At 44.6% G+C, this 266581-nt stretch overlaps 12 protein-coding genes across 22 annotated transcripts in view; 8 read left to right on the top strand and 4 right to left on the bottom strand.

Annotated features, from left to right (window-relative positions):
* Nucleotides 1-6641, top strand: part of LOC127555868 (F-box only protein 44-like) — a 14446-nt gene extending 7805 nt beyond the window's left edge. For 3 of the 4 annotated variants that reach the window (XM_051988539.1, XM_051988542.1, XM_051988541.1), the window contains exons 3-7: nt 1-87; nt 438-533; nt 1308-1443; nt 4056-4239; nt 5040-6641. The exon at nt 1-87 is cut by the window's left edge and continues 40 nt beyond it. In XM_051988539.1, the coding sequence (XP_051844499.1) occupies nt 1-87; nt 438-533; nt 1308-1443; nt 4056-4199 (463 nt within the window). In that variant the 3' untranslated portion in view covers nt 4200-4239; nt 5040-6641. Of the gene's footprint in view, nt 88-437; nt 534-1307; nt 1444-4055; nt 4241-5039 lie in introns of those variants that run through there. The other variant, XM_051988540.1, reaches the window with a different exon arrangement.
* A 16364-nt stretch (nt 6642-23005) lies between these two features.
* LOC127555871 (F-box only protein 6-like) lies at nt 23006-33524 on the top strand. Its single transcript, XM_051988547.1, has 6 exons — nt 23006-23094; nt 24091-24353; nt 27819-27945; nt 31230-31325; nt 32201-32336; nt 32753-33524. Exons 2-6 carry the CDS (start codon nt 24095-24097, stop codon nt 32933-32935), a joined length of 801 nt encoding a protein of 266 aa, XP_051844507.1. The 5' UTR covers nt 23006-23094; nt 24091-24094; the 3' UTR covers nt 32936-33524.
* Nucleotides 33525-35172: 1648 nt separating this feature from the next.
* On the top strand, nt 35173-43672 carry LOC127555870 (F-box only protein 6-like). Of its 2 annotated transcripts, none has more exons than XM_051988545.1 (7): nt 35173-36305; nt 36818-37082; nt 38945-39270; nt 40652-40778; nt 41351-41446; nt 42825-42960; nt 43410-43672. In XM_051988545.1, exons 3-7 carry the CDS (start codon nt 39012-39014, stop codon nt 43593-43595), a joined length of 804 nt encoding a protein of 267 aa, XP_051844505.1. In that variant the 5' UTR covers nt 35173-36305; nt 36818-37082; nt 38945-39011; the 3' UTR covers nt 43596-43672. The 2 variants fall into 2 exon arrangements, with proteins under 2 accessions (XP_051844505.1, XP_051844506.1); XM_051988546.1 differs by lacking the exon at nt 35173-36305 and adding an exon at nt 36479-36619.
* A 123-nt stretch (nt 43673-43795) lies between these two features.
* On the bottom strand, nt 43796-66031 carry MAD2L2 (mitotic arrest deficient 2 like 2). 6 transcript variants are annotated; one of them, XM_051988554.1, is made up of 9 exons: nt 65926-66026; nt 56414-56465; nt 56159-56277; nt 51219-51290; nt 50330-50430; nt 49170-49264; nt 48458-48531; nt 44727-44819; nt 43796-44100 (listed from the first exon to the last, which is right to left on the bottom strand). In XM_051988554.1, exons 2-9 carry the CDS (start codon nt 56451-56453, stop codon nt 44059-44061), a joined length of 636 nt encoding a protein of 211 aa, XP_051844514.1. In that variant the 5' UTR covers nt 56454-56465; nt 65926-66026; the 3' UTR covers nt 43796-44058. The 6 variants fall into 6 exon arrangements, with proteins under 6 accessions (XP_051844514.1, XP_051844512.1, XP_051844513.1 ...); XM_051988552.1 differs by lacking the exon at nt 65926-66026 and adding an exon at nt 57578-57694; XM_051988553.1 differs by lacking the exon at nt 43796-44100 and having other exon boundaries at nt 44107-44819; nt 65926-66031.
* A 188-nt stretch (nt 66032-66219) lies between these two features.
* On the top strand, nt 66220-111740 carry DRAXIN (dorsal inhibitory axon guidance protein). The gene is made up of 7 exons (XM_051988543.1): nt 66220-66531; nt 86863-87285; nt 93693-93883; nt 95962-96073; nt 98700-98789; nt 101205-101294; nt 108174-111740. Exons 2-7 carry the CDS (start codon nt 86868-86870, stop codon nt 108284-108286), a joined length of 1014 nt encoding a protein of 337 aa, XP_051844503.1. The 5' UTR covers nt 66220-66531; nt 86863-86867; the 3' UTR covers nt 108287-111740.
* A 13789-nt stretch (nt 111741-125529) lies between these two features.
* AGTRAP (angiotensin II receptor associated protein) lies at nt 125530-139660 on the top strand. Its single transcript, XM_051988538.1, has 5 exons — nt 125530-125644; nt 134186-134220; nt 135800-135905; nt 137933-138131; nt 139013-139660. The coding sequence occupies exons 1-5, from the start codon at nt 125618-125620 to the stop codon at nt 139129-139131; spliced, it is 486 nt and encodes a 161-aa protein (XP_051844498.1). The 5' UTR covers nt 125530-125617; the 3' UTR covers nt 139132-139660.
* Nucleotides 139661-145753: 6093 nt separating this feature from the next.
* Nucleotides 145754-181438, top strand: C3H1orf167 (chromosome 3 C1orf167 homolog). The gene is made up of 16 exons (XM_051990846.1): nt 145754-145980; nt 154193-155605; nt 155957-156408; nt 158044-158084; nt 162190-162388; nt 163489-163586; nt 168219-168346; nt 175003-175183; nt 176105-176292; nt 176589-176854; nt 178053-178299; nt 178998-179093; nt 179442-179550; nt 179799-179911; nt 180278-180300; nt 181073-181438. Exons 1-16 carry the CDS (start codon nt 145923-145925, stop codon nt 181436-181438), a joined length of 3978 nt encoding a protein of 1325 aa, XP_051846806.1. The 5' UTR covers nt 145754-145922.
* Nucleotides 178344-194743, top strand: LOC127555866 (uncharacterized). Its single transcript, XM_051988537.1, has 9 exons — nt 178344-178944; nt 179442-179550; nt 179799-179911; nt 187359-187635; nt 189156-189249; nt 192216-192390; nt 193215-193350; nt 193772-193876; nt 194470-194743. Exons 4-9 carry the CDS (start codon nt 187498-187500, stop codon nt 194560-194562), a joined length of 741 nt encoding a protein of 246 aa, XP_051844497.1. The 5' UTR covers nt 178344-178944; nt 179442-179550; nt 179799-179911; nt 187359-187497; the 3' UTR covers nt 194563-194743.
* On the bottom strand, nt 194660-211615 carry MTHFR (methylenetetrahydrofolate reductase). 2 transcript variants are annotated; one of them, XM_051988535.1, is made up of 12 exons: nt 211435-211615; nt 207408-207644; nt 206102-206340; nt 205133-205243; nt 203522-203715; nt 201930-202180; nt 201378-201512; nt 200962-201142; nt 198596-198778; nt 197782-197883; nt 197566-197685; nt 194660-196891 (listed from the first exon to the last, which is right to left on the bottom strand). In XM_051988535.1, exons 1-12 carry the CDS (start codon nt 211473-211475, stop codon nt 196694-196696), a joined length of 1992 nt encoding a protein of 663 aa, XP_051844495.1. In that variant the 5' UTR covers nt 211476-211615; the 3' UTR covers nt 194660-196693. The 2 variants fall into 2 exon arrangements, with proteins under 2 accessions (XP_051844495.1, XP_051844494.1); XM_051988534.1 differs by lacking the exon at nt 211435-211615 and adding an exon at nt 207983-208718.
* A 147-nt stretch (nt 211616-211762) lies between these two features.
* Nucleotides 211763-244473, top strand: CLCN6 (chloride voltage-gated channel 6). The gene is made up of 23 exons (XM_051988533.1): nt 211763-211919; nt 213687-213746; nt 218286-218351; nt 218681-218746; nt 219245-219311; nt 220206-220312; nt 221555-221681; nt 222104-222171; nt 224729-224787; nt 225669-225801; nt 226517-226630; nt 231743-231909; nt 232491-232617; nt 234354-234480; nt 234723-234876; nt 234991-235150; nt 235235-235341; nt 236730-236916; nt 237341-237498; nt 237708-237864; nt 238904-239011; nt 239290-239415; nt 241276-244473. The coding sequence occupies exons 1-23, from the start codon at nt 211833-211835 to the stop codon at nt 241354-241356; spliced, it is 2613 nt and encodes an 870-aa protein (XP_051844493.1). The 5' UTR covers nt 211763-211832; the 3' UTR covers nt 241357-244473.
* Nucleotides 244474-246449: 1976 nt separating this feature from the next.
* Nucleotides 246450-248036, bottom strand: NPPA (natriuretic peptide A). The gene is made up of 3 exons (XM_051991402.1): nt 247831-248036; nt 247383-247700; nt 246450-246729 (listed from the first exon to the last, which is right to left on the bottom strand). The coding sequence occupies exons 1-3, from the start codon at nt 247939-247941 to the stop codon at nt 246724-246726; spliced, it is 435 nt and encodes a 144-aa protein (XP_051847362.1). The 5' UTR covers nt 247942-248036; the 3' UTR covers nt 246450-246723.
* An 11217-nt stretch (nt 248037-259253) lies between these two features.
* Nucleotides 259254-262846, bottom strand: NPPB (natriuretic peptide B). Its single transcript, XM_051991401.1, has 3 exons — nt 262499-262846; nt 261838-262105; nt 259254-260247 (listed from the first exon to the last, which is right to left on the bottom strand). Exons 1-3 carry the CDS (start codon nt 262616-262618, stop codon nt 260228-260230), a joined length of 408 nt encoding a protein of 135 aa, XP_051847361.1. The 5' UTR covers nt 262619-262846; the 3' UTR covers nt 259254-260227.
* Between the last annotated feature and the right edge of the window lie 3735 nt (nt 262847-266581).

The raw sequence follows: 266581 nt of genomic DNA, 5'->3' as shown, positions 1-266581 counted from the left end.
TGAGTGGAAAGTGGAAGACTTGCCTGGTGATCACAGGAGGGTGTTTCCTAACTCCCATGTCAAGAAATATTTTGTCACGTCTTATTAGTAAGATTTGGAATTGGGGGGGGGAGGGTATTGGCCCAGGGAAAGGGGTGGATTTGGTGGATGATGAAAAGGGAACCGGAGAGCTTCCCAGGAGAAGCGTCTCCCCATCTTCCTGTCCTGCCTGTCACAGGTGACCAAACCAAGAGAAGTCCACAGGTGGGGGCAATGGAATGATTGATTTGAACCCAGAATCCCTCATGGTGATCCTGCTACCCAAGGGCTGGGGGACCAGGGACAGGAAGAGGGTGTACGGAAGACTTGATATGTACCTCCCATCAGTGTCACCACAAGATGAATATCTTCTCTGGGGTCCCTCCTATTTTTTCCTCCCCTTATACCCTTTCCCCAAGCACCTGCCTCAAGTCTCAATTAGTGGACCTGAAAGCTGAAGGATATTGGGAAGAGCTAATGGACCGGACCAGACCAGACATCGTGGTCAAGGATTGGTGAGTGGTGATGGTAGGAAGGTTCCTGCCCCTTTGAAATTGTTCCGAGATGAGTGGTGTCCTGCCCTGATCTTACTAGGAGTAGACAGAAGAATAGAAGGGAATCGATGTGGATATGGGCAGGAAGAGAGACAGAATATCCCCCAGAAACTTCCTTTGGATTCTACTCTTCTCATTCAGTAATTCATTGGGTAGTGGACAGAAGGTAGTTATGCAAATGTATAAGTCGCAGCCCCTCCTGCCCACAGTGGAGATTGCAGCCTAAAACTGGAAGAGGGATGACATTTATTCTGCTTGGTCTCAGGGGGAAGACCTAGGAACCATGGGGGGAAGGTATAAAAACAGACTACAGAAAATTGTTTTTAAAACTCCTAATGTACTGGATAGACCACCAGGCCTGAAGTCAGGAGGACTTGAGCTCAAATCTGGCCTCATACCCTTAACACTTCCTAGCTGTGTGACCTTGGGCAAGTCATTTAATTCCAAATGCCTCAGCTAAAAAAAATCTCCTAATGACCAAATTACCCCAAAGAAGTACATAAGCAGTTCTACATCTCTTCCTCTACCTGTCATTAGCCTCTTATCATGTCTAAGACAGAGTTCATCAATTTTTCCTCTAAACCATCCTTCTTGCTTCTGTTGAGGGCACTATCAGCCTGAATTCATTATTCCATTTCTCCACCCCTTCCAGCTGCGTGCTGTCCCCAGAGCCTTCAAGGTATTCCCTCTTGTAGTCAGTTCCTAATTTCCACAATTTCTTCCCAAACCTCCCAGGTTTGCTGCCAGACAAGACTGTGGCTGCAAGTATCAGGTCTGTGTGCAGCTCCTGTCTTCAGGGCATGTGCCTCTGGGCACCTTCCAGCCAGATCCTGTTGCCATCCAGCAGTGGAGCGATGCCAAGTGGAGAGAGGTGAGGAGAGGGGAGAAAGTCGGGGTACAAAAGGCCCTCTAAGTTGGAGGGGGTTTCCGGTGTCTGAGACCATCATGGGACCACCCAGCCCAGATTCCTTCTTCCATTGCCTGACCAGAGATGCTAACATGAGACCAGAGGCAAGAGGATTGGTAGAATGTTTGACAAAGAGACTACTCTTCCACCAAGAAAACCTCCCGGGCTGGTTGCTGCCTGGGGAGTTATCAAAAGGATAGAAAAGAGATATATTCTCTATCCTCTTTACTTTATGCCTACTAAGGGGATAAGGTGATAACACCATATTAGGAGCTGGTTTTTTTAGGGAGAGTGAACCATGTGATTTTGAGGGAAAGTTGAGGCCCTTACTTCCTATGAAATCAGGGATAAGTTCACATCCCTTTCTTGCTGGACCTCAGTTTCCTCATCTGTAAAGTTAGAGGGTTGAACAAGACCATTGGTTTTTAAACTTTTTTTCACACATTATTCTATGGTATGAAGTACCAAGGCATATTGAACAACTGACAACAGTACAGAAAAGTCGGAATACTATCATGTAAAAATAGTAATAATAACATCTGTATGGCACTTAAAGATCTGGAAAGACCTTTATAAATATCTTCTCATTTTATTGTCCCAGAAATCCTGGGAGGTAAGTGCTCTTATTATGATCATTTTTATAAGTGGGGAAACTGAGGCAGATAGAAGTTCGATGCTTTGCCCAAGCTGACATAGTTAATAAGTATCTGAGCCACCTTCCTGATTCCAGTACCAGCACCATCCATTACATCGCTAGTTTGCCTACTGTTCCAAGTATAAGTTCCATATAATTCTTGATAGGTCTTTTTTGAGATTGCTGGACTAAAGCAATGGTTCCCAGTCCTTTTGGTATGCTAGTTGTACATCTGATAATCATTAATTGGCAAAATATTCCTTTCTCACAAAATAATCTTGAGACTCAGGGTCTCATAGCCCACAGACCTCTGGGAGTCACTGGGCAAGATGAGCTCTAAGGACCTTTCCAACTCTATCTCAATAAATCATGCAAAGTTATTGTTGTTATTATTGTTGTTTATCCTTTGTTCTCAAAGAAGACCATGAAATCAGAAAGGTGATACTATGACATGCAAGTGAATTGGATTTATTTATTTTTTTGTCATAACAAAAATATTTTAATAATAAAATCTTACATAATAAAAAAAATTTTCAAGGCCCACCCTATGGTTGTACATTTCAATTAATAGTGAATTGGATTTAAATGGGCAGAGAGAACTGTTCAAAACCTCCTGCCTCATCTTCCCCTCCAGAGTCATCTGGAGCCAGTGGCCAAATGTAGATCAAGATGACTAGAGATGGCCCTGGATGCAGTGGGGAAACTTTGGCCTTTTTAAAACTAAAAGTTTTAGCAGATATCAGTTTGAGACAATGCCCATCCAGTGATTAAGGCTAGGTAAAAAAAATGAGGCATTCAAGAATAGCATTTTTACCTAGTCAAAAAAAGATTCAATTTGGGAGGGGAAGACCCTGAAGGTTTCTGGTCAAAACAGCAATTGACCTGGGACTTACTGTTGACTAATCAATGAGAGGCATTTGGGTTTAAGACATGTTTTTTTAATATTAAAGCTTTTTATTACATGTGTGTGGACAATTCTTCAACATTAGGCCTTGCAAAACCTTGTGGTCCAATTTCCCCCCTTCTCCTGCCCCCTCCCCTACATGACAAGTAGTCCCATATATGCTAAACATGGTAAAATATATGTTAAATCCAATATATGTATACATATTTATATAATTATCTTGCTGCACAAAATCAAATCAAATCAAACAGGAAAAAATGAGAAAAATAAAATGTAAGCAAACAACAACAAAAAGAATGAAAATGCCATGTTATGGTCCACACTCAATTCCCACAAAACTCTTTCTGGATGTAGATGACTTTCTTCATCATAAGATCATTGGAACTGGCCTAGATCATTTCATTGTTGAAGAGAGTCATGTTAAGATGCGTTTTTAAGAAAGAAATCTAGCCTGTGAATCTTAAGATAGGAATGCAGGAAGGCAGGAAGGAAAGAAGAAAAGGAGGGAAGAAAAAAGGGAGTGAGAGAAGAAGGGAAGAAGAAATCAAAAAGAAAGGGAGGGAAGGAGGGAGAGAAGGAGGAAAGAAGGAAGGAGGAAGAAGGGAAGGAGGAAGGAAGGGAGGCAGGAGGACAGGAAGGAAGGAAGGAAGGAAGGAAGGAAGGAAGGAAGGAAGGGAGGGAGGGAGGAAGGAAGGGAGCAAAGGAGGAGGGAAAGGGAGTAGGGAAAGAGGAAGGGAGGGAGGAAGAAGCCAGAAAGAAAGGGAGGAAAAGAGGGAGAGAAGGAGGGAAGAGGGAAGGGAGGAAGAAGGGAAGGAGGAAGGAAGGGAGGCAGGAAGGCAGGAAAGGAAGCAAGGAGGAAGGGAGAGAAGGAGGGAGGGAGGAAACTCTGTTACCTGGTCTTTGGTGGGCAGCTCCTACTCACAAGAGACTCACAGGAACCCAAGTGTATGCCTCTGTTTCCTGGTTCCTTGCTCCTCTGTGTTGATTTTTTTAAGGATTGGATAGACACTCTCCCTCAGCCCTTTTCCCTTCTTCCAGGTCTCCCATACTTTCTCCAACTACCCACCTGGTGTCCGCTATATCTGGTTTCAGCATGGAGGAGTGGACACACACTATTGGGCTGGCTGGTATGGGCCCCGGGTCACCAACAGTAGCATCACCATTGGTCCTGAACTGACTTGAGCCAATATACAGCCCTCATCTGCTGCACCCTGACCTACTGGTAAGTCAGTGTCCTGAGACTGTCTCAGTCTGGGCCCTCAAGGGGAGGTAACTGGACACATGATATTCCCTCTGTTTGAACATTTTATATCCTAAAGTTTCTATCCACTCTGACATTGTGCTCTGAGTCCCAATCCAGCTTAGACATTCTCTATGCTCAGCCCCTTCCCAATTCTGACACTTTGTTTTAGGGCCCCTCCCAACTCTGATCTTCTGTTTCCTTTCTGGCTCTGACAGCCTCTCTTCTAAAACTCCTCCCAACTCAGTTATTGTATGTTTTAAAGCCCCATCCTGCTATTTTCTGTGCTAAGATTTCTCTCAGCTCAGAATACATCCTGTATTCTAAGATCCCACCCAGGCCAGACATCTTGTGTTCTAAAGACCCTCCTAGCCATGACATCTTGTATTCTAAGATCCCTCCCAGGTCTTATATTCTGTGTTCTCATATCCCTCCCAGGTTTTATATTCTGTGTTCTAATACTCCTCCCAGTTCTAACATCCTGTGTTCTAACATCCCTCCCAGCCCTGACATCCTGTGTTCTAACATCCCTCCCAGCCCTGATATCCTGCGTTCTATCTTGTGTTCTAACATCCCTCCCAGCTCTTATATTCTGTGTTTTAACATCCCTCCTGCCCTGATATCCTATGTTCTAACATTCCTCCCAGCCGGGACATCCTATGTTCTAATATCCCTCCAAGTTCTAATATCCTATGTTCTAACAACCTTCCCAGCTCTTATATTCTGTTCTCTAAGACCCTTTCCACCCTAACATTTTCCATTCCATTACCCTTCTTTTACAGCTCCATCATCCTAGGTCTTCCTTCTTTGCACTGCTGTTACCGTCAACTCTCAATTATCCAGGGACTGTGAGCCTGACAGGTATATTATCCAGGCCCCTCTGCGCCACATGATGATTCCTGGCTGCAGTTGGAGCAACGTGAAACCATAGAAAGAAATCACTGGCCCTGAAGTCGGGAGATGTGGATTTGAATCCCCAGCTCTGCCACTTCCTGTGTGACCCAGAACCACGTCACTTTACCCTCTCTGAGCCTCAGCTTGTTCCTCTGTAAAATGAGGATGAGTCCAGGATGGTTCTGAGGAAAGCACTTTGTAACCCTTCGGGGCAATATAGAGCTGTGAATTATTATGATTATTGCATAGAGTTCTCTATACTGGAGAACACTTTCCAGAATATTTAATTCCCATGAGGAAGGCAAGGCAGATGCTGAAATCTCCCTTTATAAGAGGAGGAAACTGAGGCTGAGAGAGGAAAAGAAGCTGGGCCAAGGTCACACAGAGTGGTGGTGGCTGGGACTAATAGCTGGGTTCCTGCGGCCTGCTCAGGGACTAAAGGCCGGGTCCCTGCTGCTTACTCCCAGAGCCCTCTCCCCCAGTGCCTCTGAGCAGGAAAGGGGTAAGTAAGGAGCCAGAAGTCATCTGGGCCCCTCGAGCCAGGAAAGGCTTTAGTGCAAGGGGACTTGGGACCACAGTTGAGTTGAGCTATAAGTTGGAGTCTGGGCTCCTCCCCAGCCTAGCACGGATAGTGGCGAGTTGACTAGCTAACTCACCAGCCTCTTCCAACTCTTTTTTCTCCCTCGCTTCTCTAGTGTTTCTCACTGTCTCCAATTTTTAGTCACCACTAGTCTCTCCTTTATAATACCTGAAAAGACATGGGGGCCGAGTTTATCGGCTACAGTATCTGGAGCCATCAGGAGCTTCAGGGAGAGAGAGAGGGTAGGTAGCTAGTTTGCTGAATGGACCCCATCACTGATGATGAAGCCATTTTCTTGGTTTAATCCCTCCTTGACATCTCATCCCCCAGGCAGAGGGTGCTCTAGGCCTAGAGAGAACAGAGGTTCAAGGGAGACCTGTCTCCCCTGAATGGGGAGTTCAGTGAATCTGGAGCAGGCAAGGTCCCACCAATTCTGAATTGTCCCCAAGAGGGCTAGGTGGCATCTGAGGTCTGCTCCAAGGTGAACCCAAGTACTGAAGACCTAATCAGACCCCAGAATTTGATTTGGGGGGATGGGAATCTTCCCATTTGGGAGATGGGAATCAAGAGAAAAAAGGTCCTCTCCTCAACAGCCAGATAACTTCAGCTCCTACCCCTTTCCACTCCCCTTGGGCCTTTTACTCTTGGGCCATCCTCTTCCTGGGGCCTGGGTGTCCTCCCTGCCCTGCCCTCACTCTCAGTAGCCCCCATGGGCCAAGGCTTGCCTACACTAATGAGTCTTCCAAAGCTCCTGCCAGGAGCTGCCATTCTCAGGATCCCCACACCCCCTCTGGCTCTCTCCTTCCTGCTGCTCTTAACCCCACACCTTCCTGCTCAAGTGCCACCAGTTTTCCTCCTCAGATTCTTCTCTTTGGAGCAAGTAGCCAAATAAAAAGTGTTTCAAGTCAAATGTGTGAGCTGTGGTTCCTGGGGGTGACCTCAGTATTCTCTGAAAAATAGGGAGATCAGAAGGGGAGGGGCTAGATGGTATCTCAGGTCCCTCCCAATTCTAATTCCTGTGATCCTGGGACAGAGGGGAACTTGGATTCTCTGCCAGTGTCCAAAAGAGAGTGTTAGAGGGAGAGTGACCTCTTCCCCAGGCTCCAACTCACAGCCTACAGGCTTATCAGGCTAATGATGTTACCAAAAAGGAGGCAATATGGAAGAAGCAGGGACTAGAGTTCAGATTTATGGATTGAAACCCTAAATTGGAAATTAAATCTAGGTCAGGGCCAGAATTTCATCTGAAATCTAACATGCTGCCTTCCCTGCTCTAGAATTAGGAAGATGGTGGTCACTGGCAGAAATTCACTCTCTAAACCCATTAAAAGTCCTTCTACTAAACAAGAGAGAGTAGAGTAGTGGTAGAGAGGGAAAGCAGGCTTACAGGGGATAAGGTGAGGCATCTGGGGACCAGGGGATTGTCTGAAGCTCAGCCTCACTGAAAAGAGATCTGATTCTTTAGAAGGAACTGCCCTAGTGAGGTAGTGATCTGCCTGTCAATGGAGGAATTCAGTCAGAGGATAGATTTAGATAGAATTCCTGCATGAACTGGGAGCTGACTCTTCTAGCCTGAGAATGAAAAAAGAGCGAGAGACAGAGACAGAGAGACACACAGACAAAGAGAGAGAGGGAAGGATGGAGGGAGGGAAGGAAAAAGGAAAGGAAAGAGGAGATGGATAGATAAATAGGCAGGTAGGTAGGTAAGTAGATAGATGGATGGATAGATGGATAAGTAAATAGGTAAGCAGGTAGGTAGATATGGAAAATAGATAGATAGATAGATGATAGATCCAGATATAGATATAGATACACACACACACACACACACACACACACACACACACACACACACGACTTGGGAGGCAGAAGATCTGGGTTTAGATTCTGGCTGCACTACGGATTACTTTGAGAAAGTCATATCTTCTCAGGTCTCAGTTTCCTCACTGTTAAAATGAGGGATTGAACTCATTAGTATCTCTAATGCTAATTGGTTCTTCTGCCCTTGACCTAAGATCCTCTTAATGTGAGTTAAGGAGGTCAGTGTGATCCCAGGATTCATTTGCTGACCCACTACCGAATTTCTGCAGAGATGGAAACAGAACCTGGAATTCTAGAATGAGACTGTGAGGGCCTCACCCTGCCTCTTCCTGTTTCCCAGATAGCAGAATAGAGGCTTGAGTGGAAGAGGAAGAGTAATTCCAAGGTCTCTGGCCAGGGAGTTCAAATCCAGAAAGCTATGGGGAGCTCACTTACTAACCAGGGATTAATTGGAGAAACTTGTCTTTGAGCATCAGAGCACATGTCTTACATCTGCCAGTGGTTAGTAGATCACGGATGTTGTGGTTAAGTATACTCAGATGTAACAGCTACAAATAGCACAGAAGGCAGTCCCTTGGTAACCAAAAACAGAGAGTCACAGAACACATACACGCAGGCAGGGTGGGTAGGGAACAAGGATGGGCATGGAGCAGAACCCGGGAGCATGGGGAGGCAAGCATGGGTTACATGGTTTGCTGGAGGAGAGCAGATGGAGGATGGGTGTCTGTCTGCATGTAAGTCATGGGCAGAGACAGAGACAGAGACAGAGAGACACAGAGAGACTTCTAGTCCATTTCCAGAGACCTGGTCATCCTTTCAGGGGTTGTCTGAGCACCCAGCCAGTGACGATAATGAGTCAGGAGCTGGAGAGCATTGAACGCAGGCTCCCATCATGACTCAGCTTAGCCTCCCCGCTTCAGACCCTCCCTTCTGTGAAATCTGACCTCAGGACCAGGCCTGATCATGCCATTCTCCCCTTCTGAAAACCTTCAGTAGCCCCTGCCTCCAGGACGCAGCAGAAATATCTCAGTCTGGCATTGAGGCCCTCCACAGTCTGATCTCACTAATTTCCCCCACACCCACTCTCTGTTTCACCAAATTCGATCATTACCCAACCTCAAAGTCAGAATTTCATCGTGTCCATTTCCTGCTAATAATTTCATTATGTCTAAGCCACTGGGTTTGGAATGAATTGAACTAGAATACATTATCTCATCAAGTCACCTTCAAAATATTTATTTATGGTCTCTTCAAGATTCAGCTCAGGGGCCACAGGGTCTCTGAAAGGTCCTCCCTTGATCCCTCTGTACCCTCAGTTGTGAGCCATCTTCCCTTTCCAAATCGTCTTGGGTTTGACTGTCTACATAAAATAATGAATAAAGACTGTGTGACCCCAAAAAGAATGTAGGCTGGTCACATAGCAAGAGGAAGGGAGTAATAATAACTAGTATTTATATAGCACTTCGTATATTCTCTTATTTGCACCTCACAGCCACCTTGTGGCTCTTAAACCAATTTGAAAGATGAGGATAACTAATGTGTAGCCATGTTCTTCCTGCCCGCAGATTGGGTGAACTCCCTGTGGCAAACTCAGGAGGAAGTGTTTGAACATTGGATACAATATTGCTGTTACTGTATACAGTGTTCTACTGGTTCTGCTCACGTCACTTTGTATCAGTTTATGGAAAGTCTTCCCAGGTTTCTCTGAACGTATCCTGCCCATTTCTTGTAACACAATAATATTCCATCACAACCATATGTGACAACTTGTTCAGTCATTTCCCAGATGACAGGGGCAGATATATCCTCCAGTATTTCGCTGTATTTGTGCCTCTCCTCCATTCACATTTCCCCATCCTGTGCAGCTCTTGTTCACGTCCTCCTGATGAGAGGCAGGATGCTTTCAGAAAAACCTGGGAAGACTTTCATGAACTGATATAAAGTGACATGACCAGAACCGATAGAACATTGTATACAGTAACAGCTATTCTCAACAATACAGTGAATGATCTAAGACAATTCCCAAGGACTCATGATGGAAAAATGCTGTCCACATCCAGAGAAACCTGTTAGAATCCAAATGCAGATTGAAGATACTGTTTTTCCCTTTATTTTTTTTTATGGTTTCCCTCCCCCAACCCCACCTCCCACCCCGGCTCTGGCTCTGTAATTTTTCATAACATTACTTATGTGGGAAAAATGCACAAAATAAAATACTTAGGATGACAAAGGAGAAAAAAACAATTTGAACTCCCTCCTCCAATAGAATGTATGTTCTTGAGGGTAGAGACTATCTTAGTTCTGTTTTTGTATCCTCAGTGCCTAGCAATGTGCCTGGAATATAGTAGGAGCTTAACACATGTGCTGATTTTTCATTTGAATTTATCAGGACCAAAAAAAAAAAAAAAGAAGAAGAAGAAAAAGAAGAAAAAGAGTTTATCAGGACTATCCTGACACAATTTTTGTTGATTGCAGACATTTGGAATCCCTCATATTGACTGCCCTTACTCCCAATATACTTATGGGCCACAACACTACCTCTCAGTTGGTTCTATATCAAAGAAAGTTTGACTTAATATTTTCTGAAATGAGCACAGAAGAAAGAAAATCTGACTTCTGGGAGTTAAATAAACCTGGCCTTGAATCTTATCCCTAATGCTAGTTGTGATCATGGACAAATCACCTAAGTATTCACGGTCTAGGTTTCATTATCTCAAAAACTGGAGTTTATGGAGCAGGTGGCACAATGAACAGTGCACCAGCCCTGAAGTCAAGAGACCCTAGGCAAGTTACTTAACCCAATTGCCTCAGAAAAAAAAAAAAAGGACTTTATGTGAAATATCTGCTCTGCTTTCTCAGGGATATTGTGAGGCTCAAAGGAAATAAGACATAGAAACTGATTTGCAAAATAAAATCTCCATTTAAGTGTCCATTATAATTTTCATAATAGAGAATTAGAGAAGATTTAGAGAAGTTAAGAATGAAACAGTACAAAAATTGAAATGACTAATTAACTATTATTTATTAAATCATTAATAGGGGACTGGCCTTGAAGTCAGAAAGAGTTGGACTCAAATTCTGACTTATGACATATGGGGCCTTCGGCAAGTTACTTTCTCAAACAACTGTAAACTAATAAATTTCCAAGAAGGGACCAATTGGCATTAGAAGAGGGAATTTCTGCATGGGGAGTTTCTTATGCCAATGAAATCACAGGTCTAATTTAAAAATATACCATCATCATCATTATATCATGTAGGCAAATACCAAAGTGGCTGAGGGAGTTATGAGATTATTTCTGTCTGTGCTCTCCTTTGCTATTGTAGATATTTGAGAGATAGTTCTAGTAGCCCTATAGGCCTTGTAGTCTAGTGACACTGTTTAATAATCAGCAATGGAACGAATGCTAGGCTGGAGAGAGGTCCCATTTTGGTTCTAAGAGCTACTGGTTCTGAGATCTTAGTTCACTTAAGTCACTCTGATTTTAGTTTCCTTCACCTGTAATATTTGGGGAGCCAAAAACCATGATTTCATCATTTACCAACTTTAGGTTATAATAATAATAAATCATTATTTTAATTAAAAATAAATAACAATAATAGTTATATTATATAGCTAAGTAATAATAATAGCAGCATTTGTATAGACCTAAATGTGTTGAAAAGCAATTTGTATAGGTTAATAATAATTGTTAATATTTACATATCACTTAGGGTTTTGAAAAGCACTGTACAAATGCAGAAGATACAGGATCAGCTACTCCTCATCTCTAATAATATTCTTAGGGTTATATAGGATGTTCAGGGAGGACTAGCAGCTCTGTTAAGAGGGCTACTGAGCCCTTTGCAGGACTGTTCATCCATCTTTGGTGACCATCTGATCTACCCAACTCTCACCTATGGTTCCAAGAACCTGTAACAACCTTCCATTAATATGGTCTTGTCAAGTTAAACCAGATGGAGGGTAATCAATAGTCTGAAACCTGTCAGTGAGTTGGGGGTGTACCCCCAAATTATGAAGATTGTCCCATTGGAATGGGTGAATGAGGACAAATTGTTCCAATGGCCATGAAGGGGCTGAAGCAGGTGTTTAGAGTTTGATCGGACATTGAAGATGGCAAGGTCATTCACTGCATATGGGGCCATTACCAATCATCCTGATTTTTGTCCTGAACTTTGGTGATTCTGGAAGAGAGAAGAAAGCCAGTAACTCTGCTCATTTAAATCTAATTCACATACAAGTCAAGACTTCACCCATGATGTCATTGGTCCTCTTTGAAAATGGAGGACTTAAAATAACAGTAGTCCTAGAAAGTAATCTGAAACACTGAGAAATTACATACTCAGGGATATACAACCAGTATGTGTTTATAGGTCACAAATCTGAAACCAATCTTCCTTACCCCAAGGCTTGCCCTGGATGGATTACACTAGGCTCACTCCCCCCCCTTTTTTTTTAAATTAAAGCTTTTTATTTACAAAACATATGCATGGATAATTTTTCAACATTGACCTTTGCAAAACCTTGTGTTCCAAATTTTCCCCTCCTTTCCCCCCACCCCCTTCCCTAGATGGCAGGTAATCTAATATATGTGAAATATGTTAAAATACATGTTAAATCCAATATTTACACACACACACACACACACACACACACACACACACACACACTTATTTATACAGTTATCTTGCTGCACAAGAAAAATCAGATTAAGGAAAAAACAACTGAGAAAGAAAACAAAATGCAAACAAACAACAACAGAAGGGGTAAAAAGACTACGTTGTGGTCCACACTCAGTTCTCACAGTCCTCTCTTTGGGTGTAGAAGGCTCTCTTCATCACAAGATCATTGGAACTGATCTGAATCATCTTATTGTTAGAAACTGATCAGAACTGATTGTAGTATAATATTGTTGTTGCCATGTATAATGATCTCTTGGTTCTGCTCATTTCATTTAGCGTCAGTTCATGTAGGTCTCCCCAGGCCTCTCTAATACTATCCTGCTGATTGTTTCTTATAGAACAATAATGTTCCATAACATTCATATTCCATAACTTAAGTGGCCATTCTCCAACTGATGGGCATCCACTCAGTTTCCAGTTTCTTGCCACTACAAAAAGAGCTGCCACAAACATTTTTGCACATGTGGGTCCCTTTCCCTTCTTTAAAATCTCTTTGGGATATAAGCCCAGTAAAAACACTGCTGGGTAAGCAAAGTTTCATAACTTTTTGAGCACAGTTCCAAACTGCTCTTCAGAATAGCTGGATCCATTTACAATTCCACCAACAATGTCCCAGTTTTCCTACATCCCCACCAACACTAATAATTTTTTGATTATCATTTCCTGTCATTTTTTAGGCACACTCTTTTATTTAAAAAGGAACATCCTCCCATCGAGAGTCAACAACTACAATGTGGCAGGCATAGTGATGTGATAAAGCAGCGAACCTGTACTAGGCACTGTGCTGAGCTTTGGAGGATACCAAGAAAGATAGAAGATAGCCTTTGCTCTCACAGAGCTTGTGTTTCTCCTCATCTTGTACATTAAATGATCCCCAACTTTTCCAAAGACCATCATTTCATTTGATCCCAGTAAGGTAGCTAGTTGGACCAAGAAAGTCATCTCTCTTTGCAAATGAGGAAACTGAGATCTAAAGAAGTGATGGGACTTTGCAGATGTTCTAAATTCCAATTAAGGAACATTAAGTGTTTCCTGTGAGCACGGCCCCTGTGCTGGGTAATGGAGATAACAATCTAATAAATGGAATTTTTTTTTACTTATACAAAAAACTATGTCGTTTTAATGGACTGCATTCAAATCCATTCAATTTAGCAAATATTTATTAAGCATCTGCTTTGGGAAAAACCCTGGGTTGAGTGGTCTTAATCTGACTCAGTAAGAAAGCGTCCTCACTTATCTTGGTGTAGCTATTTAATTCCAGGTGACTGTTCTCTGCTAAAGGCCCAGACATTTAATATCTCCTGACCCACATTTCTTTGCAGGCAACTCCTCTCAGCTTATATGTACACCAGTTTCTGCATCCTATTAGGTGGGACCAGAGATACTGGAACTCCAGGGTTGACTGACTCCCAGGACTCCTTACAGAGTACAGAGATCCTGTGGGATGAATGGGCCATTCCCTTTTTTCTCCACCTTACGTCTGAATTATTGCAAAAGCTGCTGGGGAGGGAGGGATCCCAGTCTGTCTGCTTTGGGTTTCTCCCCATTCTGGGCCATGCTCCACTCAGGCACCAAAGTCCACCCAAATGATTATACTAAATCGAAAGTCAGACCATGTTATCCCTCCCCACCCTCTGCTCTATAAACTCCAGTGACTCCCTAAGGCCTCAGGATCAAATTCCAAATGCTGTTTGACATTCAATGCCCTTCATAAGCAAGCCCTTTCTTACATAAGCTTTGTAGCCTTTTTTATACCTCAATCCTCACTACATAGTTTCTCATCCAGTGTCCTTGGTCTCCTGGCTATTCCATGAACAAGACCCTCCATCTTTTGGCTCTGGACAACTTCTCCAGCTGTCCCCCATACCTTGAAGACTTTCTCTCCACCACTCTGATTATTGATTTCCCCTTTCCTTAAGTCTCAATTAAAATTCTACTTTCTACAGAAAACCAATTTCCTTTAATCCCACTGCTTTTTCTCTATTATCTTCTATTTATCCTGTGTGTAGCTTATAGTCTATCTAATTATATGCATATATGTGTGTGTGTGTATATAGAGATATAGATATATTTGCATTTTGTCTTCCCTATTAGATTATAAGATACTTGAGGGTTTGTTGTTGAGTTGTTTCAGTCATGTCCAACTCTTTGTGGCCCCTTTGGGGGTTTTCTTGGCAGAGATTCCGGGCTGGTTTGCCATTCCCTTCTCCATTTCATGAGGAATCTGAGGCAAACAGGGTAAAATGACTTCTCCAGATTCACATAGCTAGGAAGTGTCTGAGGTTAGATTAGAGCTCATGAAAATGAGTCTTACTGATTCCAAGCCCAATTCTCTGTTCCATGGCACCCCCTAGTGGCCCTCTCTTTTTGTATCTCAGGTGCTTGGCACAGTCCTTGCATATAGTAGGTGCTTAGGAAAAGTTTTTCAGGCCATCTGATCCAATCCCCCCATTTTACAGATGGAGAAACCAAAGCCCAGGTGAGATAATTTGCCCAAGATCACCTAGGTAGAATCAGAGATAAGATTTAAATCTTGGTCTTCTAATTCAATTTCCAGTGCGCTTTCCATCGAACTCTGGTAATATTTCCCATTAGACATAATTAAATTTAAGTTGATTCAAAGAGCATTTATTAAATTCTTATTGTATGCAGAGTAGGATAGTTAGGTGGCATAGTGAATAGGGTGCTTGGGTTGGAGTCAGAAAGACCTAAATTCAAATCTGGCTTAGCTATGTGACTCTGGACAAGTCACTTAATTCTCTTTGCCTCAGTTTCTTCATCTGTAAAATGAACTGGAGAAGGAAATGGCCAACCACTTCACTCTCTTGACCAAGAAAAACGCCATGGACAGCATCGGTGTGCTATGGTCATGAAGAGTAAGACTCAACTGGATGATTGAAGGACAATAATGTACCAGGCCCTGGAGATAGAACACAACTAGTCCTTGCCCTCAAGGAGTTCTCAGAATAATGGAGGTTACGAATATGAAGACAAACAGAGAAGACACTAGAATTAAAGAAGGAGAAAAGCTTCCTGTGAAGCTTTTTCAGTCCCTGAAAGAATCCAGGAAAGCCAAGAGTCTGAGATAAGGAGAAAGAGAATTTCAGGCATGGGAAACCATCAGAGGAAATGCCCAGAGTCAGGGGATGAGGTACAGTATCCCTTCCACATTGTGACTTTCCTCATCACAGGTTTCAAAACATCTCAAAGTCAGCATAAGAAAATAAATGGCAATTTTCTGGAGGCCAGCAGATAACACAAAAAAGCATAGAAATCCCAAAATACATAAAGCATGTGTATAATATTGTATAATATCAAGAAAAAAGAGAAGGCAATCTACAAAGCCCAGAGACTTCTTCTTTGGTACAAAGGGAAAGTCAAAAAATTTTCCATGGATTTTCCAGATTATGGGGATGTCCTCTCCCTACTCCTGAGTTGTGGAAGGGATAAATGTGCCTTGTTTGAAGAACAGCCAGGAGGCCATTGTTCCTGTAGAGTAGGAGTGGGGGACCTCTTTCTTCCAAGGGCCATTTGGATATTTATAAAACATTCACAGGCCATACAAAATTACCAACTCACAGAACTCAATCAGCTCATCATCACCTGCAGTTGCCTTAGTAAATGATTCCACAGGCCTTATTAAGTTGCCCACTTCTCCTATAGAGGATATATATTTAGACTGGAAGGGAAACTGTTAGAATCCTTACATAGCGTTAAGTCACTAGAGTTGATAGAAATAATGCTTATGTAATTAATTGGTTCACACCTTTGGAGTTCACACCTTTGGGAGAGTTTACACATTAGAGATCACACATTAGAGCTCACACCTTTAAGAGAGTTTACACATTAGCTCACACATTGGAGTTCACAAGTCAGGAGATATCCAAGTTTATACCTCCCACAATCCCACTCTCTCAGAGGAGGAGTCAACCTTGGGTTCACACTTTTAAGAGATCATATATAAGAAGCTTTCAGCCTCAGCGAGGGTCAGCTGGAGATATTGAGAGCCACAAGTCAGTGAAGAGTCAGTTGAAGAGAGCTGAAGAGATTGAAAGCCAGAAATGAGTCAGTTGGGAGATTGAGAAGCCAGGAGTCAGAGTTGAGCTAGAGGCAGAAGCTGGAAGAGCTCTTGAAGCCAAGGAAGGAGAGAGACCTTTAAGAAAACTAACCAGGCTATTTTGGAAGGGACAATAAAGAACTGTACCTTAACTCCTGACTGCATTTAAGGTGATTATTGATCTGAACTGAAACTAGGGCTGCCTCCAGAAACCTCCCTGAGAAACCTGCTCCCAGAGAACGACCATATTTTATACAAAAGAAGAGAACACCACAGGAAACTAAAGTCATTTGGAGAAATAATATTAAGTCAATAAGACCCAGCTCTGTAGACTTGAGTAAAAAAAGAGTCCTTTTCTCTCTCTGCATTTCCTGGTTAGTTGGTTAGTTTGTTTGTTTTAAAGCAGGGGCAAGTACAAAGAGCAAAGTTGCACAAGATTATTGTGAAACTCCAAAATTCAAATGCAGGCATCCTCCTCTGGGATACTTTGCAGCCCATTCCCCATCACTATTCATACCGCTTTGAGTTACCCAGAGATGATGGTTGATCTCAACATTTTCCCAAGAATTTTTAAAAGGTCATAAAGTTATTTTTAGTTAGAGAAAGAGATGGCGAATGAGGGGAGGAGTTTCCCAGGGCTGAGATTACATCAGGATAGGGAATTTATAATCTTAGTAAGGGGCTACTAACATGTTCCTTGGCTTGCCTGTGGTCAACTGGCCAATAGGTGCCAGAGACTAGTCTGACCGTGTTCTTTCTGACTGTGGTTCCGGTTCTGCCCTCTTGTACCTGTAGCCTCATGCTTGATCCATCTGTTCTAGAGAGTTTTTTTAAGGTGCAAGTTGGGCTAGATGGCCACTAAGGATGCCAGAGAGACTTCTGGGACCTGAGACTACTGGGCTTTAAATAGTTGTATATTACACACCCTTCAGTGGGATGTGGATGTGGTTGGAGAAATTGGAAAATCTGGCCTCTTGATCTGATCTAGGACCAAGTTTTTCAGGTATACAAGGGTTAATAGGAGAGGAAAAAAATTCAGTGACTATATTTGGGACTGAAAATGTTCTCATGGGCCTATCAGAACCTCTTGACTCTTAGCTGGTAAACTGAAAGTCAGAAACTACTGGAAGGAACTTCCTTACAACAGTGAAGACAGACATTGTTGAGAGACTGTTAAGGGGATGTGGGGACCGAGTAGGACATTCTCCCTTCATAGGAGCTGGCACTCTCGAGATTCCTCCAATCCAGGCTCGGTTCATCTCATTAGCAAGTCTTTACCTTGGACCCTCATTCCATGAGAGGCTCCCATTATGCTCACCTTGCATACACTCCCAGGGGTCCTCAAACTACGGCCCACAGGCCAGATGAGGCAGCTGAGGACGTTTATCCCCCTCACCCAGGGCTATGAAGTTTCTTTATTTAAAGGCCCACAAAGCAAAGTTTTTGTTTTTACTAGAGTCTGGCCCTCCAACAGTCTGAGGGACAGTGAACTGGCCCCTATTTAAAAAGTTTGAGGACAGATTTTCTCTTCCTCTTTGTAGCAACCCTTCCCTCCTTTTTCCAGCTCCCATTTCTCTGTTCACTTTCTCCATGAGAATATAACCTCTGGGGCAGCTAGATAGTGCAGTGGATAGAGCACCAACCCTGAAGTCAGGATGTCCTGAGTTCAAATCTGGCCTCAGACACTTAACATTTCCTAGCTGTATGACCCTGGGCAAGTCACTAAAACCAAATTAAGAATGTAACCTCCTCTTACCTCCTTCCATCTTGTTTAATTCTTGTATTCCAAGCACTTAGCATAGTGTCTGGTACATAGTAAATGTTTTATCTTTCCATCATCATAATCTCACGAAGAAGGTAAGGTCTTATTCCCATTTTTCAGGTAGGAGAATTGAAGCCCAGGAAGACAAACCAGAAGGTCACACAGAACTTCTTGTGCTTTTTTTTGGGGGGGGGGGGGGGACCAACTAGTCAGATCACAAATCTCAAACTAGAGAAACACTTGTTCTGGTTTGAAAGATGAGACTTGGCCATCCTACTTATTAAAGCATAATAATAATATCACATATTATCAAATCAGAGAAGACATATAAAGCACTTTGTAAACTTTCAGTGTCATATAAATGCTATGTATCACAAATCTTAATATAACCCACATAATTATTAATAATACTACAGTAATATCAATAATAAAACTAATTATATTAATGACACTTGTAATTGATGAGTTAAATATTAATTAATAAAATATTAATAACATGTATCAATAAATTAAATATTGATAACAATTCTAATTAATCATGATAATATAACCCATTTTTAGTGGTCTTAGGCAACCGTGAAAAACAGAATTCTATGACTTTGTATTGAAATAAAGATGAATATCACCTAGAAGGAGCAGTTAAATGGCATGGTAGAGATAGCATGTTGGGCCTAAAGTCAGGAAGACTCATCTTCTAGTGTTAAAATCTGATCTCAGAAACTTATTAGCTGTGTGATGCTGGACAGGTCACTTCACCCTGTTTGCCTCAATTTTCCTCATCTATAAAATGAACTCGAAAAAGAAATTGCAAACCGTTCCAGTGTCTTTGCCAAGAAAACCCCAAATGGGATCACAAAGAGTCGGACGCAATTGAAAAGGACCAAACTAGAATAACATTACCCACAAGGCATAGTGATATACGGTGGGTATGAGTGATCTATGATTTATGACAAAGAAGAGACAATATAGAGATAATAAACACAGCACCAAACTTGGAGTCAGAAAAATGAGTTCCAATCTCACCTCACATGACTACTACTAACTTGAGACAAGCCAGTTTACCTGCCTAGATTTAAATTCCCATGAAGAAGATGGACTCAATGGCTTCTGAGTACCTTTTAGTTCTAGATCTATAATGCTATCAATTATGAAGATCTAGAATAAAGCATGTCATCAAAGAAACGTAGAGGGGAAAAGATAAGCAAGCCTTGTGGTGAGTGTGAGGAATACGAGATAAGCTGTGTATACCACTGGTATCCTCTAGGGGTCATGAGAATTTGAGGAGGGTCTCCTACACACTGGGTGGACCCTCTGGTTATCTTCCAGTAGGACACCGACAAGGGTCACAATGAAAAGGCCAATAAGGATGGCTGTCATTGAGGGGAAGACTCTCACTGATGAAATCTCACATCTCTTTGAATATATAGATGGATGTGTATACATACATAAAACATATATATGTATGTATATAGAGAAAGAGAAAAAACACAGAAACAGAAATTAAGACTTTCAAAGCATATCACCTGTACTATACCATGATCGTCCCAACAACCTTTTGAGAAAAGTAATACAGGCACTACCATCCCCATTTCATTTTGTTTGTTTTTTTATTTGTGCTGAGACAATTGGGGTTAAGTGACTTGCCCAGAGTCACACAGTTAGGAAGTGTTAAGTGTCTAAGACCAGATTTGAACTCAGGTCCTCCTGACTTCCGGGATGGTGCTCTATCCACTGCACCACCTAGCTGCCCAATAAACCATCCCCGTTTTAAATAAGAGGACTGAGGCAGAGAAATCTTAAGTGACCAGGACAGTTACTCCCCTGATGTTCCCCATGATCTGGAAAATCCTTATAAAAATGTTTGGTCCTCCCTTTATACCAGAGAAAAAGTCTGAATTTTTTGTTTTCCTTTTGTGCAGTATTTATAGTACTTTATTGTAAAATTTGGGTTAAATATTTAGTTATAGACCATCAACTGGTCTTTGAGTGTTGTCTGTGACTTCCACAAAACTCCCCCAAAATTCCCATTTAGTTTCTTGTGCTAACCTGTGATATATCAAAACCATTATAGGGAAAGTCATGACGGGGAAGAGATAACTGCATAGAATAAAAGCTTCCTGGGACCAAGGACTCTTTGTTCTTGCTGTGCTATGTGTCCTGAAGCACTGTTTACATTCATAATTGTGTCTGGATACCACCCTCTGATACAACCATCTTTGCGTGGGCAGAGAAGTAAAATGGGCCCCCCAGAAGCCTGGCCAAGGAATTTTGGTATGTGGCTGGGACCCCTAAGCACAAAACTCCCAAGAGGAGGCTAGTCCCTCATGGAACCCTAGGATCCAATATTTAACACTGGAGGTCATCCACTGCAACCCTCTCATTTTACAAATAAGGAAACTGAGGCCCAAGAGCAAAAGGTACTTGCCCCAAATCACAAAGAAAGTAAATAGAAGAATCAGAATTCTAATACAGATCCTTGGACTCATTGTCTCCTACCTTGAGCATGCCGGCTCTTTCCTCCAGGGCATTCTACCAGAAGTGACTGTCCATGTTCCTGCCTCAGATGATAGCAAGTGAGGAATAATTTTGTCCTGGACATGTTTAAGGTCAAACTGGACATAGTGTCTTTTGTTGTTGTTTGGGATTGTTTGCTTTTCTTTTCTTTTTTCTTTGGGGATTGGGTAGAGAAAGGGAAAATTAACCTTTATATACATATATATAATAGCTTTTTATTTTTAAAATATATGTCTAGTTTTCCATATTCACCCTTGTAAAACCTTGTGTTCCAAATTTTTCTCCCTCCCTTCTCCCCACCCTATCCCCTAGACTGCAAATAATCTAATATATGTTAAAACAAACAAACAAACAAACAATATATGTTATATATGTGCAAGTCTTCTGTATATATTTCCACATTTATCTTGCTGCACAAGAAAAATCATATCAAAAAGGGAAAAAATGAGAAAGAAAACAAAAAGCAAGCAAACAACCACAAAAAGAGTAAAAATGCTATGTTGTGACCCACACTCAGTCCCCAAAGTCCTTTCTCTGGGTGCAGATGGCTCTCTCCATGACAAATCTATTGGAACGGAGCTGAATCGCTTCATTGTTTAAAAGAGCCACGTCCTTCAGAATTGATCATCACATTATCTCCTTGTTACTAATGTTCTCTTGGTTTTGTTCACTTCACTCAGCAACAGTTCATGTAAGTCTCTCCAGGCCTCTCTGAAATCATCCTGCTGGTCATTTCTTACAGAACAATAATATTCCATAACCTTCATATACCATGACTTATTCAGCCATTCTCCAGCTGATGCCTCCTCAGTTTCCAGTTTCTAGCCACTACAAAAAGGGCTGCCACAAACATTTTTGCACATTTGCACATTTTGCACATTCCCTTTTCCTTTTTTAAGATCTCTTTAGGATAGAAGCCCCGTAGAGATACTGCTGGATCAAAGAGTATGGACCTTTGATAGCTTTTGAGGCATAGTTCCAAATTGCTTTCTAGAATGCTTAGATCAATTCACAACTCTACCAACAATGTATCAGTATAAAGGAAGGTTAACCTTGTTACAATTTTAAAAGTCCAGAGAAATGTAATTTTAGGGTAATTTAACCATTTTCTTAATTTATTAAGTCAGCACTTTTATTAATAAAAGGATCTTTATTTGGCCATCTCTCTTAGGCTAAAGACCCCTCAAGGCAGTGAAATTATAATTTTATGCCCTTCATAGAGCAGATGTTCCTGAGGATGGCAATCAACTGGTTCACAATTTCTAAGATCATGAACATCACAATGAGAGAATGGGCTATATTATTACAATGAGGGTCTTGGGGTGACTTGGATCACCCAAATCTCGGTCACAGAAATTTATCAATTTCTATATGACCTGTTTGACAAAAGGGAAAATCAACACTTCTCAGACATGAATAAACATTTTGAGCAGGAATATACCTATTAGTCCAAACTTAGAATTTCTTTTACTATCGAATGGGATGTTAGCCTGGGTAAATACCTACCTAAAATTTCCCACACTGGTTGAGGTTTCTGGGTGAGGAAATAGAAAAGGAGAAACTCCTTGGTCCTAATTCTATAATTAGTTATTAAATTAAAAAATAAAATTATCATTTCTCACAACCTAGAGTTGGTTTGGAAAGTTCAGGGAATAAATGGCTTCAATTTTACAACCACATCTCTATTCAGCACATGCGGGGCCTCCTGCTCCTTGCTCATCTACATACAGTATTGCTATCCTATAGGGCATAAAACACCAGACACTGGAGTCAGGAAAAACTGAGTTCAAATGTGTCAGGAAAACCTTATTGGATATGTAGCTCTGGGCAAAAATCATTGTTTGCCTCAGTTATCTCAACTGTAAAATGGGGATTATAACAGCACCCATCTCCTTGTAAGGATTAAATGAGATAATAGCTATTAAGTGCTTAGCACAGTGCCTGGCACATGGTAGCTTCTAAATAAATGTTAGCTAAATATATACTTTTCGCAAAACAAATATAATCTGGGTTGGAAGCCCAGAGCACAGACCTTTCCTTTATATTATTTCTCCAGAGTTTAGCCCAGCTCTCCTTTCTCTCCTCTCTGTTCTAGGTCCTGAGCACCCACACGCAGGCATTTCCCACCAAGCTCTATAGCCCGGCTTCTTAACTGTGTTTCACAATACCCTCGGAACTGGATGTGGGGGTTGCAAAATCATCACTTATTATCAGTAAATGTTTGATATGTATTTTATTTGTGTTTGTATTTTATATATCTTGGGTCATGTCAAAATTTCTCGAGCAAAAAAAAAAAAAAAAAGGGAGGGGGGGGTCACTAGTGGAAAAAAATGTAAGCACCCCTTCTAGAAACCATCAGACTGAGTTTCCTCCCAATCGCAGCTCTAACTAACCAGGAAGTCACACTGCACGAAAGCATTAGCTCCACCTATTCCAGACATTTGACAACAAATCCCAAAACTTCTAGAAGGGAAGTCTTTTTAGGGAAGAGCTTCAACAAGCCCGGAGGACTGCCAACATAGAACAAGTAAGTGTACATTGGGATTTTTAATTAAATTTTAAAAATATTTTTAATTTTAAAAAATGCCTTCCACAATTTAGCCCAACTTTCCTTTCCTTTTACAGGTATTTACACACCCTTTTTGAATATTCAAACCCAAACAATCCTTTTTGTTCCTTGCACTTGTCTCTTCAGCCTGTGCACAGGTAGTTTATCCCTGGAATACCCTCTCATCTCAGCTCCACCCCTTAAAATCCCTAGTGTCCATCAAGATCAAGCACCACCTTCCATATGAAGCTTTTGTTGATCCCCACTCCCAGCTTTCTCTATTTTCAAAAATAAATTTATATGTATTTTTTCATACATCCCCCATAGAATAGAATGTAAGCTTCTTGAATACAGAAACCATTTCCTTTTCATTTTTCATACCCCGAGCACATGGCAGATTTTTAATTTCTAGTTGATGGATTGCAAGTGAGAGAGGGCGATAGCTCTGTGAGCAGAGAAAAAGGAGTGCATTTGAAAGATGCCCCCATGAAAGTGTTTGTTGTTGTTCAAGCATGTCTGACTTTTCATAATCCAATGTGGAGTTTTTGTTTGCTTTTGGCATTAGAGAATAAGGGAGAGGGGAAAGTTGAGGATGACTACTAAGGTTGTGAACAGGGATGCTTAGTGATGCCTTTTACAAAAAGAAAGTTCAGAAGAGGGGTGAGTTTGGGGAGAAGAGAATGAGTTCTGGGGGGACCTGTTGAGTTTGAGATGTCTGTGGGTTATTTGGCAAAGAAGTAGGTGATGACAGGAAGGAAGGCAGCTAGCATTTAGAAAATGAATGGAGGTAAGATGTAAAAAATGGGGGTCTTTTTATAGAGATAATAGAATCTGATATGCTCATTAAAAGGGATAACATCAAGAGAGAAGAGAGAGGCTCCCAAAACATAGCCCATGTCCGGTGTATAGTCAGTCCATGCCCCAGAAGGACCAGAGCCAGAATGGGTATGATTTCTCGCTGCCTTGTGCCTCTAGAGATATGCTCTCCATCAATGAGCTGCCGGAGAACGTCCTCCTGGAGCTGTTCTCCCTGATACCAGCCCGGGAGCTGCTGAGGCACTGCCGGCCAGTGTGCAGCCTGTGGCGGGACCTCATCGACCTGGTGTCCCTGTGGAAACGCAAGTGCCAGCGGGAGGGCTTCATCTCCGAGAACTGGGACCAGCCAGTGGCCGACTGGAAGGTTTTCTACTTTCTTTGCAGCCTCCGGAGGAACCTGCTCCGCAACCCCTGCGCCCAAGGTGGGTCCTATTAGCTGTTTCAAGTTCTGCTTCCTACAGGGAGCTCCAGAACCTGTTGAACTTCATTCAGCTCTCTTGGTCTACTTCATTCTTCTCCTTTCTGTTTCTTTCCAATGGAAAGTTTAAATTACTCTTCTGGTCTCTGACTTCTTGTCTTTTCCTCTCCTGGTGCTTAGAATGACTCATACCTGGTCTTTCTGTCTTAACTATAGCTCGAAAACCTCAAAACTCCACAATTCTATAAGAAACAGATGTAGAAAAAGAAAGAGCCTTCCCATAGCTCCCAAAGAGCTCTTTGATTTCTAATTTCTCAGCTGTATCCTTCAAAACACTTTTTAATAAAAGTTATATGTAAATGATTTGATGGATCCCAGTGCAGCCATCCCCTCCTTTTGCATCTTTGAGCTGCTTTGAATCAGGTCCATTAAGTACATTTATTTGAGGTGATGGTTTTCTGTCGGACCTCATAACTATCTCAGGTTGATTTACTTTCACAAATGTCATTTTTCTTCCCGTTTCAGTAACCAAGTTGTTCGTATTTTAAAAGGGCAATGCTTTACATCTAATCAAAAAAATCAGAAAGTCTATTGGTTTCCCATTCTGATTGACATCATTCCAGGAGCCCTCAGCTAAAGGGCTTGGTCTCCCACACATCATGAGGCACTGACTATTCAATCCCAGAGACATTCTTCTCAGAATCCTGAGTCAGGAGCCTGTCCCTCTTAACAGGGCTGTAGGCATTGGAAAATGCATTGTGGGTGACTTCATTCCCAACCTGAGTACATCCAGACCCATGGCCATAGGTAAGAAGGGATTCGGTCCCAAGTCACCATCACTGCTGACTCAGGTTGTCACAAATGGCCCACTGCTTGTCATTCGAGCAATAACTTAACCTCAGAGCATGCTTTATCCCACTGAAATATGTCAGCTTCTTGGATCATCTCATTCATGAATGAGAATTCTCCTAAGTGAAAATAATGTGCGATTCTCCCATGTGGCACTAGAGGACGCCATAGTGCACACAGTGCCAGATCTAGAGTAAGGGAGACTCATCTTCCCAAGTTCAAATCCAGCCTCAGATATTTAATAACTGTGTGACCCTAAGCAGTTTCATGCTGTTGATCTCAGTTTCTTCATCTATAAAATGAGCTGGGGAAGGAAATGGCCAACCACTCCAAAATCTTTCCCAGGAAAATCTCAAATGAGCACAAAAAGTGGAACGTGACTGAAATGATTGAACACACACACGGTTCTCCCAACCCAAAACCTGAAGCAGACTCTCTTTGGTTCCTATCATAAGAACAGTAACTCCTCCTTTTCTCAAAGAGTAGTCATGTATATTCTAGCCTGAAGCTGCAGTATTAGCTTTATTCTAGATTAGGAGTTCCTAACCTGGGCTCCACAGATCTAGCGAGGGATTAATTTCAATGGGTTTATGTACATAGATGAGAAAAATAATTATATCTTCATTGTTCCATAACTTCTAACTGCAGTCTGGCATTTCTTCCAATTATGAATGTAGACAACATTTATCTGAGAAGAGTCCCACCTACATACACACACACACACACACACACACACACACACACACACATACACACACTCTCACTCACTCACAGAGTAAGAACCACTGTCCTGGAGGGTATAATTAAGTTCTGCCAAGGTGCAAGTCAAGGCTTTGAGTTGTCTCATGGCTGTGTCCTTGGAACTGTGGCTTAAGCACAGCTAAACCAAGGGAGATATCACTACAATAGTGATCCTTTCTTTTTACTTGCAATTCCCTTGGAGCAAAAATTTTTCTGTCATGGGATAAAAGATCAGAGTTCTTGGTTTTCAGTAGCAGCCATTTTGTGGTTAAAACTGGATCTGGTTACAAAGCTTTTCTGTAGTTTCTTTGTTATGGGGTGGGATTGTTTTGGGGTTTTTTCCCAGTTTCAGCAATTTTGGAATGGAATTTAAGAAAAGCAGAAGGGAAAGATAATGATTTACACATCAAAGAACAAACAGGAGAAAGAAAAGAATTATATCAGGCAAGATAGGAAATCTTCAGGCTAACATCAGAATATCCAGGGCCATCTCCAGTCCTCCTGATCTCTGTCTGGCCACTAGACCCAGATGGCTCCTGAAGGGAAAGTGAGGCTGGTGACATTGACTAGCCCTCCCTCCCTTCAATACAATTCATTTCATGTCACAGCATCCCCTCCCTGATGTCAGGATTCCAAGAACAAACAACAACTAACATCTCGAGCTTGAATTTGTAGACTCGACCTAGTTATATGATATGTTCATAGTAAATAAATTATGGTTAAGTTAAATCAGAAATTATCTTATGACACTATCTAAAATTTTTGTGGAAGTTAGTTAAAAACATCAAATTCACCTTAATGTCAAATACAATTCTGTAGTTTCTTTGTGACTGCTTTGGTGGCTCCTTTGACAGCTTCAACCTGTCCTGAAAACCTGAATACTAAAAGAAGGACAAAATCTCAACTATAGCATATAGTTATTTGAATAAAATTAACCTATATATTAACAAAAGAAACCCATTATGTATGTTACTTACTTCGTCTGTCAAACATGATGTAGCTGACAGATACCACAATGTTGTTGAGTCACTTTTCAGTCATGTCTGACTCTCCATGATCCCATTGGGGTTTTCTTGGCAGAGATATTACAGTGATTTGTCATTTCTTTCTCCAGCTCATTTCATAGAGGAGGAAACTGAGGTTCACAGGGTTAAATGACTTGCCCAGGGTCACACAGATAATTAATGTCTGAAGCCAGATTTGAACTCAGGGCTTCCTGACTCTAGGCCTGGAATTCTATCGATTGTGCCACCTAGTCTTAAAACTATCCAGTGCTAATTTGAACAAAGAAATTTTTAATTTCTTTACATCCTTTTTTCTTCTAGTTTTTGACTCTGAGGAAACTAAACTGATTGTTGCAAGTCCCACAATTGTATTTTTCTTTGTTTTGATGGAGCCGATTGATGATCATTAGGGATCAACTACTTGGTATAACGCCACCTGATGTCAGAAAGATCAACCTGAGTTGGGATTTACTTCAGACACTTCCTAGTTGTGTGACTCTGGGCAAGTCATTTGTGCTATTGGCCCCTCCTTTGCCTCATCTATAAAACGAACTAATAATAGCATCCGTCTCCCAGAGTTGTTGTGAGGGTCCGGTGGGATGAACTTTAAAATAGATAAAAATTCTAGCTCTTGGTAGAAGCGGTCGACATTTTTTTCTCAGATTCATTGCAGAACTTTGCTGCTGGGTGGTAAGAAGTGAAACTTTCAGGTTTACTTGCACAAGTTTTTCTTTTGACATAAAATATTTTTTCAAGATGATGAGGCCTGAGATAAGAGATGACTGATAGGGAGAAGGCAATTTTAAGACATGTAGTGGAAGAAAGATCCATCAGGTTTTGCTTGTGGAGTTCTGAAAGACTTGTTCTTTTTCTAGAGGGGTTCAAATTTTGGAAACTTGATAAGAACCATGGAAATAGATGGAAAGTGGAAAAAATACCTAGAGACCATGGGACCGAATTTCCAGACTTCCAGGTCAAGAAATGCTTTGTTACCTCCTATGGGTAAGAAGAATTTCGATTTAAATGGGCTATGGAAGGGGAGTGGGACCTGGCTGATCAGGGCTACATTTGGTCGGGGAGGGGAGGTAGTTTGGGGAGCCGAGGAACAATACTTAACCCTTCCAGGGATGATCTCTTCAAAGTGAATGTTCATTTCCCCCCTTCTTCAAAGAATGGGAATGAGAACACAAAACATTGTCTGGTGCATAGTGGGATTCATAAATGCATGTCAACTGTTCCCTACTCTCCAAATCCCAGAAATTGGATCCTCTTCCCCTGAAACATGAGAAAATTGCTCGGGAATTGAGCCAAAGGCCCTCCTGTCTCATTCATTGAGAAGAAATTTACCAAAGTCTGAAATAAAAATCTCGGCATCGTAGGATTCCATGCTGAAAAGGACTTTAGAGAGCACTTAGTCTATTGCCTTCATATTACATATTAGCAAATTGAGGTCCATGAGAGAGGTAGGAACTTCCTCTGTAAAAACAGTTATTGATGCAAAATAGCATCACATTAAAGCATTTTTATTGATATCTTTACCTCTAAATATATCCTTTCCTTTCCCCTACTGAGCAAGCTATCTCTTGCAATATTCATATTCATGAAATTTTTCAAAATCAATTCAGCAAAGTTAGCTATTTATCAACTGTGTCGATATCAATTATCTATCAATTGAGTCTAATGGGGTATGCAATGTTCCATAGTCAATGTCCCCCACCTTTGCCCCCCCAAAAGAATTCATTATATATTCTTTACATATTTACCTGTAGATATTATCCAGTCTCCCTTGAGAGGTAAGCCCCTTTGAGATCAGGGACCATTTTCACTTTTGTTTTTATATTCCCCATCTTTATGTAATACAGTGCCTGGTACACAGTGGGTGCTTAATAAATGCTTGTTGCTAGATTATTACTGAAAGAAATTTAACATAGGTATATACATTTAGAGCTGGGAGGTTATTTTAGAGGTCATTTAGGATGTAAGTCCTTTCATTTTTATGGATGAAGAAATTGAGACCTGGAGGGGATAGCTGATATCCTGGTAAATGTGTGATCTTTGGCAATTCACTGACTTATCTGAATTTCAGTTTCTTCATCTGTAACGTAGACAATAAAATAATAACCCTCATGCTACTAACCTCAAAGGGTTATTTTAAGCTCAGATGAGCAAAGTAAGTGGTTTCCTTGATACAATGTAAATTGATGCATAGAGAAAAGAATTAAATCTGTACTTTCATCGGTATAAACAATTTATCTTCCCATACAATCAGCACTTTCTCTGCAATTCCAAGTTTTTGAGAGTTGACAAGAGCACTGAAAGGTGAAGGAATTTGCACAGGGTCAGACAGTCTGGGTCAGAAGAGGCACTCGAATAAAAGTTGTCCTGGTTCCAAGGCTAGCTCCCTATACATTGTCTCTGCTGTAGCCCGAGCAATTATTGTTATTAAACAATTTCCAAAAATCTGTGAAAAGACAGAGGGAAAGGAGAAAAGGGATTCAAGATCAACTTCTGTGAGTAGGTGCAGAAAAAGAGAGACTTGTGAGGAAATATATATATATATATATATATATATATATATATATATATGTATATATATATATATATATATATATAGTTGGAGGGGTGGGGAGTGAGAAACAGAAAAAGAGAGATACAGAGTGAGAAACAAAGAGAGACAGAGAGGGTGAGAAAAAAGAGACAGAGGATGAGAAATAGACAGAGAGACAAAAGAGTGAGAGACAGACAGACAGACAGAAACAGAATAGACAGAGACAGACAATGAGAAACAGAGCCAGAGAGATAGAATGAGAAACAGAAAGACAGAATGAAAAAACAGAGAGAAAGAGATAAACAGTGAGAAACAGAGACAGAGAAACAGAAGAGGTAGAGAGACAGAATGAGAAACAGAGAGACAAACAGAAGAGACAGAGAGACAGAATGAAAAACAGAGAAAGAGATAAACAGTGAGAAACAGAGAGACAGAGAAACAGAAGAGATAGACAGAATAAGAAACAGAGAGACAGAGAAACAAAAGAGACAGAGAGAATGAGAGACAGAATGAAAAACAGAGAGAGAAAGAGATAAACAGTGAGAACCAGAGAGACAAAGAAACAGAAGAGATAGAGACAGAATGAGAAACAGAGAGACAGAATGAAAAAACAGAGAGAGAAAGAGATAAATAGTGAAAAACAGAGAGACAGAGAAATAGAAGAAGCAGAGAAACAGAATGAGAAACAGAGAGAGGGACCGAGAAACAAAGAGTGAGAAAGAGAGAACGAGAACACAGACAGAGAGACAGAGAGTGAGAGACAGAGAGAGTGAGAGACACAGAATGTGAGAAACAAAGATAGAGAGAATGAGAAATGGAGATAGAGAGACAAAGAGTGAAAAACAGCGACAGAGACAGTGAGAAATAGAAACAGAGAATGAGAAACAGAGACAGGAAGAAACAGAAAGAGAGAGAGACAATAAGAAACAGAGACAGAAAGTGAGAGAGAGAGAGAAACAGAGAGACAAAGAAACAGAGTGAGAAACAAAAGACAGAAAGAGAGAGACAGAGGCAGAGGCAGAGATACAGAAATAGAGACAGGAAGTGAGAAACAGAAAGAGGACAGAGAGTGAGAAACAAAGACAGACAGAGAGAGGGACCTCATGCCCATTGAAAGGGATAGGAGAGATGATTAAAACTCTTAAGTCTGACTGAGAATCAATCCATCACATGGAAAGAGAAATGATTATTAAATAACAAATTACCAGGAAGATCTCTGATCCTTTCCAAAAAAATTTACCCCAATTTATCTAGGTGGAGTTATTGCCCCACTCAACTAGAGAACCTTACAAAGAATTTAATGTAAGGTGAATTGTGACTCATTGTGTTTCCCTCAGCAGGTTTGATTGAGCAGAGGTGGACCACCTCTTGTCTAGATTCCCCTAGGTGGGGGTAGTCTGGGTGAGAGAGAAGTTTCTTTGTTTAAGATTGAATGTCAAGTCTTCCAGTCCCTCATTGGAATGAGCCCATCACTCATTATAATATTCTTTCTTTTCATTGAGTTAACTAATCAGAGTTGATTGCCACTCTCTGTACCCATTCTTCCAAGGGCATAAAAACATTGAGTGGACTGCAAGAGGGGTCTTTGGCATTCAAGAGTGCCACTGATCCTTTTTATTATCTACTTGCATGATTAATAAAAAGATTAATTACTCAGAAATTTTGTCTTCCCAATGGGGAAGGGCGCAGCCCATTACTGAACAGACCCGAAGCTGAAACTTTTCCTATGTCTCCCTAGTACCTGTCTCAAGTCTCAGCTGGTGGACCTGAAAGCTAAGGGGTATTGGAAGGAATTGATGGACAAGGTGAAGCCAGACATTGTGATAAAGGATTGGTAAGTGGGGCTGGAGTCTGGGGAAAGAGAGGACCTTCTCACTTCTGTGAGCAACTTCATCCTTACCATAACCTTGTGAAGAAATAGAATTTCTCATTTTTTAGATAGGGGATCTAAAGATCTGTTCAGTGACTTATCTAAGGTCACACAAGATATCAGTGACAAGATTAGGGATGCCTTAGAAAGAAGGCTGGACTTAGACTCATGGGTCCTGAGTTTCAATGATGCTCTACCACTTGTTACCTCTTAGATCTTGAACAACTCACTACTACACCACTCCGGTCCTCAGTTTCTGTGAAAATGAGTGGGTTGGATTTAAGTGTCCTTCCAGCCCTACTGGAATACTATGGAATACTATGGAGGACAAGCAGGATTCCTGATCTCTTTATACTCTGCTGCGAGTCCTGGATGTCCCGCTGGCTGTATTTCACAGTTCACCTTCCCTCCAAAAGATGGCATTAACTCCCTTTTCCAGGGGACCAGCTCTATTCCCAGACCAGGATGTGCAGCCCCAACATTAGGCTTGTATCAAAAGGTGTGTCTTGGAGAGCTCATCTTTTTAAGCTTCTTTCCCTAGTTCTGTGAGTTTGATCATGAGCATGGGTGTATTCTCCTACTACAATAGACTGTTCTCTGCTGCACTGGAGTGTTCAGTTAGACTTCCTTTGCTCTTGGTGACTGTCTTTAGTACAAGAATCTGATGCAGTCCTGAATGGAGAAGCAGGGGAGCTTGACCAATGGGATTTATGGCTGTAAGGCCAGGGAGAACACAGCTAAGGAGCTCTGAGAATTCCCTTCCCCTGGCCATTATTCTCACACTCAAAACGCTCCTATTCTTCATCATTTCCTTCTCCCCATCACTTTCCCATCCACAGGTTTGCAGCCAGAAGGGACTGTGGCTGTATCTACCGTATCCATGTGAAACTGTTGTCAGCTACCAAGGAGATCTTAGCTGAATTTAATCCAGCCCCTGTTTACATTGAGCAGTGGAGTGATGCTGAATGGCAAGAGGTCAGGGAATCGTGGGGGGAAGGGAGGGGCACATGTTGGTCTGGGGTGGGAGAAGGGGGAATGTTTTCCCATTTCAGCTCTTCCAGCAAAACTTCTGGCTTGCCCACCAAGTGATACGTCAGAATAATTTTGAAAGTTACATGCTGAATTTATCACATATTTTAAAAAGAAAAGCAAACTTTACATAAGAAACCCCTATAATTTCATGTGTAGTCTTCATTCTGCTCTACTATATAAATGGAAATACCTATTTCAAAGATAGTGGAAAGAACAATGAATTTGATATATCTCAATTTTCCACTTGCTACCTATTTGCAAATTCCCATTATCTATTGGTTCCAAAGGAATGGACATGATAAATTCATGCTGGGGTTTGCCACTAGTAAATGACTAACTAGTTCTCTGGCTTCTCTCAGATCTCCTACACATTCTCCAATTACCCTTCAAGAGTACGCTACATCCACTTCCAGCATGGAGGCAAAGATACCCAATACTGGGCTGGCTGGTATGGCCCAAGCGTCACCAACAGTAGCATCACCATTGGCCCCGAGGTCGCTAGGAAATCCAGTCCTGCACAAGGGGAGGATTTTCGGCCTTAAGATCCTTTCAGCAAATCTGAAGACATCAGTTAGGAATGGCAAAACAAATTGTATCTAAATATAATGGAACATGACTGTGCTACAAGTAGGGATGAATACGAAAAATTCAAAGACTTATATGAGCTGATTCAGGGTGACATTTCATAGCTGTGTGGCCTTGTGTGAGAAAGCTACTTAACCTCTAATTTTGGAGAGGGGTATAGTTCATGACCAATTACAGACAAAAAGGGTCATGGGAAGTAAAATGGACAATTTTTATGATATTAAATTAAAATATTTTGCATAAACAAAACTAATACAGCCAAAATAAGAAAAGCAGGGAATTGGAAGGGAAATTTTATAGCAAGTTTTTCTGATACAGGTCTCATTTCTGAAATATATAGGGCAGATAGCTACTAGCTGTGTGACCCTGGGCAAGTCACAATAGCAATTGCCTCTGAAAAAAAAGAAAAAGGAAATCTGAAACATATAGGGAACTGAACCATATCTATAAAAATAAGAACCATTCCCCAATTGTTTAATGGTCAAATGATATGAATAGGCAATTTTCAAAAGAATAAATCAAAGCTATCAGTATCAATATAAAAAAGTTCTTAATCATTAATAGAGAATTGCAAATTAAAACAATTCTGAAGTACTCTTTCACACCTATGAAATTAGCCAAAAAGAAAAATGAGAAATGTTGAAGGGGATGAGGAAATAATAGATTACTAATGCATTGTTGATGGAGTTATGAATTAGCCCTAGCATTCTGGAGAACAATTTGGAACTGTATCCAAAGGGCTATAAAACTGTGCATTCCCTTTGAACTCAGTAATACCACTACTTGGTCTATACCCCAAAGAGATTTTTAAAATAGGAAAGGGATTGATATATACAAAAATATTTAAAGCAGATCATTTTTTGGTGGCAAAGAACCAGAAACTGAGGAGATGCCATCAATTAGGGATTGACCAGACAAGTGATTGTATATAAATGTCATTGAATGCTTTTGTCCTATAAGAAATGATGGAGATGGTTTCAGAAAAATATGGGAAGGCTTCTATGAAATCATGTAAAGTGAGCAGAACTAGAATATTGTACACAGTAATAACAATATTGTAATGAAAATCAACTGAAAAAAACGTAGCAATTACAAACAATATAAAGATCCACAATTCCAAAGGACTCATGATGAAAAATACTATCATCTTCAGAGAGAGAATTGAAGTTTCAGTGCTGACTGGAAATTTTTTCCTATTTATTTTTCTTGCTTTCTCTTCCCTCTCCACCTTCCCCAACATGACTAATGTGGAAACATGTTTTGCATGACTTAGTATATATAATATGCATTGTATTTCTTTTTTTTTAAATAGCTTTTTATTGACAGAACATATGCATGGTTAATTTTCAACACTGTCCCTTGCAATCACTTTTGTTCCAATTTTTCCCTTTCTTCCCTCCACCCCATCTCCTAGATGGCAGGCAGTCTCATACGTGTAAAACATGTTAAAGCATATCTTAAATACATTATATGTGTATAGATCCGTACAGTTCTCTTGTTGCACAAGAAAAATCGGATTCAGAAAGGTAAAAATAACCTGGGAAGAAAAAGAAAAAATGCATTGTATTTCTTGCCTTCTCAATGGATAGGAGAGAGGATGAAAGGAGAGAGAGAATTTGGAATGCAAAAATAATTTTTAAAAGAAATTAAATTAAAATCTAATTTTTAAAATTTTAATTTATTTTTTAAAAGAGATATTAAAAGAAATCCTTTTTTTAAAAAAACAACAAAAAGAAAGGCTGGGGAAGACTACCGACTTTGCAAAAAATCAGAAAGATGGATAAAACACCGGGAACAGCTTTAGGAATTAGACTTCCTTAGAGCATCCTGCTAGAGCCAGAAGAAACCGAAATCAAACTCAGGTTGGAGAAATTTTTCTCTCTCAGCTTCTCAGCTTTGGTTTTCAATAATCACTTTTTATAAAGTCACCCTGGAGTTGGTTTAGAGGAGGAAGAGGGCAGGAGATGGAAGGTTCCTAGCTTCTAGCCATATCTGTGTTTCCAGCTCTCTTGCTCCAGTCTACAGAGGAGTTCCCTTCTTTAGTCACTGATATATAGAACACAGACATTTTTGTGAAATAAAAACCCAACCTTCTTTGTCTGTAAAGCTACTCTTGTCCCAAAGAGTCCAAGAACACCAGAAAAAAATGGGCTCCCAGGTTTCTTCAGTCACCTTCCACCTCAAGATTCCTTCCTGGAGGCCAAATTCCAACTGCCAGACCAAGGAATGGGTAGGTGTGGACAGGATGCTAAAGGTTGCAGGGTCCAGCATCTCATTGAACTTTAAAACGTCTAAGGTCAATGCACCCCATGACTTCTTCAATACTCAGCAATATCTCTTCTTTTTAGCTCATAATGTCCAATTTTATCACCTAATCCAGATCCTATTCACAAAACGTTCCTTCTTCCTCAACAAGTTCAGTGTTTAATTCATAATCTTTCTCTTCCCTAATTCTGTCCTGACACTAAAAGATCTCAGTGTATATATAGATACTTCCTCACCTCACTAACTTCTTATTAGTCTGAGTTCCCCTTACCCACTTCCTCTTCTACACACCACGAAGGGCGCATGTTTGAGCTTGCTGTCATCCACAAGTGCTAAACTTCCCCGTCCAAGATTTCTGAAATTGCTGTTTCACCAGAGCACTTTTATCAGTTACCATTTCTTCTCTCCCTAGCACTATTCATCATCTTCATAGTTAACTCCATCCCCTTCATCGCTCAACTTTTTCCCCAGATCATCATTCCCTCTAGCATCATCTGCTGTTTTACCCAACCATCTCCAGGAAACTGAATTTTATCTCAACGGCAAAGACACTGTGAAGATAAGCAGAACTGTTTATTTAGGCCGAGAGCCCAAATTCTGCCTAAATTGTAGGAATTTTCCTAACTGGGAGCTCAGAGCAATTATGTCTGAACTCCCGAAAGCAGAATAAGAGAGAAACACCTGGAACTCGGGGGCCATTATATTTCCCCCAGGCTTAAAAACAGCTTATTATTATAAGCATCTCACAGGCGGAGTAAAGGGGGTTGCACTAAATGGCCTCCGAGGTCCCATCTCTCTATATTTCTAAGATCCTGTGATCATTAGCACCAGAAATGAAGGAACTTCTTTATGATCCTGTTAGCTAGTAAGTATGGGAGGCGGGAGGCCCGAAAACTGCATTTCCCAGATCCCTCGCGAAGGTCCCAGTAACGGCAGCTGGCTGCGGGGGCGGGCTGGGAGCTGAATGTTTACGGAAGTGACCGAGGCCGGAGTCCCCGAGTGACCGAGGAGAGTTGTGTGGCAGCTTCTCCAGTCCAGCCCGACCCCGCTCCCAAAGCCCAGGTTGGTGCCTAGCGGGAGCAAGGCAGGAAAAGAGGCTGGGATCTGGTCTGCGGGGGAAAGCGGGGCGAAGGAGGAGCCGGGGGGCCGGGACTTCTGGGGCTCCTCCCCAGCCGGGAGCCGAGGGGGCCCTTCTGGAACAGATGCGAAATGTGTGAGCGCAGCCTGCGGTCTTCCTGGCACGCCTCTAGTCAGTTGATTTGCAGTCATCCCTGGGGGAAGGGAAAAGTAACCCGGAGCCAAGGCTGTCAGCCAGGCCGAGTTTAGCTTTGGCAGTCCTGGCCAGACCCACTCCTTGCGCGCTCTTGCTGCTGGAGGTAGGGGGTGAAGGGCATTGTAGCTCGGGCGTCACCCATCACCCAGAGGGAGCCGATCCAAGGGATCCCCAGCGGCTGGCTCTGGGAGACCGCTGAAAGGGGGTTGGGAGGGAGGCTGGGGAAGATATGATTTACTTTCTCCCCTCCCCCAACCCTGGCTTCTGCGTTTCTCAGCTCTGCTTCTTCCTCTATCTCCAGGTGCTCAACCTGTGTCCTAGGAAGTGATCCGAGAACCGAGACTGGGCTTACAAATTGCTTATCCTTAGTGCTCACGGCCCAGAGGAACAGTAACAGAGCTGGCTCTCTGGGACTTTGCTTTGCCCTAGCTCCTGTGCAGCCCTCCAATTTATTCGTAGGCACGGACAAGACCGATTTTATTATGAGCCGGAACTGAAGAGGTAGAGAAAGGAGAGTCTTTTTTGAAAGACTTTTGAAAAGCAACCTGCCCTCCATCACCCGACAAGTGAGAACTGACTTGCATTACTTTTTAATTGTTTGAAGTGGCGAATGAAACGTTAGAACAGGAACGGACTTTAGAACAGAGAATGTCAAGGCCTGAAATGACTTCCGAACGTAGAATATCAGAGCTGGGGGGTAGCTTAGAATACCGATGCTGACCATAGAGAGCATCTTTCTGTCCTCCTCATTTAACAGATGAGAGAAGGGAGGACCAGATCAGGGAAGGGCTTTGCTTGGCAAGTAATGGCTTAGCCACTGATTCAGTGATAATAATAATGACAAGAACATCTTCTATAGTACTTAAAGGTTTGCAAAGCACTTTGTAATCGATACCATTTAATCTCTTCAACAATGTTTGTTGGGAAATACTATTATTATCCCCATTTTTAGAAGCATCGGGTGGTGCATTGGCTAGAGCTTTGTGCCTGAAATCAGGGAGTTGTTCAGGGATAGCTGGTTCTCTGTGACCTGATTGGGAGTTTTCTTGGCAAAGATATTGTGGTGGTCTGCCATTTCCATCTCGGGCTCATTTTACAGATGAAACTGAGACAAACAGGGTAGAGTGACCAGAGTCACACAGTTAGTTAGTGACTGAGATTAGATTTGAGTGTGGTAGATGAGTCTTCCTCACTCCAGGCCTGGCAGCCACCTAGCTGGCCTTGAAATCAGAAAGTGGTGATTTCAAATTCAGCCTCAGATACTTACTAGCTAAGTGATCCAGAGCAAGTCACTTAACTTCTTAACAAGATGCTTAGTACAATGCTTAGCACTTAATAAATGTTTACTCCCCTTCCACTTTACAGTTGAGCAAATTGAGGCAGAAAGAAGTTAAGTGACTTGCCAAAGCTAGCCATATCTGAGGCTGGATTTGAACTCCTGACATCAAGTCCAGTGCTCTTTATCCCTTCATCCCATCTAGTGCCAACTAACTTTCTATCACTAAGTAATATGAAGAAAGGCAAATATAATTCCTACACTCATGGAGTTAACAATGGAGACAACAGGCTGACAATTAATGAGATATATCCAGTGTAAATTGGACGTCATATCAGTAGGGACAGCATGGGAATTGGGAATGGGGGAAAGTGACAGAATATTTTTCAGAAATTCTACAAGAAACTTCTTATAGAAGGTAGAATTTAAACTAAATCTTGAAAGAGGCCGGGGAAGTCATAAATGGAGACCAGAAGAGAAGGCATTCCAGGCCGAGTGTGAAGGCACCGAGTATGGAAATGGAACATTGTTTACAAAGATCAACAAGAAAGGGATATTGGAGGGGAGTAAAGTGTTAAAAAAAAAAAAAAAAGAAAGAAAGAAAGAAAGAAAGATTGGGAAAGAGAGAGATTATGAAAGACTTTGTTGTTGGGTTTTTTAAATATTTTCCCTGAAATTGCATATGAAGATACATGAAAGCTTTTGATTGCCAAATATAGGCAATTTCTGTTGGATCCTGGAGGCAATAAGGAGCCACTGAATAGGGTAGTGACATGGTCAGACCTTGTAGAAATAGTTGACCCATTCTGTAAAGTGATCCTAGTCCAGAGCTCTCCCTCTTGTGCCAATTGCTTCTTGTGGTTTAGTTGAGTTGAGAATCTGTTCCGAATAACTTTTAAGGAAATGTTTTGTACAATTTCACATGTGCCTTCTCAGTGGGAATGGGAGGATGGGGAAGAAGGAAGGGATAGAATCTAAATGTAAAAAGTTTTATATGTAACCGGGAAAATGAAATATTAATAAATTAGAGAAGTTGTTCAGAAAACTCAAATGAAGCTTTCAAAGCATTTTATGCTGTCCAGCATTTCAAACTTCATACTCTCCCTGTCATGTTGTCAGATTCCTAATTGTTCCCTCCCCTTCCCTGTTTAGACACTGCCTCCCTCTAAGCTTGTGCAACCGTAGATGATTCCCCATTCCTACTTCGGGCACCAGGGCCATGGCTTCCATTAATGAGCTGCCCGAGAACGTCCTCCTGGAGCTGTTCTCCCTGATACCAGCCCGAGAGCTGCTGAGGCACTGCCGGCCAGTCTGCAGCCTGTGGCGGGACCTCATCGACCTGGTGTCCCTGTGGAAACGCAAGTGCCAGCGGGAGGGCTTCATCTCCGAGAACTGGGACCAGCCAGTGGCCGACTGGAAGGTTTTCTACTTTCTTTGCAGCCTCCGGAGGAACTTGCTCCGCAACCCCTGTGCTGAAGGTGGGTACCCCTTCCCCCTCACCTCATGAAAGCTGTCTCCTACTATAGGCATGTAGACTCTATGGGAGCTGGTAGCCCAGTGCACTTGGAGTCAGAAAAGCCACTTCCAATTCCAGTTCTGAAAGTTTCCACCCATGTGATCATGGGCGAGTCACTTCCCTTGAAAGTAGAGAGGCAAAATGATAATGACACTGGATTTGGGAATCAGAGCACCAAAGTTAGAATTTCTGTTCTTTCTCCTGTAGCTTTCTCTTCTTCTTTCTCTCTTTTCTCCTGACTGTTGGACAGCTCATACAGGGAGTAGTAAATAAGATTTCACTTGCCATTTGAAGTCCTCTCTGGATTTCATTTTCCTCATCTGTAACACAAAAGGGGTTGGATCAGATGACCTCAGATTTCTCTTTCAACCAGAAATCCAGGATCCTATGATCTGAAGGGGTCAGACTAATGACTAATGGTGGAAAAGGACCCAAGCCTTCATGGACTAAATCCCACTTCAGTTCAAAAAATATTTAATAAGCACCTATCAGTCAACAAGGATTTATTAAGCACCTACTATGTGCCAGGCAGTGAGAATACAAAAGCAAAAATGTAACATTCCCTGCTCTCATACTGGGAGTTGAAGACAGTAAAGGTGGGGCATCCTACTCCAGGAAGGAAGTGTCCTTGCTTACTTTGGAGAGTCTATGTAATGCAGAAAAAGAACCAGATATTTAGTCTCTCTGGGTGGCTCCTGTCTACTAAAGAATCAGATCCTTAGGCTCCCCTCCTGCCCCAGCGAGATATAATGGACCCCAAAGCCAGAAAGAACCGGTTTCATGTCTCATTTCTGATGCATACTGGTTGGGTTACTCTGGACAGATCACCAGCCCTCAGCGCCCCTGGCCACCAACACCACAAACTGCAGAGACAGGACCTGCTTTGGTAAGCAGAGGGAGTTACCGAGACCAAAGAAAGTCACATAATTAACACGCTCAGCCTGCATAGGACGATAAGCATAGGGCTGGTGAAATAGACAGAACTTGCCTATTACACACATAGACAGGAAATTCAACTTGTGTCACAAGCCTGATCTCAACAGCCGCAGTCTCTCTTGGGAACATCCTGTTTGTTACTTTGTGGCAGAGAGCTGTGTTTGTTCTTAGTCCTGCCCTGCTCCTGAGGACCCCGTGGTCCGTATTGTCCTGGGTGTTTTGCCATTCCTTTCTCCAGTTAAGTGACTTATCCAGGATCACACGGCTGGTGTGTGAGTGCTTTGCCATCATAATTCCATCTAACCATTCTCTTCTCCTAATATCCCATTTTCTCCCAATGACTCCAACATCCGGCTCCCCACCTACCTCCCCCATGGAACTCAAGATTCTGTTTTTTCCTTTTCTAGAGGGGTTGGAATTTTGGAGAATTGATCAGAATGGAGGAGATAATTGGAAAGTGGAAGAGACCCCTGGAGCTCATGGGAGAGACTTTCCAGATCCCAGAGTCAAGAAATACTTTGTCACCTCCTATCAGTAAGAGAAATCCTGACTTGAGTGGGTTTTGGGGAGAGGGAGGGATCTGGGAGAATAGAGCCAAGGAGTCCCTGGGCAGAAATAATAACAATTATAATAGCTATCATTTATATAGCACCTTCTATGTGCTAGGCACTGAGCCACATACTTTACAAATATTAGATCTATTCCCATTTTACAGATGAGGAAACTGAGGCAAACAGGGGAAATTGGCTTGCCCAGGATCACACAGCTAGTAAGAGTCTGAGGCTGGATTTGAACTCAGGGAGACGAGTCTTCCTGACTTCAGGTCTGGCACTGTATGCACTGTGGCTGCCCCAGATCACCAATTACTCATGCTCAAGGGGAGTCCTTAATTTCCAGGGAGGTAACTTAACTTTCCTACTTCATTCATCCACGATTCAGACAGGGGCTGGGGGAGGGAGTCACAAGATGACCCCACGTCTGATGGACTACCTGGCACCCGTTGGCTGCATGGTGGGGTGGTATCTGAAGATGCCGGGATGAGGAAGAAGCAGCCCAGCTCTATACGGAGCCGACCTGAGCCCAGCCACCTTCTTATGTCTCCCTAGCACCTGCCTCAAGTCTCAGATGATAGACCTGAAAGCAGAGGGGTATTGGAACGAACTGATGGACGTCGTGAGGCCGGACATCGTCGTCAAGGACTGGTGAGTGGGTCTGGGGTGTAGGGGGATGGGGACGCTCTCACACTCAGGCACTCCATCTTCACCATGACCTCATGAACAGAGCAAGGGAAGATCGTTTGGCCTGAAACCTCAGCAGGTACCCTACAACCACCCAGTCACCCTGGCTTACCCTCCATTTGGCTGTCAAATGGATCATTGTGAAGTTCCAGTTACTCCTGTTAACTCCGGGATCAGATACAAACACCTTCACACCCCAGCTCCAGATTTATGACACCTAGATCCAGACTGGGTTTCTTACTCTTCCCGTGACATGTCATCTCCTGTTCCACTGCCTTTGTATGGGTTATCTCAGGTATGGGACCCTCTCCCTTCTTCCTTGGAAGCTCAGCTCAAGGCTTCTCCATGAGTCCTTCTCCATCCTCCCAGTTATCACTGCCCCTCCTGAAATTAGCCTAAAGTGGTATATACCTATGCAAATACATAGTTTCCTTTGTTAGAATATACATTTTCCGAGGGCACTCAATACCTGGCACATAAATTCTTGTTAATTTGTAGTAGTCCCAAGAGAAAGGTAATGATATGCACTTAATCCACCTCAGACACTACCACTCCACGGTCCCTTCCACTCTAAATCAATGATCCTAAAAAGTACTGGCCGAGTTGAATGTCAAGCAGGACTTCTCAGGAGGCTATGCTGGCAAGGTTTAATGTAAATACTTCCTAATAGAACTATCCAATATATGTGTATGTGTACATGTGTTAAAAAAAAAAAAAAAACACATCAGCTCCTCCCCAGCTTCTTAAACTGTAGGCCACAATCCCATATGGGGCCTCATAACTGAATTTGAGGAGGGTTTGCAAAATTAATGTGATATACATACCTATTTCATATATGTGTGTGTATATGTGTGTATATACCTATATATTCAGATAACATAAAAATTTGTCAGGTGAAAAGGGGTCACTAGTGGAAAAAGTTTTAAGCCCTGGTCTAGTCTAACCTCTTATCTTACAGAAGAGGAGACTTGTAGAGAAGTGAAATGATTGATTCCCAGAGTCACACAGATTGTAAATGTCAGAATCTGAATCCAGTTCTTTTTAATGTCAAGACCACTGCTTTCCTCTGTAGCCCTCCAGTCACTGTCCCATTTTATTGCATGTCCCAGATTGAAAGCTGGATGTTATAAAGAGGCATCTCAGTCTAGATGCAGAATGGACTAGATTGAAAAAAAGCTATTCCTATAAATCCTATAAATATAGGATATTTATAGCCTGTAAATATATTTCATAAATATATACATTTATAAATTTTAAATTATGTTTCAATAGTGATTGAAAAAAAGACAGACCTTTCAACTCTGAGACCTAGGGATTTCTGAGTGGCCCTTCTTTCCCTCAGGTTTGCTGCCAGATACGACTGTGCCTGCCGCTACCAGATCTGTGTGCAGTTGCTATCGGCTAACTTCCTCGTCCTGGATACATTTGAGCCCCCACCAATGGAGATCAAGCAGTGGAGTGATTGCGAGTGGAGAGAGGTCAGTAATGTCCAAATTCTAAGGAGCTTTTCCATTTCAACTTTCTGTCCCCATTCGACTTCATCTGGTCACAGAATACATTATAGAAGAGCTTCTTAATCAAGGATACATTAACTTTTTATATATACCCATAAATACAAGTACCTACTTATATTTATAAAACATCCCACATATATATTTAGAAAATTGATATTGTTTCAATAACAATATTTCAAAGTTATTTATTTTGTAATCCTATGTATTTTATTTTATGCATTTAAAAACACGACTGAGAAGGGAGCCATAGGCTTCACAAGCAGGATCCAGGACACAAAAAAGGTTAAGAATCCCTGCCTTACAGCCCAGACCTTTCTGCCTCGTGCTCTCTCCATCCCCCATTTTCCCTCGCCCTTCAATCTCGCCAACCATAGGCCCACCTCCACCAAGTGACTAACTCTGTCCTCCCTCAGGTCTCCCACACATTCTCCAACTACCCCCGTGGAGTCCGTCACATCCGCTTTCAGCATGGCGGCAAAGACACTCAGTATTGGGCCGGATGGTACGGCTCACGAGTCACCAACAGCAGCATCACCATTGGCCCTGAGGTCCCCAGGAAATCCAGTTGTACAGAAGAGGCAGCCAGATGTAGCCACTAGATCCAGACCCAGAGGGGATGAAGGTGACGGCATCTTCCTACTTTTGCAGGATTTCAATAAACACTAGAGACAGCCTAGAGTTGGTTTGAGGAAGGAGGAAAGCATGGAGTCGGGGGTGATGGTGCAGGCTCTCCCAGAGGCATTCTCAATCCCAGGTCAATCAGGGCTACCCCGCCTCTGAGCAACAATCCACAGGATGCTGCCCTCAGGTCTTTTATTGAAACAAAAACAGTCCCATGTACAATGGCCGTTTGTGTCCAGAGGCCCTAAGGATGGCAGAGAACAGGTCTTATGTTCTCTCCATCCCCTCCAAGGCTGGTAGGTATGTGACCAGAGCCAGTCTCCAGCCTGGTCTCTCAGACAATGGGGTAACAGCCCTTGAAGCCAGGGATGCAATTCCAGGCCAGGAGGGGCCCACGACGGCTGCCAAAGTCCAGTCCTGCGTTAGCTGGGGGAGCCTGCTTCAGCTGCTCTTGTGAGCCCTCTCCTCCACGTACAATTGCATCTGTTAGAAGGAAACCATGATAGATGGTTAAAAGTCAAGTTTCTGTGGCATTTTATTATCACTATTTCACAGATGGGAACACTATGGCTCAAAGGAGAAAGCACTTGCCTTGGGTTACACAAATCCTACTTGAAAGAAGGAAAAATCTTTTCCCATTTGCTGCCAGAGAGCAAGGGTTAGAAGTTAGTAGAGAGAAGAGAATTTGGCCTTGGCAGCAGGAAAAAAACCCTTAGTGGGGGTCATTCAAAAGTGGCACAGGCTGCACTCTTAGCACTCTTCAAGCAAGACCAATTGGAGGCTTTTGGGGGACAGGGTTGGACCAGCTGGTCATTATGATCCTGCACAAGGATCAAAATGGGGTGAGCGATCAGAAGGCATAGCCACGGGCTGCCTGTAGCCTGCTCACTCTCTGCCCAGGCTATGGAGCTTGCCCAAGGTGCCCTTGGCCAGTCAAGATGAGACAGGTCAGGCTGCTGCTCTGAGTGTGACTGGACCATTCTTCCAAAGCCTTCAACAAAGGCAGCTTAGGTGGTCTCCTAGGGCTGCCTCTGCTCAGTGCTGCTCACAGCCCCAAGCCCTATCTGCCAACATCTAGGTTTCATGGTGGCCTTCCCACCCAGCCTCACCTTTAAAATGTCTGAGGTCATGGTCTTCAGTGGGATTAGCCGGGGATCATGCATGTGCACATCTTGCTCATCTGCCAAGATCCAGGGGAAGTCCTAAAGGCCAAGAGGACAGAATTCCATGAAATGCAAGTTATGTAGAATCCCCTGTTAAGAATCCCTGGGAAACAAATAAATAGTATTTCTCTAAAACCAAGAGCAAGCATTATCTGTAATGGGAATAAACTTGAAGCCTTCCCAATAAGATCAGGGGTGAAGTAAGGATGTCCATTATCACCACCATTATTCACTACGGTATTAGAAATGCTAGCTGTAGCAATAAAAACAAGAAAAAGAAATTGAAGGAATTAGAATAGACAACGAGGAAACAAAGCTGTCAGTCTTTGCATGGGATATGATGATATGCTTAGAGAACCCTAGAGAATCAACTAAAAAAAAAAAACTAGTTGAAACAACTTCAGCAAAGTTGCATGATATAAAACAAAACCCACATAAATCAAAAACATTTTCATATACTACCAACAAAACCCAGCAGCAAAAGATAGAAAAAGAAATTCCATTTAAAATAGCTGCAAATAATATAAAACATTGGTAGTCTACCTGCCAAGACAAACTCAAGGATTCTATGCACACAATTACAAAACAGTCATGATTGGGACACTAATGCGCTGGGGAGTTGAGAAGAGAGTATTTAATCTCTTTTTAAAAATGTTAATAGTATTTTGTTTTTCCCAATTATATGTAAAGGCAAATTTTGGGGTAGGAGGAAGAAAATTTGGAGCTGAAAATTTGCCTTTATATGTAATTGGGAAAAGATAGTAAGCAATTTCACATAGGTTACTTATATACAATCATATATAACATCTCCAATTAGTCATGCTGTAAAAGAAACAGACCAAAAGAATAAACACACACACACACAAAAACTGTATCATTTGATCTGCATTTAGATTTCATCAGTAATTTTTCTGGGTGTGGATAGCATTTTTTATCATTGTCTTTTGTAACTGTCTTGAATCAGCATATCGCTGAGAAGAACTAAGTCATTCATTGTTGATCATCCTTAGATGCTCCTGTCACTTGCACAATGTTCTCCTCATTCTGCTTATTTCACTGAACATCAACTCCTGTAAATCTTTCCAGACTTTTCTGAAATCTGCCTGCACATCATTTCTTATTGCACAATGGTATTTCTTCATAATCAAAAAACAGAACTTGTTCACCCATTCCTCAATTTCCAATTCTTTGCCACCATGAAGAGAGCTTTTGTACAAATACGTCATTTCCTCTCCCCGCCTTTTTAAATCTCTTACAGACTTAGTAGTGCTATTATTAGATCAGAGGACACACAGTTTTATTGACATTTGGGCATAGTTCCAAATTGCTCTCCAGAATGGTTGGATCAATTCACAACACCAACAGTCATTAATGCATTGGTGATGGAGTTATAAACTAGTGTATTTGGAACAATTTGGAACTACAACCAAAGTGAGTAGAACCAGGAGCATGTTCTATATAGTAAAAGCAATGATCAACTATGAAAGACTTAGCTACCCTGATCAAGACCAATCCAAGACAATTCCAAAGGACCCATCTCCACTAAGAGAGAAAACTGCTTAACTCTGAACACAGATTGAAGCCTAGTTTTTAAACCTTATTTTTGTTATACTTCTTTTGCAACATGGCTAATATAGAAATGTGCTTTGCATGACTTCATATGTATAATTCATATCAAATCAAATTGCCTGCCTTCTCAAAGAGGGAAGAGGGGAGGAAGGGAGAGAACTTCAAACTTGAAATTCAAAAACTGATTGTTAAAAAAAATTTTTTGCTTATAATTGATAAGTATTTAATGAAATGAAAATGTATTAAAAAAAAAAAAAAAGAATTCCTGGCCAAAGGGAATCCCTTCCTGCTTTGAGCCACAGTCCCTACAAGGAAATCCCTTTAGAAGCTAAGAGCAGCCCAAAACCTGGCCTTTTTACCTGATATCATACAGTCCTGCCTTTCTTAATGTTTCATTGAGGATCTCCTTACCTCCCAGCCTTGGCCAATGCTGTTGTACAAGTTTAGAATATTTTCTCTTCCCGCCTTACCTGTTAAATTCTTGCCCATCCTTCATCTGCCTTTCTTTTGGTATCCCGCCTGGCATATATTACGTGCTAATAAATGCTCACATACACACACCACTTATTTACACTTTTGAATTAGATTTAGAGTTGAAAGACCATCTAGTCCAACCCCTCTGATTTTATACAGGGAAAAAAATGAGGTCCAAACAGTGGCTCCTTTCCTGTGTACTCACCACAGACTTTCTGTATCTGGTTATTTCCCAAGATAATGTAAATGTCTTGACTGGTTTCCCTTTTGTCTTACAGAGTGCCTCTATATGCAGTAGGTGCTTAATAAAAACTTGTTGATTGTTCATCTGTTTCTTCTCTATTAAGTCATGGACCTCCTGGAGCTCAGTGTCTCTAAGTAGGGCTTCAGTTTCCCCCAGCCTTACATCAACTGGGCTTATAAGCTCTGCCAAGGGTCCTCCCCTAGTTATACCATGGCCCACCTTTTGCACGTTATAGTGATTAATTATTGCACAATATGGTGATTAAAACTAAATACCTACAGTGTGCAGATACTGTATTTGGGGCACGGGGGTGAAGGAGCTTGGACCTCAAATATGGATTTAACTTCAATACAGCCACTCACCAAACCTCCCAGGTTTCTTTTTGAAGGACACCCATCTCCCTCTTTTCCCCTCTCCCATTTATGATGTCTGCTTCTAGCATAAGAAATGATTGGTTCTGATTGGACTTCCTATTCCACTAAGGGCCCAGAGACAGAGACTCATTACTCAGCTGGCTACAAAAAGAATGGCTGTTTGGGGGCAGAAAATCACATGGTAAGCTAGGGAGGGGAAAAGGAGTGCTCTAACTGCTATTGAATCTGTGATCTTTCCAATAGTGCAGATGGCAACCCACCCCTGTCTATCCATCTTGTTCCTATCTTATCTCCCACCCTCCTGGAGCAGCATCCACCCAACACACTGAAATTCTTGTACGTTTTCTTATGCTGATTGTCGAAATTAAATAGCAGACCCTGGAAGTAGTGAGTGAGAGTAAAAGGAAACTCACTCAACCTACCATTATCTATGGGTCCCAGACTGTGCTTCAGACCCCAGCCACCCTGGGCAGAAGCTCTTGCCTTGTGTTGTCCACCCCGACACCCATGTCCCTACTGAAGTTCATCTATTCAGCTCTGGACTTTCTTCCACTGGACTGTTCAGGATACACCAAGCAATACAAACTCAGCTAACATTTCTCACCCTGTCCGGACACCAAAAGGTCTCAGCATCCTCCCAACCAACTCATAGATACTCCCCTCCCTCTTCCCTCTCACTGGCTTGGGAATCACCGCACCGCCTTCGGCAGTGGTCATGATAATCTCCACTTCTGCCTCCACTCTGAATCCCTATGGTTCTCAGACCAAAATATCCCCCCTTTCCTGCCCCCCTCACCTCCCTCCCCAGTGCATACCCAGCACAGGGCCTGGCACAGAGCAGGCATTTTTTTGAGTACATTCAGTCATTCATGGGTACTTGTGGTTCCCAGGTAAGCTCTCAGGTAGAGAGAGACTGCTCTAAGACCACACAGCAAGTCTCTGCCAGAAGTAAAATTGGGGAGCAGGGGTCCTCAAGACATTACCTTTTGACACAACAGTTAGGGACTGGAACTCACCTTGATCACCTGAATCTTCTCCATGTTTCGTGTGGCTGCTTCCCGTGTGTGGACCAAGACAGTGAAGGTACAGCCTTGCATTGGGAAGGGGGAGATAGCAGAGTTAGAGGGGCAGGTGAGAGAATCCTGATCACTGGACCCTCCCCAACTGGCCCTAACCCAGAGCTCCAGCCCCTGAATATTCAGCGTAAAATGGCTCAGTGCATGACGATCTGGATCCTTTATCCAAGACCAGTTTCCTTCCTTTCCCACTTGCACCCCCTCAGAGCCTCTCTCTGTCTTTTTGGCTTTCCCTAAATATAAGTGTGGAAGGATTTAAGGACAGCCTCTTTTTTAAAAGAGTTCTGCACGGATGTCCATAAATAGAAATGGTCACCGTGAAACTAGACCACAGCCACATCAAAGCAGTGTGGACGGGGAGACTGGACCTAGGAGGAGTAAGTCCATCATGGAAAGCGTCTCACAGGTGGTGAGGATGAACCGGCTCTGAAGAACGGACCTGGTACGAATGACCAGAGCAATGGGCTGGGGAGGCCTTGGGCCAAGGCTCAGAGGAATTCAGCTGGGCCCTAGGAATGCCCTGCAGGCCGGTCCCAGAGACAGCTGTCCATGGGGATGGGCTCCGATTCCAGGAGAGAAGGGAGGGAAAAACCCAGCCAACTCCCAAACACCAGGCATGGGGGAACCCCCAGGGCAGGACAGCGGGGCCTACCTGGGGGGTTGTGGTCCAGGACGGCATCACAGACACTGATCTTCAGGATAAAGGCCCGAAGGAGCTGCTCCACGTGAGACAGGAGAGAGTCTGAGCTGGGAAGGAGAAGGTGGAGGTTTGCAGGGGGTCTGGGGCCTTGGAAGATCATCTCAATTAATTCTCTTATCAACTATGCCCCAGAGAGAAAGATGAAACTGCAAGTCAAGTTCCTGACTCCCAGATCAAGAATTTTTTTTCTACCTAAATCCCTATAAATGGAATCTAGCAAAGGGTTCTGGGTCACCTCCATCAGTCTGCCCCTTTCTCTGGGTCTCCAAGCACATCATCAGGGGGATTTAGCACGTTACTGCTGGATGGGGGCAAAGAACAAGAAGCAGAGAAATAGAAGGCATTCAGACCTTGGCTAAATCACTTTTTTTCTCTGTAAAACTGAAGGGGACTAGATCCTTCTGAAGTCCTTTCTAGCAAAGTCCCAAGATCCCATGAGAAATGCCAAGCTACACATGGGCAAGCCCTTTTTTTGATCTTCCTCAATCTCAATTCTTCATCTTTAAAATCTGGAGGTTAGACCAGAACTTCTGGCAGTGTAAGGAAGCCTTTTTCAGAATCATGTTTTTAAATGCTATTTTTTTCCCCTTAGTCAAGGGGCAAAGATTTATTGAAACATGATGCCATTACTGAGTGGACTGAATTCTAATAGAATCCAGTCAAGAAACTGAAGCAAGGAGATACTTATACAGCTTTCAGTTAGAATTAACATTCTACAGCCCAAGGGTAAGGCTAGGAAGTGATCTCCAGATGAATTAAATTTAAATGCTTAAAAATAAAATACACAGAAAAAAGGAAACCACTTTTGCCACAATGTGGTTATTAATGTTAAGAAAGCTCACAGGCCAGCCCAAGAACCCAAGGCTCTCATCTCTGTGATGGGGCCTTTTTGGTTCCGGCAGACATCCCGTGTTCTGACATTCTCTATTCCAAGGTTCCTCCCAGCTCTGACATTTCTGAGCTAGAACCCCTCTAAGTTCCATCATGCCGGGTCCTGAGGCCCCCGTCCCACTCTAACACCCTAAGACTCCCAAGAGCCTTCTTCTTTCTCCCAGCAAACAGACTGTTCTGTGACCCTTTTCAAAGGAGGGAGGCCATTGTTGTGAGCTCACCTGATAGAAAGCAAGGGAGGCTGAGTGATTTCAAAAACGAATCTCTCCACTGGGTGGTGCTCTTTGTCCAAAATCACCACCACGACCTTCTCCACATCATTCTGCAAAGATCCCCCAACATCAACCACAGTCAACAAGTGAGACACCAGTAACCTAGCACCCACATCTTTCTCAGCAGGGAGCAGAGAGACCCCCCCCCAAAAAAAAAATCCGTCCATAGGTCACAGTAATGAAAATCGCCCTTTTCCTCTGGGAAAAAAGGGACCTAAAGTCAAGTCAGTGCTTCTACTTCTAGAGTCAGTCAACAATCAAGTCAATAAGCATTTATTAAGTGCCTACTATGTACAGGCACTACCCTGAGGGTTGAGGATAAAAAGAAAAGCAAAAACAGCTCCTGTCCTCCAGAACTCTTCTTTTTAATGGAGGAACAACAGGCAAACAACTCTGTCCAGACATGGTGAATCAAAGATAATGGTGAAGGGGGCAGGGCCCATCAGAGAGTGATCTGGACACTGAATTTTGATTGAAAGCACGTGTGTATGTCTGTGAGAGAGACAAACAGACAAATAGACAAGCACACTGAGACAACTCTCATTTTAGAGGTAGAGGACCCAGGTTCAGAGGCTCACTCGGCTACTTGCTAGCTCTGTGAATTTGGATAAACCATTTCAGCCCATCTGGGCCTCAGTTTCTCTGTAAAATGAAGAGCTTGGACTTGATGAGTTCTAAGGACCCTTCCCCCCCACACACCCCCTAGATTTAATCTGATGATTTTCCTCAAAGCTCAGTCAGAATCCATGATGTCCAGAGGAGCAGAAGAGACACAATTAAAAAGGACCAGAGGGACTGGGGGGATCTGGAGAGCAAGAATAACAGAATTACTTCTCACCTTCTCCAGCAGGGGCTTTACACAGTGAAGGGTATCTTGAATGTACTGATTCAGCTCCGGATGGCAGGACATCTGTTCACAGAAGAACCAAGAATGAGGTCCTTGGGATAGTCAATCAATATTTATTAAGCTCCTACTATGTACATGGAAGATACGGAGACCAAAAAGAAATGTCTTAAACACACACAATTCAATTGCCATGAAGCTTTATTAAATAAGGAAGCAGGAAGGATAGCTATGGAAAGGGAAACCCTCCGAAACTGGTATCCCCACGTTCAAATATCACCCTCACTCCCATCGGTGGTTATCAATGGGCATACCATATTGTTGGATACGCCACAAAATTTTGCATGTAATTATAAATAAAAGGTCATTCTCAAATAATTTTTATATAAATTTGACTTCACCAACATATGTGCCATGCTAAGTCAAGTATTCACAATTTTTTTTTACATTTGCATATTCCCCATAGGCTCAAGAAACCTCAAAATACATAGAACCTTGAACTCAAAAACAACAAAAATGGCAGCTCTTGAGGGGAAAATTTTGTGTAGCACGTGCCTCCCAACCACCATAAATCTTTAGCATGGAGAGCAATTTGGAACTATATCCAAAGGGCTACAAAACTGCCCATACCCTTTAACCCAGCAATACCACCCCTAGTTCTGTTCTCCAAGAATGAGTCCAAAAAGGACTCATCTGTACAAAAATATTTATATTCTTTTTTTTCTTTTTGTGATGGCAAAGAACTGGAAATTGAGGGGATGCCCATCAATTGGGGAATAGCTGAGCAAGTTGTGGTGTATGAATGTGATGAAATATTATTGTACTGTAAGAAATGATAAGCAAGATGGCTTCAGAAAAACTTGGGAAGACATACAGGAACTGATATAGAGTGAAGTGAACAGAATCAAGAGAACATCATACAAAGTAATAGCAATATTGTGAGGATGATCAGCTATGATTTTTTTTTAATTTTTGCTGAGGCAATTGGGGTTAAGTGACTTGTCCAGGATTATATAATTAGAAAGAGTTAAGTGTCTGAGGTCACATTTGAACTCAGGTCTTCCTGACTTCAGGGCCAGTACTCTATCACTGTGCTACCTAGCTGCCTCAAGACTGGAACTTTTAAAAAGACATAGTGCCCATAGCCCTTCTCTCCTACTATATATCTTTTTCTGCTAAGTATGACATGGGAAAGAATCTCTTCTCTCAGAGGAGAGCTCTATCTACTGAGCCATCTAGCTGTCCCATGACTGAGCAATTTTGATCAAGACAATAATCCAAGACAATCCCAAAGGACCCATGATGAAAAATGCTATTTACCTCCCAGAGACTGAAGCATACTTTTTATACTCTCTTTATTTTTCTTGGGTTTAGTTAGTATGTAAATATATTTTGCATGATTACATATGCATAATTGATATCAAATTGCTTGCCTTTTCAAGCAAGGGAGAGAGGAAGGAGGGAAGAAGAGAATTTGGGATGCAAAATTTTGAAAAACAATTATTAAAATATTTTTACATTTAATTTGGAAATATTTAATGAAATAAAAAAAATTCACATTTTAAAACTCACGAAAAAGTCTTCAGCATAGAATAATGTGGCAAAAGGAAAAAAAAAAAAAGATTATCACTCTAATACAGTTTAAGGTTGTTTTTGGTAAGTAGACAAGGAAAATCATTTGGAAGAAGGTCCTGCCAAATTTCACCACTGGTGACATCACCATCACCAATCCAAGGACACCCTCCCACTAAATGCAATCTGTCCTTAATGTTACTTTTTCAAGGGCAGCTAGGTGACAATGCAACAACAACAACAAAAAGCCCGCCTGGAATTCAAATCTAGTTTTTCATCTTTAAATGAGCTGGTGAAGGAAATGGCAAATCCCTCTTCTATCTCTGCCCTGGTGAAGGAAATGGCAACCCCTCTCCTATCTCTGCCAAGAAAACTCAAATGGGATCATGAAGAATCAGACAAGATTAAAATGACAGAATGACAACAAAACCCTTCCAAAATGTTATCTCCTTCATTAGAAGCTAAGCTTGATTTATATTTATATCTCCACCTCTTAAAATAGTGCTTAATAAATGCTTTTCATCCATTCTTACCACCTGAGCTCCAACTTAATTCAATCTAAAAAAAAATTCAACCACAAAAAAGTCAGTCTCTGTCCTAGAACAGCATTTCATTATTAACAGTAAGCAGGAGGTCAAACCTTACAACGACCTTATTTCCATTTTACAGATGAGGAAACTAAGGTAAAGATCACCATCACAGCCAGTAAACACAAAGAATCCGAGCCCATGTTTGAACTAAGGGCTTGATGTCTATATCTATTATGTGTCAAGGAATATACTAAGATCTGGGAATACAAGACAAAATGAAACACTGATGTAAAGGAAGTAAGATCCCATGCTTTCTCCCCATGGTGAAAAGCTGGAAGGTCTTTTGTACTTAAGACTTGACTTAAAGCCTTCAAAAGGACAAGGGATTTATTTGGTATAGGGCAGCTTCTTAAAACTGTGGGTCGCAACCCCAAATGGGATCATGTAATTGAACATGGGGGTCATGAAAAATATGGCAACAATAACAGGTTTCTAAATGTATACTGCAGTAGCAAACATTCTGCCAAGATTTAATTCTTTCTGTAAAAATAAACAAGCACATCCATCTTATAGGTATGCAAACTTGCTTTCATCTTGAATAATTGGCAAAATTTCAATATGCCAAAGAACTATTTTTAAAATTTCTTTATGATTTATTATCAGTACATGTTTGATTTGTACACTTATTTTAAGTATCTGTATACCTGGGGTCACGTAAAAATTTCTTGGACAAAAAGAGGTCATAAGTGGAAACAGTTTAAGAAGCCTTGGTATTGAGAACCCCAGGGGAGGGAACTCTCTCCACCAAAGCAGATCAGCACCTTCTCTTTCTCTGACACTTTTGGTCCTGCCTTATCCAAGGTCATAGAGCTAGTAAATGTCAGAGGTTGAAAACGGTCTCAGGACCAGCTCTATATTCACCGCACCAACTGCTTCTCAGTAGCTTCACCTTATTCTTGAAATTCAGAAAAGGCGTACATTATCTGGGAATCAAGAAACCTTTCCTGAATCCCTCAGTTCCCAGTACATTCTTCTGCAATAATATCCAGTCATTTTCCCAGTCATATCAGTATGTCTATCACCTCATTTGGAGTTTTCTTGGCAAAGATACTATTATAGTTTGCCATTTCCTTCTCCAGCACATTTTGCCGATGGGAAAATGAGGCAAACAGGATAAAGTGCCTTGTCCAAGATCACAAGGCTAGTAAGTATCTGAGGCTGGTTTTAATTTAATTCTTCCTGGGGGAAAGGAGAGGGGAGCAGGGGAGTTTCCAGATGCAATATTAGCCTTTGTTTACTTTGTGTACACACACACACACACACACACACACGCATGTTTCCCCCCAAATAATATAAACCCTTTGTGAGCCAAGAACACATTTTTTTACCTCTATATCCCCAGCACCTAGCACAGAATAGGTGTCTAAACAATAGAAATCATCATCATAATAAATGCTGATTAATCTCACGCCCTCTCCTTCTCAAGATTACCTTTTTTTTCCCAAATTGGTTGAGTTAGAGGGTAAAGGAAGAGGGAGGAAGGATAAAGAAATACAGCTGCTGTGTTTGCTTCTATTAAAAAAGGGGGAAAGAGCACATATAGGGGGATTAGTGGCCAAGGAAGGTTTTTTTGGTTGGAGCCAAAAAAGAGAAGATTGGACCTATTCTTTCCATAGATAACAATGGCAGTTGATTTAATTGTGGCTCCAAATGTTGGAGGGAGATGGAGGCGTTTTCCATCTCTTTGTCATCCCAAATCTAGTTAGGAGGCACTAAGACATCCCAGGAAAGCTGGGACATCAAGCCTCCCTCAGGATAAGTTCTTCACCTGAAATCTCATCATCCTGGAAACTGATACCTTGATACTGGTATCTCAGATGCCCTCACTCATTCAAAAAAGAAAACTCTTTACAAAGTCTTCCTTTTATGGAAGGCTCAGAACTTTATCCACTAAACAGGTTACCTTAGGTGTATTGTCTTCCCCCATTTGATTGTAATCTCCTGGAGGCAGGAATCATCATTCTTTTTTTTTATTTGTATCCCCAGCCCTTAGTAAACTACCTTAAACTGAATAGGTGCTTAATAAATGTTTATTGACTAGCTCCCTGACCTTGGACTTTTATTAACAATAAACATTTATTAAGCACTTACTCTGTGCCAGGCACTTATGGTGGAAGACAAAGCAGACTACCTCGACTGGCCTGTTTCTTCACCTCTAAAACAAGAAGGTTGAACCAGATACCTCTGAAATTCTTTCCAGCTCTAGAACTATGATTCCTATCAGATTGCTAGTCACAAGAAGCCACCGTCCCCTAAAGAAGCCCATCCTAGTTCTCAATAGCCATTAGGAAATTTTCCTTACAGCCAACCAAAATCTGCCTCTCTGCTCCTGCTTCTGTCTTTTGGGGCCAAGAAAAGTTTGTTCTATAAAAATAGCTATCAAGTCTGTTTTCCAGGGCAAATAGCCTCGATTTTTCAATTGATACCAATATGGCACATTCTCCTGTCCCCTCATTCCCCTGGACCCAAGTGAATTCATCAACAGTGACCTTCATAAAATGGGATGATCCATGAGTTTTAGATGACTATACATGTATAACCTACATCAGAAAGTGCTGTTTTGAGGAAAGGTGAGGGAAAGGAGAGAGGAAGAAAACTATGGAACTCAAAATCTTACAAAGATCAAAGTTGAAAACTTTCTTTAGGTGTAATTGGAAAAAAAAAACACTATTAAGTTTTAAAAAAACAGATTTTTAAAAATTAAAATTTAAAAAAAATTATTGACCAAGAACTAAATATAATACTCAATATCCTCATAGCTTCATCCCCTACCTGGACAGGAACATTGTATTTCTTCCTCTTCTGAAAGATTCCAATAGGGTAAACTTCTCGGACATAGAGAATGAGATGCACAGCCACTTCCAAGAATTCACAGAGAACATCAGCCACAACTAAAGAAGGAGAAAAACACTGTGATGTGCCCCTGAGTGAACAACAGGGCAAGTATCACACGCAGGGACACCAACCCCACAGCCAACCTGAGGTCAGCTCTCCAGCTGTGGTCCCTGGACGACTGAAAGCTCTTACCTTGTCCAAAATTAAGGTCCTGCCGGGTGAGGGTGGTCATCCTGCCGGCCACCTGGGAAAGGAGAAAGAAGATCTAGTCTTTTTCCAAAGACACCCCTCATCATAATTGTGCTCACTGTCCTACCAAACCCAGAGGGTCATTCACAGGTCCACATAAGTAAACAAACAGAACCTTAAATTCTTAAACTCACACAACTTAGAATTAAAATAGAATTAAGAACTCAAGAATCCCTTACATCCGGGAGAGATTTCATCTGCCACCCAGATTTGTGGGTTCCTTCCTGATGGGAAAAGAAAATATCCCAAATCCTACGCCCAAAGTCTCCTGAGCAAAATCCTTATTACTCTCTCAACTCCTGACAGCCGGAGCCATCACTAGGGCAGCGTGGGGCAGAAATGAAATGATATTCCTATATAATGTTTTAAGTTTTATATATGGGGGGAGGGGGAGGGGAGAGAGAGACAGAAAGAAAGAGAAGGAAGGAGAGTGAGAGCTCCTTTAGGTAAGGGATGTTTTGTCCCCAGTACCCCAGAGTTAGTATTTAATAAACGTTTAACAAATAAAGGAAGGAACAGACTAGATTCCACCTTCCAGGTTTGCACACTGGGAATAAGAACAACGATGAAACTCTCTAGCCGCCAGGAGTGTACGAGAAATTGAGCAGGTCACTGGACGAAGCCCAGAACGGCAGGGCTGAGGGATCAGGTTTGGGGAGGGAGAGCATCGCCCCCACTTCCAGGGCCCGGAGCGTAGCAACGGGTTCTCCAAGCCTAGCTCGGACATCTGGACTCAAGGCCCGCCCGCTTCCGCATGCCGGCGAGGGCCCGGGAAAGTTCAGCGTCCTCGGCCCCTTCCTGGGATCTCCAGGACTGTGAGGGGTCGGAGGCAGTGGGAAGCAGGAAGGGCACCCCCAAAACGGTCCTCTGAGAACGGGGATCCCCGAACAAGCAGCTGCCGTGGGGGGAGGGGACGGCGGGAAGGGGGCGATCTGGGAAGGGGAGTGAGTCTTCCTCCCGCGCTCCGGACAGGGCACAGCTGGCTCCCACGGAGGCTTCGGGGCACAGTGGGCACAGCGGGCAGCGGTCACAGCCACTGGGCAGAGCCCTGAGTCCCTCCCCAATCCCCACCCGCCCGCCCCCGCTCCTCCCCCGAACCCAGCGTACCAGTACCGGCTGCGGAGCTCAGCGCGGGGCGGCCGGACCCGACGCTCGGCTCCGGCTCGGGCTCTTTCTTTCCCCGCGGCCCCGCCACGAAACCCCGGGTTTCCAGGCGCGCTACGAGGTGACGTCTCGCCGCCTCCCACCGGGTCCTAGCGCCCGCTACCTCCCGGGCTCCGCCCCTATCCCGGGCCCGCGCGGACACCGCTCTCCGCCCCTCCCTTCGCGCTCCGCGGAGCCCCCAGCGGCGGCGACGTTAGCCACATCTGCACAGGTGGGAAGGAGCGGAGACGCCGGGCTGCTTTAGGAGCCCTGCCCGGGAACTTAAAACCGTTACTTTTCAAAGCCCAGAGAAACCTCAGGGATCAGCTGGGTTATTATTTGTAAAGGGCCCGACAAAGTGCCTGGTATGGAGTAAGCGCTGCGTAATGTTGTTATTGTTCTTATCTTCCGCATGAAGTCTTCTTCATCCCCCGAGTTCTTCCTTCCCAAATGATTTTACTAGTTAACTATCCTGTATATGTTTCGCTATGAGCTAAATATGGGCACTAGCAAACCACAACTCAGCCTCAGTTTCCTCATCTGTAAAATGGGAATATCAAGAGCCTCTAGTTTACAAGGTTATTGTAAAGAGCAAATGAAATAACATGTGTAAAGAACTTTGCCTTGAATGCTAGCTATCAATATTGTTGTGTTTGTTTTTATTAACTTATATTTGTAATGTATTTTTTATTCGTTATCTCTTATTAAAATGTAAACTCAATTCTTTATAATAAAGGATAGCTCTTTTTGAACTACGCCCAAAGGGCTATCAAACTGTACATACTCCTTGAGCCAGCAGTGCCATTCCTGGGTCTGTATCCCAAGGAAATTTTAAAAGAGGGAAAAGGACCCACGTGTACAAAAATGATTGCAGCGGCTCTTTTTGTGGTAGCAAAGAATTGAGATGCCCATTAACTGGGGAATGGCTAAACAAACACAATGGAATATTATTGTTCTATTAAAAAAATAACCAACAAGCTGATTTTAGAAAGGCGTGGAAAAATTTACATAAATTGATACACGAAATAAAAGAAGCAGGAATATGTCGTACACCGTAACAGCAAGAAAGTGCGATGATCGACTATGAAAGACTTGGTTCTTCTCATTAGTTCATGATCCAAAGCAATCCCGATAGACTTTGGACAGAAAATGCCATGTGCATCCAGAAAAAAGAGAACTAAGAAGATGGAAGGAAAATAAATCAACATATGCTAAGTTAACTTCTTTTTTCTGTTTTTTTTTTTAATCTCTTCCATGGTTTTTCCCTTTTACTCTGATTTTTCTCTCCCAATATGATTCATAAAGTAATGTGTATTAAAATCAATAAATTTACTCTTTTTAAAAAAAGATAGCTCTCTGGGAAGGGGAATCTTAAAATGCTATAAATAAATAATATAAATGCTATCTCTCATGATTATGTTTTTATTTATTAACTTTCTATTTACATCACATATTTCTATGTGTACGTATTGTCTCCCTTATTAGAATGCAACCTCGTTTCTTTGTTGTAAAGGATAGCTCTCTGGGAGGGGGAGCCAGAGAGATACAAGAGGAAATCTGGTTTTTGTGTAAAAACAAAAGATAAAATAAAATTTTATTTTTTTAAAAGAACAAAAATGAAAACTAAAATAACAACCAGCATTTGTTGTAGTGCTTTTTAAAAGGTTTTCAAAGTGCTTTATATATTATTATTCTATATTATCATAATAGTCATATTATATAATATTATTATATAAACTCATTGTGAATAGGGATTTTCATTCTTTGTACTTGTGCTCCCAGCTCCTAACACAGACCAGCACGTGGTAGATGCTTAATAAATACTTGTTGATTTATTGATCCTTGGCCAACCAGTTCATTTTACAGAGATTAAATTATTTTCCCTAGATTCCACAAATAGAAAGGTTAGAGATCAAACTGCTTATTCAGGGAATTCAACCTGGAATATTTGCAGATCCTTATCAGAAGCTTATCTCTATTTTCTAGCCAAAGGGTATTCAGGTTTATGGAAGTCAGCTGCTTAGAGTTCATTAACTCTTTAACTTGTGAGATTCAATAAGCTCCACAGGAGAATGGACTTTTCCATTTCTTTTTTTATATCTCCAGAGCCTGGAACTTTGTAGATGCCTAAAAGTTTTTTCCAATTGATTGACTGATTGTGACTTCTCCCAGAGGCATTTTCATATTACACTGAATCACTGGAAGGAAAGAATCAAGTTCAGGGAGTCAGAGAAGTACAGTGAAATTTGGCTCTGAAGTCAAGAGTTGGGTTCAAATTCTGCCTTATTACCCCAAGCGAGTTGCTTAGGTTCCCTGGGCTTTGGTTTCCTTATCTGAAAACTGAGAGGATTGGACTACATAGGATCAAGAACCAGAAGAGACTTTGAAGATTATTTTATTTTACAGAAAAGAAAACCGAGACCCAGAAAGGGATTAAATCAAAACTAAATCTTCTTACTCCAAATTCAAGACTCTTTCCATTTCCCTATGTAGTTTAGAATTAGATAAACTCTTCCTAGAATCCCCTAAAATTATGCCATGTCTCATTAGACATACTCAAGATAACTCTTTTGGCTAAACAAACTTAATATGGAGGTATAAACCCATTTGCTCCCCCTTGAAGGCTAGTGTGACTTTTGTGACTGTGATGTTCAAAAGGAAAACCTTCCTTTGCCTCCCTTCAACCTCCTCAGCCCTTGCAATTCTGGGGGACTGTGTGGGCTTAAGGTTCTTAGCTTTAGGGATCTTATGAGACAACTAAATAATTCTCAGAAAAGTTTCCAAGGGCCCCTGATTCCTCTTTTTCTTCTCTCTGCCACCATCTTTTCCACTCCTTATTCTGGTGATCTATATAGAACTGCTTCCCTCCCACCCCCAATTCCAACCATCTGTCATCTTTGCTTCTCGGGTATTTATATGATTCAATTCCCCACTTTATTGGAAAAGAAAAGTCAGACAGTGATTACTAATCTAATTCCCTCGTTTTACAAAGGAGGAAACCAAATCCAAGTGGGGATGTTGTTTCAGTTTGGGGTGTTGATCCTATTTGTTTTTATTCTGCCACATCATCAGGACCAGGGACAGTATGGTACAGTGAGGATCTGAGTTGAAACCTCAGCTCTGTCACTTGTGATCTTGAGCAAATCAATTGACTTCTCTGAGCCTCAATTTCTCCATCTGTAAAATGGGATGTATTAGATAGAACCTGGACCCGCTCCTCTTTCTAGGACTATGATTAAGTACAGATGAATATATAGGGTTTTTTGTCTTGATTTGGTTTGGGGTTTTTTGATCATCATGAGTCTCAGTTCTCCACCTCTAAAATTTTGATGATGTTTTAGAGCAAAGCTTCTTAATTAGCTTCTTGGAGCCCTTTGACAGTATCTGATGAAGTCCATGGAGTCCTCAGAAGCATGTTTTTAAACAAATTCATAATCGAAGGAAATGCTAAATTTCAGTTTAAGGTTAGAGAAAACAAAGATGTCATTTTTTTCCTATCAAAACTCACAGACCCCTTGGTTTAAAACCCTGTGGAATAATAGAGGGTGCCTTCTAGATCTAAATCTATCATCCCATGAGAATCTGAGTGGAGTGGAGCCATGTCCAGGATCACATAGATAGTCAAGGGGAGAAGCTGGGAGCTCGCCTGTCTTCCAAGTACTGACCCTGGGGTTAGAACATCATAAAAGACAAAGTAAAGATGCTAAGTGGGAGAATTAACCTAACAGGGATTTAGGGAAAGGAGGGTGGGAGAAGGACAGATTGTAAACAAACAATGGAGAAGGGAGATTGTCTGGAGGGCAGATGCTGTGAGGAAAGGACATTAGTTATTCTCATTTGGGTCACTGTAATCTGATTCCTCATGAGCCTGATTGTATCATGCTGATGGATGGTCATGGTGCCCGAATTGAATTCGGAGTTAATTTATGACAGTCTGGAACATTCATTGCTTGGTGGAATGTTATTTGCGATAATTTGCACATTTCCCATGATAACTAGGGAGAAGGGAGTCTAAGATAAAAGGCTAAATGTTTGGGAGGAGAGAAAGTATTTGCCAACTGCAATCAGCTCCCTGGGGAAATGTGACAGGGCCCTGAGGGGAAAACACTTGAGAATATTTTAAAATGGAAACTGGGAATGAAGAAGCAGAGAGGGTGGGTGTGATGGAACCAAAAACCTTACAAAAAAACTTGTGGCTTGTCTGCTTGTTGAATGGATAGAAGGGTGGATGGAGGGATGGATAGATAGATAATGAGTGAATGGATGGATAGATAGATATATAAATGGATAGATGACAGATAGATGGATGGATGGATGGATGGATGGATAGATAAATGGATGGGTGGATGGATGGATGACCTGAAAGAGGGTTTCAGTTTCAGCTGTAAAATGTATAGGTTGGCTTAGATGACCCCTGAGTCTATATCAACTGTCCTATGATGATCATTAGGTCAGCCACTGGGCGAATGTACTTTTGGAAAGCATTTATTAAGCACCTGCTGTTTGTAAGAAACGGTCTGTCATCAGCAGAGTACTGGATCAAATAGGAAGACCTGAGTTCAAATCCAACCTCAGATACTAACTAGTTAGTGACCTTGGGCAAGTCACCTAATGTCTCTCTGCTTCAATTTTCTCATCTGCAAAATGAGGATAACATATGGAACTTCTCCAACGGGGTTGTGGTAAAGAGCCAAGGAGATAACATATGCAAAGCACTTTATAAACCTTAAAACACCACTGAAATACAACTGTTATTATAACAAAGCACCAGTACTAGGCACTAGAGGCAAAAAAAAAAAAAAAATTTGTTTTTTACTTTTTAAAAATAGAATGGCCCGTCCTTTTAAGGAGTAACATTCTGCTGACCGATTCAAGATGATGATCTGAGCTAATAAAGGAAGTGTTCATTCTTACAAAAGCTACTAAGTGGAAGGGACCTTGTTGACCATCTAGTTGATCCCAACCCTTTTCAGGGGGTAGGGGTAAAAGTGGAATCTGAGATGTCCTTGATATAGAGGGCTCTCAGGATGAAAATTCTCTCTATTAGTGCAAATCCACAGCTGGTGTACAATTTTTGATCTTAGAGATTTGCCCAGAAGGAAGTAGGCCATCTATGTCAGAAAACAAACTTAAACCCAGATCTCTCTGGCTGAGAGGCTATCTACTAGGCAATCTTGCCTGAACCCAACCCTGAACAAAAATTGCCTTCTACACCACTGTCAGATTGTACTTCAGCCTTTGCTTACAGACCTCCGGGAGACCCCACTTTGGGACTCTTCTCATTTTGGGGAAAATCTTTCTTATAACTCAGCTTAAACCCTTTTTTCTACAACTTCAACCCATGGATCCTTGTCCTGCCAGCTGGAGCCCAGGAAAACACAGACCTTCAAATCTTGCCTAAATCTTCCTTTTTCTGGCCTAAATTGCTTCAGCTGAGCTTTGAGAGTCAGCCTGAGGCTCCACTGGAAAGAGCCCTGAAGAAGGTTCTGAGAGAGCTACAGGACCTAGGTTTATACTAGCTTCAACCTTTTGTGACCTTCCTTCAGTCATTAATCTCTCTGGGCCTATTTCCCCATCTGTAAAAGCGGGGGTTGAACTGGATGCCCAGTGAGGTGCCTTGCAACACTACAGCAATGGCTTTACATGGCATGGCTTCCAGTCCATCTGAAGTCAGAAAGATCTGAATTCAAATCTGACCTCAAATAGACAAGTCACTTAACCGCTATCTACCTCAGTTTCCCTAACTGGAAAATGGGAATCATACCAGCATCCACCTCCTAGGATAGTTGCATGGATCAAATAAGATAATAATAGGAAACTCGCTCCATAGCTCAGTGCTTGCCACGTAGTAGAAACTTTAAAACTGTTTATTCCCTTCCCTCCCACCCACTTTCCTTTTTTGGATGCTCTCCAGCTCATCTTCCTAAAATGTGTCTAAGATGCAACATAACAATCTTAGACGTATATCTGATGCAGAAAAAGAGGGTAAATTCTAAATGACTTAAAGATTATCCTATAGAAGGGTAGAACTGCACCCTTTCTCTCATATTGTTTCTCTTGTAGATCCTTTCTTTTCTTACACACTACACACACACACACACACACACACACACACACACACACACACACCACATCAGGCAAGCCTCTGTGCTCGTGAGGTATTTCCAAGGCACCTATGTTAGGGGATTTGGCAGGGAGGGCATTAAAGTGCCCCTCATTCATGGATCATTCACATTATGTCTAAATTCAGGAGGCCCTGGGGTCCAATGGAACACCATAATTATTTTCCCTTGGCAGCTGGGACAAAGTCTCCCCTAAGTATTCAGGAGTCTATCCCACAACCCACTCACTCCTTATGCTCCTTGTCCTTTCACCTGAGTGTCCTACATCATTTAAGCCAGTGGCATCAGCCCCCCCCAAGAAACTCAGGTCAGTGCAAAAACCATCCCCCTCTACATTCTCAGCAAAGTCCTAGCTATCATATATGACATTTCACAGAATCAAAGATTCCCAGATGAGATTATATCTGTAAAGCACTTAGCTCAGTGCCTGGCACACAGTTGGTACTTAAATGCTTATTTCCTTAGAAAGAGATCCTGGAATTAAGGCATTAATTAAGAATTAAAGTCCAATTCCCTCTTTTAACAGACAAGTCTCAGAAGGATCCGGGGGCTTGTCTAGAGTCACAAAGGGGTGAATCACTCAGCCACTGTCCTACAAGCACCAAGTCCAGGCTTCTGTGTGACTGCACTTGGCTGGACTATAAACCTTCCAGTAGGCATTTTCCCCTCCTCCCCCCTTTTTTTTTTCTTTCTGAGGCAATTGGAGCTAAGTGACTTGCCCAGGGTCAAAGTGATTTGCCCAGAATCACACAGCCAGGAAGTCTGAGGTCAAATTTGAACTCAGGTCCTCCTGATTTCAGGGCTGGTGCTCTAAACACTGCCCCACCTAGCTGGCCCGGCTTCCTCCCCTCTTTTCCCGTTTACCATCAACTATATGACTATTCCCCACCCTCACATTGCCCCCTCAGTAGGTATTAAAGAATAAAGTTAAATTCAATGGATTAAATATATCTGAGCTGGGCTCTGTTTCCTAGTCCCAAAGAAAAACAGTTCTCATTTCTCTTGTCCTTATTCCATTCATTTGGGATCCACCGATTTCCAGTTCCCTGACTCCTTTGCCTCCTAGAAGGAGAGAGAGCCTGAAGGCTAAGGGCCCGTGCTCTCCATTGCTAGTCTCCTTTGATCATACCACCAAACATGGCCCAAGTGACCCAGGCAATGAGTTATGGGGGTTGGGGGACCCATAAATCCAGTCTTCTCCACCTTCCCTCAGTCAGTCTGCTACATTCTTTTGGCTGAGAACTGGGAGCCAAGGTTGGGGAGGGAGGGGGACGGGGGGAGAGACTCATGGGCTTCGGCACTTCCAGGAGCCTGAGATGGATTTTCCAGTCAGTGGCAGCCCCTTCTCACCTCCCCTGCAGTTTGATGGATGAGCTTGGGGCAGGGTCTTTGTCCTGGGCTCAGGGCCTGAGTGATTTCAATAGTTGGACCGGGAAGTGTGAGGCATTAATTTGGCCCCCTTGGGTTTGGTGGCAGACTGAAAGGAGAGGGGAGGGGAGTAGAGAAAAGGGAGGGAGGGAGGAGGAGGGGGTGAAGGGAGGGGAAAGCAGAGATGCTCTTCTTCCCTCTTCGCCCCTCCCTCCTTTTCTCTTCCAAGGAGGAGGAGTGAGCCCGAGAAAGTAGGCAAACGGCGGAGATCGGCCCAGGTGTGCGGGGTGGGGGAGGGGACACACTGATCTTCCTCATCTCCCATTCAAAGTCCCGACGACGTCTACACTCGCACTCCAAAGCAAGCCCCGAAGCCCGGGGAAGGCCGTTCCCCTCCCCCTGCTCTCCCCACTTTGACTTTCTGATGTTCCGCCAGGGGCTCACTGGTCTTCCATCCGTCCTCCCCACCTCCCTCCATTGATTTGTTCCATTCCATTTGACAGGAAAAGGGGATAATCTCTTTGGGGACCGCCAGTCCCCGGCCCGGCCAGACGCTCCCGCCAGCTGAGCGGGCTGCCTTGATCTCATTGTTGGGGTCCCGCTTCACGTCCCCCGCGGCTCTGGGCATCCGTTCACTTTGGGGAGAGGAGGGGAAGGGAGGGCAGGGAAAGGGGCCCGGGGGCCGGCTCTGGGCCCAGATGCCGCACATCCCCGGCATCTGGGTCCCCGGTCTGGGGTCCTGAGCCTGCCCTGGGGCCCCAGCGCGGGAGGTGGGGGCTGGGGTGGGGATGGGGATGGAGGCCAAGGTGGAGCCGTACGTACTGGGAGGTTCGGGCCCCCGCCGGTCCCCCGCACGCCTCTGGCCGCACCGCCCTTTGTCTGCTCCCTTTGTCTCGAAGTCTCTCTCGCGCGCGGTGCCTCTGCCTCTGGGGAGCCGCCAGGCAGAGAGCAGCTGGCGGGGGCGCGCGGGGGCTCGGGAGCGCGCGGGGGGAGCTGGCCGGGCCCCCTGCCGCCGCCAGCATTGTAGGGCAGGTGGGCGAGCTGGCCGATCCCCCCTGGCCCCGCGGCTGGTGGCTGCTTAGCCCGCCCCCGCCCCCGCCCCCCGGGTAACTCGGCTCCGGGTCCCCTCTCCCGGCGCTCCCCTCCCCCGCCCCGTGTCCCCTCCCCTTGCCCACCTCTCGCCTCCCCTCCTACCTCCCCTCCCTCTCACATCTGCACATTCTCCCACTGCTAAGTCCGCCCGCGGTCTCCTCCTCTGCGCTCTCGGAGGCGCACCAGCCCCCTCAGCCTCCTGCGCCCCGGCAGGCACGCCGCTCGCCACCGCCTCGGGCTGTCCCGCCGCGGGACAGGTAAGCTCCTGGGCCAGCCTCACAGCCCGGAGCCTGAGAGAATTTGCGCTCCTTCCGCGCTTTCTGTCCCTGGAAAAAGGTGGGTCACCTGCGAAAGAGCTCGCTCCCCGGGCGGAGGGCTGGGGGGACAAGGGGAGTAGGGGACAGAGGCGCGGGCAAGGAGTTCGGAACGTAACCGAGAGTGAACAGCCGCTTCCTGCTCCACCTCTCCTTTGCTCCTTTTCCTTCTGACTCACTCCGGGGGGTCTCTCTTCTTCACCTTCTCTTTTTTTTCTGCTTTCACTTTCGCCTATCTCTCTATCCCTCTATCTCTGGCTCTCTCGCACTCCCTTGTCTTACTTTTCCTTCTCCACTCACCTCCACCACACTCCAACACTCTCACTCTCCTTTTTTCTCCCCCCTCATGCCTTCCTTTAGGCTTGCATTCTCACTTTCTCTTTCTTTCTCACTGACTTATCCCTCCCGGCTCCAGGAGATTGCCCTCACCTCATCCGCAGGGCCGGAACCCTAAATCTCGCTCCTCAGACACAGAATGAACCCGAGACACCTGTGCTGGGGACAGCCTAGGCTTGAGTCCATCATTCACACCTCCGTAGACCCTGAGAAGGGAAGACCAAATCATTCTTTCTATTGCTTGAGAGGCAGCCCCATTTCCATCCTTTCCTAAGCATTATCCACATTTTAGCTGAGCTGTAACTTGACACTTTCCCAAACCTTGGACTCACGGCCAGCCCAATTGGAGCTGTTGCTCTGTCAGTACCTCCCGTCTGGACTCAGAACAAAGCCCGGTGGATCCCCGCCGCTGAGGGAGTCCGCTCAGTGTGAACAAGCCGGACTTCAGCCTCCAAGTTTCTAACGGGACTCAACCGTTCTTCATTCTTTTTGACTCATAGATCAGGACCTTGGGAGACCTTTAAACCCATCCCTATCGTTTTACAGATGAGAAAACTGAGACACAGAGAGAGATAGGACTTGAACCCTGATCTTCCTCCAGGACCCTCTCCATGCTGTCCTTCTCAAGCTTTGTATCACCTACTGTCCACTTCCCTTCCTCTCAGTGCCTCCGTCTAGATTTTTGTCTATCTCTCTCCCTCTATCTTTCTATCCTAATTAAAGCCTTCCAAACCTAAATCCTCAGAGCTTCATGACTCAGATCCTCTGGTTTGGGGAAAGATTCCTTTCCTCCTTCTATGATCAAACCTGCCTCTCTCCTCCTTCACCGAGCCTGGAGTCGGCTGCTTAGCCATTTGACAGGGTTGGAACATTGAGTCCTCCTGCCACACCCCATTTGAAAATGGCACCCCCTCTGGCTGCTGTCCATCGGAGTCTTTGCTTTGACTCAAAAATTAGTCCTTCCTTTGCCTGTGAAAATCATGTTTCTGGCATTAAAAATATATACGTGCATTTATAAAAAGTGTCCCTCCTTGTATTGCTGGTCCTTCCTCTCCTTCCTTTTTCCTTTCCCCCTCTGACTTCCCCCCCTCCCCAATTTGTATCTTAAGCAAAATTGCCAACTGAGGTTCTGGGGGAAGGGGGAGATGTGGAATTGTGAGAATGAATGTCCTCACCAGATTTAGAACTGAAGGACCTTGGAACATAAAATGTCAGAGCTGAAGGGGTGGGGTGTCTTAGGATATAGAATGCCTTAAAACCTAGAAAGTCAGAAGGGAGGAGGGGAGTTAGAGGACATTAAGAGATCGCCTGGTAAGAGACTCTCATTTTCTAGAACTCTATACTTAGTCTTGCCTCTAGAGACCTGGACTTTGGTATAACAATAGGAGTTGCCTTGTTCTCTTAGAAACGATGCTGGTTCTCTTCACTCAGTCACCTCTTAGTCTACCCATTCTGCCCTACTTTACCCTTTCTCTCTGAAGTGCTTTATTCCTGTTCTCTTGCAGGATGCCTTCCTGGGTCAAGCTATTTGACCCTTAACTCCTACTACCTCTCACCTCTTTTCAACACAGTGAGCAGGAAACCTGGGGAAATGCAGCTTTCTTAGTCCTTGCCTTCTTTCTCCCCTTTCCCACCCAAGTCTCCCTTATCTTGAGAATGAGGAGGTTGGGTTGAAATGATGTCAGGTTCTTTCCAGTTCTCTAAACTATCCAGACACAAAGACTCAACCCATCCCTGATCACTACCCCTTCCTCCTCTGTCCCAGGTCAGGTTACAGGTACAGGTAGCCCCCACTAATTCTCAGAGCCACACTTCCCTCCACAGGATCAGACTGACCACATTACCAGAACTGAAAGCCACTTTTGTGGGCAGTTAGGATCTGGAATACTCTCCTGTCCTTCAAAACCTCCCTCTTGCCAATAAGGGCTAGTATCTGGGAGTCTTTCATAGTGGAAAACAAAGACTTTCATCCCTCAGTGAAAATCCTTCAAATCCAGTTTACAGACACTTACTAGCTATTTGACCTGGGCAAGTCATTTAATCTGTCAGCCTCAGTTTTTTCACTGGGGGATAATAATAGAGTCTACTTCATTGGGTTGTTGTGAGAATCAAATAAGATAACTTTTGTAAGGCACTTAATCTAGTGCCTGACACATAGTAGGTACATGCATCATACAAAGGTGTGCATCTCTACCCTTGCATTCACACTTAAACACACACAAACCCTCGCTCTCGTCCTTTCACACTCATACACTTCATCCCTCCACGCATCACTCACAAATCCTTTTACCTACTCACAATTCACTCCTGCATATCTTCTCACCTTCACACACACACACACACACACACACACACACACACACACACACACCCATGCATTGTCGTCTACACCTTCACATACACAAGTTCATCATCTCATCCTTAAACACCCTCATCTTTGTGCAAATCCTTTCTACTCATTCATACACAGACACACTCTCAGACCCTTATTACTTACCTTCAGTCTCACAAATCCTCCCACATCCACTCTGACACTTAAATAGTAGATACTTACTCCTTCACATTCCCTACATTAGATGCTTACTTTCATGCACATACTTTTGCACACCCTTTACTATTGCACCTTCACACATCCATTTACTTTCTCACTTTTCACACTCACCCTTACACTTTTGTATCTTCATACTCACACCCATACTCACCTTTGCACATACATTTATATCTTTAGATTCTTATGTCTACACATTCACACATGTACACTTACCTTTACATATATATTTATACTTTTACAATGACATTCACACTCATACATTCTCATCTTTGCACACTTATCCTTATATTGCTCTGTCTTCACACTCATCACTCTCACCTTTGCACACTGGCCACCTCACCCTTATATTTTTGTTTCTTTACACACTCCAATACACACCTTTGCACACACACATTCATCTTCTAAGACTCTTTTATCTTTATACACATATGCACTCTCGCCTTTACCCATATACTTACACTTATACCTTCACTTTGATACTTACATTCATACATTCATTTTTGCACACATCCTTATATTCTATCTTCACACTCATCACTCTCACCTTTGCACACCGCCATCTCACCTTTATATTTTTATATTTTTACACACTCCAACACACACCTTTGCACACACACATTCATCTCCTTAGACTTATATCTTCAAAAACAAATACACTCTCTACTTTACCCATATACTTACATTTTTTATACTTTACATTGATACACTCATACCCTCATCTTTGCACACTTATTCTTATATTGTTCTATCTTCATACTCATTACTCTCACCTTTGCACACTAACCATCTCACTCTTATATTTTTGTATCTTTGCACACACACATTCATCTCCTTAGACTCTTATATCTTCATACTCACCTGTATACACTCTCACCTTTACACATATACTTACATTTGTACCTTCACAATGACACACTCATACACTCATCTTTGCACACTTATTCTTATATTGTTCTGTCTTCATACTCATCACTCTCACCTTTGCACACTAGCCATCTCACCCTTATATTTTTTGTATCTTTACACACATCCCTTGCACACACACACATTCCTCTCCTTAGACTCTTATACCTTCTTACTCACCTGTATACACTCTCACCTTTGCACATATACTTACACTTATACCTTCACACACTCATACACTCTCATCTTTGCCCACACTCACATTCTCACAGAGGCTGCACACACTCATCCCCTCACCCACACACATCTACATACACAGATTCCCTGATTGCGCTATAATTGGTGGAAGATAAGAAAAGGCTCCACTTTCAAAATGAAATCAATTTGGCTTCTGTTAATAGGTTCTAACAGCTGGTAATTCATCACAAGGAAGCCATGTGACACCCAATTCAGCACCTCTGTCTCACACCAGCTTTTTCTTTCATTCATTGAGAATGGCTCCCTCATCAGCTATGTTTCGATTAAGTTGGGAGATTTCCTGCTTTGGAGCCACGCTGTGCTACTTCCCCCATGTCACCAGGAATCATCACTGTTCATGTAATTGGAGAGGCTTCTTAGTACAATGGAAAGAAAGTCAAATCCAACTGGGAGTTCCAATTGGAGGTTGAATTTGAGCTTGAGTTTGAATCTTGATTCTGCTACTTACTCCTGGTGTGACTCTGGGCAAAGTATTTAGCCTTTTCTGCTCTGTTTCCTTTTCTGTAAAATTGGGTGTGTGGGGGGGGGGAGGAGGGAAGGGACAGAAGGGGTAAGGGGCTTGGACTAGGTGGCCCTATGTTATTTTCCGTCTCTGAATTTATGACTCTAGTAGCAAGTGACAACTGACCATGTGTGACCTGGGCTAAAGAATTTAAGGGAAATGTGGTATTATGAGCCTTTTCCCCTGAAGTTCTTCATAGTGTTGTCCCACTCAGGGTCACCCATGAGAATATCCCATTCCACCTCTGGGTCTCACCTTTTGAATGCAATTCATAAACCTTATTTATTTGATGATTTGATCTGAAGGGCATCCTAGGGACTCCAGGCCAGAGATTTTCAAAATTTTTAACCTCAGTACTCCTTAAATTATTGAGGATCCCCCCTAAAAAAAGCTTTTGTGTGGGTTATTTATATCTATTGATGTTTACAACATTAAAAATGAAGCTATATCAGACACTTCCTAGTTGTGTGATTCTGGGCTCATTGTCAGACTCTTAAGCTCATAATAATATCACCTACCTCTTAGCATTGTTGTGAGTTTCAAATGAAATAATATTTGCAGAGTGCTTGGTACGCATTAAGCACTATATAAATTACTAATACTATTGTTAATTTATATTATGTTATACTACACAATTATATAGCAATATTATAAAATTGTAATAAAACATTATATAATAGTTACACATTATTTTATAATTATTATACAATTATATATCATCATCGATCATATATAATACTACCTAACATATATTATATGTGTCGTCTTTTGTTATGTGTTGTATAATAATTATATTTAATATTCTATTTATTCATTTGTTAAAATAATAATAATAAATCCATGACATGATAACTTAAATAACTTTTTTTCCAAAATGAAAAAATTTTTGGTGAATTTATTTTTACACATTTTTTGCAAATCTCTTTAATGTCTGGTTTTGGAGAAAACAGCTAGATTTTCAGAACTGCTTGTGCATTCAATCTGCTGCAATATGCTGTTTTGGTTGGAGAATATAAGAAAATTTGGCCACCCAGATATGTAAGAATAAAAAAAAACTGACAATCAGAGAGGAGAGGGCACCATGGGAGAGGGACAAGAGCCCTGAAGTTGGAATTAATCATCAACCAAGCAACAAGCATTCATTTATGGTTTGGGAGTTTTGTTGTTGTTGTTGTTGTTGATGATGATGATGATTTTTGTTTTTGTTTCTGTTTTTTGTGAGGCACTTGGGGTTAGGTGACTTGCTTAGGATCACACAGCTAGTGTCAAGTATCTCAGTTTCTCCTAACTTCAGGGCTGGTATTCTATCCACTGTGCCATCTAGCTGCCCCAACGAGTATTCATTTAGCACTGTCCTAGGCACTGGGAACAAAAAGACAAACGAGAGATAGTTTGTCCTCAAATAGCCTACATTCTACTACATTGCGTTGGATTGCCGGCTCTGCCAGTGACAAACTTCCTGTGTGATTCTGGATAATAAATATTAAATGCCTACTATGTGCCAGGCATTATGCTGGGGATACAAAGAAAGGCAAAAATAGTCCTGCTTTCAGGGAGCTCACAGCCAGTCTAATGGGAAAAGTCACTTTTCCTCCACTCTAAAATAAGGGGATTGGACCAGATGACCCATGACTTGCTTGAGGTTGCACAGCTAGGAAGAAGCTAAGCCAAAGCCATGAAATTAAATTTTCTGACTTTAGAATGAAGGCTTTTCTTCAGATGTCACTGCTGACTTAGGATCTCTCTAGCAGACAGAGTCAGGGAGACCGTGCAGAAAGGCAACTGCACAACCCTGAATGGCAGGGCCAGTCCTTGGTGACTGCGAGGGGCAGAGGGGAAGGGAACACCACCTGAGAGCACTGGAGGACAGAATTTGAGTGTTTGGGGGCTGCAGGCACCATATATGTGACAGTCACTCAGGAGGCTGAGCACGGATGGGGAGACGAGAGGGCAGCTTAATAGAACAGTTGTAGCTGGGGACAGGGGGGTGGCGGGAAAGCTAGAGGAGATTTCAAGAAAGTGTGAGAGCCTCTTAGGAGCCAGGAGAGGAAGTTCCCCTATTGCGTGGAACAATAGAAAAAGCAGATGGGGAGATAGCTAGTGGGGAAAGGGGAACTTCATTTATTTAGACAATACCACCCTCCTGATTCCAGCCCTCTGAATCAGGAACTGTGAACCCTGAGTTCCGCCACCACCTTCTGTTCCCAGCCCTGCAAGATCCATCCATCGATCATTCTCACTGAGTCTGGTTAGTAATAACAGCTCACACCTGCGTCTGGTCTCTATCCTGGGGCACCCATCCATGCACAGCAAAATGCACGCAAGGACCCTTAGAGTCACTCACATGCACACACATCCACTTGTCCGACTCACCTCCACGGGCATATAACCCAATGCTTTCTCTTAGAGACCCCCTCTCCGCTTCCTCCATCCCCCAGCCAAATTGACTGAAGTCTACTGCCCTGCAGAAGTCTTCTCTAATTACCCTGATCTCCTAGCTCCCTAATCCTCCAGCTTTTGGTGAATCTGAGTTGGCTAGAATTTGTCTTGATTTTTCATCGTTTTTATTTATCAATATTTATTCCTGGATACACTTTTTCTCTCATGTTAGATTTTACATCCCCTCCCCCCTCATATTGAGGACTCTGAAAGTAGGGACTGTCTACCCCCTCAGCAGGGACTATTTCCCCTTTCAAACTGAGAGGTCCTTGAGTTCTCAAGTGACCCCTCTCTTTGATCAAACAAGAGAATGTAGGTAAAGTATTTTACAAACTTTAAAGTACTATATACATGCCACTTTATCATTATAGTTGTTATAGAGGCAGGTTGATGACATGGTGGATAGAGCCTTGAGCCTAGAGCCAAATTCAGCTTCAGATGTTTATTGAGCGTTACCCTGGACAAGTCAATTACCTTGGCCTCAGTTTTCACATTTGTAAAATGGGGGCGATAACCTCTGTCACAGAGATGTTGTGAAGATTCATTGAGATAATATTTGTAAAGCACTTAAGGCAGCACCTGGCACGTAGTAGGTGCTTAATAAATGTTTATTTCCTTGCCTTTGTTGTTTTTGCTCCAAAACCCACTCTGATATACACTGGCTTTTTAAGTCATTTAACCGCTCAATGCTCCAGACAGCTTTCTAATAAGAGTATAAGTGTCAACCTGAACTGGTGGAGAATGTTTTCTCACTTGGAGTTTCCTCTATCGGTACAATTACACGACTAGTCCATACCTTTGGCCAACTGGTCCTCATCTCATTTGTGTTATCCTTTCTATGAGATTCGGACAGAAAGGATCTTGGGACATGTTGCTCTCCTCCTATCAATTTTTAATATTTCTTAGACTATTGCACAAGTACATAGAATGATTATTTCTTGTAGTTAAATAAAAGAATTGCGATGGAACTCAACTTGTGTAATCTCACTGGAAGGAGGGAGGAAAATAAATATTTATTCAGGGTCTACTGTGTGCTAGGCAATCTATGAATATGTGATTTGATCCTTTCAAAAATTCTGGGTCAAAGGTGCTGTTATGATTTTCATTATATAGATGAGCATACTGATGCAGTTTGAGATTAAGCTCAGGGTGACATGGTTAATTAAATGATGGAGGCCAAATGTGAACTTGAGTTGTTTTTTTTTTTTTTTTTTTTTTTTTTTTACTCCAGACCCAGCACAATACCCCTCTGCACCATCTAGCTGCTATTGAGAACATTTATAGGACAATTCCAGTGGAAGATGACAGGAATCCTTTTCTCATGTGATTTTTTTTTCTTCTTCTCTGTTTCTATATTTTGAAAATCTTTTGTTTTACATACCTTGGAGATTATAGGTATTTGATATAGGTAAATATATTTTAAAAGTACATTATGTGGTTCATTTTTTTTTACTTAATCATATTTTTCCATTTACATTCAACTTTGTAAGATTTTGAGCTTCAATTTTTCTCTTTCCCTTGCTTCCCTCCCCCTTCCCAAAACAGATAGCAAATTTGTTATAGGTTATATATGTGCAATCATGTAAACAGATTTCCACATTAGTCATGTTGTGAAAAAAGACTCAGAACAAAAGGGAAAAACAACAAGAAAGAAAAAAAAAGAAAAGCAATAATAATAATATGCTTCCATCTGCATTCAGACTCCATAGATCTTTCCCTGAATGTGTACAGCATTTTCCATCATGAGTCCCTTGGAATTGTCTTGGATCATTGCATTGCTGAGAAGAGCTAAGTCTATCGTGGTTGATCATTACCCAATGTTGCCATTACTGTGAAGTACATTGTTCTTAATAAGCTTTAATGAATCAACATTATGTTCGGATGATTGTAACAGTTTGATCTGTAATAATGGCCAAGATGAAGTATGGCTTATTATCTCAAGTATATTCTGGGGTCTATAGTAATAGTCTTTCGATCTGTCATCTGTCAGGCTGTGACAAATAGTGAATTTTTGATACATAATTCTAACCACTAGGTCATTTTCTGTTATATATTGGGTAGGCACCAAACTTTCACAGCCTGCAGTGTTGTCAGTCAACGAGAATTTATTATTCATTTATTATTATTCATTTACTATTATTCATAGTCCCGCACCGTGCTGAAGGCTGAGAATGCAGATGCAAAAATGTTATAAAGTTTCTACCGTTTCCTCGCATAATCTGCGTTGATCAATATATCCGGGTTCCTTAAGGACAACACTGTCCATAATTTCTGGTGGTGATGACCAGGTCCTGAATTATCATCATCATCATTATTGTTGTTACTACTAATTAAGCATTTTCCAAAGGGCTTAGTTCAGGGCTATGAAAACAGTGAGTGCAAAGTATATGTGGCTATGGTTACTTTTCACATTTTTATTTTCGAAGATGGTTATTACCTAAAGGAGAAATTAGTGCTCAGTGGACGTCAGTTGTCAGAAATTAGATTTCTTCAGTTTTCCTTACAAAGGATCTAATTGGTTTCAGATGTGCTCTTTCGAATCAGCCACTGCCTGCTACATCTGGTCAATCTAAATGGAGGGAGGAAGGAGAAGGAACATTTTTTTATGGAATATCTGAAAGGCTGTGCCATGAAGAGTAAGAATAGTCATTAGCCACAAGCCTGAGCCAAGAGAGTTACCAAAAAGAAGATAAAGGATTGTAGAAATTACAAGGAAGGAAGGAAGTCAAGGGGAAGGGGTTTCCTGTGCCTCCTCCCAGAGGGCGTGCTGCATTGTCGTTTCTGTTAGTCCCATGTATGTACAGATTGTATGCAAGTCGATCTATTCCAGAGTAGAGAAATGAAAGGGTTAAAGTAAAACAGGTCTACTCTCTGGATCAGTAGGAAGAATAAAGTATTTTGTGAAATAAAGATAGAAACAAATAGAGAAAAAAAATGTAAAAGGCCAGAGGGGAGTTCTCATCTATGTTGGGAGGTTGAAAAATAGGGGGGGAAATGTGACACAGGGCAAGAAAGAGCAAGGTGGGATGGAAAGAGCCCCACACCCGAGGTCTTGGGAATCTGTGTTTGAATCTTGGAGTCTTGTAAGCTACCTAACATCTATGGGACTCAGTTTCCTCATTAGTAAAATAAGGAAATTATACTAAAAGAGCTTTGAGATCCCTTTCTGTTAAAAATTTATGGACCAAGAAGGAACAAGCAGGAAATTTGGTCAAGAGAGACATTTTTAAGTGGCAAATAGTGTAATAGATACTTATTTATTATCTTAAGCTGTAACTAGAGTAGGGGCAACTAGAGTAGGGGCAATTGGACTTTGTCCCAGGATGCTGAATTTAAAGGGAGCTAGTTAAGGGCTGGTGCTTTATCCACTAAGTCACCTAACTGTCCCCTATCTCCAAATCTTTTAAACTACAGTTATCCCACAATTAACCTATAGTTTCCAACTGTCTTGAAGCAAACATGTTAGGAGGTATTGTCCTCTTAAGATAATTGAGAATACAGATTCTGGACTGTTGAGTTCTGGTTTGGATACAGAACTGGGTTCAAATCCTGACTGCCATTTACTAGCTATGTTACTTTGGAGAAATTGTTTAAGTTATCTATTCCTCCATAAAATGAGGGATTTGAACTAGATCAGGGCTTCTTAAACTTTTCTCATTCATGACTTTTTCCCCCCAAAGAAATTTTTATACAACCCTGGGTAAATAGGTATATGAAATAGTTATGTAAATCAAACCTTTACTGATAATAGATTATAATTTCTTATCTCTATATTCAGTTATAAGAACCTATAGGGGCCGCAACCCAAAATTTAAGAACCTGGGGACTAGATTGTCTCCAAGATCCCTTTCACTTCTAAATCTGAAAATAAAACATTCCTGAAGGTAAAAAAAAAAAAATAGTGTTAGATTGAGTGTTTTGAAGATCTGGGTTCTAATCTCTACTCCTACAATAGCTCTGTGAGCCTGGGCAAGTCACTTCTCAAGGGTTTGGTAAAATGGAGTCAATAATACCTTTTATACTGCCTACCTATAGAGTTGTTGTGAGTCTTAAATGAAATAATGTATGTCAATTTGTATCCAATGAACCTAACATGTAAATTCCCAGAGAAATAAAATTTGAGTTATTAAAACTAGACCAATGACTTCTTTCCAAGGATACCTGTATTTCATAAATAAAGAGGCACCTAGAACTTAGATTTGGTCTATTGCCTTGAACTAAGAGTTGAAAAGAACTGGTAAGAATCCAGTTCTTTTTTATTTGACTCCTTGATTAGGGGAGAGTCACTTGAACCCCAAGCTCTATCAGGAATGACTAAGTTGCACAAATTCTCTGCTTATGGTTTTTTGAGTAGGAATAACTCCATCTCGTTCCTTCTTCCATCTCCCCATAACTCACACTCTCCAAACACACACACACACACACACACACACACACACACACACACACACACAAATACCCTTATAGGAAAAGTATTGATTTCCTAGACAGCTCCTGGCAGTAGGGATGTCAGAATCGAAGTGGTCCTGACCCAATAAGAGAGAAAATGATCCCAGTTTGAAGGTTATTGGGAACCCTTGGAGAGAATCTCTGGATAGTTATAGCAGATTGCTTTCTATCACCATGGCTACCATTAGATTTGATGACAGAAAAAGACCAGGGAGCAAAACTGACTTCTAAAACTTCCAGTGGGAGAGGAGAATCATTTTATCTTCCTGAAGTCCAATAACCCTATCTGTAAAAACAAAGATATTAAAATATCTCTAGGATTAGCCCTGGATGTGCTGGTAAATATTTAACAATCATTTTTCCGGGAAGGGGAAGTGTGTATGACATACTTTAAAATTTAATCTGCACCATTAATATTTTCTCCATCATTGTCTTAAGTCTAGGCAATCAACAACATGATAAATCAATTACTGATTTTTCAGGAGTTAAATGTTCTCACTGAAAATTTAACAGTGGTTCTACGAATGGGTTTGAACTAGCTCCAGGACATCCCTATACGGTGGCTATGGATCTCAAATGGAAATATGAAGCTAAAACTCTAGAGAGATGCCTGTTCTGTTATGAATAGCAGAGTCTATGAGCAAGGGAAAGGAACACATAGCCTGTTAAGACAGGGCAGTGCCAAAAGAATCATGAAATCCCTTTAGAGTTCAAGGTTTTTAAAATGGTGGGAAAGATTACTTTGGGATCAGCACACAGTACCTGGAACATAGTAGGTACTTAATAAATGTTGGCCTCTAAAGAACTATAATATGGAATATAATATAGCAATATAAATAAAAATATTATGTAATATGGAAAAGTGGGGAGGACACTAGATTTGGAGTCTTGGGTCCCGGACTTCAATTTTCTTAATGTCTCTGAGCCTTAGTTTTTTCATCTATAGAAAGGACATGTTAAATAAGACTTGCTTTCCCTTCCTTACAGGATGATTGGGAGGAAAGCAGTATAAAATCATGAATTTAGAGGTTACATAATCCAATCTCAGGTTTCAGAAAAAGGAAACAGGCCCAGAGATGAAGTAACCACCAAGTGATAAGTAAGAAGGGTAGAATTTGAACCCAAGTCTTCAAATCCCATTCTCTTTCTACTGTACTTTTATTGAAGTACATTATTATAACAGCTTGGGAAATAAGCATTTATTAAATAAGTGCCTTCTATGTTAAACACCGGGATTCCAAGTCTCAAGAACCCGTAGGTTATAGGTTTTGTTTGTTTTTTTTAATTTTTGCTGAGACAATTGGGGTTGAGTGACTTGCCCAGGGTCACACAGCCAGGAAGTGTTAAGTGTCTGAAATCAGATTGAACTCAGTCCTCCTGACTTCAGGGCTGGTGAGCTATCCACTGTACCACCCAGCTGCCCCTCTAGGTTGTCCTTCTAGTTCTAGAACTAGGAAGCTTATATTCTCATGGAATCCAATTCCATTCAAACTGCAAGGAGTTTTAGGAATAACTTCATCCAACTGCCGCCTTTTACAGATGGGGAAACTGAGGCACAATAAGGGTTAGAGCCTTGAAACTAGATGCTATAGCGGATAGAACTCTGGGCCTAGAGTCAGGAATATTCGGATTCAAATCCTGTTTCAGGTACTTTCTAGTCTCTCTAGGACTCTAGGAAAGTCGCTGAACTTCTCTGTCTGTTTCTTCAAGTGTAAAAGATGATATTAAGGCTACCTTGCAAGGTTGTTGTGTGGATCAAATGAGATCAGCACCCGGCACCCAGTAGGTGCTCTGGAAACGCTTACTCCTCTCTTCTCTCCCTTGCCCAGTTTCACCCAGCTGCCCATCCCAAAGCCTCGGCGGCTGCCGGACCCCCCAGACCCCACCCGTCCCAAGGGGACCACCCTAACCCCACCGCGCCACGGTCGGCAGTGGGGGCCGCCATCTGTCCCCGGTCTGGTGAGCCCGGGCGTCCTCCCGGCGGCCAGCTCGGCTCCCCCCTCGGGGTGACAGCCGCCCCCCGGGAGCCCGGCCGCGGCGCCACAAGTTGTCCGTCGGGGAGGTAGGCGCCCCGCTCGTCCGCTGCCCCTCACCAGGGGATGGGAAGCTCGGAGGCGGGGAGGTGTCTGCGGAGGAATCGGAGCTGGGCGCCAAGCTTGATTAATGATCCTCATTTGCATATTACGCTGTCTCCTGGACCCGTCGCTGTGACTGGCGCAGGGGGAGGTAGAGGGGAAAATGAGAGCAAAATCATTCATTTTTCTGACACCTCCTCCCCTTTCCATTCTGTCGCGGGTTGCTAGGCTCCGGCACAGATCTGGCTTCCTCCAGTTTATCTCGTTCGTAGGGTAATGGGAGCAGGGCTAGAGGGAACCTTGGAGGTCATCCAGCCCAAACCCAAAGGAAAATGGGGTACAGTGGAGAGTATATTACCTCTGGAGTCAGAAGACTGAGTTCAAATTGTGTTAGCAGTGAGATATAAACTCAAAACTCACTCTGAATCCTGGCTCTAATTCATTCTATCCTGAGCCTCAGTTTCCCCCTTTATAAAAGGACAGGCTTTCATCCAGGAGATTTCCGCTGTAGCTCTCTGAAGTCCTCATCCATTCCCTCTTTTCCTGAGCTGCTTGCCAGGCTTCTCCATCACTCGGTGGCAGGTTGCCATCTCTCCTTGGAAATCGTGTTCCCATGGATTTACAGCTGCCCTGGGCGTGAAGAGCTTTGCAAACACTACCCCCCTCCACAGCTCATCAGCCGACAAATCTTTTCCCAGCCAGAGTGACTCTGCAAGGCTATTTAGGAAGCCAGGGAAACTAGCTGAAACAGCATGGTGCCGCTCAGCTTTCAGAGGCTGGGATCAGATTTCTCCTCGCCCCCTCTGGGTGCCTTCTCCATAAACGAGGGGATCGATGGAAACAATTTCAGTCTCCCTGCTTAAGATATTCTGAGATTCTTTTGCTCCTCCCCACAATAAAAGGAAGAGTCAAGAGCGGTCTGGTTAAGAGTTAACTTGGTACTGGTGGTTTATTTGCCATCTCCAGGAATAAATTCTACTTATCCTGGTTAACGTGGGGACCATAGTTCTGTGCTAATGAAGATACAGTGGAAGGCTTGGGCCTTGTAGGAAGTGATGCGTTCTGCAGAGGGAAGCCTGTGTTCCCTGAGGCGCGGAGAACCCCCTTGACCTTGATCCTGAACGGCCATCTGTCACTGATGAACACTGAGCCCATCTCCCTCCACAGGGTAAAGTTATCACCAGCTGGATTATGTTGAGGGTGTGGCCAGTGGACTATTGCCATTCATTCAATCAATCAATAACCAATTATTCACTAACCACCTTCTATGTTACCAGCTCTAACAGTGGGATCTTGGTCTTCAGTATATTATATATGATACTATAGGGGTATATGTATATATAATATTACGTATGTATAGCATACATATGTGTAATCTATATCTATAGGATAGCATATGTATATGGTATCCTATATATAGGTATACATATATAGATATGTATGCTGTATGGGTATACATATATAGATACGTATGTATGTATAGATATAGAGATACCTATATATAGGTATACATATAGATAGAGATGTAGATATCTATAGGATAGTATATGTGATATATAATATATATAGGATATTATAGGTGATTTATAATTTTGATTATTTTGATAATGATATTACTTATGTGACATACTATAGACAATATATGATATATGATATTGCATATGTGATATATATTATCTTGTATATGCAATACATATTATTATATATGGTTATATATGTTTGTATAATATTATGTATGTATATGTGTGTGACATTATATATGTATATGATGTATTGGGTATATGAAATGTATAGATTATATGTATTATGTGTGATGTGTAATATTATACATGTGTATGATATTATATTGTGGTATATATTATATATAATTGTGGCAAATATATTATTATATATAATATGATATATAATTATATATTGTGTTATATACTATTATAATATATAACTACATAATATTGTGGTATATATTATAATATAATATACTATTATATATACTAATACATATATATATATTTAATGAATAGCTTACAGTTGACTGAATGAATAGTTATTACCCAGTTAGTAATGACTTTGCCCTGGGGGGGATTCAAGCTTATTCTGCAGGATTCTGGTCCAAACAGAGAGCTCAGCTTTGTCTGCATTAGCACTACTCTTGTTGACATCTAGGTCTCCTAGCTCTGTGGCAGATAGTAGAAAATTTCAAGGCTCAGAAAAGACAAGATTCCTACCTTCCTGGAGCTTGCAAACCTCTGGGGTTAAATAGAATCATGAGGTTAAAAGTTGGAATGAATTTTCAAGACAATCTAGTCCAGCATCCTCATTTTTCAAAGGTTAAGTGACTCATCTAAGGACACCCAGGTAATAAGTCATTTGGCTGAGTTTATAAGGTAAGTCTAACCCCAGCCCTCATTCTCAGCTCTTTTCATTCTGTCTCTCATAACAAGAGGGGTATTTACTCCGAGACTGAGGGGTTCTAACATGTGAGACAAAGCCTCCTGAACTTTCCATCATTCAACTGTAAAGCCCCTTTAAAGGTTCCCTTAGAGGGGCTGCTGGCCCAGGTTCAGCACTCCCCCTCACCCCATCTCTTGCAAGAGAAAGAACCAGGGACTTTGCTGGCACAAAGAGGGAGATGAGGGAAAGAAAGGTCTCAGCTGATGTTCACGCTTCGGGATGCCCTTCCTGGGCTACGAGCAGCTGAGGTTAACCAAGAAGGGAGCAAGAGGCTAAGTGGATGTGTTAGGGGTGAACCCCTCCCCAGTGACACACGTTTCTGGAGCATCCAAAGGCTCCGTGCTGAATAATGAGGGAGCCAGATAATAGGGGACATGGAAAAGGCTGTACCACAGCCTGCCGCCTTTCAGCCCTGACACAAAGAGAGAGGGAGAAGGCGGCGGGCTGGGTGAGATCACTGGGGAAGGAAGAGCAGGACGGAAGGAAAGGGCAGGGAAGACCAAGCTCCTCAAAGCTCCAAATGCCTCGGAGCCGGAAGGGTGATGCATCCATGCTCCCGGATCCAGACTCAGACTCCAAAAGACAGCACATACAGGAGAAAACATGTCTGATGCGAAATCAGATTTCCACATTGGAAAGCACTTGATCTGTAGTAGTTGAGACTCCCTCTGGATGAGAGACAGCAGGTGAAATATTCTCAAGACATGAATATAAATTTAAATCCTATGTCTGGAACTCTCCAGCAGTGCGACTCTAGGCAAGTCCCTTACCCCACTCTCACCTTTTTCTTTTTCTTTTTTTTCCTCTACAAAGCTGCCAAAATAATCTGTCCAAAGTCCAGTTTTATGATGTCACTCTCATGCTCAACAATCTTCAATGATTCCCAAATGCTTCTAGGATAAAACAAATTGTTCAAATTCTTCTTTAAAGCCCTCTACGGTCTAATTCCAGCCTATCTTTCCAGGTTTATCTCATATTTCCACAGCCATTCAGGCCTCCTTGCCATTTCCCATGATCCACAATCTATCTCCTACATCCTTTCATGGATACCATGCCTCCTCTTTTTCCACCTCCCAATCCCACAGGTTCTTCCAAAGCCATTCCAGGCTCTCTACCTTCCAAAGTGCCACCTCTTAGGAGAATCCTTTCCTAATGCATCTGCTTGTTGCTCTCTCTCCCACCCCCAAATTCTATTGCACCCACAGATCTGTTTACACATTGTCTGCCATCCCGACAATAGAGCACAAGCTACTTGAAGATTGGAATTCACTGGTTCTTTCTTTATGAACCTCTGGATTTAGAAAAGTGTCTTATTCAGAGTAAGAACTTAATAAATAAATACATGAACATATATCCACACTGCAAAGTAATTATAACAGCTAACATTTATTAAGGGTTTGAAAAGAGCTTTTTATGTTGTCTGGTTTGGTCCTCACCACAATTCTAGAAGGGATGTGATATTATTCTTCCCTTTTTCAGATGAGAAAACTGAGGCAGCAGTGGTAAAGAGTCTTGACTTTCTAGCGTTACACAACTAGTTAAATGTGTGAGGCAGGATTTTAACTCAGATCTGACTCCAAATCTTTCCACACCAGAATAGCACAATGGGAGGGAACCTCAAAGATCATTGAGTCCAATTCAGAAAAAAGGGTCAGTTAAATGGCATATAGTGAATAGAGCACTGGCCCTGGAATCAGGAGGACCTGAGTTTCAGTTCGACCTCAGACACTTAATATTTTCTAGCTGTGTGACCCTGGACAAGTCAATCCCAATTGCCTCAGCAAAAACAACAAAACAGAAAAGGAAAAAAAAATCCCCTCTACAATAAACTAGACAAGAGACCACCACCCCATTATTAAGGAGTTCATTATCTCAGAAGACGGCCCATTCCACTTTGGGATAGCTTCAATCATTCTAAAATTGCTAAATTATCTTGCAGACTAAAACTGATGATACAAGGCATCCCAAGGATCTTAGTGAAGTTTTAAACATAGTAGCTTAAATCTGCATTAAGACCTTTGGGACATCTCAGATACACAAAAGAATTTTATAAAAAAATAAGTTTTAATTATTAGTAGTGGACTATATATATGATATAATAATTACAATTGATTAATTAATGATAATCATTAGTATTAGTAATAATAATAATGAAGCCTCTAAAGACTCATTCCTTTCATCCTTGGTTCAAAGATGGAAAGTAGAGTCCCTTTGAACATGTTGGGTGGAAATGAATGTTTGGGTGAAGAGAGTCTGGTCATAGGATTCCGTGAGGGAGAAATGAAAAGAAAAAGAAAGTTACTTGAAATTCCAGGCCAGCCAATCTAGCCTGGGTCCTGAGCAATCATATTGCAATAAATCAGAGTCGGGGGAGGGGAGAAGATCAAGTAAGCAAGAATAATGCAATATATAGAGGACCCCGGGGAGGTCGTAAAAATTCAATCATGTCAAACTAACCCTATGCTGTATTTGGCCATAATGTGAATGGAGGAGTTAAGAAGGGGGGATAGAGGTGGGAAAGGATAATGTCTTGCAGCCTGGTCACTCCAGATGGGGCTTCCCAAACAGTAGGTCCAGTGAATCCTCCTCTCCCTGAGTCTTTTGCAATGTATGGTAAACAGGAGGCATCCAGGAAGCTTAAAGGGATCCCCGAAGTGGAAGGGTCCAACCTCCACTCCTACCTTCCCATTAAGACAAGACAAGAAAGAAGACCCTGTAGCTTATGTGACTTTCCCAAGATTAAACATAGGGTCATTGATTTGGAAGTTTAGAAAGAACCCCACAAACCATTGAGTTCACCACCTCCTTGTAATCATATTTTCTTGAATTGTAATTGTACTGAAATTGTAATCATGATTTCTAACATTTATAGATTTATATTTATATTATATATTTTATATATTATATACATTTATAAGTTCTAACATTATATTAAAATTTAACATTTATATTTTAGCTTTACAAATATTGTGTGAGCCTCATAACAACCCTGAGAGGGGTAGGTGATGTTATTATCCCCATTTTACCGATGGAGAGATTGAGGTAGATGGGTTGCTTAGCTAGTAAGTATCTAAGCCTTTAATCTGAGGTCTTTCAGATTTCAGGCTCAGTGCTCTATCCACCAGGCCAACTAACTGGTGCTTTTTGCAATTGAGGAAACTGAGGGCCAAGGATGTTAAAGGACTTGTCCAAGTTATATATGGGATGGTGGATTAAGGAACTGTATAGTGTCTGGAACTTTGTGTGTGTGTGTGTGTGTGTGTGTGTGTGTGTGTGTGTGTGTGTGAACCAAATCTTTAATGTCATTGATATATGGACTTCATGAGAAAGCTCACTCTACCAATCCAGATCAATCAGTCAATTAAACATTTATTAAGGGACTACTATGTGCCAGACCGGGGCTGGTTAAGTACCGGGGATGCAAAAAAAAAAAAAAAAAAGGCAAAAAATTAGTCCCTGCCCTCGAGGAGCTTACAGTCTAATGAGTGAGTCAATGAGCAAACACCCATTTACAAACAAGCTCTGCTCAGAATAAATTGGACATAACCAACAGGAGGAAGACATTAGAATTATTTTCTTTTTTTTCCCTGCTTTTCAAAGTTGTTTTTTTTAAATAACTTTTTATTGACAAAACCCATGCCAGGGTAATTTTTTACCACATTATCCCTTGCACTCACTTCTGTTCCAATTTTTCCCCTCCCTCCTTCTACCCTCTCCCCAGATGACAAGCAGTCCTTTACAAGTTAAATAGGTTACAGTATATCCTAGATACAATATATGTGTGCAGAACTGAACAGTTCTCTTGTTGCACAGGGAGAATTGGATTCAGAAGGTAGAAATGACCCAGGAAGAAAAACAAAAATGCAAACAGTTTACATTCATTTGCCAGTGTTATTTCTTTGGGTGTAGCTGCTTCTGTCCATCCTTGATCCGTTGAAACTGAATTAGCTCTCTTTATCGAAGAGATCCACTTCCATCAGAATACATCCTCAAACAATATCGTTGTTGAGGTATATAATGATCTCCTGGTTCTGCTCATTTCACTCAGCATCAGTTCACGTGAGTTTCTCCAGGCCTCTCTGTATTCATCCTGCTGGTCGTTCCTTATAGAACAATAATAGATTAGAATTATTTTCGCTGGGACTTGAAGCATCTGGGTGGTGCAGTGGATAGAGCACCAGCCCTGAAGTTGGGGGGACCTGAGTTCGAATCTGCCCTCAGACACTTAACACTTCCTGGCTGTGTGACGCTGGGCAAGTCACTTAATCCCAATTGCCTCAGGAAAAAAAAAATCTAGAGTTGTGTATCTTTTAGCGAGTTGCCGGCGCCCAGTAGGTGCGCTTTTGCTGACTGATTACTCTAAGTGTGTATTCTGCCGATCTCCTGCAGGGGCCATGGCCGCGTCTGCCAGCTGCTTCTCCCTGGCGCTCCTTCTCTGGATTCTGGTCCTCTCAGATCCAAGTTTCACAGGCGCTCTGGACTCCGCCCCTAAGGAAAGCAACGTCCCCGAGAACAACATCAACGGGCAGAGCCCGGAGCTGTGGCGGGCCCGGGCGCGGCACACGCGGAAACAGGGCTCCAACAAGAAGGGCCGAGCCCACGTGCCGGGCCGAGCCGGCGCCTCCGGCCTGCCGGGGATGCTCCGTGCCGGGGACGGGCCGGCGGTCCAGGGCCCCGCCGGCCTGCTGCGGGACAAGGGCGTGTTTCTGGGCTTCGAGTTCCCCTACCCCGAGAGGGACAATCAGTTCGAAAAAGGGAGGAAGCACGGCCGGGAGCACAAGCGTCGCAGGGACCGAGCGAAGCAACAGCGAGGTATCCGAGCCCGCGCCCCGGAGGCCCGGACTTTTGCTTTTATATGTGCGTGTGCGCGTGTGAGCGTGTGTGAGCGTGTGGGTGTGCGCGAGTGTGTAGGTGTGCACCCGTGTGTGTGTATGTACACACTCATATGTTTGAGTGTGCGCCAGCGTGTGGATGCGTATATGTGCACACCCGTGTGTGGGAGCGCGTTTGTGTTTGTGTGTGTGCACGAGCGTGAGCGCCCGCTTTTTGAATGGGAAAACAGAGGCTCATAATATTAGGAGACAGGACCTTAAAGATCATCTACTTCAGGAGGGCTTTTTAACCTGGGGGTCTATGGACTCCCAGCTGGGATTTCAAGGGGTATTAGATGGGGGAAATGACATCTTAATTTTCGGCAAAATTTGTAATCCTGTGCAGCTTAATTTACACATTTAAAAGTGTCCTGAGAAGGAATCTAGAGGCTTCACTAGAGTGGTCAAGGAAATCAAAAATTTTACCCCCCTCTGATCCAGCTTAAGGACCCCAAAAATGGTTACCCCTCTGATCCAGTGTAAGGACACCGTTACCCCCTCTGATCCAGCTTAAGGACACCAACAATGGTTACCCCCTTCTCATCTAGCTTAAGGACCCCAAAATGGTTACCCCTCTGATCTAGCTTAAGGACCCCAAAATGGTTACCCCCTCTGATCCAGCTTAAGGACACCAACAATGGTTACCCTTCTGATCCAGCTTAAGGACACCAACAATGGTTACCCCTCTGATCTAGCTTAAGGACCCCAAAATGGTTACCCCCTCTCTGATCCAGCTAATGACACCAACAATGGTTACCCCCTCTCTGATCCAGCTAATGACACCAACAATGGTTACCCCCTCTCTGATCCAGCTAATGACACCAACAATGGTTACCCCCTCTGATCCAGCTAATGACACCAACAATGGTTACCCCCTCTCTGATCCAGCTAATGACACCAACAATGGTTACCCCCTCTCTGATCCAGCTAATGACACCAACAATGGTTACCCCTCTGATCCAGCTTAAGGACCCCAACAATGGTTACCCCTCTGATCCAGCTTAAGGACACCAACAATGGTTACCCCCTCTGATCCAGCTTAAGGACCCCAACAATGGTTACCCCTCTGATCCAGCTTAAGGACACCAACAATGGTTACCCCCTTTCTGATCCAGCTTAAGGACACCAACAATGGTTACCCCCTTTCTGATCCAGCTAATGACACCAACAATGGTTACCCCTCTGATCCAGCTTAAGGACACCAACAATGGTTACCCCTCTGATCCAGCTTAAGGACACCAACAATGGTTACCCCCTCTGATCCAGCTTAAGGACCCCAACAATGGTTACCCCCTCTGATCCAGCTTAAGGACACCAACAATGGTTACCCCTCTCTGATCCAGCTAATGACACCAACAATGGTTACCCCTCTCTGATCCAGCTTAAGGACACCAACAATGGTTACCCCTCTCTGATCCAGCTAATGACACCAACAATGGTTACCCCTCTCTGATCCAGCTAATGACACCAACAATGGTTACCCCTCTCTGATCCAGCTTAAGGACACCAACAATGGTTACCCCCTCTGATCCAGCTTAAGGACACCAACAATGGTTACCCCCTCTGATCCAGCTTAAGGACCCCAACAATGGTTACCCCTCTGATCCAGCTTAAGGACCCCAACAATGGTTACCCCTCTGATCCAGCTTAAGGACCCCAACAATGGTTACCCCTCTGATCCAGCTTAAGGACACCAACAATGGTTACCCCCTCTGATCCAGCTTAAGGACCCCAACAATGGTTACCCCCTCTGATCCAGCTTAATGACACCAACAAAGGTTACCCCCTCTGATCCAGCTTAAGGACACCAACAATGGTTACCCCTCTCTGATCCAGCTTAACCCGTCCACAGAATCACAGAATCTGAGAGGCAGAAAGGACCTTAGAAGCCAATTCTTCCCAATTTTTCCAGAGCAAGACACGTTCCATTTGGATTCGAAGACTTGGGTGTAAACCCCAGCTCTGCCACATTATCACTCCCTAGTTTTACCTATCCCCTTGGTCATCATGTCCCGTCTTGGTAGGTAACCAGCTTGCTAGTTGGGTAGTGAGCTGCTAACTAGCCTAGCTAGTTGGGTAGTTAGCCAGCTAGCTGGTTAAATAGTAAACTACTAGTAGGGTAGTTAGCCATCTAGCTAATTGGATAGCTAGCTTCCTCAGTTCTAAAATGAGGCAGTTGGGTTAGATGGTTACTGAGATCTCTTCCACATTTAAGTCTATCTTGCTGAATGTTTTTAAAGCCTTTATTTGGAGATCTCCAAAGTAGGGGAGATCCCTTGTCCTGGGGTTCCACATTTCACTTTTAGACAGTCATAATTTTTAGGAGGACCAGCTAGATGGCACAGTGAATGTGATTTAGACTCAGGAAGATCTGAGTTCAAATGCAGCCTCAGACACTTACTAGCTGTGTGATCCTGGATAAATCATTTATTCCTGTTTGCCTCAGTTTCCCTATTTGTAAGAAGAACTGGAGCAAGAAATGACAAACCATCCCAGTTATCTTTGCCAAGAAAACCCCAAATGGGGTCATGAAGAGCTGGATTGATAGCATAACAATAAGTTTTAGTTTTTCTTGATTTCAAGCCTAAATCTAGCTCTTACACCCCCACCCTTTCTTTCTGGGTTAGTCCTATGGGGTTGAAGCAGTACAAATCTTAATCCCTTTTCCATAGGATTGCTAGACTCGAAGACGGCCATCCTATTGTCGCCTCCCTCCCCAATCCCTGGTTCCCATGGTTTTCTTTCTCCAGGATAAACATCATCAGTTCCTTCAGGCCATCTTGGGTCCTGGTCTCTACACCTTCTTCACTGTATAGATAATTAAACGGAGCGTAAATCACTTGGCCAAGATCACACAGGTTGTTGCAGTAAAGACTGGTCCGGCCCATGGTGGCACTTAATAAATGCTTATTGCTTTGTTGATAGCAGATGTTGGTGCCCAATTGGTGCTGGTGACCCCTGGTGCCAAATGCACTGTTCTTTTCATCTTATCTCATGGCAGAGTATAAATGGAGGAGGAGGAGAGAGGGAAGGGAACAAGCATTTATTGAGCATGTATTATGTGCCAAGCTCTGTGCTAAATACACGGGAATACACAGAAAGGCAAGACACGGCCCCCGTCCTCAAGAAGCTCCCAATCTAATGGGAGTGACAACATATTAACAGCTATGTACAAATAAGAAATGTACAGAATAAACCAGAGATCATCAAGAGAGGAAAAGCACTAAGCTTAAAGGGAATAAGATATCACCCCCATCTTACAGATGAGAAAACTGATGCTCAGAAAATGACTTCTCATACAATTAGAGGAAGGGTTAAACCTAGGGCTCTCCTAATTCCAAGGGAGCAGCTGGTGGATAGAGCACTGTGCCCAGGAAGCCCTGAGTTCGAATCCTACCTCAGATATCCACTAGCTGTGTGGCTCTAGGAAAGTCATTTTACCTCTGACTGCCCCAGTTGCTTAACCTGGAGAATGGGGGAGGGGGCGGGTAATAATTAGCACCTAACTCCCAAGGTTGTTATGAGGATCAGATAAATTAATCATGGAAATGCAAACTGTGCTTAATCCAGCTTTTATTTGTGGAACCTTCTGCTGCTGCTGCTGGGGCTGTAAACCCTCAGGAGAGCCAGTTGTCCAAATGTTTACAGACAGGAAAACTGAGGCCTGGAGAAGTTTCTCAGGCAGCAAAGGCAACGTTTGCCCTCAGATCCTCCTGACACTAAGTCCAGGGCTCATTTTACTCTGCCACACAATATATAAACTACAAGCTAGACCGGGTTCTCAGTGCCGCTGACAGGTGCATCTGGCCACGGAGGGAGCCGTTCCAGGAAAGGGACCTTCCTAACCCACGGTGGCTGGATCAGCCAAAGGGAAGGAAGCCTCGGGCTTCACGCAGGCTCTTGCCAAGAAGCTCTCCGTGCTTCTGCGATCAAAGCTGAGCTTTTCCCCCCTTGAATCTCTTCAAGTGTGACAACAAACAGATGCCTTTGGCGTCACCCTCTGTGCGCAGACAAGATCTACTGGTGGAATGAGCAAGTGCGAATCACACGGGGTGTGTGCCCCCCCCATTCCCTCTGCCTGGCATCCTGGAGCGGCTCGGGCTCGCCGAGCCAAGTCTGAGGTTCTCCACAGTTTGGGGTCTCGGTCTGGGGCTGTTTCTACATGGAGAGGCTCTAAGAAACAGTGGATTTTGTTGTTGGGTATTGAGAAGCACTGGGGACCATAGTCTCACTTCTCTGTCTATAAAATGAGAGAGAGAGGGAGGGAGAAAGACAGGGAGGGAGAGAAAGGGGGGAGGAAGGGAGAGACAGAGATGGAGACAGAGAGACACCAAAACAGGGAGAGGGAAAGAGAGAGATCAGAAAAGGGAAGGGGAAGGAAAGGAGAAGGAAGGAGGGTAAAAGAGAGAAAGAAAAAAAGCAAGGGAGGGAGGGAAGGAGAGATGAAAGGACAGAAGGAAGGAAGGAAGGAAGGAAGGAAGGAAGGGAGGGAGGGAGGGAGGGAGGAAGGGAGGAAGGAAGGAAGGAAGGAAGGAAGGAAGGAAGGAAGGAAGGAAGGAAGGAAGGAAGGAAAGAAGGAAGGAAGGAAGGAAGGAAGGAAGGAAGGAAGGAAGGAAGAAGGAAGGAAGGAAGGAAAGAAGGAAGGAAGGAAGGAAGGAAGGAAGGAAGGAAGGAAGGAAGGAAGGAAGGAAAGAAGGAAAGATGGGAAGGAGGGAGGAAGAATGGGAGGGAGGGAGGGAGGAATACAGCTAGACTAGATGACTTCTAAGGTGCCTCCCAGATCTGTTGCTGGGGCTGCTGCTGCTAAGCCAGTTGCCCTCAGAAGCCCCACCACGATCTCTGTTGGGCTGCTCAGGAAGGTCACAAATGTTTATTAAGTGATAATCATGTTCCAGGCACTGTGCTAAGCCCTGGGGAGAAGGGAATTTTGCTTCTGCAACCTTCCTCCACCAGACACTGTAATTTAATTTACTTCACTGTTCACCTATAATAATTCTATCATAAAGTCAGAGGACACTAAGATGAGATAAAACTAATCTAGGAGCAATGTGACATCACTGGGGGCTGCAGAACAGATAGGCTTTGCTCCTGGCTCAAGTTGGGGGAAGGGGAAACCCTAGACAAACTGAGTCATGCCTCTAGGCCTCTGGAAAATGAGGGGATTAGATTACATCTAACATCTCATGTTCTTTGAGACTCTTTGATCTGAGACCCCTCCCAGCTCTAACATCCTGGGTTCTAAGGGCCCTCCCAGCTCTGACCTCCCGGGTTCTAAGGGCCCTCCCAGCTCTGACCTCCCGGGTTCTAAGGGCCCTCCCAGCTCTGACCTCCTGGGTTCTAAGGGCCCTCCCAACTCTGACCTCCTGGGTTCTAAGGCCCTCCCAGCTCTGACATCCCGGGTTCTAAGGGCCCTCCTGGCCCTGACCTCCTGGGTTCTAAGGGCCCTCCCAGCTCTGACATTCTCTATTCTAAGGCATCTCCCTAACATTCTGTGATCTTTTTCAGTTCCGACACTATGTATGCAGAGTTCCCTCCCAGATTGTGACATTTCCCAATTTTAGGTGTTTTTTTTAAGGCTACCTTCTGCAAATTATTCCTATTGTCTGGGTGTTAAAGCCAAAGACATTTTTCTCATGTAAAAAAGCCCCGAGGATATAGTTACCTGCTGTTCATCTTTTTTCCAAATAAGGCCCCTCCCTGCTACACTCTACTTCCCAGTGCTCATGGGCCACACACACACACACACACACACACACACACACACACACTCCCAGGGTGCAGCAGTCTCCTCTACAATCTTCCCCTCCCCTCCCCTTCATTACTTTATGAGTTCTCCCTAGCTTAAAACAGTCTGGATGATTACTCATTGACTCAGTCAGGGAGGGAATCTTCACCTGGGATAGACTGGACTAGATTCCTTTGAGGTCCCTTCTGATCCCTTGTTCTGTGATCTCCAGAGAGCTCACCTAACTGACTTTGGTCAGTCATTGTAGCGTGGAAAGAAGGTCCTTTCCCTCTTTTGCCTGCCTGCATTTTTGATTCCTTTCACAGGCTAATTGTACACTACTTCAAAGTCCGACTCTTTTTGTGTAACAAAATAACAGTTTGGACATGTATACTTATATTTCATTTAATTTATAATTCAACATATTTAACATGTATTGGTCAACGTTCTATCTGGGAGAGGAGGGGAGGGGAAGGAGGGAAAAAGTTGGAACAAAAGGATTTGCAGTTGTCAATGCTGAAAAATTACCCATGTATCTTGTAAATAAAAAACTATTATTAAAAAAAGAAAGAAAGAAAAAAAGAAGGTCCTTATAACTTCACTCTCAACGTTCTTTTTGACAGGCAGAAGTCTCGATCCAAAACCCAGCTCTTTGTTCAAGAAGGCGGAAGTCTCCGAGGACCTGGCCCCCTATGGCCCAATGGAAGAATCCTCTACCAGCTTGGCTCCCACCATCCTGTTCCTGACCACGTTTGAGACAGCGGCATCCACTGAGGAGTCACCAGTTCTGCCCGTTACCTCCCCTCGGCCCCTGGTGAGGATTCAGAGACCCATGAAGAATTAGTACCCCCTGGAGGGTATTCCCCCTTTATTTTCATTAAAATGATAAGTTGGCAAAGCCCTTTTTAGATCTCTCCTTTTAAGAATTGTAATGCTATTATCAGCCCTATCTTGCACATGAGGAACCGGAGGCTGACCATTAAGAGTGACAGCTGACGGGTTAAGAGTGAGCAGGGTGAATGTTTGGGGCCAGATTTGACCTTGGGACCTCCTGGCTCCAGATACAGGGTTCTATGCACTGAATCACCTAATCTCCCAGGAGAAGGAAGAAACAAAGGTACAGGGAGAGAAGGGACTTGCTCAGGGCCACACCACTAATCAATGACAGAGGCAGGGTTGGAAACCATGTCTAAGCAAGATAGAGCATACATACATAGCCCGAAACAGGAATTTTTAACCTGGAGTCTACGAATCTTTTTTTTAATCTATTTTTCTCATTGCAATGAGCTAATTACTTTCCATTATAACACTTTATATTTTATTTTATACATTTAAAAACACGATCTAAGAAAGAATCCATAGGCTTCCCCAGGTTTAATATGATCTGACTTATGTGATCTTGAATAAAACCTTTTGCCCCTTTGGGTCCTTCTTAGATCAAGAAAGGAATCCTCAAATGAACTGAGGAGATTCTAGCCTTAACTCTGTCACTGATTAGTGGTGTGATCTTGGACAACTCAATTCCTATCTCTGCACCTCAATTTCCTTCTCTATAAAATGAAGACATGGAACTGTATTCCTCTCATTTGTAAAAAAAGGAGGTTGGACTAGGTGAACAATTAGGCCTCAAGGAATTCACAATCTAATAAGATTAGGAAAAAAAAACACATAAGTTCTACAGCAAAATAGATGGAAAGATCCCATGGACTTTGGGGGAGGGGAGGAAGCGGCAAAATAATCAATCAATAGACACTTAATAAGCCCTTACCATGTGTCAAGTCCTGTGCAAAGTATTAGGGATACAAAATGAGACCAAAAACAGTTTCTGCCTTCAAGAAGCTTATAATCGATTAGAGAAGACAACATACAAACAAATATATATATACACAGTCTACACTATAACACAGGATAAAGCAAATATTTACCATCATTCCCACTAATCAAACCATATCTATTTATTGATATTGAGACACTTAGCATTGCCAAGGACTTTGGTGAGAAAAAACTTTATTTTCTGGGTCTTCAGAAGCCACAGAGACAAGAGATATGTCATCTATCTTTGATATGATATGATATCAATCTTTGGAGCAAGCAAAGATTGATTCCTTGACTGCAGGGGCTGAGTAGGAAATCGGATGAGGTGATCTAGGAATCCTGCTATTCCCAGTGTTCCTGGGTTCAGGGTCCTGGGCTATTTCCACCAAGGTTTAAGGTAAGATATCCTAATTTGGAGCTGAGGATTTTTTAAAAATATCTTAGCAAAATATTGATAAAGGGAGGAATTGACTTGTTTAAGATCATATCACTAGCTGGTTACAGAGCCAAGACTAGGACCTGGCCCAGCCCATCAGAAAATTCTTCCTCAAAGAAGGGACCTACAAATGTCTTACTAAAAGTCACACAGATTCATTCTACATAATCCTGAAGGAGCTGGAGCCATTGTCACATTTTCAGGCTATTTCAATGTAATCGTTTTTCTTTGTAATCCCTATGGGTTTTATTGTAAATATTTAAAGACATTATTCCGTGAAGGAGTCCGGAGGCTTTACCAGACACTATCCAAGGGATCTATGAAGCAAAAATATGTTGAGAACCTATAGTCTAGAAAGGGAGTGAGATGTAGCTACACTTATAGAAGCTAATGAATAATTACTTTGTGCAACATAATCCAGTGGTTTTAGACATCAGGCATCCTAACCAATGGCTGCAAAAATACCTAGAACAAAGTGACTTTTGGAGTCCAGGTGAATTCAAAAGATGCCTCTTGGTCTGAGATGTGTTATTAATAGATTAAATGATTCACTGGCCCCTCCCATGTAGCCCTTAGTTTCTCCAATTCTAATTTTTTTCAGCATAAATGGCTTGTTGATCTTTCTACCTTGCCTTTTCCAGGCTCGGATCCGGCCTGAGGGAGATGTGATGCCCACTCTGGACATGGCTTTGTTTGACTGGACTGATTATGAAGACCTAAAACCTGATATGTGGCCCTCTGCTAAGAAGAAAGGTATATCTTTCTTGTCTTTCCTCCTCACAATTCATTCCTGGTTCAGCCTCAAGTGTGCTTTTTTACCCTGCTAGGCCTTGGAGCTAAAAGGAGAGAATCTGATGTGTAGAATTACAGAATCTCCAAGCTGGAAGGGAGCACAAAGGCCAGGAATCTAGCCTCTACTTGAAAAAGACTCCCTTTTATGACACTCCTGACACCGCAGCCAGCCAAACTCTACTTGAAGAATTCATTTAACCTCTACCTACAGGGCAGGTTCCACTAAGGAGCAGCTCCAATTCTGAGAACATTTCTTTTCTTTTTAAATAATAGCTTTTTATTTTCAAAACACACATAAAGATACTTTTCAGCATTCACCCTTGTAAAACCTTGTGTTCCAAATTTTTCTCCTTCCCTTCTCTCCACCCCCTCCCCTAGACAGCATAGGTTAAACATGTGCAATTCTTCTAAACATATTTCCACAATTATCATACTGCACAAGAAAAATGAGATCAAAAAGAAAAAAGTGAGAAAAAAACAAGCAAACAACAACAAAAAAAGGTGAAAAGATTATATTGTGATTCACATTTAGTCCCCACAAGCCTCTCTCTGGGTGTAGATGGCTCTCTCCATCACGTCTATTAAAACTGGCCTGAATCGCCTCATTGTTGAAAAGAGCCACGTCCAACAGAATTGATCATCACCACATAATCTTCTTGTTGCCGTGTACAGTGTTCTATGAGAACATTTATTTCTGATATCAAGCTAAAACCTTCTTTCCGTACCTTTTACCTGCGGCTCTAGTTCTCTCGAGGGCCAGCCAGAATAATTCTCATTTTTCTTCTACATGCTGGCTTTTCAAATTCATGAGATTTTGATCTGGAATAGATCTCAAAGGCCATTCAGTCCAAAACCCTAAGGTTACAGATGAGAAAACTGAGAACCTGGTAAATTAAGAAAACTGAGGACAAGAGAAGGAAGTGACTTCCCCAGCATCATTTGTAAGCGACAAAACCAGGATTTGAAACCAGATACTCTGGCTCCATATGTGATGATCTTTGCGCCAGCTGTCAGTCCTGCAGAATGATGCAGAATATGAAATCAGCAATGAATAGTGACCCTCTCTTCATTACTTTCTAGTTTGTTTTATGTTTTTATACACTGATGACTGAGATTTATCTGTAAAAAACCTCAAAGACCGATCTGTAAGAGCTCAGTCTATAAATCAAGATTATATAACATGTCTCCTTTATACTCCAAGAGATCCTAAGTCCATAGAATACCTAACATTTATATAAACATTTAAGAATTACAAAACTTTTTACAAACATTATCTCAATGAATCCTGGAAAGTAGGTGCTGTTATTATCTCCATTTTACAGATAAGGAATCTGAGGCAGACCGTAGTGGAGTAACTTGCTGAGGATAATAGAGGTAGCTTGTGTTTGAAGCTGCTGCCCAGAATTTGGAGGGGAAGAACATTCCCTGATCCTGTCCCCAGTCTGAGTACCAGTTCTCTACTTATGAGCCATCTGGCTGCCTAGAAATAGTTCTATTTGGGACTATAACGCAATATAGGGTACAGAACAAAAATATGTTAAAATGATAGAAATTGTGATCTCTATACTCTTTGTTCAGGCTGGGCCCCTTACCTAGAATTTCTTTCCTCCTTCCTCCTACCTCTTAAAATCCCTAATTTCCTCTATCACTCAGCTTCTCTAGTGCCTTTCTTTTCCAAAATTATATCATATTTATTTTGTATATATATATAATATGTGTGTGTGTATGTGTATACTTGTTATCTGATAAGATGTAAACTCCTGTTTTTTGTTTTTTCTCTTTTTTTCCTTTTTGATCTGATTTTTCTTGTGCAGCATGTTAATTGTGGGAAAATGTATAGAAGAATTGTACATGTTTAACATATATCGGATTCCTTGCTATCTAAGGGAGGACTGAGGGGAAGGAAGGGAGAAACAGTTGGAATACAGGGTTTTGCAAGGATGAATGTTGAAAACTATCTATACATCTATTATGAAAATTAAAATTTAAAATAAAATGTAAGCTTCTTGAGGACAGGAGCAGTAGCCATATAGCCAGTGCTTGCCCCTCCACAGTTATTTAGTGCTTGATTGATTTAAGGCAAATGTTGCCCACAGTTCTGAATTGAGAGAATCCACCTTTTCACTGCATAGAGGGTCTTAATGTTATATCATTCCCTAACAACATCGCAAAAATCCTCTCAAGAGTCTCCTAGAGATTAATAGACCACTTTCCCGATTCCCCTATACTGTAAGCAGGGAGACTGCCTGTAATAGCCTCAGTTTCTTTATCAAATGTGATGTTTTCAACTGAAATTCTCTGCTTCCATATCTGGTTTTCTCTAAAATCCAAGAATATTTTGCAGGGGTTCCTTTCCTATACTGATTTCCTAGATGTCCATTAAAGTCCCTTTCAAGTCTTACGTTCTGCCTTTCTGTGGTGGCTCTAATAATCCCCAGAATGCCACGGTAATCCTGAAGGACGGGGGACAGGACTGGGGAATAGTCTTTCTCACACTCTGGGCGGCAGCTTGCCAACACGGGAGGGCTAGGGATGCAGAGAGGGATCTGTCTATCAACCTTCTCACCCTGATTATTCTTCCCTTCAGAGAAATTTCAGAGTAAAAGCCCAGACTATGGCAACGAAACCTCAGCAACTCAGGAGGAACCCTGTGACCACCATCTCGACTGCCCCCCAGGTACTTCTTCTCCATCCCATCAGGGAGTCTTCTATAGGGAATAGGGTGGAGAAGGGAAGAGGGAAGTGGTCCTCAAACCTGCCCCGGAGGGCCTGTGCTCCCTAAGGATGGCAGAACTGGAGATAGCCTCTGTCTAGAATCTGAATTTAACAATTTTTTTGTTTGAAATGAGGGGGGCCAAATTCTGCCCTCATCCCGTCACCCAGGCAACAGATCTTCGGGGAGCGATGAATGAAGCCTATGTTTATGCTGCCACCTGTTTGACTATGATGGCTGTCAAGCCTGTCACAAAGCAAATTTGACAGCTGTTTTCCATGACAAATTGTTCCTGCTTGTCACATGGCAGGGGTGGGACGGGATTCAAAAAGGTCCTGGTGTCATGGAAACCAAACAACTGGTTGACTGATTTTTTTTTTTCATTTTTTGCCTAGTCTGATTAATTAAAAAAAAACATTTATTTCGAGTGCCTTCTGTGGGTTGGGAATGCAGGGATAGCTATGACATGGCCCTGTCTATTTATCATCTAGTGGGATGGAGTAGGAGAGAGCCATCTCCAGATCAGCTGAGATACAAGGTGGAGGAGATAACAGAATCACAGAATCTCGGGGTCAGAAGGGACCTCAGGGGCGGTGGAGTCTAAGCCCTCCAGTATTCTGAGGCTGTTCGGCCTCTGTTTGAAGACCTCCAAAGAGGGGAAATTTACTATTCCTTCTCCCCATTCCCCAAGGCCAGCCATTAGGGGAAAAGAGGTGGCTCCACAAAAAATAATTATGCAAAATTGGAAGGGGAGAAAGCTTTTCTTAATTGGGAGAAGGGAGTCAGAGCATTTCGTGGAAATGAGGAGATCTTAGATGAACCCTGAAGGAAAGGAGGGACTTGAAGAGATGGTGGTGGTTGCAGGGGCAGAGGGACATCTTACACTTGACAGAGGAGGTGAACAAGGGCACAGAGATGGCAGGAGACTGGTCGTGCATCCCACTTGTATTAATACTGGCTAGCTTTTATACAGATCTTTGCAATTCACATAGCCTATGTGGCTATCTCATTTGATCTTCACAGTAATCATGGAGGTAAGAGCTATATTATTATTCCCATTTGACAGGTGAAAAAACTGAGCCTAAGAGAAGAAAACACTTTGAAAGCTGTAAAGTAGTCTTTATGTGTATGAAATTGTGATGCTGAAAAACTCTGAGGATTCTTTAAAAACAATTTGGCTGTTGTACTAGCACAGCCGGTTGTGCAGGTAGTCATCTCCTGTAGCTACTCTTGGTCCTCAGTTTCTCCAATCAGGAAGACCTGCATTCAAATTTAGCCTCAGACACTTCCTAACTCTGTGACTGTGAGTGCCATTTTACCTCTGTCTGCCTTGGTTTCTTCTTCTGTTAAATTGGGATAATAATAGCACCTAACTCCCAAAGTTGTCAAGATAAAATGAGATAGGGGCAGCTAGGTAGTGCAGTGGATAGAGCACTGGCTCTGGAGTCAGGAGGACCTGAGTTCAAATTCATCTTCAGACACTTAACACTTCCTAGTTGTGTGACCCTGGGCAAGTCAACCCCAATAGTCTCATAAAAGAAAAAGAAAAAAAAAAAGATTGATTAAAAATAAAATGAGGAAGTATTTGTAAAGTGTTTTACAAACTTTTAAACTATATTTTTATTAATACATTTAATCCATGTGTATTGCACATTTTTAGAGAAAGAATATATATACATAGTCCTCTAGCATATTTTATACTCATATATTACTAAATAAATAATAAAAAGTACTAAATATCAGTACTAATACATGCATATCTTAACCCATATTAACTCATAACAGTACATAACACGTTGTGTATGTAGTACATAAAACATTAAATATTGGCGTACATAGCTATTGCATCCATGAAAGAGAGATCATACATCTTATAGTACTAGCAGATCTCCACACATAATAATACCTTAAGCTTCACTTTATGAGAAACCAGCATCCTGCCCACCGAAGGCTTGCAATCCTTCAGAGAAAGCCCATGAGTTTTTAGCCTGTAAATGTTTTATTATTATTATTATTATTCTCTATTTGGTGATCTCTGAGAGCCTCTCTAGATATAAAGTTCTCTGATTCTGCCGGGCTTGCCAGTTCTGTTCTGGAGAAGGCCACATGCAGCTTGTTCTTCCTCGGAGATCAATAAGCAGCCTCCAGCAGCTGGGCATCTTTGCCCTCCCAGGAGGGGATAACATCCATCAGCAAGCCCAGCATGGTTCCTCTCCAGACCAGCTGGCCCCCCGCACTCCTCTCCAGGCCCAGCACTCTGGGGCTGCATCCCTGACAGGAAAATGATGGATTCCCTCTAAAGGGGGATAGTCCCATGGGGTGGAGCGGGAAAAGGAGCTCTGCCTGGTGTGTCTCTCATCATGCTTGATATCATGGCAGGGTCTTGCTGTGACTTACGGGAGCATCTCTGCAAACCTCATAATCGAGGCCTTAACAACAAATGTTTTGATGACTGCATGTGCATGGAAGGTAAGTTTTCTCTAGCCTCCTTCTTTTGCTGTTCCCTTTGGAGTGAGGTAGGGAAGGAACCCTGGAGTCTTACTTCTCATACTGCTTTCTCATAATCAGGACTTTAGGAGACATCATGACAGTGGATTGATTTATTATTTAATTTTATTTGTACATCTTGTTTTTTCCTGATAGAATATAAGATTCTTGACGGCAGAGAAGATTTCATTTTTGCATCGGTATTCCTAGCGCTTGGATCATAGTCATTATTTGATGAATGCTTGTTGATTGATCGATTGACTGGGTGGTTGGTAGACTTGGAAGTCAGGGAGATCTGAGTTCGAATGTTGCCTTTGCCAATTATTAGCTGTATGGTCCTAGTCAAGTCACTTGGCCTCTGATTGCCTCAGTTTTCTTATCTTTAAATTGAAGATCATAATAACCTCTATATCACAAGATGGTATAAAGATCAAATGAGATAGCTTATGTAAAGCATTTTGCAAACCTTATAGCATTTTTATATCATCATCGTTATTATTTATTATTATTCCTATTTCCTTCTCAGATTTCTCATTTCTAAAATTAATTCTTAACTCATTTGGTTATAAAGATCTAGAGAGAGAATATTGACAGGCAAGTAACTCAATGGATAAAACAATAAACCTGGGGTCAAGAAGACCTGAGTTTAGCTCCTGCTTCAGACACTTACTTGCTGTATGTCCTTGGACAAGTCACTTAGCCTATCTGTTTGCCTAATTATAAATGGGAATGATAGGAGCACCTACCTCCAGAATGGTTGTGAGAATAAAATAAGAAAATAATTATAAAGTTCTTAGTAAACCTTAAAGTGCTATATAAATACTAATTATCGTACTTCTCCTCCTCCTCCTCCTCTTTCTCCTCCTCCTCCTCCTCATCATCATCATCCTAAACTCCTCTAGTTTCCTTATTCTTCATTTGTAAAATGGATCCTTAACTCATCCAGTTGTGGGATTCCAAAGAGATAATGGATGCAAAGTATTTTGAAACCATTAATGTGCTATAAAAACATAACATGGTAAAATAAATAGCTATGTGAGGTCTATATTCCTTGGAAGGATGAGAATATGAGTCAGGCTTTAAAAAATGGGGAGAAATTTGGCAAAAATGATTTCCCATTAGTATCTAGTTCCAGAGCTTGCTGTAGCTGTAGGAGAGCTCAGGCTAAAGACTTCTGAATATCGTATTTGGGGGCTAGAGAATATAAAAATTTATGTGTAAATTTAAAAAGTAGTTGGAAGTATTTGATTAATCAGAAAAGCTAGCTGCCATTCCTTCTTGAGACTCTCCTCATCATATGGGCAGAGAGTATTTCCTAGCTCTTCTCTTCAGCTATTCCACGGTTGAGAAGTTTTGTTGGCCAATATCCTTTCTCCTCCCTTTGCGGGGCTGGGAATAGAGAAAGGGATCTTTTTGAACTTCCTTCACGGGAAAGTCAATAGAGAAAATTTTCCTAGGGACCTCAGGCTCCGAGAGCTTTTTCCAGATTCCCGAAAGTTTAAGAACTGTTGCTCTGAGCTTCCAGCTCCACCAGTGACTGTATTTGATCATAATAGCGAATAGTTATTTATATAGTACTTTATAGCTAAGGTTTGTGTATGTTATATTGGCTATGTATATGTTATATAAGGTTATATGTGTTACAACAATCCTATGTTGTAAGAACTATTTGGAAATTGAGGTTTAAAGTTATCACTCGGCTAGTAAATAGGAGTCAAGATTTGAACTAAGTTCTTCATAGGTATTATCTCCCCATTGAAGTGCTTTGATGCCTTGCAAGGTGACCTTGAGTTCTTGAAAGCTCTCCTTGCTGGTTCAGTCTCTCTGATCGGGTTCACTGAGCCAGAAAGGCTTTGAGTCTGGCCCCAGGGAGCCGTGATTCTCCAGCATTCAAGCTTGCTGAGTGCAAGGAGGGTTAACCCCTAAAGTCCAGGTGCTGTGTGCTTTGGCCAAGGAAGGTCATCTCCTTCCATACAAAAAATCCTACAATCATGAAGGGCCCAAACTTGATTTTCCCCATCCGTCTGACAGATACTTCAGCTCTTTTAGTGCATACAACAATCAGCTTTGTTCAGACTTCTCTGTTGTTATCAGGGTAAGTGGGGAAGTAGGGAGAGCACTAGACCTGAGTTCAAATTCTGACTCTGGCACTTGCTGGCTTTGGGATCCTGGGCAAGTCAGTTAAATGCTCTGATCCCATTTTGTCGCTCTAAAATGGAAATCACAATAACATCTGCCTCACGGGGTTGTTAGAAAGGACTAATGAGATGTAGAAAAAATGGCTTTGGCTGACAGAGTTTCTTCATTGAGAGTTCCCCACACAAATTAAATCCCAATCTAGTATTTTTAAAAGTGCCATCATATAATAAATTAGTCAACTTCTTCTAATGTCATTTGTAGCTAGGTGGCACAGTGAATAGAGTGCTGAGACTGAACTTAGGAAGTTGTTCATTGTTTTAATTATGTACGATTCTTTTTTTTTTCTTTCTCCTTCCTTCCTTCCTCCCTCCTTCCCTCCCTTCCTTCCTTCCTCCCTCCTTCCCTCCCTTCCTTCCTTTCTTTCTTTCTTTCTTTCTTTCTTTCTTTCTTTTTCTTTCTTTCTTTCTTTCTTTCTTTCTTTCTTTCTTTCTTTCTTTCTTTCTTTTTCTTCCTTCCTTCCTTCCTTCCTTCTTCCTTCCTTCCTTCCTTCCTTCCTTCCTTCCTTCCTTCCTTCCTTCCTTCCTTCCTTCCTTCCTTCCTTCTTTCTTTCTCTCTCTCTCTCTCTCTCTCTCTCTTTCTCTCTTTCTCTCTCTCTGCTGAGACAATTGGGGTTAAGTGACTTGCCCAGGGTCACACAGCTAGAAAGTGTTGTGTCTGAAGTCAGATTTGAACTTCAGGACTGGTGCTGTATCTCCTATACCAACTAGCTATCCAATGTCGGATTCTTCTTGCCCTCATTTTGAGGTTTCCTTGGCAGAGACACTGGAGTGGTGTCACATTTCCTTCTCCAGATCACTTGACAGATGAGGAAACTGAGGCACACAGGGTGAAGTAACTTGCCCAGAGTCACACAGCTAGGAAGTGTCTGAGGCTAGATTTGAATGGAGTTTTTACTGACCCAGACCCAGAACTGGTGCTCCATTGCTACAGCTAACTAGTCCAGCAAGATCTAAATTCAAATCTGGACTGCTATCCTTACTACTTTTCCTCCTTATCTTAGTGACAAACACTCAGGAAAACTACTTCAAGTTTAGCTCTACTTAACTGTCTCCAGGATTAGTATCCTCCACTAATTTTTTTCCTTCAAAAATAGCTCCCATTTTCCCCAGGAGGAGGCAAGGGCTTAGTGTAATCCTGAACAAGTGACTTCTGTTCGCCTCAGTTTCCTTATCTGTAAAATGGGGATACTTTCTTTCTAGTGGTTGTTATGAGAATCCAATGAGATAATATGGGTAAAGCACTTAGTACAACGTCCAGCACATAGTAGGCACTATCTAAATATCAGCTATCATGATTTCCAGATATTGTACTTGTTACTTCTAACATGAAGGATGGTTAACTGTTGTTAACTGATGTTTACTGGTGCTAAGTAAAATGAGCAGAACCAGGAAATCATTATATACTTCAACAACGATACTCTTTGAGGATATATTCTGATGGAAGAGGATCTCTTCGATAAAGAGAGCTAATTCAGTTTCAATTGATCAAGGATGGACAGAAGCAGCTACACCCAAAGAAAGAACATTGGGAAATGAATATAAACTGCTTGCATTTTTGTTTTTCTTCCCGGGTTATTTATACTTTCTGAATCCAATTCTCCCTGTGCAACAAGAGAACTGTTCGGTTCTGCACGCATATATTGTATCTAGGATATACTGTAACCTATTCAACATGTAAAGGACTGTTTGTCATCTGGGGAAGGGAAAAATCAGAACAGAAGTGAGTGCAAGGGATAATGTTGTAAAAAATTACCCTGGCATGGGTTCTATCAATAAAAACTTATTTAAAAAAAAAACCATCATTTTACTGGGAAAGATATTGGGAAATAGAATGGAAGCAGTGGGCAAATGAACGTCCCAATATCCCAGAGTAACCCATGGACAAACCCTGGACTGGAACCCAGGAATCTGATTTTCCAACTGCCTGCTATCTGTACTCTGAGTTTGGCTCCCAGATCCCCCTGTTGTCTGTTCTGAAGCAACAGCAACAGGCAAGATCAAGGCATAGCCTGCAGGTTGCAGGTGGCCCTACCTCCTCTTTCTGCTTTATTGATTTGGGCGGATATATGGAGTGCAGAGATAGGCTGATTTGCAACCCTCAAGCCACCTGCCGGCTCTCAAGGCTCCATCTGCTCAGTTAATCCCTCTGAAGTAAGTCCCACGTGACCTAAGCCCCTACATCCTCCCTGGGGGAAGTGGGGTTATGTTTCTTTTTTTTTGTTGTTATTTCTTTTCATTTAATATTTTATTTTTAACCCAATTACACATAAAAACAATCTTTAAGATTTTTTTTTTGAGTTCTAAATTCTCTCTCTCCTTCCCTCTCCTTATTGAGAAGACAAGCAATTTGATAGAGGGGTTATATATGTGCAATCATGCAAAACATTTTTTCATATTAATCCTATTGTGAAAGATAACATAGATCAAAATAACAAGAACAAGAAAAAAGAAAGTTAAAAAAATATGCTTCAATCTGCATTAAGAATCCAGGAAATGGATAGCATTTTCATCATGAGTCCTTGGAGATATTTTGGATCATTTTATTTCTAAGCTAAGTCATTCACAATTCATTGTACAATATTTGTCATTGTGTCCCGTTATTCCCCTGGTTCTGTTCATCACATTTTGCATCAATTCATGTAAGTCTTTCCATAGTTTTCTGAGAGCACCCTGCTCATCATTTCTTATATTACAATAATATTGCATCACAATCACGTATCACAACTCATTTAATCATTCCCCAATCTACGAACAGCCCCTCAATTTCCTTCTTCGTCAAAGTGGAGTTGTTTCAAAAAATAAAATTAGCTAAGTCACATGATAAATCTGAAGTAGTTTTCCTGAGGGTTTGTCACTAAAATAAGAAGGAAAGGCAGGTAGGCTCTGGGAAATCAGTCTACATCATATCTAAAAAGCAATCTATAAGAAAGGCAGTTAAGTTCTTAGCTACTCATGAACAGTCTCTTATGTTCTGAGTATAGGAACCTTGTCTAGAAGTCAGAAAATCAAGTGGAAAGGATATTTAGTGGTCAGGGAAGGAAAAAATTGAGAGGTATTTGTTTTCAATGACAACATGAGTTCTATGATTCTACATATCAGTCAATCAACAGGTATTTATTAAGCACCTACTATGTGCTAGGTACTCTGCTAAGAGGGATGGTGATACAAAGAAAGGCAAAAGACAGTCCCTATGGTCTGTGGGAGGCACAACATGCAAACAGGTATATATATAAGCCATAAATAGGATAAATTGGAGGTAATCAAGAGAGGAAAGCATTAGAATTTAAGGAAGAATTGTAGAAAACTTCCTGTAGATGGTGGGATTTAGGTGAAATTTGAAAGTTGGAAGGTGGAAGCAGAAATGAGGGAGAGCATTGGTGGAATGAGGGGACAGTTGGGGGGTGGTGTGTTTTGTGTAGGGGACATCGAGAAGGCCAGTGTATCAAAATTTACATGGTATGGGAGGAAGAGATGTAAATTATGGATGACTTTGAAGGCCAAGTAGAGAATTTTATATTTCATCAAGAGTCACTGGAGTTGACTGAATGGAGGGGTGTGGGGTGGGGAGGAAGGTACACAGTACGATCAGTGCTTAGGAATATTGAGTAGAGAGACAATTGTGTCAGGAAACCAAACAGAGACTATTTCAATAGCCCAGGTTTAATAAGGTGATGAACCCCTGAATCCTACACCAAGATGGTAGCAAGCTCAGAGCAGAGAAGAGGCCATATGAGAAAGATGTTACAAAAGCAAAATGGGCAGGTCTTGGCAACAGATTGGAGATGGGGGCGGGGATCAGAAAGAGTGAGGAGTCAAATATAATCATCTGAGTTATAAGTGTGGAGTTTAGGGGGAAAGATAATGAATTCAGTTTAGGACTTGCTGAGTTTAAGATAGGTACAGGTCTACCCGAAAATTATGATGAAAAAAAGAGCCTAGATACTATTCTACAGGAAATCATCAAAAAGAACTGCCCAGAAGTAATAGAACCAGAAGGTAAAATAGGCGTTGAAAGAATTCATCGAACACCTTCTGAAAAAGACCCTAAAATAAAGATAGCTACAGGTTCTCTAGTTTGAGATGTCTAATGGGCAGTTGGAAATGCAAGAGTGGAGGTCAGCAGAGAGATTTGGGCTGAATGAGTAGATTTGAGAGTCATCAGCATAGAGAAGGTCATTAAATTCATGGGAAATGATGACATGATCAGCTTAAATGTATAGAGAGAGAAGGGATAGAGCCCTGTGGGAGACCATTAGAGTGGGACCTGGGGGAAGAGCCAGCAAAGGACCCTGAGAATGAGTAGGAGAACAAGGAGAGAATAGTGTTATGGAAACCTAGAGAGAAGATAGTATCAAGGAGAAGAGGGTGATTGACAATGTCTAAAACTGCAGAGACATCAAGAAGGATGAAGACTGAGAAAAGGTTAAAAGATTTGATGATTAAGAATCGTGAGTAACTGTGGAGAGAGCACCCATATATCCAAAGTACTCATCTACAGAAGAACTCATAGGAATCTAGATTTGGAGGCAGAATAGACTGGAAAGGCCATTGAGAATCCACGTGTGAGTGCGTGCTTAAACACTGTGTGTGCACATAGAGCTTCTCTGTTTCCGCGGAACACTTTTCCCACCTCCTTCACCCTTCTGTCGTTTACTTTGCCCAGGACTCCGCTGTTACGCCAAATTTCACCGTAACCGAAGAGTCACTCGGAGAAAAGGACGATGTGTGGAGCCAGAGTCCATTAACGGGGACCAAGGATCATTCATTAACGTTTAAAGTACCCAGGTGATGGCTCGGTTTCCCCATCTGCCTGTGGACCGTGCTCTGGCAACTTATTTACGACCATTGGTGGGGAAAACCAGAGTGGACCAGATGGCTGTTGGGGGTTCGGAACCGGGACGACCCAACTGTGAAAAGAGAATAACTAGAGGGTGGGATTTGAGACCCTTCTGGGCTTAATGAAGCATTGAACTGCTCAATGGAACCAACCCACTACTCCAGACATCCCACTTCCTTCATCTTGCCGCTATTTACAATGGATGGCAATGCTAAGAGTGACCTCTATTGTCGTCAGAAGGTACTGCACCACCATGCTGAACGTGAACCATTGGTAATATCTACAGGAGAGGAAGAGATAATTCATCGTTAGTTCTGTTAATTTACTTGGGGGAGGGGAAGAGGAAAAGATGAAATTTACTGACATTCGGTGCTTTTCTGCTTCGTTGGTGGGAGAGAGGTAGATATGTCTCAGTAAAGTCTATGGCTGGATTAGATATTAGGGTCTTCTTATTGCCCTCCTTCTCTAAATCAGTGTTCCCTCATCCAAAAACAAAAACAAAACCACTCAGTGTTTGTTTGTCTGCACAGATTAAACCTGATCCCTGCTGTCTGGGAGTTTCTAGCTTAAATGGCAATAGCTTTTAATGGATGTTCAATGACCCCATGAGATCCTTCAGATACAAATTTGACACATCACTGGTGAGTATGTGTTTCAGAATTCATTGTTTCCCCTAATTTTTAGTTAAATCTGCCACACTCACTTGTCCAGTCCTTATAGCTAAAGGCGCATATTTGTTTAAAAAAAACAAAAACAAAAACAAAACAGTTGGCTAGGAGTCACCACCATGAACAGAACAAAGCTAATTAAGCGGCCAGGGGTATCAAGTCCATGGTAGTCAAATAAAGTTCTTGGTCTCCCATGTAACTGATTTAAGTATGTTCCACATCATTAGAACACTACAAAACCTACCTCCATGAATCTCCAGTCTGATCTAGAAATCTGGATTAGGATTCTTTAGACCTCTTTTTCTTCCAGGCCCATGGGAAGTCCATGGGTCTGGTCAAGCAATGTCTAATCACCCTTACTACCAGGAATGGAAGTAAGTAATGGAAGCTCATTTCCTCTAGCCCTGCTCTCTGTTGAGATAGAGGCTACCCTAATGCTCTTCTACGAATTGTCCTTCACAAAGCTGAGGATGATCACCAAGGTCTGGATAAGGGAGATGATAGTCCTATTGTCCCCTGCTGTGATCAGACCACATCTGAAGAATCGTGGTCCTTTCCAAGCACCATGTTTTTTTTAAAGAAGAATGTTGACAAAATGAAGAGTATCCAGAGAGGGAGCAAGGCTTTTATAGATTGGTGAAAGAAACTCAGGATATTTAATTTGGAGAAGGGAATACCTAGAAGAGGGGTTCTTGATTTTTGTGTGTTTCTTGTACCCCTTTGGCCATCTGATGGAGCCTGTGGACCCTTTCCCGGAATCATGTTTTTAAATGCATAAAAGAAAACACAAAGAATTACAAAGAAAACCAATTATTAAAAGGCAAATTCTCCAACCTCAAGTTAAGAAGCCCAGATTTGGAGGGAACATAAAGGTATTATCATATAGGAGAGGGATTGGATTTGTTCTCCTTGGCCCCAGAGGACAGATCCTAGAAGTTACAGACAGGCAGTTTTAGTTTCAAGGAAAAGTAAAACATCCTAACAATTAGAATTCGCCCAAAATGAGATATGCTGTCTCTAGAGGTAATGGTTTCCTAACCACTGGAAGTCTTCAAATGGAGGAGGGTAGACCATAATGTCATAAAAGGGATTTTTAATTAGGTAAAAGTTGAACTACATAATCTCTGAGCCACTTTCTGGCTCTGGGATCCCATAACACCCTCTTCAACTTTTGTTTTATTATTTGTTTCTTTGTTGTTGTTTAGTTTGTTTTGTTTTTTCGAGGCAATTGAGATTGACTTGCTAATAAGTGTCAAGTGTCTGAGACAGCATTTGAACTCAGATCTTCCTGACTCCACTGTGCCACTAGTTGCCCCAACATACTTTAATCTAGATAACTGTAATCCTGGAGTTATAGAAACCAGAAATCTCAGGTGCTAAGGCACTGCTTAGAGGGAGCTTTGTAATGCTATGTTAAGGAGCCTCAGAATTAGCAGTGCTGATTCAAATGTTTCTGACTACCCAGAAAAAAAAATTTGCTACAATGACTTTAAGACTCTTATACTGAATAAAAGAAAAAGAAGGTTCAAATCTCTCTTCTGACAAATATCATGTGTTATCATAGCCCAGGGCTATCAGTGATCTGAGAAGGTACTGGGGTAGAGGTGTTTCCTCACCTGGGAGTTCCCCCAATTAAACCACAGATTCAGCCTCCATCCCATCTTCAGTAATAGATTCACTTGCCACAGGACTTTCTTTAGCCAGTCTGTCAATATGTGTTGAGTGCCTACTATGTAGAGAACTAGGTCCTAATTGCAAGGAGCAGGAACCCGAATGCAGTAAAAGATGCATCCCCTTGTCCAGAAGAGCTTTCACTCTGTAGGCCAAACAAATATCATACCATTGTATTTTAGCTGGCAACTCCCAAGCTGACTCAGAAGGAATTAGGTAGGAAGTAGACTAGACTTCCAGGTTTTCCCAGACTACCTCCTATTTCAAGAAATATCCAATATATTATTGATTTCCAGGAAAGCTAAATTACTGAGCTAGTGCCTGGAGTTCATGAAAATAGGATTTGGCCTGTATTTGGAGAGATGATGCACGTATGTGAAACCCAGAACACATCTATAAATAGGCCTCATAATTTATGGAAGAATAAAGCAAAAAACCAAGCAATCAAGTGATAAAGAAGCTATTTGGATGCACTAGAACAATAAACTCATTTTTGTTCCCGGTGGGAGAGATTATGAAAAAGGCCAGAACTGGTTTAATTGCTCCAGTGTTTTCTCCTCCATGGCTTGTCCTAATGACTAGGATGACTGGGGAGGTAGGAGGGAATTAATTCACTCTCTGCATAAAGTCTTTGGTTAATAGTGGAACCTGGCTCGTGTCTACAATATCGTCAGCCATGAATTTTTAATCTCTAGGACATAACCCTCAGTCTACAACGTCTTCTGGTCTCTCTGTTCTATCTCCTAGATTGGAATTGATTTTCATTAATGAGAAACTGAAACTCAATGGAATGGACTAATCCCAGGGCTTTTAGTCATTCTCGAGAACTTTTCTAGGGGGATGAGTTTTACTCTTTAAAGGGGGAAGGGGATTTTTGGTGGGAGGGGGGAGAGTTGTCACCTTGTAGTCATGTGATGTGTTGCATGTATGTTTTATTAAACTGTAAATAAAGAGTTGATAATTCATGACTGGAGGGTAGTTTTGATATTCTGTCTCTCCTTTTCTGGCCGGAGTTGTTTGTCCACACATAGATAACCTTAAATGTCCTATGATTCAACAACAATAATAGTATTTATTAAATAACCGAGCAAGTCACTTGACTCTGCCTCAGTTTCCTCATCTGTAAAATGAGCTAGAGAAGGAAATGGGACACTACTTCAGTAATTTTCCCAAGAAAACCCCAGATGGGATCACGAAGAATCAGACGTGAGTGAAATGACTAAACAAGAACAAAATGTGCCAGGCAGTGTGCTAGATACAGAAAAGCAATCCCCGACCTCGAGGAACGTACTTGGGGATACAATGTATAAGGAGGTAAACAAAACACAGAGATAGCGGGCTATGGTGGCAAGGAGATAAGGTTTGGAGGCAGAAGTCCTGAGAAAATCTCCTTCTGCTTTAGAACAGCTGGGTAATCTTGGCAAATGCTTGGTCTCATCTTCATGAGAGAATTAAATTTCTAAAAGGTCCTTTAAAGGTCTCTTCCAGGTCTCTTAAATCTATGATTCTCAATCTGGAAAGAGGGACAACAGGGAAAGGATAAAACAGACAAAAAGTAAAGTGGGATCTAGCTGAGCCTTGGGACAAAGTGGGAATTCTGAGGAGTGGAGATGAAGAGAGGATGCTTTTCAGACGTGAAGGCTTTTAGAGGTGAGGGACAAATGTGTGCGAGGGGCCCATCATATCATTGACAGGGTTAACGATTTTGATTTTTCAAATAAACAGGAAATAACAAGTATCCTGGTTAATGTGTGGAGTATGTGTTGTTCAGTCACATTTGACTCTTTGTGGCCCCATTTGGGGTTTTCTTGGCAAAGGTATTAGAGTGGTTTGCTTCTTCACCCCATTTGACAGAAGAGAAAACTGAGGGGAAAAAAACTGAGCTAGTGTCTGAGGGCAGATTTGAACAGAAACCTCCCTGATCCAGATCTCATGCTCTATTCATTGCATCACCAAATAGCTGCCCCATATAGCAGACCACCGCATGTGGCTGCTACGCCAACATTTACATGAGCTGGAGCAGATTTCAGCATCCCTGGGAATAGAGAGCATTAAGAGAAAAGTAGGGGCTGTTTAGAGAGCAGCCCAGGGAGGTTCAGACCCAGTTCTATGGAGCAGCAGTAGTTATCTAGGAAGGAGACAGTCAATGGTATATTGATAGATGTTTAGCAACTGTCCCTCTGGGGAAGGAGAAAATATATACATGACACACTTTCAAGTTTAATCTGCATTATTCACATTTTCTCCAGTCACTTTCTCAAGTCAAGACAGTCAACAAAATAATAAATCAATGCCTGATTTATCGTGTTTGCCGATTTCTGAGGTGTGAAAGCTCACATTAAAAATTTAACAGCCAGTTCTCTTGAGGCAGTTTGAGATGGCTCCAGCACAGCCCTGCACCATCAGCCTGGCTGAGACATCAGAAGACCAGATGGAAAAGCTGTTCTCTCTTTAGAATCCTAGCAGGGGCCAAGATATAGCTAATGAATCCTGAACACTATTGGCTGATGAATACAAGCCAAGCACACAGAGTCCAGCCTCCAAAGCAAGACCTGCTGTCTTTATATTCTTGGAGAATTGAATTTCTCTGGCAGGATGACTGAACTGTCTGGGGCGTGTGTCAGGGACATCGTACCCAACTCCTTTCTAGTCTGGCGTTTCTGGACATCGAGTTCAAATCTGGCCTCACATACTTTACTAGCTGTGTGGCTCTGGGCGGGTCACTTCACCCTGTTTGCCTCAGTTTCCTCATCTGTCAAATGGGGTGGAGAAGGAAATGGCCAACCACTCCAGTATCATTGCCAAGAAAACCTCAAATGGGGTCACAACTGAAATGACTGAACCACATGTATTCTATACACTAACTAGTGTTATTTCCTGTTTCTGTGAGAAATTAAAATGGTTATATTCTGTCAGTGATATGATAGGCCCCTTGCCTATTAGTGCTAGAAAAGGACCCACTACTACTTGTCACATGTAGGGAAACAACTCAGTAAACTATTCTGTGTCCAAAAAAAAGCATTTAAGTACTTGCTTGCTCTGTGTTAAAAACTGGAAATACAGATTAGAGTAGAAAGAAAATCTCTGCCCTCAAGGTGCTTACTTTCTACTGAGAGAAAATATATCAAAGGAAACTGAAAAGGTGAGGTGGGGGAGAGAGAAGGTGCCCTGAGGGGCATGGTAGAGAAAGTCTGACACTCTGGAATAGAATTGAGAAAGTCTTGCTTCCTCAGTCCTAGGAAATGTTTACTTTCTGGGACCTGCTCAAGTGATTATGGAACCTATTACAAAGTAGGTGCCTTAATAAATGTTTGAGTGATTGAGCCCAGAAGTAAAACCATCTTTCCCTTTCTATTTCCTGACATGGCAAAGATAGGAACTGGGCGACTAGGGGATTGCATGGATTTTGTCTTGAAATCTTGGGGTGCATCAACTAGAATCTTTGAAATAGGGTAGTTAGAAAGGGCTCTGGGTATGGGTGATACCAGAGGGAAAATTGGTCATTTTTGGGAAAAACTCTGACCTCAATCCATGAGTGACTTTGTTTACCTTCAGAGTACAATGTAAATGGTGCTAGGCTTGGAGAAGACTTGAATGTGGGCCCTAGTTCTATTTTTTGTAAGTATTTTTAGGGCTGAATCTCTACAAGCAACTCTTTCCTCTTCTTTACTTTTGCATAACTGTTCACTGGCGTGTACTCTCCTCTCACTTCTTACCTCCTAGAATCTCAACTTCATTCAGAGCCCAATTCAGATATTACTTCCTACTTGAGGTACCCACCTCCCCTCTCTTCCTGAAATGGACCTCAAAGGTCTCCTACTCCATTGCCTTGGTTTTATAAATGTAGAGGAAGACATGTAATCAAGAGTGACTGATGGGCCAAGGGGTAGAACTCTTAAGACCAAAGGAATTCTAATAAACTCCTGTGTTTATATTAATCTGACATATGGATCATGGCTGCCTCTATATGTACCTGAGCTCTCCTTGTCCTGCATGAATAAATTTGAAAAAAGACTCCTGCTTTCTTTGTCCCCTTTACTATAAAAACACACAGATTTCTACTCATTTCAGATCACTCCAAATTGGTGGAGATCTGATCTCCTGGATGGATTCAAATGCCAGAACCAGAAAATGATTGGAAGCCAAAGAAGGCGGCAGAGGATTAGCAACATATGTCTTTGTGTGTATGTATGTGTGTACTCTGGTGATTTTTGCATTTTTCTTTTATTTTTTATATTTTTTTCTGGTTATACATGTACATTTGATTTTTCTATTCACATTTCCTTATGAATCATGTTGACAGAGAAAAATCAGAACAAAAGGGGAAAACCAAAAGAGGAAAAAAAAAACAAGAAAAAGAGAAAGAAAGTGAAGATAGCATGTATTGGTTTACATTCCATTTCCATAGTTCTTTCTCTGGCTGCAGATGGCATTTTCTATTCAAAATTTATTGGAATTGCCTCGGATCACTGAACCACTGAGAAGAAACAAGTTCTTCATAGTTGATCATTGCATAATCTTGCTGTTACTGTGTACAATGTATTCCTGGTTCCGCTTGTTTTGCTCAGGATCAGTTTAGTGTAAACTTTCCAGGCCTTTCTAAAATCAGCTCATTCATTATTTTTTTGTAGTACAATAATATTCCAGTACTTTCATATGCCATAACTTATTTAGCAGGCTTTCCCCCTCCCCCACCTCCTATTCACTCCCCTGAAGGCTTGCCCAGGGGATAGTTTATGGAACTTGTCCCAGGCACCAAAAAGCCTAGTTATAGCTCTGTTATCTGTTTCTGAGTTGAAATCTTGCCTCCAGCTCTGGCTGCAGACTGGTCCTGGAAATGTCAAGTGACCTCTCAATGTTCCCAGGAAACTCTCGAAGCTACTTCATGCCAGATTTTCCGCTCTCCTACCTCCTATGTAGTCACCTGAAGGTCCCCATCCTGACAGATAGCCGGTCTGCATGGGTGGATGAAATAACCTAGTGAAAACAGGTTAAAATTAAAGCAAGCATTTTCCTGCACTACAGAGTGATTTAAGGCAGCTAGGGGGTGCCATAGTGCATAGAGCGCTGGGTCTGGAGTCAGAAAGACTCATCTTCCCGAGTTCAAATCCAACTTCAGACACTTCCTAGCAGGGTGATCCTGGGCAAGTCATTTTGCCCTGTTTGCCTCAGTTTCTTCATCTGTAAAATAAATTAGAGAAGGAAATGGCAAACCATTCTGGTATCTTTGCTAAAATCCCAAATGGGAGAATGAAGAGTTAGACATGACTGAAAAACAACATGACTTGTAATATAAGAATTTCCCCCATTCTGTATTTTTCCTAAAGAATGCTAGAAATTCCTTCAATTCTTTTAAGAACCGTTCTGATATGGATCTGCTGAGCAAAATGACAACTCTGCAGAGTAAGAGCAATATGACTGGAGTTCACTGAGGATCATCTTCAAGGTATCCTGATGAGATATGGAAGGAGGAAGAATCATAATTTTCACTTGACAGATTGGGTATGTCTGAAGTGAAAGGAACTCAATAAGCCTGATTGCATGGTATAAAAATTGGAGATGGAGAGGAAGTAAATAGAAACTTACAAAATTTGCAGAAAGGGTCCATTAGTCCTCGAGAGTGTAGCAGATGCAGCAGAATGGATGGAGAGCTCGCTTTGGAGTCATAAATATGTGGGTTCAAGTCTTATCCCAAAACTCACTGTGTCTTGTGGGACAAGTAATTTAGGCTCTTCACACATTAATAATTTTTTAAAATAGCTTTTTATTTACAAATTATATGGATGGATAATTTTACAGCATTGATAATTGGCAAATCTTTTGTTCCAATTTTTCCCCTCCTTCCCCCCTAGATGGCAGGATGATTAATACATGTTAAATATGTTAAAGTATATCATTTAATAATTTTTAAAAGCCTCATCTGTAAAACAGAAATATCTCTACTACCTACTCCCAAAGGGGCTTCAGTAAAATAATACATGTAAAATACAATATTTTGTTGTTATTGTTGAATCGTGTCTAATTCTTTGTGATCTCATTTGGGGGTTTCTTGGCAGAGACATTGGCGTGGTCAGTCATTTTCTTCAGATAAGGAAACTGAGGCAAACTTGCCCAATGTCTGAGATTAGATTTGAACTGCAGGCCACCTAGTAATCCACTTCACCACCCAGCTGCACAATATAAATAACAGTTTTTATTACTCTTTTCCAGTAATAAGGCACATACCAACACTAAAGGAAAAGCAGGTAGCTATCCAGTTTTATGGCTGCCCAGATAATGAGCATTCCTACTTCAGCTACTTCCCTCAAAAGACTGGGTTTCCTGCCTTACTTTGGATGATCAGGCTGTTTTATTGCTAAGTTTTAAAACAGCTCGGTGCTTTGGAGGAGCAGGGCTTAGTCGTAGACAAAAGAAACAAGACTTGGGGGCTGTTAGCAGCAGAAGAGGTCCCTTGGATCAGAATAATAGTCCCATCCCATACAGTATTTTCTTGATTTTCTCTCCTCCGCTTGCTTTCTAACGTCCTGATCATCTGTTTCGTCTTGCTATCATTCCCTGGGTGAAAAGAAAAATAATCACATCTCGAGGCAGAGACAAAAAGCAACAGTGGAGAAGAAAGTGCCAGATTTACCCAGACACACACACCCCCACACAAAGAGTCAAGAGTATCCATGACCTGCAGTATTGAAACAATGAAGAGATAGAGCACTGACTGATTCCTTGCCACAATGTAATCTAAAGGCCAGGAGCTTCATCCCCGGGGGCCAAACTGTTCTGTTCTCCTGGGTAGGATTGGCAGTGACTTTCCGGAGCACTTTGTTCTTCAGTTCCTGAGAGATTTGCCTGGCTTGTGTACGCCCACACAGAAGCCTATTTATTTTCTTTTTCTGTGTGTTTTTTTCTGCTTCAGTGCTAATAACTGTAACAACAATAGTTAGAATCTATATACAGGTATCTCTAATATTTGCAAAGCTGGTTACAAATGGTATCTCATTTCAATCTCACAACAACTACGAGAAGTGTTATTACTATCCCCATTCTACAGAAGAGGAAACTAAGATTGATTTGTTCCATTACACAGCTAATAAGTGAAATTGAACTCAGGTCTTCCTGATTCCAGATCCAGTGTTCCAGCCATTGTACCCCCTAGCTAGTGTATGTCACGTTTTAAGAACCAACAGAATCAAGTCTCCCCATGTGGTACAAATCTACTTTTCCACCTTCAATTTTTACTACTCCCATTCCTATATCTTACACCATACAAACCAAATTCATTACTTAGAATTCAACAAAACCAGTTAAGTCTAATCCAACATGGCATTTATTAAACTAAAGCAGACATCAACTAAGGGGCTAGAATGTTGAAGTTGGAGTCCTGAGTTCAAATTCTGCCTCAAATGCTTCCTAGCTGTGTGAACTTGGGCAAGTCACATAACCTTTGTCTCAGTTTCCTCTTCTATAAAATGAGGGCACAGTAATAGCACCTCGAAGAATAAACATATGGATCAAATGAGATTATACATACATGTATGCATAGATGTAAATATATATGCATGTATTACAAACACGTGCATGTGTGCATGTATGCATTTGTATGCAAGTATGTATGTGTGTATGTACGTTAGCTATTATTAAGCCCTTATTGTGAAAGGAAAGAAAAAGATGATAATCTGAGGAAATGAAAGAATTGTAAGGGTTTTTTTTTTTTTTAAGACTTGGAATGTGAGCATTCCAAGGTGAAATATTTTTCACCTTTCTTGCTTTTTTTCCTTTTTGATCTGATTTTTCTTGTGCAGCATGATGAATGTGGAAGCATGAATTGGATGAATTGTAGGTAGCAGGAAAGGAACCAATGGATAATGAGCAACCAAAGCTTAAAGGAGAAATAATTGTGGGAGCAATCTGCTAGAAGAGACAGGAGGGGATGGGATTAAAATTTTATCCTGTGACTTCAGAAAGACTGGAAAGACTTACATGAAATGATACTAAGTGAAGTGAGCATAAACAAGAGAACATCGTACACAGCAACAAGATGATTATGTGATGATCAGTTTTGATGGATATGGCATTTTTCAACAATGAGGTGATTCAGACCAGTTCCAATGATCTTATGATGGAGAGAGCCATCTGCACCCAGAGAGAGGACTGGGGGAATTGAGTGTGGATCACAAAAATATTTTTCACCTTTTTTGCTTTTTTCCCTTTTTGATCTGATTTTTCTTGTGCAGCATGATCAATGTGGAAGTATGTTTGGATGAATTGCACAGGTTTAACCTATATTGGTTTGCTTGCTGTCTAGGGGAGGACGTGGGGGGAAGGGAGGAAGAAAAATTGGGAACACAAGGTTTTGCGGGGATGAATGCTGAAAACTATCTTTGCATGTGTTTTAAAAATAAAAGGCTATTATCAAAATAAAAAAATTATCTTGAAATGTGGACCTTGGCAAGAATGATTATGGTATTTTCATTAGAGACTAGAAATAATGGAGAAATTGGCAATGATGCCCAAGGGTTTTGAGATGTAAAGAAAGGGAAAAGAGGGTGCTCACATAGAGTGGCCTCTATTTTCTAAGTAAAGCATAAGAGATCTGCTGACAAGATAATGGCATAGATTGTGGGGGAGGATGGAGGAAAGAAGTAAATGGTCTAGAGACTTTGACAGAGAATCAATTAGGGTTTTAATAATTAATCTAGGAGCTTAATAGCAAAGAAACAAATTCTCCTCTGTACCTTTGTGGATTTTCCTCTGAATTTTGTCCTTGCTACAGGAAGAAAACTTAAAAGAATAAATCTAGCTCAGCAGCCTCATTTTACCAATGAAACTGGGAAGTTTTTACAGAAAAAGCCTGTGGCCTGCAAGCTCAGCAAGTTGCAAAGTGATAGGATTGCTCCCAAACCAAACTGGGTCATGGAGATAGGACCAAAAGGGACCTCATTTGGTCCTAAGCTCTCATTTTAGAAACGAGGGCACTTTTGTCTCAAAGAAATGCAGTTGACTTGCCTAAAGTACCAGGAGTAGGTAGAAGAGTCAAGATTTTTTCCTCCCCATTTAATAGTTTTTTTCAGTTACATGTAAAGAAAAGTTTTCAATATTCACTTTTATAGGATTTTGAATACCATTTTTTCTCCTCCCCTCCTTCTTATCTCCTATTCCCAAGATGACAATCCGATATAGACTATAACATGTATAATTATATTAGACATATTTCCACATTAGGCATGTTGTGAAAGAAGAATTAGAACAAAAAAGGAAAAACCATGAAAAAGAAAAAAACAAAGTGAAAATAGTGTGCTTCAATCTGCATTTAGACTCCATACTTCTCTGGATGTGGATGGCTTTTTCCATCATGTATCTTTTGGAATTGTCTTAGATCAATGTATTGCTGAGAAGAATCTATCAAAATTGATCATTACATAATGTTATTGGATACAATGCTCTTCTGGTTCAAGAGTCAGGATTTGAACTCCAGACTTCTGATGTTGTATCCAAGATTCTTCCCCTCCATATTATGCAGATCTGATCAAACCTAGGGCTTTGGTGCCCCCTCTAAGAGTATCGGAAACAAAAGTGTAGCCCTGCTCTACTATACACGCATCCAACCATGATGGAGTTCATTGTTCAGGTTTATGTGTTTTCCAACCTTGAACCACCTCTGATGTGTATGGAACTGATTTGTGAGCCACTGCCTATCATCCCCTTAACTCTTCCAGCAATAAATCTCTCCCGAGGTGCTCAGTAGTATATCCTCTGACTCCTCTGGGAAACGTAATTTTACTTTCCCTGAATCTTGTCAGACTAGTTCTATCTTGTTGCCCTTCCCACACCAGAACTAGCTGGTTGGGAATGAATACAGTGTCAGTTCTTTGAACTGAACAGGCAGATCCTGGTCCTTCATTCTGCTCTAGGTCTGGCCTCCTGCTTCCTACTCTAACACAACATGGGTCTTTTTCTTACCTTGGGGACCAGAGGCCCTACTAGGTACTTTTGTAATTCCACCCTCGTAACCTGTGTCTCTTGAAATTTTTTTATCCTCAAGTGTCTTTGTATACTTTTCACTTTTTATGATGCAGACAGATTAAGAGTCCTGCCTTTCACTCAGAAACACTTAGATGGTGCATATAAAGGTATATAGGAATTCATGAGCCCTAGCCATAAATATAGGTAACATTTCGTAGAGTGATTGGAGACTCACAATGTACTTGCTAAGCATTATATTTAATCCTTATAATAGTCCTCTGCAGCCAAGTACTGTAGGTATTATCTCCATTTTACAGATAAGAAAACGGAGGCTCAGAGAGTTGACTTTGCCCATGGTATCATAGCCAGAACTTTCAGAGGTAGAACTGGATCCAAGATCAATGCTCTTTTCAATATATCTTCTACCAATTAGTGAAAAATCAATCAATAAGCATTTATTAAGGATCCGCTATGTGTCAGGTTATACTATGCTAGGCACTAGAAATACAAAGGCAAAAATGCATCAGTTTCTGCCCTCAAGAAGCTAATATTCTATTTGGGAAAACATGTCCAAAGAAAATGGAGAGAAGGCTGCCTCATTTTGGAGGTTGACCTTGAAATCTCAATTAAAGCAATATTATTTGCTCAGTTGAATCCTGCCGTGAGGGATTTAACCTAAATCGTATTCTGATGAGCTTATATATTATGATAGGCTTTTGAGTACCTTTTCAAAACCCTTAGATCTGCTTCACCTTTGATTGCATGGGCAGAGATGGCTGGGAGAGACAGGATGACAGTGAGGAAGTGATGGAATGAGATAGAAGGAAAGGGAAAAATAAACTATTCATTTTTTCTTGCATGATTTATGGATGTTACATGCCTATAGGCTCCCCAAAAAGGCTTATATTGCTTAATGAATAGTCTTGGACTTGCTACATGATCAAAGATACATCAACTTCTCTAACCTCAGTTTCTTCATCTGTAAAATAGATAATACCTGCAGCACTTACTGTACTGCTTTATTAGCTGGAAATGTCTACAGTTGATTACAAACTGTTTACAACAGTTACCAGAAACCTGTGTTTTTTTTTTATCTTGGAGAACTTAAGTTTTTTTAAAAATATTTTTGTTCCAATCAGGATTGGATAATATTCTTGGCTAAGGAAATTGATTAAATACCCTTCTTGGAAGCATGCACAAAGTTCAGGAATCCTCTTTGAATCGTTGGGGGAATGCTCTGGTATCCCCCAAGTGAAGCTGATAGCATTCATCTCACAGTGAAAATCATCTTGACTTTCCATCAAGAGTGGGTAGGAAAAGGCAGCTGCAAAGCTTTTTCACAAAAACACTCCCATAGTACAGTTGCAGGAGACAGAAGATGATCCAGGTTGGCAAACTTCCTGTTCTTGTGTCCTTCCGTCAAGAAAAGTTGTATCCTCTTGTCTTTTCTTTGGAAAAACTGTTGCAGTTTGCCTTTCCTATAGTTTATATTTGACATGATTTATTAGGAACTCTCTTTAAAGGATTCAAGCACAATAAAGAGGCTGGGTCTTAGTTCTCCAATATGATCACAATTCTCCCAGCAGTAGGTTTCTTAATATTTTGTGTCATGGAAGCATGTAACCAGGTGAAACCCATCGACCCCTTCTCAGGAGAAAAAAAAAATTAATAACTGAAATGACCATTTCAGTTCAAGAAGAGTGAAAATTTTGAGATGTAATTTTCTCCCACCCAGCCTCAGAGACCCCCTGAAATTTATCCATATACCCAAGAGGGTCCATTAACACCGGCTAAAAATTAAGAATCATGTCCTATAAGATGAGAAATCTTGCCAGTATTGTTATGACTCAGTTCACTTTCCTAAGCGAGACTTAGCAAGTAGCATCTTCTTCATGGTATAGGAAGTTCCAAGAGGTTTGCTGAGCCACACTTAGTCCCACAGAATATTAGCTAGTGTTGAAAGAAAAACAGCCTTCAAGACAGATGTCATGATATGGTCAAAGCTGCCCAAGGAACCTCAGAGTTGAACAAGAACCCAAGATCCTTCACAAATAGTCATTCAGCTTGAAGACCTCCAATGAGAGCGAACTCATTACCTTTAAATATAGCCTGTCCCACTTCTGTATAATAAATTAGGAACTTTTTCTTTTTTTCTTTTTAAGTCATTTTTCAGTCATGTCCAACTTCATTATTCCATTAGGGGTTTTCTTGGGAAAGTTACTGGGAGTGGTTTGTAATTTACTTCTCCAGCTTGTTTTACAGGTGAGAAAACTGAGGCAGAAGGTAAAGCCCAGGATCACACAATGGATAAGTCTCTGAGGGCAACTTTGAACCCAGGAAGAGACGTCTTTCTGACTATATGTGCGGCATTCTTATCTATTTTGCTACCTAGGAGAGATTTCTTTAATGTAAGCTAAAATCTGCCTCTCTGACATTCACCCATTTCTCCCAGCCTTGGGAGCCAAATAGAACCAAGCTCTCATTGCTGGTTTGCCCCTAAGATTCTTAAAAGTGATTCTCATTTCCAGAATATCTTCTCAACATAAAAAACCCAACAGAGTTTCTACAACAAAGCCTCACATGGGATGAATTTGGCCCTTCAGGATGCTGGTCCCTCTCCTTAGAATAGCTTTGCAGTTCAACAATAATCTTCCTAAAAATATGGTCTCCCCACTGAATACAAACCTCCTGAGGACTAAATGGTTCTAGACATTCTGCCTTTCTTAATGTATTCTATTACATCAGCTTTCCTGTTGCTCTGAATGATAAATGAATGAATGAAAAAGTATCTTAAGTGCTTACTTTGTGCAAAGCACCTTGCTAAGTAAGCCTGGAAGATTCCAAGAGAAAAGCAAGATGGTCCTAGGAGTTCTCAAGGAACTGACATTCTCATGGGAGGAGGAGGAGCAGCATTACATACAGAAGGTTTCAGCAGCAAGTTAGAAAGACACCACGGTCCAGCAGCATCTTCTTAAATGCTGCTTTTGTTAATACCATTTGAAAGTGAAGAGAGAACCTCCTCTGCTGAATCCCGAGCAGCTGCGGTTTGTGGATCGAAGCCTTCCTTATGTACTTGACAGTCTCACCTCCACAAGGGTTATTTCCCTGATTCAGGGATAGGCTGGTGCTCTGGAGCCCACCACTCTGTGGCATTTGTTTGACAGTACTTGTGGAGGGGCGCAGGTATGTTGGTCTGCTTCTCCACAAGGATTGCTCCCCTGGATGGCGGCTGTGGCTTACCAGAGGATGCAATCAGCTTGTGGACCACTTAGGTTTCATTTCTTTTTATATCAGCCTTCCATTCAGGGGTCCTCAAACTTTTTAAATAGGGGGCCAGTTCACCGTCCCCCAGACTATTGGAGGGCCGGACTATAGTAAAAACAAAAACTTTGTTTTGTGGGCCTTTAAATAAAGAAACTTCACAGCCCTGGGGGAGGGGGATAAACGTCCTCGGCTGCTGCATCTGGCCCATGGGCTGTAGTTTGAGGACCCCCTGCTGAGTATATATGAACATTTACAAAGTGTTTGTTTACAAAGGTTACTAGAAACCTATGTCCTTTTTGTCTTGGAGAACTTAAGGGAGGTGAGGTGGCAGTAGTGGTGGATGGAGAATGTCCTTCCTTTTTTACTGAGGGTGATTGAAGAGCCTGCCTGGGGTAAATTTAGGGGAAAGGAATTTGGGAGGGATTTGAGTAAAAGGTAACTTGCTTTAGTTGAATATAGCAGAAGAGAGGGGGAGGAGGGAGAAAAGGGGGGGGAGAGAGAGAGAGAGAGAGAGAGAGAGGAGAGAGAGAGAGAGAGAGAGACAGAGAGAGAGAGAGAGAGAGAGTCAGAGAGAGAGAGAGAGAGAGACAGAGAGAGAGAGAGAGAGAGAGAGAGAGAGACAGAGAGAGACACAGAGAGAGAGTCAGAGAGAGAGAGAGAGAGACAGAGAGAGAGAGAGAGAGAGAGAGAGAGAGAGAAGAAGGGAGAAGCAGAAGAACAGAGAACAAAGAGGGAGAGTCAGAGAGAGAGAGAGACAGAGAGAGACAGAGAGAGAGAGACAGAGAGACAGAGAGAGACAGAGACAGAGAGAGACAGAGAGAGAGAGAGGGTCAGAGAGAGTCAGCGAGAGAGAAGAAGGGAGAAGCAGAAGAACAGAGAACAAAAAGGGAGAGTCAGACAGACAGTGACAAAGACAAAGGCAGACAGGAACAGAGAGGGAGAAACAGTGGCAGAGACAATGACAGACACCGGGAGAGGGAGAGATACAGAAGTAGAGAGGCAGACAGAGCCACAGAGAAAAAGAGATAGACAGTGACAAACACACAGAGAGAGACACAGAGGTAGAGGGCGCACGCTTTATGCAGCGTCTCAAAGGACCAAGCTGGCGCTCAGCCGCAGAGGACCACAGGAAAGGTGGGAGCCTGCCCTCCCGGAGCTTCCACTCCCGCAGGAGGGGGGAGGGAGGGGGGAGTGGATAGCCCCTAGAGGGGGATGGAGGGGAGGGGCGCGGCTCCCCCAGGCTCCCCCCGCCCCCGCAGCGCTCCCACCGAACCCTTTCCCCCTCCCCTCCTGAGCCTCACAGCCCCGCGGGGACGAGGGACCACCTTTATAGCCCCCGCGGGGCGGAGAGGAAGGCCGGGCTCGAGATCCCGCCCTCTCTAGGGAAGTCTCCGCCCAATGCTAAGTCTGGGTTAGGGGTGGGAGTAGAGCGGGGCTCGCGCGGGAGAGCTGGGAAGGAGGGGGAAGAGGAGCCCTCCGGGACAAGCCGACGCCGTCTCCTAGCAACCGGCCTCGACTTGCTGTCACGTGCTCAGTCTCCGGGTCAGGTGGCCCGGCCGCCGGAGCTGGGGGGAGGGGGACGCCCGGGGCGGGGCCGAGAAAGTTTGTTTCCCAACTCTCTCCTGGTAGCCTCAGAGCCCCTGCAGCCGCCTCCGTCGCCGCTCGCTTCCCCATCGCCGAAACCCGGCCTTGGTCCCGACTTGGCCTGGGATGGAGCTGCCCGCCATAAACCTCAAGGTAGGGTCGGGGAGAGCACACTTAGAGCATGCCGGGAGGGGGGAGAGCAGCGAAGGAGGCTGGGCCCGGGGACGGAGCCTCGAGAGGGACAAACGGAGAGGCCCGCCGGAGGGGTCCCCGAGAGGAGGCGCGGAGTCCGGCGCCGAGTAAGAGGATGCGGAGAAGGCGGGCGGAGAGGTCATTGAGAGATGGAAGGGGCCATGGGGACCTTTGGGTGCGACCGCCTTCATTTTCCAGCCGAGGAAACTGAGGCCGAGGATTAAGTGACTTGCTTGAATCTGTTTTCTAACCAACCCCTAAACCAGTGCTTCCGATCCTCGATAAAACTGAAGAGGAAAGAGCAGGTGGAGGGTTTTAGGGAACAATGGGTCGGTGAGGAGGGGGAGCAGGGAGAGTAACTGGAGACGTGGCCTAGGAGTGACAGGGGGCTTAGGCGAGGCGTCTGAAGAAATCAACCCCAAGTGGAGGCCGGGCTGCCTGAAGTCGCCTCGGCTTCCCGGAGTCGCAGTCAGCTCCTCCGTCCGGTCTTGGGTGGAAGTTTGTACTGCAGGTGAGCCCCTCCCCATTATACGGTCCTGTTTCCTTGAGTTAGCAGAACGTTTTACCTAATTTACTGAAGATTAGACAGCAGATCAGCAGGAGACAGCAGGAAACTCAGGATGTTGCTTAAAAACTTAGCCACTTGGGCCTTCATTTGTTCTTCGTTTTTTGAAACATACATAAGCAGATAAATTTTAGGGCAGTTGTAACTTCTTGCAGACTACCTTCTGCTATTGCAGAAGTCTTTAGTAAAACTTTAGTCTTTGCTCACATTCATGGTCTTTCATAAGGAGAGCAGATTCATGAACTGTCTTTTTTATGTATATTGTAACTGTGTGTATGTCCATCCTTTATATCTATATAAATATACACATACATATTCACACATATATACATGTATAGATGTATATATTACATATACACACATATTTATTTATTTATTGAGGTAATTTATTTATTTATTTGAGGCAATTAAAGAGTGCTGGACTTAGAATGAGAAAGATTTGGGTTCCAGTCCTACTTCAAACACTAGCCTTGGCACCATGGACAAATCAATTAGCTTCCCTGGGCCTTAATTATGCCATCTGCACAATGGATCTTTTAATATCTGTAGCCCCTACCTCCCGAGATTTCTTTGTGAGTCTCAAAGAAGGTAAGCTAGCTAAAGCAGTGTATCATAGATTTAGAGTTGTTACAACTGGGGACCAGAGATTAGAGGGAGAAGGAGCCTAGGAGTGAGGGAGGGTAATAAAGCATGCAGAGAGGAGGGCAGGCTAACTAAGCTGGTTTCCTGATATTAAGTGTTAAATGTCTGAGGGTGGATTTGAACTCGGGTCCTGCTGACTTCAGCTGCCCCAGCCAGCCCATTTGTTTCAGTGTAGCCCCTTCCCTCTGTCCATCATCCCCATGTTGGGTCAGAGGCTCCTTCTGCTTTGCTTTGAACCTCCAGTGCCCGGCACAGAGAAGGCCCTCACGAAATGCTTGCTGACCGACTTCAGTGGAGTCCTGAGGGAGACGAGGAATGGAGGAGTAAGGGCAGGTGTGGGCTGGATAGGGAGAGAAGGGAAGGGCTCGGTTGGAAGGAGATGGAGGTGCCATAACTGCAAGTCAGGCTGTCCTGTGGATAAGGAAGAATGGTAGGCGAGCCGCTCGGTTGGCCGGGAGGTGAGGGGACAAAAAGAAAACTGGGGAGCAGAAGGAAAGCAGGGGAAAAGGGGGGTACAGAGGGAGAAATTCTGGTGTTCGCATGGTAGGCCCTTCCTAAAGGCTGTTGATTTCTTGATTTGGAAATGAGGGAAGGAAACAGATGGAGGGAAGAAGGAACTGAGACTTGAAGGCTGGATGGACTTTTTTGGAAAGAGAAGGGCAGAGAGCTCCGTCATCACAGGCCCGGGCACTTGTCCTGGGCTCCTTGATGCACCTCCCCCGGGGACTTTCTGGAGAAGAGGAAGGTGGGGGAGGGAACCCTAACCGCAGGATCGCAGTGAAGGCCCCGGCCCAGCAGAGACCCTCTGCCTCCCACTCTCGCCTCTCTGGCCAGGAAGGACGCTCTCCATTTCCTGGAGCCTTTACTTTCAGTGTCGAGTTACTTACTGCTCTGGTTACTTATTGTCCCCACTGTTTACTCAGACCAAGTTAAGAAAGTTAAATGACTAACAAAGATCTGTTTCCATGTAAAAAATTCTACTTGTGACTGTGCCCCAAAATGCTTTTGGGGGAGTCTCTTCACTCGTGGCGCCCTCCTCTGGGCTAGGGCCGACCCTGTGGCCTTGCTGATTTGCTCTCAACCAGACAGAGATTTGGGCTGTTCATCAGGAAGGCAGCCCTCTGGCCCAGGGCCAAAAACCCATTTACTTCCAGTATTGGAGACAACTGTAGGACAGCCTAGTTTAGGGTGCTTCCTGGCTAGTGTGATAAGTATTTTTACCCAAGAATGACAAAAATATAATATCAATAAGGCTGTCTTTGCAGGTATTTGGGAAAATAAAGTTCTATTAAAATAAATCAATAAATGGACCAATCCACCAACAAATAAAAAATTTTAAAGAGAAAAAATATATATAACATCAACAGTAATAGCTGACATGTATATAGTACTTGGTATGTACCAGGCTCTGTGCTAAAAAGTACTTTACAAATTTATCTCATTGGATGCTCACGGCCACTTTGGGAAGTAGGGGCCATTATTTTCCCCATTTTGCAGATGAGATAACTGAGGTAAACAGGAGATTAACAGGAGATTAAGTGACTTGCCCAGAGCCACACAGCTGGGAAGAATCCGGAGTCGCGGTTGAGCATGAGTCTCCAGGACTCAGGGTCTAGGACGCCATCCTCCACACTCTCCAGACCACAGTGTCCTGTGAACACAGTGCTGCAAGGTTGTAATCTGCAGGGCTGGGCCACGTTGGGCCATTCGGGAGGGAGGGGAAGGCAGCTTCCTAGACTGCCGGGGCCCCCCGAAGCAGCTTGGGGTGGGAGCTGGTTTCAGAAGACAGGAAGCAGAAGGAGACGTGCCCAGAGATCAGATCTCCGAGGGTTGTGGCCACCATCATTGAGACCTGCTCTTTCCGGTGCCGGTTCTAGTCCCCGCCCAGGGAGAGCGGCCTGCAGGCCTAAGGAAAGCCCGGTCCCTGCCCTCATCAGACAAACACACGGGGACCTGTGCTGACCCTGACCCTGAGCACTGGCTCTAGAAGGCAGGCAATTGGTAACTGATTATCTTGCCTCAGGAAAAATAAAATTATTTTTGTCTTTAGGGTCGTAGTGAAGCTTTCAGTGCCCGTAGTCAGATGGCGATCTGCATTAGTAGCTTCAGGCAGGGAGCCTCGATTTAAGCTCTGCTTGACCCATAGGCCCTCCGGTACCCGGCGTGGTCTTTGGGAAGCCGTTCTCCCGTTGGCATGGGCTCGCACAAAGCGGGACATCTAGCATGGGGGCTGGCTTGCTTGTTCTTTACAAGGACAAAATAAGATGTAAAGCAACCCCTTCTCCTCCCACACGCTCACCCACAAAAAGAAACGCAGCCATTTTTCCTGGGAAAAACATGGAGAACCCTTCAGTACTGTGCATGACCAGCGTGGGGGGCTGTGCTGGAGGTTAACCGCATCTGTGAACAGATGTCCAAGCCAAAAGAGCTGGGAGGAAAAGGGAACAAGTAGTTAGTAAGCACCTACTGTGTGCTGGCACTGGGTCAGTGCTTTGTAAATATCTCATCCCATCTTCACAACTCTGGGAAGCAGGTGCTGTTATTATACCCATTTTATGGATGAGACAAACAGGTGAAATGCTTGCCCAGCATCACAGAGATAGTAAAGGGTCGGAGGTTGCACATGAACGGGGTTTTACCGACTCCAGGCCCAGCCTTCTGTGTGCTCTGGCATCCCTCAGTCGCCTCGGGGTTAGCAGCACAGAGCACTGGGCCTGGATCAGGAGATTCTCCTTCCTGAGTTCAGATCCAGCCTCAGAGGCTGCCTAGCTGAGTGACCCTGGACAAGTCACTTCTCCCTGTGTGCCTCAGTTTCCTCATCTGTAAAATGAGCTGGAGAAAAAATGGCAGAAACCTCTAGTATCTCTGCTGAGAAACTCAGATGGGATCATGCTGAGTCAGACCCCGTTGGGCCTCTCTTCCTTTGTGGCCCTTAAGGCTGCTGGGGCCCCCGAATAACATCTTCTTTGGCCCTTAGAGGAGTAGGGGAAGCTTGTCTGGGGCTTTCTCCCAGTGAGGCCGAGGCCGGGAAAGCCACTGTTTGGCCGCACTCCCTGCTCCGTGGGCCAGTCTGAGCTGAGGGCTCAGGGTTGCGTCTGGCCAGTGTTTCCTGGCATTTCTGTGGGGCGCCGAGGGGCCATGGATCCCCTACATGGGAAGAGACCTCCCGAGTCAGGAGCTGGGGCCTCTTGGGGCTCCCCTTGTTGACTTTGGGAGGAGGCCTGGCCTCTGGGAGGCTTCATTAGGAAAGAGGCTAAGGGTCAGCAGGAGGACCTTTGCAAATGTGCTTCTCAGAACTCTGAGAAGTGGGCAGTCCGTCCTTCTCTTACAGACGGCGACCGTTGAAGGGATCTGTCCGAACCCGGAGCTAGGCCCTGAGGCCCGGTGTCTCAAGCCAGAGCCTCGGCCTCCCCTTCCCACGTGCCCCTCGGACCCTGTTCTGCGGTCTATTAGTCATTCAGAAAGTCCGCACTTTTACCTCCTTCCCCCCTTGCGCAGGCCCAGGCTCGGCTTGCTCCCTGGGGGGAGCACCTGTGGACTCAGCGCTTCTCCGGGCCGCCCCCCACTGCCCCCCAGCAGCTTATCCTTTCGGGGCTTCACCCCGTCCCGACGGAGGAGACAGGGCCCCGAAAGGGCTCTGTTCTCAAGGAACAGTTCGGCTCCCTCGCTCCTTTCTCTTCATCCCAGTCTCTGCCCGTGTACTTGACTTCAAGGGAAACGTGGGGACCCCTCCTCCAATACTGGGGCCTCCCAGCATCTTCAGTCCCCCTACGCACACACACACGTACAAACACACACACACACGGGCACACATACATACATACAAGCACCCTATACACACTGCACACATATACTCATACATATGCACACACACCCTATGTAAACATCCACGCACATACTCTACACACGGGTGCACATACGCATGTATATACACGGGGACATCCTACATACACATGTACACATGCATATACATGCTGCACACGTACCCTCACATACATGCACGGACACAACCCTACATACCCCTACATGTACACACATCCCCCACACTCTCACACCCAGGTGACCGCCAGGTGTTCTCCCAACAGTCTGAAATTCCCATCCCGCCTCCGACTCTCCTGTGCCTCCGGTTCTGACTTCTCCTCTGGCCCCCCTCGGTGCCTTCAGCAGGACCCCGCTCTCCTTGGTCTCCGGCCCTGGCTCTCCTCCCCGCCCGGCTCCCTCTCTCTGTCCGAAGGCTGCCGCCCCCGGAGCTCAGGCCTGGGTCTCTGCTGCCTGCCCCCATCTCTTGGCCCCGGCGGGCTGCCCGTGAGCCTCCCTGCCTGTGGGAGCGGCTCCCTCCGAGCTCACCAGTGGGGAAGAGGGCTGTGCGGGAGGAAGGCCCTGGCTTCACGTGTCAGCTTTGAGAAGGGACGGGAATAAGCCTTCGTGTAGCACCTGCTGTGTCCCGCCAAGTGCTTCACAAATTAATATTTGTCCTGTGTCCCTCACAAAACCCCCACGAGGCAGTGCTGCTGCTGTTATCCCCGTTGTACATGTGGAGAAACTGAGGCAAACAGAAAGTAACGGATTCCAGCCCCGTGTCCTAAAGCTCGGGAGTATTTGAGGCCAGATGTCTCAGGTCTCAGGCCCAGGCCTCCCTGACCTGGGGCCCAGCGCTCCGGGCACTGTGGTGCTCCCAGGGGCCTTCAAGCTTACTTTGGGTAAGTCGAGTCCTCTCGGGTCCTCAGTTTCCTCCTCTGTAAAATGGGGAGATTAGAGCCAGTAACCTCCGACGGCCCTTCCTCCCTGCTCTGCGTCTGTGTGCCTGTGATCTCTGGATTGCTGGAGCTGACAGCCCTCCCTCGTTCCTCCGCCTTTTTGACCCTCTCAGTTTTGTTTGTTTTTAGCAGGGAGACAGTTGGGGTTAAGCAGGATCATGTCACTAGTGCCCAAGGTGGGCTAGGGCTTCATCCCCTGTGCCAGCTAGCTGCCCCCCACTTCCATTTTGACGACACTTCTCTGCCGGTTCATCTCCCTCTCTTTGCCTCCGTGCCCCCCATTTCTGGCCTGGGTCCCACGGCCCGGCCCTGGGCTGCTCTAGTCCTGAAAGCCCGTGCCCTGTGGTGGCCGGACAGGCCACAGACGCTGTCAGACTGGCTTAGGTACAGGCACAGGAAGTCCCAGCACCAGGTGCCCGTCTCCTGCTTCCCTTCACGGTGCTGTTCTCTTCTCTGAAATGGGGACAATCTTACTGGCCAACCTAGCGAGCCGCCTCGCAGGAGCTCCTGGGAAAGTCTGAAAACTGTCAGGGGGAAAAACAAGAAAAATGAAAAAAGAAACTCAAGGAAACTTTGTTACTGCAAACTCGTTCTTCATCTCGCCTCCCCCTCCGCTGGTGCTCCGCCCCCACTCCTAGCTGGCAAACGCGTGTGTTCTGTGTGCGTATAGAAATAGACGTACGGACACAGATCTTTATGCAGCGTCCGTAGATTTGTATACGTACCTGAATACATGCTTATATCTAGAGCCAAGAAAAACTCCGTATCTCCTTGGTTCTCAAATTTAGTTGCTAATAAATTATCCTCTGTCCTCCTCTGAATTCTCCTTCTTCAAAGGGAAAGGGGCTTATCTCCTTGGAGGAGCCATTCAGGGGCCTTCGGCTCAGCCCCAGCGGAGGGCCCGGCTCTCCCAAACTGGAAGCTGGACCTGCACTTCCCCCCCCCTGGCGAGAGGCTCGCGGCTTTCTGTTCCGTTGGCCCGACCCAGTGGGCCAGGATGGAGCGTGTAGAAGGGGCTCCTGGGCCGGCCTGCTTCCAAGGCAAGCTTCGGTGGAACGGGCCTATCCGGAAATATCCTCCAGGCGCCGGCTCCCCATCACAGGCGACGGGGTCGTGGGACCAGAGGTGGTCTTAGAACATGTTACATTAGAGCTGGAAGGAGCCGCCCGAGAAGCCCTTCAGTGCAGCCTCTGGGACGTGAGACGGGAGGGACTGGCCTGAGGTCCCAGAGCGAGTGGCAGGGCCAGGATGCTCAGCTTCGAGGAAAACACGACTCTCTTTTGTCGTTGAGTCCTTTCTGTTGGGTCCAACTCTTCATGACCCGTGTGGGGTTTTCTCGGCAGAGATCCCGGAGAGCTTCACCATTTCCTTCTCCAGATGAGGAACTGAGGCAAACGGGGTGAAGCGACTTGTCCGGGGTCACAGGGCTAGGAAGTGGCTGAGGTCACATTGGAACTCGGGTCTTCCTGACTTATTTTGTAAGTGTGAGTCTCGTTTAAGTAGTTGTTCATAGTCTGTCTGTTAGGCTCGGAGTGGGGGGAGCTCCTCAGATACTTAGATTGAGGAGAGAGATTTAAGTCAGTCCTTGTTCCTCCTGGCGTGAACTTAGGAGTTAGGGAAGTGCCGGGAAGCCGGGCTAAAGCCTTGGTTTCTGGGCTTGGGCGCAGGAGGCAGGAATGCTCCATCTGATCCTGGGCAGGGGCCAGGAGCCTTGGCTGCTGAGTCCTCCCGGGCCCCTCTCCCTCGGTGACCTTGGGCCAGGCCCTCGCCTCTCCCAGCCTCCACTTCCTCATTAGTAAAAGGGTGGGGAGGGTCACTCCTCCATTTAAATTCTCTGACTGCTCACTGCAGATTTCCAGACAAAGGTTTGCAAAGTCATCCCTGTTGACATGGTTAGAGGGAGAATGGGTTTCTGCAGGTCCTGGTTTTGCGATTGAAGCTGGGGCTGATGCTCCGGTCCCCGACAGCAGGGTCTACTTCTGGCTAGACTCTTATCCCCGTGGCCTTGTGGGTACAGAGCTCTGCGATCACAGAACCCACCCCAATATTCAGCCCGCCTTCCACTCCCGGCATTCTGGGGGTTTGTGGGAAGCCTTTTAGGGGACTTATATTACGGTGGGGGAATCAGACCTCAAACTATAGCTTCCCACTTCAGTTGCACCTTCATGAAGTAAAAACAAACTTTCTGTTAAAATTGGGTTGACCCAAGCTGTAGTCAATCAGACTGCCTTCTAATTCTGAAATCAGCCATGTACCCCAGAGGCCCCAATGGGCTCCAAATAAGCTGTCACAGGGTTAGAACTGTCGCAAGAATTGGCCACATGTCATGGGACTTAATGCCATAAAGGAAGGGGAAGGAGAGGGGCTTGAAATAAGCCTGTCTCAGATTGCCTCCTGGGCCCTTCCTTTTCCCCCAGCCTGCGTCCCCCTTCCTCCTCAGGATCTCGTCTCTCCAGTTTTCTTTTACTTAAATTTTCAGACTCAGTGACCTGTTTATTTCTTTGTCTTCTTCCCCCTTCTGCCTCTTTCTTCTCCCAGGCCATTGTTCTGGTGCACTGGCTGCTGACAACGTGGTGAGTCATCTGACAATAAATTTCTTTTTGGGAGGAGTCGGGGTGGCTGTCTGTGAGAGCAGACATCATAAGCGGGAACGTTACAGGACTTGGGGAAGGAAGCAAAGGCAGCTATCAGAGGAAAATATGTCTCTGAATACTTGGGAAAAGAGCATCCAGGATCAAAGATGCAGTCAAAAAGGCTAGGAAAACAAAACAAAATAACCCTAAATAAAGAAGCATATCAAAAACTAGAGGTGACATAGAGAAATTTGATAATAGACCATGGGAATAGTAAAACTAAGAACTGATGGAGAAATTGGAAAACTGCCCGTTGAGCGATTAGCCGTTAGTTGACTTAATCCAAGAAAAAGAAAGAGGAAATTCAAATGGCCAAGATAAAAAAAAAAAAAAATGAACAAGGTGAATTCACAACAGAGAAGGAAAAGAAGAGAATTATTAGAAGCAAGGGACAGTAAGGTGGCGCTGACCTTGGAGTCAGAAGGACCCGAGTTCAAATTTTTGAATTGGGACAGTGGATAGAGCGCCAGCCCTGAAGTCAGGAGGACTCGAGTTCAAATTTAGCCTCAGACACTTAACATTTCCTAGCTGTGTGACCCTGGGCAAGTCACTTAACCCTGATTGCTCCAGAAATGAAAAAGGAGAAGAGAAAAAAAATTATTACAAACAAATGAACACAATTATTCCAGCAAACTGAGAATTCAAAGGAAGCACCCATGTTAACAAAGCAATAACTTAAGGTTTTTTTTTTGTTTTTTTTAAGATAAGCTAGCTGTAGGTGGACTACCAAGGAAAAACAAAATGTTCTCAGATAATAGTAAGCAACATTTAGCCCACTCTTTGCCAGGCATTGTGCCAAATGTTTCAGAGATAGGATCTCAGTTGATTCTCACAACAACCCTCGGAGGTGGATGCTGAACAGATACAGGCTGAAATTGGCAAATCAAAGGAACTATACACACAATGTCTACAACACTGTAAAGGAAAAGTTCACTAAAAGGAAGGAAAAAAACAAGCATTTATTAAGTACCTACTGTATGCCAGGCACCATGCTGAATACATTATAATTATCATCCCAAACTCAGAGTAACTTGAAAAACCAGAGGAGAGTTTGCAGAAGTGATGATTAAATAGACTTAGCTCCTCAGGGGAGAATGTGGGAGACTACTAGGCCCAAGTGTTTATATATTCATGGAGTAGATGATTTTATGTTACCAGGGAGGATTCATTCTGGGTGGGTGGGAGGGAAAGTTTGGTTTAGTTTGATTTTAAAAAACGTTTGATATTGTTGAACATACATTGAATTGCTTGCCTTCTAGGGGAGGAGGGGAGGGGATGGAGGGGAATTGGAACACAAGGTTTTGCAAGGGTCAGTGGTGAAACATTATCCTTGCATATGTTTTGAAAATTAAAAAGCTTCAATAAAAAAAAGAAAGAAAGAAAATGATTGGTATAAAGAGAAAAGGCTTCACTTGTATTTAAAAAAATAATGGGGGGAAAGAGCTGATGAGTAATGAGGTAAGAAGGGGCCTATCCCTGGAATGAATTGGATGGGATTGACTGTGCCTCCTTTTGCCAGGGGCTGTTTGATATTCTCAAACTCCTATGCCTGGGCTAATTTCACCGTCCTGGCCCTAGGGGTGTGGGCCATTGCTCAGCGGGATTCCCTGGATGCCATAATTATGGTGAGTTTAGGGTTTGGGGAAAGATGGGACTCCCCTCCCCGGCCAGGGAGACCTGGACAAGATGCCTGGGGGCTGACAGCTTTGGCCGACCTTTGTTTTTGCCATTCTTCATTCCGGCTGTCCTCACAGGCCCTGCTCAGCTTCTTTCTCCTCCATCTAAACAGTTGTACCTGTTGACTCTAATTTCCGCACTTTCCCTCCCCTTCCTTCTCTCCCTTAGCCAGACTTCCAGTTTGAAAGCCTTCCGCAGAGCCCGCTGGTCTTGGGCGCCGCCTTCACCATCAGTTGGCCTCCATGGGAAGGAGCGCTGGAGGAAAGCTCCGCTTCTCTGGCCTGGGCAGGTGGCCCTTTCCAAGTTCTGGCTTAATGGGGCTCACCCCTGCTTAACGCACCCTAACCCAGCTCTGCCCTAAGTACTGAGAGAGATTTCCTTGCTTTCCTCAAATTAGTGACCTTTTCTTGACAAAGGAAAGCCCAGAGACACGTGAATGTTCCCCCCGGCACTGATGCCCTTTGTGGGTGGTCAGTAAATAGCATCCACTCTGCAGATATTTTGGAGATTGATTCTGTGCCCAGCTCTGTCTACTAGGGGAGACGCTGGGGGAGGGGAAACCCCTAACTAAGGAGCTCGCTATTTATTTGGTGGGACAAGACATAAATGGCAGCTAGGGGGCGCAGTGATCAGAGCACCAGCCTTGAAGTCAGGAGGACCCCAGTTTAAATGTGACCTCGGACATTTAACCCTTCCTGGCTGTGTGACCCTGGGCAAGTCACTTAACCCCAATTGTCTCAGGAAAAAAAAAAAAACCCATAACTGCCTGAAGCACTTAGGATGAGGGAAGCCCCTCCAAGGGGCTTGATCAGTGTGGAGTGATGGGGTGGAAGGAAGGAGAGGGTCAGAGGTGATGGGGCTGCTTTGGGGGAAGGAGCTGGGTTCTGAGCTGGGCCTTGGGAGACGTGCACTCCTGGGTGAGAAGAGAAGGAGCTCCAATGATAAGAGAAGAGGAAAGGAGCCGGGTAGAATACAAATAACTGAAATTGTGGTGTTGAATTGGAAAAGGGGAGTGGGTGGAGGGGAGCGCTGTAGCAGGGACGGGGAGAGTGGGCAGAGAAGGCTGGGGGAGCAGAGGTAGCCGTGGGGACCAGACATGGGGTCTGGGGGGAGAGTTCTCTGGAGAGTTCTCGCTCTCCCAGCCTGGGCTGGCGCCTGCTCTGCAGCACTCGGTCTCAGAGAGTTGCCCGAGTGCCCAGGAGGCCATTGCCAGTCTTTGTCGGTGGGAGGAGCACAGGGAGATCAAAGCTGAAGGGGCAGCGTGTGGCCCCCTGGACTGTGGGCACCGGTGATGAGCAGGGGAGCAGTGGTCTCTTCCTGGTGACAGCCAGCTGGCTGCGGGGCTGTGGCCATGGCACTCCCCCTCCCTCCTTCCCCCTCCCAGTTCTGTATCTGGCAAAGGGAGACCTGGCCTGGCCAGGTTTGGGGAGGCTTCGGTTCAGCAAACCTGGAGCCCAAGGCTTTCTCTGCTGATCTAGGAAGGGCTCCAGGATTTAGCAGCCAGCACACACAATCGGGCGCGGCAAGGGTCCATCTGAGGTCTCCTGACCCTCGAGACCCCAGCCCTGTGGCGCCTTCCAAAGTCCTTGCCCTCCGGGGAGGTGGGAGGAAGGACCACAGCTAAGGCACAGCCCCCTCAAACCTCCCGGGCACGAAGGCAGAAGTTTCCCGTGGGCTCCGGGTACCTCACACTTCCTCTGCTTTTCTCCCCTCCCTAAGCCTCTGAATGCCCAGCAAATAGCAGTGCCACCTTCTCTTCCAAGCCCTTTGTGCCCCAGTAAGGGGCTGGGCCCTGGTGCCTGAGGAGATTTGGGGATCAGCGCTCCCTCCCAGCCCAGGCTGTCAGCGGGCAGGGGCATGGGCACGTGCCCATTCCGGGCTTGCCCAGCCTGCTTTGTTGCTGTGCTCCCCCGGCTCCGGGGGGCCTGCGCCTCAGCGCTGCCCTTTGGGCACTGCCCACGCTGGTGTTTTGCAGTTTCTGGTGGGGCTGGCCATCACCATCCTCCTGGACATCATCTACATCAGCATCGCCTACCCGCACGGAGTCACCCTGAACGACACGCAGCGCTTCAGCACCGGCATGGCCATCTTCAGCCTTCTCCTGAAGCCCCTCTCCTGCCTCTTTGTCTACCACATGTACCGAGAGCGAGGGGGCGAGTTCATCCTCAACATAGGTGAGGCGGCCGGGCCGGGCCGGGCCGCTCTGGCTCCCAACCCCTCCCTGGCCAGCCCGCTCCTGGCCCTGCCTCCCAGTCCCCCGGCAGCCCTGCCTCCCTCCTCTGGCTTCTCTGCCCCTCCCGGGGGTGGGCAATAGCACCCCCCCATCCCCCGCCTTGGGCTGGAGCTGGGGAGGGGAGAGAAGGCGGGGGAGGGGCTCCTGTTTGTCTTGCTCTGCCCTGGGGACCTGGTGACTGGGGGCTGCTGTCTAGGTCGGCTTCCTCCTCCCCTCCAGCCCTGCGGGCCCCCTTGAGAGAATGAAGAAAGCAAGTTTCCCCGGTTTGCCTCTTCTCCCTGGCCCGGCAGGAAAAGCCAACGGGCCTCAGCCTTCCCTTTGGCCCCAACGGCCAGCCCCGGGGTCCGCGGGTGTTCAGGTGGAGGCGGAGGCCGCCTCTGGCCTCACTGTGAGGCTTCAGGGGCCGGCTCAGGCCAAGCTCTGTGGGCCATGATCCTCCCCTCCCCCGCAGGGCCTGCCGGCCTTTCCTGGGGCAGGAAACACCTCACTCGTGCTCTCCATCCCTTAAGTCCCCTCCAAAGGGGCAGCCAGGCTGTGCGGTCACACCAGGGCTCACACTGCCCGGCACATCCCCGACAATAAGGGCTTCTTCCCTTCCCCTCACCCCTCCCAGCCTTGCCTCGTTTCCCTCGAAATGGATGTTCCCCCAGACGCCAGGCCTGCCGGGCGGCCCCCCACACAGGACCCACCATTACTGGGAGGAGGCCGCAGCTTGGGCTCGGCATGGGAGTCGCTGCCACGGTTCCCCCCCCTCCCCCAGCGGACAGGATGCTGGCAGGGCTTGTGGGGAGAGTGCCCGCTTACCGGAGCCTTCCTTTGCAGGTTCCTTTGGCCCGCCCCAGGAGCGCAGCGCGTACCAGACCATTGACACGCAGGAGGACCCGGCCTTGGCGCACCCCTACGCAGACCTGGAGAGCAAGCCGGCCGCTCGGCCATACTGAGATCCCCGCCCACCGCCTCCTTCTCTGTGCTGGGCCTTCATTCCCCACACTGAAGACTCTAAGCCCCTCGCCCTTCCCCCCGAGTTTATGAGCCTCTGGCAGCAGGTGGGGTCCCTCCATCTCTGCCTCTCAGGGGAAGTGAGCTCTTGATCGGTTCTCTCCGCTCCCGATTGTGACCCACACTCCAGTCTCTCAGCACTGTACTCCCGTGAGAGACCCCTGCCACAATGATGCACTTTTGCTAGGTTGAGTCTGTCTGTCCCCACCTCCGGGCCACACTGCCCAGTGCCTGGCTGCGTCAGGGTCAGTTGTGACCGGTGAGGGTAACTGTCCTCCCCATACCCCAGGCGGGTAGGGAGTGTTTCCAGGGGCCGGGCACGGGGCAATGGTGAGGGAAGGGCCGCTCCCTCTGCTGCTTCCTCCGACCCGGCCATGCTCCCGGGGACAGCGCTTGGACAGAGCCCCTGAAACACTGCCATTGCCTTTCTTACCTACTGCCGAGTTTGGCATTAAAGTTTGTGGAAGATGATCCCTGGGCTCTCTGTGTTGTGCAGCCATTCCCAGGCCCCAGCATACCACCTGGCTCCAACCCGGCACCGGGTTTGCTTTGGTGCGGGAGGATGGGCCCATTCTCAGAAGGGAGTCTTCCAGGTGTTTTTCTTGCAGCCATGAGAGAGGTTGTACCTGAACAGGGGAAGCCTTCATCAGGCTGCCCTCAGCCCTGCCTGAGCCAGGTAGCCCACGGCCTTGGTGGGAAGGGTCCCCCTCGGGCATGGGCTACACGGGCTGACCCGCCAGACTACCAGCTACGGCTCAGGCCTTTGGCCCACCCTTCCTGTTCGAGAGCAGCCCGCATCCCCAGCATCCATTCATGGTCATTGTCGCTTCTCCCAAGGGAGGACAGGAAGAATGGAATGGGTCTGGGTTCCCTAACTTTTTCAAGCCTTCCCAGACCACAAATGGCCTCCAGCCTTATTCTCACCCTTGGCTGCAGTTCATTAGGGCCTGAGAAATTCTAGTCACTCACCCAGAGAGTCAGCTAAGGAGCAGGAGGACGGGGGAAGCTTGAGGGCAACTGTTGGAACCCCTGGGTACCTTCGGAGGCTTCCAAGTGGCCCCCAGGGCAGCTGCCGCCAGCTATTCAACTGAAGGAGAGCCGGGCCTTTTACTCAAATGAATGTATTAAATGGTACTATAGGCAGGGCAGCGTATTAGCTGCTGGACAAAGATAGCTCTCTGGGCCAAGAGTCCTGCCATCTAATAAGAAGAAAGATGATTAAATACAGGGGATCTACAGGAAAAGATGCAGTCAGAATGCTGGGAGATAGGGGAAAGGGCAGCATCACTAGCCCAGCAGAAGGGTGGGGTGCCCGGGCTGAACTTTGTGGGCATGGGCAGAGGCACTGCTGCGTGGCTGAGGTGGAAAATATTTGAAATGGGGGAATTGAAAGGGAGCTAGATTGTGGTGAGCCTCGAATCCCTATAATTAACAAACTGGGGAGCCAGCCACTGAAAGTTGGTGGAAATGGAGAGTCAAGGAAAATTTAGAGTTTGGGAGAACATTATCATGAATCTAGAAGCTCAAGTGGAGCCAGGATCCCCAATCATGAATTCAGATGTTTACCCAACCACAGTGTGGTACAATCCTTCTGTTTCTTGCTTTAAGTGATCTTATGTAGGTCACTTAACCTGTGAGTCTCAGTTTCCTCAACCGTAGAATGAGCCAGATAACCAAGGTCTTCTCTATGATTCATGAACTCAGCGTAGGGGATATATGAGCTAAGGCTCACAAGCCCCTATGTAAGGACAAATTTGGATGGGAAAAAATGTTCTCTCCCAAATGAAATTTAGTGCTTTTAGAAACATTCAGTGAGCAAAAAGTGAAGGAGCCCAAAATATATTAAACCCTCACAGGGCAGGAGATGCAGGAAGATCAGATGGAGAATGAGTGCAGGGCTCTGAACTCCACAATGGCTGATTTCTGGCCTGATGGGGAGTGACCACATGTCAGGCGTGGGAATGGGGCAGCCCGAGGGTTCCATGAGGCTGGACAGTTAGTGAGGAGACCTAACTTGCCAGGAGGCCAGACTCTCCCATCTTCTGGGCTCCTAGTTCTTACGTAAAATGAGATTATCTCACGTGGTCTCTGAAGTCAGAAATACAGTCTCAGATCCACGCTGTCCAAACCCTCCACTTTATAAATGAGCAAACTGAGGCCTAGAAAAGGGAAATGACCATCAGGATCCCAGGGCTGCTTTGTGGGTCTGGACCCGTCCTAGCTCTCGGGGGACAGAGACTTAGCGGGCAAACACCTACGGGGCCGAGATGCCCAGATTGGAAGGAGACCAAAGCAGTTGAGCAGAGGCTCCCCTCCGGCTCCCCTCCGGCTCCTCTCTGCCCTCGGACTGGGCACTAAAGCCGAGGGGCCACATCAAGCGCCCGGTGGAGACTGGGATTGCGGCGGGCTCGGCGCTACCTATAAAAGACGCGTGACCCTTCACAGTCGGGCGCGGGCAGGCGCTGGGGACTGGGTTTGCTGGGCGCATTGGCCCTGGGAAAGTGCCTTCGGCTCCAGCTCGGGAAGGGTTTTATCGGGGCTCCCTCTGCCGAGATGCGTCCAACCGGCGCCCCCAATCTGCCCGAGGCCAGCCCTTGCGGTGGACGGAACCGGAGCCTTCCTGTCCCGGCGTGCCCCCGGCCCAGGCGGCCGGCGCCCCGCCCCCTCCCGCCCGGGTCCGCGGGGCGCGAACTTGAACTAGCGACGGCAGTCGTTACTCCGAGACGAGAAGAAGCCGGGCCTCCGGGGGTCTTGGTGAGCTGGGGCGTCTGGGAGGACTGGAGAGAGCGACTCGACAGCGGGGTGCGCCCTGGGGGAGCAGATAGACCTGGAGGAGTGGGGAAGGCTGAGGGGCTCGGCGGGGGGGGGGCAGCGAGGAAGCGAAGTACAAAAATAAGCTTTCTGAGGACGGATTATGTCAGGGGTGCAAAGGGCTGCAGAAGAAGGTGTGGGGGCGGGGAGGGGGAGAGCAGATCCTGGAGGCGGGGAGGAGGCAGGCGAGAGGGGGAGAGATGAGAGTCCCGGGAACTCAGGGAGGAGAGACTCGGGTACGGGAAGGACAGCCAGGGATCGGACACACATGAATTGGGTGCTGGGGAAACAGCGTGTGGGAAGATCTGACAGTGCAGAAACAGCGAGTGGGACAGAAAGAACGACAGAAAGAGATCAGTGATAGGAGGACTACAGTTAGAAAGACACCCCAAGTCTGGCCGCGAAGATGCTCCCTCTTGGGGGAGAGGGACAGGACCCCACAGACAACCAGATTCATACAGGGGCAGACAGGTGCACCAGCGCAGGGCCGGACTTTTCCTCTTTTTCATCCCCTTCCCTTCTCTCCCTCTCACAAACCTTGACTTCATCCCCCATTCTCTCCTTCTTCCTGCCTGCCTCCGCAGTGAGTCAGCTTTCCTTAGTAAAGGCAACCTCTTTACCTGAGCCATTGCTCCCATCCAGCCAATACTCACAATGATCACAATTTCTCCTTCCCAATAATATCCAGTCTCTCCTTATCCCCTGGTTCCTCTCATATAAACACCTGCGTCTTTTCCATCACTTAATTTTTTTTATTATATAAATAGTATTTTCCAATATATATCAAGATCGTTTTCAACATCCATTTTTACGTTTGAGTTCCAAATTTTTCTCTCTCCCTCTCCCCATCACGGCAGCAAGCAACTTGATATAGGTTATACATGTGCAATCATATTAGTCATGTGAAAGAAAAAAAAACAGAACAAAACAGGAAAAAAAAACATGGGAAAAAGTGAAAAGAGTGTACTCCAATTTGCATTCAGTTCTTTTTCTGGATATGGATGGTGTTTTCCATCATGAGTCTTTCAGAATTGTTTCGGATCATTGTATTGCTGAGAAGAGCTGAGTCAGTGCTAGTTGATCATCCCATAACGTTGCTGTTACTGTATGCAGTGTTCTCCCCATTCTACTCATTTCACTCAGCATCAGTTCATGTCTTTCCATTTCTTCTGGCACAATAATGTTCCATCCCAGTCAGCTTGCTCAGCCATTCTGCAATTGATAGGGGCATCCCATCAATTTCCAATTCTTTGTCATCTCCCATCATTAAATTTTTTTTTAAAATCCTTTGTGAAACCTTACTATTCTTTCCTACTCTTCTTATCCAAATTCCCTAATGAAAGGGGGGGAAATGATAAAACTTATTGCATCCAGTTATACTTCTCAATTACTCTTTTTTTTTTTTTTTTGCTCTGAGGCAATTGGGATTAAGTGACTTGCCCAGAGTCATAGAGCTAGGAACTATTAAGTGTCAGATCAAATTTGAACTCAGGTCCTCCTGACTTCAGGGCTGATGCTCTATCCACTGCGCCACCTAGCTGCCCTCTTCTCAATTACTTTTTATCCTAAAATCTGGCATCATCCATCATTCAAATGAAACTGCCCTCTGCAAAGTTATCTCTGGTTTCTTAATTGCCAAATCCAATAGCCTTTTCTTAGTCCTCATCCTTCTTGATCTGGCTGCGGCCTTGGATGCTGATGACTCACTGTCTATTATAGATTTTTGCTCTTCTGCCTTTTCTTTCAGTCCTGTCCCTATGTGTCTTACTGCTCCGTCTCAGTCTCCGTTGTTAATTCATCATCCACATGATTCCCCCTAACCGAATATCCCCTGAGCCTCTGCCCCGGCTCTCCTCTTTTCCCTTTACACTTTCTCAGTGGTGAGAAGACCAAGTCCCACAAATTTAACTCTCCTCTTTATGTGGATGACTCCCAAATGTCCGATCTCTCTGCTGAGCATCAGTCCTGGATCAGCCCCTGCCAATTGGACATTTCAGGCTAGGTAGATGACTCACAGAGGCCCCAAGTTCCATGATACACAACCAAATTCCTTCCCTCAACTTCCCCAACTTCCAAACTTCCTGTGTACTTTACCAGCTCCTTCATCTCCTAGTTGGCAACTGTGTTTTCATTCTTGCCTTCTCCACCTTCCTTTCCCGACATAATTCCGTTGCTAAAGTTGACCATTTTTAGGTTACTTTTGTATCCTCAGTGCCTAGGAAAATACTTATTACACTGATTGGGCTGAAAAAAAAATGCTTGTTGATTGAGTTCTGTCTTCAGAACATCAGCTTCTATTCACATAGTCACCTCACTGGATCAGACCTTCACTCTCAGCCCCTGGACTATTTCAGGAGCCTTCTACTTGGTCTCCCTCCCTCCCCTATCCCAGTCTATCCTCTGTACAGTTCCCAAAGGTCTGATCCCATCACTTCCCTTATTAAAACTCCCGTGACTCCCTAGTCCTATTCCCTCTAGGATAAAGTGTATATTCCTATGTTGAACATTTAAATTTGTTCATAACCTGGTCCCAATTTTTCTTGTCTTCTATTCCTGTTCCAATCCAAAACAGCCGCCTTGATGTTTTTTCAAGTGGTACTCCACCTCTGGTCCATGGTTTTGAGTCAGCTGTATCCCACTCCTACAATGCGTGCTTTGAATCTGGAGACAGAGACTAGCCCCTTGGGGCTGAAATTTGGACCCAGACTAGCTGGGCAAGCCGCTTAACCTCTGTCTGGCCCGGTTTCCTGCTGTAAAATGAAGCCTCTAATATAACACCTACCTCCCAAGATTGATCCCAGGGATCAAATGAGAGAATGTTTTTAAAGCACTTAGCACAGTACTCAGGACATAGTAGGTGCTTAATAAATCCTTGTTCTCTTCCTTGTCTTGTTTAAGATTCTTCTCAAGCACTATTTCCTTTCTTGGTCTCCCCAGCTCATACTGCCCCCTTACCAAGATTACCTTGTATTCATTTTTATTATTTTTTATTTTTAATAAATAATTTAAATAAAAATACTTATTATTTTAAATTTTAAAATTATCATTTTTATTATATCAATATAATATATTATTATTTATCATTATATCTAAAATAATAAAATAATAAACATTTATATGACACTTTAACATGTACAAACGCACATTACAAATATTTTCTTATTTGATCTTCACAACAATCCTGGGAGCAAGATACTGTTATTCTCTCCATTTTACAGACAAAGAAATGGAGGCAAATAATAATTAAATTACTTTTTCAGGGTCATACAACTAGAAAGGGTCTGAGGTAGGATTTCAACTTAGATCACTTAGAGTCCACCCTGATAGAACATAAGCCCTTTGTAGGGAGCAACTGGTTGGGGATTTTTTGGTCTTATTGACAAATTATTGGTCTTATTGAGTGATGATCCCTCATTCAATTTCCTGAAGAAATTGGTCCAGGAAGGTATACAGACAAATATGCTTTAGAGAGTCAGAGGAAGGCTGGTCAGAGGGCTGGGGAAGGAAAGAATCTGAGTCTGGCATATATCGCTTAGATTTACAACAGGAAAGTACCTCAGAGATAGCCATCTAATTCCGCCATCTTTCTCTAAAGATGAGGAAAGTGAGTTGGGTGGATTGGGAAAAGAAGCTGGCTCCTCAGTTCACTAAGTACCCCATTGAAGTTAGACTTAGGATGATCAGGTGCTGTCTTGGAATGAGAGAGGAAGATCTCAGGTAAAGGGATCAGAGAGGGAACAAATAAGGGGAAGTCTTGACCCTGTTCCACCTTTGACCCTTAGATCTCACAGCCTTCTCCTTATGAGATCTGACCAGTCCATGATCTGGACCTCACTGCTGCCTGGAAAGACCACTCTGACAGAGGCACCTGTCCTAGTTCCTGGACTGAGGACCTTCTGGGGACATTTCCAATCTAGACCCTATGGAGGCCAATCGGAAGGAGAATATTCCACCCTGGCCAGGAGGCCACCTGAAATCAGGTATGAGGTTCCTGGATTTACATCTGCTGCCCTCTGTTGTGCTCCTCATTGTCCAGGAGGAAGTTCAGGTTCTAAACAGGAATAGCTTTAGGTTTTTGCTAACCAGCTTCTATTCATCTCATACCTAAGTCTCTTAAGGCCTCATGTGGATCATTCTCAGCTGCTGGGACAAAGCTACTGGGAGCAGAGGGTAGACTCTGGTCCCTGAGGACCCTCTTCTGGCTGAAAATGAACTGCTATCTCAACTCCCATTCCCTTAATTGAGCCTAACAGACCTCTTCATCTTAGTGGCCCTCTTCTGGACAGCCATAGGCTATCCCTGGGCTTCTTAGAATGGGGATCCCATAACTGAGTGCAACATTTCAAATATGCTGTGATCAGGGACAATCACTTTACACTCTCTAAATTCTGTTCTCAAATAACTACAACTAAGACCTCATTAATTTTTTGAGCTGCCCTATCAATCCTCAAAATTCTTCCAGATATTGACTCCTCCCTTCATTTTATATTTGTGAAGTTGAATTTTTGCGTCAAAAGAGATTATTTTACACATGTCCCCATTAAAATGGATCTTACTGGACTTGCCCCTTTTCAATGATGAGGTGATTCAAGGCAATTCCAATAGAATTGTGATGGAAAGTATCCACATCTAGAGAGAGAGCTATGGAGACTGATTGTGGACCAAAGCTTAATATTTTCACCTTTTTTGTTGTTTGCTTATTTTCTACCCTTTCTCATGTTTTTTTTCCCCTTTTGATCTGATTTTATTTGCACAACATGATGAATATGGAAATATATTTAGAAGAATTGCATGTTTAACCAAAAAAAAATGGATCTTACTAGGTTCAGTCCTATGTTCTAGCCTTTCTCTGAGATCTTTGAGGATCCTGACTATTACTGTGTTAGCTGTTTTCCCCTGGTTTGTACCATCTGTGAACTTAATAAATTTTTTCATTAATGCCTCTGTGTCTATATTCTGTAGCTCATAAAATTGGAAGTCAGGTCCACTCCAAGTATACTCATCCAATCTTTGACCTGGAGATCACAGAGAAGGCAGGATTATTTTGAAGACTGGGCCGAATACTGAATCCTCTTATTTTTATTTTTATTTTTTTTAAGAGCATGAGCCAGGAGTCTGGAGATCTAGCTCCAATCTTGCCTTTGCCTTTTATCATCTCTGTGACCTTAGGCACATTGTCTACAGCCTACTCCTTAAGGGGTTGGGAGTAAATGATGTCTAAGGTCCTTTCCTCTTCAGTCAGTGGGGCCCTGCCCCACTCTGCTCACTCACCAGATTGTTTTATGAGTCTTCAAGAAAAGAGTAATTTAAGGGGGGATGAGGGAGGTGGGGAGGGGGAGGTAGAAGAAAAAAAAAGGGAAGGGGAGGAGAGGAAATGACATTTTGAAAAGTGGATTAATCTATGATTCCAGGGCTTATCACAATGCCTGGCACACAGTAGGTACTTAATAAATGTTGATTGATTGATTAATTGATTACTTGCCCTTTCCTGGAGATAGGAAGGCAAGTCAGGGTTGACACAGCCAACTGTGTGGCTGGACTATGTAGGGCTTTTTCACACAGTTTTTAAATTAGAAATCTTTTTTTTTTTTCTTCTTCTTTTTTTTTTTTTGCTCAGCATGACAAATGTGGAAATATGTTTAGAAGAATTGTACACATTTAGCCTATATCAGATTGCTTGCTATCTCGGGGAAGGGAGAGGGGAGGGAAGAGGAGAAGGAAAAAAAAATTGGAACACAAGGTTTTGCAAGGGTGAATGTTGAAAACTTCTTTACATGTATTTGGAAAAATAAAATACCATTAAAAATAAATAAATAAAATTATAAATGAGTAGCTGTCCACAAAAATCTTCAAATAATCAAAGAAAGCTCTAGGTCACGGGATCAAATTTAGAGTTGGGAGCAACCTTTGGTTATATCTCGATGAGGTCCTTGCATAGGAGGGAAAGGAGACCTTTAGAGCTGTCCTACAGAAGTTCTACAGGTCTCAGTAACAGAATTGAAACCCATATTCTGAAACGTCACATTGATCTCTTCATGAATTCTACACCATTTATTGGGATTCTTAAGTTGGTTTGGTTTTTATTTTTCTAACACACCTGTGTTTCTTTCATGAAGGTGGCTGCTGATGAGAACTTCCCTCTATCCATGCAAACCTGCATTTTCTCTGCTTCTTCTAACTTTAGAAAGTTGTCTAGGAAGTGAGAAGTGAGATACCCTGCCCAGTAGGGAAAGACTTAAATCCATATTTTCCTGACTTTTGAAGCCAGTTCTCTGTCTACTGCCTAAATGCCTTATTAATTTTTTAATTTCCAATTTTAAAAATTAGTTTTTTAAATATTTTATAGATATTTTGTATAACCTTAATATATTCTAAATATTTTCATATATTTTGTATTTATATATGAACTTTACTTTTATGAGCATTTATTTTTAACCTCTTAACCAAAAAGTAGATAAATACAAAAACATAAATTTAAAATAAAAAATTAAAATATAATTTAAATAGATAAAATAAGAATAAATAAATTAAAATATAATAAAAACATTCAAAGTCAAGCAGAACAAATTTTTATATTGGCCAAATCCAAAAATTATGTCTAATTTTGAATTTTTAAGGTTGATTCTTCATTGCTTAGCCTTATCTGAAATCATGATTGCTATTCCTGTCATTGTGAGTTTAGCTGAAGCATATTCTCCAGCCTCTTATTTTAATTCCGTGTAAATATTTATGTTGCAAGTGTGTTTCTCATAAGCAGAATATTTTGGGATTCTGTTTTACAATTCATTTTTGCTATCCTCTTCCTTTTTATGCATAAAAAGTTCATCCTGTTGGAAAACAGTTATGATTGTTAATTGCATATATTCCTCCATACAACCTCTTGTATTTCTTCTTTATTTTCTCCTTACTCCATTTATAAGTTTAAAAAAATTGGTAAAAGGGACTTAGAAATTTCTGACCTATAAATGAAGTGTCTTGCTTCCACTGTTGCTCCTTGTCTCTCTCTCAATTCCTGCTTTTGATTTTTTCTGCCTTTCTTTTTAATCTTTCCTTCACATCCACTCCATACTAGAGTTTGTACTTATGACTGTTTACATTATCTATCTTGTCCTTTCTCTTAAAATCCTTTCCCCCTTTTCTCTTCATTCTCTTCTATTTCCTTTTTTATTTTAATGTTTTTCTATACAATGATTTTTTGTACATGTGTATGTTCAGAATTTCTTTCTCTTGTTTAGGTGAACGTGATGGGTATAAAAAGAGTCATTCCTTCTACCCCTTTCTTCATGTTTAGTTTTCATCTTATACACCATTTTGACTATTTTTTTCTCTCTTGAAGTTCTCCTTGGACAGGTTCTTAGTTTACTTTTGGGGGATTATTTTTGGGTTTTATCTATAGTATTTTATCATAATATCTGGCATTAGCATGATAAGTGTGGAAATATATATAGAAGAACTTCACTTGTTTAACTATTGGATTACTTGGGAGGGAATAGGGGAGGGGAGGGAGAAAAAAATTAGAACCCAAGGTTTCACAAGAGTGAATGTCTAAAACTATCTATGCATATATTTTGGAAATAAAAAACTTAGAAATAATAATATCTGTTTGTTTTTTTGTTTGGTTTACTCATTTCAGCAGAGTCTAGGTTGGGTGTCGGGAATTGAGGGTTTGGGGAGGCTCTAATTTGTAGGGTGGGCAGGACTTATTTAGACCTCAGCCTATGGCTAAAATGAGGCCCCCATCTTTTACAAGAATCCTTTGGCCAGGGGCAGCTAGATGGTGCAGTGGATAGAGCACTGGTTCTGAGGTCAGGAGTTCCTATGTTCAAACGTGACTTCAGACAGTTAGCACATACTAGCCTGTGCCTTGGCCAGCTTGGCTTAGAGCTTTTTCTGCTGAGCCAGGCTCTGAGACCGCTCCTGGCTTGGGCTCTTGTCCGCTGACCTCCCTTCCCCCCAATATCTCCTGCTTTTGTTACAGGGCTCTAGGTCCTTTCCACACAGTAGGCATTAACAAGGCTTGGTGACTGATTCCTCTGAGAGCTCTCGCTAGTCTTTAAAGACTAATGGGTTCTGCTTTCTCTGATTGTATGATCTGGGGGCTCCCTTGCAGGCATCTACTCAAACCTCCTTTCCCCTCACTCTCCTATTGCTGCAAGTAGTCCTGTGCTTTCCACCTTTATCATCTCCCCTTCTTTGGCAGATAGATGCCAGTGCTGGACAGAGTCAGAAAGACCTGAATTCAAATCCTGCCTCAGATTTACTGCATGTGTGACCCCGAGCAAATAACTTATACTCTCTCGGCCTCAGTTTCCCTCTTGTAAAATGGAGGCAAATAATTGCATCACTTAAGCCCTCCTTTGTAAAACGGAGGGTAATAACAGCATCACTTAAGTTCTCTCAGCCTCAGTTTCCCCCTTTGTAAAATGGAGGGTAATGACAGCATCACTAAAGCTCTTTCAGCCTCAGTTTCCCCCTTTGTAAAATGAAGAGTAATAACAGCATCACTTAAGCTCTTAGCCTGAGTTAGACAGTAGATATTGTTCTGGTTCAAACCTCTTATGTCTGCATCACCTTCTATGTTTTTCCTTCAATTCTTTATCTTCTTTTTGTGTCATATTTTAATACTCCAGTGATATTCCTGCAAGCCTCCAAGCTTCATGTATCAGCATTCCATTATGTATGCAAACTATTTAATTTTTATAAGCAAAAGATATCAAGATGTTCCCCTCAAAATGGTCTCTCATGTGGAATATCTGCCCTTTCTATTAACCCTATCTAGGAGAATCTCTGACTTCTTTCAAAAAATGACTTCCTGATTCCAGGGCCTTTCCCATCCTCCTTACCTTATTGTTAGTCCTCTCTAAATGAAAGGGAAAGGCACTTCTTTTTGAGGACTCCCTATGTGAGAGTCCCTACGTGTCCTATATCCTTGAGGTAGAGATATAAAAGCAAACCAGTCCTGGTCTTCTAGGAAGTTAGATTTTAATAGGAAGTGCCTGGAGACATAGGGGAGTGGTGGGATAGGATTATAAATCAAAGCTGGAAGGAACCACCAAGGTCATCTAGTCCAGGCCTTCTTAAACGTTTCCACTAGTGAATCCTTTTTGCCTGAGAAATTTTTACTCATCCCCAGGTATATAGATATAAAAAATAAGTATACAAGTCAAAGTTTTATTGATAATAAATCATAAACAAATTTATTTTAAAACAGTTTCTGGTATACATCTAATTTTTACCATTTATTAAAGAGGAAAGTAAATTTTCATATTAATGAGATGGATGTGCTTGTTTACTTTTATAAAAAGAATTAAATCATGTGTTCCAAATTTTCCCCCCTTCCTTCCACCCCCTCCCTTAGATGACAAGCAATCTAATATATGTGATACATGTTAAAATATATGTTAAATCCAATATATATAAACATATTTATACAATTCTCTTCCTGCACAAGAAAAATCAGATCAAAAAGGAAAGAAAATGAATAAGAAAACAAAATGCAAGTGAACATTAACAAAAAGAATGAAAATGTTACTTTGTGATCCATATTCAGTTTCCACAGTTCTCTCTCTGGGTATATAGATGGCTCTCTTAATCACAAGATCACTGGACCTGGCTTCAATCATCTTACTATTGGATTATATGATAATCAATTCTGATGGATGTGACCCTTTCAAAGGGCAACAAAACAATATTTTTTTATCTATGCTTCTTTCATAAATATAGCTTCAACTGTGCCATGTTAGAAATATCAGTTGTTTTATCTAGCTGAATTGCAAAGTTTGGACTTTAAGCCTGGTAAGAAGCTCCATTACTAATTTCAGAAATTCTTTTGGAAACATTACTACTTGATGAAGGATTTTTATGAATTTTATCCCCATACTTTTTCCCATGAACTATTTTTAACATTTTAATTGCAGCAGTTAACAAAAGATCTTGTATCATGTAGGTTTTTTAGTTTTTGCAATTAAATAAGTTTCATAAAGTGTAAGTAAATATCTTTCATCGACAATAACACATTTCTCAAAACTTTGTTTTTCTATATTTAAAAATTTTAAGAATCATTCAATATGTTCCTTGGATTTATTGCCGTATGCTCGCATTCTTGGTATTAAGATGTCATTTTAATCTGGCTGTTTTCATGCTCTTCACAGCCAAAACTTCATTACAAGTTAAGCAAAGAGATTTTTCCACACCATCATCATTATTAGAAATGATGTCGTCATTTTATTTTTCTAGTCAGTTTAGGTGTACTACAACCTGGTAGTGAAGATTCTGACTTATTGTCATCAGTATTTTTAAATCTTCTGTCAAAATTTAGCCATTTACCCATAAGGGGAAAATATTTTGTCTCAAAAGATGCATAAATATTCCTAATAATTTCTCAAATAAACATTAACTTTAGTTTATGAAATTCCATCTGCTTGTGCTAAATTTTAAAAAATTAATATTCACATACAGCAATAATAGTGGCTTTTGTCTTTACTTGCTGCAATTAAATACTTGACGTTTCTATAAAAGAAGGAAATAACAGTAATTTTAAAAAATCAGACATTCTAACAAAATACAATCCAAAGATATACTAATTTGATATTTACATGCTGAGAAATGATGGTAGAAAAAAGTACAAGTCTTTGTTTTCCATAATTAAACTATCATGTTTCTGTTAAGAGCAGAACAATTTCTATATACAATAAAAGCACTGCAATTCATAACATATAATAGATTCAAATCTTAGCCAAGGTGTTTCTGGCAGCGTTCGTGCGTGCACAGTGCAAAGTGTGCATGTTGTGTGTTCAGAACCAAGGCTGCCTGCTATTGCCTGATGTAGCTTGGGCAAGTGCTACCAAGATCACCTTGGATTCACAATACGTTGGATTTTGGATTAATTTTTGGTCATTGCACTTTCAGAAATTTTTTACTGCTGCCAAATTTATCACGAGCCCCACATTCAGTTATGTGATACCATTTAGGGCCACAATTTTATAAACTAAAAGCTAGTATTTGAGAAGTTATAGGAATATTTTTGCATCTTTTAGCACAAAAACATTTTTCAGATTGAGTGGCTGTCATCAGTTGGGGAATGGCTGAATAAGTTATAGCATATGAATGTTATAGAATATTATTGTTCTATAAGAAACGATCAGGTGGATGATTTCAGAAAGATCTGGAGAAACTTACATGGGCTGATGCTGAGTGAAATGAGCAGAATCAGGAAATCATTGCATAGAGCAACAAGATTATACAGTGATGTTTGTGGCTTTTCTCAACAAGTTGATGATTTAGGCCAGTTCCAATGGTCTTGTGATAGAGAGAGCCATCTGCACCCAGAGAGAGGTCTGTGGGAACTGAGGGTAGATCACAACATAGCATTCTCACTCTTTTTGTTGGTTTTCTTGCATTTTGTTTTCTTTCTCATTTTTTCCTATCTGATCTGACTTTTCTTGTGCAGCATGATATTTGTGGAAATACATATACACATATTGGATTTAACATGCAATTTAACATGTTTAACATATATTGGATTACTTGTTACCTAGGGAAGGGAGTGGGAGAAAAGGGAAGAAAAATTTAGAACGAGTCAATGCTGAAAATTATTCATGCATATGTTTTGAAAATAAAAACTTTAATAAAAAAGATTTAAAAATTAAAAAAAAAAGATCAGCAGGATGATTTCAGAAAGACTTGTATAAATTGATCCCACAGCTTAAGAATCTTTGATCTAGTCCATTTCCCTCATTTGACAACTGAGGAAACTAAGACCTACTAAGGTAGCCCAAAGATACTCTTTGTAATCTTGACAAATGTGGCGTAAAAACTCCAGTTCTGACTTAAACTTTTATTCTTCCCATTGCACCAAAGGTCATAGATTTAGAACTAAAGGGATTTTGGTGACATTAAAACCAACCCCCTTACACAGTTAGACAGCACAGTGGATAGAAAGCCAGGCTTGGAGTCAGAAAAATTTGAGTTCAGATTTAGCCTCAGGTACTTCCTGGCCGAGTGACACTGGACAAGTCTTATTTACCTCAGTTTCCTCATCTGTAAAATGAGCTGGAAAAGGAAGTGGCCAACCATTCCCTGCCCCAAAACCTCTAAATGGGGTCACAGAAAGTTGTTCACAACTTACCCACAAAACTGTGTTTGACAACGGATTGATCGCCCTAACTTCTGGCCCATGTGGCTTTCCCACAGACCGACGGCTGGTTCGGAAGAACGTGAACATCGGCCTCCCTGTGGGCAGCAGGCGAGATACCACGGTGGGGTCTCGCGCTCCCAACAAAATTCAGAGGCAGAGTCCGGCCGCTCCTCCAGGCCGGGGCCTGCAGCTGGAGGGGCCTATGGCCGGCGGCCAGGAGCCCAGGTACTTCTCCTCCGGGGTTCAGACCAACCTGGCTCCTGCTGGCCAGTCCCTGCCCGGGGCCGCTGGCCTGGTGAGTAACTCTTTCTTTGAGCAGCAGAACAACCTGTGGCCCCAAGCCCGGAGGCCCAGGGCGTCTGGGAAGTGGACAGGGCTTTCCTCCCAGCAAAGCAACGTGGAGCTGAGCAGAGCAGACCCAGAGAGGAGAGGGGGATCCAGGAGCCCCCACCTAAGGGAGCCGGCCTGGAGCCTGGGGGGCTGCTCGCGGGAGCTCTTGTGGCCCAGACATTCTGGAGGTGTCCCCTGGCCCTCCGGGTCAGACAGCCAGACCCACAGACCCCCGTTGCTGAGGGACCGACCATCATCTTCCTTCCCCGGCTCCGGCAGTGCCGTGCACGTCTCACCAAAAGCCACAAAAGCTTGGGGGTCCGAGAGGAGCCCTCCCCCTCCGTCTGGCCATCAGAGCTGTCTTGTCCAGCCCAGCACAAGTTACCTGGGTTACTGGGCCCCGAACTCCATGGAGCAAACCCTCCCCTTGGAGGACCTGACCCTCTCGGGCCAGTGCCGGCAATCTTCTCCGCCTCCGGTCTTGGAGCCCAGAGCTGAGCTTTCCCCAGACTCGGCTCACCTGCGCTTGTCCATGAGGAGCCTCCAATGGCCATCAGAGCGCCTCCTCCTCAGAGCTCCCCAGGAGCACTCCAGGCCCTGGCCCTGCTCCAGCTGGGCTACTTCTCCAGGGGCCTCGCCAACCTCGACCCCAGGGCACCCCAGCCCCCTAACCCGCCCCTGCGGGACTGTGCCTCCAGAGGCTATTCCTCGCCTGGCATTCGGGCACCCCAGTCCCTGCAGGGCTGTGCCTCCAGAGGCTACCCCTTACCTAACATCCAGGCACCCCAGACCCCTTACCTGCCCCTGCAGGGTTGTGTCTCCAGAGGCTACCCCTCACCTGGCACAAGAGCACCCCAGCCTCCTTACCCATCCTTGCGGGGCTGTGCCTCCAAAGGCTAGCCCTTACCTAACACCAGGGCACCCCAGCCCCCCCGTTCTCTCCCACAGCGCTGCAAGTCCAGAGGTTTTCCCGAATCTGACAGTGGGGTACCCCAGTCCCCATATTTTTTCTGACAAGACCTTCACTCCAGAGACATCCCCCAAACGGACACCAGGATACACCAGCAGGACTAAGGCTCCAGAGGCCTCCCCCAGCCTGACACCAGGGTCTCCTAGTGCCCTCCCTCTCTCTTACCAAGGTGACTCCAGAAGGCTCTCCCAGCCTGGCCCTGCCACGCTCCCCGGGGGGCAGCAGTCCGCCAGGGCCTGTGGCATTCCCCACACAGGGCTGGGTGATTCCAGTCCCCCCCTTTCTGGTGATGGGCTCAGCAGGGCTGCCCCTAGCTTCTCCCCTGGGACTGGTAGGATGGCTGTCCTCAGGGCTGCCCACCCAGCTTGCTTCCTTCAGCCTGATACGGCCCCTACTCTGCACATGAGCATGGCCCCAAGCCTCCTGGAACAAGCTCTCCCTCAGGACGGGGTGCTGTCCTGGGGATCCCCACCTCTGAGCTCCTCCCCGCTCACATCAGGACCGTTGGCTTGTGTTTCAGGCTCCCGAGTAGACAGGGGACAGCGACTGATGGAGACCCAACCGGAGGGACATTTGTGGCAAATCTGGCATCCTTGGTGTCCCCAGGGCACAAATACCCCTCTCTCAGGCCGGGCAGAAGGGACTGCTCCTACCCACTGGAGAAGTCTAAGAGAAGGAGCCTTCTCAGGCCCTGAGGGTAGTTCCGGGCCAAGCCTCCTGCAGAGTGCCATCCCTGGGCCCTGCCCCTCTGGGCGGGAAGGCAGCCTGGGCCCGAGAATCTGTCTTTCAGCCTCCCCTTCTATTGGGGCACATCCAGCCCAGCAGCAGATGGAAGAGACTCTTTTGCCCAGAGAACGGGAAGGTCCCTGGATGGAGCAGGGCCTTGCTGAGAGCCGTGGGGCAAGAAGCCGGGATAGGAGGGAGCAACACCTGGCAGTCGGGGGCCCACAGCAGGAGCTGGGGCTAGAAAAGGTCAGAGGGCACATGGGGGATGCTAGCTTCCGGACCCCGGCTCTGCCATCCCTGGGACCCCATGTTTCCTCGTGACCTTCCCCCTCTAGGGTGGAAGGGACAGGGACTGACCCCCTGGGAAGGCACAGAAAGTGGCTCAAATGACTAAAGGGAGTTACTGTGAAGGATAGACCAAGGACCTCCTTGGAGTCAAAATCAGGGGAAGTCATCTCAAGGACTGGAGAATGGAAGAAAGCTAGGGAGAGGAGGAGCAGGGGGAGAGGAAATGTTTAATTCCAGGTGGATGAATTTACATTTGATTTTGGGCTTGAGATAGGAAGGCTAGGTTCTCAGAGTCCTTGAGTGGTACAATGGGTGGAGCATTGGCCCTAGAACCTGAAGGCAAGGCAAGCCTCAAGTAGTAAGCTACTGCAGATACTTTCAAAAGTAGCTCAAGGGAGAAAGCAGTTCAACTATTAGCCACACTTTAGAATTTTCTGGTTTTGTTTTTTTTTTCCTTTTTCTTAGAGGTCACACACCTAGTAAGAAATTTCTGAGGCAGGTCCTTCTGACTCCAGGGCCAGTGCTCCATCCAATTGTCTCTATCCCCATTTAAGAGATGGGAAAACTGGCCCAGAGGACCCTCTTAAGCAGCTTTCTCACTACCCAGTAGTAAATGACAACATCAAGACCTGAATCCAGGTCCCCGGGCTTCAAAGTTTGCCTATTGTTCATTCCGATGTTCTGCCTCCTGTGGGATGGGGGTCATGATTTCCCATCATTCCCCAGGAGCAAAGTCACCCCATTTTCCCACAGATATTGGAGTAAAGGGACTGATGGGGAAGACTGGACTTTAGCAGTCTGTTAGAGTACAGCTGTGGAAACTGAGACCCATGCCAGATAAATAACTTGGCCAATGGAGTTTCCCAAGACTTCTCAGGCTGGGAGAAGACAGCAACTGAAGACAAGATTATTAGGGAGGAAGGAGAGGGAGGACAGAAGACAGTTTGTGAGTGGGATATCCACAGCTGGCTATCCCAGGACTACACCCTCTATATATATATAGATGAGCTGCAGTTGTTATTTGCTTTTGTTCTGGAAAAGGCCATGACATCATGGAGGGGATGCCATGCCATGCAAATGGATTGGATTTCAGGCTGGGCAAGGTCACCTGTCTCCCTTTTCCCTCCAGACCCTTCTGGATCCAGTGACCAGATAAGGATCAGGACAGCTAGAGGTGGCTCTTGCAGTCTAAGATCAAATATAAATTCACCTGCCTGCTTGACACTGGGCTCCTTCCCTCGCTACCTTTTTTACACATCACTTTCCCTCGCGCTTTTCCTCGGAGACTCACAGAATCCTCGATCTTGGTCGGGGCTCTTAAGTCCATAAGGAACGTTGCATGAGTTTAATCAATGGTTAAACCAATGGTTATCCAGCTTCTGCTTGAAGACCTCCCGTGATGGACAATTGACTCCTTCCTGAGTAGCTTGCTCTTATTATTAGGAAGTTGTGCATCCCATGAAGCCTGAATCTGCAGCTTCTCCCCATTTGTTCCCCATTCCACTCTCAGCTAAATACACCCAACCTCTCTTTCATATGATGGCCCTATTAGTTATTTGAAGACTGATTATCCTGTCCTCTTCTCTTTTCTAGAAGCCATCCATATCTTTAATCCCAGAGGCCAGGGAATCAAGGTGAGGCTCTTGGGGGGGCCCTTCGAGGCTCTGTGGTGAGGTAGACCTTTCCCCCTCATTCCTGTTCCCTAAGCACCTGTCTGGGGCCTCCCTACTCATAAAGACCTTAATGGGTGAGACAAGGACATAAAATAGTTTAGGAGAATGGATGAAAGTAGCTGAAGGGATCAGGAAAGGGTTGTTCAGAAGATGGGTCACAAAGGCCTGTGAAAGTGGAGGTAAGAAGGGAAGGCATTCCAGGCCTGAGGAACAGCCTGTGCAAAAGCATGGGGCTGGGAAGCCAGAGGTTTTAGGGGAAAGATGATGAGTTCCATCTGGGACATTTTGACTTTGCGATATCTCAGGAGTTTAAATGTGCAGTTGATGCCTTGAGGAAAGCCTGGAACTACTAGCTCTCAAACTGGAACTTCTGGAAATATCCCGATTATATCCTGCTACAGGAATGGTAGTTAAACTCATGGGAACTGACAAGGTTACCCAGAGAAAAGGTATGGAGAAAAATGGCCCAGGACCTTACCTTGGAGATACCCACAGTTAAGGGGTATGATAAGAATGATAAACTAGCAAAAGAACCAGAGATAGAGCAGTCAGAGAGGTAGGAAGAGAGCCAGGAGAGATTGGCTGTATGGAAACCCAGTGAGGAGACAGTTGGAGAGCTTCAACAGGGAGGCCAAGAAATAGGAGGCCCAAGAAAAGGCTTTCTACCAGATGTGACAATTAAGGGATCACTGCTAACTGTAGAGAGGGCACTTTTGGTTAAGTGATGAGGTCAGAAGTCAAGAATGAAAAAGATGGAGAGCATCATTTTTTAATTTAATATTTTATTTCCCCCCAATTACATGTAAAAACAATCTTAACACTTTTTTAAAATATTGAGCTCCAAAAACTCTCCTCCCCTCTCTCCCTCATCAAGAAGACAATTTGATATAAATTATACATGGAGAACATTTTCCAAAAAATATTTTATTTCCCCAACACATGTAAAAACAATTCTAACATTTTTTTCTTCAAATTTTGAGCTCCAAATTCTCTCCTCCTATTTTCCCTCCCTTACGAAAATGAAAAACAATTTGATACAAGCTATAAATGGAGAGCATTTTTTTGTTTTGTTTTTTATTATTTTTTTTATTGTAGCTTTCTGTATACAAAGCATATGCATGGGTGATTTTTCAACACTGACCTTTGCAAAACCTTCTGTTCCAACTTATACCCTTCTTCCCCCCACCCCCTCCCCTAGATGGCAGGTAGTCACATACATGTTAAATATGTTAAAGTATATGTTAAATACAATATATGGATACATATTTATTTATACAGTTATCTTGTTGCACAGGAAAGATTGGATTTAGAAATAAGGTAAAAATAACCTGAGAAGAAAAAAACAAAAACATAAGCAAACAGTAACAGAAAGAGTGTAAATGCTATGTTGTGGTCCATACTCATTTCCCAGTGTTCTTTCTCTGGGTGTAGCTGGTTCTGTTCATCACTAATCCATTGGAACTGATTTGGATCCTTTCATTGCCAAAGATAACCACGTCCACCAGAAATAATCCTCATATAGTTTTGTTGTTGCCGTGTATAATGATCTCCTGGTTCTGCTCATTTCACTTAGCATCAGTTCATGTAAGTCTCTCCAGTCCTCTCTATATTCATCCTACTGGTTATTTCTTACAGAACAATAATATTCCAAAACATTCATATACCACAATTTATTCATCCATTCTCCAATTGATGGGCAACCATTCAATTTCCAGTTTCTTGTCACTACAAAAAGGCTGCCACAAACATTTTTGCACACGGGGATCCCTTTTTCTCCTTTAGGATCTCTTTGGGGTACAAGCCCAGTAGTAACACTGATGGATCAAAGGATACGCACAGTTTGATAACTTTTTGAGCATAGTTCCAAACTGCTCTCCAGAATGGTTGGATTAGTTCACAACTCGACCAACAATGCATCAGTGTCCCAGTTTTCCCATTTCCCCTCCAACATTCTGCATTATCTTTCCCTGTCATTTTAGCCAATCTGACAGGTGTGTAGTGGTATTTCAGAGTTTTCTTAATTTGCATTTCTCTGATCAATAATGTTTTGGAGCATCTTTTCATATGAGTAGAAATAGTTTCAATTTCTTCATTTGAAAATTGTTCATATCCTTTGACCATTTATCAATTAGAGAGTGGCTTGATTTCTTATAAATTAGAGTCAGTTCTCTCTATATTTTGGAGATGAGGCCTTTATCAAAACCTTTAGCTGTAAAAATGTTTTCCTAGTTTATTGCTTCCCTTCTAATCCTCTCCACATTAGCTTTATTTGTATAAAAGCTTTTTAACTTAATATAATCGAAATTTCTATTTTGTGATCAATAATGATTTCTAGTTCTTCTTTGGTCATAAATTCCTTCCTCCTAATGGAGATTATTTTTAAAATTTTAATATTTTATTTTCCCCTTAATTATTCATAAAAACAATTTTAATTGTTTTCAAATTTTGAGCTCCAATTCTTTCCTTCTCTCCCTTCCCTTATTTAGAAGACAAGTAATTTAATATAGATTATATAGAAGAGCATTTTTTTTAATTTAAAATTTTATTTTTCCTCAATTATATATAACAACAATTTTAATATTCTTCTTTTCAAATTTGGCTCCCAATTATCTCCTCCCTTCCTCCACTCCCATATTAAAAAGACAAACAATTTGATATAGGTTATACTTGAAGAACATTTTTTTAATTTAATATTTTATTTTCCCCCAATTACATGTAAAAACAATTTTAACATTCTTCTTTTCAAATTTAGCTCCCAATTGTCTCCTCTTCCCTACTTCCATATTAAAAAGACAAAAAAATTGAAATAGGTTATACTTGGAGAGCATTTTTTTAAATTAATATTATTCCTCCTTATATGTAAAAAACAATTTTAACTTTATTTTTTTTCCTTTAAATTCTGAGCTCCAAATCTCCCCTTCTCTCCCTGTCCCTTCTTCCTGAGAAGACGGTTTGTTATAACTCATACATGGAGAGCATTATTTTTTTCAGGACTTACTTTTTGTGTCAGGCACTGCATTAAGCTCTGAGAATACAATGTAAACAAGGAAGATAGTCCTTTCCTTCAAGGATCTTACCTTTTAAAAGGGGAAGGTCACACATAAAGAGGTTGGAATTGGGAAGTTTGAAGGGAGGTAGAGTCCAGACAGGTGGGGAGTCACTCGGGGAGTGAGCATAGATGTGGGCTGGGTTTTACCTGTGAGGAGGGGGTCATCTCCTGGGAGAGAGGCAAGAAGGGAAAGCAGCCAAGGAAGGCATGCAGTATTTATCCATCCCTGCAAACTATTCCTGGGAATTTGATCAGTATCTTTCCTACTCTCCTTTGGAGGAGGCTGGGGGCTTTTCCTTCAGGCTGGTAATGACCAGAAACCTGACAGATTAACACTTTAAAAACTAGGAATAACAGAGAGAGGATTGTGGGAACTGAGCGTGGATCACAAATAGTATTTTCATTCTGTTTGTTGTTGTTTACTTGTATTTTAGTTTTTCTTTTTCATTTTTTTCTTTTTGATCTGATTTTTTGGGGGCAACATAATTGTGGAAATATGTATAGGAGAATTGTACATGTTTAACATATATTGGATTACTAGGGAAAGGGAAAGGGGAAAGAGAAGGAGAAAAATTTGGAACACAAGGTTTTGTAAGGATGAATTTGGAAATTATCCAAGCATATATTTTGAAAATAAAAACCTTTAATTAAAAAAAAAAACTAGGTATAAAAGGCCATTCTCTGTCTCATGTCTTACCTAGCCTTAATCACTGAATGGGTGTTGCTTTAGTCAAAACTGAAGACCTTAACTTAAGACTGCCAAGGTCTCCCACTGGCTCCAGCGCCATCTCCAGTTACCCTGATCCCTGGGCCCAGACGGTTCTGGAAGAGAAAATGAGGCGGGTGACCTTGCACAGCCCTCCCTCGCTTAAATCTTACTCACTCACATGTTATAGCACCACCTCCCTCATGTCAGTCTTTGAGAATGAAGGACATACAAGAATAATAACAATGTGGCAGAAACCCTGGAGGCCGGGGGAGAGGCTGGACAGCAGCCAGTCTGACCTGTCCTTGCAGGGCCCTGCTCAGCTGCTGCTTCAAAGCCTGGCACTGCCACCTGCTGAGACAATGGGCTGTGGCCAGGGCGCTGAGGAGGAGACATCTCCTGCGGAAGGGCCTCCGTGCCATGCGCTGGGCCTTATGGCTCCGGGAAGCCCAGATGGAGTTCATGAAGAGTAAGCAGAGGCAGATTGTGCTGGCCGGGAGCTTCCGCAAGGTATGGGACCCACAGGGAGGGAAAGGAGGCTGCCCCTGCCCAAGGTGGTCCTGCCCTAACGGGCCCCTTTATAGTAAAGATCAAGCTTCTGTGTGGCTCCTGATCCATCCTCCGTCCAGCTGCCGTGATCACCTTGATCAATTACTCCCATTCTATTTATTTTTCCCTATATGAATTATTTATTGAATAAATACATGTCAATTACTTAAGCAAAAAAGGATAATCTATAATAAAAGTCCCTCCATTGATATCGCTCCCCTTCTCGATTAACTCCAGAAGTTCTCTTTTACTTCCAAGATCAAATACAGAGATGCTCTCATTTCTTTGCCTTTGTAGCTTAGCAATTCCTGCAACTTAATAAGTCCCTGTTAGTTGATTGAATGATTCTACTGAGCATAAAGGAAACGCTGAAGCCTAGAAAAGTGACATCCTCACTGAGTACATTAGTTTTAAGAATATGGCTTCAATATCATCTTCTTTGCCTTAGTAAGGGGTGAGAATAGGGGATTAAGGGAGAGCATTGTAAAGTTTTGGAAAATAAATGTTGAAAAACATTTATACAAAATTGGGAAATATTTAACAAAATTAATGAAAAATAATGTAGAGCTAAGACGAATATAGATTGTTGTTCAAGGTATATAAAGGAACGTGGAGATTAGATCGAGTAAAAACAAAAAGAATGGAATCTTTCAATGGCAGGAGAGGAGAAAAAAATTAACATGGAATATCTGGAGTCCCAGGATCTGGGTTCAAATGTAGACTACTATTTATAGCCTGTGTTTACTTCCCTTGTTTATGTCTCATCACCTCTCCACTCCTCAGTTTCCTGCCTTATAAAACAACAGATGGGGAGTGGGGTGCCAGACTGGATGATGTCTAATTTCCCTTTCAAATTAAAACGTTATGATCCTGTGAGATGAGGACTCTGCTCCTCACCCTCCTGCCCCTTTTCCCTCCCTATATGTCTTCCCTGACCCCTCCAGACTTGGTCTCTTTTTCCAAGTTTGAGTCCTGTAGTCTCAGTCCGGGACCCCACTTTTGGCTGGGCAGAGACTCAGGCTGCAGCCATGTCTCCCTCCTCCTGTTTTTTTCTGATTTAGTGGAAAGACCTGTATCTGAATAGGAGAGAAAGGAAGCTGCTGACTCAGTGCAGGACAGCTACTCCTGAGAAAGACTTCCTGGAAAGCCCACGGGAAAGGTAAGAAAAATAGACTTCTGATGCTCCTGGGGCTTCTTAGGAAGACAAGTTTTGCCATCCTGGTTCCAGCTGGCCCTATAGCAGGGAAAGACAAATTGAGCCAACCATCCTGCCTCCACGGCCTGAAGAGCCCTTCCATGGAGGAATGTGAATGACTCAGGACAGTTCTTATGCTGCAAAGTGGATGGGGATATACTTGGAACCCAACCCAGGCTCCTCCAAGAGCCAACTGGGCAACGGTGGGCAAACCACAGAATCCCAGAATTTTTGAGTGGAAGAAACTCAGAGGTCAAAGCAGGGATATAGAGAGGGAAATGGTGGGGGGGGGGGAGGGGGAAGGGGAGAAGATTAAGATGAATTAAGGGCAAAGTCTTTGTTTCATTGCATCATAACATTTAAATTTGAGAGGGAGTTTAGAGATCATCTAGTTTGATGGACTGGATGAGGTCTTCTCTATTAGGTGTAATTAGCAGAGAAATTGATAAAAATAACCCCCTAAAGCAGGCTGGGAGAAGGCTCTGGCAGAGATCAGTTTAGCTCCATGGTTCCACCCTTAAAGAAGATCCTCCAGTCTGAAATCCACGTTATGTCAAACTCCTGAGACCCACCCTCTGTAGAGATCTTGAGCAGTCTCACCTTGCCATGTCCTGTCAAAAATTCCAGGCATTTCCCTGAAGTTAAATTTTCCCTATAAAATCTCCTTACAGGCCATCCCATGACTGCTGCCTTCCTTTGGGGCAGTTCACGGGGGCACTCTGCCCTTCCCCATGCCATCTGGTATCTCCCCTTGTTGAGGTTCAAAAGGAGACCCCGAGAGGTTGGGATCACAGACCGATGTCCAAAGTGTCTTAAAAGAATTTTCAGGCTTGAACCCATCTCCAAGTCAAGGGGCAAAGTTGATTGAAATTGCAACACTAACTGAAACAGGCTAAGTTCCAAAAGGATTTAGCAAAGGACCAGGAATAAGGAGACAAATTTATAGGAAAAAGAGAGATCAGGCGCTTCATGTCACTGAAATGCTAATTTTATGGCTTAGGTGTAGAATTGAGGAGTGGTTCGCTGTGCACTTCATTATCATCTCAGAAACTTTATTATTACTGACCTACAGATTGTTAGGACTATGGCACTCAGGGGACCTTAGGATTGATTATTGCTATATTTACTCTGGAAGCTTTTTACTGGCTATTTGTGAGTTCCACTGAGGAACTTATCTTTCATATGCTCTCCCGACTTTATTTCATATTTACCACCCCTTCATTTTGTCTCTTCCCCTAAATAAATCTACATTTTGCCAGAGAGAATGGCCATTGGGAATTCTTCACGTGACCGAACCCTGACTTTCGGTACCTGCCATCATCTGGTGAAAATATCACCCATATCACATTCATTTACCACTCTAACTCATACCTATAAAAGAATTTTCTCTGTAATATAATGCCCAACATTATTTTCTAGCCTGCAAAAATAACTTGCAGATCCCAGGGCCTTGCCATCTTCTTCAACGCTTCTCCCTTTGGGTGTTCAGACCTTTGCCTCTACTCTTTCTTTTTTATGTTGTCTCTTCCAACTAAGATGGGAGTTCTTTGAAAGCAGGAACTATCTTTCCATCTCTCTGCTCTCCACTTATACAGCCTCTATCCAGATTCAAGCCTTCAGTTCCTCTTAAACTTCTATGCAGTAGCCTCCTAGCTGGTCTCCCTGCCTCCAATCCTTCCTTCACACAGCTGACCAAAGAAAACATTTGATTTTCTTAAAGTACACCTTTCTCTGACCATGTCACTCTATACCTCTCTAATCAAAGACAAACTCTGCTTTGGCCTTTAAAATTTCACAACCTGGCCCCTTTCTTTCCCACCCTATTATAAGTCTTTCTTCTTCATGTAATCTACTTTTTGGTCAACCAGTCCTTACTTGGTCATGATGACGAGGTACGGGGATACAGAAGCTCCCAAACCCCAAATATATCGGGGATTCATGATCCACCCCATTTGGTCCATCAACTGCTGGGGACAAGGGTTGGACCCAAAAACATATTTACGTTGTAGGCTGGTGTCACAGGTGTCTCAAAAGACTTTCTAGGGTTAGACCAAGATTTTTTTATTATGCCATTGATTGGCAGGCTAAGTTGTGAAAGAGAGTTTTTAGCCATTAACCAAAGGAAAGACAAGGGCTAAGTTCTGTAGCTGAACTAGCCATTAACAAGAGGGAAGATGCCAACTAGAGACTCCATGAGGCTAAATTCATAAAGAAGGTAGCCATTGTGATGTTTAATAAGTGTGCTTAAAGGATTTAACTATAACAATGAGAGAGACATCCTAAGGCAAGACAAGAACCTAGAGAACTTGCTACCATAAGTCCAGAACTCAAAGCACCATAAAGTGGACCAAATTCCCCCTAAAATTAGTAGGAATTAAGCTACTGACTGGCTGGCTAACCCTAAAAGGAGCCAGCTAGGAAGTAGGATACAGGTAGAGTCTTTATAAGAGAAAAATAACTTGAGAAGGTCATAACTTGACCTTTTAACTGGATATAGTAATTTTGTCAATGCAAGGAATAAAAGACCTGCTTAAGAACAAAAGGCCCACTAAAGGTCACCGATTCTGTCAGTGCTGCTCCCTGTTAGCTTTGGGAATTCAGCTAGATCCCACTGAAATAAATTCTCACTTAAATTCAATACAAGCTCTCTCCCATCAGTGTTCTTCCCTATGGCCCACCTAGACCCTGTATTGCTAGCAGGGACATGACCTTTGGCTGGGGTCTCATTCACCCCATCAATGACATTCCCCCTGCCATCTTCAAACCTTTGTCTGGGAATGTTCTTCTTCTTCCCGTCCACCTCAGAGACTTTCTACAAGGATCAGCTTCAATGCTCAGCCCTGGTGCCCCTCCTACATATAGCCTTTCCCAAGTTTTTCAGCTTGTATAGATTTTATGTACCCCTTCATAGGCACACAACGTGTCCCTCAATGTATAAACTCACAGGGCCGAGGGCAGGCACTGTCTCACTTCTTTCTTTGGCCTGGAACGCAGTAGACACTTAATAAATGCTTGTTGCTTAATTGAGACCCTTCACCCTCCTGGTCATCCTTCTCTGGACATTCTCTGGCTAATCAATATCCTTTCCCCACAGAACTAAACTGAGTATTTCAGATGAGATCAGACCAGGATGGGGGACCTTCACCTCCTTATTCCTGGATGCCTTGTAGCCAGGATCCCCCTAACTTTTTAATCTGACATATCTAACTCTTTAGTGGACTTTGTCATCCTCTAAAGCCTGAGAGTCTTTCAGAAAAAAAAAAAAAACCCAAACACTTTTCTATCCCACTGAACCAGAACACGAGGTCAGTTTCATCTTATTAGATTTGATCTAGTGTTCTTCTCTGTCATGATGGTTTGGAGCTCATCCTTCAATGTGTCCACTGCTCCTCCCAGCTTTGTGTCATCTCTTGAGCTTTCTCAATCTCAGTTTCCTCATCTGCAAAATAGGAATTATATTTGTATCATCTGATAGGCAGCAGTCATTTAACTTGACCTTTATTAAGCTCTTTCTATATTTCAAGTATTGTGCTGGGATTAGAAATGTTGTTTGTTCTTTGTTTTGGAAGAGGACCATGACATTATGATTTGCAAGTGAACTGGATTTAAGCCAGGGAGGGCTGTGCAAAATCATCAGCCTCTCTTTCCCCTCCAGAGCCATCTGGGCCAGATATAGATCAGGAGGACTGGAGATGGCCTTGCATGCAGATGGACCTTTTTAAGTTTTTTTGAGGTTGCACTCATTCAGTGATTAAGGCTGAGTAAGAAATGAGACAAAGAATGGCCTTTTTATATAACAAAAAAAAAATCAATCTGGGAGAAAGACCTTTAGGATTTCTGGCCAGAGCAGAAACAATTGCTATTTATACTCACTCTGAGACACTGAGCCCAAACAATGACCAAGTGGAGCTTGGTCTGGAACCTATTGTTGGTCAATCAATGAGAGCCAGAGTGATTTGGGTTTAAGGCATGGTCTTAAAGAAAGAAATCTATCCCATAAACCCTGAGATATCTTGGGTTTCAGTAATCAAAATGTACAAATACAAGCAGAAAGAAAGCCGGTGTCCTTGAGGACCTTACATTCTCATAGGGGAAATAATACATAAAAAGAAGCCGGGGAAAGGAAGAGAGAGAAAGGAGAATGGGATGCATCCAACAGAGAGATCTGGTGGAGAATATTGAAGTACATCCTGAAGGAAGAATGAACACGTGTCTGGCCTGGCTGGATCCCTTAAAAAGGAATTTCTGGGAGGATCCAGCCAATCAGAGGAAGAGAATCCAGGATGGATGAGAAATCCAGGGCTCAGCTGAGCCAGTGGAGAGAATTTTGGATGTGGAGTCAAAATATTTGAGCCTCAGTTTCCTTACCCATAAAGTGAGAGGTTTGGATTAAATAATTCCTGAGGTCCCTATCAGCTCTAAATCCATGATCCCATGATTCTGTTTCCTGGGATTGTTAGGAAGTTGGCCTGAGATATTTATTTTGAAATTTTTGTTGGCAGCTTTTCAGATGCTTAAGAATGGGAGCCCCGGGGAGTGGTGGGGCAGGAGCTTCCACGTACCCAAGCAACAGATGACATGTTTCTCTTTGGGCAGATCCTTTGTCACTCTAGGGATGGTTTGTGGAAATGAGGGAGCACCAGAGAATCAGCTCCATCCCAGGTGGAAATCAGGCAGCCAGGACCTCAGGGCTCCGGCCACTCCAGACCTCCAGAGGCTGGCTGGTGAGTGGATGTTGGGAAAGGAGGATGTTCAGGGAAAGGAGGGGACCACAGAAGCTGGGGTCAATAAAGCTATACCTTTAGCCTTTTTGCAACTCAGGGGCCAGACCTCCCTCCATAAGGGTCCCCAAGACTTTTTCAGGGTGTTCACAAGGTCAAAATGTTCTAAGACATTTTAATTTCTAATACTGTAAATATGGATAAACATAATTGAAGAATCGTCAATAATTTAAAAGTATAAAAAGGTTTAGAGATCAAAACTTTGAGAACCACTGCACCAGCGTGACAGCCCCTAAGAGCCACTATTACATTGTTGTTTAAGGGAGAGTGTCGAAGTCTCCACAAAAGTGGTTTCGACAGCCTGACATCAGACGGGACACCTCCATGAACAAGCGCACTGTTTCCCCCTTGTGTGGCAATTCCAAAGCTTTGTTGGCCCTAAGTTATTCTGCTTTGCATGGGCAGCGGTACCCATCAACAAATTAGAACGAGTGAAAAAAATTAAAAAAGAAAAGAAAAACAAATAAAAAAATTAGAACGAGTGAATCCCTGTAGTTTCTGGTTTGGGAAGTTAGGCCCTCAGGGTGGATTATGGTCCATATGAGCCCAGAACTCTTGGACCTCTGAGTATAGTTTTATTGAAATTGGGCTATTTCATAGCAGTCTAGGATGATATTTTCAGACGCTGCCATTTGGAAAGTTAAGCTACCATAAGTGATTGTCTTAACACAGCAGGACCCCACACAGGTCCCAGTGAGAAGCAATGTCATTTATTGGAAAGAGAATCTGCCCCCCCCAAAAAAAAAAACCCAGACCCCAGATTCACTCCAGGTCTAAACCTTGGCCAAGACAGTTCACTTCAATTTTTCCCATGGTGTGGTGGATAGAACCCTGAGTTTGGATTCAGGAGACCTGGATTCAAACCCTGCCTCCGATACTTCCTAGCTGAGGAAAAGTAGGTCACTCACTGCACAAAGCCTCAGTCTTCTCATCTGTGAGAACGGATCAATGCTGGCCCTTCTGTGTTTGTCCTTCCCAGTTAGGAGTCTGTGGTGTCCATAGTCGGTTTCTTGCCCTAAACTCTCTGGTAGGGGAAGCTAGATGGCCCAATGGATAGAATTTGGGTCCTGAAGCCAGAATATCTGAGTCAAAAACCAGCCTCAGATATTTAACACTAGTTATGTGATCCTGGGCAAGTCACTTAACTCGCATTGCCTCTCTGAAAATAAATAAAACTAAAGGGAAAAATTATTGTTGAGTTATCTTAGTGGAGGAAATCTGCACACCAGGAATTCTCCAAACTGATGAAATCACACATCTGGATTTTTTAAAAGATGTATGTGATAGATTAGATTAACTAGATTAAATTAGCAGTGACATGTTTAACCTATTGAATTACTTGCTGTCTAGAGGAGGCAGAAGGTGGGGGGAAACGGAAGAAAAATTTAGAACGCAAACTTTTGCAAGGGTGAATGTTGAAAACTGTCTTTGCATGTATTTTGAAAAATAAAAAGCTATTATTATTATTATTTTAAATAGCAGTGGCCACTTTTGGAATAGCAATGATGCAGAAGGTTTAAGATTTTCTGTTGCCCAATGTGACTCAGATGGTTTGTGATCTTAGGAACGAATTTAAAAGCTGGAAGAGAAAACAGGTGGTCTTCTGGGTGGTCAATTAGTTTTCTTTCTCTCTGCTGGGACAAGTCCCATATCTGTTCTTAATTTGAAATGTTGCCATTGAATGTTTGTGGAAATGTGATAAGCAAACTCACTCCCCTTTAATGATATCAGGCAAAGGAACGTTACAGATTATGGGAATGGAATAGCTCCTTAGGAGGATTTGGGGGTTGAATTCAGTTGAGTTAGCAGATATTAAGACCCTGTCTTACTGCTGCTGTTGTTTGCATGGACAGTTAGAATAGTTTCCCTCTGACTATTTGTCACTTTCTGTATACAGTATTCCATCTCCCACCTCAGTGTCTTTGCACAAGTAATTTCCCCAAGCTCTGGGATGCTTTTCTGCGCCTCCCCTCCACTTCTTAAAATCCCTGCCTTTCTCAAAGAGTTCAGTTCTGGAGACTGAATATAAATCAACATACTTTTTTTCTTTTTCTTATTTTTTTTCTTTCATGGTTTTTCCCTTTTGTTCTGATTTTTCTCTCCCAACATGATTCACGTATAAGCAGAAAATAAGAAAGCAATAAAAAAGAAGAAGAAATAAAAAATAAAGGGTTCAATTCAGGTGGCACCTGTTACAGGACACCTGTCCTGTTCCCAAGCTGTTTGGTGCTTTCTACCCAATCTGTCTGAAATTATTTTGAATTTGCTTCCTATATTTTTGTATTTTACTTATCTTTGTATTTATTTATGTACCACTGTATATCTGTTGGATTCCCCCAATAGAAGATGAGAGTGGGGACTGGTCTGTTTGTTTTTTGAAGGCTATGGAATGGAAATTGGTCTTTACATCCCCAGCAACAAGAACAGCTTTTAAAATTCTGAATGAATGAATGATTGAATCTTCCTTTAAAGAAATATCCCCATTGATGAAGAAGAGATCCTTAATTGAGGTCTCCCTAATACTTACTGAAACTTGGAAAGTTGGAAAAGAGATCCTAGGGACACAGACAGAGGCAGAGATGGGAGGCATTCATTCCATGGCTAAGTTTCTGTGTTTTCAGTGCCTGTTTTCAGAAAGATGGAAAACACAGCAGGTGAGAATTCTCTCTGACCCTTCTGGCTCTGACCCAGGACTGGGTTTTTGGCCCTAGAAGTCTAAGGAGAGATAGACTAGTTCTCTTCAGGGCTGTAAAACTGTCACTTAGTAGAGGGATTGGACCTTTTCTGCTTGGTCCCAAAGAGTAGTGGGTGGGTGATGGTTCATAATAATAGCAATCGTGCATCCCAGTTCCTCCTTCTGGAGGATAACAGCCTCCACAAAACTTTAGCAGATACAGGCATGTGCTTGTATGTGTGGGTGGGCGTGTGGGCATGTGAGATCAAGAGATTTTTGGTTTTGTTTGTTTTTTGATTGTTGCCTTCCCAGATTTGAGATTTCATCAAATTTAGGGAACTCCCTGGTTAGGAAACTCACTTTCCACGCCTGCAGATCAGCGGCTGCTGTGTTATTCAGGTCTTAAAGACTTGCCTAAGTCTCAAAGAGAGTGATTAAGTGTCTTGGCCGGGATCACACAACCAAGTACACATCAGAGGCAGGTCTTGAATTGAGATGTTCATTCTGGCCTTCTATCCACTGTGCCAGGCTGTGTCTCAAGAGTGAGCAGTACTAAGTTTTTAGAATGGTCTTTTCCAGAGCTAGATTTTTCTCAGAACATTTCAGGGTATTCCCTGATCACTTCGCAGTGGACTTAAAATACTGGTGTTTTCATAGATATTCACTTGTGAGTGTTATAGAAACAGGCTGCTTCAAGTTTTAAATATAGCCCAATTAGGCTAGAGCAGCAAATTATAGCCAGAAAGGACCTTGAGAGTTCAATTCCCTCATCTTACAGGTGAGGAAACTGAATTGCTAGAGTCTCATAGCTAGTAAGCATCCAAAATAGGATTTGAACCCGGGTCTTTCTACTCCAAATCCAGTGTCCTGTCTACCCCACTCTTAGAACTAGATTTTAAGATCTACCACCTCCAAGATCTGGAGTCCTCTGATTAGTTCTAGGCACCTCATTTTAGGAAGGTAATAGGATGGTAAAAAGTCTTGGGGTCAGGGTATTAGAAGGACTGGGGGAAGGACTGGGTTTTTGGCCCTAGAAGTCTAAGGAGAGATAGACTAGTTCTCTTCAGGGCTGTAAAACTGTCACTTAGTAGAGGGATTGGACCTTTTCTGCTTGGTCCCAAAGAGTAGTGGGTGGGAGATGCAAAAAGTGGGCCAAGGGCCTGAAGTTAGGAGAAAGCTTCCTGCTGTTGGTCCAGCAAAGTCTGGGGGACCATTTGTTGGGGATGTAGGTAGAGAGAATTCTGGGCAGATATGGCGGCTTCCTTCCATCCATCTCAGCTTCTGTGAGTCTGTGACTATTTACCTTGCAGAGTTTGGGGGAGGAAATTGCCTTGCAGACCTCAAAGTGCCATGTGAATGTGTTATTATGAGCAATAAAAGGGGGAAGTTGGACTAGGTGATCACTAGTCTTCATTCATTCAGCAAATATTTAGGAGTCCCTCCTAATACTAGGGATACAAAGACAGAATGGAGCTTACAATCTAGCAAGTGAGACAGGCTTTGTCTTACAGATATAAGTAAATACAAAATATATGTCTAGTAAATAAAAGGGAATTTCAGTGAGACAGGTGTGTGTGTGTGTGTGTGTGTGTGTGAGTTTGTGTAGATCAGGAAAGGCTTCAAAAAAGACCTGAATTTTGGGAAGAAATGAGGGATTGTAAGAGGCAGAGATGAGGAGAATCCTCAGTCAGGGGAAATAGCCTCTATAGAACCATGAAATTGGGTGATTAAATGCTGTATATGGGCCAGTGGGACTGAGCTGGAACATGTATGAAAAGAATACCTGGATAATGAACCTGAAAAACTGGTCTGGAGGCCTATTCAAAAGGTCTTAAAATGCCATGCAGAAGGATTTGTCTTTTACACGAATGAGAGGAGTGAGCTTTTAGATCAGGGTCCTGATACTATCAGTGCCATGCTTTGGGAATATCAATTTTGGCAATTGTGCGAGGGATGGATTGAGTTGGGGAGAGACTCAAGGCAGGGAAACCAAGTGACAAGACTTGGGGACTAGTTTGTTTGGAGGAGGAGAGTGGAAAAAAAAACAAAACATGACAGTGCCTTTGAGATTAAGTTAAGAAGTTCATAAAAAGGACAGGTTTGGGGTAGGAGGAAAAACAATTTGTTCAGTTTGGGATATGAGTTGGAGTGCTTTTGATTAGACAAGTTGAGATACTGAAGATTAGAATGTGATATCATGTTTTTTTCTTTAAATCTTGTTCAGAAGTGAGAGAAAAAGAGAGGTAAGGAGAGAGAGAAAGAGACGGAGAGAGGGAGAGAGAGGAGATAGAGCATTAATAATCGGAGGAAACAGAAAAATGGAAGGGAACAAAGAAGAGAAAGAAAAAGGCGACAGAGAGAGGGGAAGAAATACTAGTCAAGGTTGAATAGACAAGGTTTGGTAACCCATTGGTTTGAGAAGTGAGAAAGAGTGAAGTATCCAATTAAACATTGTGGTGAATCTGCTATCCTGCAAGGGTGGTAATGCCCTAGACAGAAATAAGGAAGTTAGGAAGAAGGGTAGGTTTGGGGGGAAATATGAATTGCATTTTGGACAGATGAGTTTGAGAATCTTGTGGAAAATCCTGTTGGAAGTATCCAGTAGGCAATTGGTGATAGGAGACTGGAAATAAGTAGAGACTAAGACCGGAGATGGGATGGATGGATAGATAGATGGATGGATGGATGGATGCTGAATGGATGGATAGAAATACAGACAGATTAGAAGGGCAGATAGGAATATAGATAGATAGATAGATAGATAGACAGACAGATAGATAGATAGATGTGGAAATCATTTATGTAGAGCTGGCCATTGAACCAATGGAAGGTGATAAAACTACTGACAGAGGAGACAGGGAAAAGACGATGGCCCGAGAGAGCCTTAAAGAGCACCCATAGATAGTAGGTGGGTGCTGGGTGAAGCTGCAGCAAAGGAAACTGAGGAAGAATATTTACCTATCTGGGAGGAAAGAACCAGAAAAGAAAGAAGAGTCATGAAAACTCCGAGTATCCAAGAGGAGAGGGTGGTCAATAATGTAAAAAGCAGGGAGGTCAAAAAGGAGGAGGATGGAGAGCAGTTCATCAGATTTGTCCATTGAGAGGTCATTGATAAGTTTCTAATTTCTCATGATCTTGTTATCCTACTGAGTGAATCCCAAGATTCAGGACATGAAGTGAATCTCCAAAGATCAGTCCTATCTATCATTCTCTAGAAGAGGAAATTGAGGCACAGGGAGGGTCAGTGATTTACCTCACACCCATAGTATTTTAAGTAGCAGCAGGGCCAAGATTCAAACTGTAGGCTTCTAACACCATGCTTAGTGTTTGAGGCTTTTCCCTACTATATCACACTGCCTCAGTTTCCCCATCTCTAAAATGGAAATAATAATATCTTCACTACACACCTTATGGCAGCTGTTAGACTTCCAATGGAAAAATACTTTAAAATAACTGTATAAAGTGCTAAGTGGAAGGCATAATTGATTGATGAATTGGTTAATGGGTAAGCTTTCCCCCTGGGGGGAATATTGTCCAGTGATGTCTCCAGCCAGTGACTGGGATCTATCAGCCCCTGTTCAGTCTCATTGCTGTCTTGCTTTTCTCCCCATTCCCCAAATCGAGTTGACTCGATTTTCACTGGGCCAGGAGGGCTACTCTTCCCCGAGGCCCCATGTCACTCCCCTGTGGCACAGGGGAAAGATCAGGGGATTAGAAATTCTCTTTAAAACAAAGGGATCAGACTAAGTGATGCCTGAGGGCTCTTTGGGCCTCCCTGGGCCTGGGTCCCCTCCCCTAACCCACCATCACTGACTTTGCTCCTAGAAGGGTGGGGGGCTGCTACCTCCTTCCCTCCCTGCTGCCCCCCGCTGCCCCTCAGACCCCTCTTTCTCCATCCTCCCCCAACCCCACTGGGGGCCAGCAGCCTTCCACCTGTGGCACCTGCAGAAAGCACTGGCAGCAGAGATCCACAAGGATGCCCAGGTGCAGGCTGAGCTGGGGAAGAAGAAGCTCCGGAGGGTCTTCCAGGCCTGGAGGGCCAGGGCCCTGAACACAGCTCGGATCTGCCCCCTGGTGACCCGGCACCAGAGAGCCCGGCTTGGCCGGTAGGGTGGTTCAGGGGTGGGAAGCCATGGCCCTTCAGTACCAGTCTGAGGCTGATCCGGGATCCATGGGAAGTTTGGAGAGGGAGGTGGGAAATCAGCCAGTGGGAATCACAGGACCCGGGCTCAGATACTGCCTATTGGACTTGGACTTCTCCCTGGACCTCAGTTTCTGCATCTGTAAAATGAGAAAATGGGGACTAGATGGCCCAGTCATCTGGGAGCTACCCAGGGAATTTGTGGCCGGCCTGAGAGTTTGGCCTTGTTGGGGTTAGCTGAAGCACAACCTGTCTGTAAGGTTTTTGTGGGGGGGGGGGGAGAAAGGGGAAGGGTCAGCCCTGCATGGGATAGGGGAGGGGTCAAACCTGCATGGGACAAGGGAAAGGTCAGCCCTGCCAGGAACAGTGGGAGGGTCATCCCTGTATGGGAGAAGGGAAAGGTCAGCCCTGCATGGGCCAGGGGGCGGGTCAGCTTTTCATGGGACAAGGGGAAGGTTGGCCCTGCATGGGGCAGAGGGGGGATGCCCCAACAGGAGGAGTGCCAGAGCCAATTCAGACTCTCCAGGCAGAGCAGGTCTTGCCCTTACAGAGGGAGTGGACACTGCCAACACCCAGGAATTGAGATGGGGAGAAGTGAGTGCCTCTGCTAAGCCAATTGTGCCTTTTCCAAACCCCAGGCCTTTGTGCTCTGAGCCTCCTGCTGCCTCGTCTGGCCCCGGACATGGTCCATGAACAGAATCCTCTTCCTCCAGCCCACAGCGGAGGCCCCATGGACCCCCCCCCACCCATTGCCTCTCTGAGCACTTTCTGCTGAGCGCCCGGCCCTCCCTGTTTTCTACCTCTGGGGCCAGACTTTGCAGCTGGGGCGAGGTCGTCCCCAGGACCTTTGGGAGGGAGGGAGATGGCCCTTCCTTTGCCCACGCAGGTGCTTTGAGGCATGGAGGCGCCACGCGCAGAGAAGGGCCCGGTGCCACGGCAGGCTGGCACACTGGCGGGTTGAGACCTTGAGGAAGAGCCTGCAGCAGTGGGTGAAAATGGTGTGGCTGCAAGCTGGGCACTCGAGAGCAGTGGAGCAGCTCTACCTCCATCGCCAGACCAGCTGGCACCTGGAGGGTGAGAGTGGCTCCCCGGGGGGGCGGGGCAGCCCCAGGAGGGATGCAGAGGCTCATCTTGCTCTGTCAGCCCCCTCCCCTCTTAAAGCCTCCAGCTGCCAGCTCTCTCCCACCCTGAGCCAGTGATATTTATTAAGCACCACCTTGTCCTAGGCTCTGGCTCCCATGCCCCCCGTTTCTCCCAAACTCTCATCTTCCTCGCCATGGGTCAGCAAACCTTCCTGAGGTCCGAGGGGGAAGGGATGGGGAGAGTCCTCCTCCCTCTGCCTTCCCGCACTTAACCTTACTTGCCCCCAGTGGCTGGGGCCCACGAGGGGTCCGGCAGAGGACCGGTCAGCCGGAGCCCGGGAGAACAAGACCAGCCCTGCCGTCGTCCGGGGTTCAGGGCGCTTGAAGAGGCCTGCCAGAAACTGAAGCTGCACCGGGTGGTCCTCCTGTGGTCCCGGAGGCTGGCCCAGCACCGGCGGGCAGAGTATGTCTCCTCAGAACCCGCTCACAACCCCACCAGCCAAGACGGGCAGTCTGAGAATGGGACCCAAGAAGATCTGGGCGGGAGGTTAGGGGTCAGTCAGCCAGCTAACAAGCATTTATTAAGCACCAACTATGTGCAGGCACTCTTAACCACTGACTGCAATCGAAAGGCAACCTGCGAGGGCTGTTCAGACCAAACAAGATTATGTCAAGGCCTTTCCCTGCCTTCTTGTGCTATGGAAGTGTAAATGATTATTACTAGGGCACAGAGAGTTCTGAGTGGACTTTGTGTGACCACTTGGGAGGATGCAAAGGGAATTAATTGCTGCTTCTGGTGCCCCTCCAAACCCCTGAGCCAACTGTCAACCTGGAGATGTAGTAGGATCCAAATCCTGATTATAATTCTTACTGCATAGGAGGTTCTCTCACCCTCAGCCTCTGTCCTCAGGCCCACAGCCCTGGGGAGACAAAGAAAGGCTCACAAAAAACACGGGGATATTAGCTACACGTGTGTAAAGCACCTACTGTGTACCAGGCACAGTTCTGCGAAACGCTTTACAAATATTATCTTAATTGATCCTTACAATAACTCTGGAGAGAAGTACTATTTTACAGATGAGGAAACTGAGGCAGACAGAAAGTATCTGAAACAGGGTTTGTTTTCAAGGTTTCCCAACTCTAAGTCCAGCACTCTGTACACTATAGCATTGCTTAACTGCCTGGAGTAGAAAGAGCACTGATTCTGAAGCCGGAAGATCTGAGTTCAAATTCAGTCACACACACTTAGTTGCAGAGCAACTACTTAACCTCAGTGTGTCTCATAATAATACCTTCCTCTCAGGATTGCTGAAAGAATCAAATTTTATATATATATGTTATATAGAATTTTTATTATTTATTCATTATATTATATGTATCATTTATATAATATATTTATTATAAATAGCATATTATTGTATACATTATATTATATTATTTTATTATTTTATATTATTATACAATATATTATACTCGTATATAATATATTATAGAATATAGAATAATAGTATAATAATATATAATATTATATAACAATAAATATTATTATGTATAATAATTGTAAAGAATATATATACATATATATGAAATTATAGTTGAAAAGCACTTAGCACAATGCCTGGCATATAATAGGTGTGTAATAAATGCTTATTTCTTGCCTTTTATCCCAGGAGATGTTTTGGGGATGGATGGGATGGATGAAGTTGATCGGTTTCCCAGCAAAAATCTTGTCTCTCCAGCTCTTTCTGCCAGAAAAGGAGGCTGCGGATTCTTCAGAATGCCCTGCAGTGGTGGCGGAGGAAGGCCCAGGCAGCAGGGTCACGCCCTTCCGGGTCCACCGACTGCCCCCCGGAGCCCTTTGCTGGCTCACAGGTCTCGGAGGAGCGGCCCCCCTCCTCAGGATGCTCGGGCAGTGCTCCGAGCGCCCCCAGAAGCTCATCAGAGGGGGTGAAGGCTTGGGGGATGAGTGTGTGCTGGGTCGGGCCTGGGAGTGGCCAGAGTGAGGGACCTCTGGGCTGGGGGAAGAACCAGGATAGAGCTCTTCAAATAGAGCTCAGCTGCTGGGAGAAGAGTATGGTGGCGGGAGGAGGGACCGGCCCCCCAGCATCCCACAAGGGGAAGGGGACATGTCTGTGTCATTGATGGAGCTGAGTTCAAATCCGACCTTAGAAACTCACTAGCTCTGTGACCTTGGACATGACCCTTAACCATTGACCATCTGTGCAATCAAAAGGCAACCTGCGAGGGCTGTTGTTCAGACCAAACAAGATCATGTCAAAGCCTTTCCCTGCCTTCCTGTGCTATGGAAGTGTAAATGGTTATTACTAGGACACAGAGAGTTCTGAGTGGACTTTGCATAATCACTTGGGAACGTGGAGAGGGGATTATTTGCTGCTTCTGGTGCCCCTCCAAACCCCAGAGCCAACGGTCAATCTAATCTGGGGATGTAGTAGGATCCAAATCCTGATTATAATTCTTACTACATAGGAGGTTCTCTCACCCTCAGCCTCTGTCCTCAGGCCCACAGCCCGACTGATCACAGCCTCTCCTTCCTGAGCCCACCAGCAGATGAGGTGCTGCCCCTGCACTTGAGGTCACTCTCTTTGGAGGCCCCGGACTCCTGGAGGATCTCTTTCCCTCTTGGGTGAGCTCTGAAACTGACATCTGAACTAATTTCTGTCTTGGTCTCATCCCCAGCTCTTAGCACAGTGCCCTACATTCAGTGGGTACTTAATACGTACTTTAATCATGTCATTACTCGGCCTCAGGGTGCTGGTACCTCTCAGTTTGGAGGTACACAGGGTGGAGGAATTTTGTCCCTCTATCTGCCTCCTACCCCTACTCAAGCTCTCTTGAGCCCCTCCTTTGCCTGGTCCTCCGGGTGACCATTGAGAGGCAGCTCAGGAGGTAGCCAAGGGACCCCCCCACTCAGGTGGGCTGACCATGGGCAAAGCCTTCCTTCCTCTGAAAAATGGTGATAGGAATTCAATTTAAAAACAAACCCTGGCTACCTCCCAGAATGGGTTTCCATCATCCCCAAGGAGCGGGGCTCTCCACCCTTCTGTTCTCTGTCAGGGTGGTCCCCCATCCTTGCCCCAGGGTAACCAGGCTGGATAGCCTTGCCACCTTGCTGTTTCTTAGGCAAAGGTGGCCCCAGCTCTGGGACCAGCAGCATCCTGGACCCAGGAGACAGCTGTTGGCCCGCCTTCCTCCAGGAGAAGAAACGGGTCCCCTGGGAAAAGCTGTTCAGGTAGGGAGGTCCCAGGTAGTGCCAGGAGTCCTTGAGCTACTGAAGGGAAAAGGCTGTGAAAGGGCATGAAGACCCCTGGCTGACCCGGGGGCAGACACCTGGATATTTTCCCTCCATCCTCAGCCTCCAGCAGCTCCGGGGGCACCACTCAGCACAATTTCATGTGGGAGCAGAGGGGCAGGTGGGGATGGGAGACTGTCAGGAGAGGGCTCCAGGGAACTAAGTACCATTTCATGTGCCTATCTCAGGTTCCCAGAGACTCCGGCCACTTGGAAGCCCCCCGGCAAGAGACAAGGTGGCAGCAGGGGGCTCAAGAAGCCCCAGAACTCAAGCAGCATCGGCAGGTCACACTCCAGATCTGGTAGGGGGGATTCTGATCCCTTTGAATTTCTGTGCCCAGCTGTAGGACACCCCCTCCCATGCTTAAACCACCCGCTGGAAAACAGCCGCTTTGGAGAGGACCCCGGACAAAAACCCAGTTCTTCAAACCTCCCTTCCTGTCCCCCATGTCTCCCTGAGCTGCCGTCTACTTCCCACCTTCACTTCAAGCTTCGTGGACATTTTAGGACAAACAGAGGTCCCATCTCTGCTCCTCTCCCTTGTCCATAGCCATCCCAACTTAGAGAGGTCAGAAACCTTCTTCTCCATTCAACCACATACAGTGACTCACCTGTCACTGCCACTAAATTATGGCTTCTGATTCCAAACCCTGGGCTTTTCCCAACAGCCTACATTGCTAGCAAAGAGAAGGTAACTTTAGCTAGTTGCAAATGCACACACACATATTTTCTCTCTTTTTTTGTTTGTCTTTATTTTTTATTTATTTATTTTTGCTGAGGCATTTGCGGTTATAAGTGACTTGCCTGGGGTCACACAGTTAGGAAGTGTTAAGTTTCTGAGACCAAATTTGAACCCAGGTCCTTCTGACTTCAGGGCTGGTGCTCTATCCACTGCACCACCTCACCGCCCCCACACATTTCCTCTTTGTCTTTCTCTCTCTCTTTCTCTTTTCTTCTCCTCTCTCCTTATCTTTCTGTCTGTTTCTTGGTCTGTTTCCTCTCTCTCGTCTTTCTCTACTTGACATCAATTTACATTTTTCTGTGAGGTTTCAAATACACCCATTTTGCTGTTGTTGCCTTCGGTTTGTGTTTAGATTTCCCTGAACCATGGCTAAACTTTCTATGACCAGGCTCTTTTTATGGTTTTTGCTCATTTTTTCAGTCTATTTCTTGACTTTTAACTTTATGCTACAGTTGGACCCTGCTCTCAGGATGGAGAGGGCCCTGTCCAAAGCTTCAGGTTTGCATGTTGCTGTGTCTGGAGCTAATTCTGGGATCTCTAAGTTTTCAGGTCTTCCACGGTGGTATGATCTAAAGAGATATGGTGCCTGTTTTTCTGGCCTACAGTCTGCTCTAGAGTGCTAGTGCTCCTCCTCCGGTTCTGTGACCCAGATCCCTATTGTCCCGCATCCAGTGTCAGCCCAGTGTTCCCTTTGGTAATCTCCTTCTGACCTGTTGTCCAGCCCCTTAAAAGCTGTGGGCTGAGGTCCCTGAAAGTCACTGCTGACGATTCAGTTGTCCCCAAGGCCTGCCCAACTTGCTGGCTTGCTGCGGCTCAGGGCCTTGCTGCTGGCTTCGATCAGTACTTGGGGTCACATTGTTGCCTTTCTGGGAGGCAACGTGCTGCTACCTTGCCCTGGAACCTACGGGCAGCAGCCCTGGTGGAAGCTGGTCTGCCAGCAGTGAGTCTGGGGACTGGCCAAACCTCCCTCCAGAGTGAGCCTGGGCTTAGGTACCCTGAGGAGGTCTGTGCACCTGTCCGGCATCCAAGAGCCTTTCAGTCTGCAGAGCCCAGGACTGGGCACTGGAGGGAGATCCATGAGGAGTGACCATTTGGAGAAGAGAGAGAATTGGCAGGGGAGTCTGGGAGATGGGGGACATAGTTTGTTAGCTCAAAGAACCTCCATTCTGAGAAGAGAAACAGCCTACTCTCTGGGGACCCCCTCTCAGCAGAAATACAATTTCAGGCTCAAGGTGCTCCCCAGTCTGAGGAGGAAAACAAGATTCCTCTCCTCAGGGAGCTAGTCTGAGAGCTCTTGTTTCTAGGGATTTCCAGTTCCAAGGTGGGAGATGTAATCCCTGTCCTTAGGAATTCTGGAAGAAAGACAAGATAGGCAGAATCCCATACATCATGCACTTAAGGAATATAGTTTATAGTAACAAAATATATAGTAATATAGCATATAATGACATAACATAGAGTAATATAGTACAAAGCTTTTAAAGTTGTGGTTCATAATTCCATATATCACAAGATACCTAAATATAGGGGGTTGTGAAATTATCAAATATTAAATTATTAAATTTTCTGTCAAAAATTATCCAATATTCTGCCAAGATTTAATTTTTTACATAAAAATAAACAAGCAATCCATTTCATTAATATGCAAATTTGCTTTCATCTTTAATAAATGGTAACATTATATGTATAACAAAGAATTGTTTTAAATAAATTTATGGTTTATTATAAGTAAATGTTTGATTTATATACCTATTTTATATACCTCTATAGCCAGGATTGCATAAAAATCTCTTGAGTGATAAAGGGTTATGAATGAAAAAAGTTTAAAAAGCTCTGATATAGTGTGTAGTAATATGATGAGTATATAGTAATATAATGTAGTATAAAGTAATATGAGGCAGTATATAGAAATATACTATAATGTATAGTAATATGATATAATAAATAGTAATATACTACAATATATAGTAATATGTTATATAGCAATATACAATACTTTATATGATGTATATATAGTATTATGATAAAGTATATTATAATATACTATAGTATATAATATTATGATGTTGTATATAGTAATATACTATAATATATAGTATTATGATGTTGTATATAGTAATATACTATAGCATATAGTAATATGAGGGAGTATATAATAGCATGATGTATATAGTAATATGATATAGAATATAGTAAAATTATGCAGTTTATAATAATATACTAGATCAGTAGTAATATGATATACATAGTAATATGACATAGTCTATGCTAATATACTGTAGTATATAGTAAAATGATGTATATAGTGATGATATAGTTTATAATAATATATTATAGAATATAGTAATATGATGTAGTCTATAGTAATACAAGGTAGTATACAGTAATATACTATAGTGTATAGTAACTTGAAGTAGCATATAATAATACAAGATACCATATAGTAATACAAGGTAACATACAATAATACACTGTAGCATATAGTAATATGATGTAGTCTATAGTAATATAAGGTAGTATCAGTAATATATTTACAGTATATAGTAACATGAAGTAGCATATAATAATACAAGATAACATATAAAAATACACTGTAGCATATAGTAATGATGTAGTCTATAGTAATATAAGGTAGTATGCAGTAATATACTATAATATATAGTAACATGAAGTAGCATATAGTAATACAAGATAACATATACTAATACACTGTAGCATATAGTAATGATGTAGTCTATAGTAATATAAGGTAGTATGCAGTAATATACTATAGTATATAGTAACATGAAGTAGCATATAGTAATACAAGATAACATATAGTAACACAAGATAACATATAGTAATACAAGATAACATACAGTAATATACTGTATCACATAGTAATATGATGTATCTATAGTAATATAAGGTAGTATACAGTAATATACTATAGTATATAGTAACATGAAGTAGCATACAAGATACCATACAGTAATACAAGATAACACATAGTAATACACTGTAGCATATAGTAATATGATGTAATATATGTAACATACTATCGTATATAGTAATATGAGGGACTATATAGTAGCATGATGTATATAGTAATAGACTAATATATAGTAAGATGATATAGTATAAAGTAGCATGATGTATATAGCAATATCTATAGTAATAGACTATATAGTATATAGTATATAGTAAGATGATATAGTATATAGTAGCATGATGTATATAGTAATATACTATAGTATATAGCATTATGATGTAGTGTACAGCAATATGCTTTAATATATAGTAATATGATATGGTATATAGTAGTTTAATATACAGGAAGGTGAATATAGCAAAATAATGATGACCACACTAAGGCAGAAGCACTGGAGGGTTTGGAGGAGGAGAAGAATAGATTGGTGTGAGCCCTGCCGGGCCTGTCAGAGAAAGCTGGTTGGAGAAGGAGGCTTGGGGACAGACTGAGATAAAGGGATGATAAAGAATAGTGGAAAGAGATGAGGAGTGTGCGGTGGTAGGTGGGAATGGGAGGCTTCAAATACAACATAGAGTGGAATCAGAACCAAGACCTGTTTGAAACGCCAACTTTGCAGTTTCTTTCCTGCATGATCATGGGTAAGTCTCTAGGCCTGAATCTTCATTTAAGAAAGAAAGAAATGGAGATAGACGTGGCAACAGCCCTTGGGTCCCGTGAGGAGAGCTTTGACTTCTCCAAGGAATCTGCAGAAAAGTGGGTGACGGGTGGGGATGGAATGGGGCTTGGGAGATCCTCAGACAAACAGAAGAGCAAAGCTCCCCCCCCCATCAAATGCCCTTTGAAGCCAGGCCCTCTCTCAGAATTCCTTCGGCTCTGCCTTCAAGTGAGGGTCACTGGACCCCAGGAACAAGACGCTGTGACCCCGAGTCTCCCATTCTGGGAAATCCAGGTCTCGCTTGCTCCTGGAGGGAGTACTGGGTGGGATTCCTGCCCTCCTACATGGAGGATTCTTCCTTCCGGGTAAGCGTCCCTACAGGAGCTGGGTCCCCGGTGGGCTCAACATAAGACCCACATCCTGCAGAGGACGGCACCTGGGGGATGGCCTCCCCAGGCGTCCAGGCAGACAAGGATCACCTCCTGCCGCTAGGTTTGGGTTTCCTGGGCAGGGATACATTTGGTCTAAACAAAAAATCCACTTCACCTGTCAAGACTGGGCTTTTATGACAAAGATCTGGGGAGTTCTTAGTGGACTCCAAGTTTCATATATGTGACTTAAGAGGTGGCTCAGTCCAGTGGATGAACCTAAGTCCCTGAGTTCAAATCCTGCTTCACATACTTACTAGCATGGAGAAGTCACTGAATTTCTCTCAGACTCAGTTTTCCTGATCTGTAAAATAAGGATAATAATAGCAGGATCAAATGAGTGAGTTCATATAAAGCCCTTTGCAAAGCTTATTGGGGAATGTTTGTGTTCTGTAGCCTACCAAAAGCAAATGGAATCTTAGGCCATAGTAAGATTAGTATGGTGTCTAGGATTCTGCCCTGGTCATTCAATCAACATCCACTTATTAGATAACCTGTTGCATATCCACATGGTACAGTGAAGAGAAAACAGGTCTTAAAATGGAGAATTAAGTCCTGAGTCCCTCCTCTGACAACTCCTGGCAGTGAGATCCTGGGTAAGTCCGTTGTTTTTTTGCCGATACAGCGATCACCAACTGTGGGACCAATGACCACAGCAGGTGAGGATCTGCCTCCCTGGGAGCTCCCTATAATCAGTCAGCATTTATTAAGCACCAGTTTTATGTCAGATACTACCCTAAATTCTGGGGATAGAAAGACAAAAGATATTTCTTGCCCTCAAAGAGATTCCAGTCTAATGGAGGAAGTCCCCTGCAAACAGCTCTGTACAATCTATAGTCAGGATTCACTGGATGGAACTAAATCAGAGGGAAGGCACTAGAGTTAAAGGGCCTGGGACCTGAGGGAAGCCTGGGAATCCGAAGGTGGGGATAAAGAGAGAGCCTTCCAGGCATGGGGGGGTCAAGGGAGGAAAATGTCTGGAATCTGGAGATGGAGTGTCTTGTGTGGGGATCGGCCAGAAGGCCAGTGTCTGGGTCAAAGATCACAGGTCTAGGTTTTTTTTTTTTAATTTTCTAAGCATTGGGGATAGAAAGATAGAAATTAGAACAAAGATCCTAAATGCAGTTGAAACTGTAATTAAAAGATAAGAAAAAATGAGGAAATTGGGGGTTTACCAGCCACTGGGTGGATCAGGAAAGATATCCTGTGAAAAGCAAACCTTGAGCGAGCTTTAAGGGAGACAAGAGGGAAGTAAGTAGTGCATCATAAAATGGGCTAAGGAAAAGAAGGAAACAAGCATTTAATAAGTGCCTACCATGTGCCAGGTCTGTGCCAAGTGCTTTACAATTATCTCACTTAGTCCTTGTGATGTACATGCTATTAGTATCCTTTTTACAGTTGAGGAAACTGAGGCATTCCAAGAGATGAAATCATCTGCCCAGGATCACCAATGGAATTTGAACTACTTCCTGCTCTATCTGCTGCACCATCTTACTATCCTGAAGGGAAGATATTTGGGAATAAAGCAGGAAAGATAAGCTAGAGCCCGATCATGAGGGACTTTAATTGACTGAAGGCTTTGAATTTAATCTTAGAGGTCCTTGAAGCTACTAGACCCTGGAGGTTCCTGGTGGTTGTAGTTGAGTGAATAGAAAGCGATAGATGTGAGATGGGAACTGACCTGACTTGGCAACTGATTGGATATGGTCTGAGTAGGTAGGGGGAGTTACTCCAAGGCTGAGATCTGGAGTCACTAGGAAGATGGTGGGACCCTGAACAGAAGTAGACATATTAAGCAAAGACACACAGTAGGGAGGTGCTTAACAAATATTTGCTGGCTTTGACGGAAAAATAACGATTCTGTTTTGTACTTGAGTTTGAGGTGCCAGTGGGAAACTCAGCTGGAAATGTCCCATAGGTCCTCTAGGTTAGTGCTGTGGGAATGAAGCTCCAGGGAGATATTGGTACCCAGCCCACATCTGCAGAACTGGAGTCAGTTGTAGAATGAGTATTTTACTGTGTTATTTGTAATTTTTTTAATAATCATATTTTCTTTATTTTGACATTAATTTTTTAAAAGTTTGGTGGAAGTTGCTAAGGTTTTAGCTCAATACAAGGAGTTTTCTAATTGTCTAATTTGTCCCAAATGGGACAAAATGGGAAGGCTGGGAGTTCTTCTCAAGAGGTCGTCAAGCTTTGGGGTTGGATGACTCCAGCTGGGCTCCCAGGCTTCTTCCAGCTCTGACATTCTGCCATTTGGTGTCTGAAGCGCTTCTCCCATGGTTTTGACAGGGCAGAACACACACCTTTCTAACTTGTGCTGGAAACCAGGCCCTGGGAGGTGGGTGAGGGAGCTTAAAGAAGCCTGGGGTGGGAGCCCCCCGGAGAGTTGTGAAGGTAAAAGAGAAGAGGGAATATGATCAAGATGCCTCAGTTTCCTCTACCTGGAAAACAGGATTTATCATCATTAGGCCCCACAGTGGCACAAGGACTTACTCTGGACCTTCCATGTATTGGCTGTGACCTCATGCCCACTGGTCTACTCCCTTTACTCCCCTCCCTGGCCATCAAGCCCTGTGGCTTGTGCTTATTGTCTATGGGCAGCCATGTTAGACTGACTATTGAGTTGTCCTGAGCTTGTAGTTCACTGAAAACTCCAGCTCTTTATCAGACAAACTCTTGCCCTTGTTTTCCAGCTATTTCCAAGCCTGGCGTCATTTAGTATTGACCATTCTAAACCTCTGGGTCAGGTTATGGACCCTTTGAGCCATCCAGATGAGGTAGGAACTGAGGGCAGCCTTTGTTCCTCACTTCCACCCAGGGACGGGGAAGGGCTGCCAGTGGTCCCTCAAGGACTGGTAGACAGCCTTCCACTACCATCTTAGGTCCTGCTTTGGAGGGGATACAAGCAGAAAGGGGAATGAGTCCTTCTCAGGGGTACCCTCTTTCCCAGGATCTTCACTGATCCAGCTGAGTTGACCGACCCTCAGGGACAAGACTGGAAGACAGCTGGGAATCAGATCCCCCATGCCAGGCAGCAGGGTCTTCTGAGCTCTCCCTGGGCCCACCAGGAAGCAGCGCTGCCCACAGGGATGCCAGGGGATCAGCTGACCAAGGACAAGGAGGGCACCTCTGTGGGCCCCGGACCCAGTGCCCTGGAGTACCCCCGGAGACTGGCCCTCAGAGGAGACCACATTCTGGGTGCAGATCCCAACACTCTCCACCAGCAGGTGAGGCTGGGAAGGAAGCATCCGATTGTAGGGGTATGGCCAGCTGAGTTATAGTTCCATTGACCTGTATGCTTTAACCTTTGACATCACAAGAGATTGACAAAGTGGGAAAGGTGCTAGATTGGGAAGCAAAAGATCTGAGTTTTAATCCCACCTTGGCCACTTTTTACATAATCTTAGATACACACATAACCCTCCTTGGGACTCAGTTTCCTCATCTGTCAAATGAAAAGACTAGATCATACCCGAGTTCCTCCCCAACTCTGAAATGTGTGGAAGATTTAGTAACGTGAAATGTCTTTAGAAAGGTTTCCGTTCAAAAGGGTTAAAAGAAAGCTAGACATTTGAAAAAGTGACTCGATTAATTTGGAAAATTCACACATGAATGGCTGGAAAAATTGGATATCACCGGTGGGTTTTGCTCCATTTCATCTGTATTCTGTTTACAAAACAACCTTTTTTGTTACATTTTTTTGTTTTTATTAAAATAGCTTGTCTTTACATCACCTTAATTTCTGACTCTCCCCCACCTTCAAACCAGAGAACTCTCCTTTTAAATAAAAATGAGGAATAATAACTCCGCCAAACTAAGCAACACATTGACAGAGTCACATAGGTATAGTCAGTGTTCCATACCCATAGTTTCCCTTCTCTACAAATGAGTTTGTAGGTTTCACTGTGTTCATTTTACAGGTAGGGAAATTGAGGCTCCAGGGGCTCATGGGATCCTAGATTTTGAGATGGAAGGTCACACAGGTAGGAAATGGCAGAGGCAGGGATTTGAATCTGGGTGGTCTTAACTCCAAATTTAGATCTCTTTCTACTGCACCACCATATTGAACCCTATCAAGTGACTTGAAGTCACATGGTTAGCCAATATTTATATAGCACCTACTATGTGCCAGGCACTATGCTAAGCACTTTATTATTCAGTTTTAAAAATTAAAATATTTAAACATTATTTCAGTTAGAATTAAGGTCTAGAATCAGAGTTTCTCCTTCCTAGCTCCAGGCCATTTCCTCTTATACCCTGACACTAGCAAAGCACACTAGCAGGTTCCACCCTATCCCCCAGACAGAAAAAATGGAAGCCCCTGGGATTTAGAAACCTCACACTCTGGCTAGAGAGGAGATGAAAGGAGATTGCCTCAGATCATCCGCTGGCTCCCTGCCAGGCTTCCCTTAGTGTCCCAGAGAAACACAGGTGTGGATTATGGAACTTGAACCATCCCCACTGTGTAAATTCTGGGGCCCTGCTATTGGGAGCAAGAGGGGAGCACTCGAACTGGTTTGCTCTGACCCCGAGAGCAAGGAATTCCCTCATTTAACAGATGGGAAAACTGAGTCCCAGAGCAGACATTCAGTAAATGTCTGAGGTCCCACACTTGACTCTGTCACTCCCTTAATCCCCGGTGAGTTCAGTCTGCCAGGCTGGCCTAAGCCCAGTTGATGCTGCTCCCTGGCCTGGGTTCAGAGGTTCCCTCAGTTAAGGTTTCCCCTCCCTCTCTGCTTTCTGTCAGGCCGGCAACTACTGGAGGAGGGCCACAACCTTGGCTCTGGACAAGAGGAAATCCCACAGCCGCATCGGACGGAGGAAGATGTCAGCGATTCTGGGTAAGGAGGGCTGCTCTGGCTTAGTTTTTGATTCTCTCTGGAAGAGGAAGGGAAGAAGCATTTATTAAGCACCTGTTATATACCAGGCACTGTGCTAAGTGTGATCTTCACAACAGCTCTGGAAGATGGGCAGTTATCTTTATCTTACAGTTGTGGAAACTGAGGCAGACAGCAGATAAATGACACAGAATCAATAATAATAGTTTTCTTACAGTTATGGAAATGAAGGCAGACAGTGGACAAATGACACAGAATCAATAATAATAGTTTTCTTACAATTATGGAAACGGAGGCAGACAGCAGACAAATGATACAGAATAATAATAGTTATCTTACAGTTATGGAAACCGAGGCAGACAGTGGACAAATGATACAGAATCAATAATAATAGCTATCTTAAAGTTATAGAAACAGAGGCAGACAGTGGACAAATGACACAGAATCAATAATAGTTTTCTTACAATTATGGAAACGGAGGCAGACAGCAGACAAATGATACAGAATAATAATAGTTTTCTTAAAGTTATGGAAATGGAGTCAGACACTGGACAAATGACACAGAATAATAAGAGCTAAAGTTTATGTAGCATTTACTACAGACCAGAAAGTGGTTCAGTTTCCTGGCACGGCGCTAGAACACTGCCCAGGTTTCCCAGGCATACAACAATGAGATCAGCACAATGGCTCCACAGCCCCTCGATTGGGGAGGTCAGTCTGATCCCTCTCCTCTCCCACACTCCCTCGGAGCTTCCTAAACCCTGATCTAGCCGGCAATGTGTGTGTCCATCTCATTACCAATGAGGACATCCCTGGAAAGAATCCTGCCAAGGTAAGAGAACTTCTCCACAGCATCCAGAACTCTGTCATTTGCTGGGACTGATGGTTCTACCTGTGGATGGTGTGGTTCTGGCTGACGGAGGGCCTGTGCTTTCTTAGTATTATTAGGCCAAAATGAGCATAGACAGGAAAAATTGATCCCAACTCACTGTGTCTCAGCTTCAGAGGCTGCACTGAGTGACAATCATCTGCAAACAAAAAATCATGCTCCAACTCTCCCTGCACTTTAGCTTGGGCTTGTGGCCTTTTCTAGTCGAAGAATTCCCCTTCAGCACGGTAGCTGACTTTGAGCCCATGTTTCTCTTCATTAAAAGCATTTGACGATGTGGTTTTTTAAAAAGCACGGGAGCCTTGTTTCCCTGCACTGTGACTGACTGGGAAAGCTCAGGAGCGTGGTCCATCATCCAGACTCGGGGCAAGCTGGCCAGTGTGAAACTGATGGACTTCACTGATTAACTTGTGGGCAACCCAATTCTGACATAACTTGAACCCTGACAGGAGAAGGTATCAGACATGGAGACCCTTTCTCAAATTAAACGGCCAAGCACTCCAACTCTGCACAGCCCACAACTCCGCTGGGCTGGTCCTATTGTTCGAATGCCAAATGTACGTTTGCCAAAAAGATTATTCTATGGACAGCAAGCACAACGAGGCGGTCAGCAAAAGTATACGAGGATTCCCTCATGGTCTCACTTAAGAACTTTAGAATTAATTGGGGGCAGCTGGGTGGTGCAGTGAATAAAGCACCAGCCCCAAAGTCAGGAGAACCTGAGTTTAAATCTGATATGAGACTTAACTCTTCCTCGCCATGTGACACTGGCAAGTCACTTAACCCCAATTGCCTCAGCAAAAAAAAAAAAAAAAATTGATTACATGTCATGGGAGACACTGGCACAGGACTGCCCAGCATGGCGTGCCCTCAGCAGAGAAGGGGCTGTGTGTATAAAACAGAATGGAGTTAGTTTAGAAGAAATGAGAGATGTGCAAAGTTAGAGAAGCTCCCCAAATCTTCATAGGGACTATTTGTGTCCAACCTGTGGCAGAGCATTCCGAGCTCATCAGCCACAATTGGACACACTGGAACTCAATTCTAACATGGTGATGTCTTTTTGGTAACATACCAGGCACTGTGCTGAACACATTTCAATTATCATCTCATATGATCCTTATTACAATGAGGAGTATTGGAAAAGGAGCTATTATCCCATTTTACAGGTAGGGAAACTGAGGCAAGCAGTGGTTAAGTGTCATTTCCATGGTCACACAACTAGCAGCTAAAACTGGATTTGAACTCAGGTTCTTCTGACTCCAGACCCAGCACTCTTCACTGTACCAGCTGCCTCTAAACATTCAGGAAGACCTTCCCCACTTTATGAATTATGCAGAGAGGTTTGTGTAGACCTCCCAGAGTGGGACAGGACCTCAGAGGCCTTCTCTGTGATATCCCTGCCCAGCTATGTCCAGTGATCTGCTCCCTGGCCTGTGCTCAAGGTCCCCTCAGGTAAGGTTTCCCCTTCCCTTTCTGATTTCTCTCAGGCCAGCAACTACTGGACAAGGGCCACAGCCCTGGGGAGGAAACCCCGCAGTAGCCAAGCTATCTCCCCAGGTTCATAGATTTAGAGCCGACAGGGTCCTTGGAGGTCAGCTGGCCCAGCTCCCTCATGTTACAGACGGGGAAACTGAGACCCAAGGCAGGGAAGTAGTTTGCTCAAAATGAAAGATCCAGGATTTGAACCCACATTCTCTCCAATCCCAAAGGTCTTGGTTCTATCCCAGAATATTTCAAGTTTTAATTGCTTTGGTTGCCTTTTTTTTTTTTTTTTTTTTTTTTTTGCAAACTTCAACCATAGTTCATAGTCCCATCCTTTGGGGACCAGCAGAAAAGGGATAATTCAAATAATTGAGGAAATTACCGAGCACCCCGAGTCTGCTCCTCACTAGGCAAAACATCCCTCAGTTTCTTCATCCAGTCTTGCCATGATTTCTGTTATCTCTGTTGTTGTTCAATTAAATAAACCCTATTTGCTGAAAGTCGGTGGCAATCTTCGTTCTGTAGTTGGAGCCAAAACAGGAGTTGGTCAGTGGCACTCTGCCCCTGATTCCTTCCCGTGCTTACCTTCTCTTCCCAGGTGGCCCAAAGCAGAGCTTTCTGCTGCCTTCTTTCCCGTGTTTGCCTCTCCACTGTAGACGGAACAGCCAGGAGAAGCCGGGGAAGGCTCCTAGAGAGCCAGAAGGCAGTGCCCGGACCCCCAGGATCCCCAGGAGCAGAGGACACCCAAGAGCAGCAGAGGAAACATGGCTAGAGTAAGAGCATGTCCCCTAGAACCCCAGAATTTTACTCGGAAACCATCTAGCTCAGTCTGTGACTAAGGAAGGATCCTCTTTACAACAAAGTCATCATCTAAGTCTTGATTCAAAGGCCAAAGAGTGACAGAGAGCTCACTCCTTATGATACAGTGGAAAGCAGACTGGTTCTGGGCTCCGAGAAGCTGGATTCAAATTCTACCTTTGGTTCTTAACCTGTGAGACTCTGGACTAGGATCAATTTTTTTCCATCTGTAGCATGAGGAAGCTGGACTGGATGGCCTCTACTGGCTCTAGAGTTAACTTTCCTTTTTGGATAGATCTGATTGTCAGGAAAGTGTGTGTTCCTTATGAAAGCCTCTTTGTAATTTTTGCCCATTGGGGCACAAGACATGTCTAATCTCTGTTCCCTGAAACAGCCGAGAAATAGCTTTTTCCCATTCCTCTCAATGCTAAACATCCTCAAATCTTCCAACACTTCTTCCCATGGCATAAACTCAGGGCCCTTCACTATCCTGGGGAAAATTAGCGCAACTTCAACAAAGCAACTTGCTTATTAAAATGGAGGATGTGGCAAGACCAAGAGTAGAACCCTGTTCACAAACTGATCAATTTAAAACTAAAGGGAATCTTAGAAGTCAACCCCTTGTTTTAAGTTTGTTTTTTAATTTTGGAAAGGTTTCTTGCTGCCTTTTGTTTTTATTTTGAATTTCCTTACTGGAGATACTCCTCTCCAGGGGGCCTTCCTTCAAAATAAAAAACAATTCATGGAAGCCAACGTTTGGACATAGGCATGGGGCCTTGACAAGAGACTTTCTTGCCAGGAGAAAGTACCTCCAGAGGTGGAGACACAAGGTATTGCTTCGAAGGTTTCACGGCCAGCGGAGGAGAAGGAGGCTGGCGGAAGTCTGGCAATGCTGGGTAGGAGCCCAGGAATCAGAGCAGCTGGGTCGGACATTGGTGAGCCTTGGTGGAAAGGATCATTGAATTATAGTATCATAGGTCAGAAGGGACCCAGCATCATTTATTTTAGGTCGACCAGCTCCAATTCCAGTTTTTTGTGTGTTTTTAATATTTTTTCCCCAGTTGCATGTAAAAATAATTTTCATATTCATTTAAGAATTGAGTGCCAAATTCTTTCCCTCTTCCCTCCCCGATTTGAAATGGGTAATGCACGTGCAGCCGTGCAAAAACTTATTTCCCTTTCTACTTCTAGTCTTTAAAGGTATCCAATAGGTTCTGTTGGGATGCCACAGGCCTTTTGCACCTGCTGAGGCTCCTCTCATCCCTGCCTGTGCTCCCTAGAACTGCTGGATCAGGATTCGCCCAGGTGATTCCCCCAGGTGAGCTTCCCTCCTGACCTCATGCTGCCCTCGAACAGGTTAGGCAGCGGTGGCTGGAATGGGGCTGGAGGACGTGGCGCAGGCGGTGGCTGCAGCTCCAGGTGGCTCTGCGTTTGCGAGAAGACCACAGCGTCCTCTCTCAGGTACCCATGACAACCAGCTGCTGGCCCTCGGACCAAGGATGCAGGTGCTTCTAGGCCTGCGGTGGGACCCTAGCTTCTTCCTCCCCCAGGACTGTTCCCCTGCAGACCTACTGCCTCTTGCCCCATCCCAACGTGTCCCAGAGAGGATCATTCGCTTCTGTCGAGTTTGTTAAAGGAGTAAAGAAGAAACTTTTGAATTTCAAGCCCCAACTTCTCTCCTCAGACATCACCCAAGATTGCCCTTGTCCAGAAAAGCTCTGCAGGCCCTCCCAGTCCTTCTCCCCACCCCCATCCCAGAGGTCTGGCTAGTGGGAGCCGGCGTCCCCCTTCCCAGGTTCACACCATTCTGAGCAGTTTTCCTCCATACTTTCCCAGATATTCTGGGCTAATGCATTCTGCCCTGGCCGGCTGCCCTCTCAAGGGTGGAGGGGCATTTTATTTAGCTTTCCTAAGGGGGAAGGGCTAGAACTCAAGGACAGCTGTTGCCTCCTCTTAGCATGGACAGGCTGACCCTGAGGCTGGGCAGGGAGCCAGGGACAGGACTATCCAAAGATAGGATTTCATTCCCCATACCCTTCTGCCCTTGGTTTCAGGCCTTTGGAAGATGGTACCAGCGCTGGGCAGCCCGGGTGAAAGGAAGCAAGGGCCAGGGGTCAGCGTGGTATCCCATTAGTCACAGCCTGTAGGAGTAGGGGGCAGGACCTGTCTGCGTCAGGGGAATTAGTCCAGCCCTGCCCCCATCCCATTCTACCCACCAGGGCCCGGCAAAGAAAGTCCAGCAAATTTATCTGATAAAGTTTTAATGAAAAACAGCCTCAGGGCAGAAACCCTGCCTTTGACAGACAATAAAGGACTATTCCTTTCCCAGCCTTCTTCTAGGTCGAGTCTGTGCCCTGCATTGGAGAGCCCAGCCTACTCTGGGCCAGATTTGGAGCAATGTATTTCAGTTTATAGGTGTGACCTTTAACCGGAGGGGACCAGAAACTTGCCATGTGATAGAAAAAACCGAAAACTTGGGGATCCAGAACATAACTACCTTCAAATGCTTTTATGTAGAGAAGGAATGAGCCTCAGAGAGGGGGAGGGGAGAGAAGAGCTGGCTGCCCTGGCTCCAGGGGGATTTAAACTCGCCCCAAAGGCTAGGCGACTGCAGCCCAGACAGACTTCCAAATGGTCTGGGCTTGTAAGCAGAACTTGGGATGCTCTCGCAGGGGTCCTCAAACTTCGGCCCACGGGCCAGATGCTGTAGCTGAGGACGTTTATCCCCCTCACCCAGGGCTAAGAAGTTTATTTAAAGGCCCACAAAACAAAGTTTTTGTTTTTACTATAGTCTGGCCCTCCAACAGTCTGAGGGACAGGGAACTGGCCCCTTATTTAAAAAGTTTGAGGACCCCTGCGAGTCTAAGGGGATCCTGTGTAGGCTGCTGGTCTAAAATGGCCACCAAAATCCCCCCACTGTGATCTGGGGAGCCCCCACCTCTAGGGTCGGTGCTGGCTGGAGTTGGGGGTCACCCTTCCCAGGTTCTGCTTTGCTGCAAGTTTCCTTCTGTCCACCCCGCTTTCCTCCCTAGCCAGGGTTTCTTTCTGCTGACCTAGCACTGGCTCTAAGACAGCTGGTCTCAGTTCTAGAAGGGGAGGGGGTGGGGTGGAGTGGGGGTGGGGAGGGCAGAGAGAGGCCCTTCCCTTAACCCTGTAGCTGCCAGATTGCACGATTGACCCTCGCGGCATGGAAAGTGCTAGTTGCTGATACTCATTCACACACAAGACAAACTTGAGGAGAGGAAGGAAAAAGATGGAGTGGGTCAGACCTGAGCATAGTAGATAAAGAGGTATAAAAAAGCAGCAGATATCAGCCAGGGTCAGTCAAAAGGCCCCCTGAGAGAATGCTGGCGGGCCCAGCAGGGAAGGAAACGAGGGGCCCCAAAGCTGCCCAGCCACGTGACTGGTTCCTTTTGGTCTAGATTGACCCCTTTGCCCTTAAGGGTCATAGCTCTTCTCCTCCTCTACCTCCTATGACCCCTGAAGAGGAAAAAAAAGGGCCCCTATAAATGCTTTGGAGTAGCTTGAAACCCCATAAGGCATTTTGTTTCAAACGGGGAGTCTGGAAACAAAGCAGCTTATGAGGCTAGTGTAGTGCAGAGAGAGCCAGTCCTGGAATCCGGAAGGTGAGAGGGAGAATCCACCTTGAGAGTTTCCAGCCAGTCCAGAAAGTAAAAATGCCAGTAAATATGGCAGCCTCGAGCAAGGCTCCAGGGGAAGGGAAGGATTGCTCCATGGCTGCCCTGACAGCCTAGAGAGGCAGAAGAGTTAGCGCTCACTCTGCTTTCACAGAGGGGGAAACTGAGGCAAAGCCCAGCCTCCCTGGGAGGCGGCGGGGCATTCCCGGGTACGTCTGGGACTGAACCTGCCCGTGGCCAGTTCTTTGGCAGGCCGGCTGGCTCACTCCGGCCCAGTGTTCAGGCTCACTTCCCCTCACCAGGAGAACTGAGCCATTGGTTCTCCACGGCCTGGAGCCGGTATGTTGCAGGACGGAGTTACTCCCCAACAAAAGGGGGAAATAGCATAGGGTGTGGGGGAAATCCCACAGGCCTCGAGTGCGGACTCGGGGCGAATCCAAGCACGGAGGGGTAACCAGTCACTGCCACCCTGAGGAGGCGATGGGAGCCAGGGCGAGGGGGACGGGATGGGATGGAGAAGAGAACACTGGAGAATCCTCGGAGGAGGCGGGGGGACAGGGGAGAGGACGCCTGGGGAGCTCAGGGGTCAGGCTGAGGAGGGCAATGGGGACGGTTCCAGGCCCCTGAGCTTCCCCGTCTCTCACTGAGGGTCAGGCCGGCTGAGGAGCTCAAAGGTGTCTTCTAGGACCTGCCACAAACAGTTGTCCAAGGGGAACTCGTTATCCACTAGGTTGACCAGGTGATAGTTGTCGTGGATATACTGGATGATCATCCGAGAGGGGGATTCCTCTTCATACAGTTTCCCCCATTGCTCAATCCATAGGGCAAAGGCCTCATCCTAGACACACAGAGGCAAGGTCAGTGGGAGCCGGGCCGGGGCTGGACAAGGGGCAGGGCTCGGAGCCCCACATCCCTCCTCTTCTTCGTTGCCCCTTCCCTCCCATCCCCCCACTTGGCGAGATGGCTGAGAGCCCAGAGAGCCTCAGCTAAGGAGTGAACTCCCCTTCTCAAACTGCCCCTTGAGCAGGAAAGGGAGGCCCTGGCAGCCCAAGGAACGCGGCTGACGTGATACATGTGGAAATATGGCTAGAAGAATTGCACGTTTAGCCTAGATTGGATTACTTGCTGTCTAGGGTGGGGGGAGCCGGGGAGGGAGGGAGACACATTTGGAACATGAGCGTTTGCAAGGGTGGATGGGTGTTGAAAACTATCTTTGCCTTTGCATGTACTTGGGAAAATAAAAAGCTACTTTTTGTAAAAAAAAAAAAAAAAAAAAAAAAAAGAAAACAGGGATGGGACTGGCGAGGAAGGTAGGTCAGTTTAAAGCGACTGCAGACAAGTTTTCCCAGCTTGTCAGGTCACGCTCTCCCCAAGCGGAGTCAGAGAAATCACGGAATGTCAGAGCTCCTCACCTGGGACGTCCGGTCATCAGCCATCAATGAGCAGAGCGAGCAAAAGAGATAAACCCAAAGATTTGGGGCGTGGGGAGCGGGGACCACCGAGGGTCTTTACCTTCCAAAACATGAAGCTGACGGGATCCACCACGGTGGGCTGGATGATCTCCCGCCCAGGGAAGATGCCCCAGGTCACGGCGTTGGGCTGGAGGTCGGGGGCGTTGGTGACGTTTTCACCCTGTTGAGGGAGAAAAGGGACGTGGCAGGACTGGGGGGAGAATGCGAGCGGGGACCCTCTGCCCGCGGACACTGGGCCACCGCCGGCACCCCTCACCTTGACGTTGACAATGTGGTAATTGACTCGGAGCTCGTACTTCTTCAGCACCTGGAGAAGAGCCGCCACCGTTTCACCGGAGGTGAAGAACTCCAGATAGGCCTGCGGGAGGATGGATGGGGTCACACACGGCTCCCCGGAACCCCCCAGGCAAGGGCCTGGGGGCCCCCAAAGAAAGCACCAAGGAGGTCCCCAAACACCCAGAAACCAGCTCCGAGGCACGACTCACACGAACACACCCGCAGGAGAAGGTGCTGAAGGGGGGACTGGAGGGTCAGAGCGGGTGGGACTTGCCCCTTCCTCCTAACTGGGGACAACTTTAGGGAAGAAATGGGACTTGAAGAGTCTGGGGAATAAAGGAAGAAAATGACTCCCTGCGGTAGGGACAGAAGGACATCTCCTGCGGATATTTTATGATACCTTGGATTTCTATTTACTTTGAAGTCTCTGGTTTCTTTTTATCCTCAACATGTCTGGGAGGTAGAAGCAGAATCCCTAACTGCAATCTCAATACTGTGAGTAAATCTGTTCCTCACAATAACCCTGTGAGCTAGCTGATATAGATATTGCCCCCACTATACAGAGGAGGAAACTGAGACTCAGTAGGACCAAGTGGTCATGTGGGGGAGTAAATACTGAAGTCAAGGAATCTGGATTCATATCCAGGCTCTATCTCGGGTACTTCTTTCCCAAGCTACACCAGTCTTTATTCCTGACAAAAAAGGAACGGTGTGAGGGAAGAAGGCCCGGGGGAAACAGCCGCTGCTTCCTCCCGAGTGTCCAGCACTCGGGGCCTGAGCCACCAGGGCCCTACCTTCTGGAAGACGTAGCCGCCGCTGGGGCCCCAGCCCACGACGGGGTCGGTGGACGGCTTCCCGTTGATGTTGGGCTGGGAGTTGATGGTGAGGATGCCTCTGCGATTCACCTTCTGCAGCTCCTCCTTCATCAGGCTGGTCTCGGCGGCCAGAGGCTCGTCGTTCCAAGGTAAACAGGTCACCTGGCAATCGGGCAGTAAGATGGTGGGCGCCCAGGGCAGGGACGGGCTTGGCACCCAAGCTCCCCGATCCCCTGGGATCCTCAACCCCGCCCTCGGCACCCAAAGGATCCCCCCCGACCTCTTCTCCGCTCACTGCCCCGGCACCCACTTCTCCGCCTCCCTGGTGCTTCCCAGTCCCATCCTCCAGGAAGCCTCACTTCATCTTCCGGCCCGGTTTCTTCACCCTCACCTGAACCCTCCCTCCCAGGCTCAGTGACCTCTTCATTGCCAGATCCAGTGGCCTTTTCTCAAGGCTCCATCACTGGGCCCTCGCCGCGGCCGCGGACACTGAACCTCTTCTCTGAGCTTGGACTGCTCCCCCTCCTCCCTCCTCCCCCCCGCCCTGGTTCTCGGTCTGCCTGTCTGACCATCCCGTCTCAGGCTCCCTTGCAGCCCAGGACCCACCCATCCTCCCCAGGGCCCTCTTCCATGGACTCAATTCTCATCCCTCTGCTGAAGACTCTGAGCTCTCCTTAACGTAGCCTTTCTCCTGACTCCAGCCTCCCAAACCAGATGTCTCAGACATCTTAAACTCTGTCCAGAACCGGACTTGTCTTTTCTCCAAAAGCCTGCCCCACTCCCAGCTTCCCTAATGCTGTCGAGGGCCCCCCCATGCTCTCAGTGCTCCCCTTCACGCAGGCTCACAACCGGGGGGCAGCTTCAGCAGTTCCCGTGTACAATCCATCGCCAAGGCCCGTGATTTCATCTCAGATTCGGCCCCTTTTCTCCTATGGCACAGCCCCCTCCTTAGGGCAGGTCCTCCTTACCTCAGGCCTGGATTGTCGCTATAGCTGTTAGTGCGTCTGCCTGCTTCAGTCTCTCCTCTTCATTTGGAACACTCCCTCCTTCCCTCCCTCCCTCTCTTCCGTCTCCCTTCTTCCTTCCTACCAAAGCACTTTTTTTTCTCTTTTACACCTCAGAACCCTCCCAAGGTGTCTTGGGGTTAACTCCAGATTTCTTTCTTAAGGATCAGGCCTTAAACCAAAACCACCACCAATACAGACCCCAGGCCAAGCGCATTTGGTCATGGTGTGGGTTCTGAGTGGCTCAGACAGACGATAAGCAGCAGTCCTCTCTGCTCTGGCCAGAAACCCTGAGGGGCTTAGCCTCCCACATTCACTCATTCATTTATTTAGATTTTTTGAACTAGGTGAGAGAGATTGTTTGCTCCATTGCTACCTGACCTTAATGAGTGCAGCCTAGATCACACTGAGCCCCACCGAGGAGCTGAGCTTCAAAGGCCCAGGTCTCCCCCTGCATCCAGGGCCCTCTCAGGGAATCCTGAGCCTTATCTGGCCACTGGACCCTGATGGCTCTGGAGGGAAAGTGAGGCAGGTGACCTTGCCCTCCTTGAAATCTGATTCACTCACATGTCATGGATCACCCCCCTGATGTCAGGGTTCTCTTTGAGAATGAAGGACAAGCAACTTCCCTCCAGCTAGCTTCACTCCAAGGTGATGCTCTTACAACACAGATCAGACCAAGCTCCAGGGGCTCCCGAGCTCCTCCAGAACCAAAGGCAAAATCTTTCCTAACCTCCAGAACCGCCCTGCCCCGACCTTTCCAGGCTCCTTACTCCTTCCTGTCCCTCCCCCCACTCTGCCATCGGGTGACCTGAGCCTCCTGGCCCAGCACAAGCACCCCTGGACTTCAGGCACTTCCCCGCTGTGCCCTCCCTATCCCTAGACCCTTCCCCCTCCTCCTCATCCCCAGCTTCCTTCAGGTCCCAGCTACACTCCCCCCTGCCACAGGAGGCCTTCCCCCAGGTGCCGCTTTCCTATGATTCGTGTCTGTACCGAGCTGTTTGCAGACTGGGAGCTCCTGGAGAGCAGAGATTGCCTTCTGTCTTTCTTGGTATCCCTCCCCCCTGCACTTAGCACAGTGTCTGGCACACAGCAGGGGCCTAATAAATGCTTAGTGATGGCATGTCTGCTCCCCCCCCAGGCATCTCTTCCCAAGGAGCACCAGCAGGGAAGCCCCTTGGCAGCCCCTCTTCCATGGGTGCCCCCTGACCTCCTGCAGCAAGGAGAGTGTGCCCCCTCTGATGCCCAGAGAGAAAGGCCAGAAAAGGAGCTCTGACGCCCGAGCCTGGTGGCAAGCAGGGGGCAGGGTGGGGGTGCGGCGAGGGCTCCCCCCCCACTCACTTTGTGGCCGCTCCCATTGGCTTCTCCAGACAGGTAGTGGGTGAACACCTGGAAGACGCTTTCTTCGCTCGTCAGCTCCTCCCCCCACATCTTCAGCAGCAATTCCTTGGGGGACTTGCTCTTCAGGCAGAAGAGGTAGTAGTCCTTCAGCTCCCCAAAGGCCGGGGACGAGGAGTTTCCCCTGGAGGACGGAGCAACATCTTGGAACAATCCGGAGCCAAGAAGCGCCAGTCTGGGGCACCCAGTTGCCCCGGAGGCTGCCCCCCCAACCCATCTTTGGTTCCCAGGAACTCGGCGATAAACATTCAAGTTCCTTTTCCCTCTGAATCCCCTGGAAAATGGGACTGAGCAGCAATGGACTGCAAAGGCTCCCCTCCTCCCCCTCCCCCTTCCTCCGACTCCCCCCAAGCGCTCACCAGCGGCCATTGGGAAATTCATCCCAGGCCTGCGTGCGGTAGATGTAGCTCCTGGGTCTGGAGGCCCAGAAGATGGGTCGGACATCCTCGACCCGGCGTTTGGGGTGGGCGCTGACGGCCCATGGCAGAGGACGCCTGGAAGGGATGAGGAGATCACTGAGGGGCCGGCCGTCGGAAAGCCGCCCCTGCCTGCTCCATGGCAGAAGGCGCAAGACCCAGTTCTAACCGCTCAGGCAGGCGCCCCAGGCTGGCCCCCATGGCCCAGGAGAGCCTTGTCACCCGCCCAGGAGAGCAGCACGAGTGCCGAGGAGTGCCCTGTCCCCCCCATCTCCCCTCCTCCCCCCGTCCCCCCGCCCCTCCTGTCCCCCTGTCCTCCCCGCCCCCGTCCTTCCCCCCCACACACACACCGGGGCTGGCCCCTGTGGCCCATCCTTGTCACCCGCCCAGGAGAGCAGCACGAGTGCCGAGGAGTGCCCCATCCCCCGTCCCCCCATTCCCCCGTCCCCCTGTCCCCCCCGCCCCCCCGTCCCCTCCCCTGGGCCCGGGCCCCACCTGGGATCTTCGTTCCACATGCCCAGCCTCTTCAGCACCTCCACGGTGGCCACCTCCCGGTTGAGGGTGTAGAAGTGGAGGCCGGGGACCGAGCCGCTGGCCAGCAGCTCCTGGCACATGGCCACGGCCAGATCGATGCCGTAGTTGCGGATGGCAGCATCGTTGTCCTTGATGGGCTCGATCACGTCTTTGATCTCCTGCGGCACCTCCAGCTTGGAGAGCTTCACCAGCTGCCGCAGGGAGTGGTAGCCCTGCCCAGGACAGAGGGGCCGTGAACGCCTCCAGCAGCCTCCCACATGCCCCCAATATCTCGGCCTCCCGAGGAGTGGGAGAAGCCCCAGAAAGCGGCCACAACCCGGGAATCCCTTTCTCCCCATCTCGTTCTTTACTGTTGGCCGGGCCGGCCAGTGCCCTGCCCTGCAGCGTTTCCCCAGCGCTCACGAGATCGAGCTGTGATTACTCAGTTCATTTACCCCGGTTATCACAGCATGGCCGATAATGATCCAACCGCACTCTACAATCGACCTGTGGAGGCCCCTCTGTTCTCACCCAGAGCCACCGTCCCTCTCAGCTGCTGCCTTAGGAAACAGAGGCAACAATCCTCTTGTGGCCAAAAAGTCACAGGGGCAACTTTATTGGTTTTATGGCCTTTTCTGCCTCCTAAAGAGGATGGCCTTTCTTGTCTCATATGATAGATGGGAAGGAGCAAAGAAGGAAGGAAGGAAAGAGAAAGGGAAGGAAGGAAAGAGAGAGGGAAGGAAGGAAAGAGAGAGGGAAGGAAGGAAGGAAAGAGAAAGGGAAGGAAGGAAAGAGAGAGGGAAGGAAGGAGAAAGGGAACGAATGAAGGAGAGAGGGAAGGAAAGAAGGAGAGAGGGAAGGAAGAAAGGAGAAAGGGAAGGAAGGAAGGAAGGAAAGAAGGAAGGAAGGAAGGAAGGAAGAAGAGAGGGAAGGAAGGAAGGAAGGAAAGAAGGAAAGAAGGAAGGAAGGAAGGAAGGAAGGAAAGAAAGAAGGAAGGAAGGAAGGAAGGAAAGAAGGAAGGAAAGAAAGAAGGAAAGAAGGAAGGAAGGAAGGAAGGAAGGAAGGAAATGAACATTTATTAAGCACCTTCTGTGTGCCAGGCACTTGTGTCGAGGTATTTATTTGTTGCTGCTGCTGTTTTTACCTAAACATGATTCATCTGATTCTCATGACAAGTCCTGGGAAGCGGGTCCTGCCATTGTCCCCATTATACCCCTGAGGAAGCAGAGGCACATGGCCGGGATCCCACAGCTAGTCGGTGTCAGAGGCTGGCTTCCTTTGCCAGGCCGGGCACTCTCCCCGCTGAGCCATCCCCCCACCTCTAGATGAAGGGGCCAAGGTACGGGACAAGGCAATGTTTTGGCCATCAAAAAGTCCTTGTCTTGAGCAGCCAGGAGGAGCCCTGGAGACAGAAGGACCTGAGTTCAAATCCAGCTTCAGACACTAATACTCACTAGCTGTGTGACCCTGGGCATGTCATCCTAACCCCGACTGCCTCTCACAACAGCAACAAAGGAACAAAGCCCCCCAGCCCTGTGTGCCCGGCTGGCACCGACAGCCCTGTGGGTACTCACCTGGATGGGGAAGATTCCTGGGAGGATGGGGCACGTGATGCCTATGGCTGCACAGGCTTTGGTGAAATTTAAAAAGGTGTCCGCCTGGAAGAAGAGCTGCGTGATGATGAAGTCGGCCCCCGCAGACACCTTCTCCTTCAGGTGCTGAAGGTCCTCCTCGAAGCTTGCCGCTTCTGGGTGGCCCTTGGGGTAACCTACCGATGGGGAAGCCAATGAGGAGGTGCTCGCCCCCAATCTGGGGAGCCACAGCATCATCAGTCCTCAGAAATCACTTAATCCAACCTGGAATCCAGGCTAGAGTTTCCCACACAGGATTATCTCCAGATCACCATGAGGAGATCAAGAAATAGCGTCAAGAGAAGGGAAGATTTATTCCAGAGAAAAACTATTTAGAAGGAACAAGCTAGCTTTTTCTAGTGTTTTAAAGGTTTGTCATTTTGCCATCTTCCTGATGCCTCATTAGGCGTGCAACGCGATATGCTTTTACTGGATATGTTCTACGTACCGGGGCAGTGCTAGATGCTGGACTTACTTTGTTTTTTCCAAAAGGCAGATTTTAGCCTCCTGCCCTAGAATCTAGCATCCCAGCTTGAGCGGGGAGCTCTGAGCCTCCTGCTCTCACCTTGTCTGGCAGCAGTCTCAGCTACGACCTCTCAGCCTGTATCTGAAAAGCTCTGTGGAGGTGAGACCAAGGGATTTGGTCCCCCCCTAAAACCAGCTTTTCTCCAGACCTCACTACCCCCCTTCTAGGTCGCTGAGGCTCCCATCCTTGATGTTTCCTCCCTAACTTCAGAGAGGCGATGGGATATAGAGCCGGAGAATACAATCCTGCCTCGTGCAGATACTAAACTTGGACAAGTCCCTTAGCCCCTCTGACCTTGAGCTTCCTCAACTATAAAGGAGGGATTAGACTCAGTGCTTTGGGGATTCCTTCCATCTCCAGTCCAAGAATTCTATCCATTCTACTTTCTCCCATCCATCCCTTTCTTTCTATTTCAAGTCAACACAAGAACTCGGCGACAACTGGAGCTGCCCAAAAATGGAGTGGGCTGCCTCCAAAGCCGGCAGCTCATCAGGCTGGCAATGTTCCAGTGCAGACCGGATGGTCTGACTGGCAAGGATGGAGAGAGGAGATACCACAGCAGGCTGGACTGAATGGCCTCTAAGCTTCCTTACTCATCCAAGATGCTAGCAAGCCTGGCCCATCAGGAGGCAGAACCTTACATGGACAGCTTTCTGATCACCTGAGGAGCCTCAGTGCTACCGAGGCAGGATAACAATGATGGGAAAAGACTGACATTATAAGCTGTGCCCCTCAGGCTGCGTGTGGTTCAGAGATGGGCCCTTCGAGTGGGAAGGGTCTGGAAATAGCAGGAGGTTTGACTGAAAGCCAAAAGCTTCCGGGAGCTCATGGCCTCAGAGGATGGACCAGGAAGTTCCAGGGACAGTGAGTGTGAATGAGGAGGAAATAAAAACACCCCTGGGGAAGAAGTGATAGCAGCAGCAGAACTTGCCCCCATGCCCGTTCCCAGACCCTCCAGAGCCAGGTCAGGGCTCTGCTCAGTAAGTTCCCCCTATCTCCCCCATTTGTCTTAGGGGCCATGGACTCACCTGCTACACAGATGTCAAAGTAGTCACCAAACTCACTGCGGATGTGTTTCACCAGGTCCACGGCATGGCTGAAGCCATTTTCTTCTTCCTCCCACTCATCCCCAATGGGATCTGCAAGGTTGGTAGAGAAGCTGTTACCACTGAGCTTCAGCTAAAGGCATTCTGTTCTAGCAGGCCTTCTGCCTCCTTAGGTGACCAGAACCCCATGCCCCCAGCACTGATCTAGTTCTAAAGAACCTGGGCCTTTTCTTCCTAACCCACCCTCCCCTGACCTTCCACCTGTCATCAGCCCCAAATCTCTTGTTTATAAAGTTCTTGGGCACAGTCACCCAGCCAGTAGGAAGACAGCCAAGACTCAAGCTTGCCCCAAATCCTATGCTTTTTTGCTCATTATTATTATTTTTTTTTTACTATAAGCTGTCTTTGAAAAATAAATTCTTTCCCTGATGTGCAACCCAACAAGTTCTCATACTCTAACAAATTTGGAACAGGACCTTCCACTACAGGGTTGCAGAGAAAGCATAAAGACTTGAGTTCTTTCTCAAAGAAAAAGTCCTGATGGACCCAAAAAAGGCAGCTCCCCATCACAAGCACCGGGGGCATACTTGCTATTCTCTCATCTGGGTCAAAGTCCAAGAATTCATCTCCTGATGGTGAAGAATCGGGGCCGGTGGGGAACTGGGCATTGAGGTGGGTAGCTGCTAGGACAAGGGAATATCGGGTACATCCTGGTCTGTCCCAATGCTCTGAACGATGACCCCTGCTCTGTGTCTGTACATGCCTTGTATAGCTCAGTACTGCCCTGGCAATGCTACTAGCAGCAACGGCACCTGAGCATGCTCTGTTCGGGCCTCAGAATGCTCTGGACTTTCAGGGAATGATAAATAACCCTGACTGGGAGAAGAGGAAGATGTGGGCTGAGAACGCAAGTGTCCCAGAGAGCCAGGGCGGACGGAGCCGGCTTCCTACCTCCTCGCAATGCCAAGATATTCTTTAGGCCCAGCCTCTTGGCCTTGTGCAGGTGGCCGGTAATCTCTTCCTGGGTCTGGTGACAGCAAGTCATGTGCAGGACCGTCTCCAGGCCACAGTAGTCTACAGCTGTGTTGGCGATAATCATGGATGAGGTCTCCTTGTCTGAGCCAGGATCCCCTGCCGGGTGCCAGGTTACGTCCACAAAGAGGGGGCCACCTGCCCCCATGCGGTCAAACCTGTGGGGGTATTTTTTGGGGGAGAAGGTCCCTGGAAGTAGCCCTTCATGCATCGACCCATCATTTTCCCACAGGCTGTCTGCACGTGATTTGGGATGGTAACAGCAAGGACGAAGATACCGCTGTCACCTTGCATTTGCACAGACCTTTTGAGTTCTCACATAGCTTCCATACTAGCTTAGGGCAAGGGGAGGGGACTCCCTAGAGCAGGAATGAGATCCTAGAGATTCTCCCAGGGAGGGGAAAAGAGAATTCAGTCCAGCTCAGCCAGAATGAATTAGAAGTCCCCTTGTGAACAGAAGCAGTGCTACAATCATAGTATGTTACTCCTCTTACCCAATCCATTGCCTCTCCCAAGCCTGGATTGCCTAGATCTAAAGATACCACTGCACTGGCATCCAAAAGTTCCTGAGCTTGTAGCTAAATAACAGGGAAAACTTTTTATAAGTCTTAATGAATTCTTTGTGCCTTTAAACTTTAATAACTTGGAATATTATCTGTTAGAAAGGCAAAATGTATGTGGTACACGAAAGTACAATTAAAATTTTGTTTTTGTTTTTGCTGAGGCAATTGGGGTTAAGTGATTTGCCCAGGGTCACACAGCTAGGAAGTGTTAAGTGTCTGAGGTTAAATTTGAACTCAGATCCTAGTCAAGGCTGGTGCTCTATCCACTGTGCCCCCTAGCTGCCCCTAAGGTTTTTTTAAAGAGTATAAATTTCAAAACTGACAGACATCATTTATGATACAGAGGTCAATCTGATTTTCTAGCTCATTGAAAACATCTTCTAAGCCACTAATTAGCTAAATGAAAACTCCAAGTTCCTCCTGAGAATGTGGCCGGAGCAAGTCAAAGAAAGCTCTGAGCTTGTGAACAGGGAGTTTGAGCCTCAGCTCACCTGCCCACCTCCCTCATGGCTGGGGGGCAGACTAGAGGAGGCTGGGCCAATGCAGCCCCCAAGGCCTCAACTCACCTGCCGGCCTCCCTCGTGGCTGGAGGGGCAAACTAGAGGATGCCGGGACAGACTAATAGAGGTCAAGCCAGTGCAGCCCCCAAGGTCTCAACTCACCTAGAGATGAGGTTGACTGCTCCCTGCGCAGTCCGCGGAGGGAAGAACTCCAGGGAGAACCACTTGTCCCCCGATTCTATCCTCCGGTGCATCTTCTCCCGCAGGCGCTCGTGTCGCTCGGCGTCCAGCACGGGAGTGGGACAGCGGGAGCCGTCTTGGGAGCCTTCGCTGCCGCTACTGCTGCCCTCCGAGGAGCCGCTCGTCCTGCCTTCGCTCACCATGGCCGGAGTCCTGCAGCTGGGGACAGGAAGGGGACGGAGCACGTGGAAGTCACCAAGGGCCGGGAAGGACCCAGGCAGCTCCCCTGGCACCCGAGGGGAAGCGAGGTCAGCCAAGAGGGGCACTGAATTTTCCCTTCAGGAGAAAGGAGATGAGAGAGAGGCGCTGACACTGCCCTCCGGAGCTGGAGCCGTCTCCGACCCCGTCTCCGTGCCCCCCTGCTCCCCCGGCTCCATCACCCGCTGGCCCTTTCCTTTCTTCCCCTCAGACACCCCCCGGAAAAACCACCCCCCAGACCATTACTCCGCAGTCCGCGAAAGCCGGGGGACCGAGCTCAGGCTGCGCAGTCCAGCTACCTGATAGAAGGGGGAACGGAGAAGCACACGCTGCCGGTCCGCCGGGACCCCCTTCCCGGAGACCAACAGCCGTGCCCGTGCGGCGGGACCCTGGCTCTGGGATGTAACATGTATGGCAGCTCAGCCGCGACAGCGATGGGCAAGGAGCGGGGAGACAGTCCTTCCAGCTGGGCTGGGCCGGCCGGGGCGGAGCAGTGACAAAGGAAGAGCTCCCAGCAAGAGCCAGGCCCGAGGGGGAGGGGGCAGGGGAGGAGGGGCGGGGCTGAAGCCAGGAGAGGAGGGGGAGGGGCGAGGAAGAGGAGAAACCTCCGGGGGAAAAGCATGTGGTGGGGCCCCGCGAGCTGCCGACCCTGGAGAAGGCTCCTTAAGGCTGGGGGCAGCCGCTCCAAGGAGGAAGCGGCCGGATTGGCCCTTGTCGTTTCCAAGAAACATTTGCTATTTCTTGGAATGATGGGGGGTGGGGAGGAGGAAAGAATCGGAGACGAGGCGCCCAGCCACAGGCCTCGTGGAGCCACCAGAGTCTGTTTGTTTAGGGCACTTTGGGATTGTCCTGGTACCCGAGCGCAAGGCACAGTACCTGGCCCATAGTAACGGACTAATACCCGCCTGCTGATTTGTTGATTTAACCAGTGCCCAGTAAATGTTGGCACACTGCGCCTGAGATCCAGGATTTTTGCCTAAACGTGGCCACAAGTCAGGGACAACCGACAGATTTCAGCCCGACCCCGAGGAAACCCTTCCTAATTCGAGCAGTAGAAGTAGAACACGGAGTGAGTTTCTCAGGAGAAGCCTAAGCCAGAATTTGCTAGGAATAATGGGAAGGGCATTGAGAATAGATAACCAGAAAACTTTCCAGACTCAGGAATCTGTGACTTATTTACAGTGGTTGAATATCAACTATGTATAAAGCCCTCCTGAAGGATCACGGAACCACAAATAAGATCCCTGTGGTCAATTTAATTGGAGATACGAGACCTATACACCTGAAAAAGGCAACATGGACAGGGTGCAGGCCCTAAGAACTCCTAGCTGAAGATGGGTGTGGAAAGCTAAGTCTCTCAGTAAAAGCTGACTGAGTGCTGAAGGAAAAATTCGAAGCAGAGATGGAGGGGATCATCCTGGGAGGGGATCACCTAACTAGTTCCTGTTTTCACAGTGGGAAAGAGTCTCAGGGAGTGCTTAGGGAAGTGCTGAGTTTAGCCCCTGCCTCTGCTCCCATCCTTTAATCCAACCTTACCAGACTGTTGTTAGGAAAGCACCAGCCCTTATCGCCTTCTACAAATGTGCACTATTGCAAACAGGGCTTCCCAGGAGTCAGCTTTCATCTGACACAGACTGAACCCTTTGAATTATCTCCCCACAGACTCACAATCAGCTTTTCCAAATAGGGAAAACAACAACAACAACAACAACTTCTTTGGAATCATATTTGCCTCTCCTTATAAGTCTAACACTTGGCACATACATAGTAGGTACTTAATAAATAAATGCCTGTTGACTTAACTCCCATATTTGGTACCTCTCAATGAACTATGATACAAAGTAGAAAAAGTTTGTGGAACTGTAGCTTCCCTCCCTCCCAACTGCACTTTCCTAGTTACCTCGGCTCACCCAGCTTTGCATGAAGTCTCATGTGCAATTATTATTCACTCGGGAAATGCGCAAAGTTGCATCATGAATGGTACCGATTCTCTCTGTTTCCTGTCTATTTAAAATAAAGCCACGTCCCAACATAGCGCTATATGCAGGCGTGTGCTGGTAAATGTTTAACAACCAGTTCTTTTAAAAAATGCATCCACAACATCCTCGGGTTTCAGCTGCATCGGGAGCATTTTCTCCAGCACTTTCTGGAGTCTGGAAGTCCATACAGCAGTAATTCAAGCCCTGATTGGTAGCATTTCCCTTTCTGAGGTGATGAGCTGGCTCTAGCACGCACCCCACGTGTGTAATTGGAATTTTCATGGGCACCTCTCCTCAGCGGGGATGAGCTTCCCGGTTGCTGGGGACTTACAGCAGAGAGCTAACGCCTGCTGCCAGGTGCCAGGGGAGGAGCCTGGCTTACGAGACCCAAACCCAGCAGGTTTTAATAACTTCTGGGTGCCGAGAGCAATGCGAAGATAAGGGTGAGAGCATGGTCACGTGGGGGCAAATGTACACATCCCCACACTGGCCGGCTCCACAACAGTGAGAAGCCAACGCCAGCTGCCTTGCTTGGGAATGGGGGACTAGGGGACCCTTGGGGACAAGGCAGAGCGGGCGGAGTGGGCCGCGTTCCAGGCTTTTCAGGGCAGCTGATAACAGCTGTGGAAGCTAACAGAAAGCACAGCTGCACGGTTCAGGCAGAGCCACTGCGCTGGGGGCGGAGAGCGCTGAATTCAGATCTAGCCTCAGCACTCGGACAGCTACACGACCCTAGGCAAGTCACGTGAGTGCTTACCTCAGGAAGACCAGCCCCTCCCTCAAGGCTGTGGGGAGGAAGATGAAATTAGGCTCCCGGACACTCAGCACCGCGCTTGGCACCTAGTGTGTACCACCCCAAGGCTCATTCTTTTCCCAATCAGTCAGTGAGGATTTATTAGGAGCCCACGAGGCCCTAACACAGCACTGAGTGCTGAGGACAAAAAGGGCCCAAATAGTCTGTTCTCGGGAGCCCACAGCCCAAGCACACAGACGGTCATTTGTCGGCCGAGAAATCCATCAGGCAGTCAGAAGGAAACGCCAGCTCGGGAGAAGGTGCTGGGAAGGAGGGGCAGCCCGGCGCTGGGAGGGGTGCTCCCCACGAGCCGCTCCGGGAGCCCAAGAGCGCGGGACCAGGAGGGCCAGTCAGAAGCCCCAGATCCCTGGAAGGGTCCGGGTCTGGGCAGGGGCACGGAAGGGGGAGAGGGGGGAAGGAGAGAGATGGCCCCCGGAAGCACTGGGGGTGGGGGTGGGGGAGCAGCCTGGGGGGGAGGTAGGGGTGTGTGTAATGGAAATAACAGGTGGGGGGATCGTAGGGGACACCAAGGGGGAGGACAGGCAAGGGGAGGAAGGAGTGGGGTGCCCGGTAAAGGGCCCAAGCACCAGAGGCAAGGCTGGGGGACCATGGGGAGACAAGGCGGGTGGGGGAGGATCACGAGGAGACAAGCGCTGGGGAAGAGACTAGGGGATGGGGGGGAGACGAGCGAGGGGAAGAGGCTGGGAGATCGTGGGGAGACGAGCGCAGCGAGAGGCTGGAGAGGATCGTGGGGAGAAAAGTATGGGGATGAGGGGGGATCGTGGGAAGACAAACACTAGGGAGCAGCTGGAGGGGATCGTGAGGAGAAAAGTACAGGGGAGAGGTTAGGGATCGTGGGGAGACGAGCACCGAGTGGGGGTGGGGTGAAGGATCCGGCGAGGACAGCGTGGGACAAGGCATCCTCCCTCCTTCCTCCTCCCTCCTCCCTGCGCCCTCCTCCCTGCCCGACGGGCCTCACCTCTCCCGCAGCCTGCAGTCTCGCACCGCCACCGTAGCCATGACCGTGGGAAGGTGGGCGGGAGGCTAAAGAGCCCGCAGGTCCCGGGGCGGGGAGGAAGAAGGAGCCCGTCCCCTCGCCCCAGGAGCACCGCCCTCTGTTTTCCCTTTCTCCTCCCACTTCAGCTCAAGCCCCACCCTTTCGCCACTAATATGGCGGCGCCCGTAAGTGTGGTGGGTCCTCCGTCACGTGACGCGGGCCGGAGGCCGACGGCCCCCTCCCGCTTCCAGGCTGAGACCACGTGACGCAGGCCGGTCCAGTCACGTGAGGTTCTCGCTCGCTCGTGAGCTCCTCGGGCGGGGCTGGGGGAAGGGGCGCTGGGTGTCTGGAGGGGGCAGAAGCAGAGGCGGCGGCCGAAGATGGCGGGGTGCAGGGGTGTCCTGTGCTGCTGCTGCCGCTGGTGCTGCTGCTGCGGAGAGCGCGAGAGCCGCACCCCGGAAGAGCTGGTACGGGCCGGGCGGCGAAGCCGGGCCGGGCTGGGCCGGGCTGGGCTCGGGAGGGGAGGGGATGGGGCCGGGCCTGGGGCGTTGCTAAGGGCCCGGCGGTTGCTAAGGAGAGGCGGCGGGAGGGGGCGTAGCCTAGGACGGAGCAGCCCCTCCCCATCCTTTCCCTCTTCCCCCGCGGCCTGTACCCCGCGCCCGGCGTCTCCCACCTCCTCGCCTTCTCCTCCCCTCCCAAGCTCTTGGGAACTAGACAGAGCGAGGCCCGTGAGCGGCCGGACTGGTTGACCTTGGACAAGTTGCTGCCTCCCTCCGGGCCTCAGTCTCCCCTCTGTAGAGCCCGGCGGTCTCTCAGGGTCCTCCCAGCGCGGTCTCCCCCGCCTTCGTGATCGTTCCTCCCCGGGCCTTCCCTGTTCTGCGGGTCACGCCTGGACCTCGCCGAGGGAGAGAATGGTCCAGCCCCTGCCCCCAGGGAGCCCACGGGCCCCCGCCCCCGGCCTCTGGGAAGCCTTTGTCCGCGGCCCTCTGCGGCCTCTGCCGACCCAGCTGCCCTTGGCCCGCATGGATCCCCGGTGGGGGCCCCTCGTGCCCGTCTAGAGCCGTGGGAACTCCCCTCCGCCTCCTGGCACACGAGTCCTCCGCCCTCCCGAGCCTCAGTTTCCCCATCTGTAGAAACAATACTCGCCAGGGCTTTTTGTGCTTCTTGGGCTTGTCCCCGACTCCCGGGTGTAACCTCCCTCTCCCCAGTCACAGCCACTCTTGTGCCTCTGCCTTTGCTCAGGCTTCTGGGATCCCTTTTTGCTTTTTCACCTGTTGAATTCACCTCAAATACTACCTTTTCCATCTGTCCTGACCTTCCTACCCCGGGACTCAGTTCTGGAAAGGGCTTGGGGCTTCCCCAAAGCGAGGTTCCAGTGACTTGGCCAAAATCGGGCTTCCCTGCCTCTAAATCGGGCCCTGCCCTCGCTCAGGCCCCAGAGCCCAAGGGAGGCTGTGAGCTGCCCTGTGTGGGACGGCACAGGTGTCATTAACCTGTCACTTTGTTTCCCTTCCGGGTTAAACCCAGTGCTTTGCCCTCAACACATATCTAATTTATCACATTGCCAAGCAAAGGAAGGGAGGTTGGAATTAACGTTACCTGCACTTGTTGTGAGGGAAAGAATTGGTGAGTGTTGGAGTTATAACCGCAGTTGTGCTGGTTATTGTCGTTGCCCCGGGAAGAGGGGGCCTCTGTTCATGGGAGCATGAGTTCCTTCTCACGCCCCGTTGAGTCAGCGTAAGCCTCATTGCCAGCTAGGAACCCGCGGTGGTTTTTATCTGTTACTCAGAATAGGGCGACACTTTTCTGGGCATAACATGACTTTCCGAGAATTTGGGGTCTCTGCATTCATAATTCATTTTAATTGGAATAAGGACAAAAAGTGTATAAGTTCTTGGAGCCAGGGGAAACAGAGCACTCACACAAATGTCTAAGTACAAAGTAATTAGAAACAAAGACAGTATTTAAGCACTGGGCATGGGGGGACCATGGAGGGGCAAACACTGAGTGGGGTTGGGGTGAAGGATCTGATGAGGAGGGGGTCGGGGATGGCGTCCTCCTCCTCCTGGCCAGATCCTAATCTTTCATGAATGGCATTTTGTCAGTTTTCATCCTTGAACAGGTTATTTCACCAGGTAATGGCCTAGATTTAGAGATAAGGCCATCTCCAAAGAAGTGTCAGTTTCCGCTTTCATTTTGTTTAAAGCTTTCTTCTTCTGGGTTTGCTTTTATAGACTATCCTTGGAGAAACACAGGAGGAAGATGATGAGATCCTTCCCCGAAAGGACTATGAGGTGAGGCTCTAAAATGGTCATCGGTGAGTAAAGCACTGTGTGATCTCTTCGTGTCCACAAACACCCAGTAAATTGTGCTAGAAATATTGTAGTCAGTGAGACTTGGATTCAGACTCTTGTCGCTAGTTGTAGGATGAAAAAATCACTTCTCTTACTTTTAATTTGTTAAATTGGGAATTGGGAAATAGATTCTGATAGGAATTGTTGTCCGGGGTTGCTGTGAAGGAAAGAATTGGTAGATGCTAAAGTGCTGTATCATTGTGAGTTGTGCTGTTATTGTTATTGCCAGGGGGTGGAGAGGACTCTGGGTGGCCTGTGTTCATTATTTCCTATATGTCCTGAATATGGCTTGCTTTATGTCAATATGAAGGCTGTGCCAGTGGGGCCAGAAGCTCTCCCAAGTCCTGCTAAGGTAAAACAGCTTCAAGCAGGACCAGGAACTGTTTCTGTTACCAAGGATTGTCCAGCTAAATGTGGGTTTCTGTGCCAGGGAAACTTCAGGGTGATTACTTTTTTGACCATAGCAACTGTGAAATTTTGTGAATTGTAGGCGAGTTCTAACTTGCTTCTGTCAAGGGAGTAACAGTGTCAGCCAGACAACAGAGCCTCAAAATATTGATTTATAAAGTCATTCAGCCAGCTATTGTATAAGCAGTTACCATGTGTCAGGCACTTCTCCAGGGGCCTGCTCTCCCCAGAAGCTTGCATTTTAAGGGCAGAGACAGCATATGTCTATCAGAACATATAAGTCCCAAGGAGCTGGGAAATCACCTGGGAGGATATGCTAGAAAACTCCTGGAGGAGGCAATACTTGTGGAAAATCAAAGGAAGCCAGAGTCCGAGTTGGGCGGGAGAAGGCCCAGAGATGGGAGGTGTTTGTGTACAGGGAGCAGGCCCGGGTGACTGCAGGGCACAGGAGAGTAAAGTGTGACTGGGTGGGAGGGGTTCGAAGGGGCTTGTTGTGAATGTACTAGAGGACTTGGATGCAGAAGGTCCTAGGGAGCTGGGGGTGGGAGGTGTAGGAAGGGGGATTTGTCGACTTTATGCTCCTATGGAAGCCTCCCCGGCCCTTCTTAATTCTAGTGTTCATTATTGCCTGTACATCCTGTATGTAGAGTGCTTTATAGATGCATGTCCTCCCCATTAGATTGTAAGCTCCTTGAGGACAGGAACTGCCTTTTGCCTTTTTGTTCTTTAAGTCACTGGACTTAGCGGAATCCCTTGGTGATGCTTTGGGGAGTCACTTTGGTAGCTCAGTGGAAGCTCGATTGGAATGGGCAGAGACGAGGCTGGGAGACCAAGCAGGAAGCTATTGTAATAATTGTCTGCAAGGTGATGGAGCCTGAGAGTTGAGTGTAGGGGACATCAGAGGGGAAATCTGGAAAAGAAATGGCAGGATTGGGCAGGCAGCTTACTGGCAGGCTGAAAGTGAGGTCTTGGCTGAGCGGATAGTGATGCCTTCAGTAGAGATAGGGCCGCTTTGGGGGAAGCAGAGGAAGGTAATGGTTTGTTTGGGACGTGCTGCTCCCCGCAGCCTCCCCAAACATCCAGGAATAGCCTGGTGGTTAGAGTGCCAGGCCTGAACTCAGCCCTGAGTTCAAATCCAGCCTCAGAGACTTCCCGGCTGGGTGGCCCTAAGCGAGTCACTTCACTTGTTTGCCTCAGTTTCCCCATCTGTAAAATGAGCTGGAGAGGGAAACGGCCAGCCACTGCCGCACCCTGCCAAGAAAACCCCCCAAAAAGGGTCACAATGAGTTGGACATGACTGAAAAACGACAAAAAAGCAACAACCAGAATCCGGTTTGAGATAGGGCTGACATGGGATAGAGCTTGAGACTGAGGCTGCATGGAGGTGGTAGTTAAAACGACAGCTCTGACTGGGCTTAGAAATGGATGGGGAAGGGACAGCTGAGGCTGACTGGCCCACGCTTACAGCACTTCCTGTATCACTTCAACAGTCTACTCCAGTCACGCTGATTTTTACTAGGTGATAGCTCTCAGAACTGGTTTTTAAAGAAGGGCTTCTGTGGCTTCACCCTGATCTTGCATCGGGCTCTCCCCTCTCTTAGTCACTGACCCCAACATTTACAGGTGTATCTATAAACCCTGGGTCACCCACAGGGCAAGTAACTTGCCCAAGATGGCCTGGGGAAGGACAAGGCCAGGGTAGAACTCACTGCTTCTGACCCCAGAGCTGGGGCTCTTCCTCCTGTTCCGTGTCCCTCCCGTGCCCCCACGGCTTATTAGGTACCAAGAAATGAAAGTTCTTTGTCCCGGCCTTCTCCCCAAACTTCCCGAGAGTCCTCTCCACTTCTGCAGTGCAGCCAGGCGAGTCCCACACTTCACTGACCCACAGAGTGTGGAGAAGAGTGGGGCTGGCGGGGACCCCCACGCTGCACCATGGGATACACACAAGGACAGGAAGGGGAGGGGGCTCTAGCTCTCCAGCTCCGGCTCACCTGGGCCTGGGATCTCCTTGTGAGGCAGGCCCTCCTCCTGAGCTGGGTTGCCTCTGTCACTAACCTCACCTCCTCTCCCCCCAGTGCCAGTGACCACAGAGCGGCACAGGTTGAGTTGTCCCGGCCCCAGAGGCTTAGCCTGATCCTGGCCGACCCTGCTCCTCGTCACCTGCTTATGCCCCCAAGTAGTTGGAGGAGGGGTCCTCAGGCTCACCTCACTGGCTCTCTTGTTCATATGTTCCATTTAACAGGCAGGAAATTTCATTGACTAAAAAGGAATAGAAGGAGAACCCCAGAGACCATTGCAGCCCTAGAAAAATCTAATCATTTCCTGCTTTCTCAGAAATCTTTTCGTCGGTGGGGAAGTTCTGCTGAGATAAACCATCCTTACAGAAACACGTATTATATCAGAACGTATTTGAAAATTAAAAATGGAAAGCAAAAAGACACAGGCAATAATAAATCCCAAAGGATTTTTCTTTGATTCTTTGCCATACCCCTTTGTCTTCTGCTTCTCTGCCTCACAGTGTCAGGGTTTCACCTTTACGCTCTGGCCCATTTGCCCATCTCTTGATTTAATAGTGTGTTGCCTAGGTTTTTTTTCATTTATTAAAGTTTGCATTCAAGTTGGAAAACTTGAGTGGGACACACCAAAGGGACACAGCTCTCCTGTTGGGTCCTGCCATCATCCTCTGCAGCAGATTTGCTCAGCTCAGGAGATGAAGGCTCACCTGGGCCTCCCTCTTGCCAGAATGCTGGAGTGTGCGTCATCCCACTCGTAGCATGGACATTGCCCTTAACTTTAATTTATATGGGCTGTATGTGTCCATTTGTGTATTTTTAGTATCTTTCATTGTTTTCTGTCACTTTTAGTTTCATTCAGTTACCTGAAGGTTTTTTGGGTTTTTTAAATTTTTTTAAATAACTTTTTATTGATAGTTTTTTTTTTTTAATTCTGTTAAGGATCAAGCAGAATTTTTTATTGTTTTATCTAAAACATTTTTAAAATGTGTGGGCCCTTTTTCTGGCTTAGGATCTCTTAGGGCCTCAGAACTACTATTCTCAGCCTTGTTTCTCATCTATAGAGAGTATTAGAGGTTGGATTGGATCAGGCCTCCTTCGAGAAAGTGCCCTCCTTGTTTCATTTTTGTTTATTTTACAAAACAAAATTTTTAGCTGAGTTTGCCACTTTGCCCTGAGGCCTTTCCAGCCTCCCAGTCTCCATTGTGCCTTCCCTGGGCATTTACCAAGTATCTATTTAGTACTTAGCGTATAGTAACCTGTGTGTTTTCTCCCCCAAGTGGGAGGTGACCTGGGATCAGAATTTGCCTTTTCTCTGTTTCCCCGACACTTGCTAGCACATGGTGGTTGTCACTCCCTCTTCAGTCAAGGCTGACCCTTTCTGACCCCACAGACGGAAGCGCTCCGGTGCTGCCCAGGGAGTTTTCTTGGCAAAGATGCTGGAGTGGTTTGCCATTTACTTCTCTAGTGGTTTAAGGCAAACAGAGGAACAGAGGTTCCATGACCTGCCCAGCTAATAGGAGTCTGAGGCCAGATGGGCCTCCAGCCCTTCCGCTGCCTCATACACATATAATCACTTATTAAATGCTGGTTGACTGACTGGCCTATCATCTTCCTATTTACTTTTCCCCCTAAAATCTGACTACAGAAGAAAATTGGTTAAATGAGGATACAAATTATTTCTTTTTTAAAAGTTATTGACATTTTTATTTTAGTTATCTTCATTTACAAATAAATCTCATCCTCCTTTTTTACCCAGTGAGTAATCTCTTGTAATAAAAGCAAAAAAAGAAAGGAGAGAAGAATTCAGCAAGCCTAGCCAAAACATTAACTGAAGAAAACACTGTTTGTACTTTTCAATGTCTCCATTCCTCAAACCCCACAAAGAAAAGAGGAGAGTTTCAAGACTTTGCAAAAGTTTTTAAAAGCCAGTTAAAATTTCTTCTGAATTGTGTAATGCTAGCTCCAAATTCTCTAGAAGTTCCTGTTTGGGCTTTGTGACCTCTTCCTGTCATGTTTAGACCTGATTGTAATATTCTTCTCATGTATCATCTTTTAGAGTTTGGACTATGATCGTTGTATCAATGACCCCTACCTGGAAGTGCTGGAAAGTATGGATAATAAGGTAGGGTGGGATTCCTTGATTTGTCAGGGATTTAAAGATCTTTGGGTACTTCCTCTTCCTGTTGTAAGTATTCTCCTTTGCTTTGCTGTTTTCCCCCAAACCCATCTTGAAGTATTGCAGATCTTATACCCTGTCTTCATGTTGCTAATCCCCTCACATTCATAGCTACCTGGTTCTGAGCTTTTTAATAAGCAACCGCAGTACATCTTTTCTTGCCATACTTGGAAGTTTGTCTGAAAATCATTGGGACTTGGATATTTGTGTCTCTCACCTTTCTGTCAATATAATTATGTTTTTTTTTTAATGAGGCGCTTTTTTTCTCTACACAGAAAGGTCGAAGGTATGAGGTGGTAAAATGGATAATGGTGTTTGCTATCGGAGTCTCCACTGGCCTGGTAAGACAATTAGGCACAGGAGCCAAGATTAAGATGGGGGAGTCAGCCTCAAATCAGTGAGCTAATGAGTCCTGTCCCCACTTGTGGGTTTTTTGTTGTCCTCGTGCTTATGAAATGGATGGAATTATGTGCATGAAGTGCTGTATAACTCAGAGATCTGTCCTGCTCTCCCAGGCTCTTGTTTTATTGAGTTCCCTGAGGGAAGGAGAAAGTGATTGGATTATTGAGGCTGGGACTTATCTAAGACCTCATCCAAACTGGAATCACGCATAACTGGCCATTGTAACAGATGATTTATCTTCATTAACTCTGAAGAGGGTTGTCTCACGTACTAATTTGGTAACCTAGGCCTAGGGACACCAGTTGACTCACCCAGAATCACACAGATAGTAAACAGCAGGTAGTTTGAACTCAAGTCCTCTCCCTCCAAATCTAGAACTTTTCCCACTCAACCATGAGAGGAAGGAAATGATTGAATGCTTCCCTTGTTATTCACAGGTGGGCCTCTTTGTGGACTTCTTTGTACGACTTTTCACCCAGCTCAAGTTCCATGTTGTACAGACCTGTATCCTTTCCATGATTTCTAATTTTATTGATTTTTCTTTCATGGTGCTGTTTATTAGCATTTGGTTAATCTTTCAGCAAGTTTCCTGGGATGAGGGGAACATCAGTAAGAGCAAAGTGATGCTTGATGGTTATCTGGGCATTTAAAGCTTTGAAAGGAAGAACAACATTTTTGAGTTCCAAATTCTCTCCCTCCTGTCCCTCCTCTTGGAAAGGCAAGCAGTATGATATCAATTATACATATGAAATCATTTTGCAACACACACACACACAAATAAAAGAATTGAAATAAGGATGCTTCCACCTACACTTTGAGTTCATTAGTACTTTTTCTGGAGAGGAAGAGCATTTTTCATCTTGGAATTGGAAAAATGAGTGTCTTAAAGAATAACTGAGCTGTCCTGTAACGTAGCCACAGGAGAATAGAGTTTGTGGTGATTGATGATCTGAAATGCATTTAATCAGCTTTTATTCCTAAGGAAGTCTGTCACCTCAGGCTGAAAGACCTATGTTTGGGCCTTGGTGCAGATAAGAGATTCCCCTCCTCAATCCTTACCTCTCTATCAGGTAGCTGTGAGACCTTTCTGAATTGTTCCTTTGTTGGGCTCTCACCTCCTCAGAGGGCTTTCCCTGCCCCTTTTCAAAAATAAAACCTCTTTGTCTGTTATCAGTTGCAATTGGATTACAGAGTCACCTTTGTAAATGAGCAGTGGCCTGGGAAATTGTGGATTGGTGTTGGCTTAGTCTTAGTGTTCTTATCCATCCCTGAAATACCCCCTGGGTCAGCAGACCAACTGAGGCTCAGGAGCTACCTCTGGGTAGGATGGGGCTTGAGGGGGAGCTCGCCAGGCACAGGGTGCAGGCCTGTGGTGTCTTCCTTAACACAGACCAAAAGCGGTCGAGGAGTGTAGCGAGAAGGGATGCCTTGCCCTCTCCCTGCTGGAGCTCCTGGGCTTTAACTTGACTTTTGTCTTCCTAGCCAGCCTGCTCGTCCTGATTGAGGTAAGAGGGCTTCTTGCTCAAGGAAGCTTTCAAATTGGGGATTTCTCATCTAAGTTTAGTGAACATTTATTTAACACCTGAGAGAAGAGGGCTACAGATAAAAAAGACAGTGTCTGCCCTCTGGATGCTTATTACCTAATGGAGAAGGCTGCACACCTGAGGAACTTGGGGAGGGGCCCCCGAGAGGACATCAGGGTGGGAAGGGGAAGGCATTTCTCTGTAATGTCTGGGCTGGCTTTCTGGAGGTCCTCCGGAAGGGCCTTGGTCTCAGCAGGATAGACACCACGAGAATGGACAAGAATAGAGTCCAGAGTCATTATTGTCTCCTTTACAGTCTGTGTCTGTCATAGTCTGGCCCAGTCTCCTCCAGCAGTCTGACAGTCTGCCTTCTATCTGATTGCCTGTCCCCTGTTCTTCTATGCCCTGCTACAATTACATCATTACAGCATACTGATTATGTGTGAACTAGAGAATCATTACATCACCATGCTAAGTGCTAAGTATATGTGAACTAGAGAACTAACATCTCATCAATTCCACTAAGTTAACACCTTGTTTCAAGTATACTTCTCCAGAGTTCCACCCTCTACATTTCCCCAGCAGTTATGATGAATTCACTTGTAACCAAGTGAGCCTTTGTTTAAAAGCCTGAAAGCATTTATTTAGTTCTTCCGGTGTGCCTGGTGCTGGGCCAAGTGCTAGCATCACCCTGACGAGCTGAAGGAAAGTCCAGAAGCTTAGTTTGTGATGGGGAATGGCAGCACATGGAAGGAAACTGACTGACTGGGAGCGGACGAAGGAGAGGAGCAGGGGAAATCGAAATCTGGGGAGTCAAGATTGAATCCCAGGAAAAGTGAAGACTTGGCTCGTCTGGGCACATTTGGGTTTTTTAAACCCTAAAATGGAGATCCAAGAGCAATCGGGAAAGGGACTGCAGGGGCCAAGGGCGTTTTCAGAAATCCAGGGCTAGCATGAACTTTGAGGATGAGAAGCATCTGTGGCCCTGGAGAAGAAGGGCAGAAAGGCAGGAGTGGAGCCTGCAGAGGGAGGAGGGGTGGCCTAATGACCTAGAAATCATTTCTCCTTTGCAAGCTTCCCGGATCCTATAGCTTTGCTAACCTGAAGCTTCTGCACGAACATGCTCTGCTGTGATTGTTCCTTTTGCTATATCATCATCATACCCCACAGCTTAATGGAAAATAGATTTTAAGTGCATAATGGTTGCTCGTATTGTCTTGGCAGCCAGTGGCAGCCGGTTCTGGGATTCCAGAGATCAAATGCTACTTGAATGGTGTGAAAGTGCCAGGCATTGTCCGCCTCCGGACCCTGGCGTGCAAGGTTCTGGGAGTGCTCTTCAGCGTGGCCGGAGGTGAGCAATGTCTTATTGTTTTCGTTTTGTCCTTGAGGTGTCAGAGAGAACAATGTTCAACATGTATGTTGTATTGGGCTTAGGGCAAGACAGTGTGACTGATGCAAATCCACACATTTCAGTATGATTGATCCTGGTGGTATGATGTTATTGTAGATAAACCGTGTTCAAAAATTCTTGAATGTCCCATCAGTATTTTAAGTAGCTGACTGTCCTCTGGTGGAGCTCACTTTCAGGGCAGCTTCAGGTATTTGTGGCATAATGGAGATTTCCTCCAAAGCTTCACAACATGACTTTAAGGAGCACTTTTTGTGAATCATTTCACGTTCCCTTTATAAAGTTTTAGAATGGTCAGTGCTAACTGTTTCTTATTCTACCATTTTCTTCAGATTCTTAATTTTCCTTTTTAAACTTGTTCTTAGGACTCTTTGTAGGGAAGGAGGGCCCCATGATCCACAGTGGTGCAGTTGTAGGTGCTGGACTCCCTCAAGTAAGTAATGACTTGCCCAAGATTTCTTTTTAATCATAATTTGTGAGGGAGTCTTTTGAAATCAATCAAGCCTTAATTCATTTGAACAATAATTTATTAGGATATTAAGGCTACTATATATAAGGATATTTGGATATAATATTATCATTATTATTAAGTTCAGATGCAAAACTAAAAACAATCTCTAGCCCTGGGAAAGAGTTTACATTCTTTTAAGGAGATACAGCTTGTAAAGAGAAAAGTATCTAGGGGCCCTTGGTGGGGAGAGAGGAAAGAGAAAGAAAAAAGAGAAGAAGAGGAATGGGGGAGAAGGGAGAGGAGAGAGAAGAAAAGAGAGAAAGGAAGAGGAAGAGAGAAAGAGAAGGAGAGAAAGAGAAGGACAGAGAGATAACAGTAAAAATCAGGGGATCAAGAAAGGAAGTGGCAAAGGAACTAATCCAGGAAGGAGGCAGGAAGTCTAAGCTTGGGGCTAGAGGCAAAATGTTGTATGAGTGGGGAGTTGGGAAATGGAAGGCTGAGCCTGGCTCCTCTCCACCTCTGTGTGACGGGGAATACCTTGAAGCCTCCTGGAGCCAGCTTCAGGTTCTGATTGTAGAGATAAGTTCTGAACAAGAAGTGACAGGACAGCCTTGCTCTATAGGCAGCATTTGAAGAATGGATTAGAGAGGAGAGAGAGGCAGGATCCTACAATTAACTGAGTGAGCATTTGATGGATGTTGGGGGCGAAGAATCAAGCAGACATGGACCATGGTTGGACATGGGAGAGGGAGAGTCAGAGACAACTTACAAGTGGCCTCCCTGGGGAAGGAGTCGTGGCTGCAGAAGGGAAGCTGTCCTTGGGACAGCCACTGGCACTGCCCAGGAGGCATTGGGGTGGAGGGTAGGATGGATCTGGATGTTTAGATTGGAAAGCTCTCTCCACAGGGACAAGCCAATAGGTGGAATTGAGGACATTATTGGACATAAATTGTAGAGAGAAAAGATGGCGAGCATCATTGATGGGTGCCCATGGTCAGTAGGCAGGGAGTAAGTGATGTTCTTTCAAGGGAGATTGGCCAGATGGGGAGGAGACTCAGGAGAAAGTCTCAGAAGCTCATGGGGAAAGAGTATCTAAGAGGTAGGGGCAGTGTCAGCGGCTGCAGAGAAGTCAGCCAGAACGAGGGCTGAGATACAGCACTAATAAAGGTCCTTGTAACATTGAAGAGATTGGTATCTGTGGAGCAACAAGGTTGTAAGTGGTAAATGTGGGTGTCTTGGAAGGTAGCCAGAAGGGAGCAAGAGATTGAAAATTAGGAGCAGAGATGATAGAAGGGGCAAAGTCCCAGAAGACCCGAGAAGAGGACACAGAGGGGTTGTCCTCGGTGATGAGGGCTCCCTGTTTGTGAGAGACAGAACAGAAGAGAGAATGGAGGGACTGACGTCAAGGACTTTAGATATGTATATTGACCTTGTACTTCACAAAAGGAAGAGAAATTCATCATCTCTGATAGGTTTGGAAAATGTGTGGAGACTTTCCCACAGAATTTGAATTTCCTGGCATCAGTTTAGGCTGAGTGAGATGGGTTTCTTGTTTCAAAACATTAAAGGAGGTTGAAAGATACTAAAATCACAAGTTTTACTTTCTCTCTCAGAACTTGGACTAAGAATTCTTGCTAATACGTTTCAAAACCTGAGAACGTGGAGCATGTCCCTTAGATGCTCCCTTCAGAGTCCCTTAGATGGGTGTGAATTCAGCATTCCCTTGAATTAGGGCTCTAGGCACCTTGTGGGTTTGTGAAGTAAATGTGATTTACTTCATTTCATGGGTCCTAATAAAACTCAATGCTGGAGCTAGGATTGTATAGCCGATGGGAATTATTGATTAGGGAGCTTGGGAGGTGAGGGTTCTCTTGAAGTTAGCCATTTTGAAAAACTTCCAATTCTTTTGAGCCATAATTTCTAGTCATTAAGTATTGACTCCTCAGTAGCTGTGGGGAGTCAAGAATTTCCTTCTCTTAAAGTTCATTCTTTAGTAAACTGCCCTCTCAGCTACTCAGGAAAGAACAAACACCAGTCAGAAACATCCTATTAGTGAACTAAAAGGGATCGGAAGACAGCATCACAGTTTGATGAACGATGAAAAATATGGTCTTCTGCCAGCAAGATCCCCCAAGAGGAGCTGCTTCTATCTTAAGGCAGCTGTTTTGAACTCTTCCCCACAGCACAGTGGAGTTGACTGTTTGATGGTCTAGTTATAAATCTCCCATGTCCCTGCTACAAGGAAAATTAATCTGTTCATTAATTAATCTATGAATTGAGCCACTAAGAAAGAGAAATACAAAAATGAACGCAGAATGGTCCCTGATCAGCCAGGGTAGATGGCTCTAGAAGTTAAGGTGCTGCCTCTTGAGCCTCCTAAAACAAATGCTTTAGGAGGTTACTCACTATTTATTTTTACTACATCTTGTACAGAGGAAAAGAGATTGAGTGTGAGGGTGATCCCTATGGCACTTGGCTACAGTGTGTATTTTCAGGCCCTTAAATTCCCCATGCTTAATTTGTTTTCTCCTGTTTTCAGTTTCAGAGCATCTCTCTGCGGAAAATCCAGTTTAACTTCCCCTATTTTCGAAGTGACAGGTATGGAGAAAATGGAAATTAGCTTCTAAATAGCTCTCTGGAGGCAGGAAGAGAATGCTTAAGTGAATGACAAAATATCAAGCTGAAAAGCATGGAGGGCAGTTGAGACAGAAATGATTCAAAATTTAAGCTATGCTATAGATGCAGGGGAAGGGGTGAGACTAGGGGCTACAAGATTGCACAGTAAAATGCTTGCAGACCATCAATAAGTGAGTTGTAAAAAATTCTTTATTAGCTGTTTATTTTGTTTTATTCAATTTTTTGGATATGTTTTATTGTATGTTTATTTTGTTAAATATTTCCAAATTATGTTTTCATTGAATTTTTGTTGCGGGTTCAACATATTTGATAGATAACTCTGCTATTCATGATTCTCTCTCTCTTTCTTGTTCTCTTACACACACATACACACACACACACTCTTTATGATGATCCATAGATGTGTTCTTTGTTCTCTGCCTCCTTAGCCTTCATTCAGCTCTTTCTCTGGAAATAGCCAGGGCTTTGACATCTGCATTAGTGAAGATTGATGCAGAGGTTTGGGGAAGGAGATGTGGTGAGAAAGTGGTTGGGTTTTTGATTACAGAACATCTTTAATCTGTCTCTCGAGGTGTCAGTTGATGAGAAATGATTTGAACATGTAAGTTTGTAGAATGACTTTGCTGTGCTAGAGAGCCCGTCTTTACGAGTAAAAAGTCCCCTGTGCACCAGGAGCCCTTCTTATCTTCAGGCAGTATTTCATGCAAGGGAATCCCCATTTCAGAATCCCTAACTGCCTACTCAAGGGTGAGATGTTAGCAAAAGAAAATGTATTGTAATGTTGGCTTTTGTGTTCCGATGATCTCAAGGCTTCACGTTTCTTCCTTTTCTCTCCAACTTAGAGACAAGCGAGATTTTGTGTCAGCAGGCGCAGCAGCAGGGGTTGCTGCGGCTTTCGGGGCCCCCATCGGGGGCACCCTCTTCAGCTTAGAAGAAGGTTCGTCCTTCTGGAACCAGGGGCTCACTTGGAAAGTGGTAAGAAGAGGCTTTGAAATGTGGGATAGTGTGTGAGCTGACTTTGAGGCTGGAGGCCTCACCAGCCAAGAGAGCGCTTACTTAAGCTCTTGATTTTGACTTCTAGAAAGCCCCTCCTGGAGGGAATATGGTTGTTACTGAGAATTGAATTCACCACTTTTTGTTCTTCACTTACCACTTGAACTCCAGGGAGATTAAAGGAGATGAATGAGAGGGGGTCAGCGACAAACTTCTGTCCTGGGCGTGGGGACCCAGCCTCAGGCATTGTCCTGGAAGGAATAAATGCTACTTGGAAAATCAAAGCCCTTTACAAAAATCCCTTCTCATGTCTTCCTAACAACCCTGTGAGCTGGGAAGGAACTAGACTTTCATAAACGCAGTTACTGCATCACAGTCAAGCTTGTCTCCTGGCCAGGACCACAGACTCAGGCCTGGAAGGGTCAGGGACTCCCTGAGTCTGATGAAGAATTCTCTCTACTGGGTACCCAGGGAGCCCTCATTTCTGCCCAGCTAGAACTCGGGGCTTTTTTCCATTAGCATGCACCTGTTCCTAGCCCCTGATTTTGGGGGTTCTCAGATGTGACCTGACTGTGCTATATTAGTATGTAGAATGGATTGCTTTTCTCTTTCCTCACCTGACTCCTGGGAAAAATGTCAATCGGAAAGGCAAGCTCATCACTTCTCAGTTCTCGTTTCTTCTTTCTCCCCTCTTTAGCTCTTTTGTTCCATGTCTGCCACATTCACTCTGAACTTCTTTCGCTCTGGAATCCAATTTGGAAGTTGGGGTTCTTTCCAACTCCCTGGGTTGCTGAATTTTGGAGAGTTTAAGGTTAGTATCATCCCAACTACCAGCACATCATACTTGTTCCCTGAAATCAATTTTAATGAATGTGCCAAAGCGCAGCAGTAAGAAAGACAATTAAAAAAACTGCCCGTTGGATCCAAGAATCCAAGTTTCATTTCTTCCTAGCCACTCAGTATGATTTATTAAGTATCTACTCTATGCTAAATGTGGGTTGTACAAAGAAGAGCAGACATGGGCCCTGCCCTCAGAGAGTTTCTATTCTAATGGAGATGACAACTTGTAAAGAACTTAAGGAAAAAATTTTACCACCAGGAAAGACCTAGGAAAGCTGGGATTTGAGCGGAGTCTGAAAAACAGGTGGGGATTCTGGGCGTGGAGGTGAGGAAAGTGGACAGTCCAGACTGGGGGGGGAGGGAGGAGGGGGGAACAAGAGGAGAGGGGCTGGTGTTATGGTGAAGAGTGACAAGTAGATCCCTGTGACTAGAGCCATAGAGTTTGGAAGGGAGTGAATGTCAGAAGACTGCATGGTAGGAAGAAGTCAACTGATAAAGAGCTTTATATACTGACTAGAGGACTTTGTAGTTGATACTGAAGATAATTGGGAGCTACAGGACTTTATTAATCAGGAAGTAAGCTGAATAGAAGATGGATTAGAGGGGAAAGAAAGTGGAGATGAGCAGATGCAGTAGAGGTGCAGGTGAGAGGTGATGAGGGCCTGAGTTAGGGGAGCCTGGGGTAGCTGAAAGGAGGCTCTGTGAGGGCAGAAAACTAAGGTTTAGCAAATAAATGGGAGTGTAGGGTAATTGAGACTGAGTTGTCAAGGATGACACAGTGTGAGCCTGGGTGACTGAGACTTTAATGGGGGCATTCAGAGGAGCAGAGTTTAGGGGAAAAGATAACGAGTTTTGTTTTGGAAATAATTGAGTTTGAGATGCATGCAGGACATCTACTTGTCACTTAATCTTGTGAGTTTGGAGCTTAGGGGAGAGACTCGGGCCAGATAGAAAATTCTAGGATTCATCTCCCTAGAGATCATAATTGAACTCTTGGGAGCTAGTGAGATCACCCAGTGGGATAGTGTGAAGAGAGAGCCCTTTGGGAACACCCACAGTTATTGGGAGCGACATTGATGAAGACTTGGGAGAAGAAACTGAAGAGAAGGGGTCACACAGGGAGGAGGAGAACCAGAGAGTGCAGGGTCCTGAAAGCAGAAAGGGGAAAGGGTGTCTAAGTGAAAAAGGCAGAGATTCAAGGAGAACTGGGAAGCCCTTACATTTGGCAATTGAGATCCCTGCACAGTTGGGAGAGGCAATTTTAGTTGTATGGTGAGATCAGAAGTTGTATCAGAGGCTTTAAAAGCAAGTGGAGGCACCTAGTCTGGGTGCCGGGGAATGGGAAGGAGTGAGGGTGGGCATAGAAAGGTTGGCTGTAGCAAGTAAGGACATGTCTTCATCATGGACTAGAAGGAAGGAAAATATCTGAATTATATGAAATGGCAGGAAGGAGAGCTCTTAGCAAAAGGCTTAGTTCTTTGGTGAGGTACAACTTCCAAGTCCTTAGCCAGAGGATTGTGAAGGGAATAGCTTGTAGAAGGCTCAAAGAAGAGAAAGTTTAGAATAGAGAGTGGGCTAGATATCGATTAGGGAGAAATAGATGGATTGTCTTGCTACAGTAAGGACTGATTTGAGACCAGTGGCAGTTTATAGTGGAACTAATCAGCCCAGCGTTTGTGACTTCCGTGGCTCTGTTCATCAGCATCTTTGACTAGGTACAGAGAAAACTGATATGAGGAAGAATCCAGGCTTGGGAACTGGCAAGGCACGATCAGCAGTAAGACAGAGCAGTAAGAGATTCAAGAATGGACAGTAGAGTCTACAGTGTTTCATCAATGGATTGAGACTAAGAAGGAGCAGAGGGTAGCTGAGAAAGAATGGCGGGCTGGAGGGATTAGAGGTCACACATGAATAGTAAGAACTGAGTTAGGACTTGTAAGACAGTGGGAAAGGTAGATTCCTAAAAGATTGTGATCAGATGGAAAAAAGGGGCGGTTTAAGAACATGGATGTAGGATGCTGGGGGATGATAGTAACATCAAGTAACTCAATTAAAGTTGAGTGGAGGACGGAGGAGACTGAGGAACTGGGAGACTTAGATCCTTGAGGGAACATCAGCATATATGTTGAATTCCTGTGATATGAAGGCAGGAGATGAGAGATTAAGTTATACACAAGATTCATTGGGAATTTTAAAAACTCCCGACTATTCTGATGTCAGAGGTAACAGACCAGTATCTGGCTTGGGTGATAATTCTTGATTGTACCAACTTCGATATAAGAAGTGTTTGTTAGGGTCGTGGTAGTGGTAGAGAAGTGGCATCAGGGGAAAAAGAAGCCTTCCATCTCCCCAGGCAGGCAGTCATTAAACATTTATTCGGCACCTACTATATACTAGGAACTGTGCTAAGTGCTGGGGATACAGAGAAAGGAGAAAGATGGTCCCTACCCTTAGAGAGCTCACAGCCTATGGGGGATTCAACATGCAAACAACTGTGTACAACAAGCTGCATACAAGATAAATTGTAAAAAAAAAAAAAAATACAAGATAAAAACAGGAGACACAGAAAAGATGAAAGATCTGAAAAGACTTCCTGTAGAAGGGAATCTGAGGAGAGTCTTCCAAGCACAGGGGAGACCTGAGTCTAATGATGGAAAGTCTTGAGCAAGGAATAGCAAGGAAACCAATAGCCCTGGATCCCAGAGTGAGAGGATGGGGTGTAAGGAATCAGGGAAGGGGAAGGAGAGAGGCAGCAGATTAGAAATGGGCTTTGGACACCAAATAGGATTTTCTATTTTATCCTGGAGGACAGGGAGCCATTGCAGCAGATTGGATTGGCAGGGGTGGGATGGCAGGTGACATGGTCAGTCCTGCACTTGGATGGATTGGAATGGAGAGGGATTTTTGGTAAACCAGCCAGCAAACTGCTAAGAGTCCAAGTGTGAGATGATGAGGCCTTGGCCAAAATGGTGACAACAGAGTTTTGCCCATAGGGGAAAGATGTTACAAAGAAAATTGAACTAATGCATTGTTGGTGAAGTTGTGAACTGATCCAACCATTCTGGAGAGCACTCTGGAACTATGCCCAAACTATCAAACTGTGCATGCCCTTGGATCCAGAAGTGTTTCTACTGGGACTGTATCCCAAAGAGATCTTAAAGGAGGGAAAGGGACCCACATGTGCAAAAGTGTTTGTGGCAGCCCTTTTCAAAGTGGCAAGGAACTGGAAACTGAGTAGAAGTCCATCAGTGGGGAATGGCTGAATAAATTATGGTATATGAATACTATGGAATACTATTGTTCTGTAAGAAACGATCAGCAGGATGATTTCAGAGAGGCCTGGAGAGACTTACATGAACTGATGCTGAGTGAAATGAGCAGGACCAGGAGGTCATTATATACTTCAATAATAATACTATATGAGGATCATTCCTGATGGACGTGGCCATCTCCAGCAATGAGATGATTCAGGTCAATTCCAATAGACTTGGGAAGGAAAGTGCTATCCGCACACAGAGAGAGAACTCATGGAGGTCAAATGTGGATTGAAGCATAGTATTTTCACCTTTTTTTGGTTTGTTTTTCTTTCTTGTGATTTTTTTCCTCTTGGGTCAGATTTTTCTTGTACAAATGACAAAAATATGTTGTTGTTTTTTTAAAAGCACTGAACAACAGATTGAATGTGGGGCATGAGAAAGAGTGAGGAATTAAAGGATGACCCCTGGTTATGAGCCTAAGTGACCGGGAAGGTAGTGGGGTCTTCTAGTCACAGGAGAAAGGTCATGAGTTCAGTTTTGGACATGTTGATCGTATGGAATACCGACTTCAAGATGGCTAGTAGTAGGCAGTTGGAGATGGGAGGGTGAGAGACTGGAGGTCAGTAGAAAGGTTGGGGCCAGATAAGTAGATTGGAGAATCATCAACATTAAGATAGATGATCATTAAATCCACAGGAATTGATGAGAAGACCAAGTGAAATAGGATAGAAGGAGAAGGGAAGGCAGCCCAGGATGGAACCCTGAGGGACTCCCATGACTCGAGGAAGAGCTAGCACAGAGACTGGGGAGCGGTCTAAGACGATAGAGAGGAAAGAACATCAAGGAGGAAAGCTTGATCCCTGATACTATCTGCAGAAAGGGCACGGGGGTGGGGGACTGAGGAGAGAGATCTCTGTTAACTTTGGAGAGAGAGGTTTCTGTTGCATGCTGAGGTCAGAAGCCAGACTGGAGAGTTATCAAGAGAGAAGTGGGGCACCTATTGTAGACAGTCATCTTAAGGAGGAGAGCCACATGAGGAAGGAGAAAGAAAGGGAATGATAGGGGAAGAAAATGACAGGATGATGGGAAGGAGAAAGAGGAATGATGGGGGGAGGAGAAAAGGTAGAACACCAAGGGGAGGAGAAGGATGGGATGATGGTGGGGGAGAAAGAGAGAACAATGGGGAGGAGAAGGACAGAATGATAGCTCTGAGGCTGTTGGATCTGGCCAGGATGTTCAGGGATGGGGGACGCATAGCGATGCTTGTAGGCAGCAGGGATGCACCCGAAGCCAGGGAGAGAGTGAAGAGAAGTCAGAGTGGGGAGGAGAGGAGGCAGTCCACCGGAGGAGGTGGTGACCCCTTATCCATCTCAAGTTTGCCTTGACTGGAAGGGCTACTTCTTTGGGGGCAGGGAAGGGCACCTCCTTGGGGGTGAGGAGCAGAGTGACGGGATTGGGCTTCATTGAGAAGCCATGCCAGGCAGAGTAGCAGCAGTGGCAGAGAAATGGAGCGGCCCAGGGAGGGAGAGGCAGGAGACGAGCCTCCGGCAGGCAGGGGAGGAGGAGGAGCCATGGTCCTGTTGGCCGGCAGCATCTGCACAAGCCCTGGGGGCAGGCCCAAGCTGGTGGAGGCTGAGCCCCTCCTGTGCGGAGGGCAGGCTGGGCAGCTGCTCCTGGCCATCACTTCCTCGCATCTTGGTGGCTCTGTAGGAAGGGTGTGTGCTTGCATCTGCTCTTGGCCGTCTTCCTCTCTTCTACTCTTCTGTGTGCTCACTGCACGCTGGTTTTCTCTCCCTCCTTTCTCTTTCTCTCTCTTCTTCTCTCAGTGCTCTGACTCTGATAAAAAATGTCACCTCTGGACAGCTGTGGATTTGGGTTTCTTCATCGTGATGGGGGTCATTGGGGGCCTCCTCGGAGCCACATTCAACTGTCTGAACAAGAGGCTTGCAAAGTACCGTATGCGAAACGTGCACCCGAAACCTAAGCTTGTCAGGTATCTGCGCTGCTGCCTCCTCCTCCCTGTCTGTTGTGTCTCGTTTAACTTTGTAGGAGCCAAAAATGGAGAGGGATGGGAGCTCCCGTAAATGTGCCCTCGATTCCCCAAATTTAAAATCCAATCTAGGGAGTGTTAGGCAAAAAGCATGTCGAACAGCAGAATAAAGCCCAACTTGGGAGTTTACAAATCAGAGTTTCTATTCTTTCAGTAACTATGCTCTGGACTTGTTATTTGGAACCTTGGTCAGTGTGAATTTTGGGTCCTGACCAAAAGGGGCTCTCTCTGTCACTTCATCCCTAAGATCTGAGCATCAGGTTATATTGGGGTGTGTGGCTAATGGGCAGCTGCCCACTGACCTTCTCTCCCCCTATCAGAACACAGGAAACAGATTGCCTTAAGTGGAGGCTTTTGTAAATGCTTTTTAAAAGAGGCACGGGGTAGGGTGGAATGGGAGGAGTTTTAATAGAGAAGGATTTTCTGACAAACAAGTCTTGGGTTTTTGGTGGGGGGTTGGTTGTTTGGTTTGGTTTTTTAGAACTTTTTGTAAAAACGAGATCTGATTTATGTTTTATTCATAGAGTCTTGGAAAGCCTGTTGGTATCCCTGATGACTACTGTTGTGGTATTTGTTGCTTCCATGATTTTGGGAGAGTGCCGGCAAATATCCTCTGCAAGTCAGAGTGGTAACGACTCCTTCCAGCCACAGGTATATGCTGTTCCTCGAGCACAATGTCCCATAAGTACTTGGGGCAGATTTTGCAGACCTGTCCCGTGCCTTTGTGAAGAACAGGGCCTCAGTCCTCCTTAGAGAGTCCTTACAGCAAGCCTCAGTCAGGCACGGCCTTTATTAGAGAACACACACCGGAATTCTAGTCTGCTTTCTTATTCTGGTGAAGAGAACGAAACAGTGAAAACCTCTTTTTATTCTTATCCTTTGAGCCCAAAACAAGGAATAGTCAAGTGAGGAGCTTTCTTCTGTGTCTCCCTTGAGGCCCAGCTTAGCTTGTTCAGCTCTCTAGTCAAAGGTCCCAGAGCTTTTATCATTTTCTTGGCTCTTCTCAAAAGTTCCCCTGTGCATTTTTTTTTTAAATGTTTGTACCTGAGTACCTGAGTACCTCTCCCTCTCACTCTGAAAGACTGATTCCCAATCCTGCCTGTAATGAACTTATCTTATCATGGTTCAGTCCAGTTGCATTTCTCTGGTGTCCTTGATACCCCATGAGGTCTAGGACTTATCCCTGAGGAGATAGATTCCCTTACATTGGACTTATCCCTGAGGAGATAGATTCCCTTACATTGGACTTATCCCTGAGGAGATAGATTCCCTTACATTTTGTTCTTAATCTTCTCTCAACCTGACTTAATAACCAAATCTTTGGTCAGTAGGCATATGGTGATATCCCTCTTAATGTAAAATAATGAAGAGTCTTAAGTTCACCATCATGAATCTGCTTTTCTGTCTTTCCCACTTTATTCATATAGCCCACGGAACTGATCAGAAGATCACATGGGTCCTTCAAGACACCTGTTATTCCCTTCAGTGTTGCTTTGTGATTATCTCCATCCTCAGAAAGCAACTGTAATGCACTAGAAATTATTGGGGAGAAACTGGGTATTGGGGTGGAAATAAATAGAAAAGGGAAAGAAAACATGTACCTGAAAGAGATTTCAAAGACTTCCCTGTCTCGTTTAACATTGGCTAAAGTTTTGTAGAGGAGAAATCAACCCAGGAAAGTTGAGGGAGAGAGAAGGAAGGTTGAGAGGAGAGGAGGGAGGAGGAGAGCTCTCAAATCATGAAATTTTGAAGGCAGAGAACTATCCCAATGAGGAGAGATGGGGAGCTGCTTAAAGAGAATGACGTGAATGCACTGGGAACCTGTCAATTTGGTGTTTTCAGGAGACATAAACAAAAAATGGAAGCATAGGCAGGAAAATCCAGAAACATGGTATTTCTAATAGCAATAGGACAGAATCTTCTTCCCTGGAACTAAAGTGGCTTCTTTGAGTCAGAATGTGCTCCAGTTTCATTTGCGTATTTAAGTTTTCTCATATAGTCTAAGCCCTTTGTCTCTCCTTTGTCCTATCCATTCTTTCATAATTGCACAGGCCCTTAATACAAGGGCTGATTGTGGACCTCCAAAAAATGAACTCCCCAAAGCAACTGCGTATTTCAGTCAGTGCACTCCATGTAGGCATCTAGGTACAGAGAACAGCCTGGATTATTTTCCTTGCTTGCTTTTCTCATTTTCATAAGCATTTCCTGTAAGGAAGATGGCTTCGCCATTGGAATTGCTTGTTTATGGCACCTGGCTTCATATTTTGCTGCCCACTTCATCTCTGGTGAGAGCTTCCAGGCCTGACTTTGCCAGCACCCAGGGAGAAGACCAAAAGTGTGGCCCGGTAGTCTTGCCAGCTAACAGCTATTTGGTTCCCAATCCTCAGGTTATCTCAGAAGACGTCAATGCAAGCATCAAAACCTTTTTTTGCCCCAATGAGACCTACAATGACATGGCAACGCTATTCTTCAATCCCCAGGAATCTGCCATTCTGCAGCTTTTTCACCAAGATGGTGAGTTTCAAAAGCTGGATCTTTGCTGGCCCCACCAGCCTCACTGTGTCCCGTGCCAGCCCGGGCCTTTTGCCTGGGAAGCCCCAAGCTGGGCTATTCCCCAGGGGACCTTTCCTAGGAATTCTGAACAGATCCAGGACTTGGGAACTCTGGGTGGGTGAGCGAGGGGGTGAGATGAAATGAATGGAGGGGGTTGTTTTGGCACTTGCCTGTGTGACTTGAGCTGCTCTTTGATCTTACAGGTACTTTCAGCCCCATCACTTTGGCTTTGTTCTTTACCCTCTACTTCTTACTCTCGTGTTGGACTTACGGCATGTCGGTTCCGAGCGGCCTCTTCGTGCCCTCCCTGCTCTGTGGAGCTGCCTTTGGACGCTTAGTTGCCAACATTCTGAAAAGGTGTTCTGTGTGTATTGTGTGCATGCATGTGGTACTGAATGCATTTCTTCCCCTGCTCCCCACCCCAGCAACCTTGCAATCCTGATTCATATGTCTGACCTCATTCCTAACTAGCTACATTGGATTGGGCCACATCTATTCAGGGACCTTTGCCTTGATTGGTGCCGCAGCTTTCTTGGGTGGTGTGGTCCGAATGACCATCAGTCTTACAGTCATCCTGATAGAGTCCACCAACGAGATCACTTATGGGCTTCCCATTATGATCACCTTGATGGTAAATACCTCCTCTCCCTTCTCCAGTTAATGGGTTACTTTACCTTCTGTCTGGATTCTCTCAGATCCTTGTTTTGTGTTGCAGGTGGCCAAGTGGACCGGAGACTTATTCAACAAAGGCATTTATGACATCCATGTGGGACTGCGAGGGGTGCCGCTTCTGGAGTGGGAGACAGAAGTGGAAATGGACAAGTGAGGCAATGGTTCCATCTTATTCCAAAATTTCTGAGTAGAAAATACCTCAGGTCAGAGATCTTGGGACAGAGTAACATATGGAAACATAAGAAAGACGTCTGGGTTTAGAAAACACTAAAAGTAGACTAAGAAAATGAGTTGCTAAAAAAAAAAAAAAAAAAAAAAAGGCCGCATTTCAAAGAAAACTTTGATAGCCCAGTGTATTATTAGGCTTGTGTAGTGGCAGCACTAATAATTTTCCAGCCATGATTTTTCAAAATTGATTGTCCATAGTTTAAAATGGTGGCTTTTTTGGACACAACAAAAAAATCAATTATAAGATGGAATGATTTTTGTCTATGCCAATTGTGGAAATAAAAGAAGTTATGAGAAACAAAGTAATGAAATTTATGCCCAACTAAAAGCAATATTTCCAAAATAAAGTTATTGGGAAGATATCTTGCCTTAAATATGTATAGATAAAAACAATATTTAAAACCAATAAAGAATTGACACAAGTTTATAATACCGCTTCCTTAGTGGATAAGTGATCAAATTATATGAATAAGCAGCTCTTAAAAGAGGAAAGTCAGCAACCTGAAAAATTGTTCAAACTTTCTTATAATCAGAGAAAAAAATTAAGACAAGTTTGAATGATCATTTTTTATTTTTTGCCCATTAAGTTGGCAAATTATAATAAAAATAACATTTCTGAGCCTTTGGAGAATTAAAAGATACTGTTAAACTGCTGGTGAATTGTTGTGTTTTTTGAAGGAAAATAATGTAGTAAGAAGGAAAAATACAAAACTTCATCTTCTTTGATTGAGAGATCCTACTACTATAATTTTAGCCTCAAGATGTTATTGACAGGAAAACAATCAAACTTAATACAATTAAACTAGTTTCCAAGCACAAAAAGTATTTCAGCTACAGAAATTAGTCACTAGCTTGTTGGATTTGTTATTGGTCATGAAAAAGCCTATCAAAATACTTTGGAAAGTTTAGGAAAACCATTTATGAAACATTATTTGGGGACTGTTTGTCTAGGAGAGCAACAGGTTTTTAATTTTGATTACATGATGTGCATCAATACATTTTACAGAATTTCTGTGTATGTCCATTAAAATGCTGCATTATTAATAAGTTGATTGTTCTGTGTAACACACTGGTAATCTAGCCTAGATAAACTTTGTTTTAGGACTTCCCCAGCAGTAGAGCTGGGAGAGATGACAAATCAGTGAGTTTTTAACATAAAGGGAGTCAGAGCTCTTTGTCATCTACAACATGATTCTATTGAATATTGAAATGAAAATGTCTCTGGGAAGTAGTTCAGTGCCCTGTTAAGGCTTAGTCTCCTTTTGGAAATACCACTTCTCTAATGGGCTTGGATGTTTGCATCCTCCCAGGCTGAGAGCTAGTGACATCATGGAGCCCAACCTGACTTATGTCTACCCACACACTCGCATCCAGTCTCTGGTCAGCATTCTACGAACCACAGTCCACCATGCCTTCCCTGTGGTGACAGAGAATCGTGGCAATGAGAAGGAATTCATGAAAGGAAACCAGTTGATCAGTAACAACATAAAATTCAAGGTAAGGAAGATAGATTTATGTTGGGAGAGGGAAAAGAAAAATGAGGTTACATGTCCCTCAAACTGCTTATATTGATTGGTATTTCTTCCCCAAAGTTGGATCTGAATATCTTTGCCCCTAAACCGTATACACATAAGAAAAATAAATAAAGCCGATCTTTATTACTCCTCCTAAACTGCTAGCTCCTACGAGCAGCTCTCTATATCTGCAGGGCTGATTTTCTGAGCCTTTAATTATATACCATTTACCCCACTAGGAGAGTCTGCCTTTCTTCTCTGGCGATACCAGAGGGCTGTTTCTCATCTAAAGTTTAGTGCTGTGGAGGTTGGCAACACTAGCAGTTTGACTCAAAGAGACGGTCTGTGAGCTTCCCCTTGCACTCGTTTGGATTTTAGTCCACTTAAGCCTCTTCTCCCTCTCCTAGAAATCTAGCATTCTCACCCGGGCTGGTGAGCAGCGCAAAAGGAGCCAGTCCATGAAGTCCTATCCCTCAAGCGAGCTCCGTAACATGTGTGATGAGCACATCGCCACGGAGGAGCCGGCCGAGAAGGAGGATCTCCTCCAGCAGATGCTGGAGAGGAGGTGAGACTCCCGGCAGGGGAGGCAGGAGAGCCGGATTGCCTTCAATGCCTGTGGTACTACTCATCTCTCTTACTCTTCTGATGGTTCCTGTCTGTTCCTTCTGTAGATGAAGCGACAAGTGGTCTTTGGGGACATTGAGATGCAGATGCTGTGAAACGGATGGAGGCGTAGAGTGGACCTAAAGCGTTTCTATTTTGGTTTTGTAACAGATACACACCCTATCCCAACCTGTATCCAGACCAGTCCCCCAGTGAAGACTGGACCATGGAAGAACGCTTCCGCCCTTTGACCTTTCATGGCCTGATTCTTCGATCTCAGCTGGTCACGTTGCTGGTCCGAGGTGTCTGTTATTCTGAAAGTCAGTCGGTGAGTTCTACTTCATAATGGGCTCTGGGATTCTGGTGGCTAAATAGGCAGAAAAGAGATGTGAGTGCCCCCTGGGGAGGGAAGAAATGGGTCATCAGTGACTGTAGTTCTGTCATTGTTCCTTCTGTGGACAAAGACCCAGAGGCAGTGGCCTTCATGGCCATTGCCAGGTGTGGTCTTTGGGTCTTTTTGGTGGTCTCTGTTCTTACACTGTTGGTTTTTTCTTTTTAAAGACAGTACTTGTCCAGTATAAAGGAATTTCCTTACATTTGCTTTTTCAAAGAGAGTCACATTAATTCTGGAGAGAGCTTTTCCCCAGTAGGTTTATCAAGCAGTTCTTGTTCATGGGCTCTTTTGCCCAGTCAGTGTAACTCCTTCACTTTTAAGATTCTTAAAAGTTGTAAAAATTACTTTTTATACTTTGCTGCACAGCCCAGCTATAAGTATTGACAGAAACCTTGGGCGGTGAGCTTTATGAAGTTAGATCCAGAGGCCCCCTCCTCCAGAGCTATAACTCCCGAGTTCCTGGCATCTGGATTCCAGCTCGTGGCCCCCCAGTGTTTAATTCTCAGTCCTTGGAGGTGCAGAGTTGGGGTGGGGGGCAGACACTAATGTGCCAGATGAGCTTCCTGGTTTGTGTCTCAGGATGAGCAGCAGCTGCAGCAGGTCTGAGGAAGTGAGCTTGTGTGGTGGAAGGGGGAAGGGCAGCAGAGACAGAGCTGAGAGCGGCCCCATGCTTCTGCCCTCCTCCCCTCCCCACTTCTCACTGCTGTTGGGTAGTTGAGGAAGCAGACTCCCTAAGCTGCTCCTCTCCAGGGCCTTGTGTGTCATGTAGAGATCGTTCTGGCGACCATGGCACAGGGAGCCATGGAGGTTCTCCACGGGGGGTCTGGGAAAGAAGCAGCGTCTGAAGCAGAGAGTCAGTCACCACGTGCTGGGGGACTTCTCTACTCAGTGGGGAGCGGTGGGCACACCCGCCCGCCGGGGGCAGCCTCTGCCTGGCACTGCCTCACGGGGCACCGTCCTATTTGAATCGCAGAGCGCCAGCCAGCCCCGGCTCTCCTATGCCGAGATGGCCGAGGACTATCCTCGCTACCCCGACATCCATGACCTGGACTTGACTCTGCTGAACCCCCGGATGATTGTGGTAAGAAGGAGCGTCTCTGCAGGACTCAGGCGGTGCCGCTCGATGCATGGGTGTGGTTGGCATCTGGTGGGGGGGGGGGTCCAGATCTGGGTCCTCCCTTCCCTCAACGCACGTTAGCTTAACCCCAAGGCCTTGGTGGGGAGGGGGGCTAAGGAGTGAAGGGACTGCAGCACTCGCACGCGCAGAGGCTGGGCTCTCGCCCAGGGATTGCGCCCCTCGGTCTCCTCTCCTACCAGGCCTCTGACATCCGAGGTAATCCGTTATGCTTTCTTCCTCAGGACGTCACCCCTTACATGAACCCGTCGCCATTCACGGTCTCGCCCAACACGCACGTCTCCCAAGTCTTCAATCTGTTCCGGACGATGGGCCTCCGGCACCTGCCGGTGGTGAACGCAGTGGGGGAGGTGAGTCAGGGCTCGGTTCGGAGCCATGCTCCGGGGCCTCCACCAGTGAGGAGACACTGCGGGCAGCGGGCCCTGTCTCTGCGGAGGGAGGACGTGCCCCAGAAACGATCATAGTCTGCGATGGCAGTCCATGAAGGGAGCACTGGGGGGTACACAACAGAGCGGAGGGGGAAGCGGCAGGGGCTGAGGGCTGTGAGTCAGCTGCGGGCTCTGCCTCCAGCCCGTGCCCTGGGCGGAGACCTGAGGTCTGGCGCAGAGCTTGCACGCGTGCACTCATCACCTTGTGTACCAGCAGGACCGAGTCAGCGACAGACCCCAGGGGTCGTGGCTGGGGGGCTTCCTCCACGCCTTGGTGGGCCCCCTGACCCGCTCTCGGGGGACAGCAGCAACATCGCCTGTGGTCCGACACCGACTTGTTTGGGAGTCACTGCTGACTCTCTTGCAGGGACTGGCCTGGGGGTCAGAATCCCTAAGGCAAAGGAGGCAGGGCCGGGGCGGGGAAGCACTGGGCGCATTGAGAGATTAGCACGCGTTTCTGGAGCTTTTACCCCTAGCTGGGCCTTTTGCTGGACACAGGGGATACAGACCGACTGAAACAGCATTTAGAGCAGTGAGTGCAGGCAGACCCTGGTTTTACCCCAGGACTGATAAGAGACTGCTGCACCCCCTGAGCCCGAGGGCAGCGCGGTTGGGCAGTAAGCGGAGGGACACCGACACGGGCTGGGCCCTGGGTGTGGGAACCTCCCTTGGCAGGCAGTGGGCGCCGGAGCCACTGAAGACTGCCGGGCCAGGTCAGTGACGGGGGCAGAGCTCTGGGCTGGGGGCTTCAGCCAGCCTTCCCGGGCCGGCCAGCAGGCGTCCCCAGCTCCCCACAAGCAGCCTCAGCTCTCCAGGGCCGCTCTGGGCCTCTATTGCTGCTTCTTTCAGACTCAGCTTGTCACATAGTCTTCTCCTTGTCCCAAGCCTGTCCCCCGTCCTGCTCGTCCATCCGAGCAGGAGGATTCCCTCTACATGCTCTCGGGTTTCTTAGAGATGCACGGTTCTTCCTTGAGCGAGGCCGACGTCCCACGGAGGTGTGTCGGTCCTGGCTGCTAGTTGAGCTCTTGGAAATCTCCTCAATCAATAAATGCTGATTAAGTATCTATTGGAGTGACCAAGAGACAACAGGCTTATTTTTTATTTGTCTAGAAACTGGGTATTTCCTGAATTAAATAATTCTTTTTTTGTGATGGGTTTGTTTTTGTTTTGGGTTTTTTTTTTTTTTTTTTTTTTGCTGAGGCGATTAAGTGACTTGGCCAGGGTCACACAGCTAAAAAGTTTTACATGCCTGCGGCCAGATTTGAACTGAGGTCCTCCTGACTGCAAGGTTGGTGCTGTGTCCACTGTGCCACCTAGCTATCCCTGTGATGTTTTGTTTTTGTTTTTAATTATTTAACTGTTTATTTATTTAAACAAATTTACTTTTCCCCCAATTACAAATTAAAACAGTTTTTAAAAATTGTTTTGAATTCCAAATTTTCTGCCTCCTCCCCCAAGAGCCCCCCAGGTAGTCAGCATTTGGATATAGGTGCAGTCATGATCAACATGAAATGAGTATTTCTTCAGACTGGTATCATTATTGTAAACAAGCATTGAGTTATCTTAGAGGTTGGGGATCAAATGAGATGATGCTATTTGGAGGCTGTGAAATGCAAAACAAGTACTGGTGCTATCATTAGTAGTAATATTATTAGCAGCAGCAGCAGCAGCAGCAGCTTTCTGTTCCCCAGGTTACTCTGGCAGAGCGAATTCTTGTCATTTTTATCCATCTTATCTGTGAATTCCTCAAATAACTCTTGGGCTTTTTTTGTTCCCACCCAGATTGTTGGGATTATTACAAGGCACAACTTGACGTATGAATTTCTCCAAGGAAGACTAAGACAGCACTATCAGACCATCTGACCTCCACCACTCGCGCTCCAGTTACAAGGCAGCCCATCCTCTCCTGGGGCGAGCCTCAGGGTGACTCATTTACATTCTGCCCTGGACCTCAGCTCTCCCAGCGTGGAGGATTCACCAGTTGGTTTTACCCACGTACACACAAAGCTGGGATTGTCAATCATTTAACTGGTCAGAGAGGTGAGGGGTTTTAGTTCACAGCAGAAACGCTGCCCGGCAGAGAGACTTCCCTGGCTGCTATCTCCTTCCCCTCTCACACACTTCCTTGTCATCAGATGTTGACACTGGCCCCGGGCTCTTCAGCTCTCCCCGGGGACCAGAGGTTTAAAGTGCTCCCTCCTGAGCCCTGTCCTCCCCACTATGGAGGAAGCTCAGCATTTCATCCCGGGCGCTCCTCCTCCATCGCTGCTTTCCTGCTGCAGCTGATGCCTTAGTCGAGGAAAGGGGATTTTTGGCTTCGGCAGCACTGCTGTACTGCCAGCTGTAAAATGAAGCGAATAACTGCTGTGAGGAAGCGAGAACCTGACAGAGATTCCTTCTCAGTGTGTGATTCTTAGCTTGGTCCCCTGCTCTTTCTTTTGTGATTCCACTGTCATGCTTTCTTGGAGTCAGGGAGTACTCTGACAGTGGCCCCTGGCCTTGTGTGTGCTGCTAGGACATTCCAGAAAGGTAGGAATTAGAACAGGAGTCCTGGCGTTATGAAAGGAGTCTCGGTGAGGATATCAGGGATGCACACCCTCAGCAGGGAGTCCCCTTCGGGCCAGAGCTGCTCCCTCTACGTCTGTCTCCCGGCTCCCTTCCACCCTCCATGTTTCCAGTTGCCTTTGGGCCCCTTACAGCTTAGACTTGCCCTGCCGATGTGAAGTGAGTAGATAGGATGCTCCCAGCCCCTTTTCTTCTCCAAAGATAACTAAGCAAAAGCATCTTTAGTTCCATCAGTTTTCTGGGGGAAGCAGCCCAAAGGCTTTTCTCATCATTCAAAGTTGTCCAGGAGAGCAGGGCACCCGTGAGTCTGAAATTGTGTAGGCTTTTTACATGATGGCAGAAACTCGATGGGTGAGGGCTTAAGCTGCTGACCCTGCTGGGCTTGTGCTGAGTGAGGGGGAAGATGAGACCTGAGCTATGGCGAGGGGCCCTCCCCTTCCTCCTTTGACCCCAGAGCTGATGTGCTCACAAAGGCTTTGTGCTCCTCACGTTGCCCTGAGTTGTCCTGCCGGCAGCACAGGTAGCTAGGAGTCCCCCAGACTTCTCTCCCTTTCTGATAGTTCACAGTTCTCCTCCAGGCTTTGGATTAAAAGCACCACACAGCAGGCAGCCTCACCTCATCTCTGGTAGCCGTTACTCACTTGCTCCACTTCCGCTGGAGCAGCTCCTTCTCTGAGCGGGACACCGGCTGGTCAGGCGTTGGTGGACGGGGCCTCCCGGTCCTTCTGCTGCTCCTTCCAGCTGTGTCCTCTGAGCTGGCCGCCCACGTGATGCTTACATCCCCTTTGACCCAAGATATCATGAATGGCATCCTCTGCTTTTAGTTTTTTCCTCCTCCCTAGAAAGTGAGCTGCGCGCTTGCTTCGGCTCCTGTTTCCCTCCGTCACTGCTGCAAAGGCCTGGCCTGATGTCCGATTTGGGAAGTGGCGTCAGTCCCGGCTCGTAGTTCGTTTCTTAAAATCAGCACATCTGAAAGCGAATTTCCCTAAAGAGCAAGGTGCTCTTGTGAATCCTGCGGGTCTGACTTGGATTCAGTTTGCCCGAGGTTCTTTATCACTTTGACCAAAATTACTGTAACTTGTTCCTAAATTACTCAGTTTTTCTGGATGGAGAAAAAATTCCCCATCATCCAGGAAATTTCTAGGACCAAAATGCCAGATCCCTTTGAATTGGGTATCTGTGTCTGATTGTGAAATCGGTTAACTACTGTGGTGACCACCATTTTAACTTGTGAAAGAGTCCAGATGCTAGTTTTCACTTCCTTTTTTCATTTTTTTCCTTTTTAAAAATCTCATTACGATTGACCAAGAGCTTTGAAAACCTATTGCACTACAAAGACTGCACAGACCAGGAGAATTACTCTCCATTGAACAGGAATCTAAGCCCTCGTGTTTTTCCTTCCCGTCTACCTCTCACACTGAAAGCGACGGGTTCCCCTTTGTGGTCTGCCTTCTCATCTGGACAGCAAATCCATCTGGCCTTGCCCCGAGGTTACCTCAGTGTAGCAATGCTGGCATTTCCCACCCCAGTGCACAGACTCTCAGATTAGGGGACACCCCCAAGAAAGGTTTTTCTGCTGTCACTGTGGCCTAGAAGGCAAATCCGGTGGAGTCTGAACTGACCAAGACTGGAGCATCCCAGATCGTTCTTCGTGAGGGTTCCAAGCTCTTTGGGGCCCTATGCTCCTTTTCCTCACTCAACTCTTTTTTATCACCCTCTTCTGGAAAGCTTGAAGGCAATAGCTTCTCCACCTACAAAAGAGAGAATGTGAATCTCAGGCTTTGAGTCACCCTCAAGCATCTGTGGAAGAAACCAGCGTTTTACATTCTCAACACAGCCTCCAGGCTCTGTGGGCTGGCACCTTAAGCACCACAGTGTAAGATGATTTTTTTTTTTTTTTTTGCTTTTCTCCCCGACGACGTGACGCCAGGATTCCCCACAGCCGGGGTTTTCTCTCACTGAATGTGGAAGGAGGACAAATGAAGAAGCCACACTCCCTGGCTGATGACCTAATCAGATCACTTGTTTATTTTAACTAACAGTTTCTGGTGTAGAGCTGATAGCTAGATGAAATTGTGTTTGCGGATATTGCTCTCTGATGCTGTTCTGATGCAGACCCGAGCAACGATGTGCACCCAGTGGCGGGACGGTCCTAAAGAAAGGGTTTCTGGGGCCCCTCCTGAGAACCCGTGCAGTGTTCATGTGCAGTATTAGTATTGCCTTGCAACAGTCATTTCAATGGGAACTTTTTTTTTCTGTTTGCACTGTTTATAAAATAATGTAAGCTAATTCCATTGTGTATATATAGTATTTTTTTTAATTTGTACAAAAAATATTTTTATTTGAACTTTTGGCACTTGGAAGTCCTCATTGTAACCATAACATGTCTGAGAATAAAATTGTCTGTGTCCTTCACTCTAGTTCCTGTGATGCTTTTTAATTATCTTTTTTTTTTGTAGTCAATACATAAAAATTATGAATCTGGGGGGGAGGGGTTTGGTTTGTTTTTCATCCTTGGTTCTCTGAGAGAACCAGTGACATCAAGAAAGTGATGTCTTGACTTGCAAGTGAATTGTATTTAAGTGAAGAAGAGCTGTGCAAAGTCACCAGCCTCTCTCTTCTTCAGTCACCCGAGTCCAATGGCAAGACCTCGGTCAGGATGACTAGCGATAGCCCCCGGGATAGTGGGAGAATCCGGCCTTTTAATCTCTTCCCTAGGTCTCAGTTTGTTGGAGGCAATACCCGTATTTGCCTTCTCAAAAGAATCAGTAAAATAAAGTGGGATTATCTAGACTCGATGCTCTGCCAGACAGATTTCTGGCCCAGAGCTCTCCATGTTGGATTATATTTGAGGATCAATTTGTCTTCATTTAAAAGCCACCCATTTAGTCCCCATCATTCCGATAGCTTCTGGTCACTTCCAGTTTCTTACCACGGGGATAATGAGGTATGGGACATGTTGACAACTTAATGTCAGAAAAAAGCACCAAGATACTGTCCCACAGTTACAGTAAATATCCTGCAATGTATTTGCATGTGTCCCTCTTGGTCAGCCCCTCTTATCTATTACTTTCTGTATCAGGAGCTCTGAAGAATGTCGCAGGAAGGGCTCAGGAATTTCCCCTATGTGTCCCTAGGGAAAAGAAAGTAGGAGTGGAGTGGGCATGTTGTTGTATTTCATTAGTCCCTAGGAGGATTCGTCCTGGCAGACCTGATGATGAAAGTACCTGTGTGCATTTGAAGATGAATGTATTGCTCTGCCATCTCATTGGCTTTTGGAAAACTGGACGAGTGATCATGAGGAAGGTTACAGCCTTCCGAACTAACAGTCTGTTACCTAAGATGAAAAATCAGAACAGCAAAAGACATTAGGAAACAGTTGGAGAATAGAGTGCTGGAAAGGACATTAGGGACCTTGGCATCTCACCACCTCATTTTGTAGGGAACACTTTGCCCCTTCCCCAAGATCAGGAAAGCAGTTACCCGGGTGACATGCCATCCACGACAAAGATGGAAATCCCTCCATCTCTGGAACGCGATCCAAGGGCTTTGTCCTCTTTACTGCCTCCCTTACAGGCGAGACCTTTTTCTACTTTGTCCTAAAGAGATGTGGGGCTTTTCCCTTTGGGATATCATCAAGCTATTCCTAAACAAGGTCAATAATGAGTTTGAAAGAAAGGGCCGCGTTCCTGACAGCAGCCTCTGCTCTTGGCCCTCTTAGTTCTAAGTGCTCATCATCTTCCACCTGCTGTCTGTGATGAAGTGGGTAGGATAGCTCACCATCCCTTTTTGCTTCCTTCCAGCACTGAGACTAATGATTGCAGTATTCTTTGTCCTTTTTCTCTCTCCACATTTCCATACTTAAGTACAAGGGAGCCAACCCTGGTCTCCAGCCAAGAAGTTAGTAAGCCTTTCTCATTTTGCACTTGATCAGAGCACCCAAATGAAACACGGTTTTGATTCTGCCCTCAATCTAGTTCTACCCACTAACTGAAAATAGTGCCAAGCTAGACCAGCCTCAGAGTCCACGAAGTATGCCTGATGTTAGCTCCTGTCATTGCCTCATTAGGAGCATGTATATGACACTTGTGTGTAAAAAGAAATAATAAAAATGGAAAAAGAAGAATTGCACAGAAAGGGGAAAACCATACGAAGATCAGCATTAGCCACAACAGGAGAAAAACTGCTCTTTAATCAGTCTAAACAAATGGCCATATTTTTCTTTGCTTCTGTAGATATTATGAGGGGAGACTCTTCGGCTTAATTGTTTACTTATTTTCAGAAAGAAAGAAGATTTTGCTATCTAAACAAGACTCTAGGAATAGACCTGAATTCCCCACTCTTTTCCCCCAGGAAACAAAAAAAAAAAAAACCACACCAGCCAGTGACTGTTTCTGTCCATGGTGCTGAAGTTTATTCGTCTTTGAACTGCTTAGGATTTAAACTCAGATTTAATACAGAGGCAAAAGCCACCATTACAGCATTTTGTCTACATTCAAAATTATATTTGTGAAATGGCAAAAGAAAGCTGTAGTTTGAACCAGGAGCACATTCAAAGTCCAGTTGGCTGACAACAAATGGACAAAATAAAGCAAAGTCCCAAAGGATTTGAAGCTTCTGTGGCTCTGACTGGGTCCAGCATGTTTTCCTCTTTGTACATTATCTTCAGAACTACAAAGAGAAGACAGATGTTTCATTAGCAGTATTCCAGCTAGATGACTCAGAGAAGGTAGCGTGAAGTTGGAACTGATGGCAGGTACAAAATGGACAAAGAATAAAGACTGTCCTTGATCCCCTGGCTGGGCTTTCCGAGACAGTTGAAACCATAAAGGGCAATTAAATAAATTATCACCTATTCTATGGGCAACTCCACCTCACTTAAATCCAATTCACAAGCAAGTTAAGACATCACTCATCATCCACTATTTTAACCCCAACATCATGATATCATTAATCCTTTTAAAAAACGAGGGACCACCACCGACAACAACCCATTCTATTTGACCCTTCAGTCACATAGCACTATAAAAGAAAATAAATTGACGTCATTCCTATTACAGAACAATTTGCTCCTATGAAAGTTTTAATTCTTTAGTATCATTGGTGATACTTATCTCCTTGGAGAATCAAGTATGATTTTACAGCTTTACATACTATAGCTACAAATAGTCCCAAAGGCAAAAATCATATATTTCAAAGGGGAAAAGAACCTAGTTCCTGCATCTATGAGAATTTCACTTAGTAGGGAGCCCCTCTACCTCTGCTTGAATTTTGAAATAGCCATATGTCTTTCTTCTTCCTATCCCATTCCCACGGCTCCTTACCCTAAAACTGTTGCAGCCAAGTCCACTTTGGGCTCCTATTCTGTCAATCCGGCCCCCAAAGCAGCTGGAGGACCTCCTCAGACTACGAGGGGAAGTCAAGAGTGCCCGAAGCTTATTCTTCAGGAGGGCAGATCTTTCAGATTGCTCCCAAGTGCCCCGGTTGAAGACTCCCTCCCGCTGGGCTGGGCTGACTTCCCCACTCCAGGAAGAGAGGGGGCTAAGTGCTTCTCCAGCCTCCTCATTCTGCTCATTAAGTCCTTGTGAGGGCATGACCTCATCTTCTAAAGGTATCTTGTCCTCCAGGCGGTCCAACAAATTCTACAAATAAAAAGGACAAAGAGAAGGAGTTTGAGTTCCTTACATTGAAGGAAAGTGACATCTTTCAATCGGCATCATACCAAACTACCTCCTCTGGTTGCTATTGTCCCTGCCAAGTCTCTGGACCTACCTTTAAATCCACTAGGTCATTATTGGACACAGGAATGGCTTTGGTTCGACCTTGAAGCTGCAAAGTCAGAAGGAGGAGGATGCTGATGGAGATGGTAGTGAAGGAGCCCATGCTGTGATTGGTCGTCAGTCTCAGTCAGCCAAACGCTGTCTCTTCTCTCTCCTCTCTGCTCTTGGTCTTCTGACCCTGTTCTCTTCTGCCTCCCAGTCTGCCTCTTTGCCTTTTTATATCCCACTCCGGCACCCTGAGACCGCCCAAGGGACGTACCCCTCCCCATTCTGTCACTTGTAGTGATAAAGAACCGGAGCGAGGAGCCAACAGAAGATGTCCTTTTAAAGTTATCAGTCCAGTGCAGACTGTCACAACCCCATTGTAGAGGTGGCTTCTGCACTTCAACGGTTGTCACAGCCTCAGGAACCCTAGGCTGCAAGAGTCACATTCTTGTTGATTGGACTTGAGAGGTTTCACACTTTGAAGGTGTGAGAGGAACCAAAAAAAATCCTTGATTATCTCACAAAGATGCCTAGGGATTCTTTGCTTCCTCGTCGTGGAAACAATTTAGGAAAACAGGATGGCTAGCCAGTACTCATCTCTCCCCAAGCTTGCTGCTCAGATGCTAGTGAGGTCCAAATAAGGACAGGAAAGAAGGAAATTGCAGGCAACCTTCGACCAAGGGAAAGAGTGCCAGCTGACACAAACTAGCCTGGTTGCTTGGGGGCAGTTTTATACCCTTTTCCACTCAATTCAGATTCCTCTTCCTGAATGTGGACTCTCAACTGAGGCCCTACTTCCAAGCAGTTGGGTAAAGCAGAGATGGGGGTTTGGGAGTTGTTTTTTCCCCCTAGACTATGAAATCAGGACCAAGGATAGAATGTGAGATATACCCCATGGGAAAAACATCCCAAGCATTCTGCCCCCACATATCAACACCAGAGAATATGTTCCTGACATTGCTATCTCCCACTCATCAGCTCCATAGTCTTATTTTTCCATCACTTTTCCCCTCATGTAAGGTACTGATGGGGATGATTATTAACTTAGAGAAGGCCAGCATCATCATTCCATTGCCATGTGGTAGTCAGAAGTCTGGAGTTTGTACGGAACTCTAGCCTTGCCAGAAAAAAAAAGTCAATGGGATGGACTAATGTGGAGAGAGCTTTGTGGTGCATATTGTCTCCTAGATGCCTCTCTACCTTACTTCAGCTGCTGCAGGCAAGCAATAGAACTTAGGACCCCCATTTCTCGTGAAAGACTAACAAGGAATCAACATAAAACTGTCAGGCACTGTACTAGACACTAGCATTTTCTAATCTTATAGATTTAGAGTGAAAAAAAGAATCCAGTGAGTTCAATATGTTCATTTTAATACATCAGGAAACTGAAGCAGACAAAGTGACTTGAACAGGGTCACACAGCTAGTGAGTGTTTGAGGTGAGATCTGAACCCAAGTTTTCCTGACTCCAAGTCCACCATTCCACAATGCCTCTTTAATTCAGTAGGCACTTATTAATCACCTCCTGTGTGCAAAGCACTGTCTAAGGTAGAATACAAATTGAGAAAGATAATTAACCAGAGATGTGGTTAGAATACTTGATTGGAACACAAAGTTTTGCAAGGGTGAATGTTGAAAACTATGCATATGTTTTGAAAATAGAAAAAAAAAACCTTTAAAAAAAGGAGAATTTGCTTGGAATTTGAAAAGCTAGAACCTTTTACACAGCAACCCAAATCACAGAATCTCAGATTTGGAAGGTACCTCAGAAACCATTTATTCTAACCTACAGATGAACCAAAATTCTTTCTATAATGCCCCTCTTTCAGGAAGCTCTCCTTGATTGATATGAGCCATGATCCAAAATTAACCATTCAAAGTCCTTCTATCACTCAATACAATCTTGGAATGGCTGTCTACCTTTGTGTGGCCTTTCCTACCTTTTAAATTGTGAAGTCTCCTGAGAGGAGGTACCATGTAGTCATTACGTACACATATACCTAGCACATTGTTACATGCTTTATAGATGATCTAAGTACTTAATTGTTTGACTTTTCTTAATCCTGGTCATAGTGAGCCTTGGACTTATCCTGCCCTATCTCTGCTTCTCAGAGAACACAATGACCAGGTCAGTTAGGTACACTAAGCTTGTTTGCATCACAGAGCCACAAAATCTGAAATGTGTAAGGGGCCTCAGAGACTAGCTAATTTAACCTATACTTGAATAAAAGAAGTCTCCATTTATATGAATTCTAAAAAGCCATCCTCTAGATTCTAGTTGAACACCTGAGTCAGTTTGTTCCATATTCAGAGAACTGTAATTGTTAAAAAAAAAAAAAAAAAAAAGGTTTTCCTGTTATCAAACCTAAATCTGCCTCACAGCAACTCTTAGCCATTCCTTCTGGTTCTGCTCTCTGAAGCAAGACTAATCCCTCAAATACCAGAAGAGATTTGCCACGTCTTCCTGAGCTTTATTGTCTCCTCTGGACTAAATATCCAAAGTCCTCCAGTGGAATTTGATGTTTTTTTTTTCTTTTTTAAAAAATATTTTTCTAATAACGATTGAATCTATAGTATAACAATCAGAAATATTCCTGGATCTTTAGATTTCAGGGCTTTGGGAGATGAGGAGGAAGAGGAAGAGAATGACTAGTATTTACTTGATGCTTTAAGGTTTGTAAAATGTTATTTGATCCACAACAACCCCAAGTATTTAGTGCTATTATTTTATCCATTTCACAGAAGAGGAATCTGAAGCAGAAACAGTGAAATGGCTTGCCCAGTGTCCCACAGTTAATAAAAGCTCAAGGTAGAATTGGAACTCAGATCTTCCCAATTCTAAGTCCAACACTCAAGCTATCTAAACTCCCATTGATGAAAAATGTGATACTGAACCATTTTGAGTTGGAATTTGGTACACCAAAGGCAACATTCTCCTGATGATGCTGCATGACTCAAGTCATAAGTGCATGTCAGGTTATTTTTAGTGAGGCTAGTCTGACAAGAAGCTGTGTTTCCGAGAAGTAATTCTTTCTAAGCATGTCACCCTGCCCTGTCCTTGCCTTTCTGAGACAACCCTCTGATGTGGGTGGTATCTTAGTAAATGGCATACCAGAAATGGCATTCCTAGGGCAGTCTCCTCTTCCCTCCCTCCTAGCTTTACTCTCCCCTCATCCCCCAATCAGGCTATCTTGGGTACAAGCAGATGTCACTGTCCAAGGTTCCAGAGAAAAAGGAAGAATCTAGTGTCTTTTTCATGCCGTCTTTCCTCTCTCAGAGCTAGTATATGGAAAGACATTGAGTTTTCATGGGATTTTTGGCTTAAGAACTGGAATAGATCCCAAATTTTACAGATGGGGAAACTGAGTCATAAAGACACGACAATCCTGCATTGTTACAAAACATTTTATTTACAGTCCAGCTGTTGATTGTCAGCATAGGGGAAAGAGAGAGTACAGATAAATCAAAATCCATATACAATTCCCTTCTCACACCATAAAACACCCTAGCAAAACCGAGCTTACTGGACTTCCTTCTCTGCTGTTACTCTCATTCCTCCTTGTGACTGGAAGATTTTTCAAAGATCCTTCCAAACAATCTCAAAGACCAACTCCTCCCTGAAGCCTTTCTTCTTTTCCTGACTTCAGGTCAGAAAGATCCTTGGCTCTTTCAGAGCACTTTTAAGTGCCTACCAAATTCTCCCATGCACATTTGCCTTTTCTCTCTCCAAAAGAACTAACATTTATTTAATAGTGCTTAAAGCTTAGTTATATTTTTATAATATAGTTTATATATTATATACATATGCACATATATACATATACACATAAATATGTTCTCTCCTTTAGTTTTCACAATAATCCTTAGAGGTCAGTGCTGGCAGATCTTGGGCAAGCCACTTCTTCAATTATATAATAATGGCACTTACCTTATTGTAAAGATCAAATGAGATAATATTTGTAAAAACACTTAGAACAGTATCTGGCTCATAACATATGGTCTCAGGGGAAGAACCAGGGATGAAAACTGCAGAGAAGAGAACTGGCTTGTTAGAAGACCCCATATAATCAGAACTGTCACAAAAGGGGAATGGGCTGTCTTAGGAAGTGATGAACTTTACCTCCTTAGAGATCTTTGACCAAAAGCTCAGGCATGCTGTCAGCAATGTTGTAGCAATGGTAGATTTAGGGGTGGAAGCAACCTCAGAGGCTATCAGGAAACGAGCACAAGAATTGACAAGAAATGTCAGGAGAGGTGATTGATCACTTTCTGCTGCAGTGCATCAGCTGTAGCTGCAGCTCTCGTGTCATAATCTCCTGGGAAATAGGGGAGCTCCAACAAATCTAAATAATTATTAATTAATGTGAAAATTACAAATCAGTGAACACTGGTCAAAACAATACTTTTTTTAAAATAATATTTTATTTTTCCAAATATATTCAAAGGTAGTTATCAACATTCACCCTTGCAAAATCTTGTGTTCCAAATTTTTCTTCCTCTCTCCCCCTCTCTTTCCCCTAGACAGCAAGCAACCACATATACGTTAAACATGTACAATTTTTCTAAACATATTTCCATATTTGACATGCTGCACAAGAAAAATCAAATCAAAAGGGAAAAAAACCAGAAGCTCTCATATCAAAATCTCCTGGGAAAGAGAGGAGCTCCAACAAATCTAAACAATTATTAATTAATGTGAAAAATACAAATCAATGAACACTGGTCAAAACAATACTTTTTTTGAAATAATATTTTATTTTTCCAAATATATTCAAAGGTAGTTTTCAACATTCACCCTTGCAAAATCTTGTGTTCCAAATTTTTCTTCCTCTCTTCCCTTCTCCTTCCCCTAGACAGCAAGCAACCACATATACGTTAAACATGTACAATTCTTCTAAACATATTTCCATATTTGACATGCTGCACAAGAAAAATCAAATCAAAAGGGAAAAAAAATCCAGAAGCTCTCATGTCAGAATCTCCTGGGAAATAAAGGAGCTCCAACAATCTAAATAATTATTAATTAATATGAAATTTTCAAATCCCTCAGTGAACACTTGGTCAAAACAATACTTTTTTTAATCGCATTTTATTTTTCCCATTACATGCAAAGATAGTTTCCAACATTCATCTTTGCAAAATCTTGTATTTCAAATTTTTCTCTCTCCCCCCTCCCCTTCCTCTAGACAGCAAGCAACCAGATACAGGTTAAACCTGTGCAATTCTTCTAAACATATTTCCATATGCTGCAAAAGAAAAATCAGGTCAAAAGGGAAAAAACAGGAGAAGGAAAATAAGCACGCAAACAATAACACCAGCAACAAGAGGTGAAAATACTCTGGTCCACATTCAGTCTCCATAGCTCTCTCTCTGGCTGTAGGTGGCTCTGTCCCTCCCAAGTTTATTGGAATTGCCTTGAATCGCCTCATAGATGAAAAGAGCCATGTCACTCAGAATTGATCATCACATAATCTTCTTGTTGCTGTGTACAATGTTCTCTCATTCTGCTCACTTCTCTTAGCATCAATTCATGTAAGTCAAAGCAATACATATTGCCAGAGGCTGACATCATCCAGAGGCTGAGAGCAAAGGATTATTGTTACGCTGAGCTGCTCACTGAGCCTTAGCTCTGGAAAACAGGATGTCTCCAAATATCTTGACAAGGAAAATGATGGGAGATGGACAAAGCCTCTGCTGAGAATCCAGGGGCTTGCATATATTTTCCCACACACACACACTTTAGGGAAATGGGAAGGTAGCTATGGATGGAATAGAATAGAGAAGTCTAGAATGGGCCAACTTTTCTTCACTCAAGGCATTCAATATCCTTTCCCATCTCTCACCTACCAAATTCTCCTGGAAAGGAGGGCTTGTGGCTTGTGACAGGGGTTTTATACATGAAAGTCTCCACTGAAGCTTGACTTTCTCCAATCCCCCATTGAAGAAGGGCTTCATTCCTTGGCTCAGTTCTGTGAGGGATAGAAAATCCTATCCAAAAATGACTACTCAGAGACCTCTCGAAGTAAAAAGCAGAAAAGTTGTTTATTTAATAAATTCTCATGAGAATGAGCAATTCCACGTGAGGAGGGAAAGAGAGAGCTCACGGTAGAAGGGCTAAAGAACTAAGAGAAGATAGGTTTTAGTTACAAAGGATTACATCATGGGTTGGGGGAACATTAAGAGATAGGTGCCCCCCCCCCTTTAATTGGATGTTTTTCGTGCCAAAAACAGCAGATTCCCTGGTTCTGGGAGGAATCATACATCAGGCAACTAGTTGTCTAAACACTGAAAACTTGAACAGTGATAAATGTCATCATTTTAGGTTAAATATCTAAAATCTAAGTACATATTGGCTACTACTCAACATACTTATACAGGTCACTGAGACCTAGAGAAACTAAAATACAAAAAAGGAATTTAAAATTCTTGGAAGTTCTTCACCCCATCTCTACTCCACACGGTTCCCTTCATTTTACCGCTACTTATCCAAGGTATACTTATCTTTCCATCTTGAGCTTGATGTGCTCAAGTAGGGACAATAGAGCCTGTCTGAAGATGAATTTGAATAGTTGTGTAATTAGCTAGTTAGCTAGCATTTTTGTGCTGTTTAAAGGTTTGTAAAGCACTTAATTCTAAGGGGTGGGTATTATTTTTATCCCCATTGTACAGATAAGAAAATAGAGGCATATGAAAAGGAAATGAATAAGTATCTGAGATTGAATTTGACTCAGGTCTCCACTTTACCTCCTAGCTGATTTTCAGTAATAAGCAGAATGGGACCAGATTGAAGAGTGTCTTTAAAACTCCTCTTCTATAAAACTGATCTCCGAGGGCCCTTTCAGTTCTTTTATTTATTTATGAGGCAATCAGTGTTAAGTGACTTGCTTAAGACACAGCTGGTATTAAGGTCTGAATCCAGATTTTAACTCAGGGACTTGAGTTTCTGCCCCATCTTTTCAGTTCTAATGCTATAAGCCATGAAGGAATCTCTTAGAACTTAAGCAAGATTTGTCCCTGAAAGAGACCTTAAGGAATGTCTAGTCCCCTCCCCTTTTGCTTAAAGATGAGGTAATTGAGGTCCAGCAGTGAAATGACTTAGAAGAGTGCCATACTGGCAAGAAGAGTTCCTTAAAAGCAAGGGCTCTCTTTTTGCTTCTGGAGCTTGACAGGACAGCCAGAGGGTGTTATAGTGCACAGAGTTCTGGGTCTGGAGTCACAAAGGCTCATCGTCCTGAGTTCAAATGTGGCCTCAGACACTTACTAACTGGGAGACCCTGGGCAAGTCGCTTTACTCTGTTTGCCTCAGTTTCCACATATGTAAAATGAGCTGGAGAAGGAAATGGCAACTAACTACAATTTCTTTGCCAAGAAAACCCCAAATAGGTTCAAAAAGAGTCGAGCACGACCGACAAATGACCAAAAAATACTTAGCACCTTGCCTGGCACAAATAGACATTCAATAAATGTTGATTGATTGATTGATTAGGTCTAGGGCTTCAGGCTCTCAATCTTGAACTCCCTCCATTTTATTACACCACTAAATGACAAAAGTTATATTTTAGGAAGATAATATGGCCATGAGGCACATAGTAAGTTGAAGAGGACAAGGTCTTGAAGTGGGAGACTACATTAACAATCTAGGAAGATGAAAGAAAGACCTGATCAAAAGTAGTTCAAGTAAGGAATTAATAGGGTTTAACAATTAGATCAATTTAGGGAGAAAAGAATCAAGGCTGCCTCTGGTTTTAAGCCGGGCGACTGGAAGAAGAATGGTCTCTTTATCCCAGAACTTAATTTGCTATCTGTGTCTTTGTTTTAATATTTGGATGCTATTTATGCAATATGCCCATATAATCCTCCAAATTTTATTTTATGTATTTAAAAATGTGATTCTAAGAAGGGGCTCGTAGACTTCTGCTAAAGAAATCCATGAAACAAATAAAGGGTTAAGAGCTCCTTAACAAGATGAAAAGGGAAGTACAAAGCTGGAAAAAAAATTTTTTTACAATCAGTGTTTTTGATAAAGGTCTGATTTCTAATATAGATAAAGAATTCTGTCAAATTTATAAGAATACAAATTATTCCTCAATTGAAAAATGGTCAAAGGATATGAATATACAATTTTCAGATGATGAAATTAAGGCCATCTATAGTCATATGAAAAAATTCTCTGAATCACTATTTATTAAAGAAATGTCAATTAAAACTATTCTGAGGTACCATTTCACACTTCTCAGATTGGGTAAGATGACAGAAAAACATAATGATGAATGTTGGAGGGAATGTGGGAAAAATGGGATACTAATGCATTGTTGGTGGAGTTGTGAACTGATCTAACCATTCTGAAGAGCAATTCATAACTATGCCCAAAGTGCTATAAAACCATGCATATCCTTGACCCAGAAGTGCCACTACTGAGTCTGTACCTAAAGGAACTAATAAAGAAGGGGAAAGAACCCACATGTGCAAAAATGTTGATAAGCTCTTTTTGTGGTGGTAAAGAATTGGAAAATGAGTAAAGGCCTATTAATTGGGGATGGATGAATAAGTATATAAAAGTAATGGAATATTATTGTTCCATGACAATTATGAACAAGCTGACTTTAGAAAGGACTGGAAAGATTTACATGAACTGATGCTGTGAGAAACAAGCAGAACCAGGAAAACATTGTACACAGAAACAGCAAGGATGTGAAATGATCAACTTTGAAATATTTAGTACTTCTCAATGGTCCAGTGATCCAAGATAATCCCAATAAACTGGATAGAAAATGCCCTCTAAATCCAGAAAGAGAACTATGGAGATTGAATGTAAATCAATACATGCTATGTTTACTTTTTTTTTTTTCTCTCTTGTGATTTTTTCCTTTTGGCTCTGAGTTTTTCCTCCCAATATGATCTATGAAGAAATGTGTATTTAAAAAGTTATATGTATAACTAGAAAAAATGAAACAACTAATTTTTTAAAAAAAGAATTGATGAAAAAGGAGCTCCGTACCATATGTAGGAATATGGGAAAGGGGATCTGGTTTTGGAGCAACATGAAGAGTTTGATTTGGGACATTCTGTACCTGAGGTGTCAGGTTGACTTCCAAGCTGAAATACAGCTGAAAATGTAGGGCTAGAGGAGGAAGAACAGGAAAGGGGAGTAAAGGAAGGGGAAGAAGAGAAAGTAAGAAAAAGACAAGACACAGAAAGACAGTGACAGAGAGAGATGGAGAGAGGGAGGAAAGGGAGAGAAGGGAAGATGAGAAGAGTAGAATGGCAAGGAAGAAAAGAAAGAGGGGAGAATAGAAAGAAAGAAAAGAGAAGGAAAAGAAAGAGGAGAGAAAAAAGGAGGAAAAAGGATAGAGGGAAAAGAGGAGATAAAAATTCTGGTCTTTCTTAAAAGGTGATACATGAAATCATGAGAATCAACAAAAATTCTAAGATGGGAGGGGTTGTAGAGAGAGAAGAGCCGGGGGCTGAGGACTGAACCTGGGAAACAAATTTTATAATTGTGCAATTTTGCTCTGAGAGAATAGATTCTTTCCCAGGTCATACTTAGCAGAAATAAATATATAGTAGGAGAGAAAGGCTATAGGCACTATTTCTTTTTAAAAGTTCCAGTCTTGGGGGATCTAGGTGGTGCAGTGGATAGAGCACCAGCCCTGAAGTCAGGAGGACTTGAGTTCAAATCTGGTCTCAGATCCTTAACACTTCCTAGCTGTGTGACCCTGGGCAAGTCACTTAACTCCAATCGCCTCAGAAAAATAAAAAGTTCCAGTCTGAGGCACCCAGGTGGTGCATGGTCCTGAAGTCAGGAGGACCTGACTTCAAATCTGTTTCCAGATATGTGGCATTTACTAACTGTGTGATCCTGGACAAGTCATTTAACCATGATTGTTGTAAACATCTCCCCTCCCAAACAAAAAAGAATCTAGGGAAGCCCATGTGATCCCTTTCTAGAATTGTGATTTTAAATGCATCAAATAAAATATAGAGTATTATGATTGTTTTTTGCCTTCTTTTGTATCCCCAGTACTTAGTTCAGTACCTGACACACAGTAGGTGCTTAATAAATATTGATTGATTGAATGAATCATTGGGCTCTATTATTTGTCCCCACAGCATTCTTTAAGAGATCCACCCAGTCTATGTCTCCAAAGTTTGCTGTCCCTGATCTTTGCTCCAAGGATTCCACTAAATGGAGAGTGAAGGCTTGACTATCCAACCAGATGAACTGGAGAAATAGGATGTGCTGGCGTCATAGGTTTAGAAATTGGAGGAGACTTAGAGATCTTCCGATCTCCCTCATTTTACAGAAGAGGAAACTGAATCCTTCCCCAAACGAAGACTATACCAGTATTGTGTAGCAAAAGCTGCATTTGAACCACTGTCCTTTCAAACCCAGTGTTCTTTCTACCCTACCATGCTATATCTGGGAAGTTTAGGACTGGAGAGTCAGAGCCTCTAGAGTCCAGCCTCCTTGCTGTGTGGGAAGTGGAGTGGGGAGAAGCAGATAAGGACCAGGGGCCAGGGAGAGGAGAGAGAGGGACCCTTGGGATAACTCACATTTCTCTAGTGCTTTGAAATTGGCAAAGCTTTTTACAAAGGGAATGTGGGCTGGAATGGGGAGAGATTAAGCAACAAGTTGTTCCAAGAGTCCAGGAATGAGTTAATGAGGACCTGAACCAATGTGGGGACAAGGGTCAGAATTCGGAGGAGGACATAGTCTAGAGATGTTATGAAGGTAAAATTGGCAGGACTTGACAACATATTGGATATGGTGGGAGGGATGGAGGAGACCAGGACGAGTTTGGGTGACAGGATGATGGTGCCCTCCACAGTAACAGGTAATTTTGAAAGAGAGGAAGTGGGGAGGGGGATAACGAGTTCTGTTTTATCACTCCTGAATTCTCTGACTTTTGGACAAAGGCTTTCTGGATTTCCCGAAGCCAAGGGAATAATTCTTGTGGTGGCATTTCAGGAATAGTGGAAGCCTGGTGGGGCTAGGGCACCTTTGGGGATGTAACCTTTTTTTGCGATTTGCTCCCTATCCCAGCCCACTCTCTCTTCCCTGAGGCAGTTTCCAATACATTTCAACTACTTAGGATGTTTCTGTTTATTTCAAAGCATTTAGAAACTCCCTGGGATATGGGCCCCCCAAGAGTTTCCCAAGGCTAGGATGTTAGCATCCTTCCATTACCACTAGAGTCATTCAAATGCTTTGTGTTTATCTGCATACAAATTGTTTCTCTCAATCTCTTGAGGAAGGTATCTTTCACCTTTGTCTTTGTAACCCTAGGACCTAACTTTTAATAGACTTTTAACAAATTCTTATTGAATTGTACTGTAGTTTCTTTCCCCAAGCTCATCCTATCTGGTCATTGTCTCTCATAAAATATAGGCACATAGAAGAAAGTCAATGGATTTTTTAAATAGCTTTTTATTTACAAGTTATATGCATGGGTAATTTTACAGCATTGACAATTGCCAAAACTTTTGTTCCACTTTTCCCCTCCTTTCCCCTATTCCATCCCCTCCCCCACATGGCAGGTTGACCAATACATGTTAAATATGTTAAAGTATAAATTAAATACAATATGTTACATGTCCAAACAGTTATTTTGCTGTATAAAAAGAGTCGGACTTTGAAATATTGTACAATTTGCCTGTGAAGGAAATCAAAAATGCAGGCGGACAAAAATAGAGGGATTGGGAATTCTATGTAGTGGTTCATAGTCATCTCCCAGAGTTCTTTTGCTGGGTGTAGCTGGTTCAGTTCATTACTGATCTATTGGAACTAATTTGGTTCATCTCATTGTTGAAGAGGGCCACGTCCATCAGAATTGATCATTATATAGTATTGTTGTTGAAGTATATAATGATCTCCTGGTCCTGCTCATTTCACTCAGCATCAGTTCATGTAAGTCTCTCCAAGCCTCTCTGAAATCATCCTGTTGGTCATTTCTTACCGAACAATAATATTCCATAACATTCATACACCATAACCTATTCAGCCATTCTCCAATTGATGGGCATCCACTCAGTTTCCAGTTTCTGGCCACTACAAACAGGGTTGCCACAAACATTCGTGCACATACACCTTTCCCTTCTTTAAAATTTCTTTGGGATAAAAGCCCAGTAGAAACAGTGCTGGATCAAAGGCTATGCACAGTTTGATAACTTTTTGAGCATAGTAATGGATTTTTTTTAATGCTCCAAGAATAATAACTCCAAAATAAAAAGGAAATTAGGCTGGTTTTATTTAATCATGAATTTTTCATGCTCAAAAGTAAGAAACCAGTTTATACAAAACAACCAAATAAATAAATAAATATAAATAAATAAATAGGTGTCATTTTGAGGGGGCGGAAAAGCCCAGCAAGAATTAGATGTTAGGAAGTAGGCAGCTGGGACTTCTTAATTTCTTCTTGACACAACTGGGGGAGAAAAAGAGAGAAATAAGATTATTCGGGGGAGGTTCAGAGCAGAGGTAGAATATAGGCTTTTTAATTTTTCTCTCTCTGGGTTTTACTTTGTTTTGTTTTAATTCATGGGGATATAAATTCTCAGAGTAGGAAGAGACCTCAGTGGCCAGCTAATCCAAATTGAATAAGAACCCTGTCCCCAAAATGATCATCAAGCCTCTACTTAAAGACCTCTAGTAAAAGAGAACTCACTACTTCCCAAGGAAGTCCATTTGGCTTTTGGACAGTTTTTTCTTGGCGTCAAGGTGAAATCTGCCTCTCCCTTTCTTTCTTTATTGCTTTTCCTGTCCCAGTCTCCAAACCATAATGCCTCCTTCAACTCATTCTGCTCTTTTCATCCCTCTTAACCTCAATGCCTCCTCAGAAAAACAGAAATAACGCCCCAACTGAATGATTTCACCTGCTTTTGCAGCTCTGAGAAGCTTGGGGGAATGACTAGGAAGCAAAAGATGAGTGAACCCTTAGTCCTCTCACAAGGGCTGCCTGAAAGAAATAGTACTCAACCTTTTTAGCAGTTGGGACACTTCAAGCTTGGATGTTTAAATCATGGAAATAATAAAATATTGCAGCCTCTTTAACCCTAAGGGTTGTTAGTAGAGCTAAACAATATCTCCGAAAAAGGAAGGCAGTGATAAGCTTAAGATACAAACAAAAGAGAAGAATAAAAGGGGATCATGAGATGTTTCACTGGCCAGATTGTAAAATCACAGACCCAAAGTTGGAAGGAGCTTTAAAGGTCATTGAGTGTAACCCTCTCATTTTACAGATGAGAAAACTGAGGTACAGAAAAATTAAGTGATTTGTCCAAAAAGTCACAAATGGAAGGAAACTGGAATTTAAACTCAAATCCCCGGACTCCATGTCCAGGGATCTTTTCACTGGTTCAGAAAAAAGGATAAGGATAAAAAAAATAAATAACCATGTTATAAGGGAGTCAGCAACTTCCATGCTACATACAGGGAGCCTTTCTAAATTTGAACAGAAAAGACCTAGTACTAGAAGGTAGGTCTCTGGGGCCAGAAAGGTTCTCTCTCAAAGGGTTCTAGTTCCTGAGTATGTCTTTCTATTGGCCTTGTGCCTTTCCAGTGGGGGAAACTCACTAGCCAATTAATCCTAAAGGAAAAGAAGGAAAAATTAAAAACCAAACACATAAGAAAGTGGCTGCAGGAATCTCTCTCTTGAATTCCTCCTCTCCTCTCCATGTAGCATCTTTGCTATCAGCTTCTGCTGTTCCCCAGGGAACAGAGCAGCCCCCCCTCCCTCTGTTTCTCTTTTGTTCCAGCCTTGGCGGTGGGGGCCATGCTGAGTGGCTCTGAATGGTACCCTTGTGATCTTGCTCCCTCTATAAGACCCTTCCATTCCCAATTCTCTGCTCTGGTCACTAAGTCTGGAAATGAAACGGAGTTTAGGTGTGAATGATTACTTGAAGAGAAGGTCTTGTGTGACTGGGAATGGGGGGAGGGGAACGCTGCCGGGTGAGATTAGCCAGAAGGGAGATAGGGGTGGGGTGGGGTGGGGGGTAGAGAAAAGGCTTCTGTTTACCATTGCACCCCAGGCCGCTGAGAGAGCCGATTCTATCCAGCCTCCTGCCAAAGCAGCCTGAGTCCCGCATCACTTTAGGGGTCTGCAGACCATGCAGGGCCTGGAAGGCGGGGATCCTATAGTCACGGCTGCTCTCTGGCACCGGCTGCAGTTGAAGCTTTCTGTTCTCCCGGACTTCTCCCCGAGTCTCTTGCTTCCGCTGCTCAGGTTCCTCCGAATCCAACTTCTCCAGAGCTGAGATCTTGTCTTTTAGTCTGTAGAGCAGTTCCTGGGAGGATGGCGGGAGTAAAAGGGACAAGTTAGCAAAGACTGTGAACCCCCTTGAGGATCAATTCTTCCTTCCCTCCTTCCCCCGCCTCCCCCAAGCTCCCGCAGGCGCCCAGTGTGCCGCCAATGAAAATCTAGGTTTACTCGGACTTCTATCCGGGCCATTCTGCTGACTTTTGACGGCTTGTAGGCTTGGCCAGTCTCTGATCCTTTCGGAAACAGAGGTTGGGACCCCGACCCACGTCGAAAGGTTCCCCCTCATGCTCTCGATCCCAGTCCTTTACCCGTCACCTCCCAGGATTTCTGTAGAACTCTGGGAGCGAGAAGGTGGAAGCGAAAGCACATTGGGCTCTCCCTTTTGGCCAGATTGCCGGAGAACATCGTCCGTGCTCACCTGGACCCCGGTCAGCTCCCGGACCTGGCGAGGTCCCTCCAGGGGAAGGGGGAAGCTGCCTGGGAGCTGCAGAAGGAGCAGCAGCAGCAAGATGCTGGGTAGCGCTTTCTGGGAGTCCATGTTTTGGAAGAAGTGGGCTGGAAGGTGAAGGAGAAACCTCAGCTACTACTAACGCTGCTGCTGCTGCTGCTGCTCCCGACGAAGATGCTGCCTTGCCTTTCCTCTCTCCTCACTTGTGGCTTTCTCTGGCCACTCGCTGGCTCAGTCCCTTTTTATCCCCAGTGGCTGCAAGCCGAGCCCAGTCTTGCCTTGCCTCCGCCCTTCTTAGTCCCAGAGTTATCTGGGACTTATCAGCACATTCCGACCTCGCTGAGTTCAAGACCCGAAAATGCGCCCCCACCGTCTCACACAGTGTCTGCACCCCGCCCCCCTTCACGCCTCTCCCCTCTTCTTCCTAACTCGGGTCTCAGCTGAATGAAGGGGGTGGGAGTGAGGGACCCGTGTGAGAGAGAGAGATGCCCTTGTATAGAAACGGGCTAGATGGGTAGGGTGGATAGGGACGCGGGAAGGAGACATGTACAGGATTTGGAGATTTTTTAAAAACCCTCCCTTTTATGTTCTCTTGCTCCTAAATTTCCCAAAGGCAAGGAAACTGTGGGGATACCCCACCGCAACACACAGGTACACACAAGTACGACAGTAAGTCCTCTCTTGAATAGAGGAAGGGGAGAAAGTAATCCAGGTATGGGAATGAAGAGGGCGTAACAACCCTAATCTCCCACTCACCCCAAACTGGTTCGTCTTTCAAAGGTGCTACAAGGGTTAATTGAGGAGAGATTTACATGAACTGATCCTGAGTGAAGTGAGCAGAACCAGGAGATCATTGTACACGGCACCAAAATTATACTACTATCAGTTCTGATGAACATGGCTCTCTTCAACAATGAATTGATTCAAACCAGTTCCAATGATCTTATGATGAAGAGAGCCATCTACATCCTGAGAGAGGATTGTGGGGACTGAGTGTGGATCGCAATATAGCATTTTCACTTTTTTTGTGGTTGTTCAGTTGCATTGTTTTCTTATTCATTTTCTTTTCTTTTTGATCTAATTTTTCTTGTGCAGCAAGAGAATTACATATATATATAAATATAATTTGATATATTTTAACAAGTTTAACATATATTGAATTGCTTGCCAACTAGGGGAGGAGATGGGGGAAGGAGGAGAAAATCTGAAACACAAGACTATGCAAGGGTCAATGTTGTTAAATTATCCATGCATATGTTTTGAAAATTAAAATATTTATATTAAATAAAATAAAAAAGAATTAATTGAGAGGAATTTAGTTGAAGACGGGATGAGGGAAGGTATCTGGGAGGAGACCCCCTTTGGGGAGGGAAGGGAAAGAGCCAAAAGAGGCTGACCAAGAGCAGATCACATTCTTGAGGTCATTTACACTGCTAATCACCTCTTTTCCCCCAGGCACACCTTCACTCTTCTTGTCATATGAAATCTGCTTCCTGCTTCAAGGAAAGAGATTTGGGGGCACTGTGGTCAGGAATTCAGTATTCTCCCCTTTCAGTACTGGTCTGTCCTGCCTCAGCTTGTCATATCCAAAGCAAAGGCCCTCTGGAATTGGGCCTTCTGTGCTGTCCACGGTGCTGGAGGGCCATTTCTCAGTGAGTTACGTGTGTGGCTGCAAATACACATAAAACCTCCTGAACTGTATCACATTGTGGAACCTAGTTGAATAACAAACAAATCCAAGTAGTGGGCAGCCACAGAAGTCAGGAAAGTGATCAAATGCCAAATCACTCCCCCACCTTCACCCCACAGGTACAGATGTAGGTTTTCCAGAAATTGCATTCTGATTCTACAATATCACTCTTATAGGTAATCTCCAGATTGTTGCACTACCCCTTAAGGGACATAATTTATTACTGGAATTTTGAAAAGCAAAAATGAGGGATAAAATCACTCATGCCTTTCATGAATCATGGAGAGCAAAGAAAGAGCTCTAGATTTGAAATCACTGTTGACTCCTTTCCTTAATCCCCTCTCCCATTTCCCTTCTCTTTGTTTTCACTCTGAATTTCTCTCCAATTTATCCTGTATATAACTAGCTTATACACAATTGTTTGCAATGCCCTCCCTAGTAAACTGTGAACTCCTCAAGAGCAAAGCCTGTCTTTTGTCTTTCTCTGTTTCCCCAGTATTTATCAAAGTGCCTGGAACATGTAGCAGGTGCTTAATAAATGCAATAAAATTTAGGCCTTATTAGATATAGTACAGGAGCAACTTGACCAAGGACACTTACAACCTTCTCTAAGTTCTTAGAATTCCTCAGTATTTGTAAGAAAGAAATCTGGAAAATGGAGGATGTTTACTGACTTAAGAAAGGTAAATGAACAAATGGAAACTATGGGAACTCTTCAGCCTGGGTTTCCATCTCCTATTCAATTGCCTAGAGAATGGCCTCTTTGGGTTATAGATATTAAGGATTGTTTCTATTCTATCCCTCTAGATAAGGAGGATATGAAAAGATTTGCCTTTTCGGTGCCCAGCATTAATTTAGCTGAGCCTTATAAAGGATATGAAGGGACAGTTTTGCCACAGGGAATGAAAAACAGCTCTACTATGTGTCAAATGTATGTTGCTGCTGTTCTTACTCCAGTAAGAAAAGCATTTCCAAAAGTTATGTTATTACATTACATGGATGGATGATATATTGGGATGTGCACCTGAGGAACAAATGTTAGAAGCATGTCTATAGAAGACCATGGAAACACTAAGGAATTACAAATTGCACATAGCTCCAGAAAAAAATTCAAAGACATGCTCCTTTTCAATATTTAGGATATGAAGTATACTCTAAGGTGCTAAAAGTACAAAAACTTTCCTTAAGAACAGAGAAACTAAACACCTTAAATGACTTTCAGAAATTGATAGGAGATATCCAATGGATATGTCCAGGGTTAGGCTTGACTACTTATCAATTACAACCATTATATGACATTTTAAGGGGAGACAGTGCTTTAAACTCACCATGCCAACTTACAAAAGAAGCTCAAGAGGCTTTGAGAGAAGTTGAACTGGCTTTATCCAATGTGGTTGAAAGAATCACTCAAAACCCCTTGGAAATATCCATTTTTGCTGCACAAGAGGCATCCACAGCAGTACTTCACCAAGGAGACAGTGTGATAGAGTGGGTGAACCTCCCAACACAACCAGAACAAAGCCTTACTCTTTACCCAGTGCTTGTCACTAGAATTTGATTAAAGACCATTAAGCGAGCAGTACAATTATCTGGGATAAGACCTGACAAGATAGACACCTTTTATACTAATGCTATAGTATTAGTATACTATATGCTATGTATGCTATGAAAGCATCCCAGAGTGGCAAATTTTATTAGCCATGGCTCAAATTTTACAGACGGGTCTCCATTAAAGATAACCAGACTATTACATAATTGGCGATGGATTCTTGAAGAAAAGGTTTCTAAAGTTCCTCTTAAAGGACCAACTATCTTTACAGATGCATCCAAACATAATATTTGCACTTTATGCTCTCATGACAACTATAAAGAGAGTAGTCAGAACTCCTTTTCAGTCCACTCAGCAGAATGAATTGTATGCAATCATTCTATCTCTTACTTATTATCCAGGAGATATAAATATAATAGCTGATTCGGCCTATTCAGTAGGTGTGATACAAAGAACTGCCACAGCCCAAATAAAATTTGTAGCCTCTAATATATATTAGCTCTTTAAGGAACTTCAAGAGCAAGTGAGAAAGCATCCAGGTAAGATTTATATGTTGCATGTCCACTCTCATAGTGGACTTCCAGGTCCCATTTTTGATGGTAATTCAAAGGCAGATAGCCTTCTAATTATGCTAGCCAATACTCCTTTATTTCAAGAAGGCCAAGAAGCTCATTTTAAATATCATCAGGCTGCTCGAGCTTTATGTTTACAATTTGGAATAACAAGAGAGGAAGCTAGGAGCATAGTAAAAGCCTGTACAGCTTGCCTTCCTTTCCATGCTCCTACACTGTCTCCGTGGAAAAACTCTTGTAGT

This window comes from Antechinus flavipes, chromosome 3, assembly GCF_016432865.1.
Source record: "Antechinus flavipes isolate AdamAnt ecotype Samford, QLD, Australia chromosome 3, AdamAnt_v2, whole genome shotgun sequence".
NCBI classification, from domain to species: Eukaryota; Metazoa; Chordata; class Mammalia; order Dasyuromorphia; family Dasyuridae; genus Antechinus; species Antechinus flavipes.
Note: the sequence above shows the minus strand (reverse complement) of the source record. Positions and strands in the feature narration are given on the sequence as shown.

Bases quoted from the DNA above. Each gene is read 5' to 3' on its own strand.
- LOC127555871 (XM_051988547.1), top strand. From the start codon at position 24,095: ATGCTCTCCATCAATGAGCTGCCGGAGAACGTCCTCCTGGAGCTGTTC. The intron at 24,354-27,818 runs GTGGGTCCTATT...TTCTTTTTCTAG, and splicing joins CCGCAACCCCTGCGCCCAAG to AGGGGTTCAAATTTTGGAAA. The intron at 32,337-32,752 runs GTCAGGGAATCG...GGCTTCTCTCAG, and splicing joins GTGATGCTGAATGGCAAGAG to ATCTCCTACACATTCTCCAA.
- LOC127555870 (XM_051988545.1), top strand. From the start codon at position 39,012: ATGGCTTCCATTAATGAGCTGCCCGAGAACGTCCTCCTGGAGCTGTTC. The intron at 39,271-40,651 runs GTGGGTACCCCT...TTCCTTTTCTAG, and splicing joins CCGCAACCCCTGTGCTGAAG to AGGGGTTGGAATTTTGGAGA. The intron at 42,961-43,409 runs GTCAGTAATGTC...GTCCTCCCTCAG, and splicing joins GTGATTGCGAGTGGAGAGAG to GTCTCCCACACATTCTCCAA.
- MAD2L2 (XM_051988553.1), bottom strand. From the start codon at position 56,453: ATGACCACCCTCACCCGGCAGGACCTTAATTTTGGACAAG. The intron at 56,278-56,413 runs GTAAGAGCTTTC...CTCCTTCTTTAG, and splicing joins GGACCTTAATTTTGGACAAG to TTGTGGCTGATGTTCTCTGT. The intron at 48,532-49,169 runs GTAGGCCCCGCT...TCCCAATGCAAG, and splicing joins CCTGGACCACAACCCCCCAG to GCTGTACCTTCACTGTCTTG.
- DRAXIN (XM_051988543.1), top strand. From the start codon at position 86,868: ATGGCCGCGTCTGCCAGCTGCTTCTCCCTGGCGCTCCTTCTCTGGATT. The intron at 96,074-98,699 runs GTATATCTTTCT...TCTTCCCTTCAG, and splicing joins GCCCTCTGCTAAGAAGAAAG to AGAAATTTCAGAGTAAAAGC. The intron at 101,295-108,173 runs GTAAGTTTTCTC...TACTTTGCCCAG, and splicing joins TGACTGCATGTGCATGGAAG to GACTCCGCTGTTACGCCAAA.
- AGTRAP (XM_051988538.1), top strand. From the start codon at position 125,618: ATGGAGCTGCCCGCCATAAACCTCAAG. The intron at 134,221-135,799 runs GTGAGTCATCTG...TCCTTTTGCCAG, and splicing joins CACTGGCTGCTGACAACGTG to GGGCTGTTTGATATTCTCAA. The intron at 135,906-137,932 runs GTGAGTTTAGGG...GGTGTTTTGCAG, and splicing joins CCCTGGATGCCATAATTATG to TTTCTGGTGGGGCTGGCCAT.
- C3H1orf167 (XM_051990846.1), top strand. From the start codon at position 145,923: ATGGAGGCCAATCGGAAGGAGAATATTCCACCCTGGCCAGGAGGCCAC. The intron at 179,094-179,441 runs GTACACAGGGTG...GCTGTTTCTTAG, and splicing joins TGGTACCTCTCAGTTTGGAG to GCAAAGGTGGCCCCAGCTCT. The intron at 179,912-180,277 runs GTAGGGGGGATT...TTTTCCCAACAG, and splicing joins CAGGTCACACTCCAGATCTG to CCTACATTGCTAGCAAAGAG.
- LOC127555866 (XM_051988537.1), top strand. From the start codon at position 187,498: ATGCCAGGGGATCAGCTGACCAAGGACAAGGAGGGCACCTCTGTGGGC. The intron at 192,391-193,214 runs GTAAGAGCATGT...CTTTCTTGCCAG, and splicing joins GCAGAGGAAACATGGCTAGA to GAGAAAGTACCTCCAGAGGT. The intron at 193,877-194,469 runs GTACCCATGACA...CCTTGGTTTCAG, and splicing joins ACCACAGCGTCCTCTCTCAG to GCCTTTGGAAGATGGTACCA.
- MTHFR (XM_051988534.1), bottom strand. From the start codon at position 208,305: ATGCTTTTCCCCCGGAGGTTTCTCCTCTTCCTCGCCCCTCCCCCTCCT. The intron at 202,181-203,521 runs GTGAGTACCCAC...TGTCCTGGGCAG, and splicing joins CAGGAATCTTCCCCATCCAG to GGCTACCACTCCCTGCGGCA. The intron at 201,513-201,929 runs GTGGGGCCCGGG...CATCCCTTCCAG, and splicing joins ATGTGGAACGAAGATCCCAG to GCGTCCTCTGCCATGGGCCG.
- CLCN6 (XM_051988533.1), top strand. From the start codon at position 211,833: ATGGCGGGGTGCAGGGGTGTCCTGTGCTGCTGCTGCCGCTGGTGCTGC. The intron at 235,151-235,234 runs GTAAATACCTCC...TTTGTGTTGCAG, and splicing joins CCATTATGATCACCTTGATG to GTGGCCAAGTGGACCGGAGA. The intron at 237,499-237,707 runs GTGAGACTCCCG...GTTTTGTAACAG, and splicing joins CAGCAGATGCTGGAGAGGAG to ATACACACCCTATCCCAACC.
- NPPA (XM_051991402.1), bottom strand. From the start codon at position 247,941: ATGGGCTCCTTCACTACCATCTCCATCAGCATCCTCCTCCTTCTGACT. The intron at 247,701-247,830 runs GTAGGTCCAGAG...TTTTATTTGTAG, and splicing joins ATGACCTAGTGGATTTAAAG to AATTTGTTGGACCGCCTGGA.
- NPPB (XM_051991401.1), bottom strand. From the start codon at position 262,618: ATGGACTCCCAGAAAGCGCTACCCAGCATCTTGCTGCTGCTGCTCCTT. The intron at 262,106-262,498 runs GTGAGCACGGAC...CCATCCTCCCAG, and splicing joins GGGAGCTGACCGGGGTCCAG to GAACTGCTCTACAGACTAAA. The intron at 260,248-261,837 runs GTAAACAGAAGC...TTTCTCCCCCAG, and splicing joins CAGCGGCCTGGGGTGCAATG to TTGTGTCAAGAAGAAATTAA.